The following is a 216,697-nucleotide window of genomic DNA, read 5'->3' as shown; positions in this document are numbered from 1 at the left end:
ACGCGCTATCTCAGAGTACACGTTTGTCCAAGAGTCTCGGTTGGTCGGCTGTTATGTCCGGTCCAGAAGGCAAAGTTCAAAGCGAACAGCTGGATCTGAGGGCAGATGGCAGGTTGCCAGCAGGGACGGACGGCGGGGGGGCTGTGACAGTTGTAGTAAGGGTGGGGAGTTAGCGGCACTGATGGATCGGGGAGGGGGGCTCCACGCCACACCCCCTGTGCTGCCACAAACGCAAGTAAACCACAGTCAAACTCCCCCACACAAGAGTATAATTCAGAAAATTACTGTCTTACAGCCCCCTTCACTATGATTTGTAGCTTCCCTGGGTTATTTCTCCTGTCTTCTGAAATCTCTTCTCCAGCTGTGTTGGCTGTGTTCCAAGGCTTTCGGCATGCTGAGAATGTTGTAAAAGATAAGGAGTAAAATCTGAGCTGCCAGCAAAACGGCTGGGTCTGGGGTTTCCACTCCCCCCTCCAGATAGCAAAATCGGCAATCTTCCCCCCCGTCCTCCGGGGGGCTCGGCTGAGGCAAATAGCTGCACCCGAAAGCAGGTGTGGGTGGGGCGGTGCTGGCGGCAAACTGAAGGCTGACCAGCACGTAAACGGCAAGAAGAAAAAAATAACAAAAATCAAAACAAAGCAAAAAGCGTCTGGCCCGGTCGGAGGGGAAAACTAAGGCAGGTTCAAAAAGTAAGAAAAATCCAGTCCAGGGGGCTTTAGGAAAGAATAGAAAGCAGATAGCTAAGGAGCAAGCAAAGGACGTTCCATTTCCCAACAGGGAAGATTTTTTTTTTTTTTTTTTTTTTTTTTTTTAAAACAGAAAGGAAATTTATTTGTAACAATTACAGAGAATACAAAAGGAGAAAGAAAAACTTAGTAACAAAACAACGCAATCAAGAGGTATAACACAACAGCTTTCAGGAGGGAGAGGTGTTCAGGTTAGCCCGGGCCCAGAGCGGGGGGGCTTCCTCGGCACTCGTGGTCTTCCACCCCCCTGAGTTACCTGGTGGCCTAGAGCGGGGGGGCTTCCTCGACACTCGTGGTCTTCCACCCTCTCGAGTTACCTAGTGCCGCGCCCAGGGTCACCGACCCTCCCTCTCCTGAGAGTGCCCAACAAAATGGGCACGGCTGCGGGGTGGGTGGTTGGGAGGGAGGGGGGGTACACCCATGTATTATAGGACCCCTCCTAGAAAACAATAATGATGGTATTCACAGCAACTAACGGCTGTGATTGGCGGCTCTCGCTCTTTCCCTCAATCAGAGGGTCAGACGGAGAGAACCGGACGGGGTCACCGAGCAGAGAACCCCGGACAGCGCCCACCGCTCCTCGAAGGTGTCAAGGGAGTCGGTGGACGCTGCCCAGAGGAACTCCGCCCGGATACGTGAATGTACTGAGAGCCGGAAAACGGCCTCGCAATCGCAGGACGCCTCATGAGCCAACCTCCGCTCTCTGGTCTTATAAATGGCTGTTGTAGCCAAGGCTAGGAGGAGGCTAACCAGGAGATCCCGCGACTTGGTGGGGCCACGGATGGGGAGTGTATAGATAAAGAGGTGGGGGGAAAAATGAAGCCAAAAGCGCAAAAGAATATTTGTGAGGAGCCGAAAAAGAGGCTGCAATCTGGCACACTCTAAATAGACGTGCGCCAGGGTTTCCCTCACATTGCAAAAAGGGCAAGTCTCCGGAAGGGAGGTAAAACGTGTCAAAAACACGCCCGTGCTCACAGCCCCGTGAAGGAGCCGCCAACTGATGTCCCCGACGGGCCTCGGGACCAAGGTGGAGTACAGGCTGGCCCACCGAGGTTGCTCGCCCTCCAAAGGTGGTAAGAGATCTCGCCACTTTGTATCGGGGCGGGACACCAGGGTGCGGGCATGAAGGGTATGGAGCGTGAGTGTATATAAATATTTCCGTGATGCAACTTGAAAACCGACCGGTTGCAGTTCATGCAGCCGGCTCGCAGTGAAAGGATGAGGGGTGTGTTGGGATCGGCAGGGTAGGGGCCCGATGGAAAGGTCCGGCGGGCCTGGGGTAAGGGATGGGCGGGGCGCGCCCTCGCACAAGGCTCGGCTAACATAAGCCCGAGCGGCGGGGGTCAAAGCGGCCTCCACCTCCTGAAGCACGCGCCGGGGGGTGCGAAGGCTGGAGAGCCCCATGCGTCGAGCGAGCGTCAGGGGATCCAGCCAGTCCCCCCGGTCGTAGTCCAGGAGGTCCCCGACCCTCGTAACTCCCGCCAGGACCAACCTCTGGCGCACCGTGCGGGACTCCGCCGCCTGCACACAAAGTTGGGGGTTGTGTAGCAGGGGCTCCGTGAGGAGATCTGCCCCCACGATGGCCGCCACGGACCTGGTCGTTGAGAACAGTTTCCAGGCCCGGAGGAGGTCCTGGTAGAAATCCGGTAGCCCAGAGAGGTCTCGCGGAAAACCTCTCGGACAAAGATAAAAGAGCTGTCGGTCATATCGGAGCCCATGGAAGCGGCGTAAAAAGGCATGCGCCAATATGCTCCACGTCGAACTACCTGCACTATAAAGGAGCCTCTGCAGGGCCTGGAGGCGGAAAACGCGGACCTGAGTGTACAGACACTTCAGGCCCTGCCCTCCTTCCTTCAGGGGCAAGTGGAGAACTCCAACAGGGGCCCAGTGCAATCCTGACCAAAAGAACTCCAGAATCAATCTCCGGAGGTGGGACAGGAAACCCGGGGCCGGGGCTAGGGTGTTGAGCCGGTACCAGAGCGTGGACAGGACTAGTTGGTTAAGCACCAGTGCTCTCCCCCGAAGGGAGAGACATCGGAGTAGCCTCGTCCATTTCCTGATCCGCTCAATCACGCCGCCTTCCAAATTTTGCCAGTTCTCCGGCGGAGAAGGGTGCGTGGCAGAAAGGTAAACGCCGAGATAGAGCAGAGGGCCGGCACTCCACCAGATGGTCTGAAGCGCGGGTGGGAGGGGGCTTACCTGCCGCCAGCCCCCCACCGCCAAGCCAGAGCTCTTGACCCAGTTGACTCGGGCGGAGGAGGCTGCCGAAAAGATGGCTTGGCATGCCTCCACTCGCGCCAAGTCGCCCGGGTCCTGGACCACGAGGAGGACGTCATCGGCGTACGCCGACAGGACCAGTCGCAGCTCCGGCTCCCGCAGCACCAACCCCGTCAACCTCCTGCGGAGGAGACAGAGGAAAGGCTCGATCGCCAGAGCGTACAGCTGGCCTGAGAGGGGACACCCCTGCCGCACCCCTCGCCCGAAGCTGACCGGTTCGGTCAGGGTCCAGTTGAGCCTAACCAGACACTCCGCGGAGGCGTACAGCACCCGGAGAAAACTCACAAACTGAGGTCCGAATCCAAACGCCTGCAGAGTGCTCAGGAGGTACCCATGGTCTACTCTATCGAATGCCTTCTCCTGATCAAGAGACAGGAGGGCGAACGACAGACCATCTCTCCGCCCGAGTTCCAAAAGGTCTCGGACTAGAAAGAGGTTGTCGAAAATGCTGCGACCCGGGACAGTATAGGTCTGGTCTGGGTGGACCACGTCCGCCATCACGGACCCTAGCTGCAGCGAGATTGCTTTCGCTACGATTTTGTAATCCGTGCTAAGGAGTGAGACGGGACGCCAGTTTCGTAGATCGCGGAGGTCCCCCTTCTTCGGCAGCAAATCGAGCACCGCTCACCTGCATGACAGAGGGAGGACCCCGCTCTGCAAGGACTCAGCCCAGACGGTGACTAGGTCTGGGCCGAGAATGTCCCAGAACGCGCGGTAAAACTCCACGGTCAGCCCGTCCATGCCCGGAGATTTATTGGTGGGCACGAGACGGAGGGCTTCCGAGAACTTGGCCAGGGTGAGAGGCAGCTCTAGCCGGTCTCGGTCGCCCACGCTGACCACGAGGTGTTCCTCCCAGAGCACCCTGCAAGCGCCAGGATCGGTCGGGTCCGGGGAGAAAAGGCTTGTGTAGAAGTCACGGGCCCTCCCACACATCTCCTCCGGATCCGTGAGGGGGGCGCCGTCTTCCGCAAGAAGGCAGGTGATGTGTTTCTTGGCCCCCCTTGTTTTCTCCAGGGCATAGAAGAAGCGGGAGCCGCGGTCCATCTCCCGAAGGAGGCGGATGCTGGACCGAACGAAGGCACCTCGGGCCCGACGGTCCTCGAGGGCCCGGAGCTCCTCCCGCTTCTCCCGGCACGCTCCGCAGAGGGACGGGTCCTCGGGGCTGGTGGCCAGATGCCTCTCCATCTCCAAGACCTCCCGTTCCAACTGGTCTATAGCCGCATTTCGCCGTCGGCGGGTGCCCCGGGTGTAGTCACGGCAGAAGAGCTTGGCGCGCACCTTCCCTAGATCCCACCATCGCCCCACCGAGGGAAAGGCATGCCACTGCTCTCGCCAGGCCAGCCAAAACTCCTGGAAGGACGTCACGAAGCTCTCGTCCTCCAACAGGCTGTTGTTAAAGTGCCAATAGGCCGGCCCCGGTCTCTCTGCACGGAGGAAGACCGTTACAGTGACTAAATGACGGTTGGAGAATGGGGCCAGCCGAATGGCGGAGGAGTGGGCCTGTGAAAGATGGAAACGGGATAAATAAATACGGTCCAACCGAGAGTGGTGTGACCGATGGGCCTCCACCCGGACAAAGGTGAACGTGGAGGTGTCATCTGGGTGATGGTCACGCCAGACGTCCACTCGGGAGTGATGGTCAACTATCCCTTGGAGAATATTCGCAGCGGCCGGGCTTGGTTCGGCCCCTGAGCGGTCCTGTTCCTCGAGGGTGGTGTTAAAGTCCCCTCCCAGGACCAGGCACTCGTGCAAATCCAGGTGCCGAGAAAGTCGGACACCCGCTGATAAAATTGTGGCCGCCTGGAGCTCATTTGCGGGGCATAGATGTTAACAAGATTAACCACGAGCCCCTCCATACGGACTCGAAGGTGCAGCAGGTGGCCTGGCACGGCCTCATTGACCCCTAGCACCTCGGGCCGTAGGGTGGGGGAGAACAGGGTCGCCACTCCAGCTTGCCAGGTCACGAAGTGGCTAAAGTATACCCCATCCCCCCACTCCAGCCGCCACCTGTCCTCGGCGGCCGGGTCCGTATGGGTCTCCTGCAGGAAAACTACAGAGTACCTCCCTTCCCGAAGTTAAGAGAGCACCTGGGACCTGCGGAGAGCCATCCTACAGCCCCTGGTATTCAGGGTCGCAATAATAAGAGGCGTCATGCGGAGGGCTGGGGGGGGTGGGAGCCTCGTGTTGGCGGGGGGGTTCAGGGCCCCCGGCGGGTTGCGCAGCAACCCGTGACCCATCCCGTGGGTGAGTAGATCGCGTCGGAAGCTGCGGGCTCGCTCGTAGGCCGCAGCACCGTGCCCTCCTTGCCCCCTGCCCTCCTTTATAACGGCCCTTGTGGCCTGGAGGATTTGATCAAAGTCCCCCCATAGCTGAAGAGCCAGCTGTGCCCTATCGCGGGTGCCACGGGAGTGCTCTAGGAACTTCCGTAGCGCATGCCGCAGCTCATGGGGGGGTGGGGTTACAATTCCCGAGGTGTTCCCTGATGGGACTCTTAATACAGCCTCGTGGTCCACTAAGGCGGGTAGACAGGGTGCGGACCACCGACGGGGTGTCTGACAGGCTGGGGTAATTAAATTCATTTCACGCCTTGGGGTGGAGGGGGATGGCAGGGGAAAAATTGCCACTCCTAATGGGTCACGGCTAGAAAGTACAAAGACTGCTCCCTGGGGGGAATCTGCGAAAGGCGGGAAGGAAATAACCCCAGGGGCGGCATTAGCATTGCAGGAGGAGGGGACTTGGGCAGGGGCAGGGGTGGGGGCAGGGGCAGGGGTAAGGCTCTGGGGTTCAGGAGGCGAGCAGCTAAAAGAAGGTGCCTCCTGAGCAGAGTTGAGGGTTAAGGGGTAAGGGAGGGGGCTCCCAATAATGCTAGGCACTGGCTCCATGGTGGTCTTAGCGGCCATGGCATCAGGTGGTGGACCACCTTCTGCAGGGTGCTCGCCTGGGAAGGCAATTAGGGGGAGGGAGCATGGGGAAAGGGGGGCTGGGGTAAGGTTGCCCAGCTCGAGGCCAGCCGGCAGTAGATCATCCTCTCCCTGGGTGACCGGGGTCAAATCTAGGGCCTCACTCTCCACATACACGGGGGAGAGGCCAGCTCCTGCCACCCCGGGGGCCTCTCCTCTAGGGCCCGCCTCAACGGTCGCCTCGGGGTCCGCGGGGGTTCGGGTGGTATCCAGGCAGAAGGGGCGTCCTCAGAAGTCTCGGAGGGGAGGGTCTCCCGTGGAGGGGGGATTCTGCCCTCCAATGCCAGTCCGTCTTCCCCTCCCGACACCAGCGGATGGATCTCGCTCGTGGCCGTAGCTGGAGGCTCAATATCAGTGCCTCCTTTCCTGGTCTTCCGGGGGGCTTCCGCGTCGGATGGATGCAGCGGACCTCGAGCCTTCCGCTTGCCTCGCTTCCCCTGGACTAGGGTCCAGCCCTCCATAGCGTCATCTGGGGGTTGGTTAGCAGGGGTCGTGTCGGGGGGCGGAGGCGATGGTTCAGGGGTTCGGGGGGGAAGCGGTGAGGCAGCATGAGGGGCGGGGGTTTCTCCTTGGGGCGGGCCCTCTCCTATACCTGGCAATATCCTTGCCACACCCTCCTCCATGGGCTCTGTTGGATTGGTACTAGCAAGGGTGGAAGTCCCTTGCTCGCCCGGGCGTTGTAGGGAAGGTATCTCTTGGGCCCGGATGGGACCAGCGATGAGTCGAGTAGGAGGAGGGTTGGGTTCAGGTGCCGGGCAGCCAGGGGCGTCGGCAGCGACGGGGCCGATGTCCTGCCGGGTCTCAGGGGTTTCGGGTGCCCCTCCCCCCCGGGCCAAAGGGCAGTCTCTGCAGATATGCCCTGCTGAGCGGCAGAGGTAGCACCGGGCCTCTCCGGTGGAGTAAAAGACCGGATAGCGGGCTCCCTCGTAGGGGACTAGGAAAGACCCCTTGAGCGCCTCTTCGTCACGCGCCCCTGCCGGCGGTAGAAGCTGCACTTGCCGGCGGAACAAAAGGACGTGACGGAGGGTGGGGTCCTTGCAGCCCAACGGGAGAGGGTTGATAACAGAAACAAGTTTCCCCAGGGTGGAGAGAGCGGTAACAGGGCAACATTGGGTAAGAAGGGAGGGACGGAGGTGAGGACGAGGCGAATGCCCAGGTCTTGTAGCGGCTCCAGGGGGACAAACACACCCCACACCGCCAGGCCCCTCTCCACCGCCTCCTGGGCGGCAGCCTCCGAAGCTAAGAAAAAAACGACCTTCCCATACATCTTGGAGGCCACCACAATAGCCGTGGGTCCTGCCACCTTCGCCAACGCCTGCACGTATGTCTCCACGTGGGGCGAGGCGGGCACCAGGAGGCAACGGACGCCGTGCCTCCTGGTCAAGGCGGGGAAAGGGCCCCGGCCGCTGGTGATGGTGGCGGAGGCAGGGGGGGCGAGATGACAAGGCGACAGGCAGGGGGGAGCCCGTCACCGCCCAGGCATACGTCCTGGGGGCCGGGGGAGGGACAATCGCAGAGCTGGTGGAGGGAAACGCAGGGAGGGGCGCCACGGTTGATGACGAGGCCACAGCGGTGGGGGCAGCCCCTGCCATGGAGGGCTTAGTGGTTTTAGTGGGGCCCTTTCCTTTCTTCCTGCCCTGGCCCTTCCGGCCAGCTGGGGGGGTTTCCTAGAATCTGGGAGGGCGGTGGGTGCAGCAGCAGCAGTAATCACCCTGGTGCCTCCTGCTACCGGTGCCCCAGCGGGGGGGTGGCAAGTATCTTAACAATAGTGGTGGTGGGGGGGAACCTTGGGGGTCGGGCAGGGGGGGAGGTGGGGGAGGGACAACTGATTTTGTTGGAGGGGCCTTGCCCCTCTCATTCCCTGCCATTGTGAGCAGGGAGAGACGGGGAGACACCGGAAGGAGGAGGAGGGAGGGGGAAGCAGAGTATCCTCTCCTCCCTGCTGGGCTGCAGGCGGGGCGGGGGGAAGCCAAAGGGGTTGGACTGGGAGGGGGGGACAAATCGGGGTCCGGTAATAGGGGCAAGCTGTGGGATAAGCAATCCGGGGGGGGGGTGCAGACCCACACACGTTTGTCCAAAGAGTCTCGGTTGGTCGGCTGTTATGTCCGGTCCAGAAGGCAAAGTTCAAAGCGAACAGCTGGATCTGAGGGCAGATGGCAGGTTGCCAGCAGGGACGGACGGCGGGGGGGCTGTGACAGTTGTAGTAAGGGTGGGGAGTTAGCGGCACTGATGGATCGGGAGGGGGGCTCCACGCCACACCCCCTGTGCTGCCACAAACGCAAGTAAACCACAGTCAAACTCCCCCACACAAGAGTATAATTCAGAAAATTACTGTCTTACAGCCCCCTTCACTATGATTTGTAGCTTCCCTGGGTTATTTCTCCTGTCTTCTGAAATCTTCTTCTCCAGCTGTGTTGGCTGTGTTCCAAGGCTTTCGGCATGCTGAGAATGTTGTAAAAGATAAGGAGTAAAATCTGAGCTGCCAGCAAAACGGCTGGGTCTGGGGGTTTCCACTCCCCCCTCCAGATAGCAAAATCGGCAATCTTCCCCCCGTCCTCCGGGGGGCTCGGCTGAGGCAAATAGCTGCACCCGAAAGCAGGTGTGGGTGGGGCGGGTGCTGGCGGCAAACTGAAGGCTGACCAGCACGTAAACGGCAAGAAGAAAAAAATAACAAAAATCAAAACAAAGCAAAAAGCGTCTGGCCCGGTCGGAGGGGAAAACTAAGGCAGGTTCAAAAAGTAAGAAAAATCCAGTCCAGGGGGCTTTAGGAAAGAATAGAAAGCAGATAGCTAAGGAGCAAGCAAAGGACGTTCCATTTCCCAACAGGGAAGATTTTTTTTTTTTTTTTTTTTTTTTTTTTAAAACAGAAAGGAAATTTATTTGTAACAATTACAGAGAATACAAAAGGAGAAAGAAAAACTTAGTAACAAAACAACGCAATCAAGAGGTATAACACAACAGCTTTCAGGAGGGAGAGGTGTTCAGGTTAGCCCGGGCCCAGAGCGGGGGGGCTTCCTCGGCACTCGTGGTCTTCCACCCCCCTGAGTTACCTGGTGGCCTAGAGCGGGGGGGCTTCCTCGACACTCGTGGTCTTCCACCCTCTCGAGTTACCTAGTGCCGCGCCCAGGGTCACCGACCCTCCCTCTCCTGAGAGTGCCCAACAAAATGGGCACGGCTGCGGGGTGGGTGGTTGGGAGGGAGGGGGGGTACACCCATGTATTATAGGACCCCTCCTAGAAAACAATAATGATGGTATTCACAGCAACTAACGGCTGTGATTGGCGGCTCTCGCTCTTTCCCTCAATCAGAGGGTCAGACGGAGAGAACCGGACGGGGTCACCGAGCAGAGAACCCCGGACAGCGCCCACCGCTCCTCGAAGGTGTCAAGGGAGTCGGTGGACGCTGCCCAGAGGAACTCCGCCCGGATACGTGAATGTACTGAGAGCCGGAAAACGGCCTCGCAATCGCAGGACGCCTCATGAGCCAACCTCCGCTCTCTGGTCTTATAAATGGCTGTTGTAGCCAAGGCTAGGAGGAGGCTAACCAGGAGATCCCGCGACTTGGTGGGGCCACGGATGGGGAGTGTATAGATAAAGAGGTGGGGGGAAAAATGAAGCCAAAAGCGCAAAAGAATATTTGTGAGGAGCCGAAAAAGAGGCTGCAATCTGGCACACTCTAAATAGACGTGCGCCAGGGTTTCCCTCACATTGCAAAAAGGGCAAGTCTCCGGAAGGGAGGTAAAACGTGTCAAAAACACGCCCGTGCTCACAGCCCCGTGAAGGAGCCGCCAACTGATGTCCCCGACGGGCCTCGGGACCAAGGTGGAGTACAGGCTGGCCCACCGAGGTTGCTCGCCCTCCAAAGGTGGTAAGAGATCTCGCCACTTTGTATCGGGGCGGGACACCAGGGTGCGGGCATGAAGGGTATGGAGCGTGAGTGTATATAAATATTTCCGTGATGCAACTTGAAAACCGACCGGTTGCAGTTCATGCAGCCGGCTCGCAGTGAAAGGATGAGGGGTGTGTTGGGATCGGCAGGGTAGGGGCCCGATGGAAAGGTCCGGCGGGCCTGGGGTAAGGGATGGGCGGGGCGCGCCCTCGCACAAGGCTCGGCTAACATAAGCCCGAGCGGCGGGGGTCAAAGCGGCCTCCACCTCCTGAAGCACGCGCCGGGGGGTGCGAAGGCTGGAGAGCCCCATGCGTCGAGCGAGCGTCAGGGGATCCAGCCAGTCCCCCCGGTCGTAGTCCAGGAGGTCCCCGACCCTCGTAACTCCCGCCAGGACCAACCTCTGGCGCACCGTGCGGGACTCCGCCGCCTGCACACAAAGTTGGGGGTTGTGTAGCAGGGGCTCCGTGAGGAGATCTGCCCCCACGATGGCCGCCACGGACCTGGTCGTTGAGAACAGTTTCCAGGCCCGGAGGAGGTCCTGGTAGAAATCCGGTAGCCCAGAGAGGTCTCGCGGAAAACCTCTCGGACAAAGATAAAAGAGCTGTCGGTCATATCGGAGCCCATGGAAGCGGCGTAAAAAGGCATGCGCCAATATGCTCCACGTCGAACTACCTGCACTATAAAGGAGCCTCTGCAGGGCCTGGAGGCGGAAAACGCGGACCTGAGTGTACAGACACTTCAGGCCCTGCCCTCCTTCCTTCAGGGGCAAGTGGAGAACTCCAACAGGGGCCCAGTGCAATCCTGACCAAAAGAACTCCAGAATCAATCTCCGGAGGTGGGACAGGAAACCCGGGGCCGGGGCTAGGGTGTTGAGCCGGTACCAGAGCGTGGACAGGACTAGTTGGTTAAGCACCAGTGCTCTCCCCCGAAGGGAGAGACATCGGAGTAGCCTCGTCCATTTCCTGATCCGCTCAATCACGCCGCCTTCCAAATTTTGCCAGTTCTCCGGCGGAGAAGGGTGCGTGGCAGAAAGGTAAACGCCGAGATAGAGCAGAGGGCCGGCACTCCACCGGATGGTCTGAAGCGCGGGTGGGAGGGGGCTTACCTGCCGCCAGCCCCCCACCGCCAAGCCAGAGCTCTTGACCCAGTTGACTCGGGCGGAGGAGGCTGCCGAAAAGATGGCTTGGCATGCCTCCACTCGCGCCAAGTCGCCCGGGTCCTGGACCACGAGGAGGACGTCATCGGCGTACGCCGACAGGACCAGTCGCAGCTCCGGCTCCCGCAGCACCAACCCCGTCAACCTCCTGCGGAGGAGACAGAGGAAAGGCTCGATCGCCAGAGCGTACAGCTGGCCTGAGAGGGGACACCCCTGCCGCACCCCTCGCCCGAAGCTGACCGGTTCGGTCAGGGTCCAGTTGAGCCTAACCAGACACTCCGCGGAGGCGTACAGCACCCGGAGAAAACTCACAAACTGAGGTCCGAATCCAAACGCCTGCAGAGTGCTCAGGAGGTACCCATGGTCTACTCTATCGAATGCCTTCTCCTGATCAAGAGACAGGAGGGCGAACGACAGACCATCTCTCCGCCCGAGTTCCAAAAGGTCTCGGACTAGAAAGAGGTTGTCGAAAATGCTGCGACCCGGGACAGTATAGGTCTGGTCTGGGTGGACCACGTCCGCCATCACGGACCCTAGCTGCAGCGAGATTGCTTTCGCTACGATTTTGTAATCCGTGCTAAGGAGTGAGACGGGACGCCAGTTTCGTAGATCGCGGAGGTCCCCCTTCTTCGGCAGCAAATCGAGCACCGCTCACCTGCATGACAGAGGGAGGACCCCGCTCTGCAAGGACTCAGCCCAGACGGTGACTAGGTCTGGGCCGAGAATGTCCCAGAACGCGCGGTAAAACTCCACGGTCAGCCCGTCCATGCCCGGAGATTTATTGGTGGGCACGAGACGGAGGGCTTCCGAGAACTTGGCCAGGGTGAGAGGCAGCTCTAGCCGGTCTCGGTCGCCCACGCTGACCACGAGGTGTTCCTCCCAGAGCACCCTGCAAGCGCCAGGATCGGTCGGGTCCGGGGAGAAAAGGCTTGTGTAGAAGTCACGGGCCCTCCCACACATCTCCTCCGGATCCGTGAGGGGGGCGCCGTCTTCCGCAAGAAGGCAGGTGATGTGTTTCTTGGCCCCCCTTGTTTTCTCCAGGGCATAGAAGAAGCGGGAGCCGCGGTCCATCTCCCGAAGGAGGCGGATGCTGGACCGAACGAAGGCACCTCGGGCCCGACGGTCCTCGAGGGCCCGGAGCTCCTCCCGCTTCTCCCGGCACGCTCCGCAGAGGGACGGGTCCTCGGGGCTGGTGGCCAGATGCCTCTCCATCTCCAAGACCTCCCGTTCCAACTGGTCTATAGCCGCATTTCGCCGTCGGCGGGTGCCCCGGGTGTAGTCACGGCAGAAGAGCTTGGCGCGCACCTTCCCTAGATCCCACCATCGCCCCACCGAGGGAAAGGCATGCCACTGCTCTCGCCAGGCCAGCCAAAACTCCTGGAAGGACGTCACGAAGCTCTCGTCCTCCAACAGGCTGTTGTTAAAGTGCCAATAGGCCGGCCCCGGTCTCTCTGCACGGAGGAAGACCGTTACAGTGACTAAATGACGGTTGGAGAATGGGGCCAGCCGAATGGCGGAGGAGTGGGCCTGTGAAAGATGGAAACGGGATAAATAAATACGGTCCAACCGAGAGTGGTGTGACCGATGGGCCTCCACCCGGACAAAGGTGAACGTGGAGGTGTCATCTGGGTGATGGTCACGCCAGACGTCCACTCGGGAGTGATGGTCAACTATCCCTTGGAGAATATTCGCAGCGGCCGGGCTTGGTTCGGCCCCTGAGCGGTCCTGTTCCTCGAGGGTGGTGTTAAAGTCCCCTCCCAGGACCAGGCACTCGTGCAAATCCAGGTGCCGAGAAAGTCGGACACCCGCTGATAAAATTGTGGCCGCCTGGAGCTCATTTGCGGGGCATAGATGTTAACAAGATTAACCACGAGCCCCTCCATACGGACTCGAAGGTGCAGCAGGTGGCCTGGCACGGCCTCATTGACCCCTAGCACCTCGGGCCGTAGGGTGGGGGAGAACAGGGTCGCCACTCCAGCTTGCCAGGTCACGAAGTGGCTAAAGTATACCCCATCCCCCCACTCCAGCCGCCACCTGTCCTCGGCGGCCGGGTCCGTATGGGTCTCCTGCAGGAAAACTACAGAGTACCTCCCTTCCCGAAGTTAAGAGAGCACCTGGGACCTGCGGAGAGCCATCCTACAGCCCCTGGTATTCAGGGTCGCAATAATAAGAGGCGTCATGCGGAGGGCTGGGGGGGGTGGGAGCCTCGTGTTGGCGGGGGGGTTCAGGGCCCCTGGCGGGTTGCACAGCAACCCGTGACCCATCCCGTGGGTGAGTAGATCGCGTCGGAAGCTGCGGGCTCGCTCGTAGGCCGCAGCACCGTGCCCTCCTTGCCCCCTGCCCTCCTTTATAACGGCCCTTGTGGCCTGGAGGATTTGATCAAAGTCCCCCCATAGCTGAAGAGCCAGCTGTGCCCTATCGCGGGTGCCACGGGAGTGCTCTAGGAACTTCCGTAGCGCATGCCGCAGCTCATGGGGGGGTGGGGTTACAATTCCCGAGGTGTTCCCTGATGGGACTCTTAATACAGCCTCGTGGTCCACTAAGGCGGGTAGACAGGGTGCGGACCACCGACGGGGCGTCTGACAGGCTGGGGTAATTAAATTCATTTCACGCCTTGGGGTGGAGGGGGATGGCAGGGGAAAAATTGCCACTCCTAATGGGTCACGGCTAGAAAGTACAAAGACTGCTCCCTGGGGGGAATCTGCGAAAGGCGGGAAGGAAATAACCCCAGGGGCGGCATTAGCATTGCAGGAGGAGGGGACTTGGGCAGGGGCAGGGGTGGGGGCAGGGGCAGGGGTAAGGCTCTGGGGTTCAGGAGGCGAGCAGCTAAAAGAAGGTGCCTCCTGAGCAGAGTTGAGGGTTAAGGGGTAAGGGAGGGGGCTCCCAATAATGCTAGGCACTGGCTCCATGGTGGTCTTAGCGGCCATGGCATCAGGTGGTGGACCACCTTCTGCAGGGTGCTCGCCTGGGAAGGCAATTAGGGGGAGGGAGCATGGGGAAAGGGGGGCTGGGGTAAGGTTGCCCAGCTCGAGGCCAGCCGGCAGTAGATCATCCTCTCCCTGGGTGACCGGGGTCAAATCTAGGGCCTCACTCTCCACATACACGGGGGAGAGGCCAGCTCCTGCCACCCCGGGGGCCTCTCCTCTAGGGCCCGCCTCAACGGTCGCCTCGGGGTCCGCGGGGGTTCGGGTGGTATCCAGGCAGAAGGGGCGTCCTCAGAAGTCTCGGAGGGGAGGGTCTCCCGTGGAGGGGGGATTCTGCCCTCCAATGCCAGTCCGTCTTCCCCTCCCGACACCAGCGGATGGATCTCGCTCGTGGCCGTAGCTGGAGGCTCGATAGCAGTGCCTCCTTTCCTGGTCTTCCGGGGGGCTTCCGCGTCGGATGGATGCAGCGGACCTCGAGCCTTCCGCTTGCCTCGCTTCCCCTGGACTAGGGTCCAGCCCTCCATAGCGTCATCTGGGGGTTGGTTAGCAGGGGTCGTGTCGGGGGGCGGAGGCGATGGTTCAGGGGTTCGGGGGGGAAGCGGTGAGGCAGCATGAGGGGCGGGGGTTTCTCCTTGGGGCGGGCCCTCTCCTATACCTGGCAATATCCTTGCCACACCCTCCTCCATAGGCTCTGTTGGATTGGTACTAGCAAGGGTGGAAGTCCCTTGCTCGCCCGGGCGTTGTAGGGAAGGTATCTCTTGGGCCCGGATGGGACCAGCGATGAGTCGAGTAGGAGGAGGGTTGGGTTCAGGTGCCGGGCAGCCAGGGGCGTCGGCAGCGACGGGGCCGATGTCCTGCCGGGTCTCAGGGGTTTCGGGTGCCCCTCCCCCCCGGGCCAAAGGGCAGTCTCTGCAGATATGCCCTGCTGAGCGGCAGAGGTAGCACCGGGCCTCTCCGGTGGAGTAAAAGACCGGATAGCGGGCTCCCTCGTAGGGGACTAGGAAAGACCCCTTGAGCGCCTCTTCGTCACGCGCCCCTGCCGGCGGTAGAAGCTGCACTTGCCGGCGGAACAAAAGGACGTGACGGAGGGTGGGGTCCTTGCAGCCCAACGGGAGAGGGTTGATAACAGAAACAAGTTTCCCCAGGGTGGAGAGAGCGGTAACAGGGCAACATTGGGTAAGAAGGGAGGGACGGAGGTGAGGACGAGGCGAATGCCCAGGTCTTGTAGCGGCTCCAGGGGGACAAACACCCCCCACACCGCCAGGCCCCTCTCCACCGCCTCCTGGGCGGCAGCCTCCGAAGCTAAGAAAAAAACGACCTTCCCATACATCTTGGAGGCCACCACAATAGCCGTGGGTCCTGCCACCTTCGCCAACGCCTGCACGTATGTCTCCACGTGGGGCGAGGCGGGCACCAGGAGGCAACGGACGCCGTGCCTCCTGGTCAAGGCGGGGAAAGGGCCCCGGCCGCTGGTGATGGTGGCGGAGGCAGGGGGGGCGAGATGACAAGGCGACAGGCAGGGGGGAGCCCGTCACCGCCCAGGCATACGTCCTGGGGGCCGGGGGAGGGACAATCGCAGAGCTGGTGGAGGGAAACGCAGGGAGGGGCGCCACGGTTGATGACGAGGCCACAGCGGTGGGGGCAGCCCCTGCCATGGAGGGCTTAGTGGTTTTAGTGGGGCCCTTTCCTTTCTTCCTGCCCTGGCCCTTCCGGCCAGCTGGGGGGGTTTCCTAGAATCTGGGAGGGCGGTGGGTGCAGCAGCAGCAGTAATCACCCTGGTGCCTCCTGCTACCGGTGCCCCAGCGGGGGGGTGGCAAGTATCTTAACAATAGTGGTGGTGGGGGGGAACCTTGGGGGTCGGGCAGGGGGGGAGGTGGGGGAGGGACAACTGATTTTGTTGGAGGGGCCTTGCCCCTCTCATTCCCTGCCATTGTGAGCAGGGAGAGACGGGGAGACACCGGAAGGAGGAGGAGGGAGGGGGAAGCAGAGTATCCTCTCCTCCCTGCTGGGCTGCAGGCGGGGCGGGGGGAAGCCAAAGGGGTTGGACTGGGAGGGGGGGACAAATCGGGGTCCGGTAATAGGGGCAAGCTGTGGGATAAGCAATCCGGGGGGGGGGTGCAGACCCACACACGTTTGTCCAAAGAGTCTCGGTTGGTCGGCTGTTATGTCCGGTCCAGAAGGCAAAGTTCAAAGCGAACAGCTGGATCTGAGGGCAGATGGCAGGTTGCCAGCAGGGACGGACGGCGGGGGGGCTGTGACAGTTGTAGTAAGGGTGGGGAGTTAGCGGCACTGATGGATCGGGAGGGGGGCTCCACGCCACACCCCCTGTGCTGCCACAAACGCAAGTAAACCACAGTCAAACTCCCCCACACAAGAGTATAATTCAGAAAATTACTGTCTTACAGCCCCCTTCACTATGATTTGTAGCTTCCCTGGGTTATTTCTCCTGTCTTCTGAAATCTTCTTCTCCAGCTGTGTTGGCTGTGTTCCAAGGCTTTCGGCATGCTGAGAATGTTGTAAAAGATAAGGAGTAAAATCTGAGCTGCCAGCAAAACGGCTGGGTCTGGGGGTTTCCACTCCCCCCTCCAGATAGCAAAATCGGCAATCTTCCCCCCCGTCCTCCGGGGGGCTCGGCTGAGGCAAATAGCTGCACCCGAAAGCAGGTGTGGGTGGGGCGGGTGCTGGCGGCAAACTGAAGGCTGACCAGCACGTAAACGGCAAGAAGAAAAAAATAACAAAAATCAAAACAAAGCAAAAAGCGTCTGGCCCGGTCGGAGGGGAAAACTAAGGCAGGTTCAAAAAGTAAGAAAAATCCAGTCCAGGGGGCTTTAGGAAAGAATAGAAAGCAGATAGCTAAGGAGCAAGCAAAGGACGTTCCATTTCCCAACAGGGAAGATTCCAGAACAATCAGGAACCTTCTGGAGACAATTAAGACAGACAGGCTGATTAGAACACCGGCAGGCAATCAAGAAGCTGCTAGAATCAATTAAGGCGGGCTAATCAGGGCACCTGGGTTTAAAAAGGAGCTCACTGCAGTTTGTGGTGCGCGTGAAAGGAGCTGGGAGCAAGAGGCACTAGGAGCTGAGAGTGAGAACCCATACTGTCGGAGGACTGAGGGGTACAAGCATCATCGGACACCAGGAGGAAGGTCCTGTGGTGAGGATAAAGAAGGGGCTGGGAGGAGGCCATGGGGAAGTAGCCCAGGGAGTTGTAGCTGTCGCCCAGCTGCTCTAGACAGCTGCATTCCACAGGGCCCTGGGCTGGAACCCGGAGTAGAGGGTGGGCCCGGGTTCCCCCCAAATCCTCCCAACTCCTGGTCAGACACAGGAGGAGTCGAGCTGGACTTTGGGTTCAGAAAAACGGCCCAGCTGAGGGCTGCCGTGAAGCTCCAAGGAGAGCAAATCCGCCAATAAGCACAAGATCCACCAAGGCAGAGGAGGAACTTTGTCACACATCATAACTTATTTTCAAAGCCAAAACAGCATGTGCACGAGCAGACCACCTCGTGTCACAAATTCTTTTGACTGTCAAATGTTTTTCACTCATCTGCTCCAAGTGTGATTGTAGCATAGTCCACTGGTGCGTGGAAACCGGAAAAAGGACACACACGTTTTGAACAAAGTCAAAAAAATGTGTAGCTCCCTCACAAGATTCGGTAGCAGCGTCGCAGATAAAATTTAAGGAATGGCTGGAACGTGGTATGAATAAAGCAGAGGGGCTTGCATCATTCAGTCTTGCCTGTCGACCTGAATATTTTCCTGCCATATTTGCGGCTTTATCAAAGCTCTGCCCAGGACATTTTTTGATGTCCAAACCTAAATTTGCAATGATTTCCAAACCATTGTCTCCAGACATTCAAGGTATGGGATTTTAGCAGGACAAAACAAAGAAATCACTCTACAGCTTCTCCATTCCCGGTCACATATCTTAAAATTGATGCTAATTGGTCTACATGACTCACATCTGGTGCTGAATCAACTGTTCTGGAATAGTACTTGGCATCCTTTAATACATCAGTGCATTGGTTTCTGAGCCACTCTGCCATTATAGTGATGAATTCATCGTAGGTTTGGTGTGTTAAAAGGTTGGTCTTTCCGGGGCCACAATACTGATAATTTTTCAATTGTTCTCTGAGAAAATCGTCAAATTCACTAAGATATTCAAGGCAGGTTAAAAAATTACCTTTTTGATTTGGCAATGATGACTCATCATGTCCTCTTAGAGGTAGTCCCAAAGAAGACAGCAGTTTGACCATGGCAACAACACATCTCAGCACTTTCCTCCAATCAGAACACTCCTTTTCACTCCTGAGCCAATAACACAGAATCAATTCTTCCAGATAATTTACACCTTGGAACAAACTAACACGTAGCATTAATATGAGTATGGGAAGTTTCATGATCAGCAATATGTCTTGCAACATTTCTCCAATTAGAGTGCCCACCGATGAATGTTTGTTTTCCTTTACTATGGTCAGGGAATAATTTGCAATCATAAGAGTAGACTGCCTTAGTGGTTTCCGAAAAAATCAACCAAATTCTCATTTCTGTCATGCCATTTTTTTTCATCCTCAGAAAATTGGACTCATGAAGACCTCTAAATTGCTTTCATCCTGCAACCTCATACTCTTTTCTCAAATTTTCCATATTACCTATGTTTTTTGGTTTATTTACTAAGAAATATTCTATCATAGCCAATGAAACAGATTATGGCCATAATGCAATGTCTTCGGTAGGTTTCTTCCCTTACTTTGACAAAATTACCAATATTTTGTAGTTCCATTGTCACTTCAGAGTCCACTTGTTTAACTTTTGCAGTTGTTGTGGTATCCCCACAACTCGGCAAATGATCAGATAATTCAGATGTTTCCTTGCCCCTACTTTTTGATGAATGTCCACTATTCAATATTTCAAGCTTTTTAAAATACAATGGCAAACTGTCTTTTTGCTTAGCTTAATCTTCTTGCCTCGCCTTCATTTTTTTGCTTTTTTGACTGCCAGACTCTTAGTGTCGCTTCATTATTGCTAAAAAACTGACCTTGATTTTAGGCAGATTAAAAATGTCTGAAAGAGCAGGGGCCTAGCCAAGGGGGGCCTGGGTTGGTTCTGGACTTCTCAATTAGGTTTAACATAGTTAATCCCGCATTTTTATCAGGCTCTGTAAAAACGGGATTTTGAACCACTACATATGTAACCCTTCTGCCAGGTGAAGCCAGCAGCAACGAGAGACCGGTTCAGTATCTAGGGGTTCCTTTTCAACAATATATTACAAAACTGGCTAGAGCCCCCACCCAGTGACCTGGGACAATTACACACTGTGACATTGCAGTCTATGTGATTTTATAAAAATATGCTAATGAGTGTGAATATAATGTAACTAGAATATGCTTCATGCAAAAGGTCTCTTGTAAGGTATCATTACAAAGTTTATAATCTACTGAGTGTGGTCATCCTATTTGTATAAATGTATCACTCTTGTACCTGAAACTAGAAATATAAAATATAACTCTGAGGGCCTATTGTAATTATGCAAAGTATGGGCCATTAATGGTGGTTTGGAACCTTGATGGCTCCCAGCAGCCAGGACAATTGACTGTGGATGGCTCTGTTTGCAGGCAGGCCTTCCTGTGAGTCAGGCTGGGAGGAATGAAGGTCTTGGGGTCTCACAGGACATGTGATCATGTCACCTGACCTGGAATCTGTCTTTAACCTGGTGCTTTTCCATTGAGAACTAGGAGTGGAAACCCAGAGAGGGACAAAGGATTCCCACATATAATTGGGTGGAACAGAACAAGGAGGGAGCCATCATGAGGAATCCCCTAGCTACCACCTGAGCTGGAACAAGCGCTGTACCAGGGGAAAGGATTGTGCCCAGACTAGGAAGGTGTCCAGTCTGTGAAAGAAACTTATTGAAACACCTCTAAGAGTGAGATTTTATCTGTATTCGGCTTTATTACTGTACTAGACTTAGACTTCTGTGTTTTATTTTATTTTGCTTGGTAGTTCACTTTGTTCTGTCTGTTACTACTTGGAATAAATTAAATCCTATTTTCTGTATTTAATAAAATCACTTTTTACTTATTAATTAACCCAGAGTATGTATTAATACCTGGGAGATGGGGGGAAACAGCTGTGCATATCTCTCTGTTAGTGTTATAGAGGGCGGATAATTTATGAGTTTACCCTGTACAAGCTTAATACAGGGTAAAACAGATTTATTTAGGGTTTGGATCCCATTGGCAGTTGGGCATCTGAGTGTTAAAGACAGGAACACTTCTGTAAGCTGCTTTCAGTTAAGCCTACAGCTGTTAGGGGACGTGGTTCAGGCCTGGGTCTGGGTTTGCAGCAGGCTAGAGGGTCTTGCCCAAACCAGGCAGGGCACTGAAGTCCTAAGCTGACAGGGCAGGAAAGCAGGAGCAGAAGTAGTCTGGGAACATCAGTTGGCAACCTCCAAGGGGGTTTCTGTGATCCAACCCACCACACACACCACCCCCTGGGCACCTCTAAGAGATCATACTTCTCTCACAAGCACAGAGTCTGTGTAGCAAAAACTTTCAATAAAAGGAGGGTGTAGTGGGGTGGTCACCCGCTCCATCCCTGAAGGGGTTAAAACAGCCCTGGGTAGCCAATAGGCTTGGCTGATTGGGGAAGCACCCACAGCTGGGGCCATGCCTTAATCAGGCCACACCTGGCCCTATAAAAGGGCAGTGAGCCAGGAGCTGACTCAGACTCTTTCTAGCTGTAGAGAGAGAAGGACCTGGTTGCCTGGGAGCTGAGCAGGGTACTTGAGAGGAGCTGGAGAGTTCCTGCCTGGAGAACCCCCAGGCTGCAGGCCTTGCTGAAGGCCCAAAGCAGGTACTGGGGCTGCAGAGGGGCAGCCCAGGGTTAGGCAAAAGCAGCAGGTCCAAACCTTCCTTGCTGACGATGAGTGGTTTACAGACTGCAGTCTGCCCCAGTGAGTGGGGGCTAGATAGTGACTGGCTGTAGCCACTGAGGCAAGGTGGGGATAGAGGGTGGGGGTTCCCCTGGGAGGGGAGACCCAGAGACTGTGTGGGTATTGCAGAGGGGAGAACCCTCAGATAAGGAGAACCAGGGTCCGGGAGAGACACAGGGGCCTGAGGCAAGTGGGACATTGGCCTGCAGAGGGTGCTCCAGAAGCTGAAGAGCTAATTCCCAGGACAACCATCAAGTCATCAAGTCACTACAGAGGGAATTAACTCAGTATTAATTTGGGAAAACACCACAACTAGGGCTCATAAACACAAACCATGAGCAAAAGACCCACCCCCAAGTATGCTGGGAAGTGCCCTTTTCCCCTCAGGGTCTTAAGTCCAGCAACCCAAAAGTCCCTTTAACGTGCCTGTCCCTAATCACAGTTGCTGTCTTTGGCCAGTGCAGCCCAGAGTTCAGAGGTTCATCCGCAGAGTTCACCTCCCACCCTGAGTGGAAGGCAGGGATGGGGGGTAAGTAGGCACCTTACACACTGCACTGCTCGGGTACTCACTCATTGCCCCAATGGCTGATTGCCATGCCTCTACAGGGCTCTGCTCTGGCCCACTCCACCAGCCACCCTGCTAGCCACACCTCTCCACCAGGTACCCTGCTAGCCACTTGCCATGCCTCTCCACCAGCTGCCCACTCACCAAGACATCTTCAGGGGCCACCCTCACACTTAACATAAATCTCAGCTGGAGAGCCTTATTGCTAAGGCACACTGGGCAGCCTCTTGTAATAGGTGCTGTCCTAAAGTAAGTCTAATACTTAGACCTAAGCATCAGTGACTTCAGCTCTGCAGCATATAACAAGACTGTCAATTGAGTCTAAATTAGCTCTTCTATTATACCATAGAGAGCAAAATAGTATCTTGGGCAGGAGCACTTTCCTCACCCACACTCTCTCAACTCGCTGGGCTCGGGAACCCATGTCCCCTGCCTAGCAAGTGATATTCAGTTGAGGATGAGTCCCTCCATCGGGGTATGCGAGGTACAGTTCTTCTTCCCTCGGTTCACACAAAAAGGATAGCAATCCTTTATTACTCCTGCCGCAATAACAAGGAGACTGGGGATCCAACACCAGCCACAAGTGATCATTTGGGCAAGCAATCCCATCATGCTGAGCACCTAGGCAGGGTGGGTGTGTCCACGCAAACAAGATCAGCTTTTGAAGTCTTTTTCCACAGCTCACCACTGGATGTCAGGGGAGAGCTCATCCAGACTCTGCATGATTTGTCGTGTGTAAGCAAAGTGCGGGGGAGGGTGCTTTTGTTCAACTGGATAATTGGTCAAGCAGACAGACTTTGATTGGCAAATGACAATTTCTCTTAGTTGCTGTTATGCTATTGCGGAGACAGCAAAAAAATGGAGAAGCAAAACCTTTGCTAGACTACCTCAAAAAAACATGTTTAGAGCACAATTTGCAGAATAAGTCTGCAGAATGCAGAAAGCCTGGACCGCTTTGCGACTTGCAATGCTTATTAAATTCAGTCATTTGTCAGATTTGGCCTGCATTTTGGGGTCCCCTGTCACTGGGGGCCCCATGCCACCGCACGGTTTGTTTCACGGTAAATCTGCTTCTGCCTGGAAGAGCCTGACCAGACCATGGGGACCACAGAGGAGACCATGAATGAGGAGAGTATGAATGAACCTAATTGGATTGGAGAAGGGCAGACAGAGTGGGACCAGATTGGAGAGCTGCCCAGAGATAGTTCACCAGCTCCTCAGTGCTCAACAAGACAGCAAAGGGCACCTGTCCGGCTCAATTTGGAACAGTGGGCTGCCTGATGAAAGAGGAGCAGAGACCTGGGGTTTGGCCAGTGCTGCTGTGGGGCAATGTGCAGCAGGAAATTCTTGGAAACATTGAAAAAAGGGGGGGTAGCATGTGATATTCAACCTGAGAGGTTTTTGACTAAGGAAAGGGACAAGGTTGCCCTTTCAATAAGTGGGGGAAGGGTATAGCCCAAGGTCCAGTGTGCTTCATCAGCAGCCCTGGGAACTACAAGTTGTGGATTACAAACTGTGACATGTTGGGAGAACTTCCTGGTTCCTGCCAGGATCTTCCCTCTGTCCCCCCCCTCCCCCAGCAGGAGGTCTCAGCATTGACGGAGCTGGGAGCATGAGCTGATGTCCCTGGAGCTTTGTCAGAGTGGGCATGGTCTGAAGAGAACACACTGACACACAATGCAGAACATACAAAGGAGCCTCAGGCCCAGTTTCTCAAAGTTGTGTAAAAAGTCGCAAGGCAGGCTTCCCTATCTTGAACAACCTCATACTGGGCCAGTGAACTTGAGAGGGAGCTACAATTGTTCAGTACATGTACAGCATTGAAACACTGCACTAAAATACGCTGCTGGTAACATACCTACCACTTTCTCACTGACCCTTCACAAGCACACATGCCAGCAAACACCCCAAGCATGGTGAGTGTATCCAGGGGCGGGGGGCTTTGTGCACTGGAGAAAAGCAATGTGAAAGGGTCATGGGGCACTTATTGTGAGGAGTAATACTCTAAACTTTCCCACCCTTTTCCACAGGTGAGGGTCATTGTGGCAGATATCTCACTCCTGAGGGAAAGCAGGGGAGCAAGGGTGTGTTTACTACATGCTTGCAGCTTCTGCCCCAGTCCCTCTGCTGCTCGCCTGTGTGCCACTTTGGTCCCTGCCCAAGTGATTGCAGAATGGCGCAGGAAAGTGTCCTTCAATGGGGGAAGGAACAAAGCAGCTCTGCCAAGGAACCTCTGGCAGAGGATGGGCGAGTACCTCAAGGAAAATTTCCTAGAGATCTCTCTAGAACAGTGGTTCCCAAACTTGTTCCACCGCTTGTGCAGGGAAAGCCCCTGGCGGGCTGGGCCAGTTTGTTTACCTGCCGCGTCCGCAGGTTTGGCCCATTGCGGCTCCCAGTGGCCGCGGTTTGCTGCTCCAGGCCAATGGGAGCTGCTGGAAGCGGCGTGGGCCGAGGGACATACTGGCCGCCACTTCCAGCAGCTCCCATTGGCCTGGAGCAGCAAACCGCGGCCACCGTGAGCCGTGATCGGCCAAACCTGCGGACGCGGCAGGTAAACAAACTGGCCTGGCCCAGCAGGGGCTTTCCCCACACAAGCGGTGGAACAAGTTTAGGAACCAGCGCTCCAGAGGATTCCCATGAAATCCCGGTGTGCATCAACATCCCGTTCTGCAGTGCTACTTGGCTGCACGGGGAAATGCCCAGCACACAACAACAAAGCCACCTTCCTACATTTCTGTGCCCTCAAACCACCTCTGCACTTCACAAAGCAGATGACACTAAACTGGGAGGAGAGGTAGATACGCTGGACAGTAGGAATAGGATACAGAGGGCCCTAGACAAATTAGAGGATTGGGCCAAAAGAAATCTGATGAGGTTCAACAAGGACAAGTGCAGAGTCCTGCACTTAGGACGGAAGAATCCCATGCACCGCTACACACTAGGGACCGAATGGCTAGGCAGCAGTTCTGAAGAAAAGGACCTAGGGGTTACAGTGGATGAGAAGCTGGATATGAATCAACAGTGTGCCCTTGTTGCCAAGAAGGCCAATGGCATTTTGGGATGTATATGTAGGGGCATTGCCAGCAGATCGAGGGATGTGATCGTTCCCGTCTATTCAACTTTGGTGAGGCCTCATCTGCAGTCCTGTGTCCAGTTTTGGGCCCCACACTACAAGAAGGATGTGTAAAAATTGGAAAGAGTCCAGCGAAGGGCAACAAAAATGATTAGGGGTCTGGAACGCATGACTTATGAGGAGAGGCTGAGGGAACTGGGATTGTTTAGTCTGCGGAAGAGAAGAATGAGGGGGGATTTGATAGCTGCTTTCAACTACCTGAGAGGGGGTTCCAAAGAGGATGGATCTAGACTGTTCTCAGTGGTAGCAGATGACAGAACGAGGAGTAATGGTCTCAAGTTGCAGTGGGGGAGGTTTAGGTTGGATATTAAGAAAAACTTTTTCACTAGGAGGGTGGTGAAACACTGGAACGCGTTACCTAGGGAGGTGGTGGAATCTCCTTCCTTTGAGGTTTTTAAGGTCAGGCTTGACAAAGCCCTGGCTGGGATGATTTAGTTGGGGCTTGGTCCTGCTTTGAGCAAGGGGTTGGACTAGACGACCTCCTGAGGTCCCTTCCAACCCTGATATTCTATGATTCTACTTACCATGGGTCTCCTCTCCAGCTTCTTGCTCACTGGAGAGCAACTGCAGAGACTAGCTAGACACCTGCAGAGTGGAGAAGAGCTCCTGACTGCACGCAGCACTAGGCGAGCCCACCATGGGCTCCACATCCTCCGCCTCCATCTCTTCATCGATGACTTCCTTCCCTGGGTTAGGTCTAGTTTCCATCAGCTCCAGCCAGGCTGAAGTATCAACAGTGCTCGTGGTGGAGGTGGGGTCGCCACCTAGCATAGCATCCAACTCCTTATAAAACGGCAGGCCTGGAGCACAGCACCGGAGCAATGGTTTGCCTCCCTTACATTCTGGTACACATTCCTCAGCTTCTTCACCTTTGCTTTGCACTGCACCATGTCCCTGTCATAGCCCTTTTCATGCAAGCTGCGTGAAATCTGGCCTTAGGTATCGAAATTCCTACAGCTGGAATGCAGCTGGGACTGGACAGCCTCCTATCCCCAAATACTGAGCAGATCCAGTAGCTCTGTACTGGTCCAAGTGAGAGAACATTTGCTGCATGGAACCACCATGGTCACCTCGGAAGATGCAATGGGAGTTCTCTACACGAAGCAAACAGGAAGGGGAATTTCAAAATTCCCAGGGCTTTAAAAGGGGAGGCTGGAAGCTTGTTTACTTGGCAGTAGAGTTGGAACTGCTGACCAGAGTGCTCAGGATGGGCATTGTGGGACACCGTCCGGAGGTCAGTTACAGCAATAAAATCAAGCACTGTGTCTACACTGGCACTTTAGCAATAAAACTTTTGCATAAAAAGCCTTATGACTCTCTTGGAGGTGGTTTTATTATGTTGTTGAAATGAGGCGTTCCATTGGCAAAAGTGGCTTTGCTGTGTGTACGCCTCCACTGTTTTGTAAACTTGGCAATGTAGACAAGGCCTTAAATCAACTGACAACTAGTTTAGGATTCCTCTACATTTGATTCTAAGCTGACGCTAAACTGAATAAACTGCTTTTAAACTGAAATAAAAGGATTCACATGGGGTTTTGCCCCAGTTTAACTAAACAGGTTTAAAACCAATTTAAGTGTAACCAGTGCAACAAATCCTAAACAGCAAACAGATGCGGAAAAGGGAAGTGAAGTGACTCAGCCAAGTAGCAGAGGAAGAAACAACTTTGATCTCCACTGGACTATGCAGTCTTCTGAAAGCCTCCTGAAAGAAATCCCTGTACTATATGAAAAACTGGAACTGTCCAGTATAGCTGGTGACTTTACAAATGGAAGGCATTATAGCAGGACTAGTTATTATAGCATCGGTCTTAAAAGGGCTCAGAGACATATATATGCTTATTTCTTCAAGGAGAGGCATTTTTCTTCAAACTTAGCAATTTGTAAAACAGCAAGAACATCCAGGCCCTCTGCAGTGAGCGAGCACCTCTCCCGAACCCTCTGCATGGGGAACTCAGGTAAATCAATACAGAGCAACCTCCACAACATACCCTGCTGCTGACACAAGCAGACAGACTGAAGAAAAGTGTTTGACAGGCCACGTGGACATACGGGGAAGGCAATTCTGTCTCGAAAACAGCACATCACATTAAGTGACATCCCCTCAAGCCTCTGCAGATCTATAGGGCAGAGCCAGAAGGTATAAAATTCTAAACAGATAGCATCAGATGCACCATTAGGGCTCGAAAAATTAATGTGAATATATTTGCAATGCACCAAACCACAGCTTTTTTTCATGAAATTGCAGACACAGGGAGTGGAGACCAGTTAAAGGGGCAATATCTAGGACATCTGAGCTATATCCTCCCTTGTTAATTACACTCCCTTGGCAGCTGAAAAAATAAACTTTCTTTCCTTACCAGCACTGGCTGTTTGCCATTCTCACCTCTGTCCCAAAGGGAGAGCGGCACTGGGACAGTAATCAACAGCCAGCCCTGAGAACAGCTAAGGAACTTGTGTTGCGCTGCCAGCAGGGGGTGCACAAGACACCTTAAGTCCTGCATAAACCAGGGGATCTTTGAATTTCATATGGGCATGAGGATGGATCTAAAACTGAAACAAAACCGAGATCCGGATGAATTCTTGTGGTTTTAAAGTAGGTCACAAAGTCCGTGGGAACAGAGTGGCAGGGGTGTCCCTTTAAGAAAGCATCTTTGTGCACAACACAACCATGCATTTCACACGTTTCTGCTTGCTAAGTATGTCAAATGGCTGTTTGGTCGGTTCACACATAACGCAGTGCACTCCCTCGTGGCGGAGCCTTTTCATGTCAATATCTGAAGGTGCTTGGTAATTATTTGGTGCATGAGAGGGGCTGGGACAACCAAGCTCAGCCATAGAGGTGCTGCAATGGAAAGGGTTAACTGTTTGCATTCCACAAGGAGCCCCATGTATACACGGCTATGCCATGCCAGCTGCGCACAGGGGTGAGTGGCTCTGCCCCCCCATCCTTCATTTATTCTACCCCCGCATAGTTTTCACACTCACCCCACCCTCCCTGGGGTTCTGCATTCACTCAGTGGGGAGGATATTTGGGGAATGCCCACAGGCACCATGCCAGCTTGGCTGTCACACACTCCCCCGCCCCCGCTGGAGCTCAGAATTCAAGCGCATGGCCCCTTGCATGGCAGGCCTGTGCAGCGCTCAGAGTCTGGGTTGGAGGCAGTGATGTCCTCTCCGTCAGCCACCACCGATGTGAAATCCAGGGCCCTGCTCCACTGCAGAGAGCACCGCTGGCACCATCCAGTGACTGATCCGGGTGGCAGCAGCTGTTGTGGGGGTGGGGTCAGACACTGTCCAGTTTGCCTTGGGCAGCAAATGGCCTAGAGTCAGGACTGCTCCCCCATGAGTGGGGAGCTGGATCCCATGGCCAGTGGGCTCTCTGCCTCTTGCAGCCACGGACCCAGGGCTGGATTACCCAATAGGCAGACTAAGCACGTGCTTAGGGCACCAGCAAAGCAGGGGGCACCAGAAAAATTGAGAATTTTTTTTGAAAATGAGATATGTGTCTCCCACAGATGGAAAACCAGTTGAACAATTTATAACATTCCCCAATTTGAAAAGCCACGATAGTGAAGAAATGGCAAATCAAGTACTGCATTATCTGTGCCAAGTTTGCAAAACAGATTTCTCAAAGTGCAGAGGTCAATCTTATGACAACGCTGCCAAAATGTCAGGGCGTTATCAAGGAATGCCGAAGAAGCTTTTAGAACAGAACAAATATGCCATATTCATACCGTGAGCTGCATCCTCTCTCAATCTTGTTGGCCTCAGTGCTGTTGATTGTTGTCCAGTGGCAGTAAGTTTTTTCTCAACAGTTCAGTTACTTTATACATTTTTCTCTGCCTCAACACACCAATGGGCAGTTCTTGAAACATATTTGGGCAATGATCGTGTGTTGAAATCTCTTTCTAATACTCACTGGGAGGCATATGCAGTGGCAACAAGTGCAATTCTGGAGCCCTACTCAAAGATTGTGGATGCATTAGAAAGTATAGCTGAAGACCAATCACAAAAAGGAGAAACTATACGAGAGGCAGAAAACATCGCAAACAAGATGCAAGAACTAGAGTTTGTATTCATGTTGACCATGATGAATGAAATTTTAAAACACTTTGACCACACAAGTCAAGCTCTCCAAGAAAAAGAATTGGATTTGAAAACATGTGCAGACCTCTGTCAATCATTAGCAGACCACTTACACACTTTGAAGAATGATTTCAAAAGATTTGAAGACATATCAAAAGATATCTTGCCTGATACTAACTACAAAGAAGTCCAGTCATGCAAGTGAATCAGGAAAAAACAAGCAAATGATAGCAGGGCAACAGAAGCAGCATGGAATCCTAGAGATAAATTTTGCGTATCTACTTACTACCCTATAATTGATACACTTGAAGCTCATTTGAAGAAGAGAGGTGAAGTGTACAAAGAAGTATCAAGTAGATTTTCTTTTCTAAAGGCTATGGACTTATCTGACGAACAATATTCACAAGGTTCCCAAAAGCTAGTTGACTCATACCCTGTTGACTTGAACATGAATCTCTGTAGAGAAGTACGGCAGTTCCATTGTTATATGGGCGCAAAGTTTAATGAAACAGGAAAAATGAAATTCAGTCACATTGATCTTCATGACACAATATTGAAAGACGGAATACAACATGTATTTCCCAATGTAGCGATCGCACCATGTATGTTTCTAGCGTTGATGATAACTAACTGCTCTGCAGAACGCTCTTTTTCTCAGCTGGAAAGAATAAAAAACCCTCAGAGAACAATGTGTCAGAACAGACTTGATTCACTTTCTCTATTGTGTATGGAAGCGGACATGCTTCGTCAAGTCAGCTTCGATGAACTTATCCAGAATTTTGCAATCAGAAAATCTAGAAAGAAGCTATTTTAATTTCAGCATACGTGTAAGTTTTGTGTCATTTTGAAAAATAACCTTGTATTTTATGGTATAGTATTGTTTTTATTTTAAATAACGTATGGGGGGCACCATAATCTTTTCAGTGCTCAGGGCCTCTAAAGGTCTTAATCCCGCCCTGCACCAACCAAGGGCGTGGCGGCCACACACCGGCTGTGCTGGAGCTCCAATAAACCACCGTGCAGCACAGGACTGTCAGTCAGAATATATCAAGCCTGGCTCATTTGACCGAACAGAGACTGAAAAGCCTGGGAGGGAGGTTTCAAGCCCTGGTGTAAAATGGGCTAAGAAACCTCTTCCCTTCAAATGTGGAAAGGGCCCATTCATATTGCATGAGGCTGAGGGCAGGTGGGGACAGAGCCAGCCACAGAGACCAGGGACAAAGAGATGGGGTGGGGTGGGTGGAGGAAGAGGAAAGAGATGGCCAATCTGCCCTGGAGGACAATTCCTTCCCGACCCCATCTAACATCCCATCACAGGCCATTGGGTATATTCACTGCTAATAGTCAAAGATGAATTAATTGCCAAAATTCAGCTATCCCATCATACCTTCCCCTCCATAAACTTATCAAGCTTAGTCTTGAAGCCAGATAGGCCTTTTGCCTCCACTGCTCCCCTCAGAAGGTTGTTCCAGAACTTCACTCCTCTGATGGTTAGAAACCTTCGTCTAATTTCAAGTCTAAACTTCCCGATGGCCACTTTATATCCATGTGTTCTTGTGTCCACATTGGTACGGAGCTTAAATAATTCCTCTCCCTCCCTGGTATTTATCCCTCTGATATATTTATAGAGAGCAATCATATCTCCCCTCAACCTTCTTTGGGTTAGGCTAAACAAGCCAAGCTCCTTGAGTCTCCTTTCATAAGACAGGTTTTCCATTCCTCGGATCATCTTAGTAGCCCTTCTCTGTACCTGTTCCAGTTTGAATTCATCCTTCTTAAACATGGGAGACCAGAACTGCACACAGTATTCCAGGTGAGGTCTCACCAGTGTCTTGTATAACGGTACTAACACCTCCTTATCTCTACTGCAAATACCTTGCCTGATGCATCCCAAGACCGTATTGCAGCCAAAACAGAGGAATTACCCCCACACTTTCCTGTGTTTTTGTTCTATGGGCAGGCTAGGTTTCAATGGCTCCTATCTTTTAAGGGTTATGGGGAAATTATCCCACTGTTCAGTTATTAAATTCATCAGGTGGTGTGCCTCAGTTTTTCTTCTTATACAGCAGACCAAGTTTGTAATATTCTTTCTGCTGTGCTAAGTTTTAAGTGTATTCACAGATAATAGCTGAGAAGCATCATTACCATATGACCTTAAAGGTTTTTTCAAAAATCATTCACACTATCTATTGTTACAGGGGTTCTTCTTAACATTAAATTTATCCCAATGTTTAATATTAACATCAAATCTATTAAAAACTTCAGATTTCAGCACTTCATACACACACAAAAATAATATTTTTCCTACTTAGGGTTAACCTGTCCCTCACATAGAATCATAGAATCATAGAATAATAGAATATCAGGGTTGGAAGGGACCCCTGAAGGTCATCTAGTCCAACCCCCTGCTCAAAGCAGGACCAAGCCCCAACTAAATCATCCCAGCCAGGGCTTTGTCAAGCCTGACCTTAAAAACTTCTAAGGAAGGAGATTCTACCACCTCCCTAGGTAACGCATTCCAGTGTTTTACCACCCTCCTAGTGAAAAAGCTTTTCCTAATATCCAACCTAAACCTCCCCCACTGCAACTTGAGACCATTACTCCTTGTCCTGTCCTCTTCTACCACTGAGAATAGTCTAGAACCATCCTCTCTGGAACCACCTCTCAGGTAGTTGAAAGCAGCTATCAAATCCCCCCTCATTCTTCCCTTCTGCAGACTAAACAATCCCAGTTCCCTCAGCCTCTCCTCATAAGTCATGTGTTCCAGACCCCTAATCATTTTTGTTGCCCTTCGCTGGACTCTCTCCAATTTATCCACATCCTTCTTGTAGTGTGGGGCCCAAAACTGGAAACACTACTCCAGATGAGGCCTCACCAATGTCGAATAGAGGGGAACAATCACGTCCCTCGATCTGCTCGCTATGCCCTTACTTATACATCCCAAAATGCCATTGGCCTTCTCGGCAACAAGGGCACACTGCTGACTCATATCCAGCTTCTCGTCCACTGTCACCACTAGGTCCTTTTCTGCAGAACTGCTGCCTAGCCATTCGGTCCCTAGTCTGTAACGGTGCATTGGATTCTTCCTTCCTAAGTGCAGGACCCTGCACTTATCCTTATTGAACCTCATCAGATTTCTTTTGGCCCAATCCTCCAATTTGTCTAGGTCCCTCTGTATCCTATCCCTGCCCTCCAGCGTATCTACCACTCCTCCCAGTTTAGTATCATCCGCAAATTTGCTGAGAGTGCAATCCACACCATCCTCCAGATCATTTATGAAGATATTGAACAAAACCGGCCCCAGGACCGACCCCTGGGGCACTCCACTTGACACCGGCTGCCAACTAGACATGGAGCCATTGATCACTACCCGTTGAGCCCGACAATCTAGCCAGCTTTCTACCCACCTTATAGTGCATTCATCCAGCCCATACTTCTTTAACTTGCTGACAAGAATACTGTGGGAGACCGTGTCAAAAGCTTTGCTAAAGTCAAGAAACAATACATCCACTGCTTTCCCTTCATCCACAGAACCAGTAATCTCATCATAGAAGGCGATTAGATTAGTCAGGCATGACCTTCCCTTGGAGAATCCATGCTGACTGTTCCTGATCACTTTCCTCTCCTCTAAGTGCTTCAGGATTGATTCTTTGAGGACCTGCTCCATGATTTTTCCAGGGACTGAGGTGAGGCTGACTGGTCTGTAGTTCCCAGGATCCTCCTTCTTCCCTTTTTTAAAGATTGGCACTACATTAGCCTTTTTCCAGTCATCTGGGACTTCCCCCGTTCGCCACGAGTTTTCAAAGATAATGGCCAATGGCTCTGCAATCACAGCCGCCAATTCCTTTAGCACTCTCAGATGCAACTCGTCCGGCCCCATGGACTTGTGCACGTCCAGCTTTTCTAAATAGTCCCTAACCACCTCTTTCTCCACAGAGGGCTGGCCATCCACTCCCCATGTTGTGATGCCCAGTGCAGCAGTCTGGGAGCTGACCTTGTTAGTGAAGACAGAGGCAAAAAAAGCATTGAGTACATTAGCTTTTTCCACATCCTCTGTCACTAGGTTGCCTCCCTCATTCAGTAAGGGGCCCACACTTTCCTTGGCTTTTTAGGTTTGACTTCTTTTTCCACCTTCCTCTATCAGTAAGGTAATTTGCATTTTCACAGACACTTTCTGGCTTGCTTTTGGATCCAAAGCCATCAGCAGGTCAGAGACCCTCTCTTAAAAGGGGACACAATCAACTTCCACCTGAGTTTTGATTTCTTTTCATTTTCAACTTCTGTTTCCAAAACACACAGAGAACTGAAAAAGAAAACACAACCTACTTAACCATTTACAACACACACTTTGCTTCTCTACAAAAGAAAAAGGACACTAAACTATCTAAAGTACTACATGCCACAAGGGGCCACAACAGTGGTTCCCTTAACCAACCCAGCAATATTGTTAATCTATGCAACTATACTCTTAGCCCAGCAGAAGAATCTGTCCTATCTTGGGGCCTCTCCTTCTGCCCCTCCACCCCCATGAACATGATACAGTTCTGAGGTGACCTAGAATCCTATTTCTGATGTCTCCGACTCAAGGAATATTTCCAACACACCTCTGAACAACATACCAATCCACAGAGACCTCCCTATCAACACTAGAAAAAGAAGGATTCTAGGTGGACTCCTCCTGAAGGTCGAGACAGCAGACTGGACTTCAACACAGAGTGCTTCCGCCAATGTACATGGCTGAAATTGTGGAAAAGCAGCATCACTTGCCCCATAACCTCAGCCATGCGGAACACAATGCCATCCACAGCCTCAGAAACAACTCTGACGTCATAATCAAAAAGGCTGACAAAGGAAGTGCTGTCGTCATCATGAATAGGTCAGAATATGAACAAGAGGCTGCTCGGCAGCTCTCCAACACCACTTTCTACAAGCCATTACCCTCTGATCCCACTGAGAGTTACCAAAAGAAACTACACCATCTGCTCAAGAAACTCCCTGAAAAATCACAAGAGCAAATCTGCACAGACACACCCCTGGAACCCCGACCTTGGAGATTCTATCTACTACCCAAGATCCATAAACCGGGAAATCCTGGGCGCCCCATCATCTCAGGCATTGGCACCCTGACAGCAGGACTGTCTGGCTATGTAGACTCCCTCCTCAGGCCCTACGCTACCAGCACTCCCAGCTACCTTCAAGACACCACTGACTTCCTGAGGAAACTACAATCCATCAGTGATCTTCCTGAAAACACCATCCTGGCCACTATGGATGTAGAAGCCCTCTACACCAACATTCCACACAAAGATGGACTACGAGCCGTCAAGAACACTATCCCCGATAATGTCACGGCTAACCTGGTGGCTGAACTTTGTGACTTTGTCCTCACCCATAACTACTTCACATTTGGGGACAATGTATACCTTCAGATCAGCGGCACTGCTATGGATACCCGCATGGCCCCACAGTATGCCAACATTTTTATGGCTGACTTAGAACAACGCTTCCTCAGCTCTCGTCCCCTAACGCCCCTACTCTACTTGCGCTATATTGATGACATCTTCATCATCTGGACCCATAGAAAAGAAGCCCTTGAGGAATTCCACCATGATTTCAACAATTTCCATCCCACCATCAACCTCAGCCTGGACCAGTCCACACGAGATCCACTTCCTGGACACTACGGTGCTAATAAGCGATGGTCATATAAACACCACCCTATACCGGAAACCTACTGACCGCTATTCCGACCTACACGCCTCCAGCTTTCACCCTGACCACACCACATGATCCATTGTCTACAGCCAAGCTCTGCGATGCAACTGCATTTGCTCCAACCCCTCAGACAGAGACAAACACCTACAAGATCTCTATCAAGCATTCTTACAACTACAATACCCACCTGCTGAAGTGAAGAAACAGATTGACAGAGCCAGAAAAGTACCCAGAAGTTACCTACTACAGGACAGGCCCAACAAAGAAAATAACAATGTCACTAGCCGTCACCTTCAGCCCCCAACTAAAACCCCTCCAACGCACCATCAAGGATCTACAACCTATCCTGAAGGACGATCCCTCACTCTCACAGATCTTGGGAGACAGGCCAGTCCTTGCTTACAGACAGCCCCCCAACCTGAAGCAAATACTCACCAGCAACCACACACCACACCACAGAACCACTAACCGAGGAACCTATCCTTGCAACAAAGCCCGTTGCCCACTGTGTCCACATATCTATTCAGGGGACACCATCATAGGGCCTAATCACATCAGCCACACTACCAGAGGCTCGTTCACCTGCACATCTACCAATGTGATATATGCCATCATGTGCCAGCAATGCCCCTCTGCCATGTACATAGGCCAAACCAGACAGTCTCTACATAAAAGAATCAATGGACACAAATCAGATGTCAAGAATTATAACATTAAAAAACCAGTTGGAGAACACTTCAATCTCTTTGGTCACTCGATTACAGACCTAAAAGTAGCAATTCTTCAACAAAAAAACTTCAAAAACAGACTCCAACAAGAGACTGCTGAATTGGAATTAATTTGCAAACTGGATACAATTAACTTAGGCTTGAATAGAGACTGGGAGTGGATGGGTCATTACACAAAGTAAAACTATTTCCCCTCCTACTGTTCTTGTAAAGTGCTGGAATGGCCCACCTTGATTATCACTACAAAAGGTTCCCCCCCTCCCCCCCCGCTGGTAATAGCTCACCTTTCCTGATCACTCTTGTTACAGGTCTCAGAGTAGCAGCCGTGTTAGTCTGTATCCGCAAAAAGAAAAGGAGGACTTGTGGCACCTTAGAGACTAACCAATTTATTTGAGCATGAGCTTTCGTGAGCTACAGCTCACTTCATCGGATGCATTCAGCTCACGAAAGCTTATGTTCAAATAAATTGGTTAGTCTCTAAGGTGCCACAAGTCCTCCTTTTCTTGTTGCGGATACAGACTAACATGGCTGCTGCTCTGAAACCTTTTTCAAAGTGACAGTCTGATTACTCAGAGCCACTTTAAGGCTCAGTGTTTCTAATGTTGCTTCTTTTTTGTGTGTGCACCTCACCCCTGCTGTTGCTCAAGCGGGGCAGTGTCTTTTTTTAACTTCTTATACTACAGCTCTTACCTGCTTTTTTGTTACAAAAAAAAAAAAAAAGGATCCAGAATTTCTCCCCATTCTCCTGGGTTTGACTGCCCTGCTGCAGCCAGGACTTGGGTCTTTTAAAAAAAATATTGAACTGTTTGCTATTTGCTATTGAAAGCATTGAGGTACCTTAAGGGTTAAATGCTAAATACCAAAGCCAAACAACACTAGTCACCTTTGTCTGGCACAAAACGTGTTTCTCAGTTTTGCAACTTTGAATGAAAGATTCAGATGGCTTTTTAGTGGTGTTATTTTAAACCAAACCAAACCAAAAAACAATTTATCTTAAACCCACAAAACAGAGTTTCACAAGCCAGGAGCACCGGCCTTGGTCCCAAACACTCCACACACTTACACAGTATATCCACACACACACACACACACACAGATACAAGCATACTCTTCTGCTTCACATCCCTTACACTGCTTTAATTTTTACGCAGCTATACATAGATTACATTGGTATATATTTGGGGTCAGGTAAGTTCCAATAGAAACCCCTTATGTTCTTTTGGCAAATTTGACTAAATTGTTCAGTCAAATGATTCAAAGCAGACTGTCTTTTTGCCTGGCTTATTTACAAGCATTCCTTTGGAAAAGGGCCCATTTTTCAGAATGGCTGCAAAGAAACCAAGAATTCTTTTTCTATAACGCTTTTACTGTTAACATTTGTACAAAGTTCAACTGCTTAATTCCCTCCAGCCTCTGCAGAGTTAATTTCTCACTCTCTTTATCTGTTGCCTGCCTGCTTGTCTGGGCCTGATCCTGCTTTCCTCTCTGAACCGCCCCTTCCCATGGACACAGGCTTTTTCCCACTAACAATTTAGCAAGCTAGTTCCTCAACTAGCCCCCACCCCTCCTGGTCCCTTTTCTTTGTTCCCTTTCTCTCTTGTTGCTCTGGGTGGTCATTCTACCAGGTAGGTAGCGACCCTTTCTGACAGAAGGCCCAGGTACTTTGCTATTGTTTCCTGTGTTAGGTTTCAGAGTAACAGCCGTGTTAGTCTGTATTCGCAAAAAGAAAAGGAGTACTTGTGGCACCTTAGAGACTAACCAATTTATTAGAGCATAAGCTTTCGTGAGCTACAGCTCACTTCCTCAGATGCATCTGAGGAAGTGAGCTGTAGCTCACGAAAGCTTATGCTCTAATAAATTGGTTAGTCTCTAAGGTGCCAAAAGTACTCCTTTTCTTTTTCCTGTGTTAGACTCTCAAAAGCCCTTCAGCTGCCTGCAGTGTCTCCACTGAATTCGTTACCAGCACAAAATTCTCTGTTACTCACACATTCAAGGGCACCCACCTTTTCCCCAGTTCCTAGGGCTCCGGGCAAAAAGCACCTAACTTTACCCCTCCGTGGGCTCTGGGGTCTACTCCTCCATGGGCTCCGGGCAAGTACCCATTCCCTGTGGACTCTGTGCAAACTCCCTTTCCCTGTGGACTCAAGGCTTAATCTTTTGCGGGTTTATGGGGTCTTTTACCAGTGAAAGAGCCTTACACAGTAATATCCTACATAACCTCCATTTCTTAACAATCACCAAAACAGAATACACACACATACAGTTTCAGAGTAACAGCCGTGTTAGTCTGTATTCGCAAAAAGAAAAGGAGGACTTGTGGCACCTTAGAGACTAACCAATTTATTAGAGCATAAGCTTTCGTGAGCTACAGCTCACTTCTTCAGATGCATATCGTGGAAACTGCAGCAGGCTTTATATATACACAGAGAATATGAAACAATACCTATTCCCACCCCACTGTCCTGCTGGTAATAGCTTATCTAAAGTGATTTCCAGCACAAATCCAGGTTTTCTCACCCTCCACCCCCCCACACAAATTCACTCTCCTGCTGGTGATAGCCCATCCAAAGTGATAACTCTTTACACAATGTGCATGACAATTAAGCTGGGCTATTTCCTGCATAAATCCAGGTTCTCACATCCCCCCCACCCCCATACACACACAAACTCACTCTCCTGCTGGTAATAGCTCATCCAAACTGACCACTCTTCAAGTTAAAATCCAAGTTAAACCAGAACATCTGGGGGGGGGGGGGGGGTAGGAAAAAACAAGAGGAAACAGGCTACCTTGCATAATGACTTAGCCACTCCAAGTCTCTATTTAAGCCTAAATTAATAGTATCCAATTTGCAAATGAATTCCAATTCAGCAGTTTCTCGCTGGAGTCTGGATTTGAAGTTTTTTTGTTTTAAGATAGCGACCTTCATGTCTGTGATCGCGTGACCAGAGAGATTGAAGTGTTCTCCGACTGGTTTATGAATGTTATAATTCTTGACATCTGATTTGTGTCCATTTATTCTTTTACGTAGAGACTGTCCAGTTTGACCAATGTACATGGCAGAGGGGCATTGCTGGCACATGATGGCATATATCACATTGGTGGATGTGCAGGTGAACGAGCCTCTGATAGTGTGGCTGATGTTATTAGGCCCTGTGATGGTGTCCCCTGAATAGATATGTGGGCACAGTTGGCAACGGGCTTTGTTGCAAGGATAAGTTCCTGGGTTAGTGGTTCTGTGGTGTGGTATGTGGTTGTTGGTGAGTATTTGCTTCAGGTTGCGGGGCTGTCTGTAGGCAAGGACTGGCCTGTCTCCCAAGATTTGTGAGAGTGTTGGGTCATCCTTTAGGATAGGTTGTAGATCCTTAATAATGCGTTGGAGGGGTTTTAGTTGGGGGCTGAAGGTGACGGCTAGTGGCGTTCTGTTATTTTCTTTGTTAGGCCTGTCCTGTAGTAGGTAACTTCTGGGAACTCTTCTGGCTCTATCAATCTGTTTCTTTACTTCTGCAGGTGGGTATTGTAGTTGTAAGAAAGCTTGACAGAGATCTTGTAGGTGTTTGTCTCTGTCTGAGGGGTTGGAGCAAATGCGGTTGTATCGCAGAGCTTGGCTGTAGACGATGGATCGTGTGGTGTGGTCAGGGTGAAAGCTGGAGGCATGCAGGTAGGAATAGCGGTCAGTAGGTTTCCGGTATAGGGTGGTGTTTATGTGACCATTGTTTATTAGCACTGTAGTGTCCAGGAAGTGGATCTCTTGTGTGGACTGGACCAGGCTGAGGTTGGTGGTGGGATGGAAATTGTTGAAATCATGGTGGAATTCCTCAAGGGCTTCTTTTCCATGGGTCCAGATGATGAAGATGTCATCAATATAGCGCAAGTAGAGTAGGGGCTTTAGGGGACGAGAGCTGAGGAAGCGTTGTTCTAAATCAGCCATAAAAATGTTGGCATACTGTGGGGCCATGCGGGTACCCATAGCAGTGCCGCTGATCTGAAGGTATACATTGTCCCCAAATGTGAAGTAGTTATGGGTAACGACAAAGTCACAAAGTTCAGCCACCAGGTTAGCCGTGACATTATCGGGGATAGTGTTCTTGACGGCTTGTAGTCCATCTTTGTGTGGAATGTTGGTGTAGAGGGCTTCTACATCCATAGTGGCCAGGATGGTGTTATCAGGAAGATCACCGATGGATTGTAGTTTCCTCAGGAAGTCAGTGGTGTCTCGAAGGTAGCTGGGAGTGCTGGTAGCGTAGGGCCTGAGGAGGGAGTCTACATAGCCAGACAATCCTGCTGTCAGGGTGCCAATGCCTGAGATGATGGGGCGCCCAGGATTTCCAGGTTTATGGATCTTGGGTAGTAGATAGAATATCCCAGGTCGGGGTTCCAGGGGTGTGTCTGTGCGGATTTGATCTTGTGCTTTTTCAGGAAGTTTCTTGAGCAAATGCTGTAGTTGCTTTTGGTAACTCTCAGTGGGATCAGAGGGTAATGGCTTGTAGAAACTCGTGTTGGAGAGCTGCCGAGCAGCCTCTTGTTCATATTCCGACCTATTCATGACGACAACAGTGCTCACCACTCCGAGTAAGACAGATGGACTTTTCCTGATGGCCAGTCAGAATCAGGTCCATCTGGGGGACTTCAGTTTCTCCACGGTGTCATTGGCAGAGTGTTAAGGTTTGGCAGCTCTGATCTTTGGGACTGTGTCCTGGAGTTGGTTCCCTGTCTCTGGACATAATTTCTGCACTCGTGTAGGCAATCAGCCTGAGTTCTGAGTCCCAGTAATGGAATGTATCCGTAAATTAACTCGCGAACTGCGACACGGGAACTTGTAGGGAGCGACCCCACCCCGCCGCCTTTTACCTCCTATTGCAATGGACAAACTACAAACTGTGTGTACCATCCGTCTCCTTCCTCTCCACCAATCCTCGCTGGGGCCTCCAAATTCTGTTTTTTGGGGTTCTTTCAACCCAAAGCTCTTGGTAACTTTTTCTCTGTGCAAGGTGGTGTCGGGAAATAAATCAGGGGAGACACGGCCGTCCGACCGATAGATGGCAGCGCAAACAGGACAACACGAGTGCTTTCACTTAAAGCTAAACTGTACTTAGTCTCAAGCACCTAGACACACGTCCACAACAGGTTAGTAAAACACCCACAACCCTTGATAATTACCAAAGCTGAGTGTGGCTCTCGAGTGGCACAGCGGCGTCTGCCGGTGGGAAACACAAGATGCATCCAGAGGGAGAGTCCAGTCCTGAAGAGTCATAGAATCATAGAATATCAGGGTTGGAAGGGACCCCAGAAGGTCATCTAGTCCAACCCCCTGCTCGAAGCAGGACCAATTCCCAGTCCCCCTACCTCAAACTTTTTCCCCTTATTTATACATTAGTAATTGAATGACATGTCCCTTTAAGCAAACTTGTTAAGTAGGGAGTTTCAGTGGTCAAGTGAGAGGTTCCTTCTGATTATCAATTAACCAGATGTAGGTTTTTCCAGAGTTTGCAGCCTTCAAGCCCCAATAGACATTCCTGGGGCACATCCTGCTCTTCTATGGGTATGTCTACACTACGGAATAAGGTCGAATTTATAGAAGTCGGTTTTTTAGAAATCGGTTTTATATATTCGAGTGTGTGTGTCCCCACAGAAAATGCTCTAAGTGCATTAAGTGCATTAACTCGGCAGAGCGCTTCCACAGTACCGAGGCTAGAGTCGACTTCCGGAGCGTTGCACTGTGGGTAGCTATCCCACAGTTCCCGCAGTCTCCGCTGCCCATTGGAATTCTGGGTTGAGATCCCAATGCCTGATGGGGCTAAAACATTGTCGCGGGTGGTTCTGGGTACATATCGTCAGGCCCCCGTTCCCTCCCTCCCTCCGTGAAAGCAAGGGCAGACAATCGTTTTGTGCCTTTTTTCCTGAGTTACCTGTGCAGACGCCATACCACGGCAAGCATGGAGCCCGCTCAGGTAACCGTCACCCTATGTCTCCTGGGTGCTGGCAGATGCGGTACGGCATTGCTACACAGTAGCAGCAACCCCTTGCCTTGTGGCAGCAGATGGTACAGTATGACTGGTAGCCGTCATCGTCATGTCCGAGGTGCTCCTGGCCACGTCGGCTGGGAGCGCCTGGGCAGACATGGGCGCAGGGACTAAATTTGGAGTGACTTGACCAAGTCATTCTCTTTAGTCCTGCAGTCAGTCCTATTGAACCGTCTTATGGTGAGCGGGCAGGCGATACGGATTGCTAGCAGTCGTACTGTACCATCTTCTGCTGAGCGGCCATGAGATGTGGATGGCATGCAGTCCTTCTGCACCGTCTGCTGCCAGCCAAAGATGTAAAAGATAGATGGAGTGGATCAAAACAAGAAATAGACCAGATTTGTTTTGTACTCATTTGCTTCCCCCCTCCCCTGTCTAGGGGACTCATTCTTCTAGGTCACACTGCAGTCACTCACAGAGAAGGTGCAGCGAGGTAAATCTAGCCATGTATCAATCAGAGGCCAGGCTAACCTTCTTGTTCCAATAAGGACAATAACTTAGGTGCACCATTTCTTATTGGAACCCTCCGTGAAGTCCTGCCTGAAATACTCCTTGATGTAAAGCCACCCCCTTTGTTGATTTTAGCTCCCTGAAGCCAACCCTGTAAGCCGTGTCCTCAGTCGCCCCTCCCGGCGTCAGAGCAACGGCAAACAATCGGGCATCTGAGAGTGCTGTCCAGAGCAGTCACAATGGAGCACTCTGATGGGGCTAAAACATTGTCGCGGGTGGTTCTGGGTACGTATCGTCAGGCCCCCGTTCCCTCCCTCCCTCCGTGAAAGCAAGGGCAGACAATCGTTTCGCGCCTTTTTTCCTGAGTTACCTGTGCAGACACCATACCACGGCAAGCATGGAGCCCGCTCAGGTAACCGTCACCCTATGTCTCCTGGGTGCTGGCAGATGCGGTACGGCTTTGCTGCACAGTAGCAGCAACCCATTGCCTTCTGGCAGCAGATGGTGCAATACAACTGGTAGTCGTCCTCGTCGTGTCCGAGGTGCTCCTGGCCATGTCGGCTGGGAGCGCCTGGGCAGACATGGGCGCAGGGACTAAATTTGGAGTGACTTGACCAGGTCATTCTCTTTAGTCCTGCAGTCAGTCCTATTGAACCGTCTTATGGTGAGCGGGCAGGCGATATGGACTGCTAGCAGTCGTACTGTACCATCTTCTGCTAGGCAGGCAAGAGATGAGGATTGCTAGTAGTCATATTGTAACATCTTCTGCCAGGCAGGCAAGAGATGAGGATGGCTAGCAGTCGTACTGTACCATCTTCTGCCAAGCAGCCATGAGATGTGGATGGCATGCAGTCCTTCTGCACCGTCTGCTGCCAGCCAAAGATGTAAAAGATAGATGGAGTGGGTCAAAACAAGAAATAGACCAGATTTGTTTTGTACTCATTTGCCTCCTCCCCTGTCTAGGGGACTCATTCCTCTAGGTCACACTGTAGTCACTCACAGAGAAGGTGCAGCGAGGTAAATCTAGCCATGTATCAATCAGAGGCCAGGCTAACCTCCTTGTTCCAATAAGAACGATAACTTAGGTGCACCATTTCTTATTGGAACCCTCCGTGAAGTCCTGCCTGAAATACTCCTTGATGTAAAGCCACCCCCTTTTTGATTTTAGCTCCCTGAAGCCAACCCTGTAAGCCGTGTCGTCAGTCGCCCCTCCCTCTGTCAGAGCAACGGCAGACAATCGTTCCGCGCCTTTTTTCTGTGCGGATGCCATACCAAGGCAAGCATGGAGGCCGCTCAGCTCACTTTGGCATTTAAGAGCACATTAAACACCACACGCATTATCCAGCAGTATATGCAGCACCAGAACCTGGCAGAGTGATACCGGGCGAGGAGGCGATGTCAGCGCGGTCACGTGAGTGATCAGGACATGGACACAGATTTCTCTGAAAGCATGGGCCCTGCCAATGCATGCATCATGGTGCTAATGGGGCAGGTTCATGCTGTGGAACGCCGATTCTGGGCTCGGGAAACAAGCACAGACTGGTGGGACCGCATAGTGTTGCAGGTCTGGGACGATTCCCAGTGACTGCGAAACTTTCGCATGAGTAAGGGCACTTTCATGGAACTTTGTGACTTGCTTTCCCCTGCCCTGAAGCGCATGAATACCAGGATGAGAGCAGCCCTCACAGTTGAGAAGCGAGTGGCGATAGCCCTGTGGAAGCTTGCAACGCCAGACAGCTACCGGTCAGTTGGGAATCAATTTGGAGTGGGCAAATCTACTGTGGGGGCTGCTGTGATGCAAGTAGCCCACGCAATCAAAGATCTGCTGATATCAAGGGTAGTGACCCTGGGAAATGTGCAGGTCATAGTGGATGACTTTGCTGCAATGGGATTCCCTAACTGTGGTGGGGCCATAGACGGAACCCATATCCCTATCTTGGCACCGGAGCACCAAGCCGCCGAGTACATAAACCGCAAGGGGTACTTTTCAATAGTGCTGCAAGCTCTGGTGGATCACAAGGGACGTTTCACCAACATCAACGTGGGATGGCCGGGAAAGGTGCATGATGCTCGCATCTTCAGGAACTCTGGTCTGTTTCAAAAGCTGCAGGAAGGGACTTTATTCCCAGACCAGAAAATAACTGTTGGGGATGTTGCAATGCCTATATGTATCCTTGGGGACCCAGCCTACCCCTTAATGCCATGGCTCATGAAGCCGTACACAGGCAGCCTGGACAGTAGTCAGGAGCTGTTCAACTACAGGCTGAGCAAGTGCAGAATGGTGGTAGAATGTGCATTTGGACATTTAAAGGCGCGCTGGCGCAGTTTACTGACTCGCTTAGACCTCAGCGAAACCAATATTCCCACTGTTATTACTGCTTGCTGTGTGCTCCACAATATCTGTGAGAGTAAGGGGGAGACGTTTATGGCGGGGTGGGAGGCTGAGGCAAATCGCCTAGCTGCTGGTTACGTGCAGCCAGACACCAGGGCGGTTAGAAGAGCACAGGAGGGTGCGGTACGCATCAGAGAAGCTTTGAAAACCAGTTTCATGACTGGCCAGGCTACGGTGTGAAAGTTCTGTTTGTTTCTCCTTGATGAAACCCCCCGCCCCTTGGTTCACTCTACTTCCCTGTAAGCTAACCACCCGCCCCTCCTCCCTTCAATCACCGCTTGCAGAGGCAATAAAGTCATTGTTGCTTCACATTCATGCATTCTTTGTTCATTCATCACACAAATAGGGGGATGACTACCAAGGTAGCCCAGGAGGGGTGGTGGAGGAGGGAAGGAAAATGCCACACAGTACTTTAAGCACAGCACTTTAAAAGTTTACAACTTTAAAATTTATTGAATGACAGCCTTCTTTTTTTTGGGCAATCCTCTGTGGTGGAGTGGCTGGTTGGCCGGAGGCCCCCCCACCGCGTTCTTGGGCATCTGGGTGTGGAGGCTATGGAACTTGGGGAGGAGGGCGGTTGGTTACAGAGGGGCTGCAGTGGCAGTCTGTGCTCCAGCTGCCTTTGCTGCAGCTCAACCATACACTGGAGCATACTGGTTTGGTCCTGCAGCAGCCTCAGCATTGAATCCTGCCTCCTCTCATCATGCTGCCGCCACATATGAGCTTCAGCACTCTCTTCAGCCCGCCACTTACTCTCTTCAGCCCGCCACTTACTCCTCCTGATCATTTTGTGCTTTCCTGCACTCTGACATTATTTGCCTCCACGCATTTGTCTGCGCTCTGTCAGTGCGGGAGGACAGCATGAGCTCGGAGAATATTTCATCGTGAGTGCGTTTTTTTTTCTTTCTAAGCTTCACTAGCCTCTGGGAAGGAGAAGATCCTGTGATCATTGAAACACATGCAGCTGGTGGAGAAAAAAAAGGGACAGCGGTATTTAAAAAGACACATTTTATAAAACAGTGGCTACACTCTTTCAGGGTAAACCTTGCTGTTAACATTACATACATAGCACATGTGCTTTCGTTACAAGGTCGCATTTTGCCTCCTCCCACCGCGTGACTACCCCCTCAACCTTCCCCCCTCCCTGTGGCTAACAGCGGGGAACATTTCTGTTTAGCCACAGGCAAACAGCCCAGCAGGAATGGGCTCCTCTGAGTGTCCCCTGAAGAAAAGCACTCTATTTCAACCAGGTGACCATGAATTATATCTCACTCTCCTGAGGATAACACAGAGAGATAAAGAACGGATGTTGTTTGAATGCCAGCAAACATACACTGCAATGCTTTGTTCTACAGTGATTCCCAAGTACGTGTTACTGGCCTGGAGTGGTAAAGTGTCCTACCATGATGGACGCAATAAGGCTGCCCTCCCCAGAAACCTTTTGCAAAGACTTTAGGACTACATCTAGGAGAACCGCAAATGCCAGGGCAAAGTAATCCTTTCACATGCTTGCTTTTAAACCATGTATAGTATTTTAAAAAGGTACACTCACCAGAGGTCCCTTCTCCGCCTGCTGGGTCCAGAAGGCAGCCTTGGGTGGGTTTGGGGGGTAATGGCTCCAGGTCTAGGGTGAGAAACAGTTCCTGGCTGTCGGGAAAACCGGTTTCTCCGCTTGCTTGCTGTGAGCTATCATCATCTTCTTCGTCCCCAAAACCTGCTTCCGTATTGCCTCCATCTCCATTGAAGGAGTCAAACAACACGGCTGGGGTAGTGGTGGCTGAACCCCCTAAAATGGCATGCAGCTCATCATAGAAGCGGCATGTTTGGGGCTCTGACCCAGAGCGGCTGTTCGCCCCTCTGGTTTTCTGGTAGGCTTGCCTCAGCTCCTTCAGTTTCACGCGGCACTGCTTCGGGTCCCTGTTATGGCCTCTGTCCTTCATGCCCTGGGAGATTTTCACAAAGGTTTTGGCATTTTGAAAACTGGAACGGAGTTCTGATAGCACGGATTCCTCTCCCCAAACAGCAATCAGATCCCGTACCTCCCGTTCGGTCCATGCTGGAGCTCTTTTGCGATTCTGGGACTCCATCATGGTCACCTGTGCTGATGAGCTCTGCATGGTCACCTGCAGCTTGCCACGCTGGCCAAACAGGAAATGAGATTCAAAAGTTCGCGGTTCTTTTCCTGTCTACTTGGCCAGTGCATCTGAGTTGAGAGTGCTGTCCAGAGCGGTCATAATGGAGCACTCTGGGATAGCTCCCGGAGGCCAATACCATCGAATTGTGTCCACAGTATCCCAAATTCGAGCCGGCAACATCGATTTAAGCGCTAATCCACTTGTCAGGGGTGGAGTAAGGAAATCGATTTTAAGAGCCCTTTAAGTCGAAATAAAGGGCTTCATTGTGTGGACGAGTGCAGGTTTACATCGATTTAACGCTGCTAAATTCAACCTAAAGTCCTAGTGTAGACCAGGGCTAAGATGCATGTATCAGCAACTTCAACATAATTCTTATCAGGAAGGACACGGGGTCAAGCTGCCCTCTCTGTGGCACCCAACCCCCCCCCCCAGCCTTGGTTAAGCTAAGCCTGCTGACTTGGCTGCTTTTAGCAATAAGCCATAGTGGTTTCAGGCACTTTACTGGTTTGCCAAAGTCTCCCCATACCAGTGGACAAAGGACTTTGTTGATTTCTTCCTTCCCTCCCCTCCCGCAAAAAGAGGACCTGCACAAGCTCTCGTCCCATCACAGCTTAAATGCTGGGGGTAGGGAATAAAAATCCCTGTTAAAAAGAAATTGTATCTCTATTCTGTTTGAACTCGGCTGTGGGGGGAAGAGATTTCTAAGCATAAGCAAGGGGTCCCCAGCTGATTAGCTTGGGTTAGCCGTAAAGGACATATAAAGCTTGCATATTATAGCCTGTACTATCTTTTGGAACCTAAGACTGTATCTTGTGTGTGCATGTTTACCTGCTTTAACCTTGTAAATAACTTGCAGATCTTTTTCCAGGTTAATAAACCTTTCATTAGTTTATTATGGGATTTGCTACAAGTGTTGTATTTGGTGAAAGATCTAGGGTGCACTTGACCTGGGGTAAATGACTAGTTCTTTGGGACAGGGAGTAACCTAATTATTGATGTGATTTTTTGGTGTAAGGAACCATCTATCACCAAGGAAGACTTGTTTGGGTGGCAAGATAGCCCGGAGTGCCCAAGGGGACTGTCTGTAACTCCATGGTAAAGCTGTTTTAGTGCTTGGGGAGTTCACACTTGTTACTTGGTTGGTGAGATCTAATTACAAAACACAACCAGTTTGGGGTTTATGCCCTGCTTCTTCACAGATTGACAGTCCTGACTCTGGTTTCCATGATGTCTTCTATGGAGGTTTGCTGGACAGGGATTTACTGACCTTGAGCTGTCTCATAATTTGTGAAGTTGTTGGCAGCCCCCTAATCAATAAGTGCCCACTGCTGTGGCAGCTGTTGAATTTCACAGAGGATGCAGAGCTTAATTGGAACCAGAAGATGCAGCAGGGCCCCGGGGAGCCCAGACAGGGCCCTCTCAAGTCTTGGGAGGTCAGCACCAGGTGTAGTCTCATGGTTGCAACCAGGCCGGCCATCCCCACAAAGCCCAGGCTTGATCGTTTCCCGAGCCTTTCCTGGCCAGGGTCTGTGATGAGCACGAAACGAGTGCATGCTCTGACTTTCCACAGAAGAAGCACAGGTTATGGTGCTCATGTTGCTCCTTCTCCTTGGTGGTCAAATATTGGCCAGCCACATCAACCTGCCTGGATCCAGGGGCTGAGCTCAAGGGTGTTAGTGCAAGATGTGGGCGAGGCGGCCATGTAACGCCCCTTTATTCCTCCCTCCGCTTGTCAAGGCGGTCGGCTAGATCAGTGAAGGTATCCAGGCCTGTGTGGGCTTCCACCCAGGCCATCTCATCCCTGCCCTCTTCCCAGTGCCATCCCCCACTTCCCCGGAACTAATACAACTGGGTCCCCTTGTGCCACTCGGTGTCAGCCACAAGCTGCCAGACGTGCATGGTGTACGAGGTGGCTGGCCCATGCTTGCCAGAGCAGCATCAGATGTTTGCATGGGAGGCAGGCCAGGAGGAAAAGGCTTATAGGAAGCTGTTCCCATCGCTTAGGGCCAGGCAGTTCTGAGTAAGCAGAAAGCCCCATCCTGCACCTTACTGGTCAGAGAATGAATTACCAATCCCACTTTGGCGTGATCAGTGGGACAGGTCCCAGGGTACAACAGAAACAATATATGTCACTGGGTAAAAAAACCCCTGAATTTTCAGTAGTCTCCATTGAATTGCTCTGATTGGGGCACTGCAGGATCTGGCTAGGCAATGGAATGCCTGCTCCCTACATGTCTCCACTGGCTGCTGGCCGCAGGGGGTCAGGGGGCTCTGTGAAAACTGTCAGGGATAGGGGTGTGCGTAGTCAGATCCAGAGGGTAGATGCATAGGCATCAGGGCCTGAGGAATTAAGCCAGTTAAGCCAGTTGGTAGCCAGCATCTGGAGCCAAGGGTCAAGCCAGGGTCAATAGCCAGGAATTGGAGCCCATGGTTCAGCTGGAATCACTAACCAGGAACCCGAGGGCAGGGCAAGGACACAGGAACCAGGAAGGAGGAAGCAGGAACAAGGCAGGATCTGCCTTGTTGCACAACCAATTTCTTGATACTCCCTCGAGGTTTAAATAGTAGGTCTGTAGGAGCTGACAGTCATCCCTACCATACGTGCCACTTTCTGCAGTGACTGGTCTTTCCAGATGCATGATGTGTTGACTATAGCTCTGCCAAGGTTGCCTGGTCGTGCTGGGACTTGCTGCCAGCCAGGAGCCCTGCAGACTGGGATCAAATCCCATGTAGGGCTGTCTACTTGCACAAAGCCGAACACCCTTGCGCTGCCCCTCCTCCAAAACCCTGCCCTGCCCCTTTTCTGAGGCCCCAGCCCCAGATCACTCCATCACCCCTCTCTCTGTCGCTTGCTCTCCCCACCCTCACTCACTCATTTTCACCTGGCTGGGGCTGGGGGTGTTTGAAATGGGCCCGTTTTCCATTAACTTTTCTGTGACATTTTCAATCAAAATTGGCATGGAAATTGTCTTCAAAAACATAAGAACATAAGAATGGCCATACTGGGTCAGAGCAAGGGTCCATCTAGCCCAGTATCCTGTCTTCCAACAGTGGCCAATGCCAGGTGCCCCAGAGGGAATGAACAGAATAATCATCAAGTGATCCATTCCCTGCCGCCCATACCCAGCTTCTAGCAAACAGAGGCTAGGGACACCTTCCCTGCCCATCCTGGCTTATAGCCATTGATGGACCTATCCTCCATGAATTTATCTAGTTCTTTTTTGACCTGTTATAGTCTTGGCCTTCAATACATCCTCTGGCAAGGAGTTCCAGAGGTTGACTGTGCGTTGTGTGAAAAATACTTTGTTAGGATATAGATATTCAGGCCTGCCTGTAAAGGCCTATACTCTAAGAATTTAGGTGTATTCCTATCACTTGGCTAGTTAGAGGTATAAAAGAAAGAATCAAAATCACTGTCTGCCAGTGTAAGGGCCTTCTCTCACTGTGACAGTCTGAGGCCCTGTTCTTAGGCTAAGGCCTTTGGCTAAGCGACAGAGACAGCCATAAGCTGGGAAGTGAATGGTCACATCCTCACATTCCAAACTAGTCACATTGAAATAAGGTGCTATTGGGCTGTTAGGAATTTAATCCTGTCCTTATAGTGCCTATCACCTCCAGAGAAAGGGAAGTGCCTAGAAGCTGTAAAAGGAAATTGAGGTTGATAGTTTTCTGTCTGGTAAGAACTCACTTATCAATAGACACAGCTGGGAAACTCTTATGTCTTTACAGATGTAGTTGTGAAATCCTCACTTCTGTATTGTTTTGTCATTATAGTTCCCACTTTGCTATTGTTTATTGGCATGGTCTGTGTCTGGTTCTGTGATTGCTTCTGTCTGCTGTATAATTAATTTTGCTGGGTGTAAACTAATTAAGGTGGTGGGATATAATTGGTTAGCTAATCCATGTTAGGATTGGTTAGTTAAATTTTAGTAGAATGATTGGTTAAGGTATAGCTAAGAATATTACTATATAAATTAGGGGCAAACAGGAAGTAAGTTGGGATTCGAAAATAAGGAAAAAAGGAACTTGTATTTAAGCTTGCTGGAAGTTCACCCCAATAAACATCGAATTGTTTGCACCTTCGGACTTCGGGTATTGTTGCTCTCTGTTCATGCGAGAAGGACCAGGGAAGTGAGTGGGTGAAGGAATAAGCCCCCTAACATCTTGGTGCCGGGACTCGGATACATCGCATTGGATAGGTGAGTGGCAGCCTGTAAGTCCCCCTCCCCAACAGTCCGCGCAGCTGCTTGGAGGGGGTATGGCGAACTCTCGTGATGGTAGTTGCGGGTTCTGGCAAGCTGGGGTAACGGAATTTTTGAACAAATGGATAAGGAAGAATCAGGGCCCATACCAGGTGCAGGGGTTCACCTGGGATGAGATTGAGAAGGAGATGGGAGAGGTTTTGGGAGACCCCAAGGGAAAGGAGTGTAGGAAAAAGGGAATGGTATTACAAGGTTTGTGTGCTGGGATGGCATACTGGGTAAAAAGGGAAGCTGATCTCCTCCAACACATTAAGGATTTGGAGGGGATTGTGGATCAGCAACAGATTTTAACAGAAAAATCTGTGTTAGCAGTAGAGGTAGCGGATTTGAAGGCACGGGATGCTGCACGGACAGAGGAGTCTTGTGAGGCAATCCGGAGAGAGAGGGACGAACTGCTGGGGAGAGTAGGAGACTTAGAGGAGGAATTGTATTATTGTAAACATGGGGGCAATGGATTTGGGGACCTCAAACCATCCGCCCCACTAATGGAACTGAAGGAGACACCTCCACCACCCTACCCTGAAATAACACTGTACCCACCACTGCCAGGGGACGTTGTAAGCCGGTGATCTACAGTTACAGCCCCTGCGAGAGAGGCTACCCGGGAGGAACTGCAGGAGGCAGGAATAGTGGCCCCGGTTGCGGGGTGGGGGGACCATGCCCCACAGGTAGTAGAACAGGCAGAAATCCGCCCCTTGTCCCTGAAGGACCGGGAGGCAGTACTGGGCCGCTTGGGAAAGGTACCCCGGGATGATTGGGATCAGTTTGTGCTGTGGCTAGTGGAGGTGGGCAGAGAGATGGAGGGTCTAACTCGGGAGGACCAGGTGATCTTATGGCGTAGTCTTTTGGGACGAGGTACCTTGGGAATCGATGTGGCAGGAGTGGCACACCCATTTCTAATTCCCGGACAGGTGGCAAAACCCTTGTTTGGGGTGTACTCTCGTACTGCGGGGATGAATAAGATGAAGCGAGTCCCTGGGGAAACAGGGCGGGATACACTTAATCGCATACAGGCCTGGGCACGGTGCTGGGTGGATCCCCTGGACGGTCCATGGGTGATGCCCCAGACAGGGGCACCGGGACCTGGTGGGGGTGTGGAGCAGGGCAGGGGTGTGGAATTGCTGGAGAAATGGTTAGAGCTGAGCAATCCGCAGTTCGTGGGGCATTTAAGGTTGCAGCACCCTGAACTTGCTCCCAATCAGCTACCCCAGTTTCTGGAACAGGCAGATGTGTGGAGGCAGATGCATCAGGGGGAAGAGCCAGTCCATGCTATTACTGCGGGGGATCAATACAAGGTGGAAAGGAGTGGGTCAGCCTGGAGAGGAGGAGGTAGAGGGAGAGTTCGTGGCTTTGGGAGGGTAGTCAGGGATGAGCGGGCAGCTATAGAGCAAGAGATCCAGAGACTGCAGGCTAAACTGACTACCCACGATCTTACCAGATCAGGGGGAAAGTGGTCCCGGAGGCCAAGGGACTGGGACTGCCTGAAATGCCAGACATACAATTTTGCATGGAGACAGGAATGTGTTCAGTGCCAGGACCCCCGGTCCCCCCATGAACCAGTGGGAGGGACAGAGGTGGGTACTGCAACTTAGGGGTGCCCTGGGAGGCGTCCTGTCCATGTTCTCAGTTTAGGACGGGATGCATCTGGTCGCCCCACGCTCCAGGGGGCAATCGAAGGGAGTCCCATGAGGGATTTTTTGATAGACACTGGAGCAGCCATCAGTTTAACCACATGGGGGCAGGGGAGACCCTCAGAAGGGACTGTGACAATTGTAGGGGCAACAGGAGGGGAGACACAGTTAACCCTGAGGAGGGGACAAATCAAAGGAATCTGGGGGGAAGGGGAGATTATGTGGGGTTGTAATGATATGCTTAATCTGTTGGGGGCAGGAGATTTACACAAACTGGGACTCGTACTGGATTTAGCCAATTGGGTGTGTTTACTGGGGCAAACGCAGGACAGTCAGGGCTATACCATTCCCATGGGGATAGCCACTATGACCATTAAGGCGGCACATGCCCTCCCACCCCCCCGGCTGGGTGGGAACACATCCCTGTGTGGGCTAAGGATAACCTGGATTGTGGGAGGGGCAGCATGGAGGTACTGATGGAGGGAGGGGACCCTCCCCCACAGAAACAGTACCCTATTCCTCGGGAGGCATTGGCAGAGGTGGGGGCAACTATTGAGGAGTTGGAACAGAGGGGACTGATTCGGGCAGTTGCATCCCCTTGTAATGCTGCTGTGTGGCCTGTGAGGAAGCCAAATGGTACCTGGCGCCTCACTGTGGATTACAGGGCACTAAATGCTCTGGCCAATTCGCCAGCCTCAGTGGTGGCAGCGTATCCTGAAATGTTGGCCCGTATTGGACCCCAATTCCGAATTTTCACTGTTTTGGACATAGCTAATGGATTTTGGTCTCTGCCACTAGCTACCTCGTGTCAGTATAAAACTGCATTCACATGGGAGGGCAGACAATTCTGCTGGACAGTCCTACCCCAGGGATATAGGGACTCCCCTGCAATTTTTCACAGATACATGAGACAGGCTCTGGAGGGGGTGGATTCAGCAAGGTGCATACAATATGTAGACGACCTGTTGCTAATGTCAGGGACAGAGGAAGAAGACAGGGAACTAACTGAGCAGGTCTTGCAAGCTTTGGCAAGAGCAGGATTGAAGGTCAATGGGAAAAAGGCTCAGATGGGACAGACAAGAGTGACCTACTTAGGAGTGGAAGTGTCTCAGATGGGAAGGGAAATCGATAAGGGACGGGTGCAACTGATCCAGTCCCTGCCACTGCCTACGGATGTTAAAAGCTTGCAAAGTTTTCTGGGTCTAACTGGATTTTGCAGGGATTTTGTGGCCAATTATGCAGAAATAGCCCAGCCTCTATTTGACCTAACCCGAGCCTCAACTTGGGAATGGTCAGAAGAGTGTACTGAGGCAGTGAGAGTGCTAAAGGAAAACCTGGCCAGTGCTCCAGTGCTGGCCTCCCCAGATGGGGAGAAATTCTTTTATCTGTACCCTTTGGTATCGGACACTACCATTGGTTGTGCATTAACACAGGAGTATGGAGCAAAGGACCGACCTGTGGCCTTTGCCTCTCGACTTTTGAGTGCTGTGGAATTGAAGTATGGATGGTGTGAAAAGGTGCTGTTGTGCTCCTACTGGGGGGTAGGGAAATTTAAATACCTTACGGGAATGCAGAAAGTAATAATCCGATCTCATCATGACCCCCTGCGGCTGTTAAACATGCACACTATTTTACAGGGACAAGTGAGTGGGCAGCGTATTGCTAAATGGTTGCTGGCTCTACAGGCAGAAAACATTAAAGCAGAGGTGTTAAAGGAACCCATAGTCTGGGTAGCTGGATTACATCTGGCTGGCACCCCGCACCAATGTGAAGCCAGCCCAGGTAAAACCCAACATCAGGTGTTTCGGGCAGCTAATCCCAATCAGGTAAAGGAGGGGACACTGGTATGGTTTTTGGATGGAAGTTGTAGCTATCAAGGGGGACGGAAAACTGCAGGCTTAGCTGTTGTGGGAATCAGAGGCAATGAGACAGTCAGCACCATTGGTTTCTCACTAGAAGCAAAGTCAGCTCAGGAGGCAGAACTGGCAGCCTTGCTAACAGCTTTAAATGAAGTGGATCCCAAATTTGAGGCAGAATGTTGGGTGGTGGTAGATTCAGATTATGTATTTCATGGTGCCACATTAATGCTGAGATGGTGGGCAGATAATCATTTCAGGGCGACAGACGGCTCCACAATCAAGCATGCTACCTGGTGGAAGCGAGTGGAGGAGCTGAGTCACTGTTTTACACGGATCAATGTGGTGAAGGTAAAGGCACACAAGAAAACAGGACCCCTAAGCAAAGGGAATAATCTGGCCGATGTAGAGGCCAAGCGGGCTGCAACAGAGGCACCCCCATGGCCCTGGGAGCCAGAAGAGAGTGTGCCTGTAGCAGTGTTAACAAGAAGCGGGGTGGATACAGATCGGGGAGGGCGAATTCGAGAGTTGCAGGAATCTGACCCAGGACTGGAAGGCATCATGAAACTTGGGGACAGGCATGTGCCAAAGGTGGAACTAATGGAAGGGATTTGGTGTGTCTTAACAACTGAGGGACCGGTCATGTTGTGCCCTCAGGGAAGTCGGGCAGCTTTCTTAAGCTGGGTGCATGGAAGCTTGGCAGGGGGACACCCCGGGTTTGAGGAGGCACTGGGAACTTTAAAAAGGTTGTGCTGGTGGCCAGGAATGGCAGCTGATCTAAAATCACATCTGGAACGTTGTTTGGACTGTGCCAGGCACAGCCCACCTCACAAGGTGCTAAGGGGAGAATTAATGAGACAAGCCCCAAGGGGACCATGGGAAAGGATACAGATTGATTACACAGGACCCCTACCACCAGATCACAGGAAAAACCGATTCATGTTGGTGGTAGTGGATGCTTTCAGCCGGTGGGTGGAAGCTTTCCCCACAAAGTATCAAACTGCCCGGGTAACTGCTGCAATACTGGTAAATGAGGGATTCACTCGCTGGGGGGTCCCAAAGGTGATTGACTCAGACCAAGGAGCTGCTTTTCGGTCAGATCTGTTAGGGGAGCTATCAGCCCTCACTGGAATCACACAGTTGTTCCACATTGCTTACCACCCCCAGGCTGCGGGGCAGGGGGAACGCATGAACCGCACCATTAAAAGTGAGCTAAGAAAGGGAGTGGAAGTTGGAGGAAAAAACTGGTCACAGTTACTGCCCTTTGTCTTAATGAGAATAAGGGCCCGAGAATCAAAGGGCACAGGATTTTCTCCATATGAAGCTCTCATGGGAAGGCCTATGGAACGGTGGGAAAATCTACTTACCCCAGTACCTGGGGAAGTCACTACACACGGCCTAACACAAGAATGGATTTTAACTTTAATTGACCATGTAAAACAGGTACAGCAGGCGGTGGCCTGGCGAGACGAGCAAGGAGCAGCAAGAGTCAGAGCGTGGTACGACCTGCCTGGGGAGCGTAATCTACCCATGGTGGGAGATCTAGTGATGTACAAGATTCCAGGTCAACACCATCCATTCCCAGCTCCTAAATGGAAGGGCCCCTATCTTGTCCTTGACCAATTAGGGCCCAGTCTGCTATTACTGGGTACAGAGAATGGAGGACGGGAGTGGGTTCACTGCACGCAAATAAAAAGGTACAAACAGGGGATTGGGAAAGGGGACATGTAAATTTTGTTATGTATGTATTACAGGTTAATTCAAAAAGGAGAAAAGGATGAAAATTCCCTGGCCCTGGATGGAACAATTACTAGTGCTAATCACAATTGTCACATTTACAAATTCTATTCAGATCCCACGATGTGAAGTGTCAAAAGGAGGAAACACATGGACGGCTACACATGCAACCTGTGGTAATAAAGCTAATGAAGACTATGAGAATCTCCCCATAGAAAGATGTACCACTAATACTCCAACAGGAATTTGGCAGTGTCGGTATATGGTTTATAGATTAGATGGGGGAATCCCAACCAGGTGGAGAATATCAAATTTATCAGGAAATATTGCATGGTACTCCCTGGGTGCTGCCATGATTAACGATAGTGAAAAACACAGTTACCCAGCTATGTGGTTTGTTACAGAGGGTCCAAAGAATATAACCCTCTGGTCTCCTGGAGCAAATGAACCCTCTTGGGAAAATAGGGCCCCACATTTAGGGTGTGATGTTACCATATGTAACCACAATGGTACTTCCATGGAAGATAATCCCCAAAGGTGTGATTGTTATGTACATATTACATTAGGCGTAAAATCCCCTTTGGGACGCTGGGTGTACGATGAGTTAACCATTTTACAGAATGTAACCCTACAGGTGATATGGATGCCAAGTTGGAAGAATCCAAATTTAAAGTGGCCACAGCCTGGAGCCAAGAATATTCCCCGACGAGCAAATGTATGGGAGCCATTGTGGGAGCAGGTGCAGCCAGCACTTTTTAACGTGTCCTTTCACTCTATTACATGGGTGGTACGCCCCAAGGAATGGTGGGTGGACCAAATCCATCCTAATTGTAGTATGTACATAAAAGGATTGAAACAACAATTCAATGCATGGGTGAGGGGACACACCTGGAATCGTCGTCGGAAAAGGGGATTGTGGGCAGCTGGGAACACTATGCTGGGTACATGGAATCTGGGGGACGAGTGGGTAACCAAACAATTAGTAAGCCAAAATGTGAAATTTCAACAACAAATTAATGAATTAATGGCACAGCAACTATTGCCACAGGGTGGAGGACAGCAGTAGAGGTAAACTTGCAGTTAACTCATTGGGCAGGGGACCTGGTGACATGGGTAGAAGATGGCTTCAGAAGACTAACATGGGGAGACGTGTGCATAGGTATTCAAAATGCTCAGGTAATAATGTTAATGGATATTATGAGAGATGCTTGGTCAGAACAATGGCCTTCAGTATTGAATCGGGAAGCTAGCCCATATTTATCCACAATTGCAAAAACATACCCATCTACCTGGAAAATAACATCCCCGACCTGTGGGGACAGTTCTTGTGTAATTGTTACTATGATACCATGGGAAGGAAATGCAAATAAGGTGGTTCCCTTGTACCCTATGGGAGTAAGTAGGGAAGGGGGAGCACGTTGGGAGCCACTAGGGAATAGGTGGGGGGCATGGAATGGGGTAAATTGGACTGTCGTCACATTAAGCAGTTGTATATCCAGAGGAGGAATATGGATGTGCCCCTCTCCTATGACTATGGAGGAGCAGGATCAATGGCCTATTGCAAAGGGGGGGCATTTAGGGGTAATGTATATGGGGTACGGTGTATTCTGTTGGGAATGTATGCAATCCTGCAATATAACACTAGGAGGCAAAATCCTTCCAGTGTATGACAAAATTATGAACTTCTATACTCTGCCACCTGGACTATGGTGCACCAATGGATCAGTGGACTCAATCGTTGTAAACAATCGAACCAGCACCTACTACCCCATGCCGTACCAAGTAGTTGAATTGGTTTGGACAATACCAAATTTCACTGTGGATATTCAATGGACACACAATATGGACAAAAGTACACAAAGATTACAAGAGCAACTTGCTGCAAGCGACAACAGTTGGACACACTTACAATACACACTACAGGATGGCGCTGGCAAAATTTTAACCTTATCAAAGGAGGAGAAGCAGTGTTTTTGGTGGTGGCCAGGATGTTGGACCATACTGCAGTGGTCAGGACTCTCGGTGTTGCTGTGGATTATCATAGCAGCTAGTGTATTGTTAACTATATGTGTGTTACATTGCATATGGAAACGATCACGGGGGGCACAACCCCCTAGAGAACAGCCACTAATTATAACTTATAAGTAATGTAGTAAGTCCCTCCCCCCCACCTATGTGTACTAGACAACCCGGACCCAACCTTCTCGGGCCCACTACGCTGGGAAGTCTGGAACACTAATTGGAATAGGTGTGGTATGCCCGTACAAGAGAAGGTGCAGGGCATGGTACTACACAAGGGGCAGTGGGACAGATGGAGCATCGACACCTTCCACCTTGATGCCTGGCCCTATCAGGAAATGTGTCGCCATATGTCCTATGCTTTTCCAGGGATACCTGGGCAGGAGGATCCCAAAAGAAAAAGAAAAAAAAGGGGTGGAGTGTTAGGATATAGATATTCAGGCCTGCCTGTAAAGGCCTATACTCTAAGAATTTAGGTGTATTCCTATCACTTGGCTAGTTAGAGGTATAAAAGAAAGAATCAAAATCACTGTCTGCCAGTGTAAGGGCCTTCTCTCACTGTGACAGTCTGAGGCCCTGTTCTTAGGCTAAGGCCTTTGGCTAAGCGACAGAGGCAGCCATAAGCTGGGAAGTGAATGGTCACATCCTCACATTCCAAACTAGTCACATTGAAATAAGGTGCTATTGGGCTGTTAGGAATTTAATCCTGTCCTTATAGTGCCTATCACCTCCAGAGAAAGGGAAGTGCCTAGAAGCTGTAAAAGGAAATTGAGGTTGATAGTTTTCTGTCTGGTAAGAACTCACTTATCAATAGACACAGCTGGGAAACTCTTATGTCTTTACAGATGTAGTTGTGAAATCCTCACTTCTGTATTGTTTTGTCATTATAGTTCCCACTTTGCTATTGTTTATTGGCATGGTCTGTGTCTGGTTCTGTGATTGCTTCTGTCTGCTGTATAATTAATTTTGCTGGGTGTAAACTAATTAAGGTGGTGGGATATAATTGGTTAGCTAATCCATGTTAGGATTGGTTAGTTAAATTTTAGTAGAATGATTGGTTAAGGTATAGCTAAGAATATTACTATATAAATTAGGGGCAAACAGGAAGTAAGTTGGGATTCGAAAATAAGGAAAAAAGGAACTTGTATTTAAGCTTGCTGGAAGTTCACCCCAATAAACATCGAATTGTTTGCACCTTCGGACTTCGGGTATTGTTGCTCTCTGTTCATGCGAGAAGGACCAGGGAAGTGAGTGGGTGAAGGAATAAGCCCCCTAACATACTTCTTTTTGTTTGTTTTAAACCTGCTGCCTATTCATTTCATTTGATGACCCCTTGTTCTTGTGTTATGAGAAACAGTAAATAACACTTCCTTATTTACTTTCTCCACATCAGTCATTTTATAGACCTCTTTCATTTCCCCCCTTAGTCATCTCTTCTCCAGGCTGACAAGTCCCAGTCTTATTAATTATTCCTCATATGGGAGCTATTTCATACCCCTCATCATTTTTGTTGCCCTTTTCTGAACCTTTTCCAATTCCAATATATCTTTTTTGAGATGGGGCGACCACATCTGCACACAATATTCAAGATTTGGGCGTACCATGGATTTATACGGAGGCAATATGATATTTTCTGTCTTATTAGCTATCCCTAAACAACATCAACATGTTTTGCTTTTTCCAAAAGCTAGTTTTTCCGTGAACTAAAAATGTCAATATTGATTTGGAAAACAATCCTTATACACATATTGATTAAAAGTATCAGTTAATATGCAAAAAATTTAGAGAAAAGTAGAAAATTTCAATAACATACATTTTTTTTTTGCAAAAGAGACCACTTTTCAATGAAGAAAAAAAGCGACAATCATTTAGTGTAAAAATTTTTGATTTACTCTAACAGGCAATGATTTGAAAAATTGACAGAGGTAAAACAAGAGACGCCTCAAAGTTTGAACAACTTAAGAGAAGAAGAAGAATGTCTTGTTCCTTGTGATGGTTGGCCCTTGTTGGGAGTTGTCAGGTGGTCAGCCCCCTCTTAGTGTAAAGGGGGTTGGAAGGGGAGCCCAGGCCCTGCCATACCTCCAGGCTCCAGCCAGGCCCTGTGAGGGTGACCAAAGGACTAGCACTCAGGAGCATCTTAAGGCTGTCCTCCCTGGGCCACTTAGAATCATAGAATATCAGGGTTGGAAGAGACCTCAGGAGGTCATCCAGTCCAACCCCTGCTCAAAGCAGGACCAATCCCCAACTGAATCATCCCAGCCAGGGCTTTGTAAAGCCTGACCTTAAAAACCTCTAAGGAAGGAGATTCCACCACCTCCCTAGGTAACGCATTCCAGTGTTTCACCACCCTCCTAGTGAAATGTTGTTCCCAAGTATCCAACCTAGACTTCCCCCACTGCAACTTGAGACCATTACTCCTTTTGCTGTCATCTGCCACCACTGAGAAGAGCCGAGCTCCATCCTCTTTGGAACCCCCATTCAGGTAGTTGAAAGCTGCTATCAAATCCCCCCTCACGCTTGTCTTCTGCAGACTAAACAAGCCCAGTTCCCTCAGCCTCTCCTCGTAAGTCATGTGCTCCAGCCCCCTAATCATTTTTCTTGCCCTCCACTGGATTCTCTCCAATTTGTCCACATCCTTTCCAGTATAAGCTGGACGCAATACTCCAGATGTGGCCTCACCAGTGCCGAATAGAGGGGAATACTCGCTTCCCTCGATCTGCTGGCAATGCTCCTACTAATGCGGCCCAATATGCCATTAGCCTTCTTGGCAACAAGGGCACACTGTTGACTCATATCCAGCTTCTCATCCACTGTAATCCCCAGGTCCTTTTCTGCTGAACTGCAGCTTAGCCAGTTGGTCCCCAGCCTGTAGCCGTGCATGGGATTCTTCTGCCCTAAGTGCAGTACTCTGCATTTGTCCTTGTTGAACCTCATCAGATTTCTTTTGGCCCAATCCTCCAGTTTGTCTAGGTCACTCTGGACCCTATCCTCACACTCCAGAGTATCTACCTCTCCCGCCAGCTTAGTGTCATCAGCAAATTTGCTGAGGGTGCAATCCACACCATCCTCCAGATCATTAATGAAGATGTTAAACAAAACCGGCCCCAGGACCGACCCCTTGATAACGGATACACTCCACATGATACCGGCTGCCAACTAGACATTGAGCCGTTGATCACTACCTGTTGAGCCTGACAATCTAGCCAGCTTTCTATCCACCTTATAGTCCATTCATCCAGCCCATACTTCTTTAACTTGCTGGCAAGAATACTGTGGGAGACAGTACCTTGCTAAACTCAAGGTATATCACATCCACTGTTTTCCCGATATCCACAGAGCCAGTTATCTCATCATAGAAGGCAATCAATTTGGTCAGGCATGACTTGCCCTTGGGGAATCCATGTTGACTGTTCCTGATCACCTTCCTCTCCTCCACGTACTTTAAAATGGATTCCTTGAGGACCTGCTCCATGACTTTACAGGGACTGAGGTGAGGCTGAACATTCTGTAGTTCCCCGAATTCTCCTTCTTCCCTTTTTTAAAGATGGACACTATATTTGCTTTTTTCCAGTCGTCTGTGACCTCCCCCAATTGCCACGAGTTTTCAAAGATAATGGCCAATGGCTCTGCAATCACATCAGCCAACTCCCTCCGCACTCTCGGATGCAGTGCATCCAGCCCTATGGACTTGTGCATGTCCAGCTTTTCTAAATAGTCTTTAACCTGTCTTTTCACCACAGAGGGCTGGTCACCTCTTCCCCATACTGTGCTGCCCAGTGCAGCAGTCTGGGAGCTGACCTTGTCTGTGAAAAATGAGGCAAAAAAGCATTGAGTACTTCAGCTTTTTCCACATCATCTGTCACTAGATTGCCTCCCACATTCAATCAGGGTCCCACACTTTCCCTGACCACCTTCTTGTTGCTAACGTACCTGTAGAAACCCTTCTTGTTACCCTTCACATCCCTTGCCAGCTGCAACTCCAATTGTGCTTTGGCCTTCCTGATTACACCCCTGCATGCTCGAGCAATATTCTCATACTCCTCCCTAGACATATGTCCACGTTTCCACTTCTTGTAAGCTTCCTTTTTGTGTTTAAGCTCACCAAAGATTTATCTGTTAAGCCAAGCTGGTCGCCTGCCATATTTGCTATTCTTTCTGCACATTGGGATAGTATGTTCCTGCGCCCTCAATAAGGTTTCTTTAAAATACAGCCAGCTCTCCTGGACTCCTTTCCCCCTCAGATTAGCCTCCCAGGGGATCCTGCCCATCAGTTCCCTGAGAGAGTCAAAGTCTGCTTTTCTGAAGTCCAGGGTCCATATTCTGCTGCTCTCCTTTCTTCCTTTCGGCAGGATCTTGAACTTGACCATCTCGTGGTCACTGCTGCCCAGGTTCGCATCCACTTCTACTTCCCCTACCAATTCTTCCCAGTTTGTGAGCAGCAGGTCAAGAAGAGCTCTGCCCCTAGTCGGTTCCTCCAGCACTTGCACCAAGAAGTTGTCCCCAGCACTCTCCAGAAACTTCCTGGATTGTCTGTGCACCGCTGTATTGCTATCGCAGAAGACGTCAAGGTGATTGAAGAACCAGGGCCTGCAACCTGGAAACTTCTCTTAGTTGTCCAAAGAAAGCCTCGCCCACCTCATCCTCCTGGTCTGGTGGTCGATAGCAGACGCCCACCACGACATCACCCTTGTTGCTCTCGCCTCTAAACTTAACCCAAAGACTCTCAACAGGCTTTTCTCCAGTTTCATACTGGAGCTCTGAGCAGTCATACTGCTCCCTTACATACAGTGCAACTCCCCCACCTTTTCCCCCAGCCTGTCCTTCCTGAACAGTTTATATCCATCCATGGCAGTGCTCCAGTCATATGAGTTACCCCACCAAGTCTCGGTTATTCCAATCACATCATAGTTCCTTGACTGTGCCAGGACTTCCAGTTCTCCCTGCTTGTTTCCCAGGCTTCTTGCATTCGTGTACATGCACCTAAGATAACTAGCTGATTGCCCTGATTTCTCAGTAGGAATCAGGAGGCCTCCCCTGTTGCACACTCCTCCTTGTGTTTCCTCCAGGTATCCCACTACCCCACTTACCTCAGGGCTTAGGTCTCCATCCCCCGGCAAATCTAGTTTAAAGCCCTCCTCACTAGGTTAGCCAGCCTGCCTGCAAAGATGCTCTTCCCTCTCTTCGTTAAGTGGATCCCATCTCTTCCTAGCAATCCTTCTTCCAGGAACAACATTCCATGGTCGAAGAATCCAAAGCCCTCTCTCCGACACCATCTGCATAACCACGCATTTACTTCCACAATTCGATGATCCCTATCTGGGCCTTTTCCTTCAATGGGGAAAATGGACGACAACATGACTTGCGCCTCAAACTCCTTTATCCTTCTTCCCAGATCCACATAGTCTGCAGTGACCCGCTCAAGGTCATTCTTGGCAGTATCATTGGTGCCAAAATGGAGAAGCAGGAAGAGGTACCGGTCCGAGGGCTTGATCAGACTTGGCAGACACTCCATCACATCCTGAATTCTAGCGCCAGGCAAGCAGCACACGTCTCGAGTTTCCCAGTCTGGATAGCAGATGGATGACTCAATCTCCCTTAGGAGGGAATCCCTGACCACCACCACCCGTCTCCTCCTCTTGGGAGTGGTGGTCATGGAACCCCCATTCCTAGGAGAATGCATCCTATGCCTTCTGGTTGATGGGGTCTCCTGATCTCTTCCCTCAGAGGGCTCTTCCAAACCATCCTCCACCATAGTACCTGTGCAGAGAGCCTGAAAACGGTTCCTTACCTCTATCTGCATTGGGGGTACATGGGTTCGCCTCTTTCTTCTTCTGGAGGTCACATGCTGCCAATTTTCTTCCCCGTTCTGCACTGCCCTCTCAGATTCTTCAGCATGCTGTTCCTGCAGTACCAAACGCTGACTTCTATCCAGAAAGTCTTCTTTTTCTCTGATGCAACGCAGGGTTGATACTTGGGTCTCTAATCCTTTAACCTTCTCTTCCAGTATGGAGACCAGCTTGCACTTCGTACAGATGAAATCGCTTCTATCCTCTGGGAGAAAGACAAACATGGCACATCCTGTGCAGATCACAACAGCTGATCGCTCACTATCCATATTATCTTCCTTCTAAGAGCCTCTTCAGATGTTGTATTTATTGCTCACAGAAGCCTGAAAGGCAAAAACTCTGTGGGAACTCCCCCCAGGCAAACTCCCTCTGTTTGCTTATCCTCTGCTGCAGCTCACTCTGCTCACTTCCTACCACCCACTCTCTTGTCCAAGTTTTGCAGTCTGTAGCAAGAAGGTAATAGCAAAAGGTACTAACTGCCCCTTCAGCCTGTCTGGGCCCACCACCTCTTCTCCAAGAGAGGCTTCTGCAGTGTCCCTTCTCAGGAGCTCCCAGAACAGGTCCTTCTCCCTGCCTTGTCGGCCCCCTTCTGAGCTGTCTGGCTACTTTTTAAGTTCCCCCTCCATCCAAAGCATGCTCTGCAGGTATGGCTGGATGGGGGTCATCTGGGCCCAGAGTTGCTCTTTAAGCCCTTCAGTTCTCGTGCGGGCTTTATACACCCCCATCACATTGCTAAGGTCCAATCCCACTGCCAGAACAGACCCTGCAGTGCTGACACTTAGTATAGCTGTTGCTAGTGCAGAGATGCCTAGTGGTTAGAGCACTGCATTTGAACTATTCCCAGCTCTGCCACAGGCCTGCTGGCTGACCTTGGGCAAGTCACATCCCCTTTCTGTGGCTCTGTTTCCCCATCTGTAAAATGCGGATAATGACGCCAACCTCCTTTTGAAAAGTGCTTTGAGATCTACTCATGAAAGTCAAGCTAGAGAAGAGGTAGGTATTAGTCGAAGCAGCACATCTGGGATGGTTTTCGGGGAAGGCAGCGTGTGGCACTGCTGGCATGGGAGTGAATTGGCATGCTTCCCTGGAGCAGTCAGGCTTGATCTGGTCCTGCCGTGTTCTGGCCACTTGTCACTTTTCTGTACTGAGCCACACCAGCGTTGTATGGCTCTGAAACCTCAGCTATGTCAAACAACCTTGCAGAGCCCAGCAGGGAGTCACCGGCAGAACATGAGAAAGGAGGGGGTCTTCAAGAGTCAGAGTCGCACACTAGCTGGCCAGGCCATATCATGCTGCCCACCGCCTGGCCAGCACAGCTGGGCTCTACGCACATCTGCCTGGCTGTCTTCAGCGGGAATTGCAGGGGTACATTCCTCCCTGGCTGGACAGCTGCTGCCCTCTGCTGGCCATCAGGGGTTTTTATAGCAGGGCTCCCCAGAGAGAACCATATGGACTAAGGTTGTCTCTTACCTCTTCCAAGCCATGCCTCTTCCCCCGCCGCCACCCTTTTCCCAGGGTGTGAGGCAAACCTGCAGCCAGACCAGACTGCTCACTCAGCTACAGTGGCTCACCTGCTCTGCCAGGGTCAGCTGGGTCAAGAACTCTGGCCTAATGGCCGGGGATGCAACTGTTTTCATGTTCTCTCCACAAGTACTAATGCGGAGAGTGGACTAGATGATACATCGGAGGGAAGGGAGCAGAAGAAGGCTCCACCAATTGGAAGGCATGAGATGCACTGTCCTAGGGATGGGGGTTAGAATATCATAGAATATCAGGGTTGGAAGGGAACTCAGGAGGTCATCTAGTCCAACCCCCTGCTCAAAGCAGGACCAATCCCCAATTTTTGCCCCAGATCCCAAATGGCCCCCTCAAGGATTGAACTCACAACCCTGGGTTTAGCAGGCCAATGCTCAAACCACTGAGCTATCCCTCCCCCTTCCCAAGAGAAGGAGGCGGGTGGTGGTCGTCGGGGAGTCCCTCCTTAGGGGGACTGAGTCATCTATCTGCTGCCCCAACCGGGAAAACCGAGAAGTCTGCTGTTTGCCAGGAGCTAGGATTCATGATGCGACAGAGAGACTGCCGAGATTCATCAAGCCCTCAGATCGCTACCCCTTCCTGCTTCTCCACGTGGGCACCAATGATACTGCCAAGAACGACCTTGAGTGGATCACTGTGGACTCCGTGGCTCTGGGAAGAAGGATAAAGGAGTTTGAGGCGCAAGTGGTGTTCTCGTCCATCCTCCCCGTGGAAGGAAAAGGCCGGGGCAGAGACCGTCGAATCGTGGAAGTCAACGAATGGCTACGCAGGTGGTGTCGGAGAGAAGGCTTTGGATTCTTTGACCATGGGATGGTGTTCCAAGAAGAAGAATTGCTAGGCAGAGAGAGGGAAGAGCACCATCGCAAGCAGGCTAGCTAATCTAGTGAGCAGGGCTTTAAACTAGGTTCATCGGGGGAAGGAGACCGAAGCCCTGAGGTAAGTGGGGAAGTGGGATACCAGGAGGAAGCGCGAGCAGGAGAGCACGAGAGGGGAGGGCTCCTGCCTCATACTGAGAAAGAGGGATGATCAGCGAGTTATCTCAAGTGCTTATACACAAATGCACGAAGCCTTGGAAACAAGCAGGGAGAACTGGAAGTCCTGGCACAGTCAAGGAATTATGATGTGATTGGAATAACAGAGACTTGGTGGGATAACTCACATGACTGGAGTACTGTCATGGATGGATATAAACTGTTCAGGCAGGGCAGAAAAGGTGGGGGAGTTGCACTGTATGTAAGGGAGCAGTATGACTGCTCAGAGCTCTGGTATGAAACTGCAGAAAAACCTGAGAGTCTCTGGATTAAGTTTAGAAGAGTGAGCAAAAAGGGTGAAGTCGTGGTGGGCATCTACTATCGACCACCGGACCAGGGGGATGAGGTGGACGAGGCTTTCTTCCAGCAACTAACAGAAGTTACTAGATCGCAGGCCCTTGTTCTCATGGGAGACTTCAATCACCCTGATATCTGGTGGGAGAGCAATACAACGGTGCACAGACAATCCAGGAAGTTTTTGGAAAGCGTAGGGGACAATTTCCTGGTGCAAGTGCTGGAGGAACCAACTAGGGGCAGAGCTCTTCTTGACCTGCTGCTCACAAACCAGGAAGAATTAGTAGGGGAAGCAAAAGTGGATGGGAGCCTGGGCAGCAGTGACCATGAGAGGGTTGAGTTCAGGATCCTGATACAAGGAAGAAAGGAGAGCAGCAGAAGACGGACCCTGGACTTCAGAAAAGCAGACTGTGACTCCGTCAGGTAACTGATGGGCAGGATCCCCTGGGAGAACAACATGAGGGGGAAAGGAGTCCAGGAGAGCTGGCTCTATTTTTAAAGAATCCTTATTGAGGTTACAGGAACAAACCATCCCGATGTGTAGAAAGAATTGTAAATATGGCAGGTGACCAGCTTGCCTGAACAGTGAAATCCTTGCTGATCTTAAACACAAAAAAGAAGCTTACAAGAAGTGGAAATTTGGACAAATGACCAGGGAGGAGTATAAAAATATTGCTCGGGGATGCAGGAGTGAAATCAGGAAGACCAAATCACACGTGGAGTTGGAGCTAACAAGAGATGTTAAGAGTAACAAGAAGGGTTTCTTCAGGTATGATAGCAACAAGAAGAAAGCCAAGGAAAGTGTGGACCCCTTACTGAATGAGGGAGGCAACCTACTGACAGAGGATGTGGAAAAAGCTAATGTACTCAATGCTTTTTTTGCCTCTGTCTTCACGAACAAGGTCAGCTCCCAGACTACTGCACTGGGCAGCACAGCATGGGGAGGAGGTGACCAGCCCTCTGTGGAGAAAGAAGTGGTTCGGGACTATTTAGAAAAGCTGGACGAGCACAAGTCCATGGGGCTTGATGCGCTGCATCTGAGGGTGCTAAAGGAGTTGGCGGATGTGATTGCAGAGCCATTGGCCATTAACTTTGAAAACTCATGGCGATCGGGGGAAAGGTCCCGGACGACTGGAAAAAGGCTCATGTAGTGCCCATCTCTAAAAAAGGGAAGAAGAAGGATCTGGGGAACTACAGGCCAGTCAACCTCACTTCAGTCCCTGGAAAAAATCATGGAGCAGGTCTTCAAAGAATCAATTCTGAAGCAATTAGAGGAGAGGAAAGTGATCAGGAACAGTAAGCATGGATTCAGCAAGGGCAAGTCATGCCTGACTAATCTACTTGCCTTCTATGACAAGATAACTGGCTCTGTGGATGAGGGGAAAGCAGTGGATGTGTTATTCCTTGACTTTAGCAAAGCTTTTGACACGATCTCCCACAGTATTCTTGCCAGCAAGTTAAGGAAGTATGGGCTGGATGAATGGACTATAAGGTGGATAGAAAGCTGGCTAGATCATCGGGCTCAATGGGTAGTGATCAATGGCTCCATGTCTAGTTGGCAGCCGGTATCAAGCGGAGTGCCCCAAGGGTCGGTACTGGGGACAGTTTTGTTCAATATCTTCATTAATGATCTGGAGGATGGTGTGGATTGCACCCTCAGCAAGATTGCAGATGACACTAAACTGGGAGGAGAGGTAGATACATTGGAGGGTAGGGATAGGATACCGAGGGACCTAGACAAATTAGAGGACTGGGCCAAAAGAAATCTGATGAGGTTCAACAAGGGCAAGTGCAGAGTCCTGCACTCAGAACGGAAGAATCCCATGCACCGCTACAGACTAGGGACCGAATGGCTCGGCAGCAGTTCTGCAGAAAAGGACCTAGGGGTTACAGTGGATGAGAAGCTGGACATGAGTCAACAGTGTGCCCTTGTTGCCAAGAAGGCCAATGGCATTTTGGGATGTATAAGTAGGAGCACTGCCAGCAGATCGAGGGACGTGATCGTTGCCCTCTATTCGACATTGGTGAGGCCTCATCTGGAGTACTGTGTCCAGTTTTGGGCCCCACACTATAAGAAGGATATGGAAAAATTGGAAAGAGTCCAGCAGAGGGCAACAAAAATGATTAGGGGACTGGAACACATGAGTTATGAGGAGAGGCTGAGGGAACTGGGATTGTTTAGTCTGCGGAAGAGAAGAATGAGGGGGGATTTGATAGCTGCTTCCAACTACCTGAAAGGGGGTTCCAAAGAGGATGGATCTAGACTGTTCTCAGTGGCAGCAGATGACAGAACAAGGAGTAATGGTCTCAAGTTGCAGTGGGGGAGGTTTAGGTTGGATATTAGGGAAAAACTTTTTCACTAGGAGGGTGGTGAAACACTGGAAGGCGTTACCTAGGGAGGTGGTGGAATCTCCTTCCTTTGAGGTTTTCAAGGTCAGGCTTGACAAAGCCCTTGCTGGGATGATTTAGTTGCGGATTGGTCCTGCTTTGAGCAGGGGGTTGGACTAGAACCTCCTGAGGTCCCTTCCAACTCTGATATTCTATGATGCACCAGGAGGGTACAGGGCCTACTTCAGGTCCCTCCTGAATTCATCTCTCCGGACAGAGTTCCTCTGGCCACATCCACTGGCTCCCTAGATGCCTTCGAGGAGCAGTGGGCACTGTCTGGGGTTCTTTGCTCAGTGTCTCCCTGTGGTTCCCTGCTTTCAAACCTGTGATCTCACTCCTGGTCCTCTTTTGTCATTAATTGTCCCCTGTGCTTAGCTGACACCAGGATCTGGTAGCTCCTCCCCTTACGCTGAGGGGAAGGGCCATTAGAAGTGGATGGAAGGGCACCTGTTCCTGCAATGTGACCCTAGGCGCAGTGACCCACCCACAGCCTGCAGTGACAACCCTCAGCCTGTCCCTGGGCAGGGCCCAAGTCACATGACTCCAGGGCCCAGGTATTTTAACCTCCAAGCCAGAGCTGCAAGTTAGTCTGTGCAACTGCCCCACTCAGCTAAGAGCCCTCCTGCTGCCTCACTAGGCTGCCAGCCACTCTCGGTCTGTCCTTTCCTGCCCAAACTTTCTTCCAGTCTGCATCAGTCTTGTCTGTGCCCTACCTGATATCGCCTCCTGACCCCCAGACTTTTGGACTGACTCCAACCCAGCTTCGACCTTCAGCCTGCTTCCAGACTCTGACTCTGATCCTGATCCGGCCCACGGCCTATTCCCAGACCCTGCTTTCAGCAGTGCCCTCCACCCAGTCCCAACCCTACATTCGGCTTCAGCCACCACTCCAACAAGCAGGCCTGACAGCCTAGAACCCAGAGCTGCAGCCAGGGTCCCCCTCCCATCTAGTTGGGCTCCCCTTCTATGTAGGAAGGGCAGAGTGACCACAGTTTCCTGGCATCTACTTGAAACTCCCAGGGGGTTGTGATGCCAAGCTGAGACCCTTGCAAACACTATTCAAATCACAGCCAGAGACAGGGCCATCGCTGGTGTAAACACCACCGAGGTCAGGGGTGAATAGGACCCAGAAAGTCCTGGGAACTTCCCAGCTGGTACTGGGGTGTCCAGCCCTTCCATAGCCAAATAGCCTGTCTACACAATGTACTTATAGGGCACCCATCACCATCTTTAGTGCATCTATCCTCACCTCCACCTCCCCCCAGAGGCAGGGCTGTGATCCACCCTGGAACATGGGAACTGAGACCCACAGAAGCTAAGGGACTTGCCCAAGGTCACTCCGGGAAACTGGCAGAGCAGGGAGCTTGAGTCTCTCATGCCCTAGCCTAGTGCCCTAACCAGAGAGCTTTGAAAGGACCAGCACATGGAACTCGTTGGACAATTCAGCCACTTTCTCTGGTGCCGAATGACAGCTGAGCCCAAACTCCCCAGCTCATGCACTGGTGAGGCCAGGCCTCCAGACCCCAGAGCATCTTCTCACTCTCTGGTGCCTCACGTCAAGCTGCTGCATGCACCTCAGAGATGCTGCAGGGCACAGGGCTGTGCTCCAGCTTCACTGTTCGTCTTGATTCCAGGTGCTAGCGAATGCCAAGGCCAAGGGCTCTGCCTCGCAGTTTTGATGTGTTTGCCCAAAGCGTGATGTTAGGACACGTCCCATTAGAGTTGGTATGGCAACCCCCATCTTTTCATGTTCTCTGTGTATATATATATATATATATATATCTTCCTACTGTATTTTCCACTCCATGCCTCTGATGAAGTGGGTTTTACACCACGAAAGCTTATGCCTAAATAAATTTGTTAGTCTCTAAGGTGCCACAAGGACTCCTCGTTCTTTTTGTCCCCAGCAACAAATCCCTTCACAGTCAAATGCCTTTTAAATGGGGCGTTATTGTTTGTTAAACGTCCTAGTATGTGCGAGGGAGAAGGCGAGGACACCATCTTGTTCTGGAGTTTCCAGCCGCTGCTGCAGCTGGGTACCACAATGCGTTCGCCAGTGGTCTGAATCTAGGGGGCTGGGGCAGGATGTCAAACTGGATGGGCCACAGTGCTCTGATGTCATGCTGCAGGGGTCAAGCTACTGGCCCAGCTCCCCCGGTGCTCTGATGTCATGCTGCAGGGGTCAAGCTACTGGCCCAGCTCCCCCGGTGCTCTGAGGTCAGGCTGCAGGGGTCAAGCTACTGGCCCAGCTCCCCCGGTGCTCTGAGGTCAGGCTGCAGGAGGCTGGGTACCACTCTAGATGGACTTCTCCCACCTCCGCCCCATTACTGCAGTTGATTGGAAATACGGTTTGTTGGCAGCAGACGGCAGCCTTGGCCAGTGAATCCAGCCCCCGGGCTCCATCCAGAACCTTGTGCCTTGCAACAGGGTCGCGCTTTCACGGACGCTGCACTTGGCTGCCAAGAGCGGGGCTCTGCCCCTGTGGAGTCAGTGCTGGAGGTGAGGCAGCCCCAGTGCTCCAAAGGGTCAGCCCAAGGTCACCAAGATGTTTGAGCCTCTCTGAGCAGCACCCCTGGGGGCAGGAGCAGCTGCACAATCCCTTTGCCCACGCACCACCTGGACATCACCTCCCCAAAGGCTCTGGGCTGCAGGTTCCTCCCCACGCCAGCCAGTGCAGAAGGACAGGAGCACAACGCGCTGCAAACACACTTCCATCTGCATTGGAGGTCAGGGCACCTCTGTGTCCCCTGCTGACGGGAGTCACTGCTCTGTGCAGCCAGAGCAGAACTGGTGACACTGACAACACGGGGCCCAGGGCCAGTAATGGGAGGTTTCATCTAGAAATAAACCTGCTTTTCTGCAGCTGCAAGGGTCAAAAATCCAGGATGATTAAACGAGGTTCCTGATTCAGGCCAGCTATTAACCACAACTTTCCCACTCCTTATTCCTCTCCGCTCTCCTCTAAGCACCCTCTAGAGTTCACAAGCATGGATTGCACTTTCTCCCTCTTGCTTTGTGCACTTAGTCTCAGGAAATACAGTCAGGCCAGGATTGCCAGCCTACCATAAGCAGGGCTGGGGGCTTTGTGCCACCATAATGGGATGGTGTTATTAGCGATGTGCCTGCTGGAGTAAGATTGACTGGGCCCACAACTATTAATTGTTATTCCTTAGTGCAGTAACACCTAGGGACCCAGGCCACAGAGCAAGGCTGCACTGTGCCAGGCACTGTACAAACAGAAGGAAGACAGATCCTGCATCACAGAGCTGAGAATCTAAGTCATTGTTATTTATCATATTATTATTCTATTATAATCATATTGGTATTTATTGTCAAGCCCCATTGAAAGTCAGGGCTCCGTTGTGCTAGGCACTGCACAAACAGACAGTGAGAGACAATCTCTGCCCCTATGAGCTGAAAAGCTAAGCAGCCAAGAGGTCAGAAAAGGGAAGCTGTAGTAGCCCCATTGAGCTGAGGCTCAGCGATATTATGGAGAAAAGGTTTCCAAGAGCTCAGAGACAATGTTTAAGTCTTCTGTTCCCATTTATAGGCACTATGACAAGCCCTAGCTCTGCAGTGTGCTCGACACCCAGCAGCTCACAATGGGACAGATTTTCAAAGGACTCAGCACCCAACCTGCTCGCTCATTTGATAATCCCGGCCTACGCAATTTTCCCACGGTCACAAAAGGCATTCAGAGCAGAGCTGGGAACCCACCCAGATCTCCTGATTTGGCACTTTACCCATAAAGTAGCCAGATTCTGCGTTTTGCATCAACACGTTCCCGGCATAAGCTAAGAGGGTTCTGGAAACACAGCCCTCAGTGCTTACAACCAAAACAAAATATTTAATATTGTGACAGGGTCGGGCCAGATGGCTACAGGAGAGTGATCCTATTGGGATCTGGGAAGTGGGAGGGAGAAGCCTCGCCCACTGCTAAAGGTTCCCCCCGCAGCCTAAAAGGGGGATCCACAAGACCTGGACACCAAATAAATCCTGGGGACAACTAATGAAATAACAGGGACAGAAGTGTGGTCAAAGGGTCAAACGAAGGGAACCAGATGGGGACACCAAGCAGAGAACCCGAGACAGTGCCCACTTCTCCTCAAAGGTGTCAAGGGAGTCAGTAGACACCGCCCAGAGGAACTCTGCCCAGATGTGTGAAGGATGGAGGATTGGAAATAGGCCCCACAGTCACAGGAGAGTGATCGAAGGCAGATATATTAGCCCCAGGTTAAGTAAGTCCCTTTTCCCTGCGTAAGGTAACAGGAAGGTTTTTTTTTTTGTTTTTTTTTTTAAACAGAAAGAAAGTTTATTGGTAACACTTACAGAATTACCAAAGGAAACAAAACAACTATGCAACAAAACAACACAAACAGAAGGTATAACACGGCAGCTTTCAGGAGGGAGAAGTGTTCAGGCTAGCCTGGGCCCAGAGCGGGGGGGCTTCCTCGGCACTCGTGGTCTTCCACCCTCCTGAGTTACCTGGTGGCCTAGAGCGGGGGGGCTTCCTCGACACTCGTGGTCTTCCACCCCCTCGAGTTACCCAGTGCCGCGCCCAGTGTCACCGATCCTCCCTCTCCTAAGAGTGCCCGGTAAGATGGGCACGGCTGTGGGGTGGGCGGTTTAGGGAGGGGGGGGTAGACACCCATGTATTATAGGACCCGTCCTAGATGACAGGAATGATGGTATCCACAGCGGCAACGGCTGGGGCTGGCGTCTCTCGCTCTTCCCCTCAATCAAAGGGTCAGACGGAGGGAACCGGACGGGGTCACCGAGCAGAGAACCCCAGACAGCGCCCACCGCTCCTCGAAGGCTTCAAGGGAGTCGGTGGACGCCGCCCAGAGGAACTCCGCCCAGATGTGTGAAGGATGGAGGATTGGAAATAGGCCCCACAGTCACAGGAGAGTGATCGAAGGCAGATATATTAGCCCCAGGTTAAGTAAGTCCCTTTTCCCTGGGTAAGGTAACAGGAAGGTTTTTTTTTTTTTTTTTTTTTAAAACAAAAAGAAAGTTTATTGGTAACGCTTACAGAATTACCAAAGGAAACAAAACAACTATGCAACAAAACAACGCAATCAGAAGGTATAACACAGCAGCTTTCAGGAGGGAGAAGTGTTCAGGCTAGCCTGGGCCCAGAGCGGGGGGGCTTCCTCGACACTCGTGGTCTTCCACCCTCCTGAGTTACCTGGTGGCCTAGAGCGGGGGGGCTTCCTCGACACTCGTGGTCTTCCACCCCCTCGAGTTACCCAGTGCCGCGCCCAGTGTCACCGATCCTCCCCCTCCTGAGAGTGCCCGGTAAGATGGGCACGGCTGCGGGGTGGGCAGGTTAGGGAGGGGGGGGGTAGACACCCATGTATTATAAGACCCCTCCTAGATGACAGGAATGATGGTATCCACAGCGGCAACGGCTGGGGCTGGCGTCTCTCGCTCTGCCCCTCAGTCAAAGGGTCAGGCGGAGGGAACCGGACGGGGTCACCGAGCAGAGAACCCCAGACAGCGCCCACCGCTCCTCGAAGGCTTCAAGGGAGTCGGTGGACGCCGCCCAGAGGAACTCCGCCCAGATGTGTGAAGGATGGAGGATTGGAAATAGGCCCCACAGTCACAGGAGAGTGATCGAAGGCAGATATATTAGCCCCAGGTTAAGTAAGTCCCTTTTCCCTGGGTAAGGTAACAGGAAGGTTCCAGAACGATCAGGAACTTTCTGGAAACAATTAAGGCAGACAGGCTGATTAGAACACCTGCAGCCAATCAAGAAGCTGCTAGAATCAATTAAGGCAGGCTAATCAGGGCACCTGGGTTTAAAAAGGCTCTCACTCCAGTTAGTGAGGAGTGTGTAAGGAGCTGGGAGTGAGAGGACATGCTGCTGGAGGACTGAGGAGTACAAGCATTAACAGACATCAGGAGGAAGGTTCTTTACTGAGGATAAAGAAGGGGCTGGGAGGAGGCCATGGGGAAGTAGCCCAGGGAGTTGTAGCTGTCACAGAGCTGTTCCAGGAGGCATTCTAGACAGCTGCATTCCACAGAGTCCTGAGCTGGAACCTGGGGTAGAAGGAGATCCCGGGTTCCCCTCAAACCTCCCAACTCCTGATCCCACACAGGAGGGTCCACCGGAGGTGAAGGTCTCTAGGCTGTTCCCCGACCCACATGGTGGATCAGCAGAGACTGCGAGGATTGTTCTTACTCTTTTTTCCCCATGCTGGCCAGCGATGAGGTTATCTGAGTGAACGGCAGATTTGAGCCACGAAAGTCAATCTCTGTGAATCTCTGAGGCGACCAAATTCCGCCAATAAGCGCAGGACCTAACTAGGTAGAGGAGGAACTTTATCACAATATGTAAACATTACACATGATCCTACACCAGTTCTTATCAGAAGTTGTAAAAGAATTGTTATTAAAGCCACTTTGGACTTGTCTAGATCCCATATTCACCCAACAGTTACCTTAGAAGTGTTCGTTAATGAAGCCCGACAACTTCCTAGAATTCAGTATTCTCACCCTTCATTTTGCAGTTGGGGAAACTGAGGCACAGATCCGGGTAGCAATGTGCTCAGAATGAGTCAATTGCAAGCTGGTAATAAAATCCAGGAGTTACGATTCTTTGTGTGCTGCTCTAAACTCTAGCGCACACTCCTAGTATCAGAGAGCAAGGACCTCACTGGTTGCCCATATGCTATGGTAAGAGGTAGGGCTGCTGGAGACTGGAGAAAGTTCCCGTATATTGTGGAGGGGCATTGCCAGTAAATGCACAGCTGTGAAAACGCCAGCATGGCAAGGTTAAACATGATCCCAGAAGCACAACACTCCCGATGCAAACCATCTGAGCTGTATTTATTTAATGGTTTCTCTGTGTGTCTGTCATTGTGGTATCTGGGTGAATGACAAAAACGATCAGAGCGATAATTTAAATGCCCGCAGTAGTCTGCTCTGGATGCCAGCTCTGCGCCACCAGGCTAGCAGAGGGAGGAGAGCTGCTGAGGCAATGTGTTCAGCCCTGGGAATAGGAATGTGCCTTAGATTGTTCTCTAGCAACCCTCCCCCATGCATGTCCCAGCAATACCAAGGAGGCGCTCTCAGGCCTCTTTGGGATTCCTAAGCCCATATGTATGAGTATGTGCGAGGTAGCTGCCTGATCTGGGACTTCCCAACTCCTTGTGCTTATGAATCTCCTCTGGATTTAGGCCATTGCTGTACCGCTGAAAGGTGGGGCTGCTGCCCCTCAAGGTCCCCAGATCCCAGAATGACGTTACCGATGTAGGTGGCCTGATTGCTATAGAACTGTATGGAAGGAACGTACCATTTTTTGAAGCTCAGAGAAAACTCTGATGGTCACAAGATGGACAAGTCCAGGATCTACATTGTCAAGGCCAGGAATCTCATTCACAGCAAAGTGGCCCCACACTGGCTGCAGGCTCCCTGCAGCTTCACCCCAGTCCAAGAAGCAAACAGGGAGCAGGACTTCTGGGGCTCCTTTCCTGCAGTGGAAAGAAGGAGGAAGGCTGGTCATATGGAAAAGGGACAGGCCTGGGAGTCAGGACGCCTGAGCTCTATTCTTGACTTGACCACTGATTCACTGTGTGACTTTGGGGAAGTCACATTCCCTGTGGGTGCCTCAGTTTCCCCACCTATAGAAGGGGTAATGACCCATCCCAGAGGGGCTTCCTGCAGTGTGTTTGTGAAAAGCTCTCAGACCCTTGGACCCACACGCAGAACATTATCAGCAGCAGCCCTGGCTCTGCTGCTGCCCACCCCACCCCATGGAGGCAAACACTTGGTCAAATTCTGAAAGCACGCGGCCGGGGAGGGGCAGATGGACAACACCAATCAGTGCTACTTCTGTGGGTCACCTGGCAAAGGCATAGATATCATGCCTGGGTATCTAGGGGTATCACCTGTCACTACATCCGCAGACCCAGACAATCTCCAGCAGAGTACCCCAACAGATATCCTGCCTGTCAGTAGAGATCACCATCTCCACCTGCGGGGAGCTGATGTCCAGGACAAAGGGCCACCAGGTAACCCCAAGAATTTGTGCTACCATAGATCCCTCCTTTCTGAACTGTACAGCCCCAGAACACAGAGGCTCCAGCATGGCAGTGGGGAGCACAGGCCACTGGCTGCACAAAGGTGGGAGATCACCCTGCAGCCCCCCCACCCCAGGACACAGACTCAGCGGTGAGGCTGCACCTGACCCTAACACAGTACAAGGCCTGGGCCTGCCCCAGAAACACCCTGGGGCCCTGCCCCTCTGCACCAGATGTGGGACAGGCAGGATCCAAGTGCGGAGGGGCTCAATAAGGAGGGGTCCAGGTGTGGGGTGAGAGGATTCTGTGTGGGACAATCTGGGTGCAGGCAGCTCAGTGGGGGGTCTAGGTATCTCCTCTCATCTCAAAAAAGATATATTGGAATTAGAAAAGGTTCAGAAAAGGGCCAAAAAGAAAAAAGATTAGGGGTATGGAACAGCTTCCATATGAGGAGAGATTAATAAGACTGGGACTTTTCAGCTTGGAAAAGAGACAGCAAAGGGGAGATACGATTGAGGTCTATAAAATCATGACTGGTTTCAGAGTAACAGCCGTGTTAGTCTGTATTCGCAAAAAGAAAAGGAGGACTTGTGGCACCTTAGAGACTAACCGATTTATTTGAGCATAAGCTTTCGTGAGCTACAGCTCACTTCATCGGATGCATACTGTGGAAACTGCAGAAGACATTATATACACAGAGACCATGAAACAATACCTCCTCCCACCCCACTCTCCTGCTGGTAATAGCTTATCTAAAGTGATCACTCTCCTTACAATGTGTATGATAATCAAGTTGGGCCATTTCCAGCACAAATCCAGGTTTTCTCACCCTCCCCCCCCTCCCCCCTACACACAAACTCACTCTTCTGCTGGTAATAGCTCATCCAAACTGACCACTCTCCTTACAATGTGTATGATAATCAAGGTGGGCCATTTCCAGCATAAATCCAAGTTTAACCAAAACGTCGGGGGGTGAGGAGGAGGAAAAAACAAGGGGAAATAGGCTACCTTGCATAATGACTTAGCCACTCCCATTCTCTATTTAAGCCTAAATTAATAGTATCCAATTTGCAAATGAATTCCAATTCAGCAGTTTCTCGCTGGAGTCTGGATTTGAAGTTTTTTTGTTGTAAGATAGCGACCTTCATGTCTGTAATTGCGTGACCAGAGAGATTGAAGTGTTCTCCGACTGGTTTATGAATGTTATAATTCTTGACATCTGATTTGTGTCCATTGATTCTTTTACGTAGAGACTGTCCAGTTTGGCCAATGTACATGGCAGAGGGGCATTGCTGGCACATGATGGCATAGATCACATTGGTGGATGTGCAGGTGAACGAGCCTCTGGTAGTGTGGCTGATGTTATTAGGCCCTGTGATGGTGTCCCCTGAATAGATCTGTGGGCACAGTTGGCAACGGGCTTTGTTGCAAGGATATGTTCCTGGGTTAGTGGTTCTGTTGTGTGGTGTGTGGTTGCTGGTGAGTATTTGCTTCAGGTTGGGGGGCTGTCTGTAGGCGAGGACTGGCCTGTCTCCCAAGATCTGTGAGAGTGTTGGGTCGTCCTTCAGGATAGGTTGTAGATCCTTAATAATGCGCTGGAGAGGTTTTAGTTGGGGGCTGAAGGTGACGGCTAGTGGTGTTCTATTATTTTCTTTGTTAGGCCTGTCCTATAGTAGGTGACTTCTGGGAACTCTTCTGGCTCTATCAATCTGTTTCTTCACTTCCGCAGGTGGGTATTGTAGTTGTAAGAAAGCTTGACAGAGATCTTGTAGGTGTTTGTCTCTGTCTGAGGGGTTGGAGCAAATGCGGTTGTATCGCAGAGCTTGGCTGTAGACAATGGATCGTGTGGTGCGGTCAGGGTGAAAGCTGGAGGCATGTAGGTAGGAATAGCGGTCAGTAGGTTTCTGGTATAGGGTGGTGTTTATGTGACCATTGTTTATTTGCACTGTAGTGTCCAGGAAGTGGATCTCTTGTGTGGACTGGACCAGGCTGAGGTTGATGGTGGGATGGAAATTGTTGAAATCATGGTGGAATTCCTCAAGGGCTTCTTTTCCATGGGTCCAGATGGTGAAGATGTCATCAATATAGCGCAAGTAGAGTAGGGGCGTTAGGGGACGAGAGCTGAGGAAGCGTTGTTCTAAGTCAGCCATAAAAATGTTGGCATACTGTGGGGCCATGCGGGTACCCATAGCAGTGCCGCTGATCTGAAGGTATACATTGTCCCCAAATATGAAATAGTTATGGGTAAGGACAAAGTCACAAAGTTCAGCCACCAGGTTAGCCGTGACATTATCGGGGATAGTGTTCTTGACGGCTTGTAGTCCATCTTTGTGTGGAATGTTGGTGTAGAGGGCTTCTACATCCATAGTGGCCAGGATGGTGTTATCAGGAAGATCACCGATGGATTGTAGTTTCCTCAGGAAGTCAATGGTGTCTCGAAGGTAGCTGGGAGTGCTGGAAGCGTAGAGCCTGAGGAGGGAGTCTACATAGCCAGACAATCCTGCTGTCAGGGTGCCAATGCCTGAGATGATGGGGCGCCCAGGATTTCCCGGTTTATGGATCTTGGGTAGTAGATAGAATATCCCAGGTCGGGGTTCCAGGGGTGTGTCTGTGCGGATTTGTTCTTGTGCTTTTTCAGGGAGTTTCTTGAGCAAATGCTGTAGTTGCTTTTGGTAACTCTCAGTGGGATCAGAGGGTAATGGCTTGTAGAAACTCGTGTTGGAGAGCTGCCGAGCAGCCTCTTGTTCATATTCCGACCTATTCATGATGACAACAGCACCCCCTTTGTCAGCCTTTTTGATTATGATGTCAGAGTTGTTTCTGAGGCTGTGGATGGCCCTGTGTTCTGCACGGCTGAGGTTATGGGGCAAGTGATGCTGCTTTTCCACAATTTCAGCCCGTGCACGTCGGCGGAAGCACTCTATGTAGAAGTCCAGTCTGCTGTCTCGACCTTCAGGAGGAGTCCACCTAGAATCCTTCTTTTTGTAATGTTGGTAGGGAGGCCTCTGTGGATTAGTATGTTGTTCAGAGGTATTTTGGAAATATTCCTTGAGTCAGAGACGTCGAAAATAGGATTCTAGGTCACCACAGAACTGTATCATGTTTGTGGGGGTGGAGGGGCAGAAGGAGAGGCCCCGAGATAGGACAGCTGCTTCTGCTGGGCTGAGAGTATAGTTGGATAGGTTAACAATATTGCTGGGTGGGTTGAGGGAACCATTGCTGTGGCCCCTTGTAGCATGTAGTAGTTTAGAAAGTTTAGTATCCTTTTTCTTTTGTAGAGAAGCATTTGTGCTTGAAATGGCCCACCTCGATTATCATGCACATTGTAGGGAGAGTGGTCACTTTGGATAAGCTTTTACCAGCAGGAGAGTGAGTTTGTGTGGGGCGGGGGGGTGAGAAAACCTGGATTTCTGCTGGAAATGGCCCACCTTGATTTTCATACCCATTGTAAGGAGAGCGGTCACTTTGGATAAGCTATTACCAGCAGGAGAGTGAGTTTGTGTGTGTGGTTTTTGGAAAGGGGGTGGGGGTGAGAAAACCTGGATTTGTGCTGGAAATGGCCCACCTTGATTATCATACATGTAACCCTTCTGCCCGTCAGAGTTGGCAGCAACAAGGGCCGGGTTCAGTATCTAGGGGATCCATTCCAATAACACAATGCAAACCGGCTCGAGCCCCCACCCAGTGACCTGGGACAAATCTATACCACCCCCGCTGGGCGCCTCCAAGAGGCAATCCTTCCCCTCTCCCAAGCACATAGTCTGAGTGTAGCAAAAGTCTTTTAATAACAGAGAGAAACAATGTGGCATTATGTTGGGGAAACACCACCAACAGGATTCGTAACACAACCCATGAGCAAAAAAAACCCACCCCAGGCAAATTGGGGCATGCCCTTTTCCCTTTGGTTCTTGAGTCCAGCAACCCCAAATCACCCAAAGTCCCAAAAGTCCAATGCCCCAAAAGTCTCTGTCCCTGGTCAGGGCAGCCCCAGAGTTCGAAAGTTTATCTGCGGAGCTTTACCTCCCAACCTGGGTGGAAATGGGACAGGGGTAAGAGGCACCTTACATGATCTGAAGCTGACCGCCCCATAGCTCCATAGCGGCGCTCCACTCCGCCAGCCGCCCCACAAACTCCTTCTCTCAGCTGCGCTCCGCTCCGCCAGCCGCCCCACAAACTCCTTCGCTCAGCTGCGCTCCGCTCCGCCAGCCGCCCCACGAACTCCTTCGCTCAGCTCCACGGCCCACAAGCCGCTCCTGCCATCCACACACTGCGCCTCATTGAACTGCTCCACAATATATCTTCAGGCTCCCCCACTACTTAACACAACACTCAGTGATTTCAGCTCTTAGGTGAATTCAGCTTATAATAGGGGAGCCCCAGTGCTGGTAGACTGTCAGCCCAAAGTGAGCTCAGCAGCCTATAACTAGACTTCTAATGAAATCAAAATTAGCGCTGATATTCCACAGTGGAGAGAGGAGGAAGTGCAATTAGCATGTAAGGCCCTCACCAAGGGGCCCATGCCACCAAGTATTAATACTTGTCCCCAGCTTCTCTCCAGTCACACAGTTTTGGAACCCATGACCCTTGCCTAGCGAGTGCTACTTAGTTGATGGTGAATCCCTCCATCATAACAAAAGGCCACGTGCAGTTCCAAGCACAGTTCCCATAATCAGGGTAATAACAATTTATTCTTCCTGCCCCAATAACAGAGACACTGGGGATCCCACAGCAGCCAAAGTGACCATTTGGGCAGCTATGGTCTCATTCTAGGCGTGGTGGGTGTGCCTATGCAAATGAGATCGGCCCCTGAAGTTCTTTTCCACAACTTGCCACACCTCACCACCAGATGTCAGGGTGGAGCTCATCCTGACACTGCTTACATACACATTGTAAAGAGAGTGGTCACTTTGGATGGGCTATTACTAGCAGAAGAGTGAGTTTGTGGCGGGGGGCGGAGGGTGAGAAAACCTGGATTTGTGCTGGAAATGGCCCAACTTGATTATCATACATATTGTAAGGAGAGTGATCACTTTAGATAAGCTATTACCAGCAGGAGAGTGGGGTGGGAGGAGGTATTGTTTCATGGTCTCTGTGTATATAATGTCTTCTGCAGTTTCCACAGTATGCATCCGATGAAGTGAGCTGTAGCTCACGAAAGCTTATGCTCAAATAAATTGGTGAGTCTCTAAGGTGCCAGAAGTACTCCTTTTCTTTTTAAAATCATGACTGGTATAGAGAAAGTAGATAAGGAAGTGTTGTTTACTACTTCTCATAACACAAGAACTAGGGGGTCACCAAATGAAATTAATAGGCAGCAGGTTTAAAACAAATAAAAGGAAGTATTTTTCACACAACACGCAGTCAACCTGTGGAACTCCTTGCCAGAGGATGTTGTGAAGGCCAAGACCATAACAGGGTTCAAAAAAGAACTAGATAAATTCATGGAGGAGAGGTGCATCAATGGCTATTAGCCAGGATTGGTAGGGACGGTGTCCCTAGCCTCAGTTTGCCAGAAGCTGGGAATGAGGGACAGGGGATGGATCAATTGATGATTACTCTGCAGGGGCTTCGAGGTGTAGGTGGTTGGAGCTTAGCAGAATGGTGTAGGTGGGGGAGACGCAGGTGCAGGGTCTGGGTGCTGGGGGAGTGGGGCTTGGTGGGGTGGGGGTCTGGGTGCATCTAGTTGGGGGTCAGTGGCGTGGGAGTCTGGATGTGGGGGCTCAGGCTGGTGCAGGAGGTGGGGCATCAGGGTGGGGGTTTGAGTGCAGGGAGCTCAGTGGGGGCTGGTCTGGGTGCAGGGGTGAGGGTCCGGAGGCAGGGGCCTGGGTGCAGGGGGGCTCCAGATGCAGGTGTTGAGGTTCAGTGGGGGGGGTTCAGGTATGGGGAGGGCTAAGGGCAGTTCTGGATGTACCGGGTGAGGCTTGGCAGGGGTGTCTGGGTTTGGGATGTCCAAAGCATGAGGGTTGGGGGGATGGGGGAGCAGCTCCCTGTACAGTGACCCCTCCCCTCACAACTGAGGAGCAATGGCGGCAGGAAGCAGGGGAGGATGCTGAGCTGCCTGCAGCTGTGGAAGGTTTCTGCGGGGGGGGGGTCCTGACACATCCCCAGTCATTCCTTGCAGGAGAAGAGAAAGTCCCATCCTCTCCAGCCTCCAGCCCAGCCAGGACTAGTAGCTGATCCCGACTCAGGGTAGGAACCACTGGTCAGGCTGTCCCTAGCCCCGCGGTGATTTACCTCTCCACTCCTGGTTCCTGAAATGATGTACTTGTGTTGCTAGGGAGTGGTACATGACTACTCTTGCAGCTTCCCTTTGCTTCCCTGCCAGAAAGTCATTTTTCTGCGGGGAAGCTAAGAAATCTGCAGGGGACATGAATTCTGTGCACGTGCAGTGGCACAAAATTCCCCCAGGAGCACCCATCCCACACCCCCAACTCCATGGTCCAGGGATTTGCCTTTTAGCCAACCTCTGGAATAATCACATGCTTCCCTCTACCCCATGCCAGCTCCTGGGAGCTCCCCACTACAGCCACCAGTTTTTGTGTGCTGTGGGGAGAGCTATGTGGAGACTGGCTGGTACCATGGAAGGATAGTAATGCTGTCAGAGTGAGATTAGCAGGGTTGGATGAGCAAATCAGCAGTGCCTCACCCCAGCAAAATGCAAGAGCCAGGCATGCAATCTGTAAAGGGTGTCTTTAACTAGACACAATCCTTGCCTTGCTCCTTGGATAGCAGAACCTCCATCAGCCATACACAAGCCCTTTATTTCCCCAACAGTTTCATTATTATGATTTATTTATTATCACAGCACAGAGGAGCCCCAGCCATGGCCCGGGCCCCATTGTGCGAGGCTCTGCACTGACACAGAACAAAAAGACAGTCCCTGCCCAAAGGACTTAAAGCTCCTAAGTATATTGAGCACTGTGCTGTTGCTGGAATGCTCAGGATGGGACCATCAGATGCAGATAAGCCAGGGCTGGCCTTTCTGGCTGGCCTTGCAAGACCCTCAAACAAGGGATAGTATGGAGTTGCCTTAGTGACTTTCAGAAGTTGTAGAGTGGGGTGGAGAGTGGAGTCATCACTCACCCCCTTTATTGGGCTAATATACCATCTCTAAGGGAGGATAAGCTGGCTCTGGGGCTGTTAGTGACGGTCTTTGTTGCTAGGTTTAATCCTGCCCCGCAGTGGTGACCACATCCCAGACCCCTCCAGCAAAACTGGCGCTGGTGGGCCCCTCTCTAGAAGACTCAGCTGAGGAACAAAGAAAGCATTGAATGAGCCATGGCGAATGAACCCCTCTTGCTGTTTTGAGGTGATCCCTCCAGATCAGGGGTGAGGTGTATGGGGCAGGGGCAGAATGGCGGAACTTTGCCCTGCTGGGCTATAGAGTGCCTGTTGTGGGAGATAACTAGAGGCCACCAGCCCAGAACCTCACTTATCACCTGCTCTCTCTTCTTTTTTAAATAATCCCCATCCTCATACTCAGTTCTCTTTATTATGTGCATAGCCTGCACACAGAGGAATAAGATTCCAGAAAATCAATACTCTGACTGGAAAGTTGCAGTATAACACTGCTTTATTTCTTACAATCCAAGAAAGAAAAACAGGGGGGGACAAAGCAACTTGCTCACCAAGGCAGCAAGGCACAACTTAGCCTAGCTTGCTCTAGGCTGGCTCTTTTCAGACTAATCCTGAAAGACCCAGAGTGCACTCCTCCCTACAGAGCCCTCTAGTCTGCAAGCAGGACCAGGAAAACACCTTAAAATTTAAAGGGATAGCTTGTCATGTTAACACAGTTTTTAATACACCACTTGCCACCAACATTAAATTCACACCAATCAGAAAAGATTTAGCAGAATGTTCCAGTAACCCTAGTCATGCTGGGTGGAGGGACCTGCATGAAGCCCAGGTCATGTGTGCAGCAGAAAGGATCTTCTATGTAGGTGACCCCACAATATGCACACACCTGACCCACCCATGGCAGCACCAAATCACTGCCTAGAGCTGCCTGGGGCTCAAGCAGCAGCAAAGGAAGAATCCTGTTCCAGTGAAAGAAGAGCCCAGTTTGTGTGGGGAAAGGGCAAACCCAGCACCATAAGGACAGCTTTGATGCTACTGGCTGCGGTTCCACCATGGCCGAACAAGGTGGAGTCTGGAAAACTGGGCAGGAGTTTGCATAAAACCTGGCTGTGACTCCAAATTTCTGCCTCTACTTGGGCTGGGATTATTGTAATGTACTGGCTTTATATGCTCAAAGGAGGGAGCAATAGTGTTCTAGGGGCTGGGCTTGCAGAGAGGAAAGGGGGTTTATTATACGCCCCACCACCCAGAGTTTCTTCTCCAGTTCTCGTAGTAGAGGCCTTTAGTTTTAGATCCAAAGGACCAGGGCTCTAGGTCCCGCTTTCCTGTTGCGGGTGGTGGCTGTTACGGTACCAGCCCCCCCATACCCAAAATGCAAACGGCTGAGGAGAGCACAAGGGATAGTGCAGGAAGAGAGATCATAGAAACACAGAATATCAGGGTTGGAAGGGACCTCAGGAGGTCATCTAGTCCAACCCCCTGCTCAAAGCAGGACCAATCCCCAACTAAATCATCCCAGCCAGGGCTTTGTCAAGCCGGGTCTTAAAAACCTCGAAGGAAGTAGATTCCACCACCTCCCTAGGTAACGCATTCCAGTGCTTCACCACCCTCCTAGTGAAAAAGTTTTTCCTAATATCCAACCTAGACCTCCCCCACTGCAACCTGAGACCATTACTCCATGTTCTGTCATCTGCAGAACAGTCTAGATCCATCCTCTTTGGAACCCCCTTTCAGGTAGTTGAAAGCAACTATCAAATCCCCCCTCATTTCTGCAGACTCTTCTCTTCTGCAGACTAAATAATCCCAGTTCCCTTAGATTCACCTTATGTGCTCCAGCCCCCTAATCATTTTTGTTGCCCTCCGCTGGACTCTTTCCAATTTTCCCACATCCTTCTTGTAGTGTGGGGCCCAAAACTGGACACAGTACTCCAGATGAGGCCTCACCAATGCCGAATAGAGGGGAACGATCACGTCTCTCGATCTGCTGGCAATGCCCCTACTTATACAGCCCAAAATGCCACTAGCCTTCTTGGCAACAAGGGCACACTGTTGACTCATGTCAGCCAGAGCTCATCAAACCTCAGACAAGCTCTGAACTCCAGTGGCAGGCAAAGTCCCTGGGCCCATCCCTGGCTAATGCACACACAGCAACGTCAGGCTCTTAGTTTGATTTTCCACTGCCTCACCTTACATGCCTGCCTGCTAGGAGAGCAAGCACTGCCTGCAGCTGGCCGTCGGTGCCCTGCGCGCTTTGGCTCCCTCTTATAGGCATGCCCGCAACTTTGGAGAAGAGTACAACTCTCCCAGCCCAGTCCCTGCTCCCCTTTCCTGTCTGGAGAAGAGAAGCCAGGAAAACTGGCCTCTTCTGTCTTGTCCATGACAGCCCTGGGCATTAGAGGAGCCTCTTTGAGCTTCTGCTGCTGTGTGCCCAGCAAAGGGCCAGGTGAACTAGGAAAGCCATGTGAGGTCAAAATTATAGTGGGCCAGGGTGGGCGCCTGCACTGGGAGAAGGGTGGAAGGAGTTACGGGGTTGAGTCCATGCCCCATTGAGACTGTTCCAACCCGTGCTGGGACCAGGAGAAAATGCTGCTAGACCCCCAACCACCCACACTCCTGAGGGCTAGACTGAGTACAAAGTCCCCCCACGCGGAGCACATGCCACAGCCTCTCTGAGGTGCACAGGCCCTGCCTGCTGGGGAGCCTAGCTCACACCTCATTGGGCCAATACAGCCCTTATGGGCCCAGTGCTGCTCAGGACAAACCAGGGAAACAGGACAAACCAGGGAAACAGAAGCTGTCTGGGAAGGATCCTGCAGGGACTGCTCGCATGAGATGCTACAGGATGGTGGGAGAGCCCATCAGGCAGGGAGCTGCTGTGATATGCCTGTTTGCACTGTACTGCCTTGGCTCCCCAGCAGCTTGGGGAGCGGACTGTGTCCAGGAAAGCCGGAAGCATCCCCTGAGAAGGCCAGGAAAGGCAGATTTTGCCCAGCTCGTGATGAGCCTGATGCCTTGATGGCACAGACTGTGGGCCTTCAGGCAGGCTCCAGCAGAGCTAATGAGATAGGACCTGTTACTCGGCAGTCCTAAGTCTCTCTTGTACTTACTGGGAGCAGAACATGCCCATCTCTCTTTGAATACAGCTAGCATCGAGGCTGTCCCATGTGCCTTTACCCTGGCCAGAGAGGGAGGTTACACTCCCTTTCTAGGCACTGGACAGTTTTCTTCCTGTTACTCAGGGAGTCAGCTCTCACGTTCACTGTTTAGAATCAAGTTGGTTATGAGAGAGAAGCTATGGAGTAAAGAAGCATTAGCCATCAGGTGCAGGGTGTGTGAATACACTGGGAGCCTCCTGGCTGTTTCATAGAATATCAGGGTTGGAAGGGACCTCAGGAGGTCATCTAGTCCAACCCCCTGCTCAAAAGCAGGACCAATCCCCAATTAAATCATCCCAGCCAGGGCTTTGTCAAGCCTGACCTTAAAAACTTCTAAGGAAGGAGATTCTACCATCTCCCTAGGTAACGCATTCCAGTGTTTCACCACCCTCCTAGTGAAAAAGTTTTTCCTAATATCCAACCTAAACCTCCCCCACTGCAACTTGAGACCATTACTCCTTGTCCTGTCCTCTTCTACCACTGAGAATAGTCTAGAACCATCCTCTCTGGAACCACCTCTCAGGTAGTTGAAAGCAGCTATCAAATCCCCCCTCATTCTTCTCTTCTGCAGACTAAACAATCCCAGTTCCCTCAGCCTCTCCTCATAAGTCATGTGTTCCAGACCCCTAATCATTTTTGTTGCCCTTCGCTGGACTCTTTCCAATTTATCCACATCCTTCTTGTTGTGTGGGGCCCAAAACTGGACACAGTACTCCAGATGAGGCCTCACCAATGTCGAATAGAGGGGGACGATCACGTCCCTCGATCTGCTCGCTATGCCCCTACTTATACATCCCAAAATACCATTGGCCTTCTTGGCAGCAAGGGCACACTGCTGACTCATATCCAGCTTCTCGTCCACTGTCACCCCTAGGTCCTTTTCCGCAGAACTGCTGCCTAGCCATTCGGTCCCTAGTCTGTAGCTGTGCATCGGGTTCTTCTGTCCTAAGTGCAGGACCCTGCACTTATCCTTATTGAACCTCATCAGATTTCTTTTGGCCCAATCCTCCAATTTGTCTAGGTCCCTCTGTATCCTATCCCTGCCCTCCAGCGTATCTACCACTCCTCCCAGTTTAGTACCAGTTTAGTATGTTTCTGGATGACCAGAGGAGCAGGGACCAGGCTGGGCTTACGTTTCACCTGCATGTGGTGAGAAGTTCATAGCTACCTCTCTCAGATACAGGGACTTTGCTGCCAGGATCCATACAGGGCTTAATTTGTGCAGGGCTTGCCAGGGCTGCACCCCAGCACCTCTGGGCTTGCCACGTCCGTTATAAAAGTTAAAATATTGCTAGAGCTCCAGGGCCTCTTTCATTACAAATTAAGCACTGGATCCGTATCTTGATGGCAGTGCATGGCACAATGGGCTGCACCTCGGAACAGCTTGGGAGCTGCAGCGGGAAGGTGCAGGATGTGGCAGCTTGCTTGTTAAGTGAAGTCTCTTGCCTTGAACACATAATATACATGATGCAAGTTAACCTGTAGAACTCACTACCACAAGATATCACCAAGGCAAAGAACACAGACTCTGGGCTCTGCACTGGTGGCTGGAGTTCAGGGTGTTAGCAGTGGGCTACAAAAGTCATAAATTAAATGGCCCGGGAACTGCCTACCTAAAAAATGCCTCTCTCTCCACATCTTTGTGGTTCCCAGGGATTCAGTCGAAACAAGAGGGAGCTGTCGGCAGGGCATTCTCTATGAAAGGCCCATGACTTTGGAATCCACTTGCTTTCTTGGCCTTTCAGGCATGCTGCAGAGCCCATTGATCTGAGCAAGTATGAGTTTTGAGGTGTGGATCTCTATTAGGAGAGTGTCCTGGGGTGCTCTCCTCACTCTATGAGCACATCCTTGTAGCCATGGCTGGGGATAACCTGTGCCAGTCTGAGGCCTGTTCCTGCAGGTGCTCACTCTGCCTCTCTCTCTGTTTCTCTCTTTCAGGACTCGACTGCTTCCTCATCATGGTTTGGCCCTCTGCCAGGTCACTGTAGTTTTCCCCTTCTCCAGACTAAATAATCCCAGTTCCCTCAGCCTTTCCTCATAAGTCATGTGTTCCAGCCCCCTGCTCATTTTTGTTGCCCTCCGCTGGACGCTTTCCAATTTTTCCACATCCTTCTTGTAGTGTGGGGCCCAAAACTGGACGCAGTACTCCAGATGAGGCCTCACCAATGTCGAATAGAGGGGAACGATCACGTTCCTCCATCTGCTGGCAATGCCCCTACATATACATCCCAAAATGCCATTGGCCTTCTTGGCAACAAAGGCACACTGCTGACTCATATCCAGCTTCTCGTCCACTGTAACCCCTAGATCCTTTTCTGCAGAACTGCTGCTGAGCCATTCGGTCCCTAGTCTGTAGCAGTGCATGGGATTCTTCCATCTAGGGTGACCAGTCAGCAAGTGTGAAAAATCGGGAGAGAGGGTGGGGGTAATAGGCACCTATATAAGACAAAGCCCCCCAAAATCAGGACTGTCCCTATAAAATCTGGACATCTGGTTACCCTACTTCAGTCCTAAATGCAGGACTCTGCACTTGTCCTTGTTGAACCTCATCAGATTTCTTTTGGCCCAATCCTCTAATTTGTCTAGGTCCCTCTGTATCCTATCCCTACCCTCCAGCGTATCTACCACTCCTCCCAGTTTAGTGTCATCTGCACACTTGCTGAGGGTGCAATCCACGCCATCCTCCAGATCATTTCTTTTTTTTTTCTCCATGCACAGTGAGCAATCAGATACTTCCAGTCTAAACTGCTTTTATTTTAGATTAAGGGAAACCAACCAACTAAAGGACAGAGTACAATCGTCAGGAGAGAGCACAGTGTGCACATTGCCTCTGTAAACAAAATGGCAAAGGAGAAAGCACAGACAGAAGAAAATATTGGGGAGAGACATAACATAAGGAAAGTGCCCTAACAGTGGTTAGAGTACTAGCCTGGGACACAGGAGTACTGGGTTCAATTCCCTGCTCTGCCACAGACTTCTTGTGTGAGCTTGGGCAAATGACTTAGACTCCCTGTGCCTTGGTTCCCCATCAGGGGATAATAGCCCTTCCCTGTCTCATAGGGGTGTGGTCAGGGCCAGTCTGATGGTGGGTGACATGGGCAACTGCCCAGGGCGCTGTGGTTAGCGGGGTGTTGTCTAAGTGCTGCAAGCTAGCTGACCTGGGCCACCAGAGTGGCGGTGAGTGCTGGTTAGCCCAGGACTGTAGCCCCTGGCCAGGCAGGGGGCAGATGATGCCGCTCAGAGCTGCCAGCATAGTGAGGAAGGGAAGACAGTAGGGCTCGCCCCTGCAGAGCCAGCAGGCCAGCCCCAGGGTTCCCCCTTCCTGCAGGCATGGGCGGTGGCTGCACACCCGCTCTCCTTCTGCTAGGCGGTCGGGGCTGTATGGCCGGGGGAGTCAAGGCTCCCTCTGCAGCTCGGCCAGGCTCTGGGGCCAGGAGCTGGTCCCCGCCCTGGGCCGCACACTGCTGTTCGCAAACTCAAAGAAGGTGCCAAAATACGCATTTGCCCAAGGCGCCATTTCCCTAAGGCCAGCCCTGGGTGTGGTGAGGGTGAATACATTAAAAGCTGTGAGGTGCTCAGAGACACTGGAGGTAGATATAGCCCTCGTTCTGCTCTCACACCAAGGTCAACTCCTGATGCACCTCCTGTGACCAAGGAAACAATCCAGCCCCTGGCATAATGGCCACTGTATGGCACAGAGTCCAGTTTAAAAAAAGTCATCACATCCTCCTGATCAGTGAAGCTAAAACGCACTACACTGAATTGCCATAAGGTGCTGCACCCTATTACCCCAGTACAAATGGGGTGGGAAGCAGCAATGAAGCATGAGCCATCTCACAAGGGGAGACCGCTGAGTGCAGTGGAAACAGGAGGTGACTTGGCTCCCCCAGGCATAGCTGGCTATCCCAATAGAGTTTCTCAATCTTGGAAAGTCCTCTCCTTCCCTGAGCCTGAACAGTGGCCAGCCATCAGCCTGGGGTCTCAGACTGTCCCACTTAGTGGTTGTCCTGTGGAAGGATCGAGGTGTCTAGCCATTGGCTTTGCAATAACAAGCATGACACTCCCTTGGGCAGATTCCTCATTTTCAGTTGTGTTGGGATGTAGTTTGGACCAGGTGCAGGACTAGAAATCCAGGGACCTGGGTTCAATTCCTGGGTCTCTATCTGACTTGCTATATGAGCTGGGACATCTTGGGACCCAACCCCGACAAAGTCCTCACTGACCCTCACTTTCCTGATCTGAAAAATGGGAATGGTAACAATACCTATTTATATAGGGCACTGAGGTCACTGGGCTTTGAGAGGTCTCAGCTCTTTGCTGGATCAGGCACTGAGCGATCTATGGCCAAACAGACCCACATAAGAGCTCAGCACTATAGTTGTTATTGGCACAATAAAGCATTTGAGCATCGCCATGGTCAATGTATCAAGAATCTGGGGATCGCTAGGATTTCCATTTTCTGGCATGGATTGTTTCTGATTTTCTGCCTTTGCTTTTAAGGCAAATTATGGCTAATTTTTAAGGAGTAAAAGTTACATATCAGTGTTTACAGAATTGTTTCTCTTAAATTATCCAGACAGCTGGCCCCATCCAAAGGTTGGGGATGAGCTCCTTGAAACTCTAAAGGGTTCTTGAGGGCACTTCCCTCCACCAACAATTTTCCATGCTGCAAAAATGGTAACAATTGGTCCATTTTGTTAAAAACTAGTCTCCAATCTTTGCTCTGTTAATGTTCTATCATGGAAAGGGGCTGTTTGTCAGGGGGAAAGCTTTGTTAAATTGTATGGAGCACAAAAATGTAAGAATACACCAACGAGTGCTATCAAGCTGCAACATGAAGCGAGAGTTCTTCCATGACAACATGCAGTGTCCCAGCAGAGTACAGAAAGAGGCCTGACCAGAACAGGACAGACAAGCACCTGGTGGCAAGTGAGGTGTGGGGTCCAAATACAGAGGAGCTTGTCAGGTTTGAAGACACAATGACCCAGATTCTTGGTTGCCTTGCCCTGCACCACCACTGAGATCCATGCAAAGGGCATGGGAAATGTTCTCCGAGCAGGGCTCTGCTCACACGAGTGGTGGCATTTCACCTGCTGTGTATGGGTGTAGAACAGGGTAGCCAGCCAGCCCTGGTCATGAATTCGATGTGGGTGAGGCGGAGATAGCTGTTTTCCATAAAAATCCAGGCTATGGGTAAGGAGGAGGAGCAGGGGTAAGTCTGAGTCCCCTGGGAAGGGAGGCAATCAAAATCAGCTGGAGGGAAAGTCTCAAGGCAGCAAGCCCTGGGAGCCGCTGTTCAGCGAAAAGTCTGCTTTGGGTTCAGGACAAGGAAGAACCCTGACAAAGGCCCCGAGGCAGGGGGTGCCAAGAGAGATAAAGGGGAGCCCCTGGGGGAGCTGTAGCCCAGGGGGGCTCAGGAATTGTTTTATGCCATTCTCCTGTTTGGAAAATAAAGCTATGACTGGGAAGAGACTCTGGGCCTGACTGTGCAGCCTTTGGGGACCGGGGACGAGCCAGCCCCTCCCAAGGTGTAAACAGGGACCCAAGGCACAAAGTCAAAGGGAATCAGGCCGACAGGTGAGGCCAAGCCCTAGGCACAGGCGGGGTGCTGGAACTAGGGGTGCAGGAGCACCCCATGGCTTGAAGTGGGCTCCATCACATAGAGGGGTTACAGCGTGGTTCAATGGCTCTTGGCACCCCCTCCCATGCCACTGGGTGAATTTTCCAGCAGCGCCAGCACTGTCTCCATGTGTGGCTCTGATCCAGGGTAGGGTTGCCGGCATCTGGTTTTTGACCGGAACGCCCAGTCGAAGAAGGAAGACTGGTGGCTCTGGCCAGCACTGCCGACCGGGCCGTTAAAATCCAGTCAGCAGCGCAGCAGGGGCCCATGGCTCAGGCAGGCTCCCTGCCTGCCCAGCTTCACACAGCTCCCAGAAGCAGCCACCAGGTCTGTGCAGCCCCTAGGCGCATGGGTGGCAAGGGAGGCTCCACGCGCTGCCATCGCCCTGAGCACCGGCTGCACAGCTCCCATTGGCAGGGAACCACGACCAATGGGAGCTGTGTGGGTGGCACCTGGGGGCATGAGGGCAGGCCATCCCTGTGCCTAGGGGCTGCAAGGACCTGGTGGTCACTTCCTCGGAGTCATGGTAAGCGCCGACAGGACCCCAGACCCCAACCCCCTCCTGCACCCCAACCCCAGCCCTGAGCCTTCTCCTGCATCCAAAAACCCCTCATCCCTGGCCCCACCCCAGAACCCATACCCCCAGCCGGAGGTAGGGGTGCCAACCCTCCCAGTTTGGCCAGGAGTCTCCCAGAATTGGGCTTGATCTCCCGGAGGCTACTGAAGGCAATCCAGGAGATTGTGGCTGCTAAAAGTCCAGTGGCGCAGGAGGGCTAAGGCAGGCTCCCTACCTGCCCTGGCTCCGTGCTGCTGCCGGAAGTGGCTAGCATGCCCAACAGCGGCCCTGAGGTGCAGGGCCACCAGGGGGTCTCTACGCACTGTCCCCGCCCTGAGTGCCAACTCCACAGCTCCCATTGGCTGGGAATGGGGAATCATGGCCAATGGGAGCTGTGGGGTGGTGCCTGGAGGCAGGGGAAGTGTGCAGAGCTGCCTAGCAGCCCGTGAACCTAGGAGCTGCTGCCAGACCTTGCCTCTGCTTCTGGGAGCCACCCAAGATAAGCACTGCCCGGCCAGAGCCTGCACCCCAACCTGCTGCCACAGCCCCCTCCTGTACCCCAACTCCCAGCTGTGAGTGCTCTCCTGCACCCGAACTCCCTCCCAGAGCCTTCCCCTGCCCCCTCCCACGCCCCAACCCCCTGCCCCTGCCCCCCTCCCGCACCCAAACTCCCTCCCAGAGCCTGCCCCTGTCCCCTGTCCCCTCCCACGCCCCAACCCCCTGCCCCTGCCCCCCTCCCGCACCCAAACTCCCTCCCAGAGCCTGCCCCTGTCCCCTCCCACGCCCCAACCCCCTGCCCCTGCCCCCCTCCCGCACCCAAACTCCCTCCCAGAGCCTGCCCCTGCCCCCCTCCCGCACCCCAACCCCCTGCCCCAGCCCCCTCCCGCACCCAAACTCCCTCCCAGAGCCTGCCCCTGCCCCCCTCCCGCACCCCAACCCCCTGCCCCAGCCCCCTCCCGCACCCAAACTCCCTCCCAGAGCCTGCCCCTGCCCCCCGCCCCGCCCGACAGTGAGGTGGGGCAGAGCGAGCACCGGAGGGGGGAGCGGGGCGGGGCTGCTCCCCTCGGGGCCCCCGGCCGCCCTGACCCGGGAGCAGGCGCCCACCTCCGGCCTCTGCCGGGCAGCGTCGGCAGCGAGAAGCCCGAGGCAGGAAGCCCAACCCCCCGCTGCCTGATTGGCTGCTCCGACCAGGTACCGCCCTCAGCAGCGGCCCTATTGGCCAGCGCCGCCGCCTCTCCGGCGGGCCGAGCTCCTGCGCCCGAAGGGGACCGCGCCGAGCGCTCGCCCCGCGGAGCCCGGACCCCGGCCAGCCCCAGCCCGCCCCAGCCCGAGCCCGGACCCCGGCCAGTCCCGCCCCAGCCCCGAGCCCGGACCCCGGACAGTCCCGCCCCGAGCCCGCCCCGCCCAGCCCCAGCCCGAGCCCGGACCCCGGCCAGCCCCAGCCCGAGCCCGGACCCCGGCCAGTCCCGCCCCAGCCCCGAGCCCGGACCCCGGACCCCGGCCAGTCCCGCCCCGAGCCCGCCCCAGCCCCAGCCCCAGCCCGAGCCCGGACCCCGGCCAGTCCCGCCCCAGCCCCGAGCCCGGACCCCGGCCAGTCCCGCCCCGAGCCCGCCCCGCCCCAGCCCCAGCCCGAGCCCGGACCCCGGCCAGTCCCGCCCCAGCCCCGAGCCCGGACCCCGGCCAGTCCCGCCCCAGCCCCGAGCCCGGACCCCGGCCAGTCCCGCCCCGAGCCCGCCCCAGCCCCAGCCCGGACCCCGGCCAGTCCCGCCCCGTCCCAGCCCCGAGCCCGGACCCCGGCCAGTCCCGCCCCGTCCCAGCCCCGAGCCCGGACCCCGGCCAGCCCCGCCCCGAGCCGGCCCCGAGCCCGGCCAGTGCGAAGCCCGGACCCCGGCCAGCCCCGCCCCGAGCCCGGACCCCGGCCAGTGCGGACCCCGGCCAGTCCCGCCCCGAGCCCGGCCAGTGCGAAGCCCGGACCCCGGCCAGTCCCGCCCCAGCCCCGAGCCCGGCCAGTCCCGCCCAGCCCCGAACCCGGACCCCGGCCAGTGCGGAGCCCGGACCCCGGCCAGTCCCGCCCAGCCCCGAACCCGGACCCCGGCCAGTGCGGAGCCCGGACCCCGGCCAGTCCCGCCCCAGCCCAGAGCCCGCCCCGCCCCCGAGCCCGGACCCCGGCCAGTCCCGCCCAGAGCCCGCCCCGAGCCCGGCCAGTGCGGAGCCCGGACCCCGGCCAGTCCCGCCCCGCCCCAGCCCCGAGCCAGGCCAGCCCAGCCCGAGCCCAGAGCCCCGCGCCCGGACCCCGGCCAGCCTGAGCCCAGAGCCCAGCCCCGAGCCCGGACCCCGGCCAGCCCGAGCCCAGAGCCCGCAGCCCGGCCCGAGCCCGGACTCGCCCCCGCCCCGGAGCCCGACCGGCCCCGGCCCCGTCCAGCGCGGCGCCGAGCCCAGCCCAGCCCACCCCCCGCTGCCGGGAAGAGAGCGGCTGCAGGCTCGACATGGTGAGTGGCGGCTCGCGGGCGGTTGCGGGCATTGACCCCGGGCTCGGCCCGCGGGGGCCGCTGGGCTGCGGACGCTCGCAGCGCCATGTGACAGGCCGGAGGGGGCGCCGGGGTGCGGGGGTAGATGGGCCGGAGGGGGCGCCGGGGTGCGGGGGTAGATGGGCCGGAGGGGGCGCCGGGGTGCGGGGGTAGATGGGCCGGAGGGGGCGCCGGGGTTGATGGGCCGTGTGGGGGCGCGGGGGTTGATGGGCCGTGTGGGGGCGCCGGGGTGCGGGGGTAGATGGGCCGGAGGGGGCGCCGGGGTGCGGGGGTTGATGGGCCGTGTGGGGGCGCGGGGGTTGATGGGCCGTGTGGGGGCGCCGGGGTTGATGGGCCGTGTGGGGGCGCCGGGGTTGATGGGCCGTGTGGGGGCGCCGGGGTGCGGGGGTAGATGGGCCGGAGGGGGCGCCGGGGTGCGGGGGTTGATGGGCCGGAGGGGGTGCGGGGGTTGATGGGCCGTGTGGGGGCGCCGGGGTTGATGGGCCGTGTGGGGGCGCCGGGGTTGATGGGCCGTGTGGGGGCGCCGGGGTTGATGGGCCGTGTGGGGGCGCCGGGGTTGATGGGCCGTGTGGGGGCGCCGGGGTTGATGGGCCGTGTGGGGGCGCCGGGGTTGATGGGCCGTGTGGGGGCGCCGGGGTTGATGGGCCGTGTGGGGGCGCCGGGGTGCGGGGGTAGATGGGCCGGAGGGGGCGCGGGGGTTGATGGGCCGGAGGGGGCGCGGGGGTTGATGGGCCGGAGGGGGCGCGGGGGTTGATGGGCCGGAGGGGGCGCGGGGGTTGATGGGCCGGAGGGGGCGCGGGGGTTGATGGGCCGGAGGGGGCGCGGGGGTTGATGGGCCGGAGGGGGCGCGGGGGTTGATGGGCCGTGTGGGGGCGCCGGGGTTGATGGGCCGTGTGGGGGCGCCGGGGTTGATGGGCCGTGTGGGGGCGCCGGGGTTGATGGGCCGTGTGGGGGCGCCGGGGTTGATGGGCCGTGTGGGGGCGCCGGGGTTGATGGGCCGTGTGGGGGCGCCGGGGTGCGGGGGTAGATGGGCCGTGTGGGGGCGCCGGGGTGCGGGGGTAGATGGGCCGTGTGGGAGGCCGGAGGGGGCGCCGGGGTGCGGGGGTTGATGGGCCGGAGGGGGCGCCGGGGTGCCGGGGTTGATGGGCCGTGTGGGAGGCCGGAGGGGAGGAGGACGAGGGCTCCGGGAACAGGCACGACAGGGCTGAGGTAATTCTGTGCTTCTGCGCTACGCAGGAGCGGCGTGGGTCTGTCGGGGGGAGTGTGCAGGGGTGGCTGGGAGCAGGTGACAGCATGGACAAGCATCAGGGTGTAGCCGTGTTTATCTGTAGCCACAAAAACAACAAGGAGTCCCGTGGCACCTTAAAGGCTAACCGAGCACGGGCAGATTCCCATGTGGTAAGAACATCTAGAGGCCAAGAAACTTCAGGCAGTGGCGGGTCCAAAGTAGCAAGTGGGATCTGGGGCGAGGTGACATCTAGCAGTGGCCCCTTTTGGGAACAGGAGGGAATGAAGAGAAAGTGACTGCTAGGGCAACCTGATGGGGTGTCCAGATAGCATGGTGAGGGGTGCATTAGGAATATCTTAAGAGACGTCATCTGGCCAATATCTGTGCCACTTGGGAGCCTGAACAGCCCATGTTTTGCACGGAGGTGCTCTCCATCATCTAGGACCTTCCCATGTATCCCACCATAAACTCCACTCTCCATGTTATAGCCACTTGTAATGTCTTGGCTGGACTTCTCTGTTCCAGATTCCTGAGCAGGACTTTGGAATAAACACTGAGGATTCTGCCCTTCAAGGAATCTGTCTCAGGTTTTACACTGAGCCCAGAGCAGGCTGAATCAGAGCCCTGAGAGTAAAGTCAGTGCTGTGAGGCTGCCTGTGAGCACAGAGATGATAGGAAAATGCAAAATCTTAGTGCCTTGAATTAAGGAGAGGGACACACACAAAGCCATCAACCTTCCAAAACAGGGGCTGGATGGCTGCCTCATCTCACCCAGACCTGAACTCAGTGCAGCCCACCCAGAAGCTCTCAGCTAGGGAGCGCATGTTCAGCAGCAGCATTTGGCAACCATGCTGACCTTAAAACTGGAAAGAGGTCAGCAGGGGACTAAGCTGAGGAGCCACAGTCTGCGTGGAAGGAGGCTGAGGCCATGAATCAGAGAAGAGCGGGAAATACCTAGACATGTAACTAGTTACAGCATTATGGTATATTGAGGTCTGTGTTGGCATAGAAAGCTATCGCTTTAAGAATGCGGGGAGGCGGGATGGGGGTGAGGTTCTGGTCCTGTTTGTAGGCTAGGTGACTCTGTGGAGAAGTGTCTGGGAGCACTGCAACAGTCAGTCTGAAAAAAGCCTGAAAAGTGGGATGAGTTGTGCTGTGGTCCCTTAGGGAGCAGTCTGTTTTTTCTCTCCCTGTGTTTTGGGTTCTTGGTGGTGGTTCTTCTGAATTGTAAGAAATACAGTAGTGTTATGTTACAACCTTCTAGTAAGAGTATTCTATGTTTTATCTAACTTCTCCATGTGTGTGTGCGCCATGGAACAGAACAAGAATCACTAAAGGGATAGGACCTAACTAATAGGACATTGGGGAGGAATTAACAAGAGGCAGTGAACATAAGTTGAAACAGCACATACTACATTAGCGTACCCAATAGAGGGGTCTGTGGTATACTGAAGGCTTCTGAGAGCAAAGGTATTCCTACCCCTCCCCCCCCCCCCCCCCCCGGGAACAATTTTCTTGTAAGTGTGAATTTCACTCCAAGCATGAGGCTTGCAGTGTGTAGCCTAAACTGCACTGAAACTTTCCTTCGCTGTCAAGTGGTGGCTGGGTCCCATGGAGAGGTTGATAAGTCTGCTGCAGCGGTAGTTAGCAGAGGCTCATGCTTTTAGATTCCGAGGTCCCCAGGTTCAGTCTGTGTTACAGGTGCGATGTTGTTTACTCAAGCACAGCTCTATCTGATGTTGATAGGAGTCTGGCCTAGTCAGGAACTGTGTCAGGATCTCAGGTTTTAGCTCTTTAAAGCAGGTTTTGAGTGTAGGTTTTCATAGCCCTCATCACTGAAACATCTGAGTGCCTCTGTAATATGCAAGCAGAGAAGCTCCTTATCCAAATTATCCGGCTGGGACAGAGGAGATGTGTAAAGTGAAAACAGCAGAGACTGATGGGAGGCGCTCAGCAGTGAGCCCCAAAGGAATAAACAGGCTGTTGGTGATGCAGTTTGTTGACACACCCCTTGATAGCCCTTCTAAGCTACAAACATTTAACATTAAGCAATGGGGATTTTGATAGCCAAGACTGTGAATCTGTCAGCAGCTGTTTGATCTGAACAAATAACCCATCCTGGTTGTGGTGGGGGATGATCTGCACCCTGCAGAAGGGCTACGTTAACTGAGGGCAACTGGAAGTCACTACATTGTTCTGAATCCCGTTAGCTAAATGGTTGACAGTGCTTGTGTTGATGGAAAGGTTCAGCAGATGGCAACTCAAATGGGGCAGGGACTAGAGGGTGAGTTGTAGCTCACTAAAGAGTCACACCACTCTGGGTCCTTTGGGAGAGAAGATTTGGGAGGTTCATGAGATAGGAAGAAGAGATGATTAAGCCAAGGCTACCAGAGCCTAGATCAAACAGAAGACTAAACGCCGAATTCTATAAACCAAGAATAGTTTGGGGCACTAAAGAAATCAAGGTGGTATTTGCTTTACCCTGTTATTACAGTACAATAATAGTCCCCTATTTATTGATCTTTCATCAGTGGCTCTCAAAGTGCTCTTCTAACATTTCGTAATTTAAGCCTCACAACACACTTCCCTCCCCCCCTCAACTCGTACAGATGAGTAAACTGAGGCACTGAGCAGTTAAGTGACTTGCCAAAGTTCACGCAGCGACTCGGTGACAGTGCCAAGAATGGAACCCAGGAGTCCTGACTCACCCATTGCCCATTCTAACCACTGGACCACACTCCCTCTTCCACTATGTTGGGGAGATGACGATCTTTTAAGATCCAAGCTTCTGCTGGTAGCTCAGCAGGAATGTAGTGGGTACAAGAGAAAGCAATATTTGTCCCCCGTCTCTAAGGAAGCTGAAGCATTTAAGTGGCTTAGTTGGAATAAGCTTCCCAATGCAACAATCCAGGCTGATTGAACAAGCATTGGGAGGATGAGAAAGCCAGGGCCCTAATGGCTCATTTGGAAGATGGGGGTGGAGTCGGCTGGGCTTCCTGGCTTCCTCAGGCCCATGTTTCCAGTTGATAATTAAATTGCTCATGTTTCCCAGCAGAACCAGGGCGGAACAGGCTGTTCCAACATCAGCAAACTCCCAATAAATGACATTTGCACATTGTTTCATAAGCTGGGCTGACGTGTGGCAGGGCCCCCACAAATGGGGAGCCATGGAGATTATCAGACTTTTTAGGACTCTGTGTTTGGCAAAACAGCCAGGGCTGTAGGACTTTAAAAAGCTAACTGGAACTATGTTTTAATTGCCTGCAGCCTCCCACCCCAGTTCTAAGTAGAGAAAGAAACTTGGATGCTCGGGGCCTGAGTTTGCTTTCACTTCCCTGGTGCAAGTGCAGAGCGGCTCCTCTGAAATCAATGGACTAACTCTGACGCGGGGTGAGAAGCAGGCCCGCTGGTCCTGTGACATTGGTTACTCTCTCATGGGATGGGGACTGAGCTTTCTCTGCTCACATAGACCCTCCCATGGAATGTTGTCCAGCACAAATGTTTGTTCTTGGCCTTTGATCTTCTAGTTCAGGGATCTCGAACTCAAATCACCATGAGGGCCACATGAGGACTAGTACGTTGGCCCGAGGGCTGCATCACTGACACCTTTTCATACAACGATATAAAAGTATAGTTAAAAAATGAAGAGTAATATAGTATCCTGGGAACTACAGGCCAGTCAGCCTCACCTCAGTCCCTGGAAAAATCATGGAGCAGGTCCTCAAAGAATCAATCCTGAAGCACTTGCATGAGAGGAAAGTGATCAGGAACAGCCAGCATGGATTCACCAAGGGAAGGTCATGCCTGACTAATCTAATTACCTTTTATGATGAGATTACTGGTTCTGTGGATGAAGGGAAAGCAGTGGATGTATTGTTTCTTGACTTTAGCAAAGCTTTTGACACGGTCTCCCACAGTATTCTTGTCAGCAAGTTAAGGAAGTATGGGCTGGATGAATGCACTACAAGGTGGGTAGAAAGCTGGCTAGATTGTCGGGCTCAACAGGTAGTGATCAATGGCTCCATATCTAGTTGGCAGCCAGTATCAAGTGGAGTACCCCAAGGGTCGGTCCTGGGGCCGGTTTTGTTCAATATCTTCATAAAATGATCTGGAGGATGGTGTGGATTGCACTCTCAGCAAATTTGCGGATGATACTAAACTGGGAGGAGTGGTAGATACGCTGGAGGGGAGGGATAGGATACAGAAAGACCTAGACAAATTGGAGGATTGGGCCAAAAGAAATCTGATGAGGTTCAATAAGGATAAGTGCAGGGTCCTGCACTTAGGACGGAAGAACCCAATGCACAGCTACAGACTAGGGACCGAATGGCTAGGCAGCAGTTCTGCGGAAAAGGACCTAGGGGTGACAGTGGACGAGAAGCTGGATATGAGTCAGCAGTGTGCCCTTGTTGCCAAGAAGGCCAATGGCATTTTGGGATGTATAAGTAGGGGCATAGCGAGCAGATCGAGGGACGTGATCGTTCCCCTCTATTCGACATGGGTGAGGCCTCATCTGGAGTACTGTGTCCAGTTTTGGGCCCCACACTTCAAGAAGGATGTGGATAAATTGGAGAGAGTCCAGCGAAGGGCAACAAAAATGATTAGGGGACTGGAACACATGAGTTATGAGGAGAGGCTGAGGGAGCTGGGATTGTTTAGCCTGCAGAAGAGAAGAATGAGGGGGGATTTGATAGCTGCTTTCAACTACCTGAAAGGGGGTTCCAAAGAGGATGGCTCTAGACTGTTCTCAATGGTAGCAGATGACAGAACGAGGAGTAATGGTCTCAAGTTGCAGTGGGGGAGGTTTAGGTTGGATATTAGGAAAAACTTTTTCACTAGGAGGGTGGTGAAGCACTGGAATGTGTTATCTAGGGAGGTGGTGGACTCTCCTTCCTTAGAGGTTTTTAAGGCCTGGCTTGACAAGCCCTGGCTGGGATGATTTAATTGGGGATTGGTCCTGCTTTGAGCAGGGGGTTGGACTAGATGACCTTCTGGGGTCCCTTCCAACCCTGATATTCTATGATTCTATGATTCTATGCTATTAAAAGTCAATGTATTAACTTTTTTAAAACTGTAATGTGAAGAGGGGTTTTAAGGAATAGTTACAGGTGTTTATATTTTATTATGTGGTCAAGTAACACTGATGATGATCTACAGTAACAGTCTATCAACATAGCTGTAATGGCAGGAACTTTTTAAAGTAACTATTCATACAAAATATGTTGCCACTTTTAACAAACATTCTTCCCAACTACTCACAGCAAAGAATCATACATGTTGAACTTCATACCTCTGACTGCTCATCTAGTCCATGAATCCCCGCCCCCGCCCCGGCCCCGCCTCTTCTCCACCTCCTCCCCTGAGCACACCCGTGTCCCCACTCCTCCCCCTCCCTCCTGGAAAGTCCTGAGCACTACCAAACAGCTGTGTGGTGGCAGGAAGCGCTGGGAGGTAGGCAGAGGAGCAGGGACGTGGCACCCTCGGGCAGGGAGGGGTGAGGGGAGCTTGGCTGCCGGTGGAGTCGGCGCCTGGGCCACGTGTTTGAGACCCCTTTTCTAGTTCATACTTGCTTAACTTGGTCCATAGTCCATTCCTTTACTAAATCAGTGGTTTCAAACAACAGACACTGCTCACTAGCTAACTGGGTCATATACAGCAGCATACATAGAACTCAGAGGCTTTTCTTCCAGAGCACAAACGTCTAGCACAGTGGTTCTCAAACTTTTGTACTGGTGGCCCCTTTCACATAGCAAGCCATGGAGTGTGACCCCCCCCCTTAAAATTAAAAATGCTTTTAAATATATTTATCACCATTATAAATACTGGAGGCAAAGCAGGGTTTGGGGTGGAGGCTGACAGCTCACGACCCCCCATGTAATAACTTCTCAACCCCCTGAGGGGTCCTGAACCCCAGTTTGAGAATCGCTGCTCTAGCACTTATGCTAAAGGAGATTTTATTTGAGTGGTGGTAATATTAAGGTATATAGACTGTGGATTGCAGCCACTAAGAGGCAACATAGGCGCACACTTAAGCAGGTCTGAGCACCCCACTCCAGTTGGGGTGCCACAAACGTGTTTCCCTAGTGCATGACTGCCTCACATAATTCATTTTCCTTCCACTCCTCCCTATCCTGGATTACTTATCAGTTCTTTGCTCAGCCAGAGCAAGCCCACTAAAGGAGAGAGAAGTTCAGTGCAGTACTTTCATTTAAATATAGCTTCCTTTGTTAATGCAGGGCTAATGGTAAGCAAAAGGGAAAAGGACGGGCTCTAGTTAAATTTTAAAAAGAAGTGAATGGCTAGGAGGAAGGGCAAGTGTGGGGTTAGAAAAGATTTGGGGTAGAAGATTTGGGAGGTTCATGAGATAGGAAGAAGAGATGATTAAGCCAAGGCTACCAGAGCCTAGAACAAACGGAAGACTAAAGGCACAAATCTATAAACCAAGAATAGTTTTGGGCACTAAAGAAATCAAGGTGGTATTTGCTTTACATTGTTATTACAGTACAGTAATAGCCCTCTATTTATCCTCTTTCATTAGTGGCTCTCAAAGTGCTCTTCAAACATTAATAATTTGAGCCCCACAATGCATGTGCCCCACAAACTCGTACAGATGAGTAAACTGAGGTTGGGAGGAGAAGTGAAAGTGTGGCCGCATGCACAAACACCCACATAATTGTGGTATTTGGATGTAGGATCCCAAGATGGGAGAGGGAAGTAGAATGACTTTGGAATTTGATGTATAGCTGCAAAACCAGGGAAAGTGCTGCATAGTTAAAAATGAATGAATGCAAAGTCACAGGGTTGATTTTTCTTCCCATTTATGTCCTTGTAAATCAGGAGTAACTTCATGGAAATCAATGGTGGTTGCACGCTGATAGGGCCTTTATCAACCACTTTGCACCAGTGCAGGTTTAGAGCTGATAGCAGAATCAGACTCTAATACCCCCCCATTCTGCACTGGTTTCCAGCACACCAAGGGCAGAATCTTATTTGTATCTCAGCAGCACCTAGAGGTCCCAACTAAAGATCAGGGTTCCATTTTGTGTGTGTGTGTGTGTGTGTGGTGGGGGGGTGGGTCACAAACCCAGAGTGAGGCAGCCCCTGCCCTGAAGAGCTCATGGACTATAAATAGACAAGCCAAAGGGGTGGGAGAAAAGGATATTGTGATCCCCATTTACAGCTGAAGAACTGAGGCCCAGAGATGTTAAGTGACTTGCCTCATGTCTTGCAGGGAGTCTGAAATCCAAGCTGGACTCCAGTGCTTTAACTTACCAGACCATTCTTCCTTGCTGACTCCCATATGGGGTTGGATTCAGAATAACTCCATAGGCTTTGGCAGAGTCACTCCAGATTTTCTACTGTGTAACTGAGAGCAGGCTCTGGCCTTGAAAGCGTGGCAGAGTACTGGTCTAGGGTGACCGTATGCCGCATGCTCTGTGTTTTAGAAATCCTGGGTTTGCTGAACGAACCAGCTCCCACATGTTTTGCTGTTTTTAAGAATGGAATCATTTGCTCATCACCTGCTCCAGGGAATGTTTTGGATCCACCTCATACACTTGCTACATACACATGATTGTAAACATGTGGGCGCTGCAGGCAGCCAAAGGTGTGCCAAGATCGCAGTGCTCTAGCCAGGAGGAGAAGGTGGTAGGAGAAATAACAATGTGTAAACACCACAAGGTCAGCATTTCCCTCTGCTTTTAGCCACTCCATGCTCTACACAGCTCTCGGGGAAACTTCAGAGGAGAGGCCCAGGCTGGTGAATCTGACTGGAATCTGAGCAGAAGTTCTGTGGGGTTTCTGGAGACACAGCCCAAGGCTCAGATCTTCGGAGGTCTTTAGGGTCCTAACGCTCATTGAAATCAAGATATGTTAAAGGGGCCAGCTTTTCATGGTCTCAGGTTGGGCATGGGGACCCAAAATTCCATAGTTCTGAGACCAGAAGGGACCACTGTGATCAGCTAGCCTGACCTCCTTCATAACAAGGCAAACTGCGACAACCAGACTCCTCAAAAAGAAAAGGAGTACTTGTGGCACCTTAGAGACTAACAAATTTATTTGAGCATGAGCTTTCGTGAGCTACAGCCCACTTCATCGGATGAATGCAGTGGAAAATACAGTGGGGAGATTTTATATACACAGAGAACATGAAACAATGGGTGTTACCATACACACTGTAACGAGAGTGATCAGGTAAGGTGAGCTATAACCAGCAGGAGAGAAGGGAGGAAAAACAACAACTTCAGAAACAGACTCCAATGAGAGACTGCTGAATTGGAATTAATTTGCAAACTGGACACCATTAAATTAGGCTTCAATAAAGACTAGGAGTGGATGTGTCATTACACAAAGTAAAACTATTTCCCCATGTTTATTCTCCCCCCCACACACACACACACACACACTGTTCCTCACATGTTCTTGTCAACTGCTGGAAATGGCCCATCTTGATTATCACTACAAAAGGTTTTTTTCTCTCCTGCTGGTAATAGCTCACCTTAACTGACCACTCTCATTATAGTGTGAATGGTAACACCCATTGTTTCATGTTCTCTGTGTATTTAAAATCGTCCTACTGTATTTTCCATTGTATGCATCCGATGAAGTGAGCTGTAGACCACGAAAGCTTATGCTCAAATAAATTTTAGTTTATAAGGTGCCACAAGTACTCCTTTTCTTTTTGCAGATACAGACTAACATGGCTGCTACTCTGAACCCTGATGCTTAACAATGTCTCCCACCTTGTATTTAGCTGTGATACACTGGGTTACCTTTTCCAGACCTGTAGAAGAGCTTTGTGGAGCTCAAAAGTTTGTCTCTTTCACCAACAGAAGCTTGTCCAATAACAAAAGTTACCTCACCCACTTTGTATCTCTCCTATCCTGGGAGAAACATGGCTACAACACCATTGCAAATAACAATGGCAGATACGGAATTTATCCTATGTGTTAATTAGACATTGGAGTTAAATAGATATGAACAAAACAACATATTTCACTAGTTCTCTAGCTACCACAGATTCTTCTAGGCTAAACAAGACCTGATTTTCCATTTTCTTCATGGAGACCAAAAAACAAACAATTGGTTTGTTTCAGTCTTCCAAGGAGCTTTTATATGCCATAAAGAAGCAAAAAGTGGCACAATCCATTTCTTCCCCTTACGTAAGAACGGCTATACTGGGAAAAACCAATGGCCCATCTAGCCCCGTGTCCTGTCTTCCAACAATGGTCAGTGCCAGGTGCTTCAGAGGGAATGAACAGAACAGGGCAGTTATCAAGGGATCCATCCCCTGTTGTCCAGTATCAGCTTCTGGCAACTAGCGGTTTAGGGACACCCGGAGCATGGGATTGTGTCACTAGCTAATAGCCATTGATGGACCTAACCTCCATGAACTTCTCTATTTCTTTTTTTTTTAACCTAGTTATACTTTTGGCCTTCACAGCATCCCCTGGCAATGAGTTCCACTGGTTGGCTGTGTTCAGGGGCAGCAGGTTTGTGTAATTTTTGGTGGTGCCCAGAACAGGTCCAAGTCCCGCCTCCCTCCCCACCTGCCTAAGGCTCTGGGAGGGAGTTTGGGAGGGGGGAGGGGTCGGGCTCTGGGAGGGAGTTCGGGCGCAAGCTCTGGGTTGGGGGGTTGGGGTGCAGGAGGGGGTGTGGGTGTCAGGCTCTAGGAGGGAGTTTGCACGCAGGGTCTGGGCTGGGGTAGGGGTTTGAGGTGTGGGAGAGAGTGAGGGGTACAGTGCGTACCTCGGGTGGCTCCCGAAAGCAACCCACACGCCCCTCTGGCAGCAGCTCCTAGACGGGGCCGGAGGGGTCACCATGCGCTGCTGTCTGCAGGCACCACCCCGCAGCTCCCATTGGCCACAGCTCAGGGCGGGGGTAGCATGTGGAGACGTGTCCCTCCCTGTGTTCCCCCCAGGGGCTGCAGGGACATGCTGGCCGCTTCCAGAAGCGGAGCAGGCGGGAAGCCGCCTTAGCCGTTGTGCTGCCTGGCCTTTTAAAATGATCTGTTTTAATTGATTCATTGAATTTCATCTGCCATTTGGTTGCTCAGTCACCTAGTTCAGTGAGATCCCTTTGTAACTCTTCACAGTTAGCTTTGGGCTTAACTATTTTCAGTAATTTTGTATCATCTGCAAATTTTGCCACCCTTTTTCCAGATAATTTATGACTATGTTGAATAGCATAGAGCCTTGGGGTGATCCCACTATTTATTTTTCTCCACTGAAAACTAACCATTTATTCCTACCCTTTGTTTTCTATCTTTTAACCAGTTACTGGTCCATGAGGACCTGCGTTCTTATCCCATGACAACTTATTTTGCATAAGAACCTTTGGTGAGGGAACTCCACTTGTCAAAGGCTTTCTGAAAGCCCAAGCACACTCTAGCCACTGGATCCACTTTAAAGTCCACTTTACAGTATGATTGTTCAGACAGCTGGAAAGTGCATATTGTTTACTTTGCACCCTGGAGAATGAGATCCTGCCAGGTGCTGAAGGCTCTGAGCTCTGTACTGGGTTCTCACAGACACAGCTCCTGTGTAACATGCACAGAACCATCCAAAAGGGAAGAACATTTACAAACAAGTGCAATCTCGACAGCCCAACCCCCAGCATCCTCTCTCTGCTTCAGAGGATATCAGGCAATCATTAGCAGAGGAAGTGATTCAGTGAAAGGGAACCTCTCCTGCGTACGCTCTCACGCAGCTGCACCTTGACAGTGTGTGGGCTGGGCTCTGTTAACACAAGCTTCAGCAGGGGCTCGCATATACAAGCTGCACAGTCCTCTGAGGTCTGGTGCTTCCCCCAATATTCCACGAGAGTTCTTTTAAAGAGTCTCCTGGGACTCTTTTCCATCTGAAAGAATCATCCCAGGCCGTTGCCGCTGCCTCCAGGCTGAATTGGCAAGAGGTAAGTCAGCTTCTGACTTCACGGAATTGTTCTTGTTTTTAACCTTTTAAAAAAATCGTCTGGGGAAGAGGGTCTGGTGCCTAGGGGACGCTGGGTTAGCAGTGTAGTTGCTTCTGTCTGGTGAAAGGGGTTTCCTCCAGGGGGCCTGGCATTGTCCAGTCTGGTTGGTTTCATTTGCTGAGACTCCATGGTGCAGTTATATGGTGGGATTATCATCTGATTGGAAGGATGGGGCTGAGCACACACATCCCTCTTGCTGGCAAATCTCCCTGTCACTGAATGGCATGTGCTGGGCTATGTCACTGCTTGTATGTCCACCCCTTTCCCCTGCCCTTTGCCTGCCTCGTCTATGGAGATTGTGAACTCTTCAGGGCAGGTTTGTGCAGTGCCTAGAACAACGGCGCCCTGGCTTTGGTTGGTCCCTAGACACCACCAAAATAAACCAAGTTAATAATAATGGAATGTGGGAAGGATGGGAATGAAGCAGCTGCTGGTCAATGGGAGTTTTGCACATGTGAGGATTATGGGATCTGATGCTAAGGCACATGACACCACCAGGGGCTAGGAAATGGATCAAGACTTGCTTTGGGAGGGATCATCCAACAGGCAGCCAGCTGCTCTGGGCAGATTTAGAACAGGGATTTAGGGCCAAATCGTGCTGCCAGTGAAGTCAGTGGGAGTGTACAGGTATCTGTAAGAACCTGTTGATCGGTCTTCCATCAGGGAAGGCATCGCTAGGGGGTCTCCTTCCAGATGGGTGCGTTGGTCACTTTCTTTTAGGTGTCCCCCAAAAGTGGCATTTGAGGGACCCAGTCAGTGTCATTTATTCAATGGGGTGCTTTAATGAAATGGCTCATTCTGGGGTACTTGTGCTTGGGATGCATAAGCCCAGTTTGGTGCTCTGATAACACAGCGGTGAGTGTGTAACAAATGCCAATGCAGAGAGATACCAGAACTCCTTGGAGCCAGATGGATGAGCAGGCAAAATGGACCACTTGGGTTCCGGGGCGGGTCTGGACACTGCAGGAGGAAGAGCAGGATTAGCCCTTTAGGAAGGGTATTTTTAAACCTCAAGGAAATGCCCACCCTGTCTTTGCCTTAGTTTTCACCCCATTCACTAATTGCTGAAGCCATGTGTCAGTGTGCATCAGCTGTGGCTTCTCACTTCCCATAGTTCCAGTGACACTGTACAATGGTGGTCTTTTGAGATGCTACTTGCAGACTAAGTGGGGAAGGTTTAGATTGGATATTAGGAAAAACTTTTTCACTAAGAGGGTGGTGAAACACTGGAATGCGTTACCTAGGGAGGTGGTAGAATCTCCTTCCTTAGAGGTTTTTAAGGTCAGGCTTGACAAAGCCCTGGCTGGGATGATTTAACTGGGAATTGGTCCTGCTTTGAGCAGGGGGTTGGACTAGATGACCTTCTGGGGTCCCTTCCAACCCTGATATTCTATGATTCTAACAGCCCAGCATCAGAAAGGCAGAAGTGTAACTCCCCCACAGGAGAAAGGGGAAGCAGCCCTTTGAGAAAGCGTGAGCTTATCTGCATGTATCCGCAACTGCAGTGGAAACAACCAGAAAAACAGCTGCCCAGTTTTAACATGCTCTGGTGCGTAAGAGTCCTCTGAGCAGAATTAAACAAAGGCAGCTCCCCTTGTACTGACTGCATGTCCAAGGTGTCCCGCTATGGCAGGCAGATTCTCTAGCAGAGTGGACATTAAAGCGTAGATCTATGAGAGTCAAGGGGGCTTCTCTCACCAGCGGAGGTACGCCATCTCTCCCAGAAGCGGTAGCTATGTAGATGGGAGAAGCCCTCTGTTAACATAGTACTGTGTACACCGGAAGTTAGGTCGGTATAACTGCATTGCTTGTTCAAACCCCTGAGCAATGTGGTTATACAGACATAAGTTTGTAGTGTAAACCAAGGCTCAGAGCCTGTAAAAGTGGCTCCAGGGTGGCTTATCCTTGATGTTATTCTAGTGAAGTCAGTGCAGTTACATCTGGGATGAATTTGTCCCATTGGCTTTAGGCTAGGGCTCCCCAGTACTGGAATGGGATGGTTTTATAATTTGGGAGTGATGACAATGGGAGTAGTAATCTTGGATTTCTATAGTTCCACTTGTCCTAAAGAAACCCAATGCACACCAAAAACCATTTACCCACGAATTGCTACTCTGTGAAACGGCAGCTCTTCCAGGAAAGGAAAGACACTAATAAGCCGCTTCATGTACTGCTGAAAGGCAGCCTCCTCTGGGGCCCGGCATGGCAGCGAATAGTCCACTGTTAGGAACGAAAACAAAGGGGACTGTATCCAGCTGAAACTGCAGGGTGGATCTTATTCTGCAGAATGTCATGAACTGGAAAAAAGAAAAGGAGTACTAGTGGCACCTTAGAGACTAACCAATTTATCTCTAAGGTGCCACAAGTCCTCCTTTTCTTTTTGCAAATACAGACTAACACGGCTGCTCCTCTGAAACCTGTCATTAAGTGGAAAGCAATGTGTCTTAGACTGATTGCTCTTCTTTCCTATCACAGCAGTTCTCAAACTGTGGTCTGCAGGCACTTGGTGGTCTGAGGAGAGCTGGCTGCCACATGGTTCCTTCCTTTTTTCCACCTGCTAAATTGCATTAAGAGAAGCTAAAAATATCTCCTTACTTTACTCTTCCATGTTGTCAATTACTGCCATCAGACAAGGATATTGTGCAACAGTAAACAGGAGGGAAACTGTCTTTGCCTGGGAGCAAGGACTGTGACCTCGTCATTCTTTAGCCTGACCTCTCGCTGCAGTCCTCTGTTCTGCCCCCCTCTGATGCCACAGAGCAGCAGAGAGCCTGTGGTAGGGAAGCTGCTCCCCTTTGGCCTTTCAATATTTCAAAGGAAACCCGAAGAGGAAGAGAGTATTAGAGCTACATTAAATAACTATTTCCAAAGACTGATTTCATATCATAGAATCATAGAATATCGGGGTTGGAAGGGACCTCAGGAGGTCATCTAATCCAACCCCCTGCTCAAAGCAGGACCGATCCCCAACTAAATCATCTCAGCCAGGGCTTTGTCAAGCCTGACCTTGAAAACTTCTAAGGAAGGAAATGTGGGAGCCTCGGATTCAGTTCCCCGTTCTGTCTGAGGGAGAGAAGGCGTTTGAATAGAGGTCTCCCAGTCCTCTCAGGTGCAAGCTCAGAACTACTGGGTTCTGGGATATTCTGCTGTGGGGCTCCCTCACTCTCTCCTGCTGAAGCTGTCCCACTCTGGATAAATAATGAACGAGCAATTGGACCGGGGGCCTGGACCCAGGGTCTGCTGCCCCCTAGGTGGGTGCCCTAGTGATTGACTACAGACCCATTCTCCCTCTCTCTGGCCCAATGATTCTTCCACTGTGACTAAATGTTTAACTAATTACTGGGCCAAAGCGAGTGAATGTGAGCCTGACACTGTAGTCCAGTAGTTAGGGTAGCCAGCTGGGAGTTGGAGACCCTGGGTCTAGCCCTACTTCTCAACTCCCTCTCTTTCTGGGAGGGGCAGTGACCAGGGCCATTCCTGGGGGCAGGGTACGGAGCCTGGGGCAGAAGTGACGAATCCGTCACTTCTGGAACCCACCCTGCTGGGCGGCGGATAAGAAAGGCTGAGGGAGGCAGTGCTTCTCCAGACAGCCAGGTGTGGCCCTGTCCGCACTCTGCCACCCCAGGGCCCTGCTTCAGCAGTGCTGCTGGGCTCCAGGGGGCTGGGCTATGCCGCTCTCCCTTCTGGCACTTGGGGGGTGGGGGTGCGGGCACTAGCCAGCCTGGGGCGGGGGCCAGTGGCAGTGGTGGGGGGCCATGGGTTCTGGGACATGCAGAAGGGGTGGGGCTGGGTTCACGCACCGCCCATGCACACCAGCCAGTCGCGCTGGCCAGTGGGGCCCAGAGCAGTCGCCCTGATTCGCCGTACCCTAGGGATGGCTCTGGTAGTGACTGCTCTTGGACTTTGCTCCCCTTTACACCTTACTGATTTCTGGCAAGAAACTGGATTTGCTGCCTTAAGAGGCATTAGCAGCCACAGCCTCCCCTCCAGGAGAGAGTGTGTCTGCCAGTGGCAGAGGAAGGGTTACTATGGGGAAGGTGGCATGTGCTCTCCTTACAGCCCAGCAGGAGATCTGCTAGCTTAGGGGCCTGCAAGGGGAGCAGCTCTCCCCATTGCTCCATGAAGTGATGATCAGGAAGCTCCACAAGGCAAAGTTCAAGGCATCTCCTGCCCCTTGTGCCAGGGGAGGGGAATCTGCATCTGGGAGAGTATGTCCCCTGCTTCTTACATCTATGCCAGGACAATGGTAAAGAATCACATGAAGAGCTGCTTTCTTCTATCACTGAACTAGGAACTCTGTTAGAATAAGGAAAACAGTATTAGCCCTAAGCCGCTCTGTCCTTCGCTCTGCTTCCCTGGAGAGCTTAGAACCTTTCTATCAAAGGGCATGCATGCCCTGTAGCGCCACCTTCAGGCTAGTGTGGCTCTGCTGGAGCCTGCCTTAGTTTCCCCTTTACTCGGGGCCACACAGTCCAGATAATTCAAAACACTCCCCTTCTGGGATCCAATTATTAAGTCCTGCACAGCGTCTTTCAAAAGAGAACTCAAACTACAGCCTTCACTCCTTTTTCATCAGGGCCTAGCTCAGTCCCTCCTCCCTGACAGTCGATCTCCCATCACCTCTTGCCTGGAATTTGGCCTTTCCACAGGCCATTGGTGTCTTCCCCCTGTTGACTTAGGAGCCTTCTTGCTCCCTGCTATGCTTGCAGGCATCTGCAAATCCCCGTCTGCAGCTGCTTCCCCTTTTATAAGGTCCAAGCGCCTTCCCTGAAGCCCAGTTGGACAGCAGGTAATCAGTCAGCTGCACTGAACCCTGCCCCCTCCTAAAGGGGATAGTCATCCTGGCCCAGATCCACAAAGGTATGTAGGCTCCTAATTTCCATTGAAGTCAAGGGATGTGAGGAGGCTAAATGGATCTGGGGCCCTGTGCTGCTGTCATGCCCAGCTCCCTGGCACAGATTTAAAGGGACATGACACATCCTCCCAGGAGGGTCGTTAAGATGATGGATGAGAAAGGAAACCAGCCCACAGGGAAATGTTGCAAACATCACAGTAGGAATACAACGGTGCAGGGAATACAATACAGGGATGCCCTGTAAAGCAAATGGGGTCAAGGGAGGCCAGGACTGTAATGAAAAGCAGTACCAGGGCAGGGCGGGTTCATGAGTGAACATGGCAGAGATGGGTCACACTGAAGTTCTTAGGGCCTTGAAATGAGATCGCTGAAGCTGATTTGTGCAAAGCCTCTCTCAGCCAGGGCTGCAGGAGAGAAGGTCCATGGCAATACACAAGCAGGAGACTCAGGTTCTGATGGCTGGACAAAGGGAGGCAACTCCAGACAGATACTAACTGCCCTTGCTTAGGTCTCCAGCAGGGGTTTGCTCTTTAAATAGGAGCAATAGGGACCTTATGTGCTAGGGCAGCAGACATAAACTCTGGGAGGGAATCATAGAATATCAGGGTTGGAAGGGACCACGGGAAGTCATCTAGTCCAACCCCCTGCTCAAAGCAGGACCAATCCCCAATTAAATCATCCCAGCCAGGGCTTGTCAAGCCAGGCCTTAAAAACCTCTAAGGAAGGAGAGTCCACCACCTCCCTAGATAACACATTCCAGTGCTTCACCACCCTCCTAGTGAAAAAGTTTTTCCTAATATCCAACCTAAACCTCCCCCACTGCAACCTGAGACCATTATTCCTTGTTCTGTCATCTGCTACCACTGAGAACAGTCTAGATCCATCCTCTTTGGAACCCCCTTTCAGGTAGTTGAAAGCAGCTATCAAATCCCCTCTCATTCTTCTCTTCTGCAGACTAAACAATCCCAGTTCCCTCAGCCTCTCCTCATAAATGATATGCTCCAGCCCCTTAATCATTTTTGTTGCCCTTTGCTGGACTCGTTCCAATTGTTCCACATCCTTCTTGTAGCGTGGGGTTCCAAAACGGGTCACAGTACTCCAGATGAGGCCTCTCCAATGTCGAATAGAGGGGAACGATTACGTCCCTCGATCTGCTGGCAGTGCTCCTACTTATACATCCCAAAATGCCATTAGCCTTCTTGGCAACAAGGACACACTGCTCACTCATATCCAGCTTCTCGTCCATTGTAACTCCTAGGTCCTTTTCTGCAGAACTGCTGCCGAGCCATTCGGTCCCTAGTCTGTAGCGGTACATGGGATTCTTCCGTCCTAAGTGCAGGACTCTGCACTTGTCCTTGTTGAACCTCATCAGATTTCTTTTGGCCCAATCCTCCAATTTGTCTAGGTCGCTCTGTATCCTATCCCTACCCTCCAGCATATCTACTACTCCTCCCATCTTAGTGTCATCTGCAAACTTGCTGAGGGTGCAATTAATCCAATCATCCATATCATTGATAAAGATGGACAAACCATCCCAATGAGTCGAAAGAATAGTAAATATGGCAGGCGACCAGCTTGGCTTAATGGTGAAATCCTAGCGGATCTTAAATATAAAAAAGAAGCTTACAAGAAGTGGAAGGTTGGACATATGACCAGGGAAGAGTATAAAAATATTGCTCGGGCATGTAGGAATGAAACCAGGAGGGCCAAATCGCACCTGGAGCTGCAGCTAGCAAGAAGGGTTTCTTCAGGTATGTTGGCAACAAGAAGAAAGCCAAGGAAAGTGTGGGCCCCTTACTGAATGAGGGAGGCAACCTAGTGACAGAGGATGTGGAAAAAGCTAATGTACTCAATGCTTTCTTTGCCTCTATCTTCACGAACAAGGTCAGCTCCCAGACTGCTGCGCTGGGCATCACAAAATGGGGAAGAGATGGCCAGCCCTCTGTGGAGATAGAGGTGGTTAGGGACTATTTAGAAAAGCTGGACGTGCACAAGTCCATGGGGCCGGACGAGTTGCATCCGAGAGTGCTGAAGGAATTGGCGGCTGTGATTGCAGAGCCATTGGCCATTATCTTTGAAAACTCGTGGCGAACCGGGGAAGTCCCGGATGACTGGAAAAAGGCTAATGTAGTGCCAATCTTTAAAAAAGGGAAGAAGGAGGATCCTGGGAACTACAGGCCAGTCAGCCTCACTTCAGTCCCTGGAAAAATCATGGAGCAGGTCCTCAAAGAATCAATCCTGAAGCACTTGCATGAGAGGAAAGTGATCAGGAACAGCCCGCATGGATTCACCAAGGGAAGGTCATGCCTGACTAATCTAATCGCCTTTTATGATGAGATTACTGGTTCTGTGGATGAAGGGAAAGCAGTGGATGTATTGTTTCTTGACTTTAGCAAAGCTTTTGACACGGTCTCCCACAGTATTCTTGTCAGCAAGTTAGGGAAGTATGGGCTGGATGAATGCACTATAAGGTGGGTAGAAAGCTGGCTAGATTGTCGGGCTCAACGGGTAGTGATCAATGGCTCCATGTCTAGTTGGCAGCCGGTATTAAGTGGAGTGCCCCAAGGGTCGGTCCTGGGGCCGGTTTTGTTCAATATCTTCATAAGTGATCTGGAGGATGGTGTGGATTGCACTCTCAGCAAATTTGCGGATGATACTAAACTGGGAGGAGTGGTAGATACGCTGGAGGGGAGGGATAGGATACAGAAGGACCTAGACAAATTGGAGGATTGGGCCAAAAGAAATCTGATGAGGTTCAATAAGGATAAGTGCAGGGTCCTGCACTTAGGATGGAAGAATCCAATGCACCGCTACAGACTAGGGACCGAATGGCTAGGCAGCAGTTCTGCGGAAAAGGAATCCTAGAATCATAGAATATCAGGGTTGGAAGGGACGCCAGAAGGTCATCTAGTCCAACCCCCTGCTCAAAACTGGACACAGTACTCCAGATGAGGCCTCACCCATGTCGAATAGAGGGGAACGATCACGTCCCTCGATCTGCTCACTATGCCCCTACTTATACATCCCAAAATGCCATTGGCCTTCTTGGCAACAAGGGTACACTGCTGACTCATATCCAGCTTCTCGTCAACTGTCACCCCTAGGTCCTTTTCCGCAGAACTGCTGCCTAGCCATTCGGTCCCTAGTCTGTAGCTGTGCATTGGGTTCTTCCGTCCTAAGTGCAGGACCCTGCACTTACCCTTATTGAACCTCATCAGATTTCTTTTGGCCCAATCCTCCAATTTGTCTAGGTCCTTCTGTATCATATCCCTCCCCTCCAGCGTATCTACCACTCCTCCCAGTTTAGTATCATCCGCAAATTTGCTGAGAGTGCAATCCACACCATCCTCCAGATCATTTATGAAGATATTGAACAAAACCGGCCCCAGGACCGACCCTTGGGGCACTCCACTTGATACCGGCTGCCAACTAGACATGGAGCCATTGATGGACCTAGGGGTGACAGTGGACGAGAAGCTGGATATGAGTCAGCAGTGTGCCCTTGTTGCCAAGAAGGCCAATGGCATTTTGGGATGTATAAGTAGGGGCATAGCGAGCAGATCGAGGGACGTGATCGTTCCCCTCTATTGGACATTGGTGAGGCCTCATCTGGAGTACTGTGTCCAGTTTTGGGCCCCACACTACAAGAAGGATGTGGATAAATTGGAGAGAGTCCAGTGAAGGGCAACAAAAATGATTAGGGGTCTAGAACACATGACTTATGAGGAGAGGCTGAGGGAGCTGGGATTGTTTAGCCTGCAGAAGAGAAGAATGAGGGGGGATTTGATAGCTGCTTTCAACTACCTGAAAGGGGGTTCCAAAGAGGATGGATCTAGACTGTTCTCAATGGTAGCAGATGACAGAACGAGGAGTAATGGTCTCAAGTTGCAGTGGGGGAGGTTTAGATTGGATATTAGGAAAAACTTTTTCACTAAGAGGGTGGTGAAACACTGGAATGCGTTACCTAGAGAGGTGGTAGAATCTCCTTCCTTAGAGGTTTTTAAGGTCAGGCTTGACAAAGCCCTGGCTGGGATGATTTAACTGGGAATTGGTCCTGCTTTAAGCAGGGGGTTGGACTAGATGACCTTCTGGGGTCCCTTCCAACCCTGATATTCTATGATTCTATGTTGAACAAAACTGGCCCAGGAGTGACCCTTGAGGCACTCTGCTTGATACCAACTGCCAACTAGACATGGAGCCATTGATGTAGCTAGATTTCTATCCACCTTATAGTCCATTCATCCAGCCCATACTTCTTTAACTTGCTGAGAAGAGAAGAGGGAAGGCTGGAGAATCACACCAACACCAGGAAAATCTTCATGATTGGAGACTCCCTACTAAGAAAAACAGTCTGGCGTGAAACCCAGAGCTGATCTGGAGAACAGAAAGGTGTGCTGTCTGCCAGGAGCTAAGATATTAGATGTGAACCTGAGACTGAAAAGGAACCTAAAGGGAGCAGGAAAGAATCAACTGATTGTCCTTCATGTGGGAACAAATGATACTGCTAAATTCTCGCTGGGACACATCAAGGGAAACTATGCCAGGCTTGGGAAGATGCTTAAAGAAATGGAAGCTCAGGTGATCGTCAGTGGGATTCTGCCTGCCCCTAGAAGAGGGAACGAAGGCAGGACAAGATTATGATAATCATCAGATGGCTCAGGCAGTGGTGCTACAAGGAGGGCTTTGGGATGTTGACCCCAGGGAGGTATTCACAGACAGAGGGCTGCTCTCTTGGGATGGACTCCACCTAAGTAGGGAGGCTGTGGTGGAGGCTGGTACAGCTAATTTAAAAGAGCTTTAAACTAGGAATTTGGGGGAGATGGTTGGAAGATGCTCATGTAATCTCCATGCCTGATCCTAATGTTGAGGAGGAGGAAAATCAAGTGAGAGGGGTTACAGCAATGGCGAAAGGAACAACAGAGGTAGGAGAAAATCCCAAGATCACTTGACAGGAATGGTCAGGTAGGCGATACTGGCAGTAAAATAACTGTACCTAAGCGGGTGAGGAATCTGGGTAAGGCCAAGCAGAAAGAATGAAGTTGTCTGTTCACCAGTGCAAAGAGCCTGGGTAACAAAACGGAGGAACTAGAACTTAAAACTCCTGGTGCAGGAAGTGAAACCCAATATAACAGGGATAACAGAAACCTGGTGGAACAGTAGTCATGACGCAGGCAAAGATATTGAAGGGTATGTGCTGATCAGGAAGGACAGAAGTAAAGGTAAGGGTGGTGGAGTAGCATTGTATATTAAAGGCACAGTGGACTAAGGAAATGATGGAATGGATACAATGGAATCTATTTGGATAAAATTCAGTTTGGGGAAGAATGGTAACAGAGGCTCCACAGAGATAGTGCTTGGGATCTGCTATAGACCCCCAGGATCTGATTTGGATATGGATAGAGACCTCTTTAATATTTTAATGAAATAAACACTACCAGGAATTGTGTGATTATGGGAGACTTTAACTTCCCAGATACAGACGCGAGGACAAATGCTATGGATCTGAATGTATGGGAGGCTTGGAATTACTTTAAATCAAAGTTACAAAAAATACCTGAACCCGATATCCCAAGCAAGGGCAAACAATTCGTAGGGAAGGGTTGCAGCCCAAACTGGATGAACAAGCATCTTAGAGGTTATTTTAAGAACGCAGAAAGCCTACAAGGAATGGATCAGCAAAGAAAGCTACCTCTTGCATTCAGAAAGTGTATGGAAAAAGTGAGAACTTCCAAAAGCCAAGCAGAGCTGGAACTTGCACAGGAGATTAAAAACGAGAGTAAAAGGTTCCTCAGCCGTATAAATGAAAAGAAAACATGGAAAGAAGAAGTGGGACTGCTATGCATTGAGGATGGGGTGGAGATTAAAGATAATCTAGGCCTGGCCCAACACCTTAATAAATATTTTGCCTCAGTTTTTAATAGGGGTATCATCATAGAATACCAGGGTTGGAAGCGACCTCAGGAGGTCATCTAGTCCAACCCCCTGCTCAAGGATTGAACTCACAACCCTGGGTTTAGCAGGCCAATGCTCAAACCACTGAGCTATCCTTGTCCATAAGTGAGGAGCTTAAGGACAGTGGCAGGTGGTTAATGGAAATGACAATATGGGAGTAGAATTACCACATTGGAGGTGGAAACGAAACTCAAACAGCTTGCTTGGACTGGAACATGAAATTGCAAGCCCAATAGCAAGGATTTTTAATGAACCTGTAAGCTTGGGGGTTGTACCCTATGACTGGAGAATTGCAAATATAGTGCCTATATTTAAGAATGGTGAAGAAAAGTGATCCAGGAAACCGCTGGCCTGTTAGTTTGACCTCAGTTATATGCAAGGTATTGTGAGAGAGTAAATAAAATACCTATACCTGGGATAAAATACATCATGGTTTTACAAAAGGTAGATCGTGCTAGGCCAGTCTGATCTCTTTCTTTGAGAAGAGAACTGATTTTCATGACAGAGGAAATGCAGTAGGTATAATCTATCTGGATTTCAGTAAATCATTTGATAGAGTTGCACATGAGAAATTATTAGTTAAACTGGAGAAGATGGGGATTAATAGGTGAGTAAAGACCTGGTTAAAGGTAAGACTGCAATGGGTCATACTGAAAGGTGAACTGTCAGGCTGAAGGCAAGTTACTAGTGGAGTTCCTCAAAGATCAGTCTTGGGACCAATCTTATTTAACATTTTTATTAATGACCGTGGCACAAAAAGTGGGAGCATGCTAATAAGATTTGCAAATGGCACACAGTTGGTACGTATAGCCAATACGGAGGAGGACCAGAATATCAAATAAGAAGATCTGGATGACCTTGAAAACTGGAGTAATAGAAATGGGATGAAATTTAATAGTGCAAAGTACGAGGTCATGCTCTTAGGGACTAACAACAAGAATTTTTGTTATAAGCTGGGGACATATCAGTTGAAAATGACAGAGGAGGAGAAAGACCTGGGTGTATCAATCATAGGATAACTATGAGCCACCAATGTGATGCAGCTGTGAAATAGGCTAATGCAGTCCTAGCTTGCATCAGGAGAGGTATTTCCAGTAGCGATAGGGACGTATTATTACCATTTTGATATCTGGTGAGACCTCATCTGGAATGCTGTTTGCAGTGCAGGTCTTCCATGTTTAAGAAACATGAATTCAAACTGGAACAGGGGCAGAGAAGCGCTATTAGGAAGATCAGAGGAATGGAGAAACCTACCATACTAAGGAGGCTTAAGGAGCTCGGCTTGTTTTAGCCTAACAAACGAAGGCTGAGGAGAGAATTGCTTTCCATGAATACATCAGAGGGATAAACACCAAGGAAGGAGAGGAGTTATTTAAGTTAAGGGCCAGTGTTGGCACAAGAACAAATGGTTATAAACTGGTCATCAAGAAGCTTAGGCTTGAAATTAAATGAAGGTTTCTAACCATCAGAGGAGTGAGGGTCTGGAACAGCCTTCCTAGGGGGAATAATAAGGTCAAAAAACCTAATTTGTTTCAAGGCTGAACTTGGTAAGCTTATGGAGGGGACAGTATGATGAGCTTGCCTACAATGGCATATGGCCCATCCATAACTGCTATTAGCAAATATCTCCAACAGCTGGAGATGGGACACTAGGTGAGGAGGGCACTAAGTTACTAGAGAGAATTCTTTCCCAGGTGTCTGGCTGGTGGGTCTTGCCCACATGCTCAGGGTCTAACTGATCACCATAAACTATTGTAAATGGGGAATACTCTATAACTTGAAGTCTTTAAATCATGGTTTGAGGATTTCAGTATCTCAGCCAGAGGTTATGGGTCTGTTACAGAGGTGGGTAGATGGGGTTCTATGCAGGAGTCAGACTAGATGATCATGATGGTCATAGAATCATAGAATATCAGGGTTGGAAGGGACCTCAGGAGGTCATCTAGTCCAACCCCCTGCTCAAAAGCAGGACCAATCCCCAACTAAATCATCCCAGCCAGGGCTTTGTCAAGCCTGACCTTAAAAACTTCTAAGGAAGGAGATTCCACCACGTCCCTAGGTAACGCATTCCAGTGTTTCACCACCCCCCTAGTGAAAAAGTTTTTCCTAATATCCAACCTAAACCTCCCCCACTGCAACTTGAGACCATTACTCCTTGTTCTGTCATCCCCTACCACTGAGAACAGTCTAGATCCATTCTCTTTGGAACCCCCTTTCAGGTAGTTGAAAACAGTTATCAAATCCCCACTCATTCTTTTCCGCAGACTAAACAATCCCAGCCTCTCCTCATAAATCATGTGTTCCAGTCCCCTAATCATTTTTGTTGCCCTCCACTGGACTCTTTCCAATTTTTCCACATCCTTCTTGTAGTGTGGGGCCCAAAAGTGGACACAGTACTCCAGATGAGGCCTCACCAATGTTGAATAGAGGGGAACGATCATGTCCCTTGATCTGCTGGCAATGCCCCTACTTATACATCCCAAAATGTCATTGGGCTTCTTGGCAACAAGGGCACACTGTTGACTCATATCCAGCTTCTCATCCACTGTAACCCTTACATCCTTTTCTGCAGAACTGCGGCCTAGCCATTCGGTCCCTAGTCTGTAGCTGTGCATTGGGTTCTTCCATCCTAAGTGCAGGACTCTGCACTTGTCCTTGTTGAACCTCATCAGATTTCTTTTGGCCCAATCCTCTAATTTGTCTAGGGCCCTCTGTATCCTATCCGTACCCTCCAGTGTATCTACCTCTCCTCCCAGTTTAGGGTCATCTGCAAACTTGCTGAGGGTGCAATCCACACCATCCTCCGGATCATTAATGAAGATATTGAACAAAACCGTCCCCAGGACCGACCCTTGGGGCACTCCTCTTGATACCGGCTGCCAACTAGACATGGAACTATTGATCACTACCCGTTGAGCCCGACAATCTAGCCAGTTTTCTATCCACCTTATAGTCCATTTAACCAGCCCAAACTTCTTCAACTGGCAGGAATACTGTGGGAGGCCGTGTCAAAAGCTTTGCTAAATTCAAGGAACAACACGTCCACTGCTTTCCCTTCATCCACAGAGCCAGTTATCTCGTCACAGAAGGCAATTAGATTAGTCAGGCATGACTTGTCCTTGGTGAATCCATGCTGTCTTTTCCTGATCACTTTCCTCTCCTCTGAGTGCTTCAGAATTGATTCCTTGAGGATTTGCTCCATGATTTTTCCAGGGACTGAGGTGAGGCTGACTGGCCTGTAGTTCCCAGGATCCTCCTCCTTCTCTTTTTTAAAGATGGGCACTACATTAGCCTTTTTCCAGTCGTCCGGGACTTCCCCGGTTCGCCAAGAGTTTTCAAAGGTAACGGCCAATGGCTCTGCAATCACATCTGCCAATTCCTTTTGCACTCTCGGATGCAGCGCATCCGGCCCCATGGACTTGTGCACGTCCAGCTTTTCTAAATAGTCCTGAACCACTTCTGGCCTTAAAGTCTGAGTCAGAGCACTAAAAATATCAGTGTAGCCACTGCGGCAGGGAAGGTAATAGCCCGAGGAAGTACCTCGGGTGCAGGGTCATACTAGCCTATGCTGCCACCCATAACACTGTAGCTGCACTTCTGTTTTTAGTGCATTGATCAAAGCTAGCAAGTTTATGTGTACCTGAGTTGAAATGACATCTCCAGCTCAAAGTGCAGATATCCTTACAGTGTGCTCTTTCCCCATTGCCTTCATGGGGAACTTTCCTCAAGCTCCTCTGCAGAGTTGTTATTGCTTGAAGTTTTGGGGTTAATTTGAACACAAATGCCAGCGGGCATTAATCGAAACCAGAAAAAGACAGAGATGATTCAACAAACACGGTGCAGACTTGACACCACCCAGTTTCATGCAGCTGTACCTTTGCTGCAAATGGGGCCTTTTGTTTTTGCTTCAGCAAAATGGGCGGCTCTCAGTCGCTTCTTCGACAGCCGTAAAAAGGCACGTTCTTACAGACTTCATCTCAAACCTACTCGTCCAGAAGATAGCTCCTGCAGCAACACAACCTCTGCTAGCATGCTGGGCATTGGTTCGATGCTGAAACAGGCAAGAGAATCGCCTACGGTGCCAACTTTCTACTCGCACAAAACCGAACACCCTTGCCCCGCCCGCTGCCCTGCCCCTCCTCCAAGGCCCTGTCCCACCCCTTCTCTGAGGCCCTGTCCCTACTCACTCCATCCCTCCTCCCTCTGTCACTCGCTCACTTTCACTGGGCTGGCTCAGGAGGGTGCAGTGGAGGCTGAGGGGTCCAGCCAAGGGTGCGGGCTTTAGAGTGGGGCTGGGGATGAGGGGTTTGGGGTGTAGGAGTGTACTCTGGGCTGAGACCAAGAGGTCCGGAGGGCAGGAAGAGGATCAGGGCTGGAGCAGGGGTTTTAGATGTGAGGGCTCTGACTGGGGGTGCTGCCTCTGGGGTGGGGTTGGAGATTAGGGGTTTGGGGTGCAGGAGGGTGCTCTGGTTTGGGATTGAAGCATTTGGAGGGTGGGAGGTGGATCACAGCATGGGGTTGGGACACGGGATGGGATCGGGGTGCAGACTCTGGGTGGCACTTGCCACTGCTTCTGGGAACTGCTTGAGCTATGTCCCCCCTCCAGCTCCTATGTGGAGGCACAGCCAAGCAGCTCTGCGCACTGCCCCATCCACAGATGCCGCCCCCGCAGCTCCCATTGGCCGCGGTTCCCGGCCAATCGGAGCTGTAGGAGCCAGAGAGGGGACATGCCGCTGCTTCCAGGAGCTGCGTGGAGCCACAGCAGGCAGGGAGCCTCACTTAACCCCACTGTGCTGCTGACCAGACTTTTAACGGCTCAGTCAGCAGTGCTGACCGAAGCCACACGGGTCCCTTTTCGACTAGGTGTTCCGGTCAAAAAACGGACATCTGGCAACCCTAGGATTACCTATGAATTACCACCTCTTTCTGTATCCACTTGGGTTATTTTTGGAAGGCTCTGGTCCATGCACTGAGCATCAAGGCCCCCCTGAGCTTGCAGTCTGAGCCTGATCGTGCATGGCTATAGGCAGAAATGTTAGCCAATGTTTGGGCTTAAAGAGTTTGTCTGGGCAAATAAATCTGTTACAGTGAGGTTGGGATTGTCAGAAGTGCTCACTATTGCCCTAGCTCTTCTTCCACTATGTGAACATTCGCATTGATTTCAATGGGAGCAAAGGCGGTCCAGCGCTGAGTACTCCCCACCTATGATATCCAAGTTGTTTGACCCATCCCTTATCCCTGTCGGAAAGTAGAAGTGGAAGGGATGCAGCACCAAGCTTTGGGGAAAGGGAGAGCCCCTTCTGTGACACGTGGGAGTTCACCTGGTTGATGGATGGAAAGGTATGTCCAGGAGCCACACTTGAGCAGTCTGGGTTGCTGAGTGTTTGCCTGTTACCCAGAACTGGTGATCATCTCACTGGCCTTCAACCTGCCGGGCAGTGCGCTCAATGCCTTCACTTGGAAGTTGCTTGTCAAATTTGATTCCACTCGCCCATCCGCAATCCATGAAATAGTTTCCACAGCTTCTGGGTCACAGGCTAGTTCAGCCGTTGATGTAAATGAAACTGCTGCATGTGTGCCCTGTAAGGCGCAGTCTGCAGCTATTGCACTGGTCACTGAAGTCTGTGATGCCTGGTGTTTAGTAACTGACCAGGAGACTGACCACTGTCCCTGCAGTCGTTTGCAAATACATCAGGTGCTTAAATCTCCCTTACTAACGGCACGAAACGGCTTGTTGGCAGGACTGACCAGCGACTAAATCCTGCCGTTGATTTTCTTTTTTTAAACCTCATTTGTATTGATTGGTTTTACATGCATGTTTGTCTGCAAATTCAATAACATTAATGCACTCACGTTGCTGCTGAACTCTGCATATGTGAGTTATTTTATTGGATGCAGAAGATCAATAGGAAGAGAAAATAAATTAGAAGTCTTTTTTTTATTTTTTAAAGTTAAGCAGTTCAGTTGTAAACAAACCTTTAGTCTTTAATAGTCTTTTGTGTTGCCGGGCCATAAGACACATAAGAGACTTGCTACTAGAACTATCAGCAGGGAGAGATCTTGAGTAAAACCATTAAAGTCCTGCATGTTTAATACTTGAAGAAGCAGAGCTCTAGGAAGGCGGTATTGCCTAGTGAATAGTGCACTAGCCTAGGACTCGGGGAAACCTTAGTTTCTTCTCCACTAGCCTGCTATGTGTTGAACAAGTCAGATAGCATCTCTGTGCTTCAGTTTCCCAATCTGTAATGTGCGATAATGCTACTGATGTCTTTTGTAAAGGGCTTTGAGACCTACTGATTAAAAAGCATAATGTAAAAATAGCAGTATAACTAAGGCTAAGATTGTCATGGATATTTTTAGTAAAAGTCACGGACAAGTCACAGGCTTCCATGATTTTTTCTTTATTGCCAGTGACTTGTCTGTGACTTTTACTAAAAATATGTGTGACAAAATGGGGAGCTGCAGAGTCCCCATACCTCTGGCAGGCGGGCAGCTGCGGGGCCCCTGCTCGTAGCTCTGGGGGCCCCACCAACCATGGGGGTTCGCAGTTCCAGGGTTCCCCACAGCCTGTGGTGGCTGGGAGCTCTGGGGTCTATTCATAGCTCAGAGCTCCAGGGGCCCCGCTGCCCATGGCAGCCTGGAGCTGCAGGGTACCCCCGCTGGAAGCTCTGGGATCCCCCCGCCACCTGCAGTGGCTTGGAGTTCTGGGGGAGAGAGGGAGTCCCTGCAGCTCCCAACTGTCGCGGGCTGAAGTCATGGAGGTCTCTGGAAATCATGGATTCCGTGAGTTCTGTGACCTCCGTGACAATCATAGCCTTAAGTATAACTATTATTGTGTTAGTCCTGGCTCCACTGAGGCTGGTGTGATTTGACATCGCAGGATTTGAGAAAGGTTCATTTATGTTTATAGACTAAGCTTATTAATTTAATTTAATAGAGAACAGGATGTTGTAGAAAGTTTTGTGGTATTATCTACATGTTGTTGCATTTTGGTAGATTATTTTCTCCCTGGAGATCTAACATACAATGTTCTTCAGCTAGCGATGGAGTGTATTACCTAGTGTATTCAAACAGCAAGGACTCTGCTCAACATGTATTTCAACTTGACATGGAAGACCTAGCTGGGCTCCATCTGAACTCGCACTACAGTAAATCATCCTTGTCCGCCTTGCCCTGTCGTTGCATGGAGGATGGGAAGCTGCAGTCCTCTTTGTACTGTACATGTGGCACCCCTGCTCTCACAGAACAGAAGGAACTTTGTCAGCTTGTGATGGAGTTCATCTCTTCCGTGTCAGGAATGCAAGGGGTCAGTTGTCAAACCAGCTGTTTCCTTCCTCACCTTTCTACTGCCACTTAAACTAAATGAATTATGTATTTAGATTCTGAAATAAAACAGTTGCTGACAGCTGCTGTTGCAGCTTGTTTCTGAGTTGGTGGCTCAGAAATACAATTCCCTAGTTTGTTTAAATTCAAGTCCCCGGGAGGCAAATTTTTAAAGAAAATGGCCCAAGGTTTGGAGGAAATAATACCTGCACGCTTCCTGCGACTGCACACCCACCTCCCATGGTTGTGCATTGCACAAGGGCACCTAATTGGCCATTTGCATATGAAGTCATCTGGCATGGCTTGTGGGGAGAAATACATATACAAATATAGGCACGCAATAGCATGCATGCCTCTGGCTAATTAAAAACAGGTCTCTGATGTCTTTCATTATCTGGAAGTATTGTCCCAATTATTAATTGTGCAATTGTGTAGCTGAACAGGAGCCAAAAGATGCAGGGCACAAAGGAATAATAATAATATGTAACAGAATGTAACAAAGCAGAATCCAGAGCCAAGAATGCTAATTATTTTGTAGGCTGGTTATGAAAGCTCACTTGTAGGAGTTGCAAGTAGGCCCAGCGATGTGACGGCAGCACATCCCTCCCCGGCGCTGTTCGCTGCATGACCCTTCGACCAGCATAATTGCTTCTGTCTCTTGCAACAGCTGCTGACAGGGCTAGTTTGAATTAATGGATGACAAATACCCACTCACCTTTCCACTTCAGAGAACTTGAGGCGGGGAGCTGGCAAAGTCCCCAGGTAGCTGGCTGGCTGAGGCAATGATTCACAGATCCCAAGCGCCAACAGGATAGAGAGTTGGTGCCACTTCAGCTGTATCTTCCACTGGAAATTCGTGGAGGAGTCACAGAGTATCAGCGATCGAGACCCCAGTGGGGCAGATTCTCTTTCCTTTTTTTTTTATCTTTAGTTGCCTAGCTCTCTTGTCTGCATCATATATGTTCTATCTGTATCTCTCTTCCTCTATCCCCATGCACCCACCTGCCTATCCACCCAAACTCCAATTTCTATATTTCCTTGCTCAGGCTTCAGAATTTTAAAAATTCTGCAGTCACAGATAATTCCTCTTTTGCAGCCATGACATCCGTGTGTAGTGAGACGAACAGGAGATGTGTCAACCATTCTGGAGGATCCTAAACCACGTCGCTTGCTGTCATAGATCCAGGCCAGAAAGGATCTTTATGATCATCTAATCCAGGGGCTCTCAAACTGTGGGTCGGGACATTTTAATGGGGTCGCCAGGGCTGGTGTTAGACTTGCTGGGTTCCAGGGCCTAAGCCAAAGCCCGAGCCCCACCGCTTGGGGCCAGGACCCAAACCCCACCGCCCAGGGCCCAAGCCCGAAGCGTGAGCCCCACCACCCAGGGCTGGGGCTGAAGTCCAAGCCCCAGGGCTTCAGCCCTGGGTGGCAGGGCTCATGCTTCAGCCCTAGGTGATGGGGTTCAGCTTGCAGGCCCCCTGCCTGTGGCTAAAGCCCTTGGGTTGCAGCTTTGGTCCCCCTGTTGGGCCATCTGGGGTGGTGGGGCTTGAACTTTGGTTTCCGTCCCCTGCCTCACCCCTGCCTAAAATGTCAGGGCCTGGGCAGGCTCATGCTTCAGTCCCTCCTCCTGGGGTCGTGTAGTAATTTTTGTTGTCAGAAGCGGTCGTGGTGCAATGAAGTTTGAGAACCACATCTGAGCTGTTGTCCAGAGAGCTGAGATGCTGCATCCTCTAGTGACGTGTGCTCTAAAGGGGAAAGGGTTCTTACTCTGAACTGGCCCATCTTTAGAAATTGGAACTTGCAGGGAGGTTAACTTGGGGAGCTCACTTGTCTATTGAGATTCCATTCTGTAACCCCGGCTCCCCTGAGTCAGCATTTCTCTTGTCAATAATTCACAGCCTAGGAATGAGGATGGCAGGTTTGTGAGGGACAGAGGTAAATTGAGGGATGCTGCTGGGGATGAGGCAGATGAGGAGTGGCAGTATACAGAGCAGGATCTATCAAGTGGGGACCAGATAATCAGTGAGTTCCTGTATGTCACAGGCCACCACCACTGTCTGCCACCTGCCCACTAAACCCGAAGATCAAAGCCCCCTACTTCCACTCCTGCTCCAAAGCTGAAAAGGAAAGAGGAATTGAATCCCTTCCCCCAGAACAAAGCCCTCAAATGCCTTCTGTCCAGCTCCCAATCCCTTTAACTCCCTCCCGAGGACTTGGACCATGCAGTTGTGTTGCCAGTACAAAAATCCCCAGCACATTGAAAATATAGTGGCAATATAAAACTGATCTAATATAAAATGAATAAATGACAAAGGAGGGAGAAAGGACTGCAGTACTGATTGTACAAGACCTGGGGCAGAGGTCAGTGCTGGTTCAGGAGTGCTCTAAAGCTGTGTTAGTTGATAAGGAGCCAGTAGAAAGTGTATCTTAGTCCTTGGTTTTATAGGACTGATCACTGCTACATCATTCAGGGGTTTCTGCTGCATTACTTGTGATGTACTGCGAAGGACATAGGGACCCTTACTTAGAATGAGAAGTTAGCTCCTGCCGAAGAGGTTTCCCTCCTTTTTACTACAGTAGCACCTGAGGCACACAAACAAGACCCCATTTTGCTGGCTGCTGCAGAAACGGCCCTTGTCCTGACAGTTTACAGTCTAAATTGGCAAGACACACACAGGATGGGAGAGGACGCCACGTGTCCAAGATCACCCAGGAAGTCAGTGGCTGAGCTGGGACCAGCACCCAGGTTCCTCAACTCTAGGTCCCATGCCCTAGCCATTAGACTATGCTGTCTGCCATCTTAAGCCTGAATAAACCTGCCTGTCTGGAAAGGAGCAGCCAGTGCTCTTCAAAACTCTGCTTGGAGAGGTGCTTCTAGTCCTTTTCACTCTCCACCCCCATTTGGTGTCTGTCCTCATTGGCTAAGTGGGTTTTGGTATGGCTTAGGTTTGGATGGGAGACCTATATTGGTGTTGGAAATGGAGATAAAATGCATGTTGTTCTTCTATTCAGATCAGACAGTGAATGTCCTTTGGAAACTGACCATACAGTCTGCCCTAATGATCAGAGGCGAAGAGGTTAACTGTGTTTATGCCATATCATAATTAGGCCTTATCTGTGCATTGAGATCCAGCACTGTATTGGCTATGTTGTTTCAGTCTCCCTCCAGACTCAGAAGTGCAGTGATTTACTGGACATGCGGAAGGGATTCTGCAACACGGAACACAGAACTTAGCTTTCATTTCATTTGCTTCCATACAATATATCCTGGAGCACACAGCAAGTCTACAGGAAACTGGCCCCGAGACTCGAGATCTTTGGAATGTGTGGGTTTTCAGCACACGTAGATTTCAATTGTCATTCCTCAAGAATTCTGAAATAGAGGTTCCTGCTATTGTGTTGCCTGGCTGAGGGGATGTGACCAGTCGCTGAGTCAGAGTCCATCTACACAAGCAAAGCTACTGTCTTCGGGGCCTGCCTGCTAACAGAGTCTGGACTTACGTTGTTGATAGAACCAAAACATGATGCATACAGATGTGTGTGTGTGTGTTAACAGATTTAATACTTTTATTAAGATGATGTTAAAAAAAATGGTACAGAGTTTAAGCGTAGAAGTTTCTGGTTATCAGGGAATAAGGTACAGATTATCAAGGGGTGCAAAAGTTCGGTTTAGGATCAGATGGTGTAAGGAATAAATAATCTGCAGTCTCGCCGATTGGGGGTAAAAGGTTAACCGGTCAAAGTACAGACATTGAAATATGAGGGTATGTTGTTCATATAATGGCTATGTACAGGTGTGGAGTATAATGATGATGAGGATGGATTTACCCTCATTTGGTGGGATTTAATGTTCAGTGAGTTTATGGTTTCAGTTAGAATCATAAAATCATAGAATATCAGGGTTGGAAGGGACCTCAGGAGGTCATCTAGTCCAACCCCCTGCTCAAAGCAGGACCGATCCCCAACTAAATCATCCCAGCCAGGGCTTTGTCAAGCCTGACCTTAAAAACTTCTAAGGAAGGAGATTCCACCACCTCCCTAAGTAATGCATTCCAGTGTTTCACCACCCTCCTAGTGAAAAAGTTTTTCCTAATATCCAACCTAAATCTCCCCCACTGCAACTTGAGACCATTACTCCTCGTTCTGTCATCTGCTGCTTCTGAGAACAGTCTAGATCCATCCTCTTTGGAACTCCCTTTCAGGTAGTTGAAAGCAGCTATCAAATCCCCCCTCATTCTTCTCTTCCGTAGACTAAACAATCCCAGTTCCCTCAGCCTCTCCTCATAAGTCATGTGTTCCAGTCCCCTAAACATTTTTGTTTGCTCTGTGGATGAAGGGAAAGCAGTGGACGTGTTGTTCCTTGAATTTAGCAAAGCTTTTGATATGGTCTCCCACAGTATTCTTGCCAGCAAGTTAAAGAAGTATGGGCTGGTTAAATGGACTATAAGGTGGATAGAAAGTTGGCTAGATTGTTGGGCTCAACGGGTAGTGATCAATGGCTCCATGTCTAGTTGGCAGCCGGTATCAAGTGGAGTGCCCCAAGGGTCGGTCCTCGGGCCGGTTTTGTTCAGTATCTTCATAAATGATCTGGAGAATGGTGTGGATTGCACCCTCAGCAAGTTTGCAGATGACCCTAAACTGGGAGGAGAGGTAGATACGCTGGAGGGTAGGGATAGGATACAGAGGGCCCCAGACAAATTAGAGGATTGGGTCAAAAGAAATCTGATGAGGTTCAACAAGGACAAGTGCAGAGTCCTGCACTTAGGACGGAAGAATCCTATGCACAGCTACAGAATAGGGACGGAATGGCTCAGCAGCAGTTCTGCAGAAAAGGACCTAGGGGTTACAGTGGACGAGAAGCTGGATATGAGTCAACAATGTGCCCTTGTTGCCAAGAAGGCCAATGGCATTTTGGGATGTATATGTAGGGGCATTGCCAGCAGATCGAGGGATGTGATCGTCCCCCTCTATTCGACATTGGTGAGGCCTCATCTGGAGTACCGTGTCCACTTTTGGGCCCCACACTACAAGAAGGATGTGGAAAAATTGGAAAGAGTCCAGCGGAGGGCAACAAAAATGTTTAGGGGACCGGAACACATGACTTATGAGGAGAGGCTGAGGGAACTGGGATTGTTTAGTCTGCGGAAGAGAAGAATGAGAGGGGATTTGATAGCTGCTTTCAACTACCTGAAAGGGGGTTCCAAAGAGGATGGATCTAGACTGTTCTCAGTGGTAGCTGATGACAGAACAAGGAGTATTGGTCTCAAGTTACAGTGGGGGAGGTTTAGGTTGGATATTAGGAAAAACTTTTTCACTAGGAGGGTGGTGAAACACTAGAATGCGTTACCTAGGGAGGTGGTGGAATCTCCTTCCTTTGAGGTTTTTAAGGTCAGGCTTGACAAAGCCCTGGCTGGAATGATTTAGTTGGGGATTGGTCCAGCTTTGAGCAGGGGGTTGGACTAGATGACCTCCTGAGGTCCCTTCCAACCCTGATATTCTATGATTCTATGAGCCATGCGTAGCATCGACCGATCCCACAGGTCTGCAGCACATGCTCGTTGCAGGGGTCCCAAGCTCCCAGGGCTTCGATGATAAGGGTGTCCATCTGCACCTCGTAGCCCTTCGCTCTCAGGGTGTCGGCCAGGGGGGCGTATTTTTCCAGCTTACAAGCTCGGGCTTCACAGAAGGCCGGCATCCTGTTCTCAAGGGAGACCGTGACGTCGATGAGGATGGTCTAGGCACCCCTTCTGCCTTGCTGGACTTAGCTCCCCCTCCTCTGGCAGGGACAGGGCCTGGGGTAAATCAGCCCCCCACTCTGGAGCGTGTCTGTCTTTCCTCTTCGGAGTTCGTTTCTCAGAGCCTGCCCGGTAGGCCTCAGGGCAGGCCTGAGGAGTGCTCCTCTGCCAAACAAAGGGGAAAAGTCTATAATGCACTGAAACAAAAGGGGAATACCTTTCCCTGGCCTCCTCACGGGGTCAGGTGTTGTCCTGTCGCTGGCCCCAGGGTGTCAGTCCTTCCCCTAAACAGGCACTGGGTTTTGGGTTTCAGAGTAGCAGCCGTGTTAGTCTGTATTCGCAAAAAGAATAGGAGGACTTGTGGCACCTTAGAGACTAACCGATTTATTTGAGCATAAGCTTTCATGAGCTACAGCTCACTTCATCAGGTTTTGGGTGTTTCCCCGGTGGGGAGGAGCGCAGTTTCTCTCACTGGAGAAGCCTATCTCCCTGCTGCCTCCAGCCTTGCAGCCGTTTGTCCTCTCCCACGCTGTCTCTCACCAGGAGAGAGGTTTTAACAGGTTTCAGGCAGCCCTTAACTCAGGTGTCCCTAATTGACTGAAGTAACCCCTTCCCAGCTTGTAGGAAAAAGGGCCTTTAGCAGTCTAGGGCTAACATACGTGTTTTCCCAGACCCTCCTGCAGCCGTCTGGCCTGACTTTGTCACATATCCCTCCCCCCGCTTAACACCATGGGGTTGGGCTACTTGGGATAAGAAACAATGTACCCTTGATAGACCATCATCACTGCCAGGCTTGATCCTTGCTCTGTGTTGCACTCGGAAGTGGAAGGGCTGCAACGACAGGAACCATCTTGTTACCCTTGCATTTCATTCCTTGTTCCGGTGCGTCCATTTTAGGGAGGCATGGTCAGTAATGAGGGTAAATCTCCATCCGAGTAGGTAGTAGCGTAGGGTTTCCATGGCCCACTTTACAGCAAGGCATTTCTTCTCTACCATGGCATACCTTTTTCTCTGGGCAGGAGTTTCCTACTAAGGAATAGGATTGGATGTTCTTCCTCTCCTAGCATTTGAGAAAGTACGGCTCCCAATCTGACCTCGGAGGCATCCAGTTGTAGTAAAAACTCTTTTTCAAAGTCTGACGCTACTAGTACTGGATTACTATAGAGGGCAGTCCTCAGATCTGTAAAGGCTTCTTCAGCTGCGCTGGTCCATTTCACTATGTCTGGGCCTCGGGCTTTTATCAGGTCCGTCAACGGGTATGCTCTGGTAGCAAAGTGGGGAATGAATCGCCCTACTATCCCCAGAAAAGCTCTGACCTGTTTCTTCCACATTGGTCGGGGCCAACTTTGTATTGCTTCTAATTTAGTCAGTTGGGGCTTCACTACACCCCTTCCCATGATGTATCCGAGGTATTTGGCTTCAACTAGCGCTATTGCACATTTGGAGGGATTTGCAGTGAGACCCGCATCCCTCAGGGTATCCAGTACTGCTTCCGCCTTTTCTAGGTGCTTCTCCCAGTCTGGGCTATGTATGACTACATCATCGAGGTAAGCAGCTGCATGTTTGGCATGTGGACATAACAGCTTATCCATGAGCCGCTGGAAGGTTGCAGGAGCCCCGTGTAATCCAAAAGGGAGGACAGTATATTGGTACAATCCTTCTCATTTAAAAAAAGGACAGTCTTTTCCTTGGCTTCCTTGGCCAGAGGAGTTTGCCAATAACCTTTGGTCAGGTCGAGGGTGGACAGGAATCGTGCTTTTCCCAATGGTGGATTAGCTCGTCTATCCGAGGTATCAGATAGGCATCAAACTGGGACACCTCATTTAATTTCTGGAAATCATTGCAGAATCTCATGGTGCCATCAGCTTAGGTACCAGAACGATTGGACTGGATCACTGAGTATGGGACTCCGCAATGACTACTAGCTCCAGCATCCTCTTAACTTCGGTCCTGATCGCCTCTTTTCGCCTCTGGGATCCAGTATGGCTTAACATTGACCTTTACTCTGGGGTCCATGATGATATGATGATGAGCTTCAGTGGTTCTGCCTGGCTTCTCCAAGAACACATCGTGATTTCGTTCAGTTATATTGGTGGCTTCTGCCAGTTGTTCAGGGGTCAATTCAGGGGATATTCTCACTTGCCCCTGTGGTTTATTTTCTAAGGATGGTGTCTCTAGGGTGACCACATGAGCTCCTCCGTCCTGCCAGGGTTTAACAGGTTGACATGGTAGAACTGCTCCAGCTTCTGGCGATCAGGCTGTCATACCTTATAGTCTACCTCCCCAGTGGCTTCAATTACTTCCTATGGCCCCTGCCATCTGGCCAGGAGCTTGCTTTCAGCTGTGGGCACCAGCACCATTACCCGATCACACCTTTGCTCAGCCATTGTAATAGGTCTCTTGAGCCTCTTGTGCTTTCTCCATGTGTTCCTGCACGATGGGAGTGACTTGGGCTACCCTGTCCTGCATCTGCATCACATGTTCAATGATGTTTCTCCCCTGATTAGGCTGTTCTTGTCCTCCTTGGCAATGTCCAGTATGCCATGGGGATGGTGACCAAATAGCAGCTCAAAGGGGGAGAACCCCGTGGACATTTGGGGAACTTACCTTATGGCAAACATCAGGTAAGGTAGAAAGGTATCCCAATTCTTCCCTTCCCGGCTCACCACTTTTCTTATGTTCTTCAGTGTCCTATTAAAGTGTTCAACGAGGCCGTCAGTCTGTGCATGGTAGACTGACGTTCATAGGGCCTGTATGTGGAGCATCGCACACAGGTCCTTCATCAATTTTGAGATGATGAGGGTTCCTTGATCCATTAAGATCTCTGTGGGTATCCCTACTCTAGAGAAAATTTGAATTAATTCCTTCGCTGTGGTCTTGGACATCGTGTTATGTACGGGTGACATAGTTCAGAACAATGAGCACACACTGATGGCCTCAGGCCCACTTCTTCAGTGGGCCTATCAGGTCCGTGGCTATCCTCTCAAATGGGACTTCAATAATTGGCTGAGGTACTAGAGGAGCCCTTAAGTGTGGTCATAGGCCGTGTAATTAGCATTCTGGGCAGGAGGCACAATATCGTCAGACCTCCATATAAACTCTTGGCCAAAAGAACCTTCGTAGGATTCAGTCAAGGGTTTTTTCTATCCCTAGATGTCCTCCAAACAAATGGCTGTGAGCTACGTCCAACACTGCTCTCTGGTGCACAACAAGCACAGCGCTGCTGCTCCACTTCTTGCTCTTGCATTTGGACTACTCTTTATAATAGGTCCCTTCTTATCACGAAGTATGGCCCTGGGTCTTTGTGTTTCCCCTCCACTGGAACCCCATTCAGCGGATCATTGGCTTGGTGTTGCCCAGAATTTCTAAATGAGGGCCCAATATGCTCTAAATCAAGGGGACCTATTTCTGTTTCCTCTCCAGGGTTGGAATCAGCAGAACTGGGTCCAGCTTCTCGCTCGTCTTCAACCTGAGTTGCCCCCCTGCCCGTGGGACGAGATTGCCTCCCTATGAGCACAGCCTAGTGGTTCCTAGCCAAGAGCCTGGTTCCCAACCTTTTGTCCGCCCACCTTTCTCGCCTAGTTTTCCAGGGCTTCCCAGTTGCAGAGAACAAGTCCTGGGCAAATTCAGAGAAAAATGGGAGAGGGCTACATACTGGGGCCACAGTATCACTCCTGGGGTCATTACCCTCCTCGGACTCACTCACCGAAAGTAGATTCCCAAACCCTGGGAAGTCTCATCCTATGAGGACTGGATATGGGAGTTTAGGGACCATCCCCACCGTCACCCTCATGGTACTCCCCTGAACTTCAATTTGTACAGGGATGGTCAGATAGTAGTTGACAGTGCCATGTACACAGGTTATCCCTGTGTGTTTGGCCCGAGACAGCTGGTCCTATTCCACTGGTTTCCCTGACACCAGCGTGATGGCAGTCCTGGAGTCCACCAATGCAATGGTCTTTATGCCGTTCATCTTAACTGGCCACGGGTACCTATGTGGGGTCATCACAAGCCCCACAAGGTTGATTAAGCCACATGGGGCAACCTGCTCTGGCCCCATGCCACTCCCGGAAGCGGCTGACACCACATGCCTGCGGCCCCTGGGAGTGAGGGGGAGCAGGGGCTCCATGCGTTGCTCTCACCTGCAGGCACCGCCCCCCGTAGCTCCCATTGGCCAGGAACAGGGAACCACGGCCAATGCAGCTTCCAGGATGGTACCAGCAGGCAAGCGTAGCGTGTGGTGGAGCTGCCTGCCCCACCCACCCCCAGGAGCCACTGCTGGAAATGCTGGCCACTTCTGGGAGTGGCACAGGGCCAGGGCAGGCAGGGAGGGAGCCTGCCTTAGCCCCGCTGCACGCCGCAGCCGCTCGAGGTAAGCAGCTACAGCCCAGAGCCTACACCCCGAACCCCTCCTGCATCCCAACCCCCTGCCCTAAGCCTCCTAACCCCCTGCTGCACCCCAACCCCCTGCCCTGAGCTCCCTAACTCCCTCCCTTGAGCCCCCTGCTGCACCCAACCCCATGCCTTGAGTCCCCTCCTGCACTCTGCACCTCCTCCTGCACCCTGGCCTTGAGTCCCCTCCTGCACTCTGCACCTCCTCCTGCACCCTAACTGCCGGCCTTGAGCCCCCTCCTGCACCCCACACCCTTCTGCACCCAACCCTGTGCCCTGAGTCCCCTCCTGCACTCCGCACCTCCTCCTCCACCCCAACCCCTTGCCCTGAGCCCCTTCCTGCACTCCCTCCCACACCCCAACCCCTGCCCCAGCCCTACATTCGTGGCCCTGCATGCAATTTTCCCACCCAGATGTGGGCCTTGGGCCAAAAAGTTTACCCATCCCTGGGCAAATGGGAAATGAAGGCACGAATTGACTTGTCCAAGGTCACACAGTAGGTTATTGGCAGAGCCATTTAGGAGCTAAGTCTCTGAGGCCCCATGCCGTGCCCTGTCCAGCAGACCATGCTATTGGCTGTGTATGGAGGAGGCAGAATGTAGCTGGTTGATTTTTTGAGTGTGGGCGAAAGGGCTTCGCTGAGCCTCTTTGCTACAACTGTCCTGTTTAGCAGTTTTGCTGGAGATGTGCCTCAAGATTCTGATAGGCACTGACGATAAAATAATGTAGCTGAACTGAATTGCCTCTCTCAACCGTTATGCAGAGGGAGGGGAAACCGAGCATTAGGTTTCTGTTTGTAATGGAAAGTGCCTTTCTGCCACTCCAAGGAAAAAACAGCTTTGTAGAAGTGTCAGCGTTGTTTTTTTGGCACTTTAGAGACTAACCAATTTATTTGAGCATAAGCATAAGCTTTGATGCATCTGATGAAGTGAGCTGTAGCTCACGAAAGCTTACGCTCAAATAAATGTGTTAGTCTCTAAGGGGCCACAAGTCCTCCTTTTCTTTGTGCAGATACAGACTAACACAGCTGCTACTCTGAAACCTGTCAGAATGGGAGAGGTTTCCGCTTGCTCTCTCTCGAGGGCGGGGATCACAAATGGCTGCAAGGCAGAGTGCAGGAAAGAGGGATTAATTGGCTTGGAAGAGAGAAGAAACAGGTCCTCTGATTGAGCTACAGCAGGGTTGGAGGGGTCATATTTGCTTTTTCATCAGTTATGCCAAAGAATTGGAGAGGACATCATGCTTAGATAAATGTAGTGGCTGGAAAAGTGTCGGGAGAAGGGCAAATTGATGACCAGATCTTCCCATCTCTGACTTTCTCCAATTGTAATTTTCTGGGTAGATGCTCAGGGGAGTCTCACATCAGCCTGAAGATATTTTGGTTGATGGAGTCAACAGCGTCTCTCCCAATTTGGCCCCAGCTACAATGGGCCCAACATAACTTCAGTTGCAGAGTGCCAAGCTGGGGTGTAATATGCATGGTTAGTGACTGGATCCTGGAGTAAGAGACACAACAATGCACTCCTGGGGACCAAAAGTGGCCACTGATTTGGGATGCCTTGTGTTATGAGGGCTTAATGTAAGCCCCTCTTGGACCCAGCTTTTCAGAGGGGCTGGGAAGCAGCATTTCTGATGAAAGCCAACAGGAGCTGTAGGTGTTCAGCACCTCTAGACATAAAGCCTATAGCATCTCCCATGGGGCTCTCAAAAATCAATGCCCACAAAATCATTGGGCACTTCTGCAGATTTTGGCCTAAGGCTGGGAGTGTGCTACAGATCATGTCTCATTTGACTTGCACCATCTATGACCGTATGCTCCTCAGAGCAAGGATCCTGAACCAGCCAGAGTCTTCACTGCCCTCACCTTGCATTGTCATTGACATCTGTGCAAAGTGAGGAAATGCTCCCATTCCTATTAGTAATAATAATTGACTTGTATTGTGGTAGCACCAAGGAGCCAGAATCATGGATCAAGACCCCATTGCACTGGGCTTGGTACAAACCCAGAACAAAAAGACAGCCTGTGCCCCAAAGAGCTTGCTATGGCGAGTACTTGGCACAGGTGTGAGAGACTCCTCACGGAGCAGGGAAGCAAAGAGTAGGCCCTATCCAGCTGCCGGGCTGTACCACTCTGTTACCCCATAGCTCAGTCGATGGTATGGAATGATGATATAGCCATGTGGGAGGCTTAGCCTGTTGTAACTGAGTGAGAATTCACAGTGAAGATAGGACACTAGGACCCAATTATCATGGTTCAGGAGGGTAAAGCTCCTATCCCCCCCTCCCCAGGAATAACCCTGTCCCACGAGGCCTCTTTGCCCAGGGCAGAGCTGATCCTATGCTCCCTCCTCAGAAGCCCTGGTTGTAGAGAGCGAGCTGGAGCGAAAAGGAGCAGGATGGGGTGTAACTAGGACATATCGGCCACCCTGACAATTCTCCACCCCTGCAGAGTCCCTTTGAAACAGGAGCACAACTTTTTTTTGGTGGGAGGGGGTTGCTGCAGCCTTTGCTGGGGGCCAAACTTGCTCCAGCAGCCCCAGAATAGAAGGCAGTTTGAGCCTCTCCCTTTCTCCCCATCCCAGCACTCACACAGGGATGAATCCAGCCAACCCCGCCTGTTTGCACTACCCAGAATGGAACAACCCCAAAATACCCTCGTGTCCCCAACCGGAGAACGGAAGTGACCCCAAGGGCACATGAAAAGGGCTGTGACTGTTCAGCATATATTTAATTTCATCATGAAAGTTCCATGGGCTCCATCTGATCTAATGGATCCATTCTAGCACATGGCTGACAGGGAATTCCTCCTAGATGTTGAGTGGGTGCTACTTTCCAGACAGCAGCCTATGCAGAGACCATTGTTAATGCTTAACTCCAAGCCCTCCCAAAAGCACAAGGATTCCCTACTATGAAAGAAACAGCCTTTTAGGCTTTAAAAACCCCAGTGATTTCATAGAATCATAGAAGATTAAGGTTGGAAGAGATCTCATGAGGTCATCTAGTGCAACCCCCTGCTCAAAGCAGGACCAACACCAACTAAATCATCCCAGCCAGGGCTTTGTCAAACCAGGCCTTAAAAACCTCTAAGGATGGAGATTCCACCATCTCCCTAGGGAACCCATTCCAGTGCTTCACCACCCTCCTAGTGAAATAATGTTTCCTAATATCCAACCCAGACCTCCCACACTGCAACCTGAGACCATTGCTCCTTGTTCTGTCATCTGTCACCACTGAGAACAGCCGAGCTCCATCCTCTTTTGAACCGCCCTTCAGGTAGTTGAAAGCAGCTATCAAATCCCACCCCCACTCTTCTCTTCTGGAGACTAAACAAGCCCAGTTCTCTCAGCCTCTCCTCGTAAGTCATGTGCCCCAGCCCCCTGATCATTTTCGTTGCCCTGCGCTGGACTCTCCAATTTATCCACATCCTTTCTGTTGGGGGGGGGGGCAGAGGTTCCGACTCCGTGGGTGCTCCAGGGCTAGAGCACCCATGGGGAAAAAAATGGCAGGTGCTGAGCACCCACCAGCAGCCCTCCTCTCAGCATCTCCTGCCTGCCAATGGCTCCTACTGATCAGCATCTCCCTCTACCTCCCAGCGCTGCCACCTACCATGGATCAGCTGTTTCACGTCAGGAGGTGCTGGGGGAAGAGGGGAGGAGCGAGGGCACAGCGCACTCAGGGGAGGGGATGGAACTGGGCGGGGAAGAGGCAAGGCGAGGGCAGGAAGAGGAGGGGCAGGGGTGGAAAGAAGCAGGTGGGGTGGGGCATTGGGGGAAGGGGTGGAGTGGGGTCAGGGCCTGGGCAGAGCTGGGCAGGGAGCATCCACTGGCAGATTAGAAACTCGGGTTCCTGTGGTGGGGGGGCCCAAAACTGGACGCAGTACTTCAGATGTGGCCTCACCAGTGCCGAATAGGTGGGGAATAATCACGTCCCTCGATCTGCTGGCAGCGCTTATTTCATTCAGCTGTAGGGCTTGTGTATGCAGGGAAACGTACTGCTGGAGCCACAGTGGCATAGCATATAGCTACGCTGGCATAGCCGAATAAAAGACACTTTATTCTGGCATAATTACTCATCTTAACTACATAAAAATTCACTTTTATTCCAGAATAGAGTGTCCACGTGGGCTTTGTACTGGCCTAGCCATAGTGTTCGAATTATACCACTTCTTCCAGTCAGTTTCCCCAGAAAGACAAACCCTTAATAATTTTACATACATGCCTCTAATCTCTCTCGTAGTTCCCTATAATTGATTCAGTTCCACCTCAGTAAATAGCTACTGGCAATGTATGTATACTGCATCTGGGTTCGAACTCCTCAGCTACAGGCTAGCTAGCTTGTGGTATCTATGTAGGTCATTCCTCACAGCACTACTCATTTCATGCCAACATGCAAATGTCACTCTTGATTAAATGCCAGGAATTTTAGCTACCTGCAAGATCATGATTTGGAAGCAATATTGCAGAAGTGCCTGCTGAGATGGGGCCTGTTGTGCTAAGCACCGTGCCTAAGTATTTTGGCAGTGCCTAGGAGCCCCAGCCGTGGATTGGTACCCCGTTGTGCTAGGCACTGTACAGACACAGAACAGAGACAGTCCCTGCCTGCAGTGCTTACAGTCTGAACAGACAATGTAGGCTGAGGGTGGGAGACAGAAAGTTTCATTACTACCATTTCACCGATGGGGAACTGGGCCCCAGAGAGACTAAGTGACTTGCCCAAGATCATACAGAGAGCATGTGGTAGAGACTTGGATCTCCTGAGCCCCATGTATTAACCCCAAGAACAGCCTTCCTCTTCCGTCCATAATTTAAAGTCATATCATTATAATTCTAGTGGTTCCTCTGTGGCTACACAAAGACCCAATACTGAAATGGAGCTCTAAGCTATAAAGACAGAGGCAGCCATTTGGGGTCTTTAGCACATAGGGCTGGGAAACCTAGGTCCTAACTCTTGCTTTGACATTGATTTATGACCCCAAACTGCTCCTACGAAATTTGGTGACAAAACCTACCCTGACTTCAATGGGAGTGGGCCAGGGCCCCAATCTGTGACCTCCAGCGAGTCACTTAGCCTCCATGCTTCAGTTTCCCTATCTGTAAAACTGGATGAAAGGTAGCATGGAAGAGAAGCACTGTGTCAAAGCTGCCCAGGAGCAAGGTGTCCTGAGCAGGGAGCCCCTTCGAGTCCAGTAACAATTAATTGAAACTCAATTAAAAAATGGCAGCCACGACCAAATAAACAGCTTGCCACATGGTTTAACTGAAGGCCCCAGGCCCCTCCTCTCCTGTCCCAGCTTCACGCAGCTCTAGGGTGCCAAGCATCTGGTTTTCAACCAACCCTGAGGGTTCTGGTGAATCCTGCTGACCGGGCCGTATAAAGTCCGGTTAGCAGCGCAGCGAGGCTAAGGCAGGCTCCCTACCTGCCGTGGCTCTGCACGGCTCCCAGAAGCAGCAGCATATCCCCACTCCGGCTCCTATGCGTAGGGGCAGCCAGGAACTCCGTGCACTGCCCCTGCCCCAAGCACCAGCACCAGCCTGGAGTGTCCTCCTGCACCCCAACCCCCTCATCCCCAACCCCACCCAGAGCCTGCACCCGCAGTCAGAGCCCTCACACCACCCCGCAGACCAACCCCCTGCTCCAGCCCAGAGCCCCCTCCTGCACGCCAAACCCCTCAATCCCAGCCCAGAGCTCCCTCCTGCATCCCAAACCCCTCAGCCGCAGCCCGGAACCCCTCCTGCAGCTGTAGCCTTTCTACCCTGCGTGGCTTGTCTAGATGATGATGCTCGGTGATCTAACCTCACTGCCCACTCCTCTTTCGCAGGTGACACTCCTCCTTTGGGTGGGTGTGTCAGGGCAGCAATGTCTCCAGCAGGGAGCAGAGAAGGCCTGCACACTCCATCACACACTGTTTGTTCTAAGTGATCGGCTCACTCCATTTCAGAGACAGTATTTGAATGCTGAAACAGGGTGCAAAGATGTATTCAAGAGTCAGGAGCGTGTAACTGATGCCTTCTGATTCAACTCTGCAATTCAAAGCAGCTAGTTGAGGATTTCCCCTCTATAGCTCCAGTTCTGCAAGCTCTGCCGAGGGCTGACCCCTCTTGACTTCACTGGAGGTCCGTAAGAGTCAGCCCTCATAGGCCAGCTTGCAGACTTCGGATCTGTGGCAGCAAGAAGCGTCCACAGTCCAGATGATTCCATCATGCTGTTTGGTGGGTTTGGCCTGCTTACCCTGAAACATTCTTGTATCGTAAATCAGAAACCTGGAATATCCCCAGCTTCATTTCCAGCTGTGTTTTCCTTTGATCTCTAAACATTTCCCTCCTATACCCTGATTCTGGTAGTATTCACAGAGTTTCAGATAGGTGGATTCAATTAACTTCACAGTTGTAACTGACACAGTTGAAATGTAGGAGTATATTACTCTAGATTTGTATTAGCCAATTCATAAATGTATGTGACCTTGCAGGGGCCTCTGTTTATCAGTGTTTTGAATGCGGAATGCTGTTGGGAGAGCACCAGTCCCTGACTGAGGAATTAAAACCCAGGTGCAGTATCCTGCAGGATATTTCAAGAGGCTAAGTGGCAGCAGCTGCTTGTTAGAAAGAATGAGCAAGGTCAGCTGTGGCAGGGCTTGTGTTTGAATGTTCTGTTTAATATAGAAGGAGAGTGTTTGTGAGACATGTGGAAAGGGAGGAAGAAGTGTTTCAAAACATGACCAGTAGATTGTTGTCAGACTAGATTTCTTGGTTAACCCCTTAGCTGCTAGAGCTGTATCCCAGTAGCACTGTTTGTGCAATTGGCTGTGATTCCTTCCTGCACTGGGGAAATGTATTTCAGTTCCCCAACCAAGAGGGCTACTCAGTACCCAGTGGTAATAGGGCTTTACAGGCTGAGGAGAGTCTTGGAGCTTGGGTGTTTGTGGCATTGCTGCAGCACAAGGCGAGTGGAACAGTGCGCTGGTTTGGCAGTAGGGTTGCCAGCTCTCCCGGTTTCACCAGGAGTCTCCTGAAATCATGCTCTATCTCCCAGAGGCTATTGCAGCCAAACCGGGAGATTTTAGGCGTTAACAGTCCAGCAGCACAGCGGGGCTAAGGCAGGCTCCCTACTTGCCTTGGCTCCTTGCCGTGCCCACAAGCTGCTGGCACGTCTCTGCAGCCCCTGGGGGGCAGGGGGTCTCCGTGTGCTGCTTCGCCCTGAGCACCGATTCCATAGCTCCCATTGCAGGGGCATTGCCTGCAGGCAGGGGCAGTGGCGTGCGAAGACCCCTTGGCCCCCTGCCTAGGAGCTGCTGCCAGAGGGATGTGCTGGTTACCTTGGGTGGATCCCAAAAGCAAGTGCCGCCCAGCCAGGGCCTGCACTCCTCACCCGCTCCCAACCCCCAGCCCAGAGCCTGCACCCAAACTCCCTCACCCCCTCCCGCACCCAAACTTCCTCCCAGAGCCTGCACCCCAACCTCCTGCCTGAGCCTGGTGAAAGCGAGTGAGGGTGCGGGGGAGTGAATGATGGAGGGAGGGGGGTTTGAGTGAATGGGGAGGGGTGTCAGGGAAGGGGCAGAGCAGGGGGTGGGACAAGGATATTTGGGTTTGTGCCATTAGACTGTTGGCAACCCTACTTGGCAGTCTAGTGCCAACACACCTGTGTTGCCAGGGCCATGGGTCGAGGGCCGGGAGGGGTCAGTGAGTTCGATTGACCTGTGCCTTACAGCTCCTGGAGACAGCTGGCCAAACGGCAGGTGAAACCATAACAAATTGGAAGGTAGCATTTCACCCTCCTTTGGCCCAAGCAGATGGAATACTTACCTATGGGCAGTGGAGACTCAGGCCTTCTGTGCTGCTGTGGAGCACAATCTCCCCTTCCCCACCCGTGCTCTGGGGCCTGAGCAACTTCACCCTGAGTATCTGCGTGGGGGGAAGAGGTGAGAACACTGTAGAGGGAATCAGACTTTCAATTAGACTTGTGTGGAAATACAACCTGGGGTAGCGGGGGGCAGGCCAGTGGGGGTTTCAGCACATGGCCTTGGGGCCTTCTGGAGGGAGCTGGGTTTTTTCCTTGCACCCTCTGAGGTAGATTCCTGATCCTGCTAAGGCCTCTTTTCATGGCTCTGGTGGAGTAAAGGGGCTGGAAACATCCTCCAAGGGGACTCTCCCACTGCCATAGATCTGCCCTTGTTCCAGGCTCTAGCATAAGGGGCACCTTTGGGGCAGGCCAAGGGTGAGAAGGAGGCATGGGCAGAACACACAGTGCTACAGATATTGTCTGGTTCTTGGGGAAGCAGAGCTAAATTGGAGCAGCCTCAGGGCTGCTCTAACATATGCTTGAGGCTGTGCTGACCTGTAGATAGGCCCACGTAGGAGGAATGCAAAGAAGGCATAAGGCACCCTTTGTCTCCCATGGTTCATGCACTCAGGCCTCTCAGTCATGCCTGGAGCCTGAACAAACCCAAAGACCTCACTCAGGACTCTAGAGTTTTGCATGGCATCTTGTTGGAGTGAAACAACTGTGCTCTGCCCTTGTGCACAGGGACTCAGTTTCCACAAATTCCTGTGCAGGCTCCTAAACCTGAGCTGAGGTTGTGGTGTCCTTACAAAAGATCCCATCCTAGTCATTCCACATACCCTGTGGTTCATACCCTGATTTCCCACAATAAGCATCCAGTAATAAGTTGTTGGCTTGCCTGCCCCTTACTTGCTGTGACCTCAGTCATGATGCATTTCCAGTCCCCTCAAAAGGGGGGGTCAGGCTAGAGATAAACCTGAACTGTAAAGCCTAGATACTGAATATGCTCAGATCCAGGGTTTGGGGCTGAACACATTGCTAATTCTGGCAGGGCCAACTTAGAGCCATTCAGAGACTGCAACAGTCTGGAGGCCTCTAAATAGATGTATGGATGGGGACTATATGGGGCAAGAATTTAAATGAGGGAGCCTAGATTAGGGCACCAGGATTTGACCTCTAAAGCTGAAGACAGGGCACACCTTACTGCATTTAGGAAGGCTTGGGGCAAAGGCAGGGGTGGCTTGGCGAGTGGACTGGATGCTGCTTGGGTAGCAGCTAGATTTGGTAGACAACAGTTGCAAAGGTAGGCAGTAGTGGTGGAGTTGGAGAAGTTGGGCAGAAGTGGAAGGATGCCCTCCTGGCTGGTTCAGTGGAATCCAGTGCATTGCCCCAGTTTCAGACCCTCTGGGGGTGGTCCCTCAAAGCTGGGACAATCGAGCCAGCTAGGACATCTAGTCACCCTAGGCACAGGTGCAAGCTCCAGGCTGGCATGGCACACTCAGCACATTTGACTACATGGAAAGGTACAGCATGTGAATGAAATGATTATTTCTTGGTATATCATTTGGATGATGATGGCTGCAAGAACCATCTGCTTCTCTGACCATCCCCTCTGCCTGTCCCTTGTTCTCCTCACTGGAGAGCAGCTCTGGTGTGTTAGATAAGCAGGAAGGATAAGGCAGGATAGAGATGGAGTTGAGGCCCGGTGGAGCCAACAATGAGGAAAGGAGGCTGGCCTCTGAAAGTTTTGAACAATCCGTTGGCTCCTGCTGTGGAATGCAGCTTTACAAACGCAGGCAGACTTTATTTTACTTCCTGTTCTCTGACTTGCTCCCTGATTCTGTGTTTTGAAACGTGCATGTCTGATGTTCCCAGGCTGAGCTCGGCAGCCCCTCTCTGCACAGGAGTCTTTCTTCCCATTGAAAGAGAAAGTTTACTTAAGGCTCAGAGGAAGGCTTCAGAGGAGACATGGGGGCGGGTGGTTTGGCCTGTGGGTGGGCTGCCTTTCTCGTGCCTTTTTTGCATTTCTTCAGATTATAATTGTTCAATAACTTTATATCTCAGTCACTTGGATTCAGCACAAAGGAGGACTTACAACCTGGCTGGGCAGATGTCCCAGCCAAAGCCTCTCTTGCTGCCTCAGGTGCCATTCCACTTCGACTCTCTTGGAAGGATCTGTGGAGCTGATCCAGGGAGAAAGGGGAGGTTGCCCTGATTAACCTTGTTCAGAGACTTACCTGGTAACACTTGGACAGATGGCTCTGGAATCACCAGCTTCTTAGTCTGAGCAAAGATCACAGGAGATGAAGATCCAGCCTGCAAGGGCTGAGCTGATGTCTGAGTTGCCCTGTTCACAAAGCAGTGTCTGTCTGGCTGATGCCTTTAAATGTTCCTTGCCATGGAGATGCTAAGAGAATCTGTTCTCCATTTGACGTTTCAGATGTCCACCTACAAGCGGGCGACGCTGGATGAGGAAGATCTGATGGACTCAATCGGGGAAGGGGAAGTTTACCCTAATGGAATCCAGGTAGGCTATCCAGTCCGTGATACTCCACTTTGCAAGCAATGTGACTGTAAGGTCATTCCAAACACAGCCCTCTCTCTCCCCCAGTGATTGTCCTGCCACCATACCGTGAGCAAGGGGGATGTGCAGGGAACTTGTGCCTTGCTGATAGAAAGGAACTCTCTCCTCCAGTGATGTAGCAAGTCAGAATGGGCCCGCTGTACCCTCCTCTGTTCCCCTCTACCTTGTGACCATGGAAGCCCCATTCACCGTGCTTCTCTATCTAGGCTGCTTCCTGACTGTGCATGCACCTGGCCTGCTCTCGCAGGGCTGCAGCACAGCTAGGGAAAGTGCCTGTCTGTTTAAACTTGGCTGCAGGCGGAGCCTGGTCTTCTGCTCTGCAGAGACCTGGTCAGGTGGGTTAGAGCTCTGTACCTGAGATAGCCCAGGCTAGAGACATGCGGGGACTCACTGAATCTGAGCCCAGGAAATGTCTGAACCAGTAACACTTTCAACAGGCAAAAAGAAAAGGAGTACTTGTGGCACCTTAGAGACTAACAAATTTATTGGAGCATAAGCTTTCGTGAGCTACAGCTCACTTCATCGGATGCATTCAGTGGAAAATACAGTGGGGAGATTTATATACATAGAGAACATGAAACAATGGGTGTTACCATACACACTGTAACCAGAGTGATCAGGAAAGGTGAGCTATTACCAGCAGGAGAGTGGGGCAGGGGACCTTTTGTAGTGATAATCAAGGTGGGCCATTTCCAGCAGTTGACAAGAACGTCTGAGGAACGGGGGGGGAGGGGGGAGAGGGGGAAACAGTTTTACTTTGTGTAATGACCCATCCACTCCCAGTCTCTATTCAAGCCTAAGCTAATTGTATCCAGTTTGCAAATTAATTCCAATTCAGCAGTCTCTCATTGGAGTCTGTTTTTTAAGTTTACGAATACAGACTAATACGGCTGCTACTCTGAAACCTTTTTACAGGCAGTTTTTGCTTTTGGGATTTGCCCTGGCAGATATTCTCTTGAATTCTCCATCCTAAGCAATCACCTCCGGCCCAGCCCCATTGTCCCAGGGCTGTGTCTGTCAGCAGTCGGGAGCCTTAGACACAGTGACTTCAACACAAACACTTGGGGGCTAACTCTAGCCTGGGTGTGACTCCACCAATGTCTGGTGTCACAAATAGGGCTGCCCTGCCAGGCCCCCTAGGGAGAGGCTGTGAGGCAGGCAAGCCAGAGGAGTGGTGATGTGAGAACTCCTAGAAACTCTTATCAGTCTGCCCTGTCTGTGCACAATACACACCCCCTAGGGCTGAAGCTTTGACCTGACAGGTGCCTGGTGCAGCCCAGCTGAAGTGCAGTGAGGGGCAGAGCAGAGCCTAGTCCATGGTGAGATGAGCAGCAGAGTGTGTGCTTTGTGCCAGCTCGCCCTCCTGAGCTGTCCCACCTACCCTCAGTTAACTCCACACCATCTGCTGGGTCCCTGGCTAATGGAAGGACGAGATTAGCCCCACAGTAAATATAGTTTCATCCTGCCTGATCGCTGTCTACAGGCACCAAGGAGGTTTCTGATGCTGGAGGGCTCTCTAACCACACAGAGAAAGGCATACTAATATCCAGTGACTAAAAGTAGAAGCCAGCAAAGTTCACACTGAAATCAGATGTAAATTTTTAACAGTGAAGGTAATTAACCATCAGCATAACTTGCCAAGGGATGCGGTAAATCCTCTGGCACTGGGAGACTTTGACTCATGGCTGGATGTTGTTACTATAGAGATACTCTAGCCCAACCACAGGTCACAGTACAACACAGAATCACTCGGTGACATTCTACAGCCTGGGCTCTGCAGGAGGTTAGACTAGACGATCAGATCAGTCCCTTCTGGCCTGAAAAGTTGTGAAAACAAGGCATTAATGCTAATGACCTGTTACAGGTCTAAAGGAACTTTCCAAAGAAGGAAAAAGTCCTGCGTTTGCCTGAGTGAACCCAGTACGGTCTCCCTTTTAGCTTGCCCTGTGATGCTGTCCTCGCTGACCTTCCTGATCCCTTGAAATAAACAGAGTCAGCAACTACATACCAAGGTCTGAAACTGTCAAACAAACCCCTCTTACATCTGCCCTGTTTCCCAGGCTGGGCCCGATGGGATTTTGCTGAACTCCACCACTCGATACACTACCCCTCTTCACTCCAAGCCCTGAATCTCCTTCAGCAAAGGAGCAGTGAACAGACAATACAGGTCTGAGTTGCGCTGCAAGTGTGACACTTACAGAACCTGGCTGCTGCCAGGGGCTAGTGGGGCATTTCCGAGTCCAGCAGAGTCCGGGTGCTGCAGGAAGTGCTGTGGTGATTCAGTGTGCAGGGCTCTGCGTCAGCCCTGAACTGATGCTGCAGCCGGTACAAGGGTGCTGTGATGCTGGAGGACCAGTTCTGACCATGGTCCTTCTTGCAGGTGTCAGCCCTGTCTATCAAAGGGATTTATGACTCCCACCACTGTAGTATCAGAGCACCTCCCAGTGTTGAATATGTTTATCCTCTGTGAGAGACTCAGACCGGAAGGATGAGAGAGTAGTAGAAGGCAGCTATATCAGCCTCAGAATGAGCAGGTCCCTGTCCCCTGGATAGCTGAACAAAGGCTACTGCAGGCCAGTCAAGACACCTGATGCCAATTAACCAGTTAAGGTCGTTTGGCTAATGCCAGCACCTGACCCCAATTAATTGGCAAAGTGTCAGTTAAGGCTGTTAGGTAATGGAGACAGCTGGAACCAAGCAAGGTCTCGCTCATATCGCTTAAAAGCTCTCCTTTCCAGCCCCTTTGGGGGAGTCTAGGTGAAAGGAGCTGGAGGTGAGGGTGAAGCTAGGAAAAGGGGACCACAGGGGAAGTGGCCCAGGGAATCAAAGCAGCTGCAGTGGTGAAGGGAAATCCACCAACAGCTGCTACCATTAGGGTCCCTGGGCTGGAACCCGGAATAGAGGGTGGACCCGGGTTCTTCCCCAGCCCCGCCCCATGCTCTGCAGAGATCCCCTGGAGAAGGGAAGCAGGACTCGGTCCAGTCAGGAGGTCCAAACTGTGCCTTCTGAGCTCTACGGAGCAACAAAGACTGTGGGGTATTTCCCCTTCCCAGCTCCCATACTGGCCTGTGATGAAAGTAACTCAATTGGCTGTAAAAAGAAAAGGAGGATTTGAGGCACCTTAGAGACTAACAAATTTATTTGAGCATAAGCTGTCGTGAGCTACAGCTCACTTCATCGGATGCATTCAGTGGAAAGACGTTCTTGTCAACTGCTGGAAATGGCCCACCTTGATTATCACTACAAAATGCTTTTTCCCCCTCGCTCTCCTGCTGGTAATAGCTCACCTTACCTGATCACTCTCGTTACAGTGTGTATGGTAAAACCCATTGTTTCATGTTCTTTGCGTATATAAATCTCCCCAGTGTATTTTCCACTGAATGCATCTGATGAAGTGAGCTGTAGCTCACGAAAGCTTATGCTCAAATAAATTTGTTAGTCTCTAAGGTGCCACAAGTCCTCCTTTTCTTTTTGCGGATACAGACTAACACAGCTGCTACTCTGAAACCTGTCAATAGGCTGAGACTCTTGCCATTACATTGTGAAAGAAAGGTCACATTGGAGCCTTAGTGAATTTCTGAGGTCACTGAATCCACCCGGAAGTACAGAACCCACCAATACAGGCTTGGAACTTTGTCACACCTTGCACACCCCTGTGCGGTGGGGCAATACAGAGAGCTAAGGTGTAACCATGCCTCAGGGGATCACAACTGAGGATGCCAAATTCAGGACAAACTGCTGAGAAATAGGGCAGATAAACTCCAAGATTGGTGGTTATTTCTTCCATAAAATATACCAAGTCAGCAACAAAAGTAAACTTCTGTTTCACCACATGGGCTAACAGGAAATCACAAAAGCAGTTTCATTATTCCAGTTCTTATATCACCACCACTGGATTTAAAGGGAGTGGTTCTTTTCAACCTGTCTCATCAAATAAAAGGTTCTCCTGATCCCAAAGGGCCAGCCACACACACAGGTTAATATATAACTTAGATCTTACCCCAAAATCATGCTGATGCCAATCCTTTAGTAGCTAAAATCTAAAAGTTTATTCATAGAAAGAAAGAAACAAACGTGAGAGTTAAAACTGGTTAAAGGAATCAAATACATACAATAACTGCAAAGTTCTTGGTTCAGGCTTGTAGCAGTGATTGGATAAACTGCTGGCTTAAGTCAAGTCTCTGGCTGCTTCTAAATCATTGGAAGGTCCTCAGTCCAGTGGTTAGAATGCCCCCTTAGTATAAATTCATAGTCCAGAGGCTGGAGCAGAAAAGAGGCAAAATGGAGGGGTTTCCACGGACTTTTATATCTCCTGCCATGTGGAGGGAACCCATTGTTTCAAACAAAGCCCTCAGCACACTAGTGGAAAATTACAGGTGACAAGATAGTGTTTGGAGTCACATGGGCAAGTCACATATCCACGCATGAAGGTCTGGACACTGCAGAAGCCATTACCTATACCTCAAAAAGCATCTTTGCGGGACAGTCCATTCAGTGTAGATGGGCATCTCACATGGTCCGTTGTCCGTTAAGTGTTTCTTGATGAGCTACTTAATTTGAATAGTCCCTCAAAGATGTGCTGGCTAACTACCTTGTGGGCATTACCCCAGGAGCAAACATTTGAAATCCAGGTATAGAGCCAATATTCATAACCAATAGCGTAATCATAACCAGCCAATAACCTTTTCATAGACATTTTACATGCCACATTTTGTACAAGATTTGTTGCAAATATATAACAGTGGTTGCAACAATGATCTGTGTGGTCATATTTTAATCAGATAATGTCACAGAAGGTCACACAGAAAATCTAGGGCTGAGCAGGAACTAAACTAGCACCCAAATCATTGGGTCATCCTTCCTCTCAGTGCCCCAGCCCGTTCTAACTGCAGCCATTTCATACAGCCAGCCTCAGTTTTCCTCGGTAGGGTCAGCTGGACGCAGGATTCTTCTTCATTCAAAGTGGATGTGTTGGAGTGGTGCATGCTGTTAAACAGCTGGAAGGGACTGGCTTTGGGGCTGCCCTGTGTGTGTTCTAGCCTGTCAAGAATGGAGGATGTTATCAGGGAAGAGATCATTTTTTCAGAAGGCACTTAGAGAAATAGACCTATCCATCTTTAGGAGAGCCGCACTGGGCTGGGCCTATTGCCAAGGAGTTGCATGCTGCTTAGAAAAATGTTGTATACACAAGTGTGTGCAGATTCTGGTGCACAGAGGAGGCACGTGTTCCCAGAGTGAGTGCAGCAACACTCAGAACCATCCTTTGTCTGAATTAATGGTACACAGGTAGGAATAAAATTAATAAGTTAAGGTTCTAATTTCCCTGCAGCCGCATGCACAAGCTACCCCAGGATGCCTCCAGTCATTCTCGGTAGCTAGTGTGATCCCTCGGAGTTTGGATCAGAACCACTTACCAAGGATGTGGAGCCAACATTTCACAGGGACCAACTAATTCAGAGGTACTGTGGCAATCAAGCCTCAAAAAGACCATGCTGGTTCTGTGTGAAGTTAAGAATCGCTGCCTCTGAGTATGTAAAACAGCATCTCTAAGTTAAGCTTGAGGCTCAGTGGAGAGACAGTCACAACTTGTCTCCCTTCTGATGTGTGCAGATGGTAAAAGGCAGGAATTTCTGTCAGTTCCAGGAGTTCAACATGGTATGGAAAAATTGCTCAGTCTCCACACAGTAAATCATCTTAAACTGTATTGTGCCTTACAAGCTTGGGTGTGACAGGGTTCCTGCATCTAAACAGCCATAAAGTCTGTCTTTAGGAGCTAGTTGAAGGCAGATCTGCTGGAAACAGCTTTATTCAAATCTATGCCAAAGGTTTACATTAGCTGCAGCATAAACATTATGTTGTGGACGTACTGGTTTGATTGCCTATTTGTGGTGTTTAGATGCTGCTTGTAATTGTTAGAACTGGGAGCACTGGCTGTTGGGAGTCTGAAAGGACAGGAAACAGGAAGCGGGGGGGGGGGGGGGCAGTTGAAGAGGTGGAATGAGAGCTACCAAGGGTGCAGCAGCAGCTTGGTAAAGAAGTTTCCACTTGAAAAATAAAGTCCTTTTGAAGTTTGTTAGTACCTTGCCTGGTTGCTACAACATTTTGGTGATGAGGATGGATCTTCTGCCTCTAAACCCACCTGCACCCTTTCTGCAAAGCCCAGGTGAGCCTCCAGTTACTTTTACTGCCTGGATCCATATGTTTGAGACTTTTCTGCTTGCAATCAGTGCTATAGAGATTTCTGAAGAAAGAAAGCGTGTTCTGCTAATCCACTGCCTTGGAGCAGAAGGGCAGCACATATTTTACACTTTTCCCCTTGCAGATGATAAATATGAGACTGCACTCACTGCATTAAAGAACTTCTTTGTGCCAAAAGTGAATGTGGTAGCTAATCGCTACAGATTTTGCCAGCGTGAGCAGAAAACAGGAGAGACTATAATGCAGTATATTACTTCCCTGAGGAGTCTGATGGTAACTTGTGACTTTGGGAATATGACAGATGAGATGATTAGAGACCAGCTCATTGAGAAAACAACCATGCTTCATGTAAGAGAAAGTTTACTTCTAGAACCACAACTTATTGCTTCTTCTAGTGTAACCATTGCTACTCAGATTGAGTCAGCTACAGCTGAAGCCAAAATAATGAGCATGGATATAGGAGGCAGAGTCCAGGCTGTGACTCCTTTTGCAGAAAAGTTCACTATCGCTGCAGACAAACGATTACAAGAAGAAAATTGACCAGATCAGCAAATTCAAAATACAGTAAAAGCATGCTTTCACTGTGGATCCCCACAACACCTTGCAAGCTACACAGGATGTCAGGCAAAAGTAGCTCAGTGCAATCATTGCAAAAAGATTGGGCATTTTGCTAAAGTATGTCGCAGCAGCCAGTTCAATCAACAGGTGCATGCAGTTACAATACCAGATGTTACTGTGCTGAGCGTGGACAAAATCACTACTGCACATATTCCAGAACAAATAAAGTGCACTGTAAACATTTCCGCCATACCCTCAGGCAAATCACACTCTAGTTAGCTAATGTTGGACACTGGCTCAGCAGTATCTGTACGACCTGATTCCATCTATTTGCATTACTTTAAAGATGTGCTTCTTACTGAACCCAAACTTCACTTGGTGTGCTATTTGAAAAACCATATTCCAGTACATGGCTGCCTGCCACCAATAGTTACTTTTGGTGATTGCTGTGTCACTGCAGAGTTCTACATTGTCCACAAATATTGTCCACAGATATTCTCTGTGTATATATAAAGCCTGCTGCAGTTTCCACGATATGCATCTGAAGAAGTGAGCTGTAGCTCACGAAAGCTTATGCTCTAATAAATTGGTTAGTCTCTAAGGTGCCACAAGTCCTCCTTTTCTTTTTGCGAATACAGACTAACACGGCTGTTACTCTGAAACCTGTCATTGTCCACAAAGGCACTCCTATCCTTGGCAGAGATTTATTGGCTTCTTTAAATCGCAGGGTAGTTAATGGACGAATTGATCTTCCTCAGCAAAGCACTCTTGTGGTATACACACCAGTTTCAGCTGGGACCCAACACCAGGTTGAGGAGAGACTCGGCTGTGCTTATGGATTTCTGCATAAAGTTAAAATGTGCAATAATGTGATGCCTGTATGACAGAAGTTACGGCGCTTACCATTTTCAGTCAGGGAAGCTGTTTCAGAGGAACTTAGAAAACTTGTTCAAAAGGACATTATTGAAGAGATTTACTCCTCAGAATGGGTTTCACCTACAGTAGTGACGCAGAAGAAGGGTGGCGATATTCACCTTTGTGTGGACTTAAGGGAGCCAAATAAAGCTATTGTGATTGATAGCCATCCTCTTCCTCACATAGAAAAAGTATTTGCAGAACTCCGTGGAGCAAAGATGTTTTCTACTCTTGATTTGCAGAGCACATATGTCAGGGTTCCCTCCCCACTCTGAACTCTAGGGTACAGATGTGGGTACCCGCATGAAAGACCCCCTAAGCTTATTTCTACCAGCTTAGGGTTAAACTTCCCCAAGGCACAAACTTTTTGTCCTTGGGGGGTACGCTGCCACCACCAAGTGATTTAACAAAGAATCAGGGAAAGGACCACTTGGAGTTCCTATTCCTCCAAGCCTTACACCCCCTTTCCTGCGGAGGCTTGAGAATAATATCCTAACCAACTGATTACAAAGTAATTCACAGACCCAGATCCCTGGGTCTTAGGATCATAGAGAGATCAGTCAGGCTCTTAAAAGAACGAGAACTTTTTTAGACAGAAAAAAGGTAAAAGGAGCACCTCTGTGAAATTAGAATGGAAGATAATCTCACAGGCAGTCAGATTCAAAACGTAGAGAATCCCTCTAGGCAAAACCTTAAGTTACAAAAAGACACAAAAACAGGAATGCACATTCCCTCCAGTATAGCGAATTTCACAAGTCAAAAACAAAAGCAAAATCTAACGCATTTTATAGCTGGATTACTTACTAACACTATAGGAGTTGAATTGCTTGCTTTCTTGATCTGTCCCCGGGCAGAGGCATCACACAGATAGACAGACAAAGCCTTCTCCCCGCCCACCCCCAGATTTGAAAGTATCTTGTCTCCTTATTGGTCAGGTGCCAGCTAGGTTACTTGAGTTTCTTAACCCTTTACAGGTAAGAGGATTTTATAGCACTGTATACAGAAAGGTGCTTTCCCTTCCCTTTATATTTATGACAGCATACTACCAGGTTATGTTGCATGAAGATAGTGGAGACCTCACAGCATTTATTACACATGAGGGACTATTTAGTTTTAAACATGTTCCATACGGTCTCGCATCTGCCCCAGGTGCCTTCCAAACAATGATGTCATTGATTCTGAAGAATCAACATGGAGTTCAGTGCTATCTGGATGATATTATCGTGTTTGGAAATACTTCTGAGGAGTATGACAATAACCTGCAGTCTGTACTAAACTGCATCAGCAAAGCAGGTCTCAAGCTCAATAGGTCCAAATGCAAATTTAGACAAACTGAGCTCTCCTTTTTGGGGCATACAATTTCACAGGCTGGACTAAAACCTGATCCAGATCATATCCTGGCAATTTTAAATGCTCCTCCTCCAACAGATTTGCAAACTTTACGTTCTTTCTTGGGTCTTACCTCCTGGTATACAAAATTCATTCCCAATTATGCTTCTTTCATTGAACCGTTACGAGAATTACTATGGAGAAGTTCAACGTTAGCGTGGCTAACGGATGAACAAGCTAGTTTCGAAACGGTGAAATACTTGATTGGATAGTCTAGTACTTGCACTATTCAGTCCTGCATTGCCAACAATTGTAACTACTGATGCTTCTGATTGTGGACTTGGGGCTGTCCTCACACAACTTCATGAGGACAACACAGAGAGGACTGTTGCATTTGCTTCAAGGACACTAAGTAATGCTGAGAGGAAATATTTTACAGTCGAAAAAGAAGCACTTGCTTGTGTCTGGGCTACGGAAAAATGGAGAACTTACCTGTGGGGGCTGCACGTTCAAGTTGCGCACAGACCACAGCCCTTTGACTATGTTGCTCACCATGAAAGGACTGGGAAGAGCAGGATATCGTATTGCTAGGTGGTCTGCAAGACTACTCTCTTTCAATTATGAACTGGAATATAAGCCTGGAAACCAAAATGTGGTCACCGATTGCCTTTCTCGCCTGCCTTTGCCTTCACCAGATGGTCCACCGGAGGATGAGGGTGTAGTGGTTACACTTATTACAACGCTCTCACTGCAGTTACAAAAGAACAATTTCAAGCTGCTTGTTCTGCATGTCCAATTCAACAAAAACTACGGGAATTTCTAACAAAGAGATGGCCCAGTAACCTAAAAATCTTGACCAAGTTTTGCTGCCTTATTTTAGAGTTTGGGACAAACTTTCTTTGCTTGATGGCTGTGTGCTATGAGATACACAACGGCTCCTTGTGCCAGAAGAATTACAGTCAAAACTCACACCTTGCACACGATACTCATCAAGGAATTGTCAGAACCAAACAACGACTACAGGATCTGTATTGGTGGCCAGGGATGGACTCTCAAACTGAAGCACTCATAAAATCCCATGTCACTTGCCAAATGCATGATAAGACAGCAGTGACATGTATCCCTCCATTACAGCCTGTTCCTCTTCCTGAATCTGCATGGGGAAAAGTGGCAATTGACATTGTAAGGACCCTTTCATACTGCTCCAATTGACTGCTGTTATGCCATCACTTCAATAGACTATTTCAGTAAATGGCCCGAGGTAGCGTTTACATTGCAAATCTCTTTTGCTACAGTAATTAAGTTCCTCTCTTCAGTTTTTAGCAGGGAAGGTAACCCCAAAAACTGGTTTCAGATAATGGTAGTCAAATTACTTCCCTGGAGTTTGAAACTTTTCTAGCAGAGGGGAACATTTTACACAGAAGGTCATCCCTATATTTCCCTCAAGCCAATGGGGAAATCGAATGGTTTAACAGAAGTTTGAAAGAGAGTTTGCAAATGGCTAAACTGGAAGGGCGATTGTGGATAACCTTCACTACTGATTTCTTGCAAGCATACTGGGCTACACGACATGCCATAACGCAAAGATCACCCGGAGAGTTACTGCATGGGAAACAGATGAATACTAAACTGAACGTTGCTGGATTGTTAAAGGCACGACCTGATGCCTCAACCGAGGATGATGTGAGAAAAACAGTTGAACAGAACCAAGTAAAGTATAAGGCTTTCACAGACAAGCGGTGGGGTGCTAAGAAACCAAAGTTTGAGTGAAAAGAAAAGGAGTACTTGTGGCACCTTAGAGACTAACCAATTTATTTGAGCATGAGCTTTCGTGAGCTACAGCTCACTTTGGAGTGCAGTTTCTTCATTAGAATATGAAAACGTGGAATTTTACACGAAGGGGACCATAAATTCACAGCTCCTCTTAAAATCATAGAGAAGAAGGGACCTTACACCTATCGACTTTCTGATGGGCGCGTATGGAATGCTTTTTATCTTGCACCTGCCTATGCACCAAGAGGAGATTATGCCAATACCCAGTCTGCATTGGATGACTTCACCATAGTATCAACACAACAAGACACTGCACTGGAACCGGGGCTTGAGAGACAGCCTGTCCGACCCAGACGACCACCTGTCTGGACTAGAGACTATGTTATGTAGTATCTACAGTGTTTTCAGTATAATATTTCTGCCAACAATATAGTGTCTTGTTTCATATTTGTTCCTGTGGTTAGAACAATGTTTATTTTAATTGGGAGAGTTTCTTAAGAGAGGAGGGAATGTGGTGTTTAGATGCTGCTTGTAGTTATTAGAACTGGGAGCACTGGCTATTGGGAGTCTGAAAGGACAGGAACAGGAAGTGGGGAGGGAGGGGAGTGAGAGCTACCAAGTTTGCGGCAGCAGCTTGGTAAAGAGGTTTCCACTTTAAAAATAAAGTTCTGATGAAGTTTGTTATTACCTTGCCTGGTTTCTACAACACTATTCTGGGCCACTTACCTGTGCAGTAACTCAGTTCAGTCGGCACATAGTGGTGGCAGAGACTACAGAGCATTTTCATGTACTACTAACTTCCAGTTAAAGAGGACGTAGCTACTAGCACCGTGAAAATACAGCACTAATTAGTGACAATCAGGAGCAACTGAGCACACCATGTGAGAGACCTGCACAGCTGGACTCTGTAAGAACTGCAGATAGCCAGATGCTCCCAACCCCCCCGTAGTACTTTAAGCAATATAATAATATTCCAAGGAATATAATAGTAAATTTTTCTCTGATTCAGAACAGATGTGGCCAGGTTACAATGCCTGGGGACAACTATTTGTCACTTTTAAAAATGACCCATCCTATCAAAGGAGATAGGAAGAGAACTGGAATACTAAGACAAGGAAAGTGCTGTAGTACAAGGGAAAGGAATTCCTTAGCCTCTGTGGGTGCATTTATGCTGCAATTAAACACCTGTGCTGGCCTGGGTCAGCTGACTTGTGCGTGCAGAGCTCAGGCTGCAGGGCCGTAAAATTGCTGTGCAGACATTTGGGCTCGGGTTAGAGCCTGGGCTCCAGGATCCCATGAGAAGAGGGGGTTGACTGACCCAGGCCAGCCGCGGCTGTGCTGCGGGTCTTTTATTCCAGTGTAGACATACCCTGGGATGCCTTGTCAGCTCTTCTCTTGATCTTGTTTTTAGGTAGCTCTTTGCATCCCAAAGTATTTTCCAGCCTGTAAAATCCAATCCTGCTCTCATCCAAGTCCATGGCAAAATTTTCTTCACATTTTTTTAACATCCACACAATTCAGAAATATCTTCATCCAAAAGGGCACCCACCTCTGGAGTGGAACGCAGCAGTCATCAAACTTAGCATAGCATTACTTAGAACAGGAGGAAAAGTATTCTGTATCCAACAGAAACTTCCAGTGGGAGAATTTAAAGTGGCAGAAAGTTACTAGCACTTGACAAATACAACAAAAAGGTGTGGATGTTTTTTAAATAAAAACACTGGTCCAGATCCCCATCAAGTGTAAACTGGCACAGCTCCACCGAAGCCAGCCAGAAATCTGGATCAGTAATGTTAACTGTATACACAATCCTTATTGGCACTTTAGACTTTCTTGCAAACAACCAAAGAAAGATTAAGTCTCATGAATATCCTCAAATGTGTTTGCACCAGAGATTGTAATTATTTCTTGCTTGTATTATTGTATCACTGAGGAGCCCCAGTCATGGCCTAGGATTCTATAGTGCTAGGGGCTGTACAGAGACAGAACAAAAGCTGTAAGTGCCACCATCTTGGATTTCTCCCCACATCCCTTCCATTAGTTTGTCATTCAGACAGAGAGAAGAAATAACCTAATGTGACTTCATGCCCTACAGATAATCAGCAGCAAATATTTTTCTGTCCACACAGGCTGAGCTCCAGTATATTTCTGTAAAGTGTCAATTGAACAAAAACTTGTAAAAATTGGTCTGCTTGCAAGTTACCTGCGAATGGGGAAGAGGCTCAATTAATTGGCAACATTTTTCCAGCAAATAGCCCAGCGCTGGTAACTTCCCATTTGTAATTAGTCCATGATACCAGAGTTAATATCTGATCCTCAAGATTGTAAGCCCTCCACAACAGGAATTGTATTTGTCTCTCTGTACATCACGGAGCACAATGGGGCCTTGATCCTGACTGAGGCCTTTGAGTGTTCCAATAGTAGAAGTGTTCACTGAAAATAAATGAGCCAGTGCCTCACTTTTCACATCTCTTGTGAGAGCCCTCCTGCAGTACAGCATCCCCTAGCACTGTGAGGGGCCCTAGGTGAGCACTAGCTCCAGGAGAAGAGTCTGCCATGTCCCCCCTCCCACCCATGCCTGATCCTCAGAGGTTCAGAGTCTATTACAGTCCCTAGAGCCTGGCCTTTTAGCTCAAACTGTAGACATTTAGGCCTCTAATTCTGGAGGTCCCTGGTTCAATCCTGGTGTGTCAGCCAAGATGGTAGCCAATGACACTTCCTGTAGCACTTGGGCATCTCAGTCTCTGGCCAAGGGTTAACCAGGCCTTGCATAGCTTGTGTAATCTCTGTTGAGATTGCAGTCTACAATGGCATCGCTGTGCTTCTTGCTATTATTGTGCTAGGTTTCACTGATGCATTATGTGTGGCTGTTCCTGTTACCTTTTATTGGCCTCTGTTGTGTTCTGCTTCAGCGGTGTTTCTCTGACCCTTCACCCTCATCAGTGGCTGGCACTGCTCCTTGGGTACTAGTGTTGTCTGACCTTTTCTCCTGCCCATCCCTCTGAATGCAGCTCCCTTGTTCCCATGCACCATCTCAGGCCCTTGCCTGCAGAGTTTGTTCCTGTTAATAGGTGGGGGTGGGCCATGAGATATTGCTGCATCTTAATCTTTACCCCTTCCTGAAAGGAGATTACTCTAATCTCGGTCTAGTTCCTCCAAAACAATGAAGAATGGAGAAACTCTTTGAAAAGTGACTGTGTAGGGACTTAAACATCCCATTGTGCCAGTGAATTTCTGCAGCTGCCAGGCTCCAGGGCAGAAAGCGAGCTGACGTTCATCTGCTGCCAGGAGCTGTAACCTTGGGTGTCTTGCTACTGTTATCTACAGTATCTGTGCTGTGCACATCAACTGCGAGACAGTGCTGAGTCAGAGGTGCATAACTTTTGTTGTCCACACTCTGAAGTTTATTCCTTGCTGCATCTCTGAGGCATGCAGACTGCAGAGGACAATGGCCCGACTGCTTAGCAGGAGCTCAGCTGTACAATAGGTCAGTGCAAAGATATTTCACCTGTGGCCAGCTCCTGTCTGACTGGAAAGGGAATGTCCTATCTAACTGAGGAGACACACTAATGCACATCAAAGATACAACATGCCTCTAACTCTGCTCTGAGTAAGGGGCTCTGTAGCTAAAGGCCAGTTTTCCAGAGAACTTGCATATCTTTCACCTGCTTCCTTCCCTGTCCTCTCCCAACTCTTAGCTGAACAACAGGAAGATATTCTTCTCTTGGAATAATCAGATCTGGCTGGAGTCCAGCGCCTCAGACACTTGGCTAAAAGCCAGCATATTCCAGTACCATGAACATGCATGGCATTTTACAAGGGCCCCTGCCCTGATGGGCTCTCAGTCCAAGCTAAGAGAGGAGGTGGAGAGGGAAAGGAGGACAGGGCTTGCCACAATAAAATCACATGGCTGCTTTGATTAAATGATGCAGGAGTTGGTGTGCCTCAAACTTTTTTTTGCTTGTAATGTCTCTTCCTTGGTGGTCAAAATCTGTTGGGGTGGGGGGGGGGGAGAGCCTCTTGCAGGGCTGTGGTTACAATCCTTGTGTCACTTGGTATGCAAAATGCTAAGGTGATCAATAACCTTATCCACAGGTGGAGACTGGACACTGCTCTGTTCCAGTGCAGCAATTCTCCATTCCTAACTCCTACACACAGCACTGCATGGCTGCAGAGACTAGCCACACACACACACACGGTGGAGTTAAATTTGACAGTACATCAATTTAGGGTAAGAATGTTAGAGGGATTGTGTAATTATGCTAACAACAAGTATTAGAAATCCTGAATGAAAGTTGAGTTTAGATTTCTTTTAAGTGTAGCTTTAATTAATATTTTCTTTAGCTTGAGTTGAGTTACTTATAACATCCCTGTAATGTGTTTTACCCTTCAGTTACTGATACATACACTCAATTAGTTATTGTGTTGCGGTGGCGCTTAGCAGCCCCAGCCACAGACCAGGACTCCATGGGGCTTGGAGCTGTACAAATTAGGGTGACCAGATGTCCCGATTTTATGGGGACAGTCCCAATATTCAAGGCTTTTTCTTATATAGGGACCCATTACCCCTCCACCCCCACCCCGTCCCGATTTTTCACACTTGCTGTCTGGTCACGCTAGTACAAATACAGAACAAAAAGAACTGACAATGTAAATACACTACATAGAATGCACACACTCAGCCTTCATCCCATCTTAACGTGGTTCTTGGGTTTTGTGGTCTGGGAATTTCCTTTTTTTTATTATTATTATTAAAAATGTCATACATTAACACTGAACAGAAAACCAACAGGAGGTCTGCCATGTGCCATTTCTGATCGACTAACATTACATACTGCCAACCTTAATAGTTTTTAAATGATAGAACTAAGAGCAGATTCAGCAGTGCACAAAAGCAGTACTGAGTAGCCAGCACACACTAGCCAGTTTACTGGGGTTTACCCCTGACGAGCCAGAGCAACACCCCAACCGGAATATACTTGGGAATTTGGTCCTTAATTTGCCAGTGACTGATGGTCTGTGTTAGTGAGGCTGGTGCTATGTGAAGAGGGGTCAGGGCAAGCCCAGTCTCTGAGTCCCATTGGCTTTGTACTTTAAGGGCTCCTGCTACACTCCTGCCTCAGTCTCCCTGGCAGTGCTGACTCAATTCCCAGTAGATCTGAGGCAGACACCTGTGCCCAGTAAAGTGTACTGCCACAATCCTTAAAAGAGCAGTGACAGTGAGGCCAAAATATGTACCAGTAAGAACTCCTGACACATGTCCTGTCACCACACCAGAGAGTCATTACAACCAATAGGGTTTATTGGATGCAAATTAGCTGGAGAGGAAAGGGGGTGATTGGCTCAGTTACCTCTATCACAGTGGCACCACTTAAGCCTGTCTGGAGACTACATAATCAGAAGAATTAGATACAATAGTTAAATAGCTTAATTACAACCTAATTTCTTACAATATAGCCTATGCGCAAGGTTTGAATTTAGTTTAATTATATGGAAAGCTTGAAGTGTCTGTGCTAATCCATTGTTAAGATCACTTGGGACAAAGAAGACTGCTGCAGGGCTGGCCTATTCTAGAAAATTAGGTTGACCCGGCGATGTCGCTCAGAGGTGTGAAAAATCCATGCCCCTGACCAACAGAGTTAAGCTGACCTAAGGCTATGTGTAGACAGTGCTAGATTTACAGAAGAATTCTTCCATCCACCTAGCTATCGCCTCTTGGAGAGGTGAATTACCTATGCCCGTCCCATAAGAAGCTGTGAGATGCTAAATTTCTTGTAGGACTCAGTTTGTTTATTTAGCTCTGACTCATTACCAGACTCATTCTGTGCTCAGTCAGAGCCTGTCTACACCTGAAACGCCACAGCTCCACAGTGCCAGCACTTCAGTGTAGAGGAGGCTGCTGCCTATGCTAACGGGAGGGCGTCTCCCGTCGCTGTAGTTAATCCACCTCCCCGAGAGGCAGTAGCTATGTGGACTGAAAAATTTTTCTCTCAACCTAGCGCTGTCTACACCGGAGGTTAGGTCGGCTTAACTATGTTGCTCAGGGGGTTGGATTTTTCACGCCCCTGAGCAATGCAGCTGAGTCAACCTAATTTTGTAGTGTGGACCAGGCCTAAGTGCTCTATGCTGGGGGAGAATACACCACACAGAGATTGAATTCCTGCTTCAAGTGCAAAACTGTGCTCAACCCTAACGATGGCATTGCAACAAATGCCTCCATGTTGTATGCATCCTGAAATATTTGAGATAGCAAAGTTCTCAGAGGGACCCTGGGGGAGCCATATTTGCTAGAGGATGCCCTTCTCCTTACTACTAAACTCACCTTGGAGTCTGAGTAGCAGCCATGTTAGTCTGTATCCGCAAAAAGAACAGGAATACTTGTGGTGCCTTAGAGACTAACAAATTTATTTGAGCATAAGCTTTCGTGGGCTACAGCCCACCTCATCGGATGCATGCTGTGGAAAATACAGTAGGACGATTTTATATACACAGAGAACATGAAACAGTGGGTGTTACCATGCACACTATAATGAGAGTGGTCAGTTAAGATGAGCTATTACCAGCAGGAGAGAAAAAACCCCTTTTGTAGTGGTAATCAAGATGGGCCATTTCCAGCAGTTGACAAGAACGTCTGAGGAACAGTGGGGGGGGGGGGGGAGGAAGGGGGAACATAGGGAAATAGTTTTACTTTGTGTAATGACCCATCCACTCCCAGTCTCTATTCAAGCCTAAGCTAATTGTATCCAGTTTGCAAATTAATACCAATTCAGCAGTCTCTCTTTGCAGTCTGGTTTTGAAGTTTTTTTTGTTGAAATATTGCGACTTTTAGGTCTGTAATCGAGTGACCAGAGAGATTGAAGTGTTCTCCGACTGGTTTATGAATGTTATAATTCTTGGCATCTGATTTGTGTCCATTGATTCTTTTACGTAGAGACTGTCCGGTTTGGCCAATGTACATGGCAGAGGGGCATTGCTGGCACATGATGGCGTATATCACATTGGTAGATGTGCAGGTGAACGAGCCTCTGATAGTGTGGCTGATGTGATTAGGCCCTATGATTATGTCCTAATCTTCCTACTGTATTTTCCAATGCATGAATCTGATGAAGTGGGCTGTAGCCCATGAAAGCTTATGCTCAAATAAATTTGTTAGTCTCTAAGGTGCCACAAGTACTCCTGTTCTTTTCACCTTGGAGTGAAATTTTCAGCTTCCAAAACCTGAGTCAGGACCTCAAGAGTGCTCAGCATTCCCCTGAAGTCAATGGAAGACTTGCCAAATGGGAACAGAGTCAGGTCAGAACTGAACGCTCTTGGGATTCAACCACTAACATGCTTTTTCACCATTTACACTGTCGGCTATTGTTGCATTTTACCCAGCTTGAGCCATGAAGCTTGATTGTTTGGCTTCCCTTTCTGGCTCTTTGTGTCCAGTACAGAAGGGATGTGGACAAATTGGAGAGAGTCCAGTGCAGGGCAATGAAAATTATTAGGGGGCTGGGGCACATGACTTACAAGGAGAGGCTGAGGGAACTGGGGTTATTTAGTGTGCAGAAGAGAAGAATGAGGGGCAGCCTTCAACTACCTGAAGGGGGCTTCCAAAGAGGATGGAGCTAGGCTATTCTCAGTGTTGGCAGATGGCAGAACAAGAAGCAATGGTCTCAACTTGCGGTGGGGGTTGGATATTAGGAAACACTATTTCACTAGGAGGGTGGTGAAGCACTGGAATGGGTTATCTAGGAAGGTGGTGGAATCTCCTTCCTTAGAGGTTTTTAAGGCCTGGTTTGACAAAGCCTTGGCTGGGATGATTTAGTTGGTGTTGGTCCTGCTTTGAGCAGTGGGTTGCACTAGATGACCTCCTGAGGTCTCTTCTAACCCTAATTTTCTATGATTCTATCATTCTCCACAAGCACCTCATGCATAGCTAGGGATATCGACCTTTTCTGCAACAACCTTTGTCGTACTTAAGGGGCAAGTCAGAATTGTGATTGAGCCAGTTCCTTTGCAGCTCTCCGTGCTGTGTTAGCAAACCTATGAGGTTGCCTCACAGGATGTAGTCCTCTAGGACTGAGATCTGTTATTTCCATACCTTGCTTAAGACAGTGAATTCAGACCCAGCTTGTGGGATGGGAAGCGTAGTCTGTAACCCATTCCTGCTCTCACAAATGCAGTGTGTTGTCGCTTGGTCTAGTGCTAAAGCAAAGGTGCCATTGGTCAGGAGCCAGGTGGCCGTAGCTGGAGCAAACAGACAACTTGGCAATAAACCTCCCTACTCAAAACCATCAACAGTCTTGTTGCTCTGAGTCCAACATGGACTTGGTCAATTCCAAGGGAATGCCATTCTCTTCTCCCCTGCCTGCCTCCCTCCCTCCCTCCGTTCATATTGAGGCCTTGCCTTTCCTCCGGCAGGCCAGGAGAGTCTGTCTCAGACTCACTGAGTGGTCAACAGACTTGATTCAGACCGACAAGCCCAAGGAGAGCCGTGTGTTTGAGCAGCCTGCAGTCTGCAGGGCTGTAATACAGGGGTCTGATTCCTGTGGTTGGGCTGGGTGTAAGATGGCTGGTGGTGACATGCAGGAGGTCAGACTAGATGATGTGGTGGTTCCTTCTGACCTTAAACACTGAAGACTCAGCCTTCCCTTCCCCAGGGAAAGCCCCTTTGCTCCCCGCTGGGCTGCAGTCCTCAGGTCTTGCAAACACTGCTCCTTCAACGGCCAGAGGAAACGGGTCCTCTCAGTGTCAGAGCAGCTACTGCCTCACCTGCATTTCCTGTTGCCTCCTGATGGTTTCTGCAGCTGGAGGGTGCTGCCAGAGTTGCCACCTTGGGTAGATGTTGCAGGGCAGGGCAAATGTTAAGCCCACTAGACGGTATTTCGCTGCCCTAGGTGCTTCCCACCCCGAACTGTCTGGAGGAGTGCCAGCTGGCATAGTGATGGTGCAGTGGCTACTGGCATGGAGAGGCAGGGCCCTGGAGGAGCAGATTTCCCACACCCAAGCTGGGCAGCTGGGCCACAGTTGTGCAGGTGTGGCAGGTCTCAGCTGCTGGAGGAGAGGCAGGGGCGTCTCTTAAAGAGGCAAACCACCTGAAACTGGGCTTTAGGAGCAGATGGACCAGAGCCCCACTGATGTGGCTGTTTGAGGGGTGGCCAATCCAAGGGGAGCCCCAAAGAATAAGCCTATATTTCCCCCAACACAGTCATGCATAGGAAATGACAGCCCAAGACAATTACTCTCAGTGCCTGTTTTAGATGCCTCTATGGCCTCTGTTACCACAGCATCTGTGCATCTCGCCACCTTTTATTTATCCTCCCACACCTGTGTGGGCAGGACTATTATCCCCATTGTACAGATGGGAAATGGAGGCACAGAGAGACTAAGGGCATGTCTACACCAAAAAAAAAAAGGAATGTTATTAACTCGGGTTAGCCAGCTCAGGTTAAAATAGCAGTGAAGATGCAGCATCTCTGCTTTTAATGTGTGTTAGCAGCTCCAGTTAAAACCTATAGGGCAGCCTGAGATCGAACTCCAGCTGCCAAGTTAGTGTGTATTTTAACCCCAGTTAGCTCATCTGAGTTAAGAGGTCACCTTTGCACGTAGTGTAGACATGCCCTGGCCTAAATGATTTAGCCAAGGTGACACAGAAAGCCTGTGACAAAACAGGGAGTTGAACCTGCCCCCCCCCCCCCCCCCGGCCAGCACTCTAATCGCTGGATCATCCTTCCCCTCTGGGGTAGGTGGTACTGTCAAGAAAATCAACAGGGGATTTTTAAAAAAAACTCTGTTCCACAGTTAAGCTCGGTGGGTCAGCTCCTCAGCTGGCATACGTTAGCAGAGCTGTAGTGATCCCTATGGCACTACCCCTACGCCCACCAGCAGAGCTCAGTCCCGGGCAGGTGACGTGGAAATAGTTTGCACTGGTGTGAAATCAAAACCCTGGATTTACTCACTCTGGATATTTTTTTGCAAATGTATTAAGCAGTAGGAATTGAACCCATGTCTTGAGCATCAAGCCACTAGATCAACCTTCCACCCGGACTAGGGGTGACAACAGAAGAAGTACTATAGGGAACAGTACTGCCTGGGAACACTGTTGCCCTAATAGGTCTCTTCCATCTCTGGGCTCCAGGATTTTTTATTCAGTGCTGCAGCACCATAAATACCCTGTCCCTATAGTCTTATGTGGCCCACATTAGGATAAAGCCTTCCATTGCATTGAAGTAAAGGGATTTGCCTAATCAGTTACTCATGAACCAGCAGGGAGCTCTGCAAAGCCATCCTGTGCATCCTATTCTCCAGTGTTTCCTTTATCTGACTTCCAGTCAAATGGAAATGTTTAGGTAACAGCATGGAGGTAACAAAACACACAAGTGCATCCATCTCTGGCTTGGAGCACCTGCTGGGCAAGGGAGCTGGGCCTGAAGTTTCCAAGTGCCAGCCAAGCTCCTCCTCACCCAGCTGATGAAAACTACCCAAACACATGTCTGACTGGGAACAGGTGATGATGGCTCTAGACTTGCCAACGTCTTGAAATATTCCAATTTCCAGTGTTCTGGGTGCATTTCCTCTGATTGTGCCTCCCTTCCTGTTAGGATTTCTGGTTAGTGCAGAGTTCTTTCGAGTTCCTTTACATGGGCTCTTCCCCCTCCTTCTATCAACACTCCCCAAAGAATCTGGAGCTTTGCTGACCTGATAGAGACTTGTTCATAGCAATCTCAGTGCAGCACTGTCTGCATGTAGCACAGTCCCTGTGGCATTAGAAATAAGCGATGAGTTTTCAGACTATTTTAAATAAACTACCCCAGTTACCTTCCATCACTGGCACGTCTTCTGGGGGGGGCAGGATCTGAACAGTATCACCTAAAATACAATTCTATAGAAACAGAAAAATATGAGGGGGGATGTTTTTCTTGGTAGCCCCAGTTCAAGGGATATTGACCTCGTGGGAAGGTGTAGACATTCCTGTCATCGGTGTGGGAGAGTAATTGGACTGATTCTTCCTTTTCCCTTCCTAGGTAAATTTCCGTGGCTCTGGGAACAGCAGGAGTTGCTGGACAGAACGCACTCACATTGAGAAGCGTCTCCTGGTCCTGATCGTGGTTCTAGCACTCAGCCTCTTGGCCTGTGTCTTAGCCCTGGGATTCCAGTACAGAGATAGTAAGTCCTTCATTTGCATGAGATCTATGTATGGTAGCTGTAGGGTGACTGTGTGAAGAGCACTGATGGCAGCTGCTACAGAAGTGAGCCAGGGGTTACAGCTGAGCTCCTCATGGGCAGGTCAGATCACAAAATCCATTGCAACAATCGGCATCCTTGCTATAAGACTCAGAGGCCTCGGATTTGAAATGGGGATGAAGGCTAAAACACCTTCCCCTGCAGCAAGGGCCTTTCTGGGGCAGGGCTGAGAGATGCTGACAAATATGGCTGAAAGGAGGATTCTGTTCTCTGGGGCATCAGGCAACTCTTTGACTAGCACTGCACTCCTCTGGGTGGGACAGAGGGAAATAAAGGCTGCTTTGCAGACCTAGTTCAAGATGTGTAAAGAACTTGTGAACTCTTCCACCCATGTGAATTTAGGGACAACGTTCCCCTGGCTCTAGTCAGCCAGATTGTCCCTGGCATTGGTGGGAAGTGGCACCATGGTAAAATAAGAGGGACTTTAAGCCCTGTCATCCTGCATTGCTTGCCCCTTCAGTGAGCTGCTGTATGATAGTTTGGGAGCCCCGACTCCCTTTTTTTAAGGGATCTGAGACCCTAACTAAAGGAGGGAGGAAATGAGGAATGAGACTCACTTGCCAAGAGAAGTAGCCAAAAGGTCCAATTGTACATGTGCCCAGACACCGGAAGTGTCTTGTCCCATTGGGTTTGTCTCAGACTCTGCCCCACCTTGATGCCGAAGCCTTTCCAGCGAACTCTGTTTTCAACCCAAGGCAGCAGGACAAACTTCGGATGCCTCCAGGGTGACTTGTGGTCTGATGTTCTGCCCCTTCCCTTCCAGGGCCGTCCAAGTCATGTCTGACGGAAGCCTGCATCTCCGTGACCAGCTCCATCCTGAGCTCTTTGGACCGGACAGTGAGCCCCTGTGAGGATTTCTTCAAATATGCCTGTGGTGGGTGGATGAAGGGAAACCCCGTGCCCGATGGCCACTCGCGCTGGGGCACCTTCAACAACCTCTGGGAGCACAACCAGGCCATCATGAAGCACCTTCTAGGTGAGTGTCTGTCTTCTTATGTACCACCCGTGAGGCAAGGTGGCCATTCACAAGCAGAAGCGGAAAAGCAGCAGGAATCCAGGGACTGGGGCGATGCCCCTCGGCTGATCCTTCCTTGTGACTCTTGGGGTGCTGACTTGCCATCTCCATGAACCTGGATAGGCTGGTCCCAATAAAGATCCTACTCCTTCTGAGAGAGGTGAAGGTTACAACATTGCCTCAAGAGAACTGTAGTAACTGGGTAGTGCTCTCCCATGCTGTAAGATGGGCCAGGAACCAAGCAAGCGCTGCCAAACAATCTCTTCCCACCTCTCGAAAGTGCATGTTCTGCAGCTGGGTGGGACCAGCCCTGCAGCATCATTTCCCAGTGCTAACTTTGCCAGAAGCAAACTCTGCCTTGCATTCAAATGGCTCCTGGATCTTTTACTTCCAAAAGTGGGGGGTTAGGGGAGGATGATTGCGATGCTATCTGCCAGTTGATAAGAGGGCAGTGGCTTGGGTTTTTGCTCCTGCTGGGTTTCCACAATAATTAAGAACATTAGCAGGAGCATTGCCAGCAGATCGAGAGAAGTGATTATTCCCCTCTATTTAGCACAGGTGAGGCCACACCTGGAGTATGGTGTCCAGTTTTGGTCCCCCCCACTACAGAAGAGATGTGGACAAATTGAAGAGAGTCCAGCAGAGGGCAACAAAAATTATTAGGGGTCTGGGGCACATGACTTACAAGGAGAGGCTGAGGGAACTGTGGTTATTTAGTCTGCAGAAGAGAAGACTGAGGGGGGATTTGATAGCAGCCTTCAACTTCCTGAAGGGGGGTTCCAAAGACGATGCAGCTAGGCTGTTCTCAGTGGTGGCAGATGACAGAACGAGGAGTAATGGTCTCAAGTTGTAGTGAGGGAGGTTTAGGTTAGATATTAGGAACACTATTTCACTAGAAGGGTGGCGAAGCACTGGAATGCGTTACCTAGGGAGGTGGTAGAATCTCCATCCTTAGAGGTTTTTAAGGCCCGACTTGACAGAGCCCTCCTGATATGATTTAGTTGGTGTTGGTCCTGCTGTGAGCAGGGGATTGGACTAGATGATCTCCTGAAGTCTCTTCCAATCCTAATATTCTATGATTTGGTCACAGAGGTCACAGATTCCATGACTTTAACAGATGTCCGTGAGTTCTTCAGTCTCAGCCCCTGGCAGTGGGGCTCAGGGAGGGAGCACCACCTCCGCCCTCTGACTCACCTCGGCGGGCCATCTCGCCTGTAGGTCAGTCAGTGTCAATGCCTCCACGCTCAGCGGAGATTTTTGGTTGCTCTGATCATATCCTGATTTTTGTACATTTTTACCATGGCTGATCAGTGAATTTTGCCTAATTTTACCATGACAAAAGCTTATCCATAATAATAATAAAAGTAGCCCCTATTCAAAGAACTAGGTGCCCTGACACATAACAGAATTAAAATTAACCAGCAGTATACTGTCTTCCCCCTGACACCAAGACCCAAGAGATCTGAATCTTTTAGAAAATACACAGCTTCCTCTCCCCTGCCCGCCGCCCCCCACAGATCTAACCCACCCAGCACAGAAGTTTGCAACATGTCCCAAGGTTCCTGGAGGCATAGATATAGTATAGATGCACTGTGCAGCATGCCCTGAAGATCCAAATATCCAAGCTATTTCAGACCTGCGGACCCCTCACTAAGAAAGCTCAACTGCCAGCCCTCACTCTTTTAAATTAAGTGGATCCAGCATGAGTGGCTTTGCACACTGCAGCACTGAGGACATGGTGTGATGAGAGAGATTGCCCTTACTGAGTAGAAAAGTCCTGTCTGTTGTGAACCTGGGTGAGTGAGACAAGTTGCCCAAGAGAGAGATGGGAGTGTCTCTGGGGAACTGAGAATCCTGTGCTGGTGGAAGAAACTCTGAAGCAGTGGGGGTGCCAATCTGCAGGGGAGCTTCCTCCAGCCCCCTGATGGGAGTGTTGAAGAGCAAGGGGCTACGGAGGATCCCATAAAACATGGCGCTCCCCCTGTGCAGCTCTCTGTAATTCTGCCAGGGCTTTGTCCTCTGATCTAACCCTTGGAACTCGGGCACCTCCCTGTCTGCACACTAAGGGAGTGCTCGCCACGTGCTGTGTGCCAGCAGCCTGCAGAGGGGTTAGCCTCTCTCCGGTGCCAGTTCCAGCCAGGGCAGGATGTGATCCAGCAGCTCAGATGTGGCGTCTGTGGGCTCAGCCAGGAAACCAGATCTTTCCAGTGTTTATTTTTCTTTACGCCCCCAGGATTTTTGTCTTTTGTGTTCATTGCTTTGTCTAGGGTAGAGGAGAGTTTGCAGAGTGAGTTTGAGGCCCCGCCCCCTCACTGCGGAGAGAGCCTCTTTGTTTCATTAACCCAGGCGGGAGCCAAATGTGGAATTGCCAACTTGTTTTGAGGGGAATAACAATCCAGGCCAGGATCTTCTGTCCTTGATTCCAGACACTCCTGGCTAAGGAAGCCCCTTGGTATCTGGCCAGGACGGAGGTCATTGTCTCTTACCCGAAGCAGTGTTGAAATTCAGTGGCCCGGTAGGAAGCCCACTCTCCGTTAGCCTGAGCCCCTGTTGTGGGGCATTCTAGGGCTCCTCTCTGGATTCCAGGCCTAGCTTGTGCTCACACACACACACACACAAGAGTCCAGTGTTTGATGGGTTTGCCCCAGCTGACCAGCCACAAACCCATTTTCATGTGGGCACGTAGGTGGGGTGTGAGGCCTGCAGTTCTGAGACACAGCTGCGGTTCTGCCCCACTTCAGGTCCCACATTCAGCTCTAGCAGGCAACTTTACTACACAGTGATACAGACTCAGTTTTGCTGGGGTAGCTGAGAAGGTAGCAATGGCTGCAGGGCCCTCATGGCTGAGACACTTGCTCCTTGGACATCTAGGAAAATCACTAACTCTGGACTATCCCTCCCTCAATCATTATTTGCAAACCCTAATATCAAACCGTGTTTTGTTTATTGAGCTAGTCTGAGACAGGACCTGCCCCCAGCACAGGCTAGTCATTAGAATCACTAGAATACCAGGGTTGGAAGGCACCTCAGGAGGTCATCTAGTCCAACCCCCTGCTCAAAGCAGGACCAATCCCCAATTTTTGCCCCAAATCCCAAATGGCCCCCTCAAGGATTGAGCTCACAACCCTGGGTTTAACAGGCCAATGCTCAAACCACTGAGCTATCCCTCTCCCGTAGTCAGGTATCTTGGATTGAACTCCCAGCATATAAAACTAGAGTCTCTTCAGGCTAATGCCCAGTGCTCACTATGGCTGATGCTGGTGCAGGTTCAGAGGGGAGGCTGCTTGTGTCTCCCCTATACAGGATTTGGGGACAGGTCATGTGGCCCTGGGGCTGCCCCAACTTGTGCTGCTACTTCAATACCACATGCAGCTTTCTTTGTAGGAGCATAGAACGACAGGGCACAAATCCACTCTGGCCGTCTCCCCTTTTCTCTGGCCACCTGCACCCTACTTTGGCTTGCCCCAGCACATCTCCTGCAGAGAAGGTGCTGTCGGTGTCAGGAGTAGAGGTTCTCCTGTGCTCAGTTGGGAGTTACTCCTGTCCTACAGCCCTTTTTGCAACAGCCTCACTCGCTCCACCAGTCCACAGAGGTGGCTTGGAGAATGGAGGAGAATTGCTGCCAGGTTTTTGGCTGGGGAAAGGGCCTCTCTTACATGTCTCTGCAGACTGAGAATGATAACTCTGCCTTCCTCCTGGGACCTCCAGCCTAGCATGGATCCTGCAGACATGGTCACAAGGTCCACATTATAGTAGAGGAACTTTTATCACTTGCAGCAGCAAACCCAGAAGTGGTCTTGCTCAAATGTTCTCTCCTCCTGCTCTAAAACTCCCTGCAAGCTTCCCCAGAGTGACTCGCTAGCCAGTTTGACCAAGAGCAGAATCTTGACCCCGTTAATAAAGTGGGTAGTGGACAGGAAAGAGTAATTCATGCTTCCCTGTAGCCCTCATTTCTCTGATTCTGGAACAGAGTGGGCTTTGCAGCATCCCCCTCTTTCTATGATGAAAACTTCTTGCCCAAGGATAGGGATAACTTGCAGTGAGAGGGAGATGGGGAATTCCTAAGGGAAATGCAGAGAGGAAGGTTAGGTGCGGACAGGGGATGTTATAATAAACGACTAAACAAGCACAAAATCTCAGCGGTGAGCTGCACAAGCTTAGTCTAGCCAGCCCCGTGATTTAATGGGTGGGTTAATGCAGTGGCTCTTAACCTTTCCAGTCTATTGTACCCCTTTCAGGAGTCTGCTTTGTCTTGCATATCCCAAGTTTCACCTCACTTAAAAACTACTTGTTTAAAAATCAGACATAAAATATAAAAGTGTCTTAGTACACTATTACTGAAAAATTGCTGACTTTCTCATTTTTACCATATAATTATCAAAGAAATCAATTGGAGTATAAATATTATACCTATATTTCAGTGTATAGTACATAGAGCAGTATAAACAAGTCATTGTCTGTATGACATTTTAGTTTTTCCTGACTTCCCTAGTGGTTTTTACGTATCCTGTTGTAAAACTAGGCAGATATCTAGTTGAGTTTATGTACCCCCTGGAAGGGTTCTGCGTACCCCAGGGATACGTGTATCCCTGGTTGAGAACCACTGGGTTAATGAGTGCAAACCACAGTGACTATATGCAAGAAACACATGTCCCTGCTGAGGCAGTACAATTGGCTCAAGGAGAGAAGAGGTTCATCTCTGTTGCCCCTGGTGACAGCAAAGCTGGCATCTGTCCCAAAGAATAGCCCCCATTCTAGGCTCCCATCATAGAATTGTAGAACTGGAAGTGACCTTGAGAGGTCATCTGGTCCAGTGCCCTGCCTCATGGCAGGACTAAGTATTATCTAGACCATCCCTGACAGGTGTTTGTCCAGCCTGCTCTTAAAAATCTCCAGATTCCAGAACCTCCCTGGGCAATTTATTCCAGTGCTTAATCACCCTGACAGTTTTTCCTAATGTCTAACCAATCATGAGGTTACATTTGCAGCCAAGCCCTATTGGGGCTGGGGGATATGGAGTGCTGGCTTTTGGTGGCATGTATCCACATAATGTGGCTCTACCTGGCATGAACCTGAGCTGGCTTAAAGGTCCCACCAGCAGAGAAAGTCAAGCCTTTGTGACTGCCCATGACTTTGCTGTTGATTTCTAATCTGTACAACGCCTCCTTGCCAGGTGCAGCTTTCTGAGCCAAGGGGTTGTGCTAAGAGTAAGGCTGCCAAAGAAAAACAGGGAAGTGACTTTCAACCAGACACAAGAGAGCTACCTGCAGCTGGGTGCTGATGGCTTCCATGGGCTTTATCATAGATCCATGCTGATCTCTGCATGCTCTCAGCATGTGAAAGGAGAAGTGGGAAAATTGCATCTGTACAGCTGCAGCCCTCAGGGCAGTGTTTGTGCAGACTTTGAGCAAACAAATGGGTCCTTATCAATGCTATTGACTCAAAGAACCAGGCTGGTTCTGACGATAATTATCTGTAGGAGGATAGTGAGGAAGTTCTTGCTTCATTGGAGAGATGTGGTACAGGTCTGTGTTCCTCTCGTCTCTGATCCATTGCAGACTGCATGGTACATTTTGCACTTAGTGTCAGGGTCACAGTGGATATGCCACATACCAAGTGGACTGAAAAGGGATATAGCATCAAGCAGAGCAGTTCTGCATAGGATTGTTTTTTTAATTTAAAGGGACCTGAGATAGTAAAAACATGCAGGCAGGTTCCAGGTAGCATCTGGGGTTTGTGTAATCACTGCAGATCTCTAATTTAAAACAAAATTCAGTTACACAACAGAGCAAAACATTAGTTATAACATTTCAGGGCGGTTGCAGCCATCGGAGAAATCCAACCTGCTAATGTTAAATGAAACCGTCAGTGCTAATAACAAACACATGTGCTGGAGACAAGACTCCCATTGCTGTCCCAAAACTGCTGCTCTAGACCTACACAGTCTATGTTCCATAGCTTCTGCGGGCTTGGCAAGAAATGCCCCCCAGATCACAAACTGTTATGACTGGGACCATCGGGGTGGCTTGAGGGTAAATTTTAGGTAGCAAGGAAACCAGTTCAGAATAGGCAGCAGGAAGGCAGAGCTAGCTTGGGAACCTAATTGTCAGTCTTCTGTCACTGGGATTAGCCACTAAGAAATCCATCCCAGCTGAGGCTACTAGCCATGCCTGGTGCCTACAGGGGGCAGGTGCTGCACAGCTCAAACGAGCATCTCAAAGTTTAGCTAGGTTGCGGAAGGCAACTCCTTCGGAAAGGGGGAAGGTAGGAGCAAGGGGTTACTCCATTCCCACAGAGTTCCAGTAATCCACAGCAGTTTATTCTATTTGGTTTTATTTTTGTTGTATCCATACATACAAACCCACTGATTCCATGACTGTTACAGGCTGTGGCATGCACAAAGCGATGTGAGTTCTTCTCTGCTGGATAGAGCCCTAAGAATATATAGAATGTAGCCACAATTCATCTTAGATGGGATGCATTTATTAATGGGTTCCAGCTTGATCTCTGTTATTTACCACTGCCTTTTGCTCCCTGTTTGAAACATTTTGCATCACACAGAGCCATCTAGTGATTGAATCATATATTGCAAGTAAACATAGCCTTACAGGGTGAGGATTCTGTTATTATAGTTGTTAATCATTATTCTTATTTATATTTGTCATAAATATAAAGGGAAGGGTAACCACCTTTCTGTATACAGTGCTATAAAATCCCTCCTGGCCAGAGGCAAAGTCCTTTTACCTGTAAAGGGTTAAGAAACTAAAATAACCTCACTGGCACCTGACCAAAATGACCAGTGAGGAGACAAGATACTTTAAAATCTGGGGGGGAGGGTCTGTCCATGTGTGATGCTTTTGCCGGGAACAGAAAAGGAATGGAGTCTTAGAACTTAGTAAGTAATCTAGTTAGATTGCATTAGATTTCTGTTTTGTTTAAATGGCTGGTAAATAAGCTGTGCTGAATGGAATATATATTCCTGTTTTTGTGTCTTTTTGTAACTTAAGGTTTTGCCTAGAGGGCTTCTCTGTGTTTTGAATCTGATTACCCTGTAAGGTATTTACCATCCTGATTACAGAGGTGATTCTTTTACCTTGTCTTTAATTAAAATTCTTCTGTTAAGAACCTGATTGCTTTTTCATTGTTCTTAAGATCCAAGGGTTTGGGTCTGTGTTCACCTATACAAATTGGTGAGGATTTTTATCAAGCCTTCCCTAGGAAAGGGGGTGTAGGGCTTGGGGGATTTTGCAGGGAAAGACGTCTCCAAGTGGGCTCTTTCCCTGTTCTTTGTGTAACACTTTGGTGGTGGCAGCATAAGGTCCAAGGACAAAAGGTAAAAGTTTGTACCTTGGGGAAGTTTTAACCTAAGCTGGTAAGAATAAGCTCAGGGGGTCCTTCATGGAGGTCCCCACATCTGTACCCTAGAGTTCAGAGTGGGGAAGGAACCTTGACAGTATTGCTCTACAGCCTTCTTGTTCTCACTATCTTTATTTTCTAGATTAGTTCTTAAACTAAATGCTTCACTTAATTACAACACAAAAAATCTCCTCTTTGCCTGAAAGGAGGGCTGGGGGGCATTTAAATCATTTACATTCTCCGTTGTTCATATCCTTTTTGATACATTTTCTCCCCCACCCCTAACTGTCCTCATTGCTGATTGTCTGTCCTACCTTAGGAAGGGTGGGTGTGAGGCAATTTCTAAAAGAATTTGAAGCTAAATGGACTCTGTCTTACATCAGCCTTTCTTGTGGGCTGCCTGCACTATGGCCAGTGGAGTTATTTTCATAGATTTCAGGCCAGAAGGGACCATTAGATCAGCTAGTCTGACTTCCTGCATCACACAAGCCAGAGAATTCCACTCAGTTGCCCCTGTAATGAGTAATAATTTGGGTTTGACTAAAGCATCTCCCAGAATGGATCCAGTCTTGATTTGCAGATTTAAATTGGAGAATCCACCACTCCCCTTGGGAGTTGGTTCTAGTGGTTAATCACCCTTCTTGTTAAATGTGTGTGCCTTATTTCTTATTTGAATATGTCTGGATTTAATTTACAGTCATTTGTTCTTGTTCTGCCTTTCTCCGCTAGATTAAAAAGCCCTTCGTTGCTGGTGTTTTCTTCTTGTGAAGCTGTTCATACCTAGTCACTTCTTTTTGATAAGCTAAACAGATGGAGCTCCTTCCATCTCTCCCTGTAAGGCATTGTATCCAGCTTTCTAATCATTTTTGTGGTTCTGCTCTATATCCTCTCCCAACTTTTCAATATCCTTTTTAAAACGTAGACACCAGAACTGGATGCAGCATTCAATTATTGGTCTCACAAATGCTGTATAGAGAGGTAAAATTACCTCCCAGCTCTGACTCACTGGGTTGTTGATACAGGCAAGGATTCTATTAGTGCTTTTTGCCACAGCATTGCAGTAGGATCTCAAGTTCTGATGTTTGAAAAGGATGTAGAGATCATAGTGGACAGCATCACTGCTTTGCAGGCTGCAGTCCTGTATTCAGTAGGACCTGCCTGTGCGTTTTTTTTCCCCCAGATGTCGGATTTAGGTTGACAGAGTGGTGGAGTTCTAGGGAGGGAACCTTAACAGATTGTAGAAGCTAGAAACAGCAAACATCTATTGGGCCATGCCATCCATCCAGTCCAGAAAGACCACTGCAAAATTGTTCCCTGTAGGGTGTGTTCTAGTGCTTTGTCCATTTAATTTTAAAATCTTTCATAGTTGAGAGGTTGGATTATTCAAAGGATGTTCCCTGGTGGATTCCAATTGGTTATAAAGCTGCCCAGACTGTAGGTCCTAAATCTGAGAGAAAGTGTGTGGGTGCATGTCTCTTTGACTAGTGGATGGCTGCTCAGAGCAGACCTACCCTTTTATGGCTTCCTTTTTAAGGCCTGTCCTAAGTATCTTGCTCTGGCCTGAAGGAGAGTTTATTATCTGTCTTTCAGGGAGCTGCTTGCAGACTTGGGGATCTTATTATGCAAATAAATGAGAGCTAACAAGAAACCTAGCCCCAGGAACACAGCGCGCTTACAGTCAGTTCAGCAACGGGAGCCAGCCCATCTGCAGAACTTTCAAGGGCTTCTGGGAAAGGCCTTTTGTTTTGCTTTCCTGGTCTGGCTTCTCCAAAGGGCGAGCCCCGCCACTGCAGTGTGTGGAGGCGGGACCAGGCAGCCGGAGACACAAATGAGCACCCCATTTTGGCAGGTTGGAATTGCTGAACTTCAAATGCCCTGGTGCATCTCCAGTAGCAGATGAAACAACACAACAAAGGGCTCCTGCATGGAGCTTTTGCTCCCTCAACTGCCACTTCCCAGGCAAAGGAGCTGGCGTGGGCCTGGTGCTGGGGAACGGTTCCCATGGCAATGGAGGCACTTCGTTCCCTGGGCTCTGAGAGCCTTTCCCAGATTCTGGCTTTCTCCAGCTCACACAAGTGGGTTGTGTTTGGTTTTTGTAGCACACAGATGTGCAAGTGTTCGGCTACTGTCTCCCTGACTTCCTTCTCAGCCCTCAGGGAGAGATCTGTCACTGTCACAGCTTTGATAACTCCCTCTGCCCCACACCTCTGTAGACCTGCCACATGCCTCCTGTTCTTCCAGCTCCAGCGGACGAAGGCCTTCTTCAGTGCGGGCCAGGCTTGTGTTAAGTGTAAGCAGGTTCCGATGCAGCTATTGCTTAACGCACGTCGGCACATCCATGATTCACACCGTTGCCTGCTGTGCTGAGTAGCAGGGTTAGCACAGGCTGGGGAAATCCACTTTCCCGTGCTCTCTTCCGCCAGGGAGAGCACGATTGGGAGCGGCTTTCACCCCTGGAGCCAGAGAACCCTTCCAAGTGACTCCCCATTGCTCAGTCAGAGTGCTTTCCTCCCACCCTCTCCAGTCAAGCAGGTTTCCATCACAGGTCACCTGTTCTCCCCTCTGACGCTGATAGGAGTTCTCAGGGGGACATCACACTTGAGTTCCTCTTCAGTGCAGCTGCGTAGCTCATGGTGGATCATGCCAGAACAGCCCGCAGTGCCATGTTTAGATAGATCTGGAGCTGGGGCCCAGCGTAGAGGTAATTGAGTAGGAAGTCACCCCAGTATTATTTCTGTGTAAGATATTGCCATCTACATTGCCTTTTCTATGGATGAGTCTAGTGAGGGGGCCTTTTAAGAGATTTGAACACTGGGCATCTCCATCTCCAGTAGACAAGTGGTGACTTCAGTGTCAGGTGTCCTTCTGCCCTCCCTTCTGTCGGAGCCAGCAGGTTACCATCCAGAAGGGCCTTCTAAACTATTTCTTGCTGCTCCCTTTACAAGCAGCATCTTGCTCACTCTCTGTTATGCAAAAAGCACCTTCCAGCTGATACAGGCCTTAGCCCAGCCCCTACTGGTGTTTGCAGGGGAGGCTCACCTAGCAGACTGCTGTCTACAGGCCAGGGAGTCACCGGAAGTACTGCTGGGGTTGCATGTGGGATGCATGTGTGCCAAGCCCAGCCGCTGAATGATGGGGACTCCCTGACTTGATTACATCTGCCCTATTGTCTGGCTAGCATCCTCTTCGCTGCCCCACCTCTTCCTCGTCTCTGGATGCTGAGTTCCATAAGGGAAACAATTGCACCCAGCAGTGTATGGGCTTCAGCTGTGTATGTGACTAGCTGCCTAGAAACCGAGATGAGAACAGGCTTATGGGAGCAGTTTCCCTCTCATCCTGGGTTATTGGAATAATCTCTGTTGTTTAATCTGGCTGCTCCAGTCCCTGTGACTCTCAGCAGGAGGGACTGCTGAGGACAGCATATAGGACTGCCGGCTGCAGAGGAGGTCTGTTACTTTGGCTGGCAGTCCTGAGTATCTACCCCCGTGGTGTTTCCCCCCAGAATGATCATTATAAGGCAGTGGGGGTTTCCCACTGGGGCTAGAGCAAGGGAGTGGAGGGACTTCAAAAACGCTCAGTGTAGGCAAGGCCTATGGGAGCAATGGGGGATTGTTTCTCAAGGATCAGTCTCTGAAGCTGGAGGAGGTGGAAGATTGGGGACTCCAAATCAGAGATGACCTTTGGAAAACAGAGAGCCTTCCTGGAGAACTGTGGCCCTGCCAGCACTTGAAAGCTATAAATGGGGATATTGAGGGAGAGGGAAATACTTTCATTGATCTGGGAGAGCTCTTCAGAGAGACACAGTGTGGGGATGCTACCTTTCTTCTGGGCTTAATTTGTTCAGGGCTGAGTCCTGGCAGCTGTGGGCCTGGCAGTTCACAGCCCTGGCACCTCTGCCCCTGGCAGTACATAGTCCTGGCACCTCTCTGGTAGGGTTGCCAGGCATCCGGTTTTTGACCAGAACACCTGGCTGAAAAGGGAACCTGGCGGCTCCAGTCGGCACTGATGACCAGGCAGTTAAAAGTCCAGTCGCTGCGCAATGGTTTGCCCGGGGCTAAGGCAGGTTCCCTGCCTGCCCTAGCTCCACACAGCTCCCGGAAGTGGCCGCCAGGTCCTTACGGCCCCTATGTGCATGAGTGCCCAGGGAGGCTCCACGCACTGCCCCCGCCCCAGTGCCAGCTCCACAGCTCCCATTGGCCAGGAACTGTGACCAATGGGAACTGAGGGGGCGGCGCATGTGGGCACGAGGGCAGCACGCGGAGCCTCCCTGGCTGCACATGCACATAGGGGCTGCAGGGACCTGGTGGCCGCTTCCCGGGACCCTGCACCCTCTCCCGCACCCCAACGCCCTGCCCCAGCCCTGAGCCCCCTCCTGCAACCCAAGCCCCTCATCTCCAGCCCCATCCCAGAGCCCTCACCCCCCTCCCGCACCCCAACTTCCTGCACCCCAAACCCCCCATCCTCAACCCCACTCCAGATTCCACACCCCCAGCTGGAGCCCTCACCTCCCCTCTCCCCGCACTGCAACCCCCATCCCAGTGAAAGTGAGTGAGGGTGGGAGAGAGCGAGTGATGGGGGGGGGTATGGATGGGGGAGCAGGGTCTTGGAGAAGGGGCAGGGCAGGGGGTCGGCTTTGTGTGATTAGAAAGTTGGCAACCCTAACCTCTGGGCCTGGCAGTTCAGAGCCCCAGCATCTCTGGGCTTGCTGGATCACTTATGAATGTAAAAAAATTGCTTGAGCCCCGGCTCCTCTTTCATTACTAGTTAAGCACTGCTTTTCTTACCAAGTACAGGCTGTCCCTCCTAAACAGCAATGCTTGGGGTGACCGGGAATCATCGGCATCCCTCCTCTGGCTCAGATGGAGTCTTCCTAGCCCCATACCTGGCTTGTCTTACAGAAAACACCACATCAAACGTGTCCAGCGAGGCCGAGCGCAAGGCCCAGCGCTATTACCAGTCCTGCATGAACGAGACCAAGATCGAGGAGCTGAAGGCCAAACCACTGATGGAGCTGATTGAGAAGGTAATCCCTCTCCACTCAAAGTGTCTGAAGAGGCTGGGGGTTCCACCATTCATACACCAGTTCCCACAGCACTGATGGCTGGGACTGGCATCGCTGCAGGTTCCCACCGCGGCTCCCAGACACTCTCTCTGCCAGAATCTCCATGTTAAGTCCCATTCTGGTTGTAAACTGCAAGACAGTCGGTTTGCATCTCTAATAATTGTGCAGTACAGGGTAAATGGCCTGGAACAGGAATGTCTGTCTTACCTCTCTGTATCATGGGCATGGACTACTCCTAGTGTCCAGATGGCCTATGTGGGCCATTCCACCCTCGGGGAGATCACCTCCTAAAGGGCTACCCTAGAGTAACCTCAGTTCAGGATATTTGCATCTTCCATGGCTTTGGTAGATGTTACAGCAGGTAGGCTGAGCCATGCAAGGGTGCAAATGGTGAGGGAGATTTTCAAAGGCACTTAGGTGCCTATCCCGCATTGACTGGCCGTGGGAGTTAGACACCTAGCTGCCATTTGTGCCTTTGAAAATCTCACCCAGTACCTTCAGTGTTCAAGTCAGCAATGGGTCTGAAGAGGGAGACTCATCCCCACCTTTCTCCTCAGGACACTGTCCAACAGGACATGTATCCACCTAGGACATGGACTCTTCCTGGCAAAACTGAAGTGGGTGCCGTACTGAGTGGTCTGCGGATGGCATCGATCCATAAAGCTGGCAGGGCAGGGGAGCGAGTGTCTTTCACTAATTAGAAAGAAAAGGCTGCTCTTACCTGCCTAGTTGCCTAGCTCTTCCTGCTCCAGCACCTCCCACAGGCCAGGGGTACAAATAAAGCTCTAAACCTTGTTCATGTGGATGGGGTCCAATACACACTGTGCGGTAGTTCTTCCACTCTTGCTTTCAGAGCCTCCAGAAGCCAGCTGTGCAACTGAGATTGAATGAGGTCTGGTCTCTCCATGAAGCTTCCATTACTGGATGGCGAATATGCAATGAAGACCAAATGGCCTAAGGCACTAAGGCAGCCCATCAAACAAATGCCAAGTTACTCTGTATTTAACCAAATACCAAAAGATTACTGCCAGTTTCCAATCAGTACACCTTAACATCCCAAACTTCCCTTCCACTAGCTCAAAGGTCACTTGCCAGTACTTTATATGCTTTGTAAAACTCCCTTTGGAAGCTTGAAAATGTTTCTCCCACTGGCTTGATCTAGCAAACTCTCTTCTAGTTAAATGTTAGTATCTGAAACCTCAGTGAGATCAGCATTGCTCTGAGACAAACTTATGTGGTGGAGCAAGCAGGAGGCAGTAAAAAATGCCCAGAATGTCACTTTTCGGTAGGAGCTACATTAAATCAAGATCCAGCTTCTTTATTAACCTTCCACGTGACAATGTTGGCTTCTAAATTCAATAGATAATATGATTCTGAGAACATCTATGCCCAAGTGTGGATTTTCAAACGCAGCAGCACTGTTCTATCTCTGTTCCCATTAAAGTGAAAGGGAGGTCTACCATTGATGGCCAACGCAGAGTGCTTTGGAAAATCTCACCCTGCATAACTACTGAGAGTCAAGAAAAACTTTGGACCCTGGCTACCTGATTGCCGTGCTTAAAGTGGTCTGAAAAACCCAGGGGGTCAATCATCAATATCTGCCCATCCCCTTGCCCCAAATCAACCCTGTGCTCTGCAGCCCCCACAGCCATTCTGCCTCCTCCAGACCCACCATCAGTTCTGCCTCTACATCAGTTGTCCCCTACAGCCTCACCTCAGCTCCCCCAGCAGCTCTTCACCCCCTTTGCCCCTTCCCAGGCTGGGTGCAGTTTGGGGGCCAGGAGCAGAGGAGCCAGTCTGTTGTTCACAGGAGGGATGGAGGTAGAAGCGGGGAGCTGCCCTGAGCTGCTGGGCTCTTTTTGCACCCCCATCCTCGTCCATGAGAACAAATGTCAGCTGTTGAGGGAGCAGGGAAGAGCTCAACATGGTTCAATCAGCTGTGATTGGCTGCTCTTCCTTGGGAGGCAGGCAAGGAGGGAAGCATTTAATCAGAGGGAGGGGTCCCCAGGCATTACTGACATCGTGCACCCCTCAGCAACTGCTGGCTATTCAGAATTGTTTTCGCATGTCCGTGACCACAGCACTTTAAGCACTGCCTCAGTATGTCCCATCTTTGGAGAAATGTAGACTGTACCTTTGTTCATTTTTCAAGACCTGCTGCTTTGAATAGGAAGGCAGGAGCAGGAGAGGAGTCAGGCTATAGACTCCTCAAGGCAGAAAGCAGCAATCTGGCCACTAAAAATCCAGTTGACAGTCAGTGTTCGATCCATGCTCCCAAGAGTTTGTCTCCTTTCTTTGCTCAGCTCTAGGTGGTGCAACCAGTCCCTTGCACCATCTCCTTCACAGGAAACAAGACCCCTCCTCTGCACATCTAGGGCCCTGTCTCACCCATCTGTCTGGGATTCTCCTTTCCCAGCTTGGTGGCTGGAATATCACGGGCCCCTGGGACAAAGATAACTTCAACGAGACCCTGCAGGAGGTTACGGCACACTACCACACCTCACCCTTCTTCTCCATCTACGTGAGTGCTGACTCCAAGAACTCCAACAGCAACGTCATCCAGGTGAGTGCAACAGCCTCATTCCTGAGAGAGGGTCCTTTCCTCACTTTGCATGGTCTTGTTTCTCTGGGGTGAAATAGTGCCCCCCTGTAGTGAGAGCCAAGTCACTTGGCTACAGGGGTTTTGCTCGTACCTTAGCCACACTCTTCTCTTTCTCCATGCTGTGCACCTGTTCACTCCTGCTCTGTTTATTTTTCAGGTAGACCAGTCAGGACTCGGGTTACCTTCCAGAGATTATTACCTGAACAAAACGGAGAACGAGAAGGTAAGCGTCCATCTCCTCTCATGGTCTTCCTTGAAGCATGGACTCAGTATAGCAGTTAAGGACTACTTAACACCTATGCTCTGCAAGATACATCTGTTTGAGCACCAGAAAGTCTTTGTGCATATTGAAAGGGAGGACCAGTGGCACCTTAGAGACTAACCAATTTATTTGAGCATAAGCTTTCATGAGCTACAGCTCACTTCATTTCCACTGAATGCATCCAATCAAGTGAGCTGTAGCTCACGAAAGCTTATGCTGTAATAAATTGGTTAGTCTCTAAGGTGCCACAAGTCCTCCTGTTCTTTTTGCGGATACAGACTAACACGGCTGCTACTCTGAAATTTGTGCATATTATTCACCTTCACTCTCAGCCCAGGAGCCACCATCAGTGACCCATCCTTCCCCATGGGTGGAGGGTGGCCAGCTCCAGGGGCAAGATGGGACACAATGCTGGCATTTTAGAGGAGATGGGATTCTAACTGCTGACCTCACTGCTCAGCCATATAACTTCCCTAACTGTGGCTGCTGCTCTACCTCCATGCTCCATCCTCATGAACTAGTGGATCTTAAATTAAAAGGGAGAGGAAAACAAGCTAGCAGCTATGCATTGTGGAGGAGACAAAAAGTAGCCCTCTGAGCCAGAAGAGTCATCTCAACGGGAGCTGGAACTGGGGGATGGGACAGGAGTTATGCAGGGAGGGTTTATTTCTAGCCTGGTGTGGATAATAGATTAAACATAGGCAGGGAAGAGAGTCTCTCCATTGCTCAGTACCCAGCTGGCCTGTTGTCTCTGTCCTAGCAGGGCTGCTACAGGTGACTGGTTTCAGGCTGAGCCCTGGGGAATGAATTCAGGCCTTTCCCTCATTTCTCATTCCCAGCCAGGAGCAGCAACTAACAGCAGGGCCAATCACCTTATCTTCTTCTCCCGGGCGTCTAGGTACTTACTGGGTACCTGAATTACATGGTGCAGCTGGGCATGCTCCTGGGAGGGGCAGATGAGGAGGCCACCCGGCAGCAGATGCAGCAGATCTTGGACTTTGAGACAGCACTAGCCAACATCACCATCCCTCAGGAGAAGCGTAGGGATGAGGAAGTGATCTACCACAGAGTGACAGCCGGAGAGCTCAAGGTGAAGGCCGCAGCGGCACACACGCGCTCTGTGTGAGAGGCAGAGGCAGGTCCTTGGCAGTAGTGGAGGTGGAAGGGCTTCGCTGGGGAATGGGGGGGGCCAGCTACATTTAGATCTTGATGCTGGTAGCCTGCCATTGGCAATGGGATACGCTTTGCCAATACCAAAGTGTTCCTACTGTGCTGGGGCGAGAAACACTGCAGAACATGCACCGTGCAAGCCGGGAACCACACTAACAGCTTCTCTTCTATAATGGTTCAGAAACCAACCTATAGATCATGTTCGTGTGAACCCGTCTATGTCCAGAAGCAAATGTGACTGCTAGGCCCACCACCTCCTTGCCTTCCCATGCCTAGCAATGCTCTGGTGTCAGCCCATAACCCTGGATCTGAGACTTTTCAGAGACTCTGGTGTCAGCACACTGGTCTCACTGACCCAGCTCATGCCCAAGGCTGAGAAAGTTTAAAAAAAAAAAAAACCCACCTCAATTCACAAAAAAGCACTGAGCCCTTCTGGGAACCAAGCAACATGTTCTGGAAGCTCAGGTTGAACTTGGAAACCTAACCGTAGGCACCTGTGTTTGAAATGTTGGGCCAGGGTGCTGTGATCTATTGCCCAGCAGACTGCTGCTCCCGACCCCTGCTGCCCCATCAAGATCTAACTAACTGATCTCTGCTTTACTGCGTGAACAGCAAGAGTTTTCTCTCAAAGCCTCTCCATGCTGAGGGCCTGGCTAAATATATCAAACCCCCATGACTCTGGAGAGCCTGCTGTTACCTTGCTCCTGCTCCTCTAGGCCTAAACTTCGCCTGGTAGAATTCTCTCTTTGGAGAATGAATCTGAGCTTGCTGCCTAGAGGACCAGACCTGTAGTCTCTTACCAGCACTCCACTCAAATCACCCCTGTGTTTGAAGTCTTCAAAGTGGCAGGTTCCCTGATGGTGAAGGGCTAGGAGACTGGCCCTATGCAGTCCCCAGTACTGGAGTGTGCTGGGGGTGGGGTAGGAGCCGTAGCTGGAATGTGCTGCAGTCTGGCTATTCTGGGCTGATGAAGGACTCCATCTTTGACTCTCTTGCTCTGTGGGCATATTTTTCCTCTGATCTGCAGCAGGTGACCTGGTGACATGCTGCCAGCATTGCACACTGTTTACACATAGCCTCTTGCCTTGCGCTTTTTCTGCCGTTAACCCAGCCATCTGCCACTGGTTCAGTTGAGAGGCAGCTGTTTGCACAGTTTTGCGCACGTGTGACAAGGATCACCTGTGATAATCGGGTGCTGCTGGACGATCAACATCTCCATGGCATCCCAAGACTAACTTCTTGGTGGCTGGTATTTGCTGGGTCCCTGAATCCTTCGCCTGAAAGCCTGATGAGACGCTGTGTATCAACACAGTGAATGCACCAAGCTGGGCGTGGCACTCTTCTCCAGTAAAACTACAGGTTTCATACCTCTCCCATGCCAAGGGAGCTAGGAGCTAGGTGGGATTACTGTCTAGCACTTTGCAGCCTCACAGGTCAGTATCCCCATTTGCAGATGTTATTTCTCTCTGCCAGCATCTGCTGGGAAGTAGAAGTATACCGACATACAAGATTTGGTTTCAAGCTTTTGTTACTAACAGCTGGGTACATAAAAGTGAGGGTGTTGGGATTCCTCCAGCAGCCACAAGCTGCTCTGAGAGACAGTGAGGCCCAGAGACCAAGGAGACAGGAGACCTGAGTTCCATTCCCAGTGTGGTCAATGACCCATTGCATGACCTTTGTGCCTCAGTGTCACCATCTGTACAAGTGAGATAATAATACTGACCTTCCTTTATAAATGTTTTGAGATCAACAGACAAAAAATGCTACAGAGGAGTGTAGGAGCTCTGCAGCCCTCACTAACACAGTGTGACTCTGTCCCCGCCAGGGGCTCATCCACTCTAAAAGTTTATGTGTCTGCTGTTGAGCTAAAAGAGATGCTCCTTTAACTCAAGTTGTAGAGGCTTGATTGCTGAGATTAAGAGGTCCCTGGTTCAATCCCTACTAATGGTGCAGCTGGGGGCATCATTACAATTGTTGTTATTCCTAGAGGAGTGGGAATAAGTTTACTCCACTTTCCACTTTGAGCACTCCATTTGCACCATTCTGGATTTATTACATCTTTTTTTTTTTCCTTTGAGAGGTCAAGACAGGAAATAATTCTGTCCCCTTCAACCTCTAGAAGCAGGAGTTGTCAAGGGAACTCAACTGCAAATTCTGATTAACCCATTATAGATTCATAGATATTAAGGTCAGAAGGGACCATTATGATCATCTAGTCTGACCTCCTGCACAAGGCAGGCCACAGAATCTCACCCACCCACTCCTGTAATAAACCTCTCACCTATGTCTGAGCTATTGAAGTCCTCAAATCATGGTTTAAAGACGTCAAGGAGCAGAGAATCCTCCAGCAAGTGACCCGTGCCCCATGCTACAGAGGAAGGCTAAAAACCTCCAGGGCCTCTTCCAATCTGCCCTGAAGGAAAATTCCTTCCCGACCCCAAATATGGCAATCAGCTGAACCCTGAGCTTGTGGGCAAGATTCACCAGCCAGATACCCAGGAAAGAATTCTCTGTAGAAACTCAGATCCCACCCCATCTAACATCCCATCACAGGCCATTGGGCCTATTTACCATGAATAGTTAAAGATCAATTAATTGCCAACATCATGTTATCCCATCATACTATCTCCTCCATAAACTTATCGAGTTTAATCTTGAAGCCAGATAGGTCTTTTGCCCCCACTGCACCGCTTGGAAGGGCTATTCCAGAACTTCACTCCTCTGATGGTTAGAAACCTTCATCAAATTTCAAGTCTAAACTTCCCAATGGCCAGTTTATATCCATTTGTTCTTGTGTCCACATTGGTACGGAGCTTAAATAATTCCTCTCCCTCTCCGGTATTTATCCCTCTGATATATTTATAGAGAGCAATCATATCTTCCCTCAACCTTCTTTGGGTTAGGCTAAACAAGCCAAGCTCCTTGAGTCTCCTTTCATAAGACAGGTTTTCCATTCCTCGGATCATCCGAGTAGCCCTTCTCTGTACCTGTTGCAGTTTGAATTCATCCTTCTTAAACATGGGAGACCAGAACTGCACACAGTATTCCAGGTGAGGTCTCACCAGTGCCTTGTATAACAGTACTAACACCTCCTTATCTCTACTGGAAATACCTCGCCTGATGCATCCCAAGACCGGATTAGCTTTTTTCACAGCCATATCACATTGATGGCTCATAGTCATCCTGTGGTCAACCAATACATCAAGGTCCTTCTCCTCCTCTGTTACTTCTAATTGATGCATCCCCAGCTTATAACTAAAATTCTTGTTATTAATCCCTAAATGCATGACCTTACACTTCTCACTATTAAATTTCATCCTATTACTATTACTCCAGTTTACAAAGTCATCCAGATCCTCCTGTATGATATCCCGGTCCTTCTCTAAATTAGCAATACCTCCCAGCTTTGTATCATCCGCAGATTTTATTAGCACACTCCCACTTTTGCCGAGGTCAGTAATAAAAAGATTAAATAAGATTGGTCCCAAAACCAATCCCTGAGGAACTCCACTGGTAACCTCTCTCCAGTCTGACATTAGATTGAGGGGGACGTGTTTTCCTCACTCTTGAGGGATAATAGCTTGCATCTCTGCATAAAAAGGGAAGGCAGCTGGCTGATCCTGGACATACAGGACCAATTTAAGTCATCAGTAATTTAGAACAACAGCAATCCGTTATAAAAACATCTATCTTGCATGCAGTGGCAGCGAGCTATGGTCTATTCCTCACTGAAACTGCCTACCAGTTCAGGTTCCTCTTGGAGGAGTCCTCGGACCATAGCTAAAGACCCTGGAGCAGCCTAGTCCATCTGACCCCAACTGCAAGACATGTTCTCAAAATAAGATCCATCCATGGTTGACCTGACACAACAGCTGTTTCCTCCCTCACACGCCTGGCTTCAGACACACATCAGTGAAGCTAAAGGTAAAACACGTGCTTTAATTCATGCCTTTGGAGTGAAGGTGTATTTAAAGGACACATATAGCCAGGGATCATAGCTGCCCTGCAGACTGGCCCTTGGGCTAACAGTCTGTCCAGGTAACTTAGCCCTGCCTCCTGTGCGCTGTGTCTCATTGGGTGGGCAATATATAGTTCTTTACCTCTGCCTCTCTTCCAGAACCTGGCGCCAGCTATCAATTGGATGCCTTTCCTCACCACTGTGTTCTACCCGGTGGAACTCAATGAATCCGAGCCAGTGGTGGTCTATGCCAAAGAGTACTTGGAGCAGGTCTCCAGCCTCATCCAAGCCACGGACAGATGGTGAGAGCTCTTACCTCTGAATGGCAATGCAGGTATAGGAAACATCGTGCAGGATCCAGTCCACATACCAAGAAACACTTAGGGTACGATACTGTTATACCCTGCAAGAGATGGCAATAACCTCTCCACCAATCACATCTCTCCCACATCAGAGGGGGCTTACGGAGCAAGGTGCCATTCGGGGTATGTCTATGCATACGGTGCTGCAGCAGCCCAGCTGTACGAATACAGCTGCAGCGTGTCTGTGAAGAGGCTGTATGCCAACAGGGAGCTCTTTCCCGTTGGCATTAAAAAAAACCCTCCGCAAGCTGCAGAAGCTATGTCATCAGGAGAGGCTCTCCTGTAGCCTTAGGCTGTGTCTACACTAGAGAGTTTACAGTGGCAGAGTTACACTGCTCTCAGGTCTCCCGTGTAGCTGCTCGGTGCCGACGGGAGAGAGCTCTCCTATCGACATAATTAATCCACCCCCAACGAGCAGCAGTAGCTATGTTGGCAGGAGAAGCTCTCCTGCTGACATAGCAATGTGAACACTAGTGCTATGCCGGCATAATGTATGTCTCTCGGTGGGGGTGGAATATTCATCCCCCTGAGTGACTTAAGTTTTGCTGACATAAGTGGTAGGGAGAGCTCAGTGGTTTGAGCATTGGCCTGCTAAACCCAGGGTTGTGAGTTCAACCCTTGAGGGGGCCATTTAGGGATCTGGGGCAAATATTGGGGCAGGGGCTTGGACTAGATGACCTCCCAAGGTCCCTTCCAACCCTGATGTTCTATGATTCTATGACACAGCCTTAAGTATCATGCCATACCCTAGCCACTCCCTCAGGGATGCTGGGTTTATCCACACTTGAAATGCTACAGTGACACAGCTACACCGCTGTAGTGCTTCAGTGTAGACGCTACCTACAGCAGCAGCAGGGGTTCTCCAACTGGCATGAGTAATTCACCTCTTCTGTTGGCCTAGCACTGTTTACACCAGGATTTGGGTCGGCTTAACTATGTCGCTCATGGGTGTGGATTTTTCACATAGCTGAGTCGACCTAACTTGGTAGTGTAGACCAGGCCTTGGCCAGCCAGAGGTGGCCTTGGAACCCAGGAGTCCAAGTGCAGCCGTGCACAGTGCTACCAGTGTTCTGTGCCGTTTGCATCAGGAGGCCATGTTTGTGGGAGGGGGGCCGGAAAGGTTTTGGGACACTTTGGGACACTGTAAGTAAGAGCAGAATCCCCCCTTAGGGCACCAGATACTGTGCCAGGGCATCGAGTGCTCCCACCCTCTTTCTTTTGCTGTAGTAGAAAGAGAGCCTAAGACATAAGCCCTTGTTTAAGAGGTCTGGTATGAGGCCTGAACTAAAGTAGTGGGCAAGCTTTGCTGATATAAAGCAAAGTTAGCAAAAGCCAGGCTGTGGGCAGATGTCCAGCTCTCTCTGTCTGCGTGCAAGGTCACAGAATCTGTCTGCGCAGAGGTGGAATGGCACACAGAGAGAACACACATGCAGCCAAACATCTGACTGCCGATGCAAAGACCTTCTTCCTCGCAAACACCCCTGTGTAGTTTATTTGCAGTGTTTTAATTCCTCCATCCATACAAAGCAGTATCTCAACACTTTTATACACCATATCTCAACTTTCTAACCCCTTCTCCAGAAGCTGGGGGCGGGGAACTGGTCCCTCCTTCCAGAGAACTCCCCTTGGTCAGGCCCTGCTAGCCGCTATTTCTTCTGCTTCTCCTCTCCTTGCACTTCCTTCCTGTGTTTTTTATCCAGTCTCCTTGTTCATGGGCTAATTAGCTCATTAGCTTCTCTCCCCCAGTCTGATCTGGTAATGGGGAACTCCTCTCCTTAATCAGGCCCTCGCAGTGGGCCTGACTGATTAAACAGTGACCAGAGAGCTAGTGGGTCAGTGGCTGATTCCCAGCACCCTGTCACAGGGACCAAATGGCTGACCCCCTTGTAGAGCAGAACAACAAAGGTCGGGGGGGCTTGACTCCATAGAATAGTTGGTAACTTCCATGTTTTGTAGAAAATCTTTTTATTCTCTCTTCCATTGAAGCCTTCTGAACAGCTACATGATCTGGAACCTGGTGAGAAAAACCAGCTCCTTCCTGGACCAGCGTTTCCAGGATGCAGAGGAGAAGTTCATGGAAGTCATGTATGGGACCAAGAAGGCGAGTCTGTGGGGGAACAAGGGGGAGATGGGAGAGAAACTACATAACAAAACATGCGTCACTACCCAAGACAGTCTTCTGTCCCCACCCCCAAATCACCGTGCCTCCTAGCTTAAAATCTTCCAGGCTGCTCTCCTTCAGCCTAGCAGGTCGCTCCAAAGGGCTCCCACTTCCCACGGTGATGGAGGTGCTCCACAGCTTCATCCATACGTAGGAGGAGACATGGGCTTTCCGTTTACATGGGGCTGCCCTTCTAATTTGGCCGGGCCGCAAGCTGTTTGCATGGAGGAAAGGGCAGAAATTCCTCCATTTCTTCCCCGCTGTGGGAAGGCCTGGCACAGGGCAGTTCCCTGCTGCTGGCTGTAGAGAGTGCTGGCCCAAGAGTTGCAGAGTTTGGGTGGGGTGCCTGGCCCCATGCAGTCACTTGCCTTGCCTCTGCCTCCTCACTAAAGACTGGCGGAGGCCACCTCAGTCGTTTCACAATGGATCCAGCTGTCCAAAGATATAGTGTCCCCACCCACTGCACTGAGCTCTTTGTGAAGTGGGGGAGGTTGCACCACAGAGCTGCCGAATACCACTGTAAGAGTGAAGCAGGATCGCTCCCTCCTCCAACCAGCCTGTGAACTGACTTCCCAGCCCACTCACAGTCCCTGGAGCCCTGACTTCTTCCCAGGCAAGCGGTTAGGACCAGATGCCTGGAAGAGGGAGGAGTTATTTTGCAGTCTGGCCAAGCCTGGCTGAACTGCAAATCCATCCAGGATCACCTGGGTGACTGCTCTTATCATGCTGAGATAAGAGCAGCCTCTGAAGCACTCGGACAAGGCGTGAGGCTGGTTTTATCTGCACCGTGGAGGGGAAGGAGATGGCAGGACGGGGGAGTCTCTGGGCCTCATGTGGTCCTGGGGGGCAGGCACTCACCCAGTCCCATGGTGGGAGGGTGGGAGGAAGGAATGGGACAGCAGGGCATAGAAATGACCATCTCAGGGGCGCAAAAGAGAGGCCTTAGCAGGCTTGAGTGATGGGAGTGTCTCTCTGAAACTCTCATGGCTAAAGTAAGGGAGAGTGGGAGGCGAGATCCCCTCTGCTTCCTGCAGGCCCGCCGACAGTGGGGGACAAAGGGGGCAATTGCCCAGGGTCCCGAGCGATTTAAACCTGCTTCCTACCCACCCTCACTCCGCACCGCTCCCAGAAGTAGCTGATGTCCCTGGGGAGGGGGGGTCTCTGCACGCTGCCCCCGCCCTGAGCGCCGACGCTGCAGCTCCCATTGGCCGAGAACCGCGGCCAATGGGAGCTGTGGAGGCAGAGCCTGCAGGCAGCAGTGCACGGAGGACCCCCTGGGAGCTGCTGCCAGAGGGGTGTGCCAGTCGCTTTCGGGAGCCACCCAAGGTAAGCGCCAACCCCCTCACTCCCTGACCCAGTCTAGAGCCTGCACCCCACACCCCCTCCTGCACCCAACTCCCTTCCAGAGCCCACACACCAACCCCCTGCCCCAGCCTGGTGAAAGTGAGTGAGGGTGGGGGAGAGTGAGCGACGGAGGGAGGGGGATGGAGTGAGCTGGGGGCAGGGCCTCAGAGAAGGGGTGGGCCGAAGCGTGGTCTCAGGGAAGGGAAGGGGCAGGGGGCAGGGCAATGGTCTTTGGGTTTGCGCGATTAGACCGTTGGCAGCCCTACCGGGCAGGCATGTGGGAGCCCTGGCCATGCTGGAAGAGCGCACCCATCAGCAGAGCTGGCAGTTCTCTGGGCACCACCCAAAATTCAGGTGGACCCCGTCCGCGCAGGCGCGGCTTGTGTGTGCGAGGGGGCCCATTGACTATTCTGCCCTGGGACCCAGAATTGCTGTCAGCAGGCCTGGCTTCCTGCCTTGGCTAAGCAGTATTCTTTCCCCACACACACGCACAAGTGCCCTTCTGTCCCCACACAATCCCCCCCCACACACAGAGCCCCCCCTTCTGTGCCTCTCCTTCCCTGGTTTGGCTAAGCAGGACCCCCAGCTCCTGCTCCGTAGCTGGTGCACTGAAAGCACCCTCTCCTGTTTAACCCACTGCTCCCAGCCCTGTGTTAGAGACCTCTCTGCAAGACCTGTGTCTGGCAGGCTGCAGGAGTAACTGGTTTAATCATTGCTCTTCTCCCCCCACAGACCTGTCTGCCACGCTGGAAGTTCTGCGTCAGCGACACAGACAACAGCCTGGGCTTTGCGCTGGGAGCCATGTTTGTTAAAGCCACGTTTGCAGAGGACAGCAAGAAAATAGTACGTCCCCACCTCCTACTGGATTACTGGGCTGGCTCACAGGCCAGTGAGGAGTGACTCTAGAGCCAGATGGATTTACTGTCTCTCGAGTCACCTTGCATGTGAAAGTGAAACTCCCCAACATGGTGTTTAAAGCTTCAAACAACAGCACAGTGTGGACCCCATAAATGCCTCTGGAAAATCTGTGTCTGGGGATGGAGGAAAAGGGTTGGTGTTGTGCCCCGAATCAGTCACAGCTCCAGTAACTAACTGCTGCCAACGACTGCCACCACCAAACCTGTATAATGGGGAGAAGAGAAATCCCTAGTATTTCTATATCACTTCACAGGGAGCTCTTGCCATTTCCTAGATGGGGAAACTGAGGTACAGAGGGACATGACTGGTCCAAGGTCACACAGTGAGTTAGCAGCAGAGCTGGAGCAGAACCTAGATCCTCTGGCTCCTAATCCTGTGCCCTACCCACTGCTCCATGCCATTTCTTGGGAGAACTGGCAGTTCTTCTGTTTGGAAAGGGACCATCTATCTCATCCCCAGACTATCCAGTGCAGCAGACTGAGGACATTGTCCCAAATGGACATGCCGGATTGTCATTACATGCTGCAGGGCTACAGGCCATGCTCTAGGAGCAGATCTCACCAAAGCTGGAGAGGCTGCAGACTTAAGGCTCCCTCCATAATGTCCCTTATGCTCTCAGTGACCTACTTAACTCCCCTCATCCTGACAGCCTCCTGGCTAGATGATCAAAACCCACTTTCTTTTTCTGACCTACGTTTGTCCTTCTTTTGGCAGAGCCCAACACACACGTACACCAGCCCCCATTGCGCCTAATGGCACTTGGGCCAGCTTGACCTTCTTGTCTCCTGCAGCGGCATTCTCCCATCAGCAGCAGCTCTGCTGTGGGGGGCGTTTGCTTCTCCGTGTGGGTCCCAAACAAGAACCAAGCCACTAGTTCATTGTTGCAATCTACCAGTTTCAAAGTAGGTCATATTTTTAGGAGTGAATTCTGGACAGCACCCCAACCATCTGGGCCCTTCACATCCTGTCTACAGCTGGGTCTGGTGGAGGTTGTTCTATCTCCCCACAGCTATTTCAAGAGACTTTTACTTAGTCTTTGATCCTGTAGAGCAGGGTAAATATTTGGGCTTCCAGCTGACACAAGACCTCTTATTTTGTCTAGGCCGAGGAAATGATTACAGAGATTAAAACTGCCTTTGAGGAAAGCCTGGCTACTCTGCAGTGGATGGATGAAGAGACGAGGAAATCTGCCAAGGAGAAGGCTAGTGGTGTTTAAGCAAGGCACAGTCTCCCCTCACTCTGTGCCTTGGGGGAGCTCTGTACAGCCCCTAGCATTTCCACCATGAGATTCCAACTGGTTTCAAGCAGATCTTGGCATTTTCCTTTTGCCTCCTCAGAGCTGGGGAGCTCTCACATTAATTTGTTTTCAGTATTTATTACCCATCCTTGGCTGTTGCCTTGCTAGCCTGCGGGGGTCCAGGGCCATGATAGTCTAAACACCGTAAATTGTAAATCCCAATAACCCAAGATTTGTGATCCCATAAACGTGTGTAGACCTCTCTGCCTAACAAGGCTAGGCTCCAGTAGGTGACACATAGAAAAGACTCAAAATGAGGGGGACACCGATTATTCATGCAAGAAAGTTAAAAATGCTGTGGGATCCCTTCCATCCATGTAAACCCCCCTCTCCGTGGCCATGGTTCCAGGAGCCTGCATATCTGATGCAAATAATTTTCAGCAATAAAAGTGAGTTGTGGGAAGTGACACAGATCTGGATGGAAAGTAAGGACCTTGAGATTACCATGTATGATAGCCCTTGGAATTAGAGCCCTGTGGTCACGCTGGACTCTTTCCCCACCTACCCTGAACAAACCCACAGGATGTGCACAGATCAGAGGAACAGCCTTGTGCAACCCTTATAAGTTACTCTTCTCTCTTTCCAACTTCAACCCAGGCAGATGCAATCTATGACATGATTGGCTACCCCAAGTTTATCCTGGATCCCAAGGAGCTGGACAAGGTGTTCCATGATGTGAGTTGACTGGCTACACACTCCCATGTCTGAGTTTCCTCTACTGCTCCTCTCTTGCCCCCTACTGTAAGAATCCACTGGGGAAACTTCTGCCCCATGTGAAATTCTGATACAGTAGCCCTTACAAATAGACCAGCCTCAAAATTAAACCTCCATGATTCAAAATGTGTCCTAAACCAATTGATCTGCGGCCAAGAAACTTAATATTGCCAAAGTCTCTCTTATTATTGTTGCATGTGTTTATGACCCCCATCACTGCAGTATCTGGGCACTTGATGAATTTAAGACTGGGTTCCTTCTAAAAGGAGAAACTCTTCTCCACTTCCTGTGCCCTGTGGAGAGGACTTCTCACCTGGTTAACCGGGAAACTCCTTTGTGAAATGGTGCAGCTTAACCTCCATTCTGAAGGCCATGAGACTCCACCTCCTCTCTGTCAGCAGCACATTCCAGGGTTTTGTGCGAACAGCTCTCCTGAGTGCAGCTGTGTCCTTGTTTATTGTGGCCTATACACAAGGAGCTTGCAATCAACCCAGGGTAGTACTGGCAGCCAGCATGTGGGTGGTGACATGCTGGGTTCAGTGTCCACCCCAGTAAAAGTGCATTGCAGCAGCCCAGCCCAAGGTGACCAGCACAAGGATTGTTGGTTGGCTACATGGCTGATAGGGAAACCTGTAGCACGCTGGGTATTTTTGGTCACTGCTATAAGCTGAGTATCCTGGAGAGAATTCTGAGCAACTGAGAGCCTGGCAGGATAATGCCTTCTGTAGATGTCACCAGTGGTGAAGCCAGATTTTGCAATCCAAGGACTGATGGGTCATTGGCAGGCTCCACCAGACAGGACAATGACACCTTTGTTATGTCTATTGGCTTTTAGTTTTTTAAAACCATCCTCACTCCTGAGAAGAACCTCCTGGTTCCCCAGTACACAAGTTAATTGACCATTTTGCCTTTCTGACCAGCCTGAGCTGCACAGCCAACAGCTCATGGTGCTTTCTCGGCTGCAGCAGCCTAAGCCTAAAAATCTCACAGAACTACCCAAGGTGCAGCTCGCTACTTACAGTAAACTGAACAGACTGGTATGCACGCAGTTCACCTTCTAAACAGTGCCATCCAGTGGACTGAGCGGCAGATGCAGCCTCCCTAGTCAATGGGTGCACTCCCGCCTCCTCCTCCTGGCCCCGCTGCGGGGGCACCAGCCATCCACAGCTGCATCCTCTGCCCCAGCCCACCACACTAATCCCAGCCCACTGTGGAGGGAGGCCCCGGCAGGGGTGCAGCTGGGGAGTGAGCCAATCCTGCAGCTAGGCTTGCCAGCTGTCCAGTTTTCGACCGGAACATCTGGTCGAAAAGGGACCCTGGCAGCTCTGGTCAGCACTGCTGACTGGGCCATTGAAAGTCCGGTTGGCAGAGCAGGCTGGCTCCCTACCTGGCTCTGCTCAACTCCTGGGAAGCTGCCAGCATCTTTCTCTGGCTCCTAGGCAGAGGGATAGCCATGAGGGCTCTGCGCGTTGCTCCCACTCCCAGCACCAGTTCAGCAGCTCCCATTGGCCAGGAATCACAGCCAATGGGAGCTGAGGGGGCGGCGCCTGCAGCGCCCAGAGCCACATGGTCGTACCTCTGCCTAGGAGCCAGAGGAAGATGCTGGCAGCTTTCCGGGAGCCACCTGAGGTAAGCACCGCCCGGAGTCCACACCCCAAACCCCCTCCTGCATCCCAAACCCCAGCACCACCCCAGAGCCCAACCCCCAACCGGACTCCTCACCCCCCTGCCCCAGTCCATATCCCCCTCCCGCACTCTGAACCCTTCATTACTAGCCCCAGCCCAGAGCCCATACCCCCTCCCACACCCAACCCACTGCCCCAGCCTGGAGCCCTCTCCTGCATCCCCTCATCTCTGGCCCCACCCTAGAGTCTGCACCCCCAGCCGAAACCATCACCCCCTCCTGCACCCCAATCCCATGCCCTAGCCTGGAGCCCCCTCTTGCACCCCAAACCCCTCATCCCCAGTCCCACCCCATAGTCCGTAGCCGGAGCTCTCACCCTTCTCACACCCTGCCCCAGCCGGTGAAAATGAGCGAGGTTGGGGGAGAGCAAGCGACTGAGGGAGGGGAGATGGAGTGAGCGGGGGGCATGGCCTCAGAGAAGGGGCGGGGCAGGGCGTGGGGCAAGGGTGTTTGTTTTTCTGCCAATAAAAAGTTGGCAACCCTACCTGCAGCTTCAGTCCCTTGGGACTGGGCCCAGCTCCCCACTCCTGGCGCTGCGACCTGGTGCAAGGGGGTGCAGCACCATTCAGGTTTGGCCCAGCCACACCTCTGTAATGATGGGCGGGAGGCTGGGCCAAATCTGACTGAGTGGCATTGCAACCTGGTTCCAGGGTCGCAGTGCCAAGCAGCTTGATGAGCCATGTCACAGCGCCTGGAGCTGGGAGCTGGGCCCAGCCCAGGGTGACAGAAGCTGCCCCGGCCAGATGAGTGCAGGGTGGGTTCGTTCCCCAGCCCTGTATGAAAATTCATGTCATCCACCTTTTGTCAAGTGCATAATATTCGTAGAAAGGCATCACACACACACCACAAGGCGATTGCCCCTCTCCCTGCCTTTTAGCTCTGTCACTGGAAATCACTGTGGTTCTAGCCAGTTCTGGACGTGATAAGCACCATCTCAGTCTTATTTGGGTTGGGGCTGAGCAAGCTGTGACACATCTCTCTAGGTCAGCGGTTCTCAAACCGCGACCCAGTTAGCACACAGCTGCGGCCCAGCTCAGCTGTGTGCTAAAGGCTGTGTGCTGTGAGCTCCAGGCTACTAGCAGGCTCCTGGCTGCCAGGTCCCAGCTGTCCTGCCAGGCAGCGGGCTCCGGGTTGCCAGCTCCCAGCTGGGCTGCCCTGCCGACCCTGCATGGCACGGCACAGGGTCCCAGCAGGGTCCGGGTCAGGGTCCTGGCTGCCTCCCCTCCTCTCTCCGCCCGCATTGGGACTCAGGGCCTGGGCAGCCAGGCTGCCACCCAGCCCCCTGCAATGGGGCTCAGGCTCCCAACTCCACTGCCGCGCAATGGGGCTCAGGGTCAAGACTCCTGGCTCCCCTCCCACCCGGCGGGCTGCTGGCTCCCCTTCCACGTGGCAGGCTCAGGGGTCCGCACTCCCAGCCCCTTTGCTGAACGGCGGGGCTCAGGGTCCAGGCAGCTGGCTGCCACACACACACCCCCAATGGTGGGGTCCAGTGGTCAGGGTCCTAGCAGCCCCCCACCCACTCCCACAGCGGGGGTCATGGTCACCACGCGCCAGGGTCCGGATCCCTGCCCCCTACCCAGTTCTCCACTCCTGGCTCATTCTATGGAGGGGTCTGAGGGCACTGAGCATAGGGGTTTATGGGTGGGGGGCACAGTGTTTCTCAACCTGCAGCCCAGCTAACACTTTCTGGGCCGCATATAAATAGGTTGAGAACTACTGGTCTAGGTCGTCCCCACAGTCCATGAGCGAACTCTTTGGTCAGGGCTTGCTGGGAAGAGAGTGGAGCTGGGTGTTATCTGTCTATGGACAGCCCTGGAGTCTGCAGTGTGTCCTCGTGCTGTCTTATGGCCAAATGTCAGCATTCCTACGAACGGGGTGAGACTGAGCCCTGAGGGACACTGTATGTTAGATGCCTAGAGACAGAAGAACAGCTGCCCATTGCAAACCTTTGAGACCTGTGTGCAAGGTACAGATGCCACTCTGCGATGCACTCAGATACTGTAGTGATGGGCACTGTATGAGCCCCTAGCCAGACAGCTGCAGGGTGCAGACAGTAACAGCGGGGGATACTGGTCTCGGGTCACACTGGTGGCTCTCTCTCCAGGACTGATGGGTTTGGGTTTTGCAGTATGAAGCTGTCTCCAGTCTCTACTTCGAGAACGTCATGCAATTTTATAACTTCTCTGCCCAAGTGGCCGCTGACCAACTACGGAAACCTCCAAATCGGGACCAGTAAGTCCTCCCCTGCCCTGCCTTTCCCTGCTAGGGGTTGGGGGAGTCTCCTCTGAGACGTGGGGACATACTCTAGGCCCTAGATTATACAATTAGTTTCAACACATTTACACAACCTGGGGACCCAGTGCTGTGTAACTTAGCCACCGTCTGACCAGTAACTAGGTTTGGCTTCTTCCATAATGATGCTACAGCACATTGATCTAGGGACTAAAATCTCTACGGCATCCAGTTCCAGAACCGCTGATAGCTAAACAAAAATCCATCCCTTTCCGTAGTTTCAGTGATTGTGCTCAGAACACGTGTATAGCTGGTCCGTTTGCTAACTGGAACACCTAGGAGTACTTCTGCTCTCCCATGGGCTGCTATTGATACTACTCACAAACTGCTCCTCACCCCAATGGTGCACAGAGCTCTGAGCAGCCTCTAGAATACCTCTCTTCTCCAGACCGCAAAAATCAAGCATAATGCTAAGGTCTGATTTACATCCATTAGAGCCTTGGGAACTCAGCTGAGGTCTCTCTTCTTCATCAAGTGGTGTCCCTGTGGGTGCTCCACTTCAGGGGCAGTGCGTCCCGGCACCGGCCATCGGAGACTTTGTTAGCAGTGTCTGGTTGGGGCGCACGTGCACAGTGGCTGTCTTGTGGTGGTGCTGACGCCATCCTTGGCTTTAGATGGAGTCCGTTAGCAGTGTCCCTACCTGTAGCAAAAAAATTAGATTTAGATTAGATTAGATATTTAGGATAGTACTTCTATTGTTAATAGTTAGTTTAAGCTTGGATTTAAGTAGATGGTTTTTCATAGAATCATAGAATACCAGGTTGGAAGCATTCCTGCACAACATGCTCGTCCTTGACGTATTCAGAGCAGCTATGTGGGCGTTCGAACACACTGTCACCGACCATTACGCAATCATGCTTAGCTCGAGAGCAGATGCTGAATTAGGCTGCACAGTCCTAGCAGTAGCTACGCAATCAACTCCGAAGCCCCTTCCATCCACGTGAGGGCACTGCTCTACATTCACCTGGAGTGGAGCACCCACAGGGACGCCACTGGATGAAGAAGAGAAGGTGACTCACCTTGTGCAGTGACTGAGGTTCTTCGAGATGTCTGTCCCTGTGGGTGCTCCACTACCCACCATCCTCCCATCTGCTTTGGAGTAAGAATCAGCTCCACGGTAGAGCAGGAACTGAGGGGGGGTCAGGGCATGCGCGTGCCAGAAGAGGCATCGGTGCCGCCATGAGACAGTTACTGCGCACTCGCACCCCAGCCAGACACTGCTGACAAAATCTCCGACTGACAGCCCCGGGACACACTGCCCTCAGAAGTGGAGCACCCACCAGGACACACATCTCGAAGAACCTCAGTTAGTGCACAAGGTGAGTCACCTTCTCTTCACCTTGTGCCTACATAGTCTTTACAAAATCTCTGAGCTGCATAATACAGTTAAAACCCTATTTCCTCAGCAAAACCAGCATACTCAACCAACCCTAACCTACAGACACATGCATATCTCCCCTCCATGTTTGTTGGAGATATCATTGAGAGCAGGGAGAGTGCAGGAATAATTATTATTAATTTATTTGTATTTTGGGAGCACCTAGGAACCCCAGGCATTGTGCTAGGTGCTGTACAAATGTAGAACAAAGACTGTGCCTGCTCCAGAAGCTTTACAGTCTTTTGTAAATATCTTTCCTGTTTTCTCAAAAGAAGTGAGCAGGCAAGGACCTGGGAGAGATGATGCAACAAGCCTGCCCAGCAAGGAACTCCCTGCTCAGACCTCCCCACCCAAGAGTTATACTAGGAGGGAGGTGTGTGTTATGTGACTGGCTGACATCTGTATCCCCATCTGGTCAAAATACTTTAGTGCTCTGGTTCCCTCTCGTGGACAGTAGGAGTATTACACTTTCTTCAGGCATCCGTATTTTTGCAGCTTTCTTCATTGGCTGAAGACTCGGTGGTTCTTTGTCTCTGACCTGTTCCTTGGTCTGCGACAGTGAATCCTGCAGTCCTTGCCCATGGCCCTGATTGCCATATATGTTCCTGTAGTTGCTAGGTATCCTAGGAAGCTTCAGGGAACTGTGGGGGAGGCCAGGAAATACCTGTGCCTTGTGCCAATCTCCCAACGTGAGAGGGGTATGCACCTTCCAGCCTGGCTGTAATGAGAATCCCCTTTGTCTCCTGCAGGTGGAGTATGACCCCTCCAACAGTGAACGCCTACTACTCCCCCACCAAGAATGAGATTGTGTTCCCAGCCGGGATCCTGCAGGCTCCTTTCTACACCCGCACCTCCCCCAAGTATGAACATCCTCTTGCTCATCTGCTGCCCCCCTCTCCCAGTGTTCTTCCCCCACTCCACCCTCCTCCCTAAGCTGGAGGGGGATGGGGAGTGGGGACTCTGTTGGCAGCAGCCCAGTTGGAAGGTGGTGGGTGCCTCACACAGCTCTGTATCCTGGTCTGCAATCATCAGTAGCTAAAGAGAGTCCTTTCCTGAGCTGGGGGCTAGAAAACAGCCAGGGGAGGAATGCTGGGGCTCAGAGAGATTGCACTGGCTCTGCCAGACTCGTGCTAGGAGACTCCGTGGATCTTGATGCCAGTGCACAAACAGCTGCCAGCTTTGCCAGGGACATTGGTGGATGTGTGCTCTTTCAGCACAGGATCTGGATCTTTCCCCCCGAGTTAGTCTAAGGTTCCCCCTTTTGTCAGACCTCTTGCCTAAGGAGACAGTGAGGGATTCGCAACCATTTTTGACCCCTCCCCGTCATGTGCCGCCCTCCCCATTAACAGGTAAGGCATCTCTCTGGCCAGGTCCAATAGAACAGTAGGACAGACCAATAGAAGGTGGCCTAGTGACAGGTCTGTGCAAGATGGAGGGAAACCCAGCAAAATTGAGGAAAGGCACCATCCCCAGAGATTCCCAGTCTGGATGAGGCCACACCTTCACTTTCTTAGTTCTTCTATGCTGGCACCTGCTAGACATGCAACATTATGGGCTCATACAGTCTTGTGTCTAATGGTATCATGGAAATAAACATGCCTGGCTAGCTGCAAAGTGGCTCATTTGGGGCCTAGAGAAGCCACAGAACATTTATCCTTGTGTCTGGGTGTCCAACGGCCTGAGGGGCTCTGTGATCAACTCTATATTTCATAAAAGTGGCAAAGAGTCCTGTGGCACCTTATAGACTAACAGACATATTAGAGCATAAGCTTTCATGGGTGAATAACCACTTCGTCGGATGCATACCCACTTCGTCGGATTTCATAGCTTCTCCTAGGTCCCATTGCTGGAACTGTCTGCTGCCCCCAGTGGAACATGAAGGGGACTTTTTAAAAATAGGTTCAGATTTCCCTCTGCACTTCAGTCATTTACAGAAAACACCATAGAGCTGTTTAATGGAGGTTGGCAGTGCAGCAGATTAATTTTGCAATTGGCGTTAATAGAAAGATGTAACAATTTCAACATGCCTGGGGCTCGGTGTCTCCTTAGGACTCTTTCTGTCCGCGGGGGAAACCAAGGCAAGAAGAGCAAAAAAGTGGGGTAATGAGGAGCAGCTCATAGTCCAAGTGAAAGCCGCCTCCTAGTCCAATTCCCCTACCCTAATGCTCCGGTGGATAGAGTCACAGGGCCTATGTGCAGACATTAGTAGGCAATGGCCTTAGTGAAGCACGAATCCTAATGCTCTTTGTCCTTCTCACACAGGGCACTGAACTTTGGTGGCATTGGCGTCGTTGTGGGCCACGAGCTGACTCATGCCTTTGATGACCAAGGTGGGCAACCTGAAGACACCTTATTTCCTGTTGCTTTCTCTCCCTCTTCCTCTTCCTGATGGAGCTCTGTTCTCCTCTTTGTTGAAAGGCTTCCAGTGCCAGGAGTCAAAACTAAACTCGGGTGGCCCCTGTATCAAAGAGCCTTCTCAAAGCGGATCTTGTGAGAATGGGCCAGAGCCATCCCTCGTGTAACTCCAGTGACCTGCATGGAGCTACACCAGGTACAGATCTGGCCCAGAATGACTAAATATGTTTGACATCTGAGACTCTGCCCAGTCTCTGAGGTGGAAAAATCTAACTAGCTGAAAGAAGGCAAGAGGAATTTTTCTTTGCTGCTTTTCTGCCAGAATGAGGAAACCTACATGTGGCTCATTAATGGTGAAAGCCTTAAAATGGGACAGTCAGGCTGTCATGGGGTGTGACCCTTCTCCTAGCTTCTCCCCACAGAAACTACACTGACTCCTTTGATTGTGCCTTCACCATGCCTTTTTATTTTGTGTTCCTGCACCAATTTCACAACAGTCCTTGTGCAACAGCCTGTTTTCAATATTCAACTGGCTTTTGGCCCTCTCACCAGGGCCTGAGGGTCACCAAGGACTCCTTGTTCCGAACCTCTGTCTGGCAAGACTCAACTAGCCCTGTTCCTCCCTCTCCCCTTCCTTCCCCTTGCTGTACCGCCACTTATCGCCCAGGGCTGATAGGGTAATTGGTTCAGCCAGGCAGCCTGGTTGCGTAATTACCCCATCAGCTTCCTACTGGGGAACTAATTATTATTCAAGTGATCAGAATGCAGGCTCAGCTGTTTGCACCCTGCGCTCTGTCACAAGAGCGTGTCTTACTAACGCCAAAAGCATTTTGTGATGATCTGTTGCACTGGACAGAGAGCTGTTCGCAATCTCTTCCTGTGGGATTTATGGTGGTGCAATAAAATAACGATCAATAAGTTCAGGAGGTCTCAGAACTCGCTTCTCCTCTCTGAAGAGGCCATGCCATTGCTAGTATACTCACCGCATCTCCAAGCCCCCAGATTGTGTGCTCTAATCTCAAACAACACCCCCACCACACACACAGGCTTGGTTCTGCCAAAGGCCGTCTCAGATGAAGTATCTTCTAGTTCCAGTGTTTCACTTGGTCTGCTCCTCTGCAGGGCGGGAGTATGATAAAGATGGAAATCTGCGCCCTTGGTGGAAGAACTCCTCTGTGGAGGCCTTCAAGCAGCAGACTGAGTGCATGGTGGAACAGTACAGCAGCTACACTGTGAACGGCGAGGCAGTGAATGGCAAACACACGCTGGGAGAGAACATTGCTGACAATGGGGGCCTCAAAGCTGCGTATCGGGTAGGAGTCTAGTACAGGCACAGTCTGATATCTCTCTTTGTAGCCATGGCTGTGTGGATCCTTTTGTAGTCCTAGACTTTCTCCTGATGCTATAGCTGGAGAGAGATTCCTGGTAGTACAGTGATGGCAAGGTGAATTGCTCTAAGAAAGTGTAAAATTCTGAGCTCCTTTTCTAGGCACTGTCCTATCTGTGGAAGGGGGTGGGCCATGACCATATATAAGTCTTCAGGTGACTCTTGGATTTGGGATCTGCTGTCCTTGGACCAGGAAATTGTAGACCTGACAATCTACAGCCCATAGAGGGTGGATGTGCAGGAGAGGGCTTTTGAAGGAGATTCAGGGGAAGGAAGAACCTGACCATTTTAACTGGAAGAGGCTTTAACTCCTCTCCAGATTCTCCCATTGGCAATGGCAAATGTAGCAAATGTGGTAGGAGGTGATGAGTCTGCCTTGACTGGATACAAGTTTCTCCCTGTGTAACTCTGACATGTCACACTACCTCAATGGATCCCCATTCTGATTTGTTTCCTGTAGGCCAGACATAATCCTGGGTGTCACGGGTACAGCTAGGAAAAACTTTTTGGTTTAATCATTTATTTGCCAAAAAATACAGTTTTGGGTCAACCAAAATTATTCACAGATTTGGTTCAAATTTGGCAAATAGTTTCAGCTGAAAACAAATGAAAGAGTCAAATCGGTTCATTTCAGCGTTTTCTAAACAAAGCAGTTTGACTGATGCTTCATGTTGAAATTTAGCTAGATTTTTTTTTAAAGGTAAATAATCCCCAAAAACTAGCCACAACAAAAAATTTAGGGGGGAAATTCTTTAGAGTTCAATGATACATTTCATTCAACCCGAAAAGATTTTTGTTTTAGATTTTTCATGTCAGCCCCTGAACCAAAAGTCAATTATTTACTCAGCTCTAGTGGTGGGTTTATTTTGTGCTTTCTCTTCCCTTCACAGCCCCTAAGGCTGTCTTAGATTTGTCTCTGGCTTTCTGTGACCAAATGGAAAATGGGCACAGGGGAGACTCCTGCAATGCTGACATTTCCCTCCCTGCCAGCATATGCCATGGAGACTGGACTGGTTTAGTCCATTAAGGGTTAATGCCCCCATGGCTAGCTGGACCAGCATTTTGTACCCCCACAAGGCAGTGGGAGTGTCTCTCATCCTCTAACTCCATCCACTATGTACTTCTACTGATGCAGGTTAGCCTCTGTTCTCTCCTGCCTACAGGCTTATCAAAATTGGGTGAAGAAGAATGGGAATGAGGAGGCTTTGCCGACACTTGGCCTCTCCAACAACCAGCTCTTCTTTGTGGGATTCGCCCAGGTGAGTCTCTGCCATCCCACAACCCTTTGTTCTGTCTCCAGGTGCACTGTGTGAGCTGGGGAATAGCAGTGGCTCCAGCTGCTGGGTTAGCAGGAATGCAATTTACAGCAGACTCCACTTTGTAGGGTGGTAGTGCCCCTCCCATCTTCACCTCCTCCCAAACCCCCTTCAAAGGTCTAGGGCATTCCTTTTCCTGAACTGAGTCCCCACATGAGTGACTGAGATGTGCGCAATCAGACTGAGGGTCACAGTAGGAATCATGAACCAGAGGTCAGAGCTTAGTGTCAGAGCAGGAGTCAGGAACCAAAGCTGAGGGTCAAAACTGGATTACCTGGAGTCAGGGAAGGAAGGAGCATGAGCTATCTCAGTCATGGGCCAGTGCTTTGAGCAACCACTGAACTGCTGCTGCTGTTAGGCTTACGAGCCAATCTGCTGACTTCTCCAGCCAATCAGGTGGCATAGCCAATTAAGCAATTTCCTACAGGTCAGCTGCACTCATTAGGTTGCCCAGAGACTGGCTGTGCTGCAGGCCCTGATTCCTGACCCCTCAAATGGCAGAGGAGTGCAGCAAATATTAGTCTTGATGTATTGTGAAGAGAGAGATGCATTACAGTCAGTGTGGAAAGCCTGCCTTCCTATAAAGTAGGGGTGGCCAACCTGAGCCTGAAAACAAGCCAGAATTTACCAGTGTACATTGCCAAAGAGCCACAGTAATACATCAGCAGCCCCCCATCAACTCCCCCCACACCCACTCCCAGCGCCTCCCACCCACTGGCAGCCCCACCGATCAGTGCCTCCCCCTACCTCCCCGCACCTCCCAATCAGCTGTTTCATGGCATGCAGGAGGCTCGAGGAAGAGGGGAAAGAGTGAGGGTATGGCAGGCACAAAGGAGGGGGTAGGAAGGGGTGGAGTGGGGGCAGGGCCCGTGGCAGAGCCAGGGGTTGAGCAGTGAGCACCCCTTGGCACAATGGAAAGTTGGCGCTGGTAGCTCCAGCCCCGGAGTCGGTGCCTAGACAAGGAGCCGCATCTTAAAACTTCTGAAGAGCCACATGTGGCTCCGGAGCCACAGATTGGCCGCCCCTGCTATAAAGCATCTGGTAAAAGGCAAGATAACAGACTCGACAAGCCAGCTGTTTGATGCATTTTGACAAGTATAATGCTCATTTTGCAGCAAAGTAAGATATACACTCCTGCAGATAGAACAACTTCAGGTTGCTGAAGTCTCTGGGTGAAGCCCCTTTGCTGGTGTAATGATAAGGTTACTTACAATACACTATTCATCCTCCAGATGTGTGTGCAATGTGTGGATCCAGTGTGTGGTTGCTTGTAAACAAGGGAGACCAAGTTGGTACTCAAGCTTCATGGAAACTTGTTTGTATCAATAGTTGTTGTTTCCTATAATAAACTCCTCCTATTTAAGAAGATCTGTGATTTCCATATGTCATGATAGCTGGGACAGAGACACTTTTCAGCTATAATGAAGCCCTTGAGCTAACTCCTATTCCCTTGCATTTGCAGGTCTGGTGTTCGGTTCGCACCCCGGAGAGCTCCCACGAAGGACTCATCACTGACCCCCACAGTCCATCACGTTTCCGAGTCATTGGTACCATCTCCAACTCCAAAGAGTTCTCTGAGCACTTCCACTGTCCTCCCGGCTCCCCAATGAACCCCCAGAAGAAGTGTGAAGTATGGTGAAAAGAAAAGGACCAGGAAATAGTGGAAACCAACTTTTGGTTTATTGTTCCTTCATCAAGAATTGAATTTCCCAGGCTCTCTGCTCAAAGGGCAGTTTCTTCTTTCAACGAACTGTCAAGCTCTCAGCAGGAATGGATCCCTGAGCTCTAGGTATCATCTGCGATTCTATCTACTGTGAAAACCTTTCTTAATCTCACTCACTTGTGAAATGTCTTTTTTTTTTTAAAACCTTGCATAGGGTGTGTGTATATATGCATGTGTCTGTATGCCTTGACCCATATTTACACATACACAGTTAAGCCCCTGTCCTGTCACAGGCTTGAAGACTTTTTCTAATTGATAAAGGGAGACCCACTGATGAAAGTGATAACTGGTTTGACTGTGTATCGAAATATGTCCAACATACGCTAATCTCTCCAGAGACACATGTGCATATATATATATACATATATATATATGTGTGTGTGTGTGTGTGTGTAAAATATTTTAAAATATATTTTTGGGAAAATATTTTTGAACATTATGAAATACACTGGAAAAGTTCAGGGAAAATGCATTTAAAAGCCTTTTTTTCTTAAGCAAAAGGATTAGTATATTTATTACTTTTTTTAAAAAGTAGTGCAACTAGATATGAGAATTTCAGCAGAGACCATTCCACTGAAACACAGGAGACCGAAGGGTGTCACTGAGGCAACAAATTAACTTTGCAGCCCTGGAGACCAGGATTCTTATTGAACCCCTGGGGTCGCTAACAAGATTGAAGAACTGCCCTTCTAGTCCGTTGTGGACACTGGTCCAGTGCACAGTTGGAAGAGTCTGTTCAGAGCCAGGACGGCAATAGCCAGCTGTAGCTAGCTGGAATTGAGCAGCTGTAGAAGACGGTGAGGGTAAGTGCCATGAGAGAGGCGCATGCACTTATCGTTGGGTGACAGGCCCTGAACATATCTCTAGAGCTTTATTTGCAGGCAAATGCTTGCAGGTCTTGGAAGCAATATTAAGCTCTGCTGATGTACAAGGTCCATTACAAAAAGTCTCTCAGAACAGGAAACCAAAGAGAGATTCATTCATTCTATAAACTTTCCATCTGTCTTGAGTTGGTGACAAGGTGTTTCCTCTCTCTTCTCCTGCCCCCTGCAGCAAGCTAAGAGCAGCACGCTGTGACTTGGATACACTGGGATCCCAACCACCACCTAACTTGTCTCCAGGCAGCTGTACTTGGGTATAGTGAAAGCTGCATTGTAACTTTAAACCTTCTTGGGCCATCTTTAACTTCTGGATACAAAGGGAGAGGAAGGCAGCCGGCTGCACTAGATTATTAAATTATGAGCTCTCTCTTTGTCTTACTGCTTTAGAACAGCCCAAGCATAGACCAACCTTCTGCATGTCATCATTATTACTGCTGAAACCCGCCTTGCACAGTGTAGCTTTGGTCAGGTACAGATGTAAGTCTCCTTGGGTTTTGCTGTTTGGCTGGCAGGCTGGGGAAACGGCTCTGTTCAGACAGCTCACGGTCCTGTGACAGCTGAGGCCTCTCTCCTGTGTAAACAGCTGGCCAGTTATTTAACAATACTGCTAGCATCCCCTCTGAGCAGCTCCATAAGGGCATAGTTGTAACCACAGGACCCCATGGTCCCTGGGCTGGTGGAGATCATGTGGAATGTGGTGGTTCCTTGGGCATTCCTCTACCATCCCAGCCACAAAATCCCCCCCTCCCCCCGCATCTCGACTGCCTGGTGGACTGCCAGTCTTACCTCTTCTGTGCACAGTGGCAATCCATAGGAAAAAAGGGTGGGAATCAGTAACCTCAGAGAGGGGTGGATGTTGGCTATGCACCACCCTGGGTAGTGCCCAATGACAAATCCAGCCTAGAGCCCTTCCAGGGCCTTACAAATGTTCAGTTTCAGCTGTGAAAGCAGCCTCCTCCCTCTGAACTGGCACAACAGCCTGAGTATATGCACGTTTGCTCCAGCATGGAGTTCAGCCCACATTTCCGGGCTCAGAGTCTGCACAAATCCCAATCTTGAATGGGAAAAAGGGAATCCAAAAAGCATTAAAACTCCAAGAGCTATGGAAGGAAGGTGATGGGGGAGCTCTTGGTGCCATGGCCCCCAGGGAAAACAGTTTGTTCAAGTCTGTCTGACTTACTTCATCTCACTCCCTTTCTTCTTATTTCCATCCAGTCCCATTCATTGCCGCTTCCTTGGATTCTTCCAAGTTGAAATGCCTCCTTTCCCATAAGCAAGACGTTGGAAAGTAGCCATTGGTGTGAGCACTGTGGAGCTGGAGTCCTCAATTGATTCTGATACTGAGAAGGCTGGGTCACAGGTTGGCCTACTTACTGTGTTGCAGGTATTAGCCAGGCTCGCCATAGTCATTGCTACATGCAAGAGAACCCCAGTGCCCTGCAAGCTGGGAAAGGTTAAGCACATTGTAGGACTGTAGAGGCTGGATGTCTCTCAGCTGTCTGGGAGATGGAAGAGCTAGTCCCCACCCCCTTCTAAATGGAGATCTGGCAGGGGCTGGAAGAGTCATTCTGGATGGGCAGAGGCACAGATCTGATGGTCTTGCTGGGGCAAGTGGGGCAGGTTTTCTTTCAAGTATGCCTAATGAGCCTAGAAGCCTGTGGCCTGATAGTTAGAGGAACCAAGAACCCACCGTACCCATTTCATTCAGCATGAGGGGCAGGTGCTTCACAGCGCTGAAAATAGGCCATGAGCAACCAAGAGTAGGCTTAGCTATGAAGAGCCTCGTCTGCTCTTAGGCAATGCATTTGTCCAGATTTCAGATCATGAATGCAGAGTAACTCCTGCTGTGTTCCTGTCTCTTCCCTAAAAGCCATGGCCTCGTTTCAGGCCCACCCCATGGGCTTCTGTTAAATTCCTGTCTGGCAGTCTCCTAGCCACAGGATTGCCACAACACTACCTGCTATCTGCATGTGAGCCTGTGGGCTTGGGCACCGTGGCCAGATAAGTTGTCCAGCATTGCATGTGGCTCTTCTGCATTGCTAGGGGAATTTTTTTCCATGTCTGCCCCTTTCTTTCCTCACAGCTTCCAGTGCAGAGCAGGGAGGATTTTCCTAAGCAAACTACCCAAGGTGAGCCCACGGAGCGGGGCTCAGTGCTGGGAGAGCTCTGTGGCTAACTAGGTGGCTTGAGGCCTTTCACACAGCAGATTTGTTAGGCAGAGTCCTAACATCTCACCCAGTGCCAGCCTTGGGATGATTTCTTCTGCTGTCTATCATGGAACCCTGTGTGCTCCTCCCAGGCAGTCTAGTCTCACAGTTAAACCAATCTGGGATGGGTTACTGGAGTACCGGAACCCGATGATCGCTTCAAGATGTGCTGTCAACTCAAAGAGCTGAAAGGGAACAGGGAGGTCAGGACTGTGAGCTTTCAGAGCACAGCCTCCATTTGAGCAAAGGAAGCCAGTCCCTTCAGTCTGTGCTTCCAAGACATCAAGGGAGCTGGCCTGGAAAGAGCCTATAGAGACTGTGGGCTGCTCAATATTCCCTCCTAGATTTTAACAGGAAACTGCTGACAGTAACGGGTTCCAGTCTGTTTTCCTCCAGCAAGGGGCACCATCATACTTTAGACAAAGGGAAGGACTTTTAGGGATTTTTACTATTTATATGTTAAAGGAGGGATTTTTTTGTAACTGTTTTTTCAACATTCATTGTGGCGCTTATTGTAATTGAAATAAAATACTTGTTATTGGGTTTGAGGCTTTGTCTGTCTCTTTTATTGCTGCTCTGATTCCTGCAGGCCCCAGGGCCTTTTCACCTGGTTGGTCAAGGTGAGTCAGTTCTAAGCATTGACAGTGTGGTTTGTATTGTATGGGACATCAGTGGGATCCCATGCCTAACATGCAGATGGGTTTATACAGTAATTCCTCGCTTAACATTGTAGTTATGTTCCTGAAAAATGCAACTTTAAGCGAAACGATGTTAAGTGAATCCAATTTCCCCATAAGAATTAATGTAAATGGGGGGGGGGGTTTAGGTTCCAGTGAAATTTTTTTCACCAGACAAAGGCTGTGTATATATACACACACAGTATAAGTTTTAAACAAACAATTTAATACTGGTACACAGCAATGATGATGGTTTCAGAGTAACAGCCGTGTTAGTCTGTATTCGCAAAAAGAACAGGAGTACTTGTGGCACCTTAGAGACGAACCAATTTATTTGAGCATAAGCTTTCGTGAGCTACAGCTCACTTCATTGGATGCATACTGTGGAAAGTGCAGAAGATCTTTTTATACACACAAAGCATGAAAAAATACCTCCCTCCACCCCACTCTCCTGCTGGTAATAGCTTATCACATTGTAAGGAGAGTGGTCACTTTAGATAAGCTATTACCAACAGGAGAGTGGGTTTGGGGGGGGACCTGGATTTGTGCTGGAAATGTCCCAAGTTGATTATCATACACATTGTAAGGAGAGTGATCACTTTAGATAAGCTATTACCAGCAGGAGAGTGGGGTGGGAGGAGGTATTTTTTCATGCTTTGTGTGTATAAAAAGATCTTCTACACTTTCCACAGTATGCATCCGATGAAGTGAGCTGTAGCTCAGGAAAGCTTATGCTCAAATAAATTGGTTAGTCTCTAAGGTGCCACAAGTACTCCTTTTCTTTTTGCGAATACAGATTAACACGGCTGCTACTCTGAAACCATCATCATTGCTGTGTACCAGTATTAAATTGTTTGTTTTTGTTTGTTTCAGGGCTGTTACTCTGAAACTTATCTAAAGTGATCACTCTCCTTACAATGTGTATGATAATCAACTTGGGACATTACCAGCACAAATCCAGGTTTTCTCCCCCCCCCAACACACACAAACCCACTCTCCTGCTGGTAATAGCTTATCTAAAGGCATCCGATGAAGTGAGCTGTAGCTCACGAAAGCTCATGCTCAAATAAATTGGTTAGTCTCTAAGGTGCCACAAGTACTCCTTTTCTTTTAGCTTATCTAAAGTGATCACTCTCCTTACAATGTGTATGATAATCAAGGTGGGCCATTTCCAGCACAAATCCAGGGTTTAACAAGAACGTCTGGGGGAGGGGGGTAGGAAAAAACAAGGGGAAATAGGTTACCTTGCATAATGACTTAGCCACTCCCAGTCTCTATTCAAGCCTAAGTTAATTGTATCCAATTTGCAAATGAATTCCAATTCAACAGTCTCTCGCTGGAGTCTGGATTTGAAGTTTTTTTGTTGTAATATCGCAACTTTCATGTCTGTAATCACGTGACCAGAGAGATTGAAGTTCTCCGACTGGTTTATGAATGTTATAATTCTTGACATCTGATTTGTGTCCATTGATTCTTTTACGTAGAGACTGTCCAGTTTGGCCAATGTACATGGCAGAGGGGCATTGCTGGCCCATGATGGCGTATATCACATTGGTGGATGTGCAGGTGAATGAGCCTCTGATAGTGTGGCTGATGTGATTAGGCCCTATGATGGTGTCCCCTGAATAGATATGTGGGCACAGTTGGCAACAGGCTTTGTTGCAAGGATAGGTTCCTGGGTTAGTGGTTCTGTTGTGTGGTATGTGGTTGCTGGTGAATATTTGCTTCAGGTTGGGGGGCTGTCTGTAGGCAAGGACTGGCCTGTCTCCCAAGGTTTGTGAGAGTGTTGGGTCATCCTTCAGGATAGGTTGTAGATCCTTAATAATGCGTTGGAGAGGTTTTAGTTGGGGGCTGAAGGTGATGGCTAGTGGCGTTCTGTTATTTTCTTTGTTAGGCCTGTCCTGTAGTAGGAGACTTCTGGGTACTCTTCTGGCCCTGTCAATCTGTTTCTTCACTTCTGCAGGTGGGTATTGTAGTTGTAAGAATGCTTGATAGAGATCTTGTAGATGTTTGTCTCTGTCTGAGGGGTTGGAGCAAATGTGGTTGTATCGCAGAGCTTGGCTGTAGACAATGGATTGTGTGGTGTGGTCAGGGTGAAAGCTGGAGGCATGTAGGTAGGAATAGCGGTCAGTAGATTTCCGGTATAGGGTGGTGTTTATGTGACCATCGTTTATTAGCACTGTAGTGTCCAGGAAGTGGATCTCTTGTGTGGACTGGACCAGGCTGAGGTTGATGGTGGGATGGAAATTGTTGAAATCATGGTGGAATTCCTCAAGAGCTTCTTTTCCATGGGTCCAGATGATGAAGATGTCATCAATATAGCGCAAGTAGAGTAGGGGCATTAGAGGACGAGAGCTGAGGAAGCGTTGTTCTAAGTCAGCCATAAAAATGTTGGCATACTGTGGAGCCATGCGGGTATCCATAGCAGTGCCGCTGATTTGAACGTATACATTGTCCCCAAATGTAAAATAGTTATGGGTAAGGACAAAGTCACAAAGTTCAGCCACCAGGTTAGCCGTGACATTATCGGGGATAGTGTTCTTGACGGCTCGTAGTCCATCTTTGTGTGGAATGTTGGTGTAGAGGGCTTCTACATCCATAGTGGCCAGGATGGTGTTATCAGGAAGATCACCGATGGATTGTAGTTTCCTCAGGAAGTCAGTGGTGTCTCGAAGGTAGCTGGGAGTGCTGGTAGCGTAGGGCCTGAGGAGGGAGTCTACATAGCCAGACAATCCTGCTGTCAGGGTGCCAATGCCTGAGATGATGGGGCGCCCAGGATTTCCAGGTTTATGGATCTTAGGTAGTAGATAGAATATCCCAGGTCGGAGTTCCAGGGGTGTGTCTGTGCGGATTTGATCTTGTGTTTTTTCAGGGAGTTTCTTGAGCAAATGCTGTAGTTTCTTTTGGTAACTCTCAGTGGGATCAGAGGGTAATGGCTTGTAGAAAGTGGTGTTGGAGAGCTGCCGAGCAGCCTCTTGTTCATATTCCGACCTATTCATGATGACAACAGCACCTCCTTTGTCAGCCTTTTTGATTATGACGTCAGAGTTGTTTCTGAGGCTGTGGATGGCATTGCGTTCCGCATGGCTGAGGTTATGGGGCAAGTGATGCTGCTTTTCCACAATTTCAGCCCGTGCACATCGGCGGAAGCACTCTATGTAGAAGTCCAGTCTGCTGTTTCGACCTTCAGGAGGAGTCCACCTAGAATCCTTCTCTTTGTAGCGTTGGTAGGGAGGTCTCTGTGGATTAGTATGTTGTTCAGAGGTATGTTGGAAATATTCCTTGAGTCGGAGACGTCAAAAATAGGATTCTAGGTCACCACAGAACTGTATCATGTTTGTGGGGGTGGAGGGGCAGAAGGAGAGGCCCTGAGATAGGACAGCTGCTTCTGCTGGGCTAAGAGTATAGTTGCATAGGTTAACAATATTGCTGGGTAGGTTGAGGGAACCATTGCTGTGTCCCCTTGTAGCATGTAGTAGTTTAGAAAGTTTAGTGTCCTTTTTCTTTTGTAGAGAAGCAAAGTGTGCGTTGTAAATGGCTTGTCTAGTTTTAGTATAGTCCAGCCACGAGGAAGTTTGTGTGGAAGGTTGGTTTTTTATGAGAGTATGCATTTTTGAGAGCTCATTCTTAATCTTTCCCTGTTTGCTGTAGAGGATGTTGATCAGGTGGTTCCGCAGTTTCTTTGAGAGCGTTTGGCACAAGCTGTCAGCATAGTCTGTGTGGTATGTAGATTGTAATGGATTTTTTACCTTCAGTCCTTTTGGTACGATGTCCATCTGTTTGCATTTGGAAAGGAAGATGATGTCTGTCTGTATCTGTACAAGTTTTTTCATGCAGTTGATAGATTTCCACTCCATACGGCTAAATGCAGTGCCTTGCATAATGACAGGTTTCAGAGTAACAGCCGTGTTAGTCTGTATTCGCAAAAAGAAAAGGAGTACTTGTGGCACCTTACAGACTAACCAATTTATTTGAGCATGAGCTTTCGTGAGCTACAGCTCACTTCATCGGATGCATACCGTGGAAAGTGTAGAAGATCTTTTTTCATGCTTTGTGTGTATAAAAATACCTCTCCCCATCCCATTCTCC

General features: G+C 50.3%; 1 protein-coding gene across 6 annotated transcripts; it reads left to right on the top strand.

The window, feature by feature from the left end:
- The first annotated feature begins 95,076 nt into the window (after nucleotides 1-95,076).
- Nucleotides 95,077-212,476, top strand: ECE1 (endothelin converting enzyme 1). Of its 6 annotated transcripts, none has more exons than XM_073317220.2 (19): nucleotides 95,077-95,630; nucleotides 146,342-146,428; nucleotides 168,268-168,409; nucleotides 169,251-169,463; nucleotides 181,757-181,881; nucleotides 184,337-184,483; nucleotides 184,680-184,745; nucleotides 185,683-185,874; nucleotides 190,072-190,214; nucleotides 192,261-192,375; nucleotides 194,512-194,622; nucleotides 195,800-195,898; nucleotides 196,592-196,669; nucleotides 200,521-200,624; nucleotides 202,812-202,922; nucleotides 204,325-204,392; nucleotides 205,540-205,730; nucleotides 206,968-207,063; nucleotides 208,583-212,476. In XM_073317220.2, the coding sequence occupies exons 1-19, from the start codon at nucleotides 95,628-95,630 to the stop codon at nucleotides 208,757-208,759; spliced, it is 2,268 nt and encodes a 755-aa protein (XP_073173321.2). In that variant the 5' UTR covers nucleotides 95,077-95,627; the 3' UTR covers nucleotides 208,760-212,476. The 6 variants fall into 6 exon arrangements, 5 of the variants coding, with proteins under 5 accessions (XP_073173321.2, XP_073173322.2, XP_073173319.2 ...); XM_073317221.2 differs by lacking the exon at nucleotides 95,077-95,630 and adding an exon at nucleotides 107,592-107,808; XM_073317218.2 differs by lacking the exon at nucleotides 95,077-95,630 and having other exon boundaries at nucleotides 146,285-146,428.
- The last annotated feature ends 4,221 nt before the right edge of the window (nucleotides 212,477-216,697 follow it).

This window comes from Lepidochelys kempii, chromosome 18 (assembly GCF_965140285.1).
Source record: "Lepidochelys kempii isolate rLepKem1 chromosome 18, rLepKem1.hap1, whole genome shotgun sequence".
NCBI lineage: Eukaryota > Metazoa > Chordata > Testudines > Cheloniidae > Lepidochelys > Lepidochelys kempii.
This window is presented reverse-complemented; position numbering and strand designations above follow the sequence as displayed.

What these genes read in the sequence shown, in the direction of transcription:
- ECE1 (XM_073317218.2), top strand. Translation starts at nt 146,288, where the DNA reads ATGTTCCTTGCCATGGAGATGCTAAGAGAATCTGTTCTCCATTTGACG. An exon ending in GGGATTCCAGTACAGAGATA is followed by an intron (nt 168,410 to 169,250) that starts GTAAGTCCTTCA and finishes CTTCCCTTCCAG; the next exon opens with GGCCGTCCAAGTCATGTCTG. An exon ending in TCTTTGTGGGATTCGCCCAG is followed by an intron (nt 207,064 to 208,582) that starts GTGAGTCTCTGC and finishes TTGCATTTGCAG; the next exon opens with GTCTGGTGTTCGGTTCGCAC.